This window comes from Misgurnus anguillicaudatus, chromosome 16 (assembly GCF_027580225.2).
Source record: "Misgurnus anguillicaudatus chromosome 16, ASM2758022v2, whole genome shotgun sequence".
In the NCBI taxonomy this organism is placed as follows: domain Eukaryota; kingdom Metazoa; phylum Chordata; class Actinopteri; order Cypriniformes; family Cobitidae; genus Misgurnus; species Misgurnus anguillicaudatus.
Window position 1 is genome coordinate 27680732 of NC_073352.2, and position 288358 is coordinate 27969089.

The 288358-nt window shown below is 37.4% G+C and overlaps 20 protein-coding genes and 4 long non-coding RNA genes across 35 annotated transcripts in view; 11 read left to right on the top strand and 13 right to left on the bottom strand.

Moving 5' to 3' along the window:
• Positions 1–4279, bottom strand: part of tmem128 (transmembrane protein 128) — a 6726-nt gene extending 2447 nt beyond the window's left edge. For both annotated transcript variants that reach the window (XM_055177646.2, XM_055177645.2), the window contains exons 1-3: positions 4137–4279; positions 3859–4000; positions 3024–3185 (exon numbers count right to left, since the gene is read on the bottom strand). In XM_055177646.2, the coding sequence (XP_055033621.1) occupies positions 3024–3185; positions 3859–4000; positions 4137–4215 (383 nt within the window). In that variant the 5' untranslated portion in view covers positions 4216–4279. The remainder of the gene's footprint in view (positions 1–3023; positions 3186–3858; positions 4001–4136) is intronic.
• Positions 4280–11107: 6828 nt separating this feature from the next.
• On the bottom strand, positions 11108–17097 carry lyar (Ly1 antibody reactive homolog (mouse)). Of its 2 annotated transcripts, none has more exons than XM_055177626.2 (10): positions 16958–17097; positions 16706–16864; positions 15981–16166; positions 15789–15903; positions 15606–15713; positions 15430–15513; positions 13839–14085; positions 13685–13750; positions 11531–11616; positions 11108–11311 (listed from the first exon to the last, which is right to left on the bottom strand). In XM_055177626.2, exons 3-10 carry the CDS (start codon positions 16100–16102, stop codon positions 11174–11176), a joined length of 966 nt encoding a protein of 321 aa, XP_055033601.2. In that variant the 5' UTR covers positions 16103–16166; positions 16706–16864; positions 16958–17097; the 3' UTR covers positions 11108–11173. The 2 variants fall into 2 exon arrangements, with proteins under 2 accessions (XP_055033601.2, XP_055033602.2); XM_055177627.2 differs by having other exon boundaries at positions 15981–16169.
• A 131-nt stretch (positions 17098–17228) lies between these two features.
• Positions 17229–23784, top strand: zbtb49 (zinc finger and BTB domain containing 49). 2 transcript variants are annotated; one of them, XM_073854423.1, is made up of 10 exons: positions 17229–17399; positions 18294–18444; positions 18752–18903; positions 18989–19151; positions 19384–20245; positions 22615–22661; positions 22741–22814; positions 22965–23047; positions 23170–23331; positions 23416–23784. In XM_073854423.1, exons 3-10 carry the CDS (start codon positions 18752–18754, stop codon positions 23604–23606), a joined length of 1734 nt encoding a protein of 577 aa, XP_073710524.1. In that variant the 5' UTR covers positions 17229–17399; positions 18294–18444; the 3' UTR covers positions 23607–23784. The 2 variants fall into 2 exon arrangements, with proteins under 2 accessions (XP_073710524.1, XP_055033599.2); XM_055177624.2 differs by having other exon boundaries at positions 18297–18444.
• Positions 23785–26894: 3110 nt separating this feature from the next.
• Positions 26895–38313, bottom strand: stx18 (syntaxin 18). Of its 2 annotated transcripts, none has more exons than XM_055177628.2 (11): positions 38122–38313; positions 32067–32134; positions 30742–30857; positions 30550–30627; positions 30096–30162; positions 29167–29231; positions 28975–29057; positions 27767–27825; positions 27483–27552; positions 27327–27407; positions 26895–27178 (listed from the first exon to the last, which is right to left on the bottom strand). In XM_055177628.2, exons 1-11 carry the CDS (start codon positions 38260–38262, stop codon positions 27086–27088), a joined length of 921 nt encoding a protein of 306 aa, XP_055033603.1. In that variant the 5' UTR covers positions 38263–38313; the 3' UTR covers positions 26895–27085. The 2 variants fall into 2 exon arrangements, with proteins under 2 accessions (XP_055033603.1, XP_055033604.1); XM_055177629.2 differs by lacking the exon at positions 38122–38313 and adding an exon at positions 32847–33396.
• Positions 38314–51510: 13197 nt separating this feature from the next.
• msx1a (muscle segment homeobox 1a) lies at positions 51511–52990 on the top strand. Its single transcript, XM_055177457.2, has 2 exons — positions 51511–52019; positions 52491–52990. The coding sequence occupies exons 1-2, from the start codon at positions 51674–51676 to the stop codon at positions 52895–52897; spliced, it is 753 nt and encodes a 250-aa protein (XP_055033432.1). The 5' UTR covers positions 51511–51673; the 3' UTR covers positions 52898–52990.
• On the bottom strand, positions 52718–58525 carry LOC129421881 (uncharacterized). 2 transcript variants are annotated; one of them, XR_008637199.2, is made up of 3 exons: positions 58109–58525; positions 57881–58016; positions 52718–52855 (listed from the first exon to the last, which is right to left on the bottom strand). It is a non-coding gene; the product is annotated as an uncharacterized lncRNA (long non-coding RNA). The 2 variants fall into 2 exon arrangements; XR_008637200.2 differs by having other exon boundaries at positions 52719–52855; positions 57850–58016.
• Positions 58526–59411: 886 nt separating this feature from the next.
• Positions 59412–62379, bottom strand: cytl1 (cytokine like 1). The gene is made up of 4 exons (XM_055177459.2): positions 62098–62379; positions 61962–62006; positions 60433–60576; positions 59412–60346 (listed from the first exon to the last, which is right to left on the bottom strand). The coding sequence occupies exons 1-4, from the start codon at positions 62266–62268 to the stop codon at positions 60245–60247; spliced, it is 462 nt and encodes a 153-aa protein (XP_055033434.2). The 5' UTR covers positions 62269–62379; the 3' UTR covers positions 59412–60244.
• LOC129421874 (limbin) lies at positions 62098–77945 on the bottom strand. Of its 2 annotated transcripts, none has more exons than XM_073854425.1 (21): positions 77581–77945; positions 77414–77505; positions 76453–76500; positions 76174–76354; positions 75909–76009; positions 75719–75784; positions 75518–75643; positions 73288–73430; positions 72882–73206; positions 72567–72806; positions 72329–72492; positions 72098–72231; positions 71858–72012; positions 70062–70276; positions 69656–69824; positions 69469–69582; positions 67380–67592; positions 67079–67278; positions 66754–66832; positions 66395–66639; positions 62098–64667 (listed from the first exon to the last, which is right to left on the bottom strand). In XM_073854425.1, the coding sequence occupies exons 1-21, from the start codon at positions 77723–77725 to the stop codon at positions 64310–64312; spliced, it is 3513 nt and encodes a 1170-aa protein (XP_073710526.1). In that variant the 5' UTR covers positions 77726–77945; the 3' UTR covers positions 62098–64309. The 2 variants fall into 2 exon arrangements, with proteins under 2 accessions (XP_073710526.1, XP_073710525.1); XM_073854424.1 differs by having other exon boundaries at positions 75497–75643.
• A 9-nt stretch (positions 77946–77954) lies between these two features.
• Positions 77955–85725, top strand: LOC129421875 (evC complex member EVC). Of its 2 annotated transcripts, none has more exons than XM_055177453.2 (20): positions 77955–78222; positions 78910–78984; positions 79117–79203; positions 79298–79515; positions 79693–79765; positions 80678–80752; positions 81814–81936; positions 82096–82248; positions 82324–82525; positions 82966–83102; positions 83185–83283; positions 83485–83697; positions 83767–83876; positions 83958–84090; positions 84176–84376; positions 84565–84697; positions 84815–84896; positions 84984–85077; positions 85154–85235; positions 85326–85725. In XM_055177453.2, the coding sequence occupies exons 1-20, from the start codon at positions 78052–78054 to the stop codon at positions 85349–85351; spliced, it is 2487 nt and encodes an 828-aa protein (XP_055033428.2). In that variant the 5' UTR covers positions 77955–78051; the 3' UTR covers positions 85352–85725. The 2 variants fall into 2 exon arrangements, with proteins under 2 accessions (XP_055033428.2, XP_055033427.2); XM_055177452.2 differs by having other exon boundaries at positions 77956–78222; positions 84565–84706.
• Positions 85726–86809: 1084 nt separating this feature from the next.
• Positions 86810–92094, top strand: cops6 (COP9 signalosome subunit 6). 2 transcript variants are annotated; one of them, XM_055177454.2, is made up of 10 exons: positions 86810–86969; positions 87762–87887; positions 87986–88117; positions 88199–88287; positions 88360–88422; positions 88836–88883; positions 88975–89089; positions 89630–89722; positions 90008–90108; positions 91841–92094. In XM_055177454.2, the coding sequence occupies exons 1-10, from the start codon at positions 86924–86926 to the stop codon at positions 91979–91981; spliced, it is 954 nt and encodes a 317-aa protein (XP_055033429.1). In that variant the 5' UTR covers positions 86810–86923; the 3' UTR covers positions 91982–92094. The 2 variants fall into 2 exon arrangements, with proteins under 2 accessions (XP_055033429.1, XP_055033430.1); XM_055177455.2 differs by having other exon boundaries at positions 89633–89722.
• An 831-nt stretch (positions 92095–92925) lies between these two features.
• On the bottom strand, positions 92926–94789 carry LOC129421878 (uncharacterized). The gene is made up of 5 exons (XM_055177456.2): positions 94657–94789; positions 94467–94526; positions 94302–94346; positions 93869–94011; positions 92926–93768 (listed from the first exon to the last, which is right to left on the bottom strand). Exons 2-5 carry the CDS (start codon positions 94513–94515, stop codon positions 93058–93060), a joined length of 948 nt encoding a protein of 315 aa, XP_055033431.2. The 5' UTR covers positions 94516–94526; positions 94657–94789; the 3' UTR covers positions 92926–93057.
• A 1207-nt stretch (positions 94790–95996) lies between these two features.
• Positions 95997–104684, bottom strand: mcm7 (minichromosome maintenance complex component 7). The gene is made up of 15 exons (XM_073854426.1): positions 104503–104684; positions 103253–103326; positions 102807–102971; positions 102594–102718; positions 100800–100980; positions 100567–100704; positions 100332–100481; positions 100099–100213; positions 99893–100024; positions 99515–99598; positions 98366–98577; positions 98018–98283; positions 97720–97888; positions 96695–96804; positions 95997–96336 (listed from the first exon to the last, which is right to left on the bottom strand). The coding sequence occupies exons 1-15, from the start codon at positions 104537–104539 to the stop codon at positions 96129–96131; spliced, it is 2166 nt and encodes a 721-aa protein (XP_073710527.1). The 5' UTR covers positions 104540–104684; the 3' UTR covers positions 95997–96128.
• Positions 104685–108392: 3708 nt separating this feature from the next.
• Positions 108393–132630, top strand: f8 (coagulation factor VIII, procoagulant component). Its single transcript, XM_055177792.2, has 25 exons — positions 108393–108592; positions 110246–110343; positions 110449–110571; positions 112284–112496; positions 112578–112751; positions 114278–114502; positions 114635–114875; positions 117139–117322; positions 117399–117486; positions 119906–120120; positions 120197–120347; positions 120433–120642; positions 120870–121977; positions 123045–123210; positions 123288–123530; positions 123729–123957; positions 125858–126040; positions 126219–126335; positions 126419–126490; positions 126756–126841; positions 127174–127335; positions 128227–128371; positions 131067–131215; positions 131585–131767; positions 132142–132630. The coding sequence occupies exons 1-25, from the start codon at positions 108444–108446 to the stop codon at positions 132295–132297; spliced, it is 5070 nt and encodes a 1689-aa protein (XP_055033767.2). The 5' UTR covers positions 108393–108443; the 3' UTR covers positions 132298–132630.
• A 10235-nt stretch (positions 132631–142865) lies between these two features.
• Positions 142866–167401, bottom strand: slc16a2 (solute carrier family 16 member 2). The gene is made up of 6 exons (XM_055177863.2): positions 166045–167401; positions 160407–160551; positions 157777–158257; positions 153645–153788; positions 152699–152927; positions 142866–149861 (listed from the first exon to the last, which is right to left on the bottom strand). Exons 1-6 carry the CDS (start codon positions 166466–166468, stop codon positions 149641–149643), a joined length of 1644 nt encoding a protein of 547 aa, XP_055033838.2. The 5' UTR covers positions 166469–167401; the 3' UTR covers positions 142866–149640.
• Positions 167402–168168: 767 nt separating this feature from the next.
• LOC129422138 (uncharacterized) lies at positions 168169–173587 on the top strand. The gene is made up of 3 exons (XR_012358013.1): positions 168169–170029; positions 170949–171098; positions 172580–173587. It is a non-coding gene; the product is annotated as an uncharacterized lncRNA (long non-coding RNA).
• Positions 173588–184959: 11372 nt separating this feature from the next.
• Positions 184960–188950, bottom strand: LOC141350067 (uncharacterized). Its single transcript, XR_012358009.1, has 4 exons — positions 187966–188950; positions 187410–187474; positions 187191–187289; positions 184960–185314 (listed from the first exon to the last, which is right to left on the bottom strand). It is a non-coding gene; the product is annotated as an uncharacterized lncRNA (long non-coding RNA).
• A 15542-nt stretch (positions 188951–204492) lies between these two features.
• Positions 204493–211335, top strand: LOC129442780 (uncharacterized). 3 transcript variants are annotated; one of them, XR_012358012.1, is made up of 5 exons: positions 204493–204531; positions 204889–204920; positions 205246–205322; positions 206634–206779; positions 211037–211335. It is a non-coding gene; the product is annotated as an uncharacterized lncRNA (long non-coding RNA). The 3 variants fall into 3 exon arrangements; XR_012358011.1 differs by adding an exon at positions 209309–209372 and having other exon boundaries at positions 204501–204920; XR_012358010.1 differs by having other exon boundaries at positions 204501–204920.
• A 6335-nt stretch (positions 211336–217670) lies between these two features.
• On the top strand, positions 217671–220971 carry LOC129422820 (LRRN4 C-terminal-like protein). Its single transcript, XM_055178956.2, has 2 exons — positions 217671–217834; positions 219380–220971. The coding sequence occupies exon 2, from the start codon at positions 219387–219389 to the stop codon at positions 220116–220118; it is 732 nt and encodes a 243-aa protein (XP_055034931.2). The 5' UTR covers positions 217671–217834; positions 219380–219386; the 3' UTR covers positions 220119–220971.
• A 2495-nt stretch (positions 220972–223466) lies between these two features.
• sec24b (SEC24 homolog B, COPII coat complex component) lies at positions 223467–247974 on the top strand. 2 transcript variants are annotated; one of them, XM_073854427.1, is made up of 24 exons: positions 223467–223718; positions 224945–225598; positions 226083–226229; positions 227097–227207; positions 233131–233214; positions 233290–233447; positions 233527–233711; positions 234794–234896; positions 237194–237320; positions 237393–237502; positions 237578–237690; positions 237776–237893; positions 238006–238062; positions 238147–238353; positions 239845–239968; positions 240048–240206; positions 241398–241571; positions 241703–241813; positions 242102–242277; positions 242853–242990; positions 243463–243567; positions 243654–243746; positions 244359–244462; positions 246983–247974. In XM_073854427.1, the coding sequence occupies exons 1-24, from the start codon at positions 223616–223618 to the stop codon at positions 247095–247097; spliced, it is 3576 nt and encodes a 1191-aa protein (XP_073710528.1). In that variant the 5' UTR covers positions 223467–223615; the 3' UTR covers positions 247098–247974. The 2 variants fall into 2 exon arrangements, with proteins under 2 accessions (XP_073710528.1, XP_073710529.1); XM_073854428.1 differs by lacking the exon at positions 227097–227207.
• A 10834-nt stretch (positions 247975–258808) lies between these two features.
• On the top strand, positions 258809–260853 carry hopx (HOP homeobox). The gene is made up of 2 exons (XM_055178955.2): positions 258809–259105; positions 260561–260853. The coding sequence occupies exons 1-2, from the start codon at positions 258944–258946 to the stop codon at positions 260636–260638; spliced, it is 240 nt and encodes a 79-aa protein (XP_055034930.1). The 5' UTR covers positions 258809–258943; the 3' UTR covers positions 260639–260853.
• Positions 260854–264131: 3278 nt separating this feature from the next.
• LOC129422289 (sperm microtubule associated protein 2-like) lies at positions 264132–268178 on the bottom strand. The gene is made up of 8 exons (XM_055178117.2): positions 267848–268178; positions 267736–267766; positions 267597–267653; positions 267339–267470; positions 265795–265911; positions 264989–265124; positions 264750–264884; positions 264132–264526 (listed from the first exon to the last, which is right to left on the bottom strand). Exons 1-8 carry the CDS (start codon positions 267861–267863, stop codon positions 264413–264415), a joined length of 738 nt encoding a protein of 245 aa, XP_055034092.2. The 5' UTR covers positions 267864–268178; the 3' UTR covers positions 264132–264412.
• An 810-nt stretch (positions 268179–268988) lies between these two features.
• On the bottom strand, positions 268989–273986 carry arl9 (ADP-ribosylation factor-like 9). Its single transcript, XM_055178116.2, has 4 exons — positions 273264–273986; positions 272544–272712; positions 271291–271466; positions 268989–269722 (listed from the first exon to the last, which is right to left on the bottom strand). The coding sequence occupies exons 1-4, from the start codon at positions 273465–273467 to the stop codon at positions 269546–269548; spliced, it is 726 nt and encodes a 241-aa protein (XP_055034091.1). The 5' UTR covers positions 273468–273986; the 3' UTR covers positions 268989–269545.
• A 1068-nt stretch (positions 273987–275054) lies between these two features.
• On the bottom strand, positions 275055–285559 carry srp72 (signal recognition particle 72). Its single transcript, XM_073854429.1, has 18 exons — positions 285405–285559; positions 284824–284944; positions 284482–284605; positions 284182–284330; positions 282098–282204; positions 281761–281792; positions 281087–281211; positions 280937–280994; positions 279878–280009; positions 279666–279794; positions 279511–279583; positions 277990–278054; positions 277821–277916; positions 277568–277749; positions 277278–277415; positions 277116–277153; positions 276853–277012; positions 275055–275760 (listed from the first exon to the last, which is right to left on the bottom strand). The coding sequence occupies exons 1-18, from the start codon at positions 285502–285504 to the stop codon at positions 275589–275591; spliced, it is 2001 nt and encodes a 666-aa protein (XP_073710530.1). The 5' UTR covers positions 285505–285559; the 3' UTR covers positions 275055–275588.
• A 1699-nt stretch (positions 285560–287258) lies between these two features.
• The window catches only part of bbs12 (Bardet-Biedl syndrome 12), an 89391-nt gene continuing 88291 nt past the window's right edge, over positions 287259–288358 (top strand). The window contains exon 1 of the mRNA XM_055178123.2: positions 287259–287316. The gene's annotated coding sequence lies outside the window, so the exon portion shown is untranslated. The remainder of the gene's footprint in view (positions 287317–288358) is intronic.

A 288358-nucleotide genomic window follows, 5' to 3' on the forward strand; every position in this document is an offset into this window, starting at 1 on the left:
TGTCTACCTTGAATTATTTCGACAAGTTTTAAGTGTAAATGTAGATATCGGACACAAGTCGCTTTTGAAAGGTCGTCAAAAAATCAAATATAGTCAACAAATCGGAGTTGGGCATCAAGATGTGCAGTGTAAATCCAGCCTTAGAGAACAAGTGCACAAAGTCAATGTGGTGTTTAGCGGATTCTGACAACAACCCAGTATTGCTGAATGGCACAAGGACGAGTTTTACGCAGATTTGAAGCGAAAGTATTTCATAAACATGCCAACAACATTCGGTTAATATCATCATTTTATTTTTGACAGAGGTGGCGTTTGCTTTGCATCTGAGCTCTTCATTTGCATGCATGTACCGTATTTTCCAGACTATATGTCGCATCAGTCAAACATGCATTTTGAAGAGGAAAAAACACGTCGCGTTTATTTAGAAAATGATTTCACAAAATCCAAGCCGAAGAACAGACATTAATCTGGAAAGGCAAAGTATTTAACTAAACAATAGCAAAGAACAGCAGGCTGAATAGGTGTCTGTACATGTTAAAGTAACATAAACAGTTATTTACACGATACACAACAGCATACAGAACATACCTGAGAGGTTAAATAAGCTAAATTAACATGATAAGCTCAAATAAATAACAAATCAAGTTCAAAAAGGTCCACATCACACTATTTATCCATTGAATTACATAAATAGAAGAGCAGCATAGACCGGACTCCCGCGGCTGTAGACGGTAATGATTTCTCTTGTACGTATAAGTCGCACCTGACTAGAAGTTCCAGGACCCGCCAAACAATAAAAAATTAGACTTATAGTCCGGAAAATATGATACTAGGCATGGGCCGGTTACCGGTTTCAAGGTATACCAAGGTTTTAAAGAGTAAAGGTTTCAAAACCACTAAGATTTTATGCGTTTTCAAGGTATAAGCTGTGTTTACACAAAATTAAAGATGCAATTTGTATAATCCGAGCTGCTAGAGGGCGCCAGATCAAATCAATAACAATGACGTAGATTAATGACGCTCTGAAGCAGCGTGGACTGATAGAATTTGTTGTCTTTAACTCAAAAGCTGATGGCCATCAATCAGACGGGAACGAGAAATCATGTTACACATGAGGTAAAGTAATCAAGTTTTATAAATGTTGTGTTTGATGACATCATTTTTTTTCATTATGTAAGGTTTCATGTATTGTTTAAAACGCAATTGTTAGTCATAGATGTTACAGTATTAATCCAATACGATGGTTTGTTAACACAGCACAGAATTAAGTGTTCAGATGAACAAACTTATCATAAAAAAAGTGAATGGCCCGACAGACGCTATTACTTCCGCATTTGTCCACGACACTGTTGTCATGTGGTTTTTACGTCAGTAAAGGCGGTAACAAAGGGTAACGTAGATATTAACGTCATTTACAGGCGACTGCACTGCCCCGTGTCACTGTTTAGGGCAGCAATTTTCTAATAATTTACAAGTAGTGCTGCCTCACGATCAGTCACGACCAATCGCCTGCAGAACAAAAGCCCCCGTTCACACAATAAATGTGTGTGTACTGTGTATGTTAATTATGTTTATATAAATAAAAACACATAAATGTATAATTTTAAGAAAAATATATATTTATATAATAAATATTTATATTTATATATAATATAGATTATATATAAATATAAACATGTATATACACAAGCAAATGTTTCTTAATTATATACATGCATGTGTGTATGTGTATTTATACATAATTATTATACACAATACACCCACATATATTATGTAAACAAAAACTTTTATTCCGCAAACGATTAGTCGCGACTAATCGTGAGGCAGCACTATTTACAAGTAGTTGAAAACATTATAGATATTGTCAGTAATCAGCTGGACAAAATATATAACACCAGACTAGTGGTTTTTGGATATTTTACTGCAAATATCTTACAAATTGTACCTTTAAGTTAAATAATTAAGTCGTAATTGATTTGATGTTTACATTTAATATTATAAATATTTATACATTTAAATTTTATAATTTTTTAAAAGAATATTATAATTTAAGGCCTTATTTTTGCCTGGCATACATGTTGTATGTTGCTTAAAAATAAAATGTATTGTGTCCAGTTGAAAAGTTGTTGTTTGTATATGCAGACATTTGAAAAATAACACATTTTAGTGTTGCAATGGACGCCAAAATTTCATACCGGCCCATGCCTATACGGTACACACATATATATACACATCTAGATGATTATATAATTGCAGGTCCATTTGGTGTCATTCTGTTACTGTCAAACTCGGTTACAAAGGTAGAATAACAGTGTTGACATTATGTAACAGAACTGCCAGTCAAACACAGAGAACACCAACAGAAAATAATATATTGTTATGGCTTGTAACATCTTGTGATCATAACAATGAGTACACAATTATTAAAATAATTAAAAATATAACTGTTTAAAGAATATAATGACTTTTGACACCAAATGTGCCCTCAATTATGTAATTGCCCACATATGCGTTCAGTTCAGTTGAACTTTATTCATTACCCGAAGGCCATTTTTCAGACATTCAGAAATCAGCACTGCTTAACTCCTTAACTCTGTTTTTATTATAACCATAAACTTTTTTTATAATTGATTTCTCTTTTGAATTCATAATGATGATCACAGGTGAGTTGTACGACAGGCAGTGTGTATAGGTTGGTTGATGGCAGCCTGTGTATGTATGTACTGAAGGTATGTATTGTTACTTACTTAAACAGCAGGACAATAAAAGCCTATCTCTAATCTATTACTCTCTCTGTCCTAGTCTAGGACCCGTCTGCTCTCACCTTTAAATACAGCAGCAAACCCTACCTTTAAAAGACTGCATGTTGCTTTGCTTAAAATTAATAAGCAACTCAAAAGATAATAATGTCAAATTTTCCTTTGATTTTGGTGTAAATATGACATAAAATAGAAAGTGTATTATCACAAGATTCATCCGTTTGCATCAGGACTCATTAGTTTTCAAATAAATGCTGATCTGACCTGCAGGACGCAGCAATGAAGGCAGCAGTTGTGACCGCTGGTATTGCAGGATATTCATGCTCATAATTCTTCATGCCTTTAATCCACTCAAGATACACGATACAGTAAGCCGCAAGACTTAGACAAAGTCCCAGTAACACCAGTCCAACAGCAAACCACCAACTACAACAGAGAAAAAATGTAAAAAATTAGGAAGATGAAATGAAGATAAATGGCTTTTTACTCCTCACCTTACAAGACTGAGAAGTGTGAGGAGAATTTACGCTCGTCTGTTTATCTAGTGGCCAGAATCATTATAAGTTATTCAAGTGTGAATGTGTTGTTGTGTTCGTTGGACGTGTGTGGCCTTCGCTGGACATGTGTGGCCTTCGCTGGACGCGTGAGGCCTTCGCAGCGGACCTGCCTGGTCTCTTCGCTGCGGACCTGACTGGTCTCTTCGCAGCGGACCTGCCTGGTCATCTTCGCAGCGGACCTGCCTGGTCATCTTCGCAGCGGACCTGCCTGGTCATCTTCGCAGCGGACCTGCCTGGTCATCTTCGCAGCGGACCTGCCTGGTCATCTTCGCAGCGGACCTGCCTGGTCATCTTCGCAGCGGACCTGCCTGGTCATCTTCGCAGCGGACCTGACTGGTCATCTTCGCAGCGGACCTGACTGGTCATCTTCGCTGCGGACCTGACTGGTCATCTTCGCTGCGGACCTGACTGGTCATCTTCGCTGCGGACCTGAGTGGTCATCTTCGCTGCGGACCTGAGTGGTCATCTTCGCTGCGGACCTGTGTAGTGTTCGCTTATATGTGACAAATAAACACTTGAACTTGAGTGAGTGTACTCCTCACCTGTGTATGTCACTGCTGTTCAGCACCACGCTGAAAAAATCCACATAGTAGGTGAGACTTAAAGATGCCACAATCCAGAAAACTGAATGACGATTAAAACGAGAGGTCTTGTACAACTTTACAGACTCCTCAGTTTGTACACCTGCACAAACACACATCATCACAACATGAGAGTGAGCTCCACATCGCACATAAACACCAGCTTAAATATAAAATATCCGAGCGGTTAAATAAGCGGTTTGTTCTTTTATGTGTATATATTTATGTGTGTTTCTTACTCGGCTCGTCGTCTTCTTCCTGTTGTTCGTGTGTTTTAAAGCGCCGCCGCACATTAACAAACTCGCTGATCTCCGCCATGACGCTGACGCGGTAGTGACGTAACGTTAAAGGGGCGGAAGCTCGTTTAGAGACGTCTACTTTCCATTATGTTTGATTTACTATGGAAATCTTTCAAGTTACGTTTACAAATAAAAATATTTGATTTACTAAAAAATACATTTTTATTTCCAATAATTAAACTATTTTTTAACACTGCCGTCTATCACCTCATTGTTGTTTCTGTTTTACAAAAGCTTTATTGTTTTAGTACTAGTACAGAAAATCACCTAAACATTTACTCTTTTTTAGGTCTGTAAGGCTAAAGCCAGGACTAGACCTTAGTTAAATAAAGATGTTTAAACATCTTTTATAAACCTGCCTTACAAAAAAGGTGTCACTTTTGTGTATCTTAAGACATATGAATGGCACTGGCATGTTTTAATATCTGTCAGACAGCTCAAAAATGTGTTTTAGTCTAAAGCCTTGTCTGTGAAACCAAGGGTCTGTGACTTAATATTGCTTTACGAACAAGACATTTTTAATCAGTAACCCACATTCTCTGCTCTGGTAACACAATGCTCTCAGACCTGAGCTACAGGTATATACATCTATAAACCCCTTAAAATAATCATGCACACTGAACTTTATAAACATGCTGCAATATTATTTGGACTCTAGAGAAATATTTAATGGTAATTCAGTGAATATTTGATATTTGTGTTGGAGTTCAGCAGGTCCATGTGCAGCTGAGCATCACCTGTTAGTGAGTTCAGGAGGTCAGCTGTTCAGGTGTGTAGACAGCAGCACAGGTGTGGAATACTGTATCCTGCCAACAGACCCTGGGCTCACTAAATCTAACCTAGCTAAAGTTTCCTGCCAGCTGGAACCAAATTCTCCTGAAACAAAGCGCATCTACTACTACTACTACTACTACTACACACACACATGACAAATTTGACCCAGTCTGTAAAAACCTAACTAAAGTCTTTTTGTGATTTACTGTTTTCTACATAAAAGTAGTCTAGATAATGTAAAGATCATGTGAAAATATAATGATATATTTAATGTTAACTGAGTAAGGCCATGTCTAGATTAAAATCAATGTAAAATCAAAATCTGATCCTCTTCATCTCATTATGAGACTTAAATCCCATTTTGCACAGGATTAGTATTCCGGGGAACCTAAAAATAAATGTTGTTTTGACAAAAATGCTGCATTTTTTTACAGCGTGGAATTATTATGAAATTAATATTATTACTTATTCTTGTCATGAATTAATAGGTTTAATTAAATAAAAATAAAATACCTATAAGGCTGCATTATTATGGCAAAAATCATGTATATAAGCCTATTATTTACATAATACTGTAATTGATATTATTAAAAAAGATAACATTTTTACAACTGCCTTACTATCAAAAATATAAAATAACTCGTGTAACTACAATAATTATTTGTGACCAAAAATCCTAAAGTAATCAGCTTACAATCCAGCTAAGACCAGCATAGGCTGGTGAGCTGGTTTTAGCTGGTCTCCCAGCTTGGTTTTAGCTGGTGTAGGAAGCTGATTTTGCTGGTGTAACAAGCTGGTCTAGCTGTGTTTTGGTCACTTTTTAAGCTGGTCAAGCTGGACTTAGCTGGTCAGGCTGGAAGACCAGCTGACCCACCAGCATGACCAGCTTTGTCAGGCTGGGAGGACCAGCGTAAACCAGCTAGTGCCACCTTAAACCAGCCAAAACCAGCTACCAGCTTATGCTGGTCTCAGCTGGATTTTTCAGTAGGGAAAACTAGCAGAATTAGCAGAAGACCGGTGGCCCGACCCCAGAAACCAGAATGCATGCTTTTTTATTATTAAATGAATTTACAAATGCCCAAGTATGCATAGTCAAAATAACACAACAATACATTTATTAAAGATTCACATATTGCATATGTTTTAGGTGCTTTCTTATTACTTGAGGAAATTGGCTTTACATTTGCATTTCTTTTTCAAAAACCAAAGGATAATTTTTACGATATTTGCATTTAAATTATAAATATGAATATAAAATTTGAATAAAATGTGTGCTTCATTTCCGCTCTTCATTCGCACTAAACGCGCGCGACGCTTGCGCATCTAGTGACCAAGCACAATAAACGCGTAAACCAATCAACAAGTGTCATTTTAGTCATCGGAATAAACTGCCTTCCCGAATGATTCCCTGTGTCGAGACAGTTTGGGAAACCGATGGTACGAGGGATGCAACTTTGATAAACATTCCCAAATAATTATTATGCAAATTATTGATAATAGTAATGTTTAAATTGTTTTAAAGTATCATTGATTCGATCGACCTCAGGGGGCGGCCTTTGTCCCCACCACTATTGAAAACAAAGTTACGACACTGCAGACAGGTAACAAAAGCCTTGAAAAATGATATACGACCCCGGCAAATCTTGGCTAAATTACAGAGATGCCGATTCGCACGGGACTAATAGCATCACAGGACCTTGGTTTTCTGCGAAATAGGGTTGGTCATTTAGCCTAGCCTACTTTATAAATTACATGGTCGATTCGCATGGGATTAAGATCACAGACAACCTACGCAATCAAATTGTTTTCGCACAGATTATGAATGTAATTTGATCATAACGACTGATCATGCATAGTCTTTTTCAGCTGTGTTGTCTTACAATCACAGATAAAAATCAGTTATGCAAGAAACCTTTTTGTGTGGTGTTGACTGTTGTGTCCAATATTAGAATGTTCCAGCACGTTAGGTGTGTCCACAGCATAATGGTCCTCATGTAATACTAATCCCGTGCGAATAGGGTTTTAAACTGGATTTCACAAACATGGTCACAAATGGAGCTACACTTAATTATTATATGCATTATGCTTTAAACAAAGTTTTAAACAACAGATACACTGAAGAAAAAACACAGAATCACATCTCCTAAACATCTGGAGCAAAGGACTTTGATCTGAAAAAACCTATACAACATAAAAAAAACATTTCTTTTGTGATAACAACTCTTTGCTTAGAACTTTAAGAGACAATGTTCACCTCACTGAAGCCTCACAGACAGAAAATGGTTCTGGTCATCATATGAAAGAAGATCTGCACAGTTTAACTCCCATCAAGAACCACTTAAAGATTAACAGTGATGAGAAGCTCCACCTTCTTGAACATCAGCCGTTTCACTGCCGCTGTGTGAATTTAACCAGTGAAAAACCCAACATTAGTTTATCATGATGTTGCGCGAGTATTCTCTTATTTGGATGGGATTTTAAGATTCAGCTTTACTGAAAAACAAGATATTTGTTAAGAATATAACTCAACCATAAAATGCAGATTGAAAGCAAAGCTCAGATGTTGTGGTCTTTGAGGAATTTAATAAAAAATTAGTCCATGTAACAAAGTATTTATTTTACATTGTGTCCTTGAATTTAGAGAGGAACCTTTAAATGTCACATCATATAAAACAGCAAAACTCTCAACTAATGGAGATGTTAAATTATTTATTTTTAAAGTCTTCACAGTGTACTGTGGCTTAAATTCAGTACCCGGGGGTCACCTGAGGTCCTGTCGATAACACTAGACCCCAAAATCACTTTTATTTATTTTCTTAATTTTACTCTCATCAGGCTACTAAATGTTACAGCACGTTTCTTTGTGCCAGCTGATGTGATTCTGCAAATGCCTTTATTTCAACAATGCTGCTTTACAGTGGCTTCTTGCAGACTTTGATCTCTCTAGAGGTGATGAAAGGCTGAATCTTTGGCATCCTGACTTTTCTCCCATCTGTTTTAAAAGAAGTTGCTCGTTTTCTTCCACGTGCTTCAGGTTTTTGTTGTCATTAAAGGTGCATTGTGTAACTTTAAAAATAATATCTTGACAGAAATGCAATATAATATACATAACTATATTATTAGTGGTGTATAAAGACGTTACATAATAAACTGAACAGTGTTGGGTACTAGTTACTAATTACATCTTCAATCATGTAATTAGATTACTTTACAAATTACTCTCTCCAAAAAGTATTTAATTACTTATTACTAATTACTTTCTAAATCCTATTTAGTACATGATAAAAGGAAAGGCTTGAAATGGCTCGAATAAATAATATATAAAAGTACTTCAATTATTCTGGTCCCACTTTAGGGCCAATTCTCTCTATTAACTAACTATTAACTACTTTTGCCTCACTCCAACAACTTATACTAAAGTTATAAATTTTAAGTATTGGTAGAAATGGGGAGAGTTAAGGATGTAGAATAAGGTTTTGCAGAATCAGGCATTAATATGTGCTATTAAGTATTAATAAACAGCCAGCATCTCATTAATATTAATGCTAATAATCAACGAGTTAATAGTGAGAATTGTAAACTTAAACCATGTTAAATCCACTATTGTATTATAGTATATATAATTGTTTAGAGTCCATACACAGTATTTAGTTACATCAGAAGTAACTGTAATTAGATTACAAGAAAAATAAGAGTAATCCCTTACTTTACTTTTTCAAAGGAAAAGTAATTTAATTACAGTAACTAATTACTTAGTAACTAGTTACACCCAACACTGAAACTGAATTGTTTTTATTAACTTAGAATTAGTCGTTTATATCTACATACACCACGAGTCCCCGGAAGTCACCGAGATGTTTCTACATAAGCCCGAAATGGACAAACGTCTCTTCAAAGCACGTTTCGTCCCTACAATAGATGTGTTCAGTTCACGCAGCCCTGCGCAAACCTATCGGCGAGGTTTGCCACCTGCACTCGAGGGAGGAGTTGAAGACAGAGCCGTCAAGACACTTGCTGTTTGCCGTAGTGACATGTGCACCATGTCTCCTTTCTTTAATAGTGAATGAAGTGAATATGATAATGAATTTGTAAAAAAAAATCTTTTAATAAAAGTTGCAAACCAGAAACCTTTTATATTGAATATTTTAGTTGCTGTTTATACTGCACTGTAAAAAAAACTTTGCTGCCTTAAAATTTTTTGTTGAATCAACTTAAATTTACAAGTCATGTCAACAGAGATGAGTTATCCCAACTTATAAAAAATAGTTGAGAAAAGTCAACCCGTGATCGAATCCACTGTGACCCATCCATTGTGTCCCTGAGCAAAACACTTAACCCCTAATTGCTCCAGAGCCGTGTGACCTCTGACATATATAGCAATTGTAAGTCGCTTTGGATAACAGCGTCAGCTAAATGAATAAATGTAAATGTTTACAGTGCGCAATATAACATGCAATCATGTTTCACGTTTAAAAAAACGTCATATTTTTCATACAATTTACTTATCTCTATAGCGCTGTTTTCACTGTCCTAAAAACGGGCTGATGTCTTTCTTGTCTTCCTTCAGAAATACGCAATGAGTTCTGATTGTGTAGTTTGTTTAGTGTGTTGTAATTCGATAGCAGCTTAGCTTGCCGTTAGCTTAGCTGCCGACTGGCGTATTCCTGTGGGCGGAGTTTAGTCAAAAACTGTTTTATTAACATCATTAAAACAGGAAGTAGAGGGCTGTAGTCCAAACTGGCCGTTTGCTGTAGGCTTTGAAAGGGGAAATCTGTTAAAGAAAATACATCGCTTGGCAGTAAAACTTTGAGCTTTATTATTTTGCAGGTATTATTTATGCTATTATAGCAACATTACACACTAACTAGGGTTTAAAAAAATGGGATCAGGAAGAATGTGACCTTTAAAGCATTTGAGATGAGCATCCTAAACTTTGCTGCATTTCTTTATACGTTTCCCCTCTCAAATCAACCTTTTAATCAAATTACATTGTTCCTCTGATCAATGTTTAGAACGACTCATTTTACTTAGAAATTCAGAAGCAGATATTTTATAACAAACATTGGCTACCCAATCATTACCAATGAGTCTATTGTATTTCTATTACACTACTACATCTGTAAGTAAATCATTTTCAATGCAGAAATATTACTACTACTAATAACAGTAGTTTATCAGGGTAATGATGATGCACTAATTTTTTTTTAAACACTATAATGTTTTATAATGTCGGTCATTTATACTTTTTTTTTAAACAATGTGTGTGTGTTATTCTGAGAATTAAGCGAGTACATTTGATTCTCACCCAAACAGACAATAACATCATTTCCTGCTGCTGCAATAAACCTGCTTTTCTTCTCCAATTTCCCAAAGGCTTTTGGGGCAGTGATGAGGAGAACAATAGTGTTCTGTGAGGAAGGAGAACCGAGCCGCTTCTATCAAAGATGTATACCTTACACACACACACACACACACACACACACACACACACACACACACACACACACACAGCGAGCTTGGGATTTGCTGACTGCAGTGTTGTGGGTTAGAAGAGAAGTTTGAATATTCAGGATATTCTGATTTAAGTCTGTTCTTCACGTGACTACAGAAGAGAAATCTAGCATTATGATCTTTTCACTTTATCTCTTTATTTCTAGATGAACATGTGCTTGAACAAATTGAAACCTGCTTACAGGAAAAAACCTTGTAACTGAAGTCGGAGGCAGAAGCAGAGTTTAACTCCTGTTCGCTGGCTGATATGATTACATTTAAGCGCAGGATCAGAGCGGCACGCCGGGATTTATCAGAGCTCCGCTGTGTGTGCGCGTCTGTGTCAGACAGGCGACTCATTCTCCAGGTAGAAATCGGACTGCGGCGAGTCTTGACCTGCGGGTCCGTCGAGCGCTCGCACCTGTATGGAGCCTCTGTGTGGTGGGCCAACTGAACCCTGCCATGAGAAAAAAATATCCCACACAAGAGACCGATTCAGCCCTTACGGCCCCCCCAACAACCACATTAAACAACGAGTCTCACGACAGATGAGCGGGCAGAGGTCTCACAGCGCTACATAAACTACAGCTGATGCTGGAACTCACATCACAGAACGGGTTTAACAAGATTAATGACACAAATCCACATTTGTCACTTTAAATGAATCAGAATTTATTTTAAAAATGAAAGATGATGTGCAGAAAATACCAGCATTATTTCACAAGTCTAACTTTGTCTTTCAGGACTTTAAACTTTGGGTTGTTGTTGATTTTCTTGTTGAACAGAGAGTAAATTTCATCCTCTGACCTGTAGTTGGAGTCTCCACTGAATGAATAATATGCTGCTAAAACCTGAAAAATAAACAACGGACACAAATCAATAATCAATTAGATACGTGAATCACAACCTCCATTCAGTCTATAGGCCTCCACCGCCTGGTAAAACTAACCAGTACTAACGATATTTAAAATCACAGGAGCGCTGCTAACAGGGGACTCCATGAAGAAGTTACATCACTAAATTCATTGATTGTTGGTACTGAAACACCACTGAAATTATATGAAACCCACCTTCTTTCTCAGTTTTTTAATAGCGAGTCCGTCCTCTGGAGCGTCTCTCAGAACGGCCTTTATCGTTCCTTTCCAATTAAACTTCCCTATAACACAAAAGTCAGACATAACCAGAGAAAAAAATTAATATAGGATGTTACTGGTGTGACAAATAAATGGCACTGGCTTATATTTTTAAGATCTGTCCGTGGAAGGTATTTTCAGTCTAGGACTAGTCTGTGAAACCACTGTTAAATCTGAGGCAAGGATTATTAGTCATTTGTAGTAAATGATCCGGCGTCGTATTCATGAAAAATCTTAGCACAAAAAGTTGCTCCAAGTGACAAAATTCTAAGAAAATTTTTAGAAATGTGAAAATTAAAGAAAGGAATATCAACGAGGACTTTTAGGAGGTTTAAAGGAGGCATATCGTTTTCTCTCTGCACTAAAATGGCAGTGCTGTGGTTGTATAGTGCAGATTAAGGGGCGGTATTATTATAATAAGAGCTCCTTATGACATCATAAGGAGAGCCAAATGTCAACAACCTATTTTTTCATGTGCTTGTAGAAAATGGTTTACCAAAACTAAGTTACTGGGTTGATCTTTTTCACATTTTCTAGGTTGATAGAAGCACTGGGGACCCAATCATAGCACTTAAACATTAAAAAAGTCATATATTCATGCCATGGCCCCTTTAAAGGAATATTCCATTTTCTTAAAAGAAAAATCCAGATAATTTACTCACCACCATGTCATCCAAAATGTTGATGTCTTTCTTTGTTTAGTCGAGAAGAAATCATGTTTTTTGAGGAAAACATTGCAGGATTTTTCTCATTTTAATGGACTTTAATAGACACCAACACTTAACACTTAACTCAACACTTAACAGTTTTTTTCAACGGAGAAACGATTGTCATTTTTGACAAGAAAAATAAAAAATATGCTCTTAAACCACAACTTTTTGTCTAGGTCCGGTCCAGCGCGACCTAACGTAAATGCGTAGTTACGTAGGGAGGTCACGTGTTACATATATGAAACGCACATTTGCGAACCATTGTAAACAATAAACTGACACAAAGACATTAATTATTATCAGTTGACATACAACAACGGTCCTCTTTCAACACACTTGACTTGTAAACACTGGGGCGTAGTTTCGCATTCGTCCTCTGTGACCTCTTGACGTCATGATGTATTGCGTGGGGTCACGCTGGCGCATCACGACCGGATCTAGACGAGAAGTTGTGCTTTAAAAGTGTATATTTGTTATTTTTATTGTCAAAAATGACAATCGTTTCGCTAGATAAGACCCTTATGCCTCGTTTGGGATTGTTTATAGTCCTTTGAAACTCTGAAAAAAAACTGTTAAGTGTTGAGTTAAGTATCAAATGTTGGGGTCTATTAAAGTCCATTCAAATGAGAAAAATCCTGCAATGTTTTTTCAAAAAACATAATTTCTTCTCGACTGAACAAAGAAAGACATCAACATTTTGGATGACATGGTGGTGAGTAAATTATCTGGATTTTTCTTTTAAGAAAATTGAATATTCCTTTAAGAGTTTTTCTAAAAGCAAGGAAAGCGGAAAAACGCGAAGAGTTCTGCACAGTGCAGAAAAAAGTAAATCACTACATTAACTACAGTAACAGATTCAGTGACTGGAAAAAAGGCAACTATGCAGCAGATATGATTTAGGTCTGTTACAGACTTCTATAAGCAAAGTGATCTCATCTATCTATCTACCTATCTATCTATCGCACGTGTGAGTGTGCAAGTATGATTAAACAGGAAAAAGTTTTTTCTCTTCCATCTTGGACAACCACCCAATCAGTGACTTCCAAAGACCGTGTCATACATAGCCACGGGGTCAGCCCTGCCTCCTCACTAAGAAAATACAAAAAATGTTTGTATTTTCCTTGCTCTGAGTTGCTCTAAGATTGGTTCTGAATCACTCTTAATGTAAGACTCCCACGTAGAAGTTTTTCAGCTAAACTAGGAGCTCTCTGAGAGGATTCGAAGAAGCTTTAAAAATACGGGCCCTTATCATTTGGTCGGCATACGGCAAGTTCCCAAAGAGGAATTTAAGTAGCTTTTATATTTATTTAATTTACAGAAAAAACAAACCGTTGTGCACATCTAATAAAGAAAAGTATTATTACTTGTAAGAATACAATACCTTTAGGATTTGAGTCAAACTCCTCTTCTTCGTTTGCTGGCTCCTCCCCCTCTGGGTTCAAACTCTCTGATTGGTCAAAACAGACAGGAATGAAGTGATGGTTTAACAGAGAGAGAAAGAGAGAGAGAGAGAGATATTCTAAAGGATTAATTACCATCAAATTCCTCTTGTTTAGATTTCTTGTGTTTCTTCTTTGTTGTTTTCTCGTTGCTTTCTTCAGTCTGTCTTTTCCTCTTTTTTCTTGTCTGTTTATCACAAGTGTTGTGTCCGTTCTGGTCTGAATTCTCATCTGATCTCACTTTCTGCTCTCGCCGGCTTTCATTTGGTCCGTTGTTTATGTTTGTTTGGTTTTCGGTGGAACATTCAAGTTTATTCTGCGAATGATTATTTTGGGTTTTGTCCTGCTCAAAAACAATTAAGCAAATTCAGAATTATTTAATTCACAATGAAATTCAAAAGATTTTTTTAATTAAATTGAATGCAATTAGCAGCAATTAAGTTTATCAGTTCAGTTCAATAACTTCAAACACTTAAGCATGGACAGGGAATAAATCTTAAAATAGTTCATGTTAAAACAATTACACTAATATCCTTAGATTAATACAGCATTGCAGTAGATCTTAAAGCTGCCTGTCTCAATAGCCTCTTTCACACAGTAATTCTGGTAAATTACCGTGAATTTACCAGAATGAATTTACCAGTAAATACAAAAATGTGCTGTTCACACACGCAGTGGCGTTCCGTTATTTTACCAGTAAGACATCATTCAGACATCAGTATCAAAATACCGGTAAATACGTTGAGAAAGCGGAAGTACCTGTAGCACGCGGCGAACTCAGTGTTGTATTTGTAAACAATCCACGTTGTTCATATCCACGGTCCGTATTTTGCTGTTTTCACGTCTGTGGTAAACAGTCGCGAAGTTGCTCATGACCAAACAACATTGAATGAGACGACGTCAAACCGAAAATGCGTTTTTAACAACACTACTGTTTGCACATTAGGCTTCACAGAGGCCGTGCTAAGGACGTCGGGAATTCGGCAGTAAGCTGTTTTAAACAACTTTGGTGAAGAAATATGGACGTAAACTTCAGGTGTGCTCAACTTTCAAGCAGCATGTGTGTGGAAACGTCCGTAAACAGTGGGGGGGTAAACGCGTCATCTGTATTAAAACGCTATGATTGGCCCGAAGCTGTCAGCACGGTCTGACGTCGTCCGTTCTAAATGCCGGTAATCCTATAATTTTCGTTCACACATAGCGCTTACCGGTAAATTACTGGTAATCTTACAACCTGTCTTACTGGTAAATTGGGAGCACTGATTTACCGGAAAGGTTCTGTTCACACATGATCTGTTAACTGCAATTTACCAGTAAATTATTATCAGTAAAGACTGTATGTGTGAAAGGGACTAATAAAAGAAAAAAAGAAACCTATTTTTTTCAATAGATATTGTTTTTGACTTTTTGTGTACTAAATCTATTAGTTTTACCAGTGATTTTAAGGTATGGATGTGATGACTTTTTTCTTGATTTGTCTCAAAATTCACTTTTTCGAGCAGGTAAGTTGTTAAAATGCTGTATCTTAGCACTTCTCATATTATTAGGATAAATAACTTAATGTGTTCCTAACGTTTGTAATAAGCTTTGGATAAAAGTGTCTGTTAAATGAATAAATGTAAAAGTCACATATGAAAGAGACAGAGAGTGATTCAGAACTGATGAAGAATCATGAAGAAGCACTTACATTGCTAACAGCTGATGAAAAAATCTCCCAGACCTGCTCGACTAAAGCAGAGCCGTGGATCTTCAGACTGTTCTTCATCCAATTCTGCATGAATACAAAACGCATGACAATAACAAACAAGCTCACAAACAACCACGCTGAATGAAGATCCATCACGTTGGCTTTGAGATCTTCACCTGAAACTTTGCTCTCTTCCTGGGCACATTCTCATACGAGCTGACCTGATCCAGAACCTGACGCAGTTTGGGATCGATGTCGGGTCGATCCATAGCCTCGTGTATCCTCTGGAAAGCGATAGAAGCTTTGAGTCATCGAACCGAAGAGAAATAGTGTGATGTTAGAGCTCAGAATTTGTTTACCTGAATCCACTGCAGCTGTTTCACTTCGCCTTTATTTGCCTTCGCCTGGAAATCTTTCCCTCCGTATTTCTGATCTTCACTGATGCATTTGTTGTGGTTTCTGTAATCTTCACCCCTGTACACAGACACAATCAGTCACAATAACCCGTACACAACAAACACACCCACCTACACAACTTCACAACAACTGACCAGAAATCTTTTCCACAGTCGATGCAGGACAAAACCTGACATGCGTGACATTTCAGCACGTGCTTCTCCACCTGAGCTTTCTTCAAAGACTCTCCACAGGCATCACATGTGAAGACCACCATCCTAAAAGATCAGCCTCCAGTCCTCTGATCAATCCGATCTCTCCAATTGATCTTCTTCTTTAACCTACTGAAATGAAGTGTCGAGTGACATCAGGAAGAAAAAACTCTATAATTACTTAATCATTCTTGAATCTTATTTATTAACTGTGATTTTTTTTGAATACATATTCCACACACTCTTTAATTTTTACTTAACAAGTAATAACAACCTACTACTACCTGCACGGGCAAAAGCATGAAACGCTTGTGCATCAGCTCAGCTGGTCTTCCTGCCTGACCAGCTAAGTCCAGCTAGACCAGCTTAAAAAGTGACCAAAACATAGCTAGACCAGCTTGCTACACCAGCAAAACCAAGCTAGGAGACCAGCTAAAGCCAGATCACTAGCTTATGCTGGTCTTAGATGGATTTTTCATTTTCATACTTTTTAATTTTAATAATGCATGCTCAACTATTTCAGGTATATCACATCTGTTACAACAACCAGTTTCATGCTTATCAATAATATGTAATGGTAATTTACAGTCATCCATATCAGTATCCAATTCTAAAGCGACACAAACGTGTTTCTACTTTCAAATATACTCATCTTACTCCAAACTTGCCTTTGAATATTATATAGATGGCGTCCTATGTTTCCTGAAGGTCTGGACTGGTCACTTTCTACATTAATTCGGGTTTAATTTGGATCACAGGACGGGTCCAGTGAAAGATTCACGTGCTGGCGCCTACACTAGCCGGTGCGCAACTGTTTTTATTCCGGACTGAAACACAAAACACAAGTGAAAGAGATCCGATGAAAGAACAGAACGCGAAAATAAATACAAAAATTAATCCCAGTCTATTTTAATAATCACCTGCGTTTGAAGAAGACATGGCAGGGATTGAGATCGCACGTTGCGGACGACGAGGTAAATAATAAGTTGGTAAAAGGCTGGATTGTTTGTGACTGGAGTACGGATGGTAAAAAGTGACGTACTGGGTCAGGAAATTATAATTCTTTAATTGTGTTTTTGAAGGGAACATGGGTTAAATAAATAGAATATACATATAGCTTTAAATATTTTTACAGAAATATTATTTGTTCTGGTGCACACGCCATAAAAAAGAAAAAGAAGGAAGTGACGTAGATTCCGGAAGCGATCCGGAAATGGAGGATGATATGAGGGATGGTGAAGGAAGTTATGGGTGGAAACTGGTAGAAATAAAGAAAATTCGTGATTTAATTTCAGATACGGATAGTGACAAGGGTAGTCATCTCGCAAGAAGGAGAAAGAAGAAGTAACGTTAACTTATAAGGTAAAGTTCGCTAACGACTCAGTGAGTAACATCATTGCTTTGAAACTCACAAAAGCACTTGAAGAAAGTGTAGGGATGGTAGAAGGTATTAAATCTCTGAAGGATGGAAGATTGTTCTGCAAAGATAGTAAGCAACAAAAAGCAACTTTGGGAATTAAATCAATGATCGGACATAAAATGTATGGAGAGTTAAACAGAGATGTGCGAGATTTGGATGTGATATTAAATATTTGCATACAGCAACGAATTGTTTGCAGAATAAAAGTTTTTGTTTTCATCATATATATGTGTGTATAGTGTGTATAATAATTATGTATATATAAGTACACACACACACATATATTAATAGTTACATATATGTATATATTAAGTTTTCATATTTTTATATAATATAAATTATATAAATATGTATATACACATGTAAATATATTTTCTAAACGTATACATGTGTGTGTGTTTATATATTTCAGAATTATTATACACTGTACACACATAGATATGATGTAAACAAAAACTTTATTCTGCAACTATTACTTACGATTAATCATTATGCAGCCTACAGAGGAGATGATCTTACTACGCCACAACAAATTTTTAATGTTTGAGTCTGGATTGCCTCAACTTTCAAAAGTTACGTAAGGCAGAACTATTTATCATGCTGTCATAATCCATATTCGCTCCAATTAGTGCCACTGCCACATAAATATACTTTTGAGCGATTGATCACATGACTTCTTTATATTCAAATGGTACATGTATTGGTAAAATGTAAGGCTTATGTAGGCTTATAGCTATTCAGACATTATTAGGTAATGCCCCAAAGCAACATAAAATCTATTGATTAATAAAATTGAAGTCCCTAATATCATAATTGTGCTCCACACTCCTATCTAGTAGGTGGCGGGAATGCACCATTTAAGTTTGGTTTGCCAACCGCATTAAACTTGAGAGGAAGAAGATGAAGACGACAGAATGATGTAGGACTCTTAATTTGAAAAAGGAAGAACTGACATCATCCGCTGTGTGCCCAGTATCCCAGCGTAAGGTGAGATGAGTGACAATCGCTTGAAATACATAAACCAACACTAAATACACAAGCAACTCACAAAATCGCAAAAGTTCGAGGCTCATTTTATCATGGCTGGTCAATGCACCATTATTATTGAGTCCTGTGATAAGTGTGTTGATCTATACACCCATCTGTATACTTATTATTATTTACAAAATGACTATGCATGGGCTGAGATTTTTTATTTATTTACTAGCTCCTCTATGAGACCATAATCTAAAATCAAAACATTGTATCATGTTTTGCTATTAATATTAAATCTACACTTTTGTATGATGTGCAGATGGACGGCTTGAGCAGTCACAGTGTTTATGTGCTACAGCAGTTACAAGAGCAACGCATTCAGGGTTTACTGTGTGACTGCATGCTGGTGGTGAAGGGCGTCTGTTTCAAAGCACACAAGAACGTGCTCGCTGCCTTTAGTGCGTACTTCAGGTACAGCACACTACAGTCATCCGATGCAAATCCAATTCTGCATACTATATAATGAGACGCTCAGTGTTAAATGATCTTTGGTTAGATCTTTGTTTCAGAACTCTCCGGCACAGAAGAACGATGTTTTTCACCTGAGCATTCAGGATGTGGGTGGGATCGGTCAGATTCTGGATTATATGTACACCTCACACCTGGAGCTCAACCAAGACAATGTTCACACACTGATGGAGATCGCACAGATCCTGCAGGTGACACATCATGTTGTGGGTGATTTTTATCATTACGTCTAATTGTACTTTACACCTAAAACCAGCCAAACAATTTAGGCTGGTTTAAGCTGGGTGGGGGGTTCAGTAGGGACAGATTTTTTTCAGAAAGTAAGGTTATATGATAATGATTCTTTGGGTAAAATATGAGCTGGACTGATCATGTCTATATGTTAACTCTTTGTGCATTCATCAGAGGTTTGTGTTTGTGCAGGTGTCTAGTATCCTGAACATGTGTCAGATGTTTCTGAAGCCCTGCGCGATGGTGCCGGACACGTCTTTCTGTCTGCCTGCCACCGATGTGGTTTATGATCAGGACTGTGTGTTGAGAAACTCTGTGTCCACAGATTCGGATCTCCACAAACATCTGCTCATCCCCACCAACGACCAGTACAAACGAGCACAGCCCGCATCAGGCCCGAGCAACACCTTACCGGAGACAGATGCTGCGTCGCAGCCAGACCGACAGCCGCCGCACGGCTACAAGCTCAGAAACTTCTACACTAAACAGTATTTCAAACAGAACGCTAATCAGAACCTCGGCCCGTGTTTCGGGTCTGGCGCTTTCGGAGGGATGGAGGAACGATTAACAGCAAGCGCTACCAACCAATCGCTGCCACAGAACCAAACACAAACATCCAGTATTGTGACAGACTCCACCCACCCGCCCGTGCCTGAGCCCGCTGCCCCTCCCACCGCTCGTATCCTACGCCCTAAAAAAGCTGTGTACCTGAAGAAGTTCAACTACTTGCGTTCTCACGTCAGCGTGGACGGGGAAGAGGCCGATGTCCGATGTGATCAGCAGGAGGCGATGCTAACCGATCCCAGCAGCACAGACGTGCCCACTGAAGCCCTGACCTCTGACCCTGCTGATGCTGACCCTGCTGAGACTGTGATCTCTGACCCAGCGGAGGTGTCTCAGTTAAAGACGACACCTGCAGAAGACACTGCTAACCCTGAAGTGAGACCTGACACTGATAGGTCAGAGGTCAGGAGTAATAAATACTGTTGTGAGCTTTGTGGAAAGACCTTTAAACATCCAAGTAACCTTGAGCTGCACACGCGCTCACACACAGGTAACACACACACACAAATGTTTGTTTGGCTATATTCAGGGTTCCCACAGGTCCTTGAAGTCCTTAAAAGTTTGTGAATCTGGGGGAAGTTTTTAAAAATATACATACATAGATACAGGTCATTGAAAATGCTTGAATCTATTTTATGCAAATCCATTTATTCCCTGTGTAGTGTAGGATAATATCATAAAAATTCTAGACTTTTTAAGCACACGTGCTAAACTGGTCGCTTTAAATGCTTATATCTTCTATATGCGAATGTTGATTCATACCAAAATACTTTTAGGCATAGTTGTGTTTGACACATGAAAACGTCTCTGATTACGTATGTAACTGTTGTTCCCTGAGAAGGGAATGAGACGCTGTGTCTCTTTTGCCATACTTCCTGCGTCTCTCTAACGCCATCTTTGGCAATATTTCAGATAGCGATATACTTCCTGGCTCCTGTGTCACCCTGTCTTTGTCGTTAAGCATCACCATTGGTTGAATTTGATATACACATTCAGGCGTACTTACCCCTGAAGGTGTCCCCAAATTGTCACCGCAGTGACGCAGCGCAAGTTCCCTAGAAAGGGAACTGTAACAATGTATCTTTAAAGGTAACATTATGTAACCTTGCTCTCACTTATAAATGTCTCCCCACATTTAGTCCTTGAATTTGAGGGTATTGGGCCTGGAAAGTCCTTGAAAGGTCCTTGAATTTGAAGTTAACTAAGGTGTGGGAATCCTGTATATTGGTGAGGTCATCAATTTAATATCAGATTAATAATGTGCATTACCATAGATTTAAAGACCAACATTATTTTTTATAATGAGTCTTTTTATTTAGTGTGGAGCAGAAAAATATCCTTACAGGTTGGTCGTCATGATATTTGACTGTGTAAGTGAGGATTTCACCCTCACACACACTATATTGCAGTCTTTGCATCCTAAATCTCACACTCGTGCCATTTTGCAGTATAAACAGTGTTATGGGGTGTACACACCAAACGCGAAGCAACGCGTTGCTTGCTTTAGATTACTTGTGGGATTTAACTTCTTGTCATGCAAATTTTTCGCTTGAGTTAATTATTATCAACTTGTGCGAAGATCTGTTTGTCGCTAAGGTGTGTTTGAGGTGAATAGCGCATTTTATTGCAGCAATTTGCGCTATTTGCATCGCCCTGCGTAAGTTTATGTCTGTTCGTGTCTTTGCGTCTATTCACGTCTTTGCGTCTATTTGCGTTTGGTGTGTACGCCCCATAACTAGTGTTCACATTGGAAATTCCTAAAACAAAAGTGCATTTTACCCAGATTTACCCAAAACTCTATAAATATATATTTATTTATATACATTTTTACATTTAAATGTAATTTATATTATATAATTATAAATACTTGGTCTTTTTTGTTTGTTGTCGTGATAGATTAAAATGCAGTGGCGGCTGAGGACTGCTCATCCGAGGGGCACAAATTCAAAATATGTGTTCGGAGTGTCATGTGTGTTGCTTGTGTTTTCAAAATATGTGTTCGGAGTGTCATGTGAACCATGTACGTCACGTGTTTTGTCAAAAAAAGTGCCTGCTGCACACACATCAAAACCATTTATGATAAAAGAGACGCTCACATTCACAAAATACACGCAAACACTCCCTTAACAGTAAACTCTGATTACACATAAGATTATGCGAGTATCTGGTAAACTTATTTTGACAAGACACGTGATGCACATAGGATCACTCAACGTGCAGAACACATATTTTAAAGGTGCAATGTGTAATTTTCAGGAGGATCTCTTGACAGAAATGCAAAATAATATACAAAACTATATTATCAGGGGTGTATAAAGACCTTTCATAATGAACCCTTATGTGTTTATTACCTCAGAATGAGACGTACATACATATACAAGGGTCCCCTTCATGGAAGTTGCCATTTTGTGCCACCATGTTTCTACAGAAGCCCTTAACGGACAAACTTTTTTTACTAAGTTGTCTTCGATGATGACATGTTTGTCTGGTGATGGCTACCGTAGCTTCTCTTGTGTGTTCCAAAAGCGAGGGGTGAGCAGTGGACTGAGCCGTTGGTTGCAATTCACAACATCACCACTAGATGCTGCTGAAGTTTACATATTGCAACTTTAAAAATTACAAACCACACACATGACGGGCTACATACATGTTGTGACGAAATTCGTATCGAGCGCCCTCGAAAAAAGAAGTCACCAGCCGCCACTGTTAAAATGTACATGCAAAATATAGAAGTAAACTCAGGTGTCTTGCTCACAGGACAGTGCCAGTTAAGAGGTTTAAACAATTGTGAAAAGCGCTATATAAATAAAATTGTATTGAATCCTACACTGATTTGTTTCTGTGCTTCTTGTGTCGCAGGTGAGAAGCCATTCCAGTGTAACCTTTGTGGTAAAAGATTTTCACAGGTAAATTTAGTCTGACGTTTGTTACTCTAGCACAAGAAATACACAATTGATCAATATCTGTGTGTATTTGTGTGTGTAGGCAGGAAACCTCCAGACACATCTACGACGTCACTCGGGCGAGAAACCCTACATCTGTGAGCTCTGTGGTAAAAGGTGTGTGTTATTTCTAACAGTATTGTTAATATACTGAGACAAGAAATTGGAATTCTCACATGTCTGCTTTGTTGTTACGAGGTAAACATTTGAACTGAAAGTTTTGTGCAGAAAGCATCTGACATTTCTGCTGTTTGCGCTGTTGTTGAGTTTTGTGGCGGCAGGTGATGTTCAGCGTCACATTATGATTCATTCGGGAGCTCGACCGCACCTGTGTGATGTCTGTGGACGAGGTGAGAAACACTAAAAAAACAGCAGTTATAAAATTTGAAAATGATGGCCGGTGATTTAAATAAGTTTGCGTTTGTGTGTGTGTGTGTGTGTGTGTGTGTGTGTGTGTGTGTGTGTGTGTTAGGCTTTAGTAACTTCAGTAACCTAAAGGAACACAAGAAAACTCACAGCACAGAGAGCGAGTTCACCTGCGATCAGTGCGGAAAATCCTTCAACATGCAGCGTAAACTCATCAAACACAAAGCGAGACACACAGGAGACAAACCGTACAGCTGCCAGACCTGCGGTAAGAAAAACAAACACACACTGACTCTTTAAATGATAGAGATCATTGACTGTTCTCAGATCTGAAGTGTGTGTATGTGTGTAGGAAAGTGTTTTGCAGGGTCAGGTGACCTACAGCGCCATGTGCGCTCACACACGGGTGAGCGGCCATATGCGTGTGACACCTGCGGGAAAAGTTTTACACGCACCGCAGTTCTGCGCAGACACCGCAGCTCCCACTGCACGTCTGCAGACGCTGAACAGACGCTCTGTGCAGACGGACCCCCACGCATGTGACATCAGGCCCTGTTGGGGGCCGGCCATGATAACTTATGATAACTGGACCAGTGGGAGTCAGCCGTATGCCGTAATGTGATTATTTCTGTGTAAAATTCACTCAGGGATTATATTTGTTTTTTTTTCTCAATTAAATGTTATTTAGTAATAAACTGGATTATTTCTTTGATCACATGCATTTCAGTTGTAGTTTCGTGTTTTAATGCATTAACTATGTAGTTTGTGTGATGATAGCTCGTGATTCCTGATCACAGCTGTGCTTTTTATTTATCTGGCAAACCCAGAATCTCATTTAGACTAAAGTCATCCTCAAGAAGTTTATTTTGTAGCACATATCCACAAGCCTTAGATCGCTTTGCAGGAAGACGTTAGAAAATGACATCCACACAAAGACAAAGCATACAAATGAAGGGGTATGAGGACTTCCAGTAGTTACAATGATATTTTATTTTCTCACCCAGACCAGAAACTTAATGCATTTTTAATACAAATGTTTAGTATGTTTACTGATTTTAATTATGGGGACAGCTGGAATGTGCTCATGACGCAGATAGATATTAATATTAAACATTTGACATAAGAGATCATTTTAACTTAAATTTTACCCTAAAGGGGATATTTCACCCCCCCACATAATTTTTTCTTGATAAGCACACAGCTGATGGTAACCATTGACTTTCATAGTAGCAAAAAACAAATATGATGGAATTCAATGGGTGTCGTCAACTGTGTGCTTACAATCATTTATCAAAATATCTTCTTCATTATCACAATACTTCCATTATATTTGTTTTCCTACTATGGAAGTCAATGGCTACAATCAAATGTAAGCTTACCATCATTTATCACAATAATTCGATAATATTTGTTTTCCTACTATGGAAGTCAATAGTTACAATCAACTATAAGCTTACTATCATTTATCACAATACTATGGAAGTCAATGGTTACAATCAACTGTATGCTTACCATTATTTATCAAAATATCTAATTAATTTATCACAGTACTTCCATAATATTTGTTTTCCTACTATGGAAGTCAATGGCTACAATCAACCATAAGCTTACATCATTTATTACAATATTTACATAATATTTGTTTTCCTACTATGGAAGTCAATGGCTACAATCAACCACAAGCTTACATCATTTATTACAATATTTACATAATATTTGTTTTCCTACTATGGAAGTCAATGGCTACAATCAACTGTATGCTTAACATCATTTATCACAATACTTTAATATTTGTTTTCCTACTATGGAAGTCAATGGTTACAATCAACTGTATGCTTACCATCATTTACTAAAATATCTAATTAATTTATCACAGTACTTAGATAATATTTGTTTTCCTACTATGGAAGTCAATGGCTACAATCAACTGTATGCTTACCATCATATATCACAATACTTTAACATTTGTTTTCCTACTATGGAAGTCAATGGTTATAATGAACTGTATGCTTACCATCATTTATCAAAATATCTAATTAATTTATCACAGTACTTACATAATATTTGTTTTCCTACTATGGAAGTCAATGGCTACAATCAACCATAAGCTTACATCATTTATCACAGTACTTCCATAATATTTGTTTTCCTACTATGGAAGCCAATGGCTACAATCAACTGTAAGCTTACCATAATGTATCAAAAAATAATCTTCATCATTTATCACAATACTTCGATAATATTTGTTTTCCTACTATGGAAGTCAATGGCTACAATCAACTGTATGCTTACCATCATATATCACAATACTTTAACATTTGTTTTCCTACTATGGAAGTCAATGGTTATAATGAACTGTATGCTTACCATCATTTATCAAAATATCTAATTAATTTATCACAGTACTTACATAATATTTGTTTTCCTACTATGGAAGTCAATGGCTACAATCAACCATAAGCTTACATCATTTATCACAGTATTTCCATAATATTTGTTTTCCTACTATGGAAGCCAATGGCTACAATCAACTGTAAGCTTACCATAATGTATCAAAAAATAATCTTCATCATTTATCACAATACTTCGATAATATTTGTTTTCCTACTATGGAAGTCAATGGCTACAATCACCTGTATGCTTACCATCATTTACCACAATACTTTGGTAATATTTGTTTTCCTACTATGGAAGTCAATGGTTACAATCAACTGTAAGCTTACCATCATTTATCAAAAAATAATCTTCATCATTTATCACAATACTTCGATAATATTTGTTTTCCTACTATGGAAGTCAATGGTTACAATCAACGGTAAGCTTACCATAATTTATCAAAATAAAACCTCATACAGGTTTAGAACAACATATTATACTGTGAATATGTAACAGGTAAAGGTTGACTGCTCTTCTATCTAAAACAAAAAAACAAAACGTGAATTGTGTTAACTAGTAACTTTGTGTAACCAGTTCTTGTTTTATTGCCTCCCTTGTTTCCAAAGTTTTTAAAGTCGCTTTGGATTAAAGCGTCTGCTAAATGTAATTGTCAGATTTTTTAGGCTTCATCTAGGGTTTACCAAACTGGGTTCGATTGGAGTTTGCGAGTCAATAAAAAATGAATCAATTACAATTTAATCATAAAATGTAAATAAATAATTTTAATATAAAAAGCTAAATAAAAACACAAAAATATATATTGTACACATACTAACAATAAATATATTTTATTTGTTTAATTTGCATGCCATGTGACCATAACACAACACTACAATATATCAGACAACTGAGACAGATAATAAAATTATCTGATGAAGGTCCCATAATTTTATTTAATACAGGCCAAATAAAATTTTGCAATAAGTTTGTAAAAAAGGTTAACATCAATGATAATCGACAATTACGTTGTTAAATAATAAAACAATTTTGTAGATTGTTTAAAGAGATAGTTCACCCAAAAACAAGAATACAAACCTGTACTAATTTCCTTGTTTTGATAAACATAAAGGAAGAGGAATGTTTAAAACTAAACCGTTCATGAGCCCCATTCACTTCAACAGTATTCTTTATCCTTCTATGGAAGTGAATGGGGCTCACGATCTGTTTGTTTACAAACATTCCTCAAAATATCTTCCTTCATGTTCACCAGAACAAAGAAATGTATACAGGTTTGTAACAACATCAGAGTGAGTAAAAGATGACAGAATTTTCATTTTTGGGTGAACTATCCCTTTAAGGTTGTCAGTCACTTCTATCAATATATCAGCTAATTGAAAGTTTATATTCAGTGTGTGTTTGATATATTATACAATCACTGCAGAAAAACAGTAAAAGTACTTCATTGAGTGTTTATTGAATATGATTTAACTGTACATGTTTCACACTCATGACTGATATTTTAATGTGCTGTAGACTTTGTGCTCCACTAGAGGGAGCTGCAGTCTGTCTGAATAACATGAACATCTCATAACAAAGATGCATGATTGAGCGCAAGCGCACACATGCTTAATAGCTAAATTGGTCCTTTAGCCATACCAATCGAGAAACAACAGTGAGAAAGAGCACATGACCAGGAAGAAAATAATCCATACACGGAAGCCGGCGTTGTTTTTCATAGCCTAAAGAGACACACAGATGTGAACAGGACTTATTGAGAGTTCCCTGGAGGATCATAAAGTACCAATCTATTTATTAATATAGACATTATAATCATATTATGGAGAAACACAAACAAGCATATCTGCAGTGTTTCAGATGTATTCTTACCTCTCTAATATCTTCATTTCCTTCCTTCACATTTTCTGTGGCACCAACAACCAGCTGATGGATGTTGTCGATCTCAGTCTCCTACAAAACACCCGATCATGTGAAATCTCATATCAGCTCTAAGTGATTCACTGAGTGTATGTGATGATGTCTGACCTGCTGGAGGACTTTCTCAGCGAAGATCTCCTGCAGACGAGAGATTTCCACAACCTTTCCCTCAATGTGCCTGTAACACACACAAACAATTATTATGGATCAGTATTGTGTCCTAGAGTTACCTCATATACGTCCATTATCTGAAAATAACTCAACAGTTTACATCAGTAGACAATTAAAAGCATCAGCTGGGCTGATGGTATAGTTTGTGTTAATAAATGCATGTTGCATACAAATTATCAAAATTTAACAATGTAAAAAAGTGTGTGTGTGTGTAATCTCACCTGACTTCATCTAACAGACTGTTCATCTCCCCAACCAGCCTCTGATTCTCCTGCTCAAACTAACCCAAACACATGCACAGTTATGTTTATCTGCCAACGGGGTAAGCAAAAAAATCTTGAACATTTTTCTCAAACACTAAATTCAAGAAAAACTCAAGAAACATTTGCTTACCCCGTTGGCATATGTTTTTGCTTGTTTTATGCACAAAATCACTTAAATTTAATATTCTCTCTACGCTGCAAAAAATGATTTTCAAGAAAAACAATTCTTAGTATTTTTGTCTTGTTTTCAGGAGAAATATCTAAAAATTCTTAAATTAAGATGCTTTTTCTTAATGAGCAAAATGACCTAAGAAAATAAGTCTAGTTTTTAGACCAAAACTATATAATTTAAGTGAATTTGTGCTTAAAACAAGCAAAATTTTCTTAGGTCATTTTGCTCATCAAGAAAAAACATCTTAATTTAAGAATTTTTAGATATTTTTACTGAAAACAAGACAAAAATACTAAGTAAGAAAGTCATTTTTCGCAGTGTAGAGACGTGTGCATGATATCAGATGTACAGGGTTCCCACTCAAACCAGATGTCAAATGACTTTTTCATGATTAAAAAGCTGAATTTCCATGATCTAGAGACTGTATGGTAAAACATCTTTAACCCTGGAGAACCCAGGAAGATTTTGGGTAGCAGCAATTAACAGCGGCCAAATTTGTTTTTTGTCTTTTTCTGGCTGACTGGCCACTAGCGAACTAACACGTTTTTGATAATAAGGAACGCTAATGTTGCTGAAACCGTTTGTACTGTCACTGGAATTCTAACAGTGTGCTGGACCACAGCTGTATCGTGAGAGACTCTGAGGTCACTCGATGTTTAGGGCACAGCGCCTCCGCAGTGCTTGCTGGGACTTGTAGTGCAATGCTGCGCATTCTGAATAGAAGCTTAGCGATAAAAAAATGTATATCATTCCGCGGGCGGGTTTCAAATGTGCAGCGGTCCTTGTATTTGACAATTGTGTTTTATGGGATTGCTGTGAAAAACCTGTAAAGAACCTTTATTTTTAAAAAATAAAGTCCCACAAACTTCCAGGTAAGCCTACAAAAATATGTCTTCCCTGTGTCTGGAATAGACCTTTTAAAATTCTATGATATTCCAGAATTTCATGAACCGTGGGAACCCTGGATGTAAAGACAAACTGTGTGTGCGTGTACCATCTGTATTTCTTCTGGTGAGAGGTCGTCCTCCACTCTGCTGTCCTCCCAAAGGTCAACATTACCGTCTGAGACTGCCTTTTCTGCAACACACAAACGCGCGCACACACACACACACACACAAACTTGTGATACAGAACCTGTGATAGATGGAGATTCATGTGTATGCATGTGTGCGTGCGCGTATCTAACCATTGCTCTCCTCCACATCACTTTGCTTTTTCTCTTTGCCGAGCAGCTCGGGTTCTAGTCTTGACCTGTAAACACATCAAACAGTCGAGTACATGAGATGTGCGGCCGGTCAGACCCTTCAAAACTTACAAAAACATTTAAACTGTTCAAGAAAACCTTGTGTACTTTTTAATACAAAACAGCAACACATAAATTATATCTCCTGTTTGACAAAGAGCCTGAGAGGCATTGTTTGTACCAGCCAATCAGTAGCTGCTTTTCCATTACCCTTCAAATTCACAAATTGACATTACGAACTGAAAATACGGCAATGGAAACATGTTAATTTCGCAATAACTCCCATATATTGTAAAAAAAAAACATCTGGAAAAGGTGACTTTTGCAAAACTGCAATGTAATTATTATTATTTTAAGATGATGCTGTAAAACCTTCCAGAAACACCTCAATATGGGTCTGCTCCAGGGTATAAAAGGCTTTTCTTGCCAATAATGTTTGGATAACACTCCTACATCTCTTTTGATTCAAAAAAAGGTACTATATTACCTCCAATAAACCCCTATTAGTTGCCGCTCCTATAAAAAGTATAAGGGACTTTCCTTGGCATTCAAGTTTGGATAATACTCTTACGTCTCCTACGGTTAAAATAATGCCTAGTGCGGTGGATGTGATATTAGTAAACCTACCAACATCAGTCGACGTGGTGCTTGGAATGACTTATTGCCAGAGTTTCAGTCGCATATTAACGGATAATGAAAAATAACGCTAAAGTTTTGCAATGGAAACACAGCTAGTGACAGAAAACCAATCACATCTCTTATTTCCATTGTCTTGGAAAGTCATCACAAATTAATGCAATTAATATAATAAACTTGCTAGTTCCTTTGAATTCAATTTTAAAATTGATAGTTGCAGTCCTTGATGTACTTACAGTCTCTTTTTGTCCACAACTCTTTTCACACGTACTGCTCTCTGCTCAGAATACAGTTTACACACCCCTGCACACACAAACATATATATACAGAGTCAATATATTTCTGCTGACTCTGTGACTCTGGATGTAATGATGTAATCAGACATTCAAAATCTGATCACAAGAGCTCACAGGAGTGGATCCTCATATCAGATGTAAACCATTAAATTATTGTTAGATTTGAAAATCAGACATCAGTGTAAAAGGCAAATGCAAAAAATATATAATTCAACTCCACATTAAAACCAACAGGAACCAGACTCATCCTTCTCATGCCAAATATCAACATGTTATGTTATAATATTGTATGTGTTATGTAAAAATGAATGATTTAATATGTCAGTAAGTTTCAATGTTAAAACTGCAATCAGATAACAGGTGTAAACAGGACCGTGTGTGTGTGTGTGTTCACCTTTGAGATAAACGTCTATCAGATCCAGCACAGCTGCACGATGATCCTTCACCTGCGATGAGACCACCTGTCTATCCGCTAAAAAAAACAACACACACACAATTTAAAGAACGTGAATTTGTGTTTAAGTGATTAGATGACATAATATCTGTAAATATCTTATCTCTGCATGTATGTGTGTGTGATGTATACTCTCAGATCGCAGCTGGCTGATGGCGTCTGCGCAGGTTCTCATGAAGATTTGAGCATCTTGATCGATTTGATCTCTCTCGCCGTCTGTCATGCGAGACACATCTGAGGACATTAAACTGTCAACACACAAACATCTCTCATTATAACGCTTGGTTACTGTTTATATTGTTAACTGTAAGTTCATAAATAAAAAAACATATCTGCAAACACGATCTGTCAAAGAAACATCAATAATAAGAACAATATTAATAAAAGAAAAATAATCATTCCAAACATTAAAACTTCTGAATGTTACAAGAACAGTGTAATAACCTATTGATTATATTTAAAAAGTCAAACCAGTTTAATTTAGTTTATAGCTTAAATAAGCTTTTAGACACAGTTATCCGCAGAGAGTAAACGGAGTCAGTACTAGTTAGGGTTTTGAGAGAAAATAATTGACAGCACAATTAGGTTTCAATTTCAACAAACCACCAACCTTTTTTTTTAACAAACCACCAACCACCATCATGGTGATCAATGTTTGCATTTCATCGGCTCACTTGCATTTAAAGGGGATAGACTTTTTACAAGACTTTTTTAAGATGCAAAATAAATCTTTGTGATAATTTATTATAGCATGTTAAAATTGCCACTTTGTAGGTGTGAGCAAAAATGTGCCGCCTTGGGTGTGTCCCTCAAAATGCAAATGAGCTGATATCTTCACTAAATGACAGTGTCGTGGTTGGATAGTGCAGATTAAGGGGTGGTATTATTCCCTTATGACATCACAGGGGTAGCCAAATTTCAATGAGCTATTTTTCCACATGCTTGCGTGAATGGTTTACCAAAACTAAGTTACTGGGTTGATCTTTATCACATTTTCTGGGTTGATAGAAGGCCCCGGGACCCAATTATAGCACTTAAACATGGAAAAAGTCAGATTTTCATGATATGTCCCCTTTAAAGGGCCACACCCAAGAACAGCACATTATTGCACACACCCACAAAGTGGCAATATTAACATGTTATAATAAATTATCTATATGGTATTTTGAGCTTAAACTTCACTAAAACGCTTGCTAAAACGTTTTATGTACTCTGGGGACACCAATTTTTTTTTAAAGTCTTGTGAAATATCCCCTTTAATATATACATCTATTTCTTTAGATTATACATGCATGTGTGTGTATTTATTTTAACATAATTATTATACACAGTACACACATATATGATATAAACAAAAACTTTTATTCTGCAAACGATTAGTTGCGATTAATCGTAATGCAACCCTACTACTTAACATTAAGATGTATGTTAAATAAAGTGTAAATTTAATGACTTACCTGCCTGCGTTGACATAATCCTTCCTGTGCTGGAGCAGAAAATCCTTAAGCTTTGAAATGTTAGAAATCTACAGTGGAAAAATAATAACATATCAACACTGAACAACAATGAAGATGAATAACATTATCAGCAATGTGATATTAGATCACATTGATATCATAACAATAAATCATTATTTTATCGGTGTGACTTAGTGGTTGTGTTATTGGTGGTCTGTATCTTTTCATTTCGTTATTCTCATCCTTCCTAATAGTGATACACACACACACACACACACACACACACACACACACACACACACACCTTTTAATGTACTCCGTATGTACAATCATTTATGTAACAATTCACTTAACTGGCTATACGATTCATATATATTAAAATATAAATGGAAAAAGTGTGCCTTATTGTGTTGCACGTTTCTTTTTATCTAAATTCACAATGAATAATTCTGCATGTACAAAAATAAATTCTGAATATAAATGAAATATGAAACAAAAAATGTATCAAATCAACTTTCAGTAACCATAAGATTCACAATGATCTCTCTTAACAGCAGAGGGCAGCAGCGAGCCGTGTGTCCGTATGTGCGTGTTTCCCACAGTGGTCCTGCTGCAGGCCTTGTATGAGGTCATAGGGATCAATTGCTTCGGTAATTTAAGACCCTAAAGAGCAATTAATACCTAAACAATGAGCACAGCACAAGTGTGTGTGTGTTTGAGGCTAAAGGAGACAGTCTGCCTGGCTGCATTTAATCTCAACATCAGAGACCCTTAGTTTACCTCACACACACACGCGCGCGTGCACGCACAGTGTCAAGTTGGTTTTAGAAATCACGCGTCTGTTCTTCTTCTCTACGAGAACGTCGCCATAGAAACTCGATAGTGATCATCAGTTACGGGGCTTGGGTCAGTTTAGGTTTTTTCTGACCGGTTTAGTTTCTGCTGAATAGAGAAGCGGTTACCGCGGTACAATACTCTCTTTATGAGCCAACACTCGGACAGTGCTTTTGCAGCTCAAGTATTAAAGGTGAATGTAGTCGTTCAACTGAACATAAACAGACAAACCGAACAAAACTTAAGAGATGAACAGAGAAGAACGAATCGCTCGCGGCCACTGTGAATGATTCATCTGAAAAACTATCCAAATCAAATGTGTTTACAATTCGCTTATTCACTCGTTGTTGTCGTCGTTTAAAGAATTTACCCTTAAAGGGCAAAGGGTTTGTGTTAAATTTGCAGAGCTGATTAAAGCGATTCACTGTTTACAAAAGAGTTTTCAGAAAATCCACTCTGAGCTGATTGAAGCAAACAACACAAATGCAACATGGAAACGCGTCTCTAAACATCATTATTGCGTGGGGTTTAAAGCGCATGCGCTGTCTATCGTCATACATCAGGTAATAATTTCACCTGAACGCCTCGTCGTCATTGCAGACTGCAGAGAATCAAATTGAGCAGTTGTTCTCCAGAACTAAATAAACGCATATGGATGTTTGATTAGCATGACAGAAAAATTTGACCTAAAGACTACAGGAGCTCCATTTCTTCACAAACACGTTTGCGTTGTTGTGATCCACAGAACGCGTTTCTTATGTAAAACACGTGTGAAGAATACATTCTGTACAAGTTCATTTGTTCCTGGACTTTGGTGCACAATTCCTGCAATGAAACTTAGTGATGTCATAAACATGAGATAAAATATACTCAATGAATGAAATTTTAAGATGAGAAGAACTTTTGGTTGCCAAGAAAATGTTACATCTGTCAGACTTCTTGAACAGTTTTGGTCTTGAGGAAGACAGACCTGCACACACCAAAGGTCTGTTTAGCAGATGATACAAATTTGTTTGAGACTTTAGCTTTCTTCACATGCTATCGGAAATTTGATGATTTCAACTTCTGAAGTCGTGATTACAATCTTGTTGTGTTTAGATGCTTGGTTTATCTGAGGATGCTAGGTTCATACTTGCGCGTGTATTGTGTGTACTACTTTAATGAGAAAACAACGCAAATAAAGACTTGCGTATAAAATCGCATACTGTGACAGTAGGTATGAATTAGATGAGGTAACCTACTCATCGACCGTTAAAACAGTAGGTATGAGTGTGGATAGTATAAATGAATACGGATGTACTTAATCCATCATGTTGATACATCACGTGACATACGTCATCACAGAAACAAGTAAGGCCCTGTCCCAAATGGCGCACTTCATGTGGACTTTCGGTCTCGTGGTCTTAAATTGCATGTGCTCGCTTAGTCTACGAGTCCGTAGGGTGTCCCATCTGTAATTTTTACGCTCCGAAGTGTGCTCATCAGCGCCCCCTTTGAACACTTGATGCGGTCTTCAGCGAAGCCCGCACTGCAGCAGGCTTTGCGCACTCTACAAACCCAGAAGTCCTTGCGAAAGAGAAATCACACCAATCAGACGACGGAAGGGAGGAGTTCACACTGATGGGCAACTTCTCTTCCTATTTCCGTTAAGGGTCCCTAGGGTCTGCACTACATGATGTCATCAAAGTGTGGACTCTGAGGAGGTCCACAAGTCCGGAGTGTGCCATTTGGGACAGGGCCTAACTGGAATGTCCATCGAATTAACACTTCAGGATCTTGCGGGTAGTAGGTAAATCAGTAAATCTGGGTAATTTCTGCTTACTATTTTTTGAATACTATGACTTCAGACATACTACCCGCCTACTAAAAAGTATGGAAGTAGGCGGTTTTGGATGCAGCTAAGCTGTTGCGGATAAAAAACAAATAAAGCACACCTGCCACAACAGAAATTGTTCTCCCACCCACCAGAAACTTTCCATGGGAACTTAATCTGTGGAATTTCAGAAAAATTCCAATTTGGAAACTTAATGATTATTTACAGGAATTTATGGGAATTATTTGGAAATGTTTATACTATATCATAGACAAACATAAATAAAAATTTTCTTTGTTCATAAGCAGACATGCATGCAAGGTAATACCAATTTTTAAGAATCCTGATACTAATATATATTTCCATATATTCCCATGGAAAGTTTCCAGCCTTGAAAATTCCTAAATTTTGCAACCCTATCTGCAGCGATGGCAGAACTTTCGACACTGCTGAGAGTTTAACTTTACAGACATCAGACAGACGCTGTGCTCCGGGCCCGTGACTGACTCAGTTTCCATTAGTCCATCAAATTCTCCAGCGCTCTCTTAGCCTGGGGCAGAAAGCATCCAGACACATTTGACATTGTTTATTTTCCTTCTTCATTTTCTATCTGTCTCATGAAGCGTGGTGGGGAAGAGGGAACATCTGCTGGGCATTAGGACCTGAGTCCCAGTCTCTGCGCTGGTACTGGTGAACTAATTTAATATTGACTTTGTTTTGATCTTCCACCTCTAATCACAGCCTCCAGCGGATCGACTTTCTAAGAGAAACACTTAAAAGCTGAATGAACATGTTATTGCTGCATGTTTACAGAATCAAAACAGGGTTGCTGAGATCAAACATATCAGATTGTATCCATCCACAACAAAAAGGTTTTTATTGTACTGTACAAGAGTAATACTAGTACAGCCCACAAACTGTTACAGCCTCAAAAAAGTCTTGTCGCAAAATGTGTGCGCAACAAACAATGGGAACCAAAGCACCGCATACACAATATACCTGCGCTCCAGTTCTGCGCTGTGTCCGTGTTTCGCCTGATACATTATCATTTACAGCATCATTTCAGCTAACAGAATTATTGTATTTTATTCAAGAATTTTCATTCAGAATTATAATTATTCATTTAAATAATCACCAACCATCTCAGTGATCCATGTGTGCGTATGGTATTATCAGAGAGATGACTGAAACTCTGGCTCGAGAGTACAGTACCGTTTAAAAGTTTGGAAACACATTCTTTGTTATCAATTTTTTCCAAATATAATTAAAACAAATCAAAACTATATAAAATATGTAAAAAATAATTGACAATGGGCGGTTTAATTATTTGAAAATAATGCACACCCAAGGTGGTAATGTGGTACAACGCGAAGTGGAGTGCCTTTACACCTTGGGTGTGCATTATTTTCAAACAATTCAAAGAACTGGGGTCAATTATTCCTCATATACCACGGTTACCAAAAACATTGCTCTGGTGCCTATTTTTAAGACATTTAAAAGGTTAGGTGTGCAGTTTACATAGGTGTTCGACCCATGGTACATTTCTCAGCCAATCAGAATAAAGCATTCAACAGGCCCGTGGTATAAAAAAGTAACTACAGGAATTATTTTGTGCCTAAAAGCATCCAAAATACATTAAAACTGATGTTATCATCTTTTTTTGCATGAAGCTGAGCGTGATGCATTTTAAACAATTTATTCACATTTATTCTGGGCTCTCATTAAATGCTTTCTCTTTAATATTTAGTACATGCCATCGATTTTAAACAAAGAGCAATAATAAAATGTTATTTTTTTAAGGAAAGATATGAACAGGTTTGTCCCAACTATAATTTGGTCTACAAAAATAATTTAAACATATACCTTCAGATTAAAAGATTTTGGGGCGGTTTCCCAAACAGGGTTTAGATTTAAGACTTAGTTATATTAGGACATTTAAGGAGTTTTTACAAACATGACTTACAAAAAACCAACACTGGTGTGCAAAACAATAACACTGATATGTGTTCATGTCAGTGCAAGATTTTTTTAAATGAAGACAGCTCAAACATGCATTTAGTCTGGGATAAGCCCTGTCTGGGAAAACACCCCTTTAAGACATTACAATAATTTTTTTTCCAGAATTTTGACTGGTATAATAAAACTCTGTGTTGTATTTCACACGGTCTTATACTTGTTATTTGTGTGGAACTTTAATATATTTATCAGTTGTTATATATTCAATTAATTCTACATATGATTTTATTCTATTTTTTCAGTACTTTTATTTAATCTTATATTGGTTCTCCCCGTTTCAGTGTGGGTTTACGCCGGGTACTCCAGTTTCCTCCCACATTGTCCCTCCTCCAACCTTTGTCTGGATTAACTAAATAAACTTAATATATGAATATAGCCATAGATGCTGGAATGGCGCATAAAGAAGAAAGATAAAATATTATGCTGTTTTCAATTGTCTATATCTAAATGTTTTTAATAAAGTCACAGTTACACCGTGAAGCTATAATATAATAGAATAGAATAATAACACCTGTTGAAGGTCAGACTCACTGAGCATAGAAACACAACTAAGATTATTCAATAAACTCTGCTAATTTTTTACTATCATTACTTCGTCTCCTGGCTGCTGCTCTTCTCTTTTATCGCTGTATCTGAGCTATGAGAGAGATCTAGTAGACACTTAAAACAAATCTTTAAAAGAGAACCGCTCCTAGATCTATAATATTGAGATGTTGCAGAGCATATTCTTCAATTAAATATTAAAAGACATAACCCTATATGCAGAAACATGATTAAAAGCTTTGCATAGAAATCACCTACTAAGGTTTACGTTTGTGAGTTTCATTTTAAGCTATGCGCTGAAGTATACACATCTCACACAGTTATTTCTGTAGTTATCATGTCAATACGCATGTGATATCTAACAAACACCTTATGACACCAAATGTCTGGCAATAAACAGCAGAGATGTGCAAGTGGCTGACATGAAATAAGAAACATGGACATCTGAAGTTAACAATAATAATTCAATATAAATCAGACATTACAGATTTTTAAGTATTCTGATAGTGGGGAGCCATGCAACATAGACTTTTAGGCTAAAATGGGATGCATTCAAACACAGAGATGTAAAGAAATGAATGAATGAAAGAATGAATGCTTAATTGTCAGCACAAAGGTCATGGGTTCGATCCCACAGAACACAAACACTGATGGACTATCAAACACAGTAATGACACAATGATCTGAACACTATATCTACACATGTAAATAGTTATTCGGTCGCAGACACTGTTTTTAAACGTAAAACAAAACTTGATCTCATCGATCTCGTGTCTGTGAGGTAAAATACGATGACAGCCTACTAAAACTACAGTGAATAGAGTCTGAAGTGAAAACAAATCGTCTCACCACTTCTTTAGCTTTAGAGCTGAACGTGTTTCTCTGTCGCGGTCTCTTCGCGCTGCTCGTCTCCGTCAGTCCGAGCGCTTTATTGCGCGTTTTCACCGTTTTAACGCTCGCTTTGAATAATAATGTAATATCAGCGGCCATGACTGACACGTCGCCGCTCTGACATCACATACCTGCGACGGACACGCTCGTTACCGTGGTTACGCAACGTTGGAAGTACATAAAAGTTTTAAACATATAAGGAGCAGCTTTAATAAAGCAGCAAGTGTGTTTTCTCATTTCCTGTTTGTGTGCGCTGCCAAATCCTGTCTAACATTAGTGCTGAGGAGAACAACGCCCTTCCCATCATGCACTGCAGCAGAAGAGAAGGTCCTTTCATAGGCTTCACCTCAGTGCCATGGAAATACTTGGTGACATCTTTCATTGCTGTAATTACAGTGGATAAACTATGAGATATGAACTAACATGACTGGAAACTCTTAACTCATAAAGGAAACACAATTCAAATGTGTTCGTCCTGAGACCTCCAGGAGGGAGTGATTTGAAAACTGAAACCAAAAAGCTTCATTATCATCATGGCACGTTTTACACAAATGATGTCAGTGTCCTAAAAACATTACAGCTTTTAATCTAATACCACATAATCTTTTGTCTTTGTGAGCACAGATGTTAAGCAGAAAAATGTGAGCTGCTTTGCAATAAAGTGGATGGTGGTCTGCACTGTTTTGCAAAAGTCTTGCAACTGAAAAAATGTTATTTGGTCTAAAAATGCTCAAATGCTTTAAAGCATGACCAAACAAATTGAAAGATACACGCAAGGAAAATGCATGTGACACGCATGCAGCTGTGAGATTTAAACTGCAGGTTTGTTGGAACTGTACGAAATTTTAAGCCAAAATGACTCAAACCAAAAGCAGCGGGACTCGCAGAACAAATTCACAGTTCTTGAATTGTCATTTACAGCTGTCATCAACATATAACTGTTAAGAATAAAATTAGGGAAATTTTGTGTGTTACTGTGACATTAAAACTTGTAACCGAACATCGAGTTTGTTCCCAGCTCAATTCTGGCAACCGTTGCTGTATTTCAGAGCAAACGGCCCTTTCAGTGAAACTGGATCTGAGCTCTAATTAACCCTTATACAAACTTTGATTTCTTGCATGGTTTCCTCTGACATTCCTCTATAATGTGGCATTCAAGGCTTTGATGTCTTTCATCATCAGTGTGTCACTCTCAATAAACACAACTAATAGCCGTAGAGACGTCGCCCTTAGTGATACTGAAGTAAGACTTTACTGCCCTCCAATCGGCCTCTGAATCGCCCCTCTGTGACGCCATCATACATCCATATACATCACCCACATACTTTTCTGTAATGTCCACCATAAACGATTTCTGTTTTCTCGCTGGACTACAGCGTAACAGAGTTACTGGTTTTATGGAGAATGTTTCTGAGTCATGCTGGTGTATATGTATGTGAGTGTGTAAATGTTTCATTTTAACATTCATTTGTATTTTTCCATTTGGGCTTACGCTACTTTTAACCCCAGGTTATGAAAAGTTCCTTTGGAGCATAAGTGCACTGGGGTTTAACCCACAGACTGCTGTTTATTTACAGTACTGAAGTACTTTTATTAAAGGACCTTTTCACTTTAATTCACAACTGAGTAGATTTCAACTTAATAATGACATATTTAAAGGTGCTGTGGAATGTAAAACTGTATTTATCTAGGCATAGATGAATAATAAGAGTTGTGTACATGGTAATGACATTGTGAGCCTCAAACATGATTGTTTCCTCCTTCTTATGTAAACCTCATGCATGCATGAGTGTGGGAAAACAGGCCATTCTCAACATAACACCAACTGTGACATTAAAGTCAAGATGTATGCCCCAACATTAAAGGGGTGGCTCAATGGTATTTCATGCATTCTGACTTATTAACGCACAGTTGTAGAGTTGTTCCCTCATGCTAAACGTAGGCAACGTGTCAAAAAAGCAGTTTGGCGTGTTACAAAGTATTTCTGTGCCGAATGCACTTCGCCAGGGTTTGTACAAGTTTCAGAAAGTTTTTTTCGATTACAGGTCCAGCTGACATTTCAGGGGTTTCTATACGTATCACTTATTTTTATGGGCACTTCCCCCAGAAAATCCCCACCCACCTGTCAATCAGCGGGAGACGCTAGAACTTGCAAACATCACATCACGCGACACAGCTTTGTTTAATTTTAAAACTCAACAATGGCACGAAAGAAGAAGTGTGTTTTTGGATGTAAGGAGAAAAAAGCCAGTCCCAACCGGGTCATGAGTTGCATGCGGTAAGACTTCTGTCTTATGTTGGAAATAAGCGCGTGCATATTATATAAATGACACGAACATGTAGTGAATCATATAAGTTAAACAGTGTTGTATAGTGTTGCATGACTCATACTCGCTCCTCCCGCGGTAGTAACTCCTCCTTCATTTTTTGGTACGTTATCGGAAAGACTCAATAAAGCTAATCTTTCTTTTATAAATTGGATTCAACTAAAGACTCTTCGGAGATGTAAAGGATGTAATACTACTCTATAGGTACTCCAGATTAACATCAGAAATGCAGAAACAGCATGTGTGAGCTTTAAATTAATTACAATGTTGTTACAATACTAAAAACAAAGTTATGACTGCTGAGTTAGCGCTATATGCTAGTTAATGCTAAATGCTAGCGTTTAGGCAGACGTTCTAATTGACGTTATGTTTTGCAGGTCCATACTGAAAAATCTAACAAATCAGAAATATCCATAAACAATCTCCAAACAATTGATTATTCCTTAAATTCTTCATCTGATACAGACTTTAACATAAGGTCTGTTTACACACACACACACACACACACACACACACACACACACACACACACACACACACACACACACACACACACACAGAGCTACTGAACTGAACTGCTTTGTGAAACAGCCAATCAGCAGAGAGCTCAACATTGCTATTCATGACCCTTTCGAATAAGGTAATAATAGACAATTTCATTCTAAGGCATCTTATGTTGTAAATGGACATGTAAAACGTCTCTGGATAATATTTATCTTCTATGTAGAACAATTTAACATATTATTTTAATGCTTTCTTTAACACATTAACACACAATGACATCAGTGACAACAACACACAAAAAACCCTCAGACAAACACACTATGGAGCCTCCCACCACATTAACACAACCACACACAAACCACTGACTTCAGACAGTCCTGTGTGTGGGTGATTCACTGTGAATTTGACAAATGGTTCAAGAAGATTGGGAGAGATAAAAACAGATTAATACTGTTTTATCAAACATCTGTTTCAATCTTATAAAAGCACATACAACTGGGTTATTTTTCAAAATTATGTTTTGCAAACTTTCTGTAAACATTTCTTATGTGAAATAACTTATAAATGTGAAATAACAGGACTAAAATGAAAACAAACCTTAATCGTTACAATTCCTATGGTGGTGAACATGATTGTGATTTTCTACTGTTTTTATCTGCTCCTCCTATGTTGACGCTCCATTATTTGCACAATTATCATATATAGCCAAACAGGCAGGGCGTCGCTGATGTTGAGTCATGTGGTGGTGTCATCCACTGAGATTGCCTGATTTGTAGATTTTAAGAGGTCTGTCAATTAATTCAGCTACATATCAGCCTATCACAGGTCAAGCTAATTGCATAGCATCCCAGGTCCTGGTGCTCTGGATTACGGTGCTCCTCTGCAGCTGTCTGGTCTGGGCATATACTCCTCTCCAGCTGATGGGCCATAAATTTATGTTCAACCTCATGTTTCATTGAAGCTTTACATCCTAAACTGCAGAGAGGAGCTTTGATTATGTATGTAATCATGTGACAGCAGAGAGATGTGTGTGTTGGATCCGATCATAAATGCCACAACAGCATAAATCAAACTTTATCATAACCACACAGAGACACAGTGATTTTTTTTTTTTTTTAAATCTCCTTTACTAGAGACCTGGTTATATCCACACTTGCAAACCACCTATGGTAGAAAGAACATGAAGAATTCATATTCATATACACAAACCATTCTGTTTAAATGAGAATAAATGATACTGTACACAAAAAATCTGTAGAAATTACAGTTTTTTTACAGTAACTTACTGTAGATTTAAAGTTATGTTATTTACTGGCACAAGTTTGTTCAAAGCTAAATGAATGTTAAACATTAACAAGTCTTTATCTTTACAGAATAAAACTAAAATAACAGCCTCATGCAAAGCATGAACAATCTACAGTAAGTTACTGGCAAACTGCTGCATAAATACAGCAAACTTGATCATGTTTCAAAGCAGCTTCTGTATATCTGAGCCTGATGACCAGTTTATTCTGATCTCAAATCAGTTAATCCAAGGTTTTACCTTGCAGAGACAAGGCTACAAATCTGAACTCAGAACTGTCACTAAGAACTTGTGCCATGCATACGGTTAATGTACCGTTTTATCTCTTGTAACTCAACCATATTAAAGGGAGTAGCAGAGATTGATCTTAAAAATGTCCACTATAAATAAATAACACTGGATTGTGTCTCAGTAGACTCAGAGCTCAACACTAAAATTACAAATGATTTCCTCAGGAAGGATAAATAAAACGTGCTAAACAACCCACAAGAAATATCACAGCCGCAAACACACAGCAACTTACACAAACAAACACACCTTTGGGTCTATCGTATCATCAAACTGTCTGGAAAAGGACTGTAAGAAAAGGGATGAATGAAACTAAATTCAAAACAAATATTTGAGCAACCAAACTATAACTACAGCAATAACAGAGTCATTTAGATAAGTGTATTTTAAATGCAAGTGAGGCTGGTGGTGATTGTAAAAGTGTTTGATCACTTTAGACCACCTAGTTCCACACATCCGATTAGCAACAGATTTCCAGCAGTAATTTTCTTCGGAAATTTCTAAAATGATGTATTTTCTGTGTTTTGAAGGCTGAATGATCAGCATCCTAATACAAAACAATAGGTTTGTCCATCCTCACAATCCTCCACTCGTATTGGAATCAACATGGCAACGGACTGAATAAGGTGTATAACTCATTCACAGCTCAGATGATGTGTTTCAGTAAAGCCGTCTCACACATTTATACTAAAAAGGTTGGTGAAATTAAACAAATATGCAGTAAAAAAAACTACTTAAAATGCTTGAGCTCAAACCTTGATCTTAAGGTGTTAAGGATTTTTTCAGTCTAAAGAACCTTTAACCACCACACAAAGAAACCTTTTGTGAAACAGAAAAGTTCTTGGGATATTAAAGGTTCTTTATGCAATATAGCCAAAATGAGTTCTTCTAAGTCATCATGTAGCACCTATATTTTTAAAACCATTGATGTCTTTTAAACAGCTGGCTTTTGAGATTTCTTCTGAAACTTGGAGACACTTAAAGATCCCATGGTCTTTTCTTAGGAGAAACATCTGTGGTGCAGAACATTTTAATGCTAAATATGAAAAAATGTTTTTACGGTTAAAAATGCCACACGTGGGCTTTATGGCAGAGTGTCCAGAAGTCTTCCCTCAGTACAAAACACATGAAAGTTTGCACAAAAGCACCTGAAGGCCTTTTTGGAAACTCCAAGCAGGCGTTTCTGCATTTTGCACTGAGGAGAGGAGAAGCCCAGATGGGTAAAGGGCTGTAGTGATGGTTGTCCTTTGTCCCATCTTCACACAGGATCTCTGGAGCACGGATTTGTCCGGGATTGTTTGATTTTTGCTCCATACCCACTGCCAAGGATTATCCGGAATCTATGCCTGCATTTACACACATACTAAAGACACTTTACGTATTTAAAATCTTGCCATTTGATAGGTTTTTTCCACAGCGTCAGAAGTTTACTTATTATCGCTCTCGAGAAACCACAGGCAAGTATTTTAGCTTATGATTTAAGATCATAAGGAGCATGTGATGCGCTGTTCTGTCATGCTGGTGAATGATCTCATTTTCAGCGTGGATATGACGAGCTCCCTGATCTCTGCTTCAGTCCAGTTTGCCGACATTTCTCGTCGTAAATGTTGATCTGCGTTAAATCCCTGTGTCAAAGAGCTGAACCATAACTTCTTGTTGCGATGGCACGGCCCTTACGGCATTGTTTCTGTCTGTTGTCAGCACACAGCGCTTTCCGTAAATGTTGCGGCAATGTTACGAGGTCCTCTTTATGGGAACAATCCCAGAACATTTACGGGACGCGTGTGTGTTCACACAGAAGCCTCTCTGACAATTTTACGGAAATTTTCTTGAAAAAAAGTGCTGTGTGAATGAGGTTTAAAGGGAAATGAGAGGCACCTGGGCAAAATTATGTGTGTTGTTGCAATGGGTCTGAATATTTGCGTGAATGTATATATGATATTTCAGTATTTTTCTTTTTAATAAATGTAGATAAATGGAAAAGAAATTAAACGATTGTAGTATCAGGCTGCAAAATGATCTCTTATCCCCAATGTCATAGTGCAGGTTTCATCTGCTGAAGAGAAAGAGAGACCGAAAGAAAGAAATTTTGACACTTGCTGTCTTTATTGCTTTTAGTATGTTTGTGTTGACATGATCAAACATTTTTAAACCACAAAGAGTGAACATGTAAATAGCAGCAGTTATTTTATTACTGCCCTCCTAAAAGCACTTTACACACACAGACACATATACACTGGTGGACATACACGCATGTGAGAATACACCATAGACTTTTACTGTACTTTGAAATAAACACAGACCAATTGAAAGACTAAGAGAACACTTACAAAAACATTATTTATGAATCATTTTACAATTGAGGACGTCATGGCTGCGATTTAACTCACTTCTGGAGACGATTTTGTTGTTAAAGTATAGGTAAGTAAATATACACACAAAGTAATGTCAGGAAAATGAGTCCATGCTGTTGTCAAGGTCAGTGAGGTGTGTAATTGTGCACTGAGGGTGAGAATATAAACAGTCTCCAGCACTCAGTCATGGGCGTTTATCAGCTTGAGTTACAATAACAAACCAGAAGAAACATGTTTCATTTATTTTAACTGCCCTGACTGCTGACCCACATACGTGTAAGTGTGTGTGTGCGTGCGTGCATGCGTATTACTGAGCAATTCAATGCAGTAATGCCGAGCTGTCATCAGGGACGGACACAGTAGAAGACCATGTGATGAAGAGGACGGTACACACATGAGTTGGTCCCATCGACTTTTTTGTCACCATGGAAACTTCTTAAGCAATGGGCAGAAAAGTGCAGTAAATGTATATAATATGGTAATCTTTAATGATAATTCATTCAGATTGTAAATCACTGGATTCTAAATTTCTTTTGCCCTTCCCTGAAATCCGAAAGAACGGAAATAATATTATCTTCATACTGAAAAATGATTTCGTTTAACTGCTAAGGATAATAAATGTGTCTTATTGTATGTGAGATTTACATCTCTTATTCTTCACTCTTTGTGAACCTGCCATCTGAACTGAAATGAATCAGAACCAAAAGGTGGTGAGACTCCTGTGCATTTCTCAATATTTCGGTTTAAAAAATAATAAATACACAGGGACTTTAATTTATCAAAAGACCACCATTAGAATCATTCATACAAATAATTGATAAGAATATGTTTTTTCTAGTTATTTTAAATGCAATGATTTATTATACACATGCTTTTATCCACAGCTGTATATTTCTCTCTTTCATTTGCTTTCACTTCAGAGTGTTTTTAAAGCGGTGTGTGTATATATACAGACATAATCACTCTTGACCTTTGCCATCATAAGCTTGTTCATCACACTGTGTGTGCGTTGGTTTGACTCAGACTTCATAAAACAGCAGACTTTGTTAAACAGAACAGAATAGAAAACTTTCTGTGACATGACAGAGTTAATGAGGTATGCTGTGACTGTAATTTCATGTTATTTATTGTCTGAACCCTTCCAGCACTCTGTCAGAATCTTTATTAGTGTGATTCACAGATGTAATCGTTTTCTTTTTAAGACAATGATACTTTTATGTACCCCAAAACCTTCACACAAACCTGCTCATAATATGGAAAACATGAAACTTTCAACCACTTCAAATGTCTTCAATGAGACTGGGTAACAGACGTTGTTTGAAATAACATTTCTACATTTATCTGCAACAAATGAAAGATTTTTTTTACTAAAATTTAAATTGATCCCTATGCCTGTAAGATTGACACTACGGGGCGGTTTCCCGGACATGGATTAGACTAGTCCTAGACTAAAATAAATGTAAGAGCTGTCCAAACTAAAAACTACTTTAACTACTTTATGTTTGTTAAAACTAGTTATATTTCCTAATTAAACTAAGGCCTAGTCCTGGATTAAGCTAATTCTGGTCCGGGAAACCGCCGGTACATGTGTTAGCTGCTGTTAAACTTTTCTGTAGAAATTACAGTATTACTGGCAGCTGTTTGCCTGTAACTTACTGTAAATTTAAATGTAGTATGTTATTTACTGGCAAAGGTTTGTTCAAAGTTTAATGAACAGTAAACATTAACAAGTCTTTGTCTTTACTGAATAAAACTATAATATAACACCCTCATGCCAAGCATTGAAACCAAAATCTGACTGAAAAAACTGAAAAAGGTTGATGAGAATTTCTGGTTCCCAAAATGCTTTGCATGAGGCTGTTATTTCATAGTTTTATTCTGTAAAGATAAAGACTTATGTTAATGTTTAATATTCATTTAACTTTTAACAAACTGTTGTCAGTAAAAAAAACATACATTTAAATCTAAGTTACTGCATAACTACAGAAAATATTTTACAGTGTGTAAGATTGATTTTAAAAAAGTACATTTTAATTAACAAAATAAATCCAACCAAAAAAATGCTGAATTTTTGTCAGATTTGTTGTCAATCACTGTAGGTCCAGTAGAAGTACAGTAAATGTGTTCCTGTACGTCAACGCTGCGTCAATACAGGCTCATTCTGTATCTAACTGGCTAAAGACTATAGACTATAGAAAAATACACAGGCCTACGGTCTCTCTCTATAAAGCTGAAGACCTCAGGCACAGATAAACGTGAATTTGTAGTGCTGACTTTTACAATTAGGCCTGTAACAGAAATATATGGCTGTGATGGCGTTTTAATAAGTTCTGTTAAATGGCTTCACCGAGGCGCGAGAGAATCTGTCAGAGGCGTCTGAGCACAAAACCGCCCGCTGGCTAACAGAAGGACAATTTATAGCGGCAGAAATACAGCGAAGAAAATTAAACCCGTTCATTTTTCAAGACTCCTAAATTTTGTAGCAATTAATCTGCCCAATTTGATTACGAACTGCACAAATTAAACAATAAAGAGCTGTCTAATGAGGAATTAATTATGGGGCGCGTGGGGTTTGAGAGGCGGGGCAGTTAACGCGCGAAACTGCGGGCCGCGAGACAAACTGCCCCGCGCTCAATGTGCGGCGGGACTGATAGGGGCTTACGAGCTGATCGTGAAGATCAACCGAAATCAATCGCGCTTTAACGGGCTCATCAACGTCTATAGCGGCGACTTGACCTCATGCACAGATGGAAACCAGAAGCGGAAAACGTACTGTTGCAGATTTATCGTGGTAATCGTGCACGTCAGTGAACTCCTGAGGGATATTTTCATTTAACTGTCACGGGCACCCGTTATTAAACGCCCGCAGGTCGAGTGCGTTACCACAGAGACAGAATTACAGAAACGAATCCACACGGGAAAAAATCCCCATGAGGTTTAAAACGTTTTAATAATAAGAAATTCAAGTTAGAAATGTTGGAATCCGGGTGTCTAAGACTACATTAAATAGTAAATTCACATTTATTTATAATTTAGGAGAAGTTTTATTTATGACAAAGCATTTAATGTTTAATCTGAAATATTTCTATATTTACAAAAATATATGTAGCCTAAATATTTATAAATATATATTTATTGACAGAAAAAAATCAAAAGCTAAGTCTGAAGAAAATGTATCAGTATTTTCGATGTTAAACTGCTTGTTGCATTAATTAAAGGGATGGTTCACCCAAAAATGAAAATTCTATCATCATTTACTCACTCTAGTTTTGTTACAAACCTGTATAAATTTCTTTATTTCGATGAACACGAAGGAAGATATTTTGAGGGATGTTTGTAACCAAACCCTTTGTAAGCCCCATCCCTTTCCATAGTATTCTTTTTTCCTACTATGGAAGTGAATGGGGCTCAAGAACGGTTTGGTTACAAGCATTCCTTAAAATATCTTCATTCGTGTTAATCAGAACAAAGAAGTTTTAACAACATTAGAGCGAGTAAATGATGACAGAATTTTCCTTTTTGGATGAATTATCCCTTTAAGGGTTTCTTAGACTTTATCTGATAGAGCTATCATGACCACCAGAGCTTCTGCACTGCATCATGTAATCAAAGGGGATTTAAGCTCCGGGTTATGTTGCTTTGCTTGTTTAACAGCTAAATTATACATTTGTAGGTTGTAAATAAACTCAGCATCATATTTAGTTCGGACACACACACACAGACACACACAAGGAACAAGCGAAAAACTTACTGTATCTAGTCATAATGATTCATGTCATGTGACTGCATAAATGTTATGTGCATATTCCTATTCTTGGAACAGACACATCATAGAACCCATACATAACCAACAATACATTATAGCCTAATAATATATTCATATAGGCTATCCTGAATACTGCGTGGCAAAGGTTCAACTACAAATTCATAAATTTGTATTGAAATTTTAGATTTAAAATTGACTTTAAATATAATATAGATAAACCATTGTCACGGTTTTTTTTATTTATAAAACAAAGATTAAGGTTAAAAGAAGAGAGGAGTTTTCTCATGGGTAGATTAATGATTACAATCTCATCCATCATTTTGTTGAAATAGCCTAAGACAAATATACACAATATATACTGGAAAAATACATTGGTTGCCCTTAAAATTGTGTAAATATAAAATAAATTATCTTGTTGAGAAAGATCAGACTAATTAGTTCTATTTTTGATACGCGTGAAGTGGATTTAATGTTTTGATGGTGTGTCAAAATTATTCGTATTTACCACATTGTGTCAGTATTTGATTTGTTAGCTTGTTATCCGCTTATTAAGCAACTCATTAGGTTTTATTAAGCACTCAGCAGGAGCAGATCAAGTGCGTTATTCAGTTCACTGAGTTGAGATTAATGTTATTAGCGAGCTCAGTGTGTATTAAGCGCTAATTAAATTTCATCTGTAGGTAATTGAGACACGCGCTCATTCAGAGTAATGCGCTTTTATCGAACAGTACCAGCGCGCCTACAGGAGTGTGTATGCGCGCATTCAAACAGTGTCGCGTGCTTAAGAGAGTGTCATGTAGAGGTCAATCTCTAAGAAAACTGCCAAATTAAAAATACATATTGTGTTTCCATGCGTAATATCCGCAATATGTACAATGTCAAAGGCCAGCAAAATACTTGAAACGAAGCAGGAATACAAATGTAAAAAAGTTCTTAAAGCATTCATTTGGGCATATTTACTCAACTTACTTTAATAATTTTAAATTGTGTACATACAAAAATACTGATGTCACTCACTGACATAACCAATTGAAAAATACGTCATCTGTCAATCACCGACTGACCGTGGTGCAGTGGAATAGAGAAAGAGCGAAAAAACGGAGGTTAGAGAGAAGGCAAAACTAAACTGCGGCATTTAGGAGCTTAAATAACCGTAAGGCATGGAGTGGCGCTTTATGGCTGATTGCGCTAATTGCCTTGAAATAGGAGACATTATGTGTAATGATTCCTACAGCCGCCTCTTTCATCTTCACCAGCATCATAATGTTGCGATCAAAACTTTCAAGCGCGCGCATTCTTCTCTTCGCGTAAAGACTCAATCAACGCATCTGTCGTGATCCCCTTACTCATAATCCAGAACTTTATTCCAGAAGACTCAACGAACGTATGCGAACAACGTTTGCGCGTTTAAACATACTGTGATGGGACAAATCACTGAGTTTTCACTATAGGGGCAAACGTCTCCTTCTCGCCGTCTTTTGATAAATACGCGGAGCCTTTTAAGTCAGAATTGACAGACTCTGCATGAAAAGGGTTAAGACAACTCTCGGAGCGAGACGACAAAGGCTCTTTGTCTCACGTGCCTGCCTCTAGACTCAGAATCAAAGGTGGAGTTTGTGAAGTTAAACAAAGCTCAGATGCGCTTTGTATTACAGATCTGCCCTCATTTGTTGCTGTGAGATTTCAATAAAAAACTATGGTAATCACCTTTTCCACAGCACACCATTGCCTTTAAAAGTGTTTGGCATGCTAATTGCCCCCGACTTTGTGTCCCCACAAAGCTCGCGCTCACTGTGTACCAATACAAACAAACAAAGGAAGATATTTACTACTCTGTAACAGTGTTAATGAGATCAACAAAGAACATTCTTTTTCTTCGAAGAGCTGGTGGCTATAATGTATTTCGTGTGTGCAGATCTGTGTTTATGCAGCTTTTTTACTGCGCGAGGATCAAACATTCCTGCAGCGCGTGAGAGCGCGAGACTTCAAAGCGCACAGCACACAGCGCCACTCATTTCATCTAATGGGCTCTAAGTGTCTCCAAGCATAATTACAGATTTATTCCGCTTAAGCGCCGGATGTGAAATTAAGGAAATGCTTGCGTGTAATTTTATCAGTTACAACCAATTACAGTTTAGGAAAGTAGTGAGTTGGTTCAAGAAAGAAAGTTCTTAATTCCAACAGTGAAGCCCTGAATTAGGCCGAGATCATTACAATCCATATTAAACATTTGTGTTCCTTATTATGACACTACCTCTTTGTACAGAGGAGAGGTGAGTAAATATGTGCAATGGTTAAGAAAGTGATTTTTGATGTCATGCGGCTCTGCGCTTTGATCCGCCGCTGCTGGCACCAAAACTCAGTAATTACCCACAAGACACCAATCACCGCTGATTGATTGTATGTAACGATTAACTAGATCGGGAGACATCATAAAACGATCACGAATCTTACAATTAAAGTCTTGAGTCCAGACTTATAACAGATCTACGACTTGCGTTGCCTTTAGATATAAATTTGGTTTTACATTTATTTTTCCCAACGACGGGTTTCAAATCCTGGAATCGACCACTTTTTTAGTTAAAATTGTGTCATTTAGCAAAATGTAGACTAATTTAAACAACATAGACATTTTCCACCATGTAACCTCAAACAGTATTGTTATGATACAATCTAAAAAAAATATTATGCTTGGTGCACCGGTACCCGTTAATGGTTTCCTTTCAGCACAATAACGCCACTTCATCATTTAACGCTTCATTCTATGCACTACACCGCACAACAACGCATAACAATACACGACACAACACAACAGTCAAACTTCAAGAGAAACTTGAAGCGCCTCCCCACTCTCCTCTGATTGGATCATGTGCGCGTTATTAGCTCACACGAGTTCAACACCATGATGTTTTGAGCATCAAATCCTTCATCACACACTGACGGGACAACTCAGATCCGTGACTCGTGTATGGCCCCGGTTGTCGCCATGTCTTCTGAAGATGTTAGTTTTAAACCTGGGGATCATACTCGCGTAATTATAGGACTTAAAGGAGAGACGCATGCCGGAGTGGGTGTGGAAGACGACGGAGAGAAACCGAAGATTCTTCCCTTTAGCGTTGAAGCCCTGATGTCAGACCGGAGACCGAGCAGCTCCAATGCTGGGACATCACACCCCCTCGCTCAAGATTCGGATCGGTCCACCGTTCGTTTCTCAATTGACGTTTTGAAAGTGCAAGAAGACGCGCCGCTGAAGGCAGAGAGCTCCGAGTGTGCGGAGCGGAGTGCATGGATCCAAAATCCCCGTTTCTCTCCCAGTAAGTTAATGAATGTTTCATGTTTAAATTGTTATTGGGCAGTTGTATTTGGACGCCACCATGATTAAACACTAAAAATTAGTAGCCTACTGTCTTAAATTACCTTTTAGGAAAATTATAGCAACGGGTATAATTAATATAAATGAAATAAACTTGGTTCTGTGGGAGACATTGTTTAACAAGGAGTTACTTCAAATATCATGGCAAACTATGGTTGTTGTGATGAGGCTACAGTCAATTTGTGGCTATGTGGTTTTACTACAATTACCATGGTTAAACCAATGAGAATACAATGCTTAATTTTTGCAATGCAATTTTAATACATTTTAACAATTGTATTAATATTTAATTATGCATAAAAATACATATTTAAGAGGCATACAAAGTCCGGACTTGTAAGACGCCTCCAAAACATAACAGGTCAGTTTAATCTTCAATCACCTTAAGGTTTTGTTGTTTTATCCACTTCAGGGCGTCTCAGTCCTCCCGCGTGTCCCCTAAGAAAACATAAAACCAACAGGAAGCCTCGAACCCCGTTCAGTACGTCGCAGCTGCTGGCGCTGGAGCGAAAGTTCCGTCAGAAACAGTACCTGTCCATCGCTGAACGGGCCGAGTTCTCCAGCTCACTGAATCTAACAGAAACTCAGGTGAAGATCTGGTTCCAGAACAGACGAGCCAAAGCCAAGAGGCTCCAAGAGGCCGAACTCGAGAAACTGAAGATGGCCACCAAGCCGATGCTTCCTCCGGCCTTCGGCATTTCGTTTCCACTGGGCGCTCAGGTGTCCGCCTACAGCGGATCACATCAGCTCCACAGGCACTCGATGACTCCAATGGGACTGTACACGCACATGGGATATAGCATGTATCATTTAGCTTAAGACACCTTGTTTCTCAGACTGATCAGACATGTTTGTTTTGGCTGCAGCTCTTAGCAATTCCCTTCAGATAAAATTGGAGCTGATTCAATCAAACGGTGGCATTTAACACGGCCTGTACTTTCACATAGTAATAAGTCAAAGGTAGGTTGGGTGGAAGCAGTCCGTATCTCACATTTGCATTCATAGCAATGCGTATATGAAACTCATGAATGTTTTGAACCTAGCATTTAAAAAATAAACAACAGTGACTGTTGTTTTAATGATTCCCTTTGAAAGGGAACTGTAAAATATTGTACATTTGGATGAAAATACCTTTTATACTATGAATATATTTGTTAAATAAATTAACAATAAATTGAATTTTTTATTAGTTTCCTTGTCTTTAAAAATTGTCCAGAGGCAGATTCTGTAAAATTATATGTAAACGTGCACGTTTATATCACCGTGTGATGATCCAGAAATGTTATGCCCTTTACTCCTAAAATTAAAAAAAAGATACCACTATAAAGGTGTCAGATTAAAACTGCAACTACTAAAACCAGAACCATTCCTTACTAAAAGTGTAGTATTTTTTGTGTATGATTTACGCGTTAAAAATTCAGTATTAGTAAATTACAGTATTTCTGGCAGCTGTTTGCCAGTTACTTAACGTAGATTTATATTTTTGTTATTTACTTGCAACAGTTTGTTCAAAGCATGAACTGTAAACATTAACAAGTCTTTACCTTAAAATCAAACTACAAAATAACAACTTTATGCAAAGCTTTCTGGGAACCAAAATCTGAAGGTAAAAACAGAAAAAGGTTGATGAGGATTTCTGGTTCCCAGAATGCTCTGCACGAGGCCGCTACTCTACAGTTCTACTCTGTAATGACAAATACCTAATGTCTAATGTTCATTTAACTTTAAACAAACTGTTGCCTGTAAACAACATGCATTTACATCTACAGTAAGTTACTGGCAAACAGCTGCATAACTACAGCTGATTTTCTACAGTGTACTATTAGCAAAACCATAGTTTTACTGCAGTAGCCATGTTTTTTTGTTTTGTTTTAATTTTCGTAAGGGAAAAGCAGAACACCCAGAACAAGAAAATTGAAAACATTTGCTGACACGTGGCTTGGTTCGGTATGGCATAATTGGGTCTATCGATTAGTTGACAAAGGCCAACATCAAAACACGGCAAAAGTAAATCATCTCTTGCAGAAATGTAAGCCCCCACGGAGAACAGACAGCCTTTGAGTGTCACAGTGAACGTGTATTTAAACTGTCATCTGACTGCAGCTTATTTCCACAGCTGTTGCTTATTGCCCTGAAATAACCCACTTAGATTTTCTTGGCGCCGTTGGACCTCGGAGAGACCAACATCTACAAAACCGTCACTTGTGAACAAGCTAGGCAAATTACGGATCGGATTTGGACTTGAAATTACCTTAAATGATTCTACTGCAATCCTCTTGTTAAATGGATGAAATTACCGCACAGACAAACTTAGAGAAACTGTATCATACAAGAGACAAGGGGTTAAACTTATAATGTTCCAGTAGGCCTAACACACAGCGGAGACGAAAAGGCAATTGCGCATTTTATAAAGATCGGTTTTGACCGTTACGTTAAGTGTTTAGTTCAACGGTTTTTTTTTTGTTAAAAAAAGTTCATAAGAAAAGAATATCCGCAGGCTCAGAGAATGAGTGTCTTTCTGGTGATCTTAAGTTGAAAACATTCTGCTCGGATTCTTAAGTAATTAATAAAAGGTCTAATGACAATAAGAATCATACGGCTGAGCGCGCAATCTGAAAGTAGGGAAGAGTTCTCACAAAAGATCTGAGGGGGATCTGTCCCGCTCTTTACTCTCTCGCTCTCCCTCTCTCGTCACGCCCTAGGCTAAAAGGGAAACAAAAGTCACTTGTTTTTATCATCCAAAATATCACAACGGGAAGTTTGCAAAGCGAATCAGCGCTTCATTTCTCTGGCGCCACGTCTGTCATTCTTTCGTGAAGGAAAATGTAAAGATTCAAACAGGGATGGCTTTTCAGCCCCCTTTCCAACATTATGTTGGCTACCCCGTTACATTATGATATTTTATATCTTAGACGAATATATTATTTATAAAAAATAGCCTAAAAATATCTAAATTAAATCAATAACAAAAATCATTGAAACTAAAAATCGAATTTTTCATAAATCCGATAATGTAGGAAATTGAGCAACTTTTACAATTCCAAAGGTAATCCCGGTTCATGCGTTTTGTTAATAGTAGGCCTAACAAATATTTTAAATCAAAATAAATTAAAAAAAATCATTCGATGCCAATTTAAGCATTTGGGGCCCAGATTTTTTTAGTTTTTTCCTTTAAATGTTTAATTGTCTTGTATGAGGCATTCACTTTACTGTTTAACTAAGACTTTGTCAAAGCAACATGTTGATACAATTTAATGCAGTTATATTTTGACATTCAGGATTAGAACTCAAAACTTTCTACTTCTGATTACCGGGGCCGAGAAAAACTTGCGAGAACACAAATGTAACTTTATAAAAATTATATTTTTTAGATATTTTATCAAAAGCGACTTACAATACAGTCAATGTATATCCATACGTTTGTGTTTTCCTAGGTTGTGTCAATTAAATACAAAAATGATTCAATCATCAATGGGATGATACACAACGTATATAAAGGAATAAATCTGGATGAAAACATGCAATAATTTCAAAGGATTTATGTCTGATGCTCTATTGTGTTTAGCTTCAGCGCCCTCTTCCGTTTAAAGTCACGTTTAAAAGATGTGAAGCACATTGACTTAACTCAACATGACTTAACTCAACGTTTAGTGTATATTGTAAAAATAATTCTTGCCAACGTTCGTTCACACATCAGTTTTAACACGTTCAATTATACTGCAAAACCAAAGATATTAACAACTGCAGTAGATAGTTAATTATTTTACAAAGCAAATAGACATTTGTCTGCACACTTGATTCTAGCGACGCATTGAAATGAGTTTATATTTTATTAGCGGTGTTAGCTGGAAACAGAAAAAACAAGAAGAAAAACAGTAATCATGAATGAAAAACCAAATGTTCTGTCAGTGACAAAATATTATGATACCGCAATTATCCTTTTGATATCTGACCTTATTTCAGTAGGGGCTCAGTTTCCCGGACAGGGTTTAGCTAAATCCAGGACTAGCCCTTAGTTATAGGACATTTAAGCAGTTTTTCACAGACATACCTACAAAAAACAATACTGGTGTGCATCTTGGCCATTAAAACAATGGTACTGATATTTGTTAAGATATCTCCGTAAAAGGTCTGGGACTAGGATAAGCCCTGTCCAGGAAACAGGCCCTTAATGTACTGTTGAAAAACTTTTCGTCTCCTTATAATTTCAGACCTAAAATTAAGAGCAATAACAAATCACTTGAGAAATAGGCTAATAGTAGTTTTTATTGCACAATTCAGACTTACAAATGTGTTTCTCTGTTAAATAAAAAAATATGAATCTACAGCATGTATTTTGGGGTAAAAAAAACAAGAATAATGATTCACAAATAGCCTTCCCTACACTCATTTATTATCCAACAGCATGCGTCTAAATTTGAGAGAACACATTTATTAAAAACATATTAATTATATAAAACGAAATTTTATTACCTGTAATAATATAATTGCAGGAATTTGTTTATTTTTACTGCTACACGTCTCTTCAGTTACTTCAGAGATCATGGTTTTTAGACCTAAACAACAACGCAACACTGGGTCGGAAAATGTAATCCATAAACAAACCCAAAACATGACAATACTACATAGCACACTGTTTCATGTGATGCATATTTTAAGCATTAGCCTACAGGTAGATGTTTGGATCTAAATTAAATCTACATTTATTAGGCCTAAAAGAGTGCAGTAGTAAAAAAGACGTAAATTTGCCTGAAAATGAAATAGCATGATACAGGCCTATGATAATGAAAATGTCTTAGTTTTAAAATTAGTTCATTAGACTTTCGAAAAACAAGCACACAACAACACTTAATCAATTTTAACTGTTTGATTCTGATTCTTAAAAAAAAGTTATATGACGTCCTATAACGAGCAACTCTTCACTTGTTCACAGTATAAAGTGGAAAAATAGGGCAAAATGATAAAGTTTGAGTTTATCAAAACCAAATGTGGCGTTAATATTAATTAAAGCTCAGAATAAACCAAAGATTCTAGCGTGTTTCCATTCTAATGCACAAATGAACAATTACAGAGCCCTAACGTTTCAGTCACATATCATATCTGATGCGGATAAAAGCCGTGAGTACTCATTCATTAATTAATTAGATATAATGTCGGGATTTAGTGGGCAACCCTGCTGTTAGTCTCTTGTGACTTTTACCTTTAAGCTTATTCGATAATTGCCAAATTGGCTGATACAGTTCACGATAATTAACTGGTTTAACTGGTTAACCACATCTTTCTGAGAAGAGAGAAATTACAAACTATAATAAACAGGAATTATGACGAAAAGAATAAACCTCAGTGTACTATGAAAACTGTTGCTCTTTACTGTTCTTAAAGGCAAAAAAAGAAAATTATGACATGACAGAAACATGATTTGCACGTCCACGCAATGCAGTTTACAGACACCAGGTGGCGCCCTAGTTCACGAAAAAAAAATCAAAATTCTGTCATCATTTTCTCATCCTCATGTTGTTTTCAAACTGTGTGAGTTTTTATTTTGATGAACACAAAAGAGGATATTTCGATAAATGATGGTAAGCACACGGCTGATTGTAACCACTAACTTCCATAGTAGGAAAATATTATAGTGTGATAAATGATGAATATATGATAAATGATGGTAAGCAACCAGTTGACGGTACCCACTGAATCGTATTTGAACCCTTAAATTTCTGTCATCTTTGTTTTGTGTCTTTAAGTGTGGTGATGTGATAAAGTGTGTTTACCTGGGTTAGAGTGGTGCGGGTGTGCCTTTACCTGCGTGCTCTCAGCTCCAGTATGACACCAAACGCAGGAATCAAGTACACGTGTGAACCACAACGTCATCCGCCAATCTATCTGTATGCTTGTGACAGTGAAAATCACTTCTCCGTGTAATTTGGCCTGCTCTAGGCTACAAAGACAAGTTTCAGGAATAGATTTACATGAAGACTACAAAAATGTATAGTTGCAAAAGTTATTGTTTGGGCAGTTATGCCAAGTCACCTTTACGCTACTTTATTCCATGCTGAACGCCTCATATACGCCCATTCGTGCAACAGGTCACATAATGAGGAATTTCAGGAAACGAACCATATCTGGAAACTCTTCTGAGCCAATCACCTGAGCCGTGAATGACACGTGACTAAGCACCAAAACAAAACTTTCAACAAACAGGGAGCACACAAATATTTCCTCACTGGTGAAATATAAACGACAATATAATTAAACGTTTGCATAATTCTTATATAATGTTTATATCACACCGCTATAATTTTAACCCTTTGTAGGTCACAGCAAGAAATTTGTATTTAACAGTTTTTTTCCTTTTTCACTTTTCTTAGTTCGTTCAGGTCATAAAAACAACATATGTTTTTTGTTCTTATTGACCCAAATTTTATTTATTTTGTATAGTTGAGCTGACTTAACTTGTTAAGGGTCAATGTCCATCAAGTGTAAAAAATAAAAAGATGAGGATACAATGTATCTGATGAGACAAAAATAGGAATGGGACCATTTGTTATGTGTTCGGATCAGGTAAAGATTGATCAACCTTTTGAGGGCTTATTGTACATCTTTTTATACTGCTCCTCTGTGGGTTTAAGTTAAAAAGAGAGCCCATAGTTTCAGGTCACAATCCTGTTGAAAAAACCAAGATGGAGCAGTGCACCTGAATTGTTCTGTAAGACATAAATGCAATCCTTTCCTGGTTTAATAAGAAATTTGATGTATACATTTGTTTGTTGGTTGGATTTTTCACTATTATCAGTTATGAGAAAACGTTGTTTTAACTGGCTTTTTAAGTGCATTGTGCTACTTCTGTGCTGTTATGTATTGTCTTTTTGAAAAGTTTTGCTAATGGACTTTGAGTCTGAAAATAAAGTTGGATCTAAATCATATTAAGCCACCTCAACGGTTTGGTTGAACATGATAACTTTTAATAAAACATTTTATTGGCTCTTTCTCTTAAATAAAGAGTAAATAAATATTGAGTATTATGTGCTTCAAATTAATCATACAGATTACTTGTCCATGTTCTTCGATCATCTGGAGATCTGAAAAACTCTGTTCTATCTTTGCCAAAGCATTGCAGGACAAAAACAAAAATACAAAAATATACTTATAATAAAAAATCCTACCATTAAAATAAAGCTGTAATTGTAAAAAGTAGTTTTGTATAATGTGAGGGTCAATCACAGGAGTGCTTCAATGAGTCTTACTACACTTTGACAGATGTAAGTTGAAATCCACTGCCGTAAACTGAGTTTCAAACGGTTTCAAACATCACTGCCAAATTATGCAACTCATATTTATAAACATATAGTTTATTTTTTTATAAGAATAAGGACACATAGAAAATGGTGTCTTGTTTTAAAAAAAAGTCCAAGATAAAAATTACAAATAATGAATAATCATGCTTTTATAATTTGATCCAACCAAGCAATGTGTCATGCAGCCCTAATATGCATCTCATGAAGGTGTAGCTGAATCATATAATATCTCATATAAATGTTGTAGTCAAAAAGCCAAAAAGCTTAGTGCTTTATTATTAAAATTATTGAGGAAAAAGGCAAGCTCCAGAGACAAAGCTGGCCAATTCAATGCCAGCCTAACCTATTAAAGGGGACATTTCACAATTTCTAAAAATGTTAAATAAATCTTTGGTGTCCCCAGAGTACATATGTGAAGTTTTAGCTCAAAATACCATATTGATCATTTATTAAAGCATGTAAAAACTGCCACTTTGTAGGTGTGAGCAAAAATGTGCCATATTTGGGTGTGTCCCTTTAAATGCAAATGAGCTGATGAAATGCAAACACTGATCACCATAATGATGGTTTGTTGAAATTGAAACTCAATTGTGCTGTTAATTATTTTTCTCTCTTTTTCTCTGCACTAAATGGCAGTGCCGTGGTTGGATAGTGCTGATTAAGGGGCGGTATTATTATAATAGGATCCTCTTCTAAGCTATTTTTTTCACATGCTTGCAGAAAATGGTTTACCAAGACTAAGTTACTGGGTTGTTTTTCTTTACACATTTTCAAGGTTGATAGAAGCACTGGGGACCCAATTATAGCACTTTTCATGATATATCCCCTTTAAAACACACGTATGCACACATGTACACAAACTGTTTGCCTTTTAGTTGTCATCTTCCAAGAGTTGCAGTCGATATTCTGTGTTTCGAGGGTTGCTGTACCCTGTCTCCAGACCTTGACAGTCATCTGTAAAATACACCAGATCCTGCACAGAAACAACACACACAATAACAAACAACAGGCGAAAGAACAACTCATATGTTGATAGACACTGGTGACAGCTTCACATACCCGATAACACGCACGACCTATGATGGTATGGAGCGCTTGAACCTTCCGCTTCAGGTATCGTACACGCGGCCTCTCTTTGCATTCCATTGGTAAATTCTCAGCCACATACAGAAAGTCACGCAGTTTTGTTGTGATGCAGGAGTTCTGAAACATATCCAACCATTTGATTGGCCCAGGAATGCAGATGTTCAGTGTTAGTGTATATTTAACTTTAACTGTCGCCTGTCCCGTATACGGGACACCTAGGTTTGCTTCAATACTTAATCGAGTCATAATAAACTATATATTATTGGAAAGGTCTAAGCCTTTAGAAAACATATTTCAGCCGTGTTTTATAAATTAAATTATGTAAGGAGAGTAAGTAGTTTATTTATGGTTATAGTGTGCCTTAAAATATTGATAATCCTGCTAAATGTCACTGTCCCACCAGCATGATGCCTACATTTACTTCTTAACATGACAAACTATATATCATTGGAAAGCTCTAAGAGAGTAGTTTTCATTTTCATCATCATTTTGGGAAAGAATTGCCATAGTGAGAGTCATTTTCTAAAATGTCATTGTTTTTACTCCTTTATAACACTAATACCCTATTTTAAAACTAAAAGTCTATACTATAACTAACTATATATTGTTGGAAAGCTCTAAGAGTGTAGTTTTCATATTTCCGCACCATTTTGAACAAAATTACATAGTGAAAGTCAGTTTTTAAAAGGTCAAGGGCCAAACAGTGGTCCCAATTTGTTTTTACATATTTATTACACTAAAACCCTATTATAAACATAAAATATCAACAAACTATATATCACTGGAAAGCTCTCAGAATGTAGTTTTCATAGTTTGTGACAAGAGTATACAACAAACCAATGACACCAAGTGGCTTTTGTTGGTAAAAATACAAAAAAGTGAAAAAAACAAAAACAAATTTCTTGTAATTGTAACTTGGGATTTGGATTACCCTACTAAAAGATCAAGCTAAGACCAGCATAAGATGGTGAGCTGGTTTCAGCTGGTCTCCCAGCTTGATTTTAGCTGGTGTAACAAGCTGGTCTAGCTGTGTTTTGGTCACTTTTTAAGCTGGATTTAGCTGCTCAAACTGGAAAACCAGCTGATCCACCAGCTTGAGCAGCTTTGCCAGGCTGGGAGGACCATCTTAAACCAGCTACTGCCACCTTAAACCAGCTAAAACCAGCAACCAGCTTAGGGTCTTTCAGCAGGGCAGCTATTTTAGATTTATGGCTTCATTTTTACCTCATTTGTGTCGTGAAACATTTACATTTTTATAATTGTATTTATAGTTATTGCATTATTTGTATTATAAAAATAAAATGAACCTATTTTTAATATTGTCACCTTCAGACAGTGAAAAACTTTCTTTGTATCTTCTTTAAAACAAGACCAAAATTAGGCTTCTAGACAAAAAAATGCCAGAGTTATATTCATTTAAAGGTGCGCATCAACTTTGCAATATGTACATTTTAAATACAAACAAACATGATACGTCATCATTCAGAAAAATACACACTTACGTGCACGTCTAGAATCATCTTTGGCAAAATTTCAGCGCATGTTTTCTGTAAGGATTAAAGGTAAAAGTTACACACGACAACAAACTGTCCAACAACATATAAACAACCGCGTACTGACACAAACACGGTCACTTACTGTGCGATCAGATTTATGAACCTTGTCCAAAATCTCTGTGATCTCTTTGCTGAGCTCTAGAACGCGCGAATAACAAGTCGGAGGCGCGCAGCTCGTGATCCAAACCAAACTGAGACAAATAAAGACGAAAGAAACGAGTCTCATATCTGCTGTCGTGTGTTTAAAAGACATCTGCTGTGAATAACATCAGTAATGTCGAGAGGAAACTCGGTTACACAAAGAAAAGAAAGAGAGAGAGAGATGCAGCCAACGTCACGGCTACGCACAGATGCTCGTGTTTTTGTTGGGTGGAGGGCGAGTTATTTTTTATAATTGCTAAAACACATTTTTTAAAACGATTTCACTTTCTCGTAACCTCAAACAAAACCAAACCAACAGCATTTATTAGACACTACAACAAAAACGCAACATTCAGGGTATCTGGTTACACAAAAATGCATGTTTATAGTGAATAACAACACACTTTATACACAAAAATCTGTAGTAATCACAAGTTAGTTCTGTGAATATAGTGTATACTTTAAAGGAGACATATGATGAAAATCTGAATTTTTTTATGTTGTAAGTGCTATAAATGGGTCCCCAGAGCTTCTACCAACCTAGAAAATGTGAAAAAGATCAACCCAGTAACTAAGTTTTGGTAAACAATTCTCTGCAAGCAGGTGAAAAAATATTTAATTGAAATTTGTCTCCCCTGTGATGTCAGAAGGGGATAATACCGCCCCTTAATCTGCACTATTCAACCACGGCACTGCCGTTTAGTGCAGAGATCAACTCATTTCTTCTGAACAAAGCTTCTGACGCTTCTTGTCACTGCGGTGACAATTTGGGGACGTATCCAGGGGTAAGTGTGCTGAATGTATATATCAAATTCAACCAATGGTGAGGCTTAACGACAAAGACAGGGTGACGCGGGAGCCAGGAAGTAACATCTGAAATATAGCCAAAGACGGTGTTACAGGGATGCAGGAAGTATGGCAAGGGAGATGCAGCTTCTCGTTCCCTTCTCAGAGAACAACAGTTACATACGTAACCCGAGACTTTTCATGTGTCAAACACAACTATGCAAAAAAGCATTTTGGTATGAATCAACATTTCGCATACAGAAGATTTAAGCATTTAAAGCGAACAGTTTAGCACAGGTGCTTAAAAAGTCTAGAATTTGTATGATATTATTCTACACTACACAGGGAATAATATGGATTTTTTCCCCAGAAAACTTCTGGCATAAAATAGATTCAAGCACTTTCAATGACCTGTATCTATGTATGTATATTTTATATATATATTTATATATATATTTCCCCAGATTCACAAACTTTTTAAGGACCTGTGGGAACCCTGTCTTATGCTTTCCCGAAACAGCTAGAGCTGATCTGTCTTTTATTAATCTGATAAAACTAAAGACTCTTCTGAAATATGAAGAATGTAATACTTCTCTATAGGTACACAAGATTAACATGAGATGAGCAGAAACAGTGTGTGTTATGGGAGCTTTAAGTTTTTGCCAAAAGAGTAAATGATTTGACAAATGGGTTTAGGCCACTGGGAATTTAGTTCAGAGAATGAAGTTTAGCATTTTAACAATCAGAAAAACTGGAATGTAGTGAGTTTTATTATACCACTGATTTTCAAACTTTTAGACGTGCACCCCTTTATTATGCCCATCCCTTTGCAGACCCCTAAAGAAAATTCATGACATAAAACAATCTCAAACTTAGAATTTGAATGAAACAAAACATTAAATTATACAATGTAGTGCTGCTGGTAAGTGGCCTTAATTTTTATTTACAGGTTTAATTCAGCATAAATTAATGTATTTTATAAAATGTCATAAAACTGGATGTGTTTTTTAGGTGTGTTTGATTAGGGTTGGAGCTAAAGTTTGCAGGACTGTGGCCCTCCAGGGCCAGGACTGCCCACCCCTGCCATAGATGATATTCAAATCTCTTTTATATATTACTAGTCAGTCCCTACAGTGTATTTGCCATTTGTCATACGGGTACTGATCGCAATGTATAATATAATTTTAAGCATTCCAGCGTGTTTGTGCATCTGGTGTACAATGATTACTCCACTGATTTTGGCTTTGTACTTAAACACGTGCAAATAACAGTAATTTGGACCTCCATTTACACAATTAAACTGTGGAAATGCTGGAAGAGATGTGTTCATAATAATGAAGTTCTCATAATTCTTTGTGGTAAAGGCATCATGTTTGTTGTTGTGGAGCGACGCTGTTCTTCCTAAAGTTCAAATAGTTTCGCTTCTTTCTGCGTGTGCGAGACGTTGGCGTGTCCTCGTGAAACGCAGGTGGAGTGCACCGAAAAACAAACAGTCGCTCTGTAGAGGCTTGTCCATCCTCATGGGGCGGATTTTGGTTTAGCCACGCCCCCTGATTTGCATCCATCATCACAGACGGCTCCTGCAGTTCGGACCACAGGGTTAAAGATGGGGTCTGAGGAAACTCCTGGACCTTTTTGTGTCTTTTCTGGACCTCAGAAACATCCTGAGAGCTACCAGCAGCAGAGAAAAGCTTGATACAAAGCTTCTGACGCTTCTTTACGAGCCTGAGGAACACAAACACAGAGCTTTATTAGTTTTACATTTTGGTAAACATGTAGATGTGCTGTACAGGAACCCCAAATAATGTGAAAAACCATAATAAGAAAAAACTCATGCATTTGGATGAAGATAAATTAACACTACAGTGCACGAGTTTATAATTCGAAACACCTGGAAATGTGCTGCACGTGAAGTTAAAAAAAAATATTATTCATTGTTGTGTAATTAAATACATCTAAAAATTTTATATAGCACTTGTTGCTGCTAATATACATTTTAAACGTTTTGATGATTTTTCTCTTTATTTATATCAGCCCCCACTCGCTGTTGTGGAGCGATGATGAAACTTTGTTTCCATACACTCTCATCATTTCAGTTATGAAGATGTAAAATTTAAATGCAAGCAAAGAAAGACGCTTCACTGATGCTTTTCAGTGGTCTAAAAGGAAGTGCAGAATGACTTTGGCATTAAAGGATTAGTCCATTTTCTTAAAAGAAAAATCCAGATAATTTACTCACCACCATGTCATCCAAAATGTTGATGTCATTCTTTGTTCAGTCGAGAAAAAATTATGTTTTTTGAGGAAAACATTGCAGGATTTTTCTCATTTTAATGGACTTTAATAGACACCAACAATTAATACTTAACTCAACACTTAACAGTTTTTTTTCAGCGGAGTTTCAAAGGACTATAAACAATCCCAAACGAGGCATAAGGGTCTTATCTAACAAAATGATTGTCATTTTTGACAAGAAAAATCACAAATATACACTTTTAAAGCACAACTTCTCGTCTAGATCTGGTCGTGATGTGCTAGTGTGACCAGACGCAATACGTCATGACGTCAAGAGGTCACAGAGGACGAACGCGAAACTCCGCCCCAGTGTTTACATGTGTTGAGAAAGAGGACTGTTCCGACGTTGTTGTATGTCAACTGATACTAATTAATGTCTTTGTGGCAGCTTATTGTTTAAAATGGTCCGCAAATGTGCGTTTTATATATGTAACACATGACCTCCCTACGTCACTACGCATTTACGTTAGGTCGTGCTGGACCGGACCAAGACTAAAAGTTGTGGTTTAAAAGTACATCTTTTTTATTTTTCTTGTCAAAAATGACAATCGTTTCGCTAGATAAGACCCTTATGCCTCGTTTGGGATTGTTTATAGTCCTTTGAAACTCCGTTGAAAAAAACGGTTAAGTGTTGAGTTAAGTATTAAATGTTGGGTTCTATTAGAGTCCATTAAAATTTGAAAAATCCTGCAATGTTTTCCTCAAAAAACATAATTTCTTCTTGACTGAACAAAGAAAGACATCAACATTTTGGATGACATGGTGGTGAGTAAATTATCTGGATTTTTCTTTTAAGAAAATGGACTAATCCTTTAATTCTCTTTTTATAAACGCAGAGATCTGGATTCGGATGCCAATTAAAGGGAAGTCATTCGGCCAGGGATTTTTATGTGCCTGGTCAAAGAAAAACACTGACATTTTGGATTTGGATGGCAATAAAATCCCCCTGTAAATGATTAAAATTACCTTACGTTCCCACGAGAATCAATTAATGTACGGCTTTAGAAATGATTTTTGGTGCACGAGTTGAAATACTTTCGTTCTCTACATTTTGTTTACAACACAGATCATATGATTCGGATGATCTTCAAGATCAATCACAATTCAAAACTGTCATATCGCCCACCCCTATGGCAAAACTTATAAAGTGAACTGACCTGTCTCTCTCTCTGTCTCTGTGATGAAAAGGGTGAGACAAATTTCTGCTCAGCACATCGAGTCTCAGTCTGTCTGCTAAAGAAGTGCAGGCTCCTGAATCATCCCCTGCTTTGGGTTCCAGTGCATCTATGAGTGAAAGTAGTTCTCCTTCAGGTACTGTAGGCAGCAGGAGACACATGACCTCATGGAGATCAGGAACAGTAATCAGAGCCTGACTGACCAACACTGCTGTCAAATCCAGATCCTAATGCGCACACACACACACACACACACAAAAAGACAAAGACAGAGAAATCTTACATTTCATCTAGAGAGAGAAAGAGAGAGAGCGAGCGAGCGAGAAAGTGAGAGAGCTGACCTGCTGGCAGTATGTGTTAAGTCTCTTCAGCTGGATTTGATCTCTCTGATACTCTACAGTCTGATTTTTCCTCAACACCCTGACACAGACAAACAAACAAACCATTAGTAGATTCGCAGATGAGCTTTGATGCATGACAACAACTAAGGATTGCCTACACACCTGTCAATCATGCGACACTACATGTGCATCTTTACACAGAAATCTCATTGAGAATCTGAAGAGCTCAAACATCTGACATCATCATTTCTGCTTCTAACACATTTGTGTACGAGTACAATATAGTAAACAACAGCTGTGTGTTTAATCTTTTAAGTGTCATCACCTGTCAGTCAATCGCTGTGTGAGGAGCTGACGCTTGTAGAGCACCTCGTGTAGGAGATCGGCCATTCTACTCTCACTGTCCACTGTAAATGCATACTCTTCTTCATCATCATCATCATAATCATCGGAGCCCCGCCCCTCCAAAGACTTCTCCCATGCAATCTCCTCTGTTTGAAGATGAAGCTCCGCCTCCTCTAAAGCCTTGAGATAGAGAGACAGTCTACATCAATATACAGTAAAGGTTTTATGGCACCTTGATGCCACCCTTAGATTTTTAGGTGTGTGTGTGTGTGTGTACTCACCAAGCAGTGTGTTTGTATGGTGCGTGTGATCTCAGTGGAGTGGTCCAGCTCTTGCATGATGATTGTATGTAGTTTGACCAGGGCTGTGTGCGTCTCTGTGACCTTTGCCAGTTTCTCTGCATGTTCCCACTGCAGCGCAGCCACAAACGCAGTCACACGCTCCTGACACACATGCAGCTGCTGCTTCTGATACACGCATGATTCATCCCACTCCTAAAATACAGTGTTTTAGTCGGTTGTGATGGTCTACTGAAGATGTGACAGTAGAATATAATGAAGATCTTAAACTCTTTAACCTTTAAGAAAATATTCTTTACAGATGATAGGAAAAAGAGAGAGATCAAGACAAAAAACTTGTGGTCAGACGTTAGGGTTTTTATTTATGGCTGATGCCAATATTAAAGGGAACACATGAAAATCTGACTTCACCAATGTTTAAAGGGCTCATGGCATGAAGATGTTAGCATTGCCACTTTGTAGGTGGAAGCAAAAATGTGCCGTTTTGGGTGTGTCCTTTAAAATGCAAGTGAGCGGATGAAATGCAAACACTGATCACAATGATGATGGTTTGTTGTAATTGAAACTCAATTGTGCTGTCAAGTCCTTCTTTTCTCTCTCTTTCTCTCTGCACTAAATGGCAGTGTTGTGGTTGGATAGTGCACATTAAGGGGGCAGTATTAATATAATAAGAGCTCCTTATGACATCATAAAGAGGGCCAAATTTCAATGACCTATTTTTTGCTCACACCTACAAAGTAGCAATGCTAACCTCTGTATGCCATGGGCCCTTTAAGTGCTATAATTGGGTCCCCAGTGCTTTTATCAACCTAGAAAATGTGAAAAAGAACAACCCAGTAACTTAGTTTTGGTAAACCATTCTCTGCTAGCATGTGAAAAAAATATGTAATTGAAATTTGGCTCCCCTTGTGATGTCAGAAGGGGATAGTACCGCCCCTTAATCTGAATCTTGTTTTTTAAATTAGTTATTTATTTTATTCGAATATGAATATGCACAAACCAGACAGGAAAATGTACCTGCATGTTTGATCTTTATATAAGGAGATTATAAATATGACAGGTGCTATGAGGTAATGATCATGGAGTCTGTTTTGAGTTAAAAACTTTACAACAATTAACTAGTGATGCTCGTTTTCGAAGCACTGCTTCATGAGGCTTCGAAACATTTACGAATCTTTTGTTTCGAATCAGTGGTTCGGAGCTTGTTTCAAACTGGCCCAAGTCACGTGATTTTAGCAAACGAGGCTTCATTATGTCATAACTGTTTAGAAACGTTTTGAAAATAAGATGGTTCACCACTAGGGGGAGTTGATCACATGACCAGTGTCTAATATGTTTAGGTGAACTCGGGTCAATTTTATTATGAAAGTTCATAAAACATTTATCCTTCTGACTAATAACACTGCCATTTTGTCTACTTTTTGTTTATAGACAGATTTAATGACAAAAATGTGCATAATTAAAAGGGTAGTTAGTTTTAATGATTTGCTTGCCCTGAATAAAACTAAAAACACAAAATAGACTTTTAATTATGTCTTAATTAAGTTAAATAATTTTTTTAACATTTTAATACAAATCTTGCTATTATTTTGTTAAAAAAGTGTAGTAAAATGTTTGGGCATATCTGCTTTTACACTATTTTGACCAGCAGGGGTCGCCAGCGTGTGTGGTGTTTCGAACTGCTTCGAAAAACTGAATAAATTTTCGAAGCAATTGGTTCAATTGATTTGAAGCTTCGAAAAGCTTAATTTCTCCCATCACTACAATTAACAGCATTATGTGAGGGAAGTGCTTTTTTATTTGGTGGCACAGTTCCTTGCGCATGCTTCTAATGAGCCTGAGAGAGACCTGCGATGGATTCACTGGCGGTTACTATAAAACTACAAAAATTACTTGTGCATTTCTTATGAGTGGATTATTTCTTGTTTCTCTGACACACTCAACCTTAGATGCGAGAGTTTATTCTCGCCCATTTATTACGTCTGACATTTTATTTCATTGGTAACGAAATATACCCAGCCCAAACTGTCAGCACAAACAATGAGACTGTGATGGCCAGATACGATCTCACCTTCTGCAGTGTTTTATCCAGAGTCTCTGTGTGCTGCAGCAGCGTCATTCTCTCCTCCATCAGCTTCTGCAGACGCTTCAGTTCAATCAGCTCTGAGCTACACTGAGACCTCGTCTGCAGGTGAACGAGAGACAAACATCAACATGACCGAATCACTGCTCTTTACTCAGTCTCATATAACACTCACCTGCATTTCTGGGGCAGCTGATGTCACAGCAGGTGCAGCGAGGGTCACATCAGGTTCAGCTTGTGGCACCACGAGACAATGATCCAGACAGCATGCAGCCTTCACACACTTCAGCTGAAAAATCAGCCAGTGCTCATGGGAGAGAGACCGCTGAGACGCACACACACAACTGACAAACGGATAGTTAGTATGTAATAAATGAAACGTGTAGTAAAAGGATCTCCTTAATGTTTGTTTGTGTAAGAGTGTCTCTTTATTAACACAACCAAAAAATACAGGAAATTTTTAAAGTATTAAAAGTATTTAGTGTGAGCTTCCCTTATGTGTTCACACAAAAAGCGAATGTATTTTTTCGCAAGTTGATAACATACAAAGGTCAAATTTGCATTGGGTGATGTAATTGTACCTGCAGTATTCTCTGAAGGCATCTCTGATGTTTCTCTGCTCCTGCAGCTCCTGCAGTTTGATGCGCTGGATGCAGCTGCGAGTGGACTGAAGTCTGCAGGCATCAGCTTCACTCAAACTCTGCAGCTTCTCTTGAAGAACGTCTGCCTGCGGGAGGAAACGTGCAGCAGCTGGATGCAGCTGCGCAGATGAATCTTGCAGAAAACGAAGAGTCACCTGCTCACAGAGAGAGGGGATCAAATACAAACTGGTTTTGATGGACCACATGATCAGATTAAAATGAGATTCATGTAAATCTAGTAGAAAGACTGTAAACAGTATTTTTGACTTTAACTATGCTGATGAAGTCAATAAATCATTGATTTACCTAGTAGACACGTTCAAGGCGAGTGTACTTCAGAGGCAATTCAAGATACTTGAATAATTTCTGGTATGTGAACCCTCGTATGTGTGTGGTGTACAGGTTTATAAAATGACCTCACTAAAACCTTGTTTATACTCGACCTGTCCGCATGAGCGCATTGGTGCGACCAAAATGAAGTAAATGCGGAAATGCAAAACAATGCATATACTATTTATCTGACACTTACAGTAAGTATTAAAACTTTGCCATTTAAAACAAAAATTCTTTAAGGGGATAGTTCACCCAAAAATGAAAATAATGTCATTAATGACTCACCCTCATGTCGTTCCAAACTCGTAAGACCTCCGCTAATCCTCGAAACACAGTTCAAGATGTTCTACACCTAGTCCCAGAACTTGTCGACCCTCCATTGAAAATCTTCGCACGATACACTGTCCACGTCCAGAAAGGCAACAAAAACACCATCAAAGTAGTGCATGTAACATCAGTGGGTCAGTTAGAATGTGTTGAAGCATCGAAAATACATTTTGGTCCAAAAATAACTAAAAATAAGACTTTATTCACCATTGTCTTCTCTTCAGCGTCTGTTGTGAAGCGCATGCGCGAGACTAAAGTCACTTGACTGCAGTGACGCAAATGACGTGTTCTCCTCAGACATATTTGCAAAGGGTTTTTTTTCAAACGTACAGCGTGCGTCTCCCTCAGACTGTAAACGCATTGTGTAAATGCACAAAAAAAACAAAAAACAGCTGGGGCGCACCAGATAACACGTCAGCCTTGTCGTACGCAGTCTTGCGCATGCGTTTCACAACAGACGCAGAAGAGAAGACAATGCTGAATAAAGTCGTAACTTTTGTTATTTTTTGACCAAAATGTATTTTCGACGCTTCAACACATTCTAATGTCACATGGACTACTTTGATGATGTTTTTATTACCTTTCTGGACATGGACAGTATACCGTACATAGATTTTCAATCTAAGGTCAACAAGCTCTCGGACTAAATATAAAACATCTTAAACTGTGTTCCGAAAATGAACGCAGGTCTTACGAGTTTGGAACGACATGAGGGTGAGTCAGAATCAATGGCTTATATTTGTATTTAATGTACCACTGGATGAGGAATAAAATACAAACCTTGAGATGTATGTATTGTTTGTTTAGTAAAAATGTTAATGATGTTTAATAAAGACATCTTTAAAAGATTCTTGTTTTATTCATGTTCTCATATTTATATTTTAAGCTTTGATGTTACAAACACCAGGGTTGTTCCAGCAAACAACTTCTATGAATAGACTTCTTCAAAGAATAGTGCAACAGCGAGCACGTCTATATATGCCTTGTCAATTTGTTGAGCCGCGATTGATCAGTGGAGGATCGTGGTGCAAAGCGCGAGTATAAACAAATAAATGGTCAAGCAAATGTGTGTGTACCTTGAGTATACTGTCTGCGGTCTGTTTGTCCAGGTGGTTAATGAGATCTGATAGTTCAGTGCTTTGATTCAGCAGCAGTTTTGTCCATTTCTGCAGGTACTGATTCACTGTGATGTCAGAGTCTCCACACAATGCCTGCAGCTGACGCTTGTGTTCACACAACTTGACAGACACAAACACATTTAGAAACATTAAAATCTCATCTAGCACATTCAACACAGCTCAGCAATTACACACAAACACACAACATCTCTGACAGGAGCTGCCGTCTCCTCTTGATGATGTCACAGCGGATGGCTCTGCACTCGCGACTCACTCTGTTTTCTAGCTCCTGTTTTACATGTGAAACCTCCAGATGAACATCAGAAAACTCCCTACACACACACAGACACACAATGTAAGAGAGACAAGTAATGAGTATATTTTGGCATACAGTATTTAATAGTATGTAGTATATACTGTAAGGTCTACCTATCTAATACTGCTCTGCGGTCTCTGATGCTATTGAAGGCGTCATTCATCACAGCTTGAAGATGCTGAAAACTCCGCACGAGTAAATAACGCTGTGCGTGTCGCTCTGCCAGCAACATTCTCTGATTGGCTAGAAGGACATCAAACCCCTCCTCCAGACTGTCCTGAAGTCACAAAACACGTTTACATAACACATGTACAGTACTGTAAGACTTTTAAAACAACGATGGGTAATCACCTGACAGCCGTAGTACTGCAGCAGGAGTTTGTTGGCCGTGTTTTCCTGCAGCTCTCCTGTTATCGTCGCCTCCTGCAGCTCCTCGCCGAATATCTTATGCAGTTCAAATCTACGCCCCAGCGCCTGCTGTCTTTGCGCGTGCGCAGACGCATGTTCGTGTTTGGTCAGCAGCCGCTTCTGCAGACAGCGCTGCTCTTCCTGATGAAGCTTCTCCAACAGAGCGCGGACATCTGCCACGTCCTGGAATAACACAAGAGACAATCACAAGCATGTCCTCGTGGCCCTCCCGGCACGGTTCATTCACAAATGCGTTACCTGTTGCTGTATTTGTTGAAACAGTCGTTCTGCGTGTGATCTTTCTGAGGCGTGCGTCTGTTGTTGAGATTCCATTTCCTTTTGCGTCTCCAGATTACACTGAGCAGCGAGCGCCTCCATGCGAGCAACGTGCTCCTCCTGCACTTTTCCCTCCATGCCCACAATCTGCCCGTGCACAACTCCCAAAACACGACGCTCCGCCTGGACACTAAGAAGCCCTGCTGCCCGAACACCACGCAGCAGCACAACCAACAGACCTTCATAAAGCTGCACCCTTAAGTGTTCCACCCCGATCATACAACGCAGTCGAGTTGAAATGTTCAAACTGAGAAAGAGAGAAAGACAGACAGACATGAGTGACTGCTGTTATCTGGTGGTATGGACTTTATGGATCAGTGACATGTACCTGTCAAGCGCATGAATCATGTTTTGTGGGTCCTCCAACATCAGAATATCCACAAACTTATCCTCGAAGGCTGCTTCCTGATTGGCAGACTCAGTGATGTCACAAATCTCCTCGTATGGCCCCGCCTCTTCATTAAAGTTACTCTTTTAGAAAGTAAGAAACAAATGAAAGTAAAAATCTGTATCATATGTGAGGAGACTCATTCTTGTTCCTGTAATGGATTTAACACTAAACACCGAATGTCATACACCAAAACATCTTCACATTTCATTTTTTATCACTGCACTGTGCAATTAAAGGGGACCTTTTATGTCCATTTTTACAATATGTAATATCAGTCTAAGGAGTGCCCAGAATATGTAATTGAGGTTTTAGCTCAAAATACCTCACAGATAATTTGTTATAGCATGTCCAAAATGCCCTTATTTGGGTGGGAGCAAAAACGCACAGTTTTTTTTATGTCTGTACCTTTAAATGCAAATGAGCTACTGCTCCTCCCTCTCTTACCAAAAAGAGACAGTGAGCGCTTTTAGTTTAAATATATCTGATTCCTGTGAATACAGTCAGAGACAATAATAGCTCATTATTGGGATATGGCAGACCGAGTAAAACAAGCTGAGGGCGGAAACTATGGAAACGCAGTGGCAGTGGGTGGGGCAGTTTATCAGTGTGACATCACATTAACAAGAGAATCAAAACAGCATGTGTAATGAGACTGCTCTGGTTTAATGGGGATTAAAGGGACACTCCACTATTTTTGGAAATTAGGCTAATTTTCCAGCTCCCCTAGAGTTAAACAACTGCAATGATATTACGCAGTTGCCTGAAAATAGTCCCCTTTGTAACTTTCAATAGCAGGGAACTATTTTCGGGCACTGCATAATATCATTGCACCTGCTGCAGCCATGTTACGGCAGCAAAGTCCTTAATTATTACGCCGGAATGAGAGTATAGTGCTAGCCATATCTGCCTAGAAAATCACAACTTTTATTTTTCCATTGGTCTTAGTACACGATGTAACTACAGAAGAGTCAAGTTTTAAATAGGAAAAATATCGATACTCTTTGGGGTTTTTTTTAGCTCGACGCTAATGGTCTAATCAGATTCAATGGATTATGCTAACCTATGCTAAAAGTTGGTACCGCCAGACCCGGAGTTCAGCTGAATGGATTCCATAATATTAAAAATAAAAATTGTAACTCTAGGGGAGCTGGAAAATTAGCCTATTTTTTAAAAAGTTGAGTGTCGCTTTAAAAAAAGGAGTGGGATTTACATGACATAAAACAATTAAACAGCGTTGTGCCTTTCGATTATTGTGTTTTCTTTCTTTCTCAAAAAAACTTTTTAAGAACAACTTTCTTCAAATCAACTTTGACTTTGTACATTTGTCCAGAGACAAAGCGTGAACTCAACAAAAGATGCTATAATACACTGCGTTGCCAAGTCCTCTGCTTTTTGACATAGTTTAAATTTGGGCTACTTTTAAATTGTTTCAGCGAGTTGATTTTTCTTCACAGGTGAAAGATCGAAGGATTTCGGTTATTAGTTATTTATATTTGGTCTTTGAATAGTCTTTGGGCATTTTGACATTTTGAATGTCCATTGTACTGGTTTTGATATGCAAATTTGGCAACCCTGGCTGTGAGCTTCCGCAGACGTTTGATTTGGATTATATAGAACGTATATGTACACAAACATTTTAACATTTTACTGTCGTAACCTGCAATAAAATTAAATTAAGTCGGACTAACAATTTTTTTTGCATGTAAACGTAGCCATTGTAGGGTGGTTGTGTTCACAAACTGCCAACACACATTTATGTCCAAACACCTTGTAAAAGTGGATTTTGCATAGTAGGTGCCCTTTAAGCAAACTTTTTTGCTTTTCAAGTTGTTGTGACTGAATTTGCACTAGCAGTTTGACTGTTGGTTAACTTTACACATTTAAAGGCGGGGTGCATGATCTCTGAAAGCCAATGCTAACATTTGAAATCACTTAAACAAAGACGCCCCTACCCTAATAGAATCTGGACCTTCTTTTGATAGACCCACCCCATACATATGCAACTCAGGCAACGATGTCAGTTAGTAGACACGCCTCTTACTGCTGATTGGCTACAAGTGTGTTTTGGTACTGGGCCCGATTCCCTTTCCAAAGCGTTTCCCAAAAATCGTGCACCCTGCCTTTAGTACACATATACAGGACACACTTTACTCTGCAGTGAACTGACTCTGGATTGATTGGATTTGCGCAGTCGTCTGCTCAGGATGACGTTCACACCGCAAACAATGACTGACAGCAGCAGACCCGTCAGAAGAAACGACATTATGAAACTCAGACAGAGAACAACATCGTCCTGTTAAACACAAACACAACAGTCTGTTATATATCAGCCTTGTGTCTGCGTGTGTGTGGATGTGTGTGTGTTTACCTGTTGAGTAGCATTTATCCTCAGAGTGAAATTAGCCACCACAGGACCAAACAGATAAATGTCATTCTGAAATGAAATCATGAAGGGTTAATATACACACACAACACATTTATTAAACTCGATTTGAAAAAAGCAAACACAAACAAATGGATGCAAACATGCACATCTCCCAGAATGCACTAGAAGGTACCTGAGTTGCATTGGAGAAAGTCAGAAATGCTGGAAGGATCAGAACCCGATTTCTGTTTCCTTTAACACTCAATCTGTACAGAACCACATACTCAGAGCCAGCTACACACACACACACACACACACACACACACACACACACACACACACACACACACACACACACACACACACACACACACGTTCAAAATAATAAATAGGTTTTGGTGAGAGAATGTTGATTTTCACAGTCAGATAAACAAATGCACGCTTGTGTATTTGTGTACCGGGCAGTAAGTCTGTAGTGAAGGTCTGGTACCCTCTCTCCTGTAGACTTCCATTGGTCTGCAGGAGTGTGACATCAGAGACAGCATCACGGATACATAGCTGTGATAGGTCATTTCCCTCTACAGGGTTGGTGATCACTAACATCACTTTCACCTGTGGAAAACCACCTCCTGTTTCCACCTGTAACACAAATAATGCACACAGACTCTCAGGCTGCGTCCGTGTATGACAAATGTCAGTCACATGGTGTGTCTCTATGGTGAAGTACAGTGACATACCTGGGCACACTTGTGAAAGGTGAGGCCAAATGCTGGCTTCACTGCATCCTAAATGTAAACACACAATTGTCAGGAATCATACGGACAACCGGCACATCCGGGAACTTGACTGTAAATTTCGTCACCGCCCCTTTTCGGGGGATAAAAAAGCAGAGCTTCCATTGGCTTCCATTCAAAATAGCGGAACAAAGCAACGTTTTTACACAGCCGGCAGGCGTAAATAACTTATGAAATCACTCAGATTAAACATGTTGAGTATTTATCTGTCCATCCTGCCTGCCATAGAGCGCAAAAGGTACATTAACACATTTAATTTGGTCAATATAAAAACATGTCCCCCCCATTCTCACAGCGTCAAACTGTGTGTAACAACGCCATCCAGTGATTGCTGGAAATATCGCTAAGCCAGTTAGTTGTATGGCTGGACGGAAAAGTGCACTCATTACTCTAAATATAAAGACATAATATATAAATACGAAGTAACTTTCAAATACGAAGTAAAATCATTCACTTGCTTCCCTGTTGACTCGATGAGGTATGAGTAAATGTCCGGGTAAGACACCTCTGGCCAATAGGGAGCGTTGTTACACAAATTTGATGCTGGGAGAATGAAAGAGACATGTTTTTATATTGACCAAATTAAATATGTTAATTTATCTTTCGCGCTCTATGGCAGGCAGGGTGGACAGATAATTACTCAACATGTTTAATCTGAGTGATTTCGTGGGTTGTTTACGCCTGCCGGCTGTGTACGAAGGTTGCTTTGTTCCGCTATTTTGAATGGAAGCCAATGGAACGTCTAGTGCGATTTCCCCCAAAAGTGGGCGTGAACCTGTTCAGAGACATTCTATGACGTTGCGCCGGTTGTGCGTATGGGAAATATTCTAGGAGGTTACTGGTTTGATGTTTAAAATCTCACACCAAGTCAATACAACAGCAATGACTAATATTGATATCTTACCAGAGATGAAGCATGTCGGGTGGCTCTTTGCCTCAAAGCTCTGTCCCTCCAGGGGCCCGCAGGGGCCACAGATGATGAGCCAATACTCGTTGCTATGACAAACACACAGTGTCATTTGCTATTCTTTTTTTAAGCTCTTTTTAAACACAACAACTGAAATAAGAAACCTTTTTTGCATTGGATTTTCCTAAAATCTTCGTCCTTATCATTAGGTGTTGATCTGTTGTGCAGACGCGCGCGTGAACGCACACAAGCCGCATCTTCAGGTTGCGCGACAAAAAGAAGGGCGCTTACAATCATAAACCGACACATGAAATGGCTAATAATATGCGTACATTAATGCTGATATGACCATTGTGTAAATTAGCGAAATATCAAAAACACATCTTTGTAAACATCTGATGCCCGTAGGACATGAAAAGCTCCTTGCGCCATTTGTTTTCCATTTCCGTTTTCCACAAAAAGTTTGGAAACTCTGTGGAAAGCCCCGCCCTGCACTCCTCTAATTGGCTCATTGAATAACTGCGTTAGGAGAAGCAGTGCTCTGATTGGTTTCAAACTCTGTCGATCAAAAGTTAGAGCAGTGGTTGAAGCTGTAACGGTTCGTTGCCCGGTTAACGGTACAGAAGTTAGTATTTATGTTTGGGATGCCCTTTAACGCTTCATCTGATGCGTGTTCGAGCGATGTCTTCATTGAGCTGACAGAGCCTCTGCGCTTGCTATCGGCTCCGGTAACGGGCACCGCGGCGTCGGGTGTTTGTCTCGCGCTGTTCGTGGCTGCACTCGTTTACTTGTGTTACCGGAAGAGGGTGATCATTACATTTTTGTGTTGTTTCGCGTATATATTTGTTAAACAAATTGTTATAGGACATTTGGATATGTACTCTATTATTATTAGACTGTGTATTGATTATTATCTAACTGAATTAAAGAGAAAAGTATAATTATATAATGACTAACAATGTCTAGGAAAATAAAAAAAAATACTTTCAATTGAAGAGAATCAATGTGTTTCCCCTCCATATTTTATTTAAAATTATTTTGGTGGGTCTTGAGATAAGATTATACCTGTCAATGTATTTTCTAGAATGGCTGCATAACGATTAATCGCAACAAATCGTTTGCAGAATAAAAGTTTTTGTTTACATCATATATGTGCGTGTACTGGGTATAATACTTATGCATGTATAAATACACACACATACATGTACAATTTTAAGAAAAATATTTATATACTAATTATTTATGTTTATATATAATTTAAATTATATAAATAAAAACATGTATTTACACATATTTCTGAAATATATACATGTATGTGTGTGTATTTATATATACATAGTTATTATACACAGTACACAAACATATATGATGTAAACAAAAACTTTTATTCTGCAAACGATGAGTTGCGATTAATTGTTATGCAGCCTGTGTGATGTTGTGCGTATCATGTGATGTAAAAGCTGCAGTCTGACTGAATCTTTGTGTTGTGTTAGTTGAAGGAAGTACAAAGACGTCAGGAGGTGTGTGAGCAGGACAGCCAGAGCCGGAGATCACAACCAGCTAAAAGAGTACATAATACACACATACACATCTAGTCCTTCTGTGGAGTTTATATCATTTTAAATCTCTCAGTGAATACAGCACACTGTCAGATAAAAGTCATTATCTGTCATATCATAATCATCGTCTTTTTCTCTCAGGTTGACCCTCAGCTGACAGTAAACACTGATGTCGCTGCATTTGCTCTGAAGGCACGCGTCGTCTACCCAATTAACCAGCGATACAGAGTGAGATGGTTTTGAATGACATGTTTAATCAGAGAAAAGCACTTGGGCTTTATTTTAATGCATTCTTGATGTTTTTGGGTGTGATGAACATCAGCCATTAGCAGATGGGGCGTCTAACCCCTCCCTGCATGAGAAGTGCCCAGGACCGCCCAACCGGGACTCGGCATCATCATCGGGCGACGATTGGCTGAGCCAGGAGAGGGACAATGATGAAAGCATTCAGTTTTTGATGTGCAGCTCTGCCTCTAAAGCACACACCAGCCACCAGTACAAGAGAGTCCAGTATTACCCACAAACACTTGGTCAATCACGGTCAGTGATGCATAGACACACAATGTGCTTTCATTATTGTGATAAGCAATTCAAGTCTTATACTTGTTGTATAAGTGACGATGTCTCGCAAAAGATATTTTGAATTTAAAGAATGTCTTTCATTAATAGCGTCACGTGTGTGTGTGTGTGTGTGTGTGTGTGTGTGTGTGTTTGCAGGACCAGTTTGCTGTGTTTGACTTTACAGGAACTGCAGCTTTACACTACACAACTACAGCAGGAGAAATACAGGGTAGATATATACTTGTGTTGTAATGATGTATTTGTTTGCTTGTTGGTGACAAATACAGTTCACATTATTTCACCAGAGATTTTCTATCGGGCATTTATATGTACATTTATAGTAAAACATAGACCTGCAGCAGTTTTATTTAAAGGGACACTTCACTTTTTTGAAAATATGCTTATTTTTCAGCTCCCCTAGAGTTAAACATTTGATTTTTGCAGTTTTGGAATCCATTCAGCCGATCTTCGGGGCTGGCGGTGCCATTTTTGGCATGGCTTGGCGTGGTCCGTTGAATCTGATTGGACCATTAGCATCACGCTCAAAAATAAGCAAAGAGTATTTTTCCTATTTAAAACTTGACTCTTCTGTAGTTATCGTGTACTCAGAATGATGGAAAATTAAAAGTTGCGATTTTCTCGGCTGATGTGGCTGGTAACTATACTCTGATTCAGGCGTAATAATCATGGACTTTGCAGCCGTACCATGGCTGCAGGAGGTGCAATGATATTACGCAGTGCCTGAAAATAGTCCCCTTGGTAACTTTCAATAGCAGGGGACTGCGTAATATTATTTTATATAGGAAAAATATCGAAACGTATTGGTTATTTTTGAGCGCGATGCTAATGGTCTAATCAGATTTAACGTATTATGCTAAGCTATGCTAAAAGTTGTACCGCCAGACCCGGAGATCGGCTGAATGGATTCCAAAAACGGTGGGGATCAGTTGTTTGACTCCGGGGGAGCTGGAGAATTAGCATATATTCAAAAAAAGTGGAGTGTCCCACTGTCCCTTTAAAATCATTTAATTATAATAATAAAACATTTTTTGGAATTGTTTTATTGATGTAGGCTTTTAGTTGAATTACAGGAATTACTATTAAAAATCATCAGAAATGCTCTTTGTGGATTCTCCCACAGATTTTCCTGTGGATTTTAGGAGTTTTGCTGGGTGACAGAGAGCATGCTGACATCATCAATGCTCAACAGCAGCAGGTGAGATCTTTATCAAACTGATCAGACTGATAAACTAAATTATTACACAATTATTTCCAATGTTACAGACATGACATGTCTACTCAAAATGAATGAACTACCATTATCCTGTATATTTGTATTTATGTGCAAATACAGCATCTCCTTTCAGTTGTTGAACTACTTTAGATTTCTTCATTTTCTCATAAAAAGTAAATCTAACAGGCAGAGAGAGAGACGGAGAGACCAAGACAAATAGAGAGAGAGAGAGAGAGAAAGAGAGAGAAAGAGAAAGAGGTAAAGAGAGATATATAGATAGAAGTGGACCGCATAGACACACAACCACAGGAAGAGAAGTGCCTCTATACTGTAATTCTTAAAGGGGCCATGGCATGAAAATCTGACTTTTTCCATGTTTAAGTGCTATGATTGAGTCCCCAGTGCTTTTATCAACCTAGAAAATGTGAAAAAGATCAACCCAGTAACTTAGTTTTGGTAAACCATTCTCTACAAGCATGTGAAAAAATAGGTTGTTGAAATTTGGCTCTCCTTATGATGTCATAAGGAGCTCTTATTATAATAATACCACCCCTTAATCTGCACTATCTAACCACAGCACTCCCATTTAGTGCAGAGAAAAGCACAATTGAGTTTTAATTCCAACAAACCACCATCATTGTGATCAGTGTTTGAATTTCATCAGCTCATTTGCATTTTAAAGGTCACGCCCAAAAATGGCACATTTTTGCACACACCTACAAAGTGTCAATTTTAACATGTTATAATAAATTATCTATATGGTATTTAAAGCTAAAACTTCACATATGTGCTCTGGGGACACCAAAGATTTATTTGACATCTTTAAACAGTCTTGTGCCATGGCCCCTTTAATAAAAGTATGAATTTCTTGAAAGAGTATGTAGAGTAAATCCAATCTTTTAGACAGTTGTGTCTGTTTCTCACAGTCTTTTATTGGAAAATGTTTATTGATAACATTCATTAAAAATGTACAATCTCTGAAATAAGCTCAGGTTTTATTGTCTTGACTGCAGTTCTTCTTTACCCATCATGCCTCTGTGCAGGAAGTAGAGATGCTGAAGAGAGAGATGCCCGAGGATATGCAAGTGGAGTCTGATACACTCATGTCCTCTGTAGAGGAAGTGGAGAAAACAGGAAGACACAAACTCTCTCACTCACTGAATATGGTAAACACTATATGTGCAGCATGTAACAAGTGCACTGTGGGTAAATTGCTGTATCCCACAATGCAGTGTGCTGAGCTTCATCTTTAATTTTAAGTTGATAGGAAGGTTTTCAGTGACCATAGTGAAAATCTAATTTCGGTTTTTTGTGCAAATCTCCAGGCCCTGAGTTTTGCAAAGCAGTTGGAACGTCTCTATCAGAACCTTCACAGCAAGTTTAGCAGTGATGATGCACAGGAAGTGATGCGTATGTTAACGAAATGCCTGCAATTGGTGGAGACCGTTCTTACTGAGATCCAGGCCTCTATTCTGAAGGTGACGATAAACCTTTTACAGTCATTACTGCCATTGGTGATGTATAGCTCTGAAGCTGACACTCCTGTGTGACAGACGCTGATGGACAGATTTGAGTGGTGGGACGAAGTGTCCGACTGGCTGAGGGAGAAGACTGCCCTCCTAAAACGGGAGGCGGAGCTTGTGGTTAAGCTCATGGGCCAATCAGTGGAGCCGCTGAGATCTGATGACCAGCTGGAGAAACCGATGAATGAATTTAAGATGTCGGTTACCGAGGAACTCCAGCAGTGGATTGATGGTATGGACAGAAGATCATTGTTGGAGGCAGTCGTACACTAGTGGTTAGAGATTTGGGCAGAAATATACAAATTTTCCAGCTCCCGTAAAGTTAAACATTTGATTTTTACCATTTTGGAATACATTCGGCCAATCTCCGGGTCTGGCGCTACCACTTTTAGCATAGCTTAGCGTAATCCATTAAAACTGATTAGACCATTAGCTAAGCTATGCTAAAAGTGGTAGCGCCAGACCCGGAGATGAGCTGAATGGATTCCAAAACTGTAAAAATCAAATGTTTAACTCTACGGGAGCTGGAAAATTTGTATATTTGACCCTTTAACACAAAGATCACAGTTTCGATTCCCAGGATTATCGTATATTGGCCATCACGTCACTTTCACTGCATTTCTAGTGTTTCTATTTCATACAGATTCATCTTTTGTGTGTCTGTGTGTGTAGAGATCAGGCGTCTGACTGATGAACTCTCACGTAAACACTGTGAGAAAGTGTGTATGAGGAGGAAGATGATGATGAAGGCTCAGAGCTCGGACTGGCCACAGTCAGACACACGCGCAGATGTTCATCACATGCTGCAGGTCAGCTACATCTGCTCTATAGGTTGTCTATCTCACACTTTGTCTGTCTGTCTGTCTCACTCGCTTTCTTTCTCTGTGTCAGGTGTTGATGGATCTGCACGTGAATCGCTGGAATCAATGGAGAGACTTTGAACTTCAGCAGGATGCAAGGATTACTGATGCTTTGTGTGAACGCTGGAGGGTAAGTGTGTGCATTTATGTATATAACATTTATGATACAAGTCATTAGTCACAATTTTATGTAGAGCTGCATGATTATACATATACAGTTAAACAAATATGACACCCACATCTTTAATATAACGTGTCTGTGTAAACCATATGGCATGTGTATCAATCTGTTTTTATTACCAGTGTGCGTTTGTTACATATGTGTATGCAGAGTTTGTGTGGTAAATGTACCAGACGCTTGACTGATCTGAGCACAGAGTTTGTTGAAAGCAACATTCCTGCTGGCTCCACCCCATCAACAGACTTCTGCCAATCAGTGCTGAAGAGCGTGAACCTCTCAGTGACCAATCAGATAAATCGAGAGGAGAGACACGCCCATACACACCTGCAGAAGCTACGAGAGCAGCTACAGCGATGCAGACAGGTATTGCAGTCACCGTACAGTATAGTAATGAGTATTATGGGATATATTGATGACTATTATGTGATGCAGGTGTGGACTGAGGAAGAAGCTTTGGCTTTGTGCTGTCTGAATCACTTTGGAGAAGAGCAGCGTAAGATTGTGACGACGATGGTGTCCAGGAATTCACACGTGAATGAGAGGTGAGACTGATGATTCGAGGGATACCGATGGAGAAAGTGATGAAGTGAGTTATTAATGATGATTTGATCGTTCGTTAACAGTTGTGTTCGGATCGAGGACCAGCATCATCTTTTGATTCTGGAGTTTCAGAGGATTTTAGCAGCGAGATATTTTTACCTGCGAACTGTGAGAGAGATGCAGCTGACCCAACTCAAGATAGACTCTGATGCACAGGTGAACACATGCACACAAACCTAACTGTGTTTTAAACATGTACGCCATCCCAAACGCGTCGGGTTCAGTTTTCTCTTGTCTCCAGAATTCTGACACATCTCCTGGCGAGGCAGCTGTGATTGGTCAAAACCTTCGTCACGAGCAGCTGTCAGAGCTGGAGACTGCGGCTGAGATGCTTCAAGAACACGCCCACTTTCTGTTTGGCCACGCCCTCGCCCAGACTGTGAGGCTGAAGATGGGTCGTGTGTCCGCGGGAGACGCGGTGTGGACGGACAGATGTGTGAAGGTCAGTGTGATTTTAAACTCTGGACCACTTTACCAGCGAGCTGATTATTTATCCTCACATCTCTTAGGCCTCGTACGCTCGGCATTTAAATTCAGTTGTCACTTCAGCTTTTAGTGCTTAATCCTGTTTTGTACACACACACTTTAGTAAATTACAGGACTGACAAGTGCAGTCTCTCTCTCTCTAAGGAAGGGCTTATTGACATACTGTGTGAAAGTGTCTATGTGACACGGGATTCTGTTCTCTCTCTCATCTGTGAATACTACACTCGGATCCAGCACATCGCCATGACAACACTGCAGCAGCTACGACCCTCACCCAGTACAACCAGTACAGTACCCTAAAACCTTTAACCACGTTGTCAGACCTGCGTGTCTTGTTAACTGTTCAGCTAGAAAAAAAAATGAACGTTACTAGAGCTGTGTGTGTTTGTTACAGACAGGAGGGCCTGTACTAAAGCTTTACAGACAGAACTCAAAAGATGGGCTGGAAAACCCAACTCTACTGAATTACTTCACAGGTACCACATTAACTTAACTAACACTCTGACAAAACAACACATAAAGTCACAAACTTACTCCTATTTGTTTTAATGTGTTGTGTGTAGGATTGCTGAGTTGAAGAAAAAGTGTCTGATGGAGTTTGAAAAGGAGCAGCATCACAGTCCGGTGCAAACACACACCTACAGACGAGAACTCATGGTATGTGCATCTGTTTGTCTGCACGCATACATTTCTACATATTGCAGTGCTCAGGTGTATGTGTGTGTGTGTGTAGGATGAAGAGGAGGCCTTTATACGTCGACTGGCAGCTCTGGCACGCGTGTCTCTTGACAACATAAGTAAAGATTATATGACAGGTCAGTCACATCTAAATGCGTTCAGTGTTTCTTGATCATCAGCTTATTATAACATCACATTGATACTGTTTATAAATCACATTCTCACAGGACCTGAAGTGGGACAATCACATTGACGTCTTCCTCATGCTCCAGCAGATTGAAGAAGTTTAACTTGCCACAGTGACTGCTGATGCAGTTTTACCTGCACTTTTATAATGGCTACTAAATCCAGCTTGTGAGGACTGCTAAGATGATCTATTCACCTTGCCAGACTTCCAAGATAAACAAATGTCTGAAAAAAATCACTCTGGACCCCACGCATCCAGACCACTTTCTTTTTAGACTGCACCAGAACTGTTCATTCATCTACTGTCAAAATGTTTTCCATCAGTAGACAATGTTGGACAATATACTCTGTACATTCTTTATCTAACACTCTGTACCTCTTGCACATAACTTCTGTATGTAGCACATTTGTATATGTGTTTGTAAATACAAACTCTATTTTGCATTTTTGAAAATCTGTGCATTTTATAGAAAGTTTTATTTACATTATTTTTTATTATTTGTCTACACCACACGAAATGACTTACTTAGATTTTTTTCTTGTTTTCTGTACAAATATCTAACAATTCTTAAATTAAGATGTATTTCCTTGATGAGCAAAATGACCTAAGAAAATAGGTCTAGTTTTTAGAAAAATCTGCCACTGTGGTAAGCAAATGTTTCTTGAATATATATATATTTTTGTCTAAAACTAGACTTTTTGCTCATCAGGAAAATGCTTATTAATTTTTAGATATTTAGTACGGAAAAAACTACTAAGCAAGAAAGTTAGTTTTAAGTGTAGTTGTTTTCTGCACTCTTTCTAGTTGCTTCGGTAACCAAAAAATTTCTTTTGTATTTATCCATACTTGGCATTTGCTGGGATAAAAAGTCCCAAAGCAAGTTACTCTTATACCTTGTTACAGGATTTTGTTACAGGATTTTGTTTTAGGAATGTGAAAACCCCCTACTACACTGTCTATTTTTGATGTATTATATATTTTTTTATTTCTGTTTCTCCTTTTCTTTATTTTTTATTATTTCTTTTATCTAATTGATATGTACAGAATAAGATTGTAAATTTATTGTAATCTCAGTCGTCTTTTGTAATTCTCCTAGTTATAAATGCCTTTTTTGCATTTCTTGTTCAAAGCACTGAATAAAATATAAAAAATTCATAAGCGTAAAGGTTTTGAATCCAGCTGTTAACAGTTATAGTCAGCAGATGGCGCTCTGGAGCAGGGTCACACATCTGGATGTGCTGCTAATACAATGTTTATTAAGGGACAGCTAAACAATATCATAATGAAAGATAAAAAATGACTCACAATAGAGGTACTGCAATGGTGCATTTGCTTACTAAGAATGTCAAAGATGCATTTCAACCAAGTTTCACAAACTTGTGTTTTGTGATTTGATTTTAAATGAAGTTCTGCTAATTTGTGTTTAAGAATTCATTAATCATTTCTGAAAACATCTTTATTGTAATATATTTATAATATTTATACAATATATGTATAAACCAGTAATACAATTACACTTGTTTACTGTAGAAAAGTTTGTTGTTTGGATGATGCTGCTGTTTTGTAAGGTCCTGCCAGCACGCGGCACTACAGGACACACAAAGCGACACTGCGCATGCGCGGTTAGTGCCAGGCAAGATGGCGGCGGCGACTAACGGCAACGGTATGGAAGTGGACGCGACGGGTGAGGAAAACACAGACACAAACGCGGCCGCTGCTGAACTTATTTTATTTAATACAGAAGCACGTGTCACTAGTACACAGTCGCTGATTTTATTTATATGCACATTCAGAATTAGCCTTGACAGACTGCACTAGCTAGTGTTGTTGATGACGTCTACTCGGGTTCAATTTTGGTTGGACAACAATCCCGACAGTCCCGCCTTTTTGTGAAACTCTCCTCTCTTATTGGCTAAATTTGACGTTTGGGGTGCTAGCAGCTGTGGCTAAAGCTTGTAGCCCTGTTTGCGTATCAAATACACACACTTTGTTTGTGCTTTTAAATTAAAACGTGTGCTTGTGTGAATACTGAAGTTAAGATCAAGTGTAATTCTGCTTTAATATGTGCTGGCAGATCCAGATGTCATGGCGTGCTATTAAAACGATAATTTTAGACAATGTATTGGGGTGTTATTAATAAAAATCTATTAAGTAAATGTTTACATGTAAGTTAATAACAACATCATTTTAACTGTGTAGCGTTTTAGAAAATCAGACTTCACTGTTTTAAGACAAATGTACCAAACCTCAAAATCAATTTAGACATCTACTGTAAGTGTCCACGAGATGTGTCTGTAGAGAGACTCATCGTCCTCTGTCAATGCACACATGCCAAACTACTGTCAAACACAATAAATGCAGACAAACACTGTCAACTAATTTGTGTTATTTACGTCAATTAATGTGTTAAGGCAATAAATTGGTTTTACTGTCACACAAGTGTTTGTATAAAAAGTGAATTGGTGTGTGTTTGCAGCGAGTCCCAGTGTGATGGCGTCAGGTGTAACAGGAAGTGTGTCAGTGGCATTACATCCTCTGGTTATCCTGAACATCTCTGATCACTGGATCCGAATCCGCTCACAGGAGGGACGTGCCATTCAGGGTAAGCGTAACCTCAACAATCAATTTGTGTTCAGTGTTTTATAAGAAGTGTATTAGATCTGTGTGTAAAAGACCACTTGTGTGTTTGTGTGTGCACAGTGGTCGGTGCTCTGATTGGACAACAGGAAGGCAGAAACATTGAGGTGATGAATTCATTTGAGCTGCTGTTTCACACGGTTGAAGGTCAAATTCACATTGATAAAGAGTATTACTACACTAAAGAAGAGCAATTTAAGTAAACACACACAGTGACACACACTAATACACACACACTGACGCAGTCAAAATGTGATACTGGTTTTCTTTCATTAGTTAAGCAGGTTTTTAAGGACATGGAGTTTTTAGGCTGGTACACAACTGGTGGTGCCCCCGATCAATCAGATATTCATATTCATAAGCAGGTGGGTGGGGCTTAGAATCACATTGTGTGTTGTGTTGCTCTGGACTTGTGATGATATGTTTGTGTTTTGCAGGTTTGTGAGATTATTGAGAGTCCACTGTTCCTGAAACTCAACCCCATGACCAAACACACAGACGTGAGTGACAAACACGCTGCGTGACGATTAATCGCGACTGATCGTTTGCAGAATAAAAGTTTTTGTTTACATCATATGTGTGTGTACTGTGTATAATAATAATAATGTGTATATATACAGTAAATACACATACACATGCATGTATAATTTTAAGAAAAAATATATTTATAGATTAAATATTTTTACAAATAATATATAAATATAAAAATGATATACACATCATGTAAATATTTCTTAAGTATATACATGCATGTGTGTGTATTTATATATCCATAATTATTATACACAGTGCACATATATGATGTAGACGAGGACGTTTGTTCTGCAATCGATTAGTTGCGATTAATCGTTTAGCATTAATTTTCATTGACTTCTGTGTTTTTGTTGATATGTTCTCTTGTTGGTTTGTGCAGCTACCGGTCAGTGTATTTGAGTCTGTGATTGACATCATCAGTGGAGAGGTGAGTTTGTGCATGTGTGGTTTTGAGGTCAAAGGTCATATTTTCTGTCATCTGTCACTCAGTGAGTTTTGCTCTGTGATGTGGTTATTAGGCGACCATGTTGTTTGCTGAGTTGCCATATACATTAGCAACAGAGGAAGCCGAACGCATCGGAGTCGATCATGTGGCACGAATGACTTCAACTGGATCAGGAGAGAATTCCACAGGTAACACACATAAACACATTTTAGTGATGTTATTTCATAGACATATACTGATCTTATACCAGGTTAATGATATTTTCTATCTCTCAGAGAAACATGTGCATGACATTAGATTTAAAGACAAACATGATTCGACCAATGAGTCTTTTCATTTAATGAGGAGCAGTTAAATGTCCACAAACTTAGAGCATGGGTGCCCAAGTTTGATCCTGAAGGGCTGGTGTCCTGCAGTGTTTGGCCTCAACCCTATTCAAAAACACCAGAAGCCGCTAATTAAGGTCTTACTAGGCACACTAGAAACCTCCAGGCAGGTATGCTGAGGCAAGTTTGAGCTATACTCCGCAGGATACCGGCCCTCCAGGAAGTAGTTTGGGCACCCCTTATTTACCCAATAAATCAAAAGCCTGAACATTCTGATTCCAGTCTTTGAACGGTTATGTACTGTATATGTGTATATACATACCGAACAGATTCATCTTTATGAATGAATGTGTTAGATTGTGATGTAATGTAAGTGGGACTTTATATGTGTTTGTGCTTTAGTAGCGGAGCACCTGATCGCTCAACACAGCGCTATAAAGATGCTGCACAGCCGGGTGAAGGTCATTCTGGAATATGTGAAAGCTGTCCAGGCTGGTAAGACACAATAACCACTGATGCACCAACACACAGACATTTTTATTTATATAGGGGTTTATACAGAACAGTTTATCTACAGTATAAATGCAGACATATACAATAAGTTTATGAACCGTGTGTGCACCAAGAGGAACACAGACGGATATATAGTTACTTTTGATTATATATGGCTTTATACAAGCCTTATAGATACATTTATAGACAGACAGATGGATCTATCAGAAGTATTGTTGTGACACAGATGCCACATCATAAGCTTTCTCCATTGTGTGTGTTTATCAGGTGAAGTCCCATTTAATCATGAGATCCTGCGAGAGGCGAACGCTTTGTGTCACCGTTTGCCGGTTCTCAACACACTCAAGTTTAAGACTGACTTTTATGACGTAAGTACACACATACAGTCAGGCATGCATGGTTTACAGGTACGCAATGCATTTTATACTGTACAAACTGTTATATTCCATTCCCCTAACCTACTCCAGTCCCTAACCCCAATGTCACAAAAAACAGTCTTTAATCTATGAAAAACTACCATTTAGTATGTTTTTTAGCGTTTCAGTTTACCATGGTTATAGCATAGTTAACATGTCATTATACACTCTTCATGTCCCCGTAAACCACATTTGCCAACCCACACAAACACACGCACACACCTCATAAACACTATCAAATAAAAACAAACATACATCTACTATAACTATATTAACTGTATCTCTTGAGGGCCATATATATTATAATTATAGTTATATTTATATATAACTATAATTATCACATTATAACTATATAAATATAGTTTTTTTTATATATTTAACAGGATAGCAGAATTCACACCACAACTATAACGATAAAGATACAATAAACAATATCGTTAGGATATTCCTTAGGATCCAAACACTCAAATCGCCACGTTTTGTTTTGTGCCACCATACTAACTCTTGTAACTACTCATGTAACAGTCTTTAAATTGGGAAACATGAAAGTGTTTGGTGGCTTCTAAATTCATCCCTGTTTGGATCCTAAGGAATGAATGGGGCTAGGCTAAATGCTAACACATTCACAACGCGCTGCGCAAAGACAAAGTACACGCATCGACAAAAGATAGGTATCTATCAATTCGTCCAAGTTAGGTAAAAGCATAGTAAAATACCGAAAAACGGTGATGTTTCCCTTTAATAATGTTGATGTTTGTGTAAAGGACCATTCACACTTTAACGATAACTATATTAGCGTCCACATCAGCAGACATTAACTTTATGTTATTCACTCACGCAAATCCCTCACCTTTAATTAACTAACATTGCATATTCAATGTAATAAAAACTTTTGCAAATGGTTTATCATTCATCAGTTCGGGGGTGGGGGGCTCAGAAATGCTAACACATTCACGTCGCGTTGTGCAAAAATGAAGTGCACGCATTGAAAAAATATAGGTATGTATTAATTTGTCTAAGTTGAGATAAGAACATAGTAAAATATTGAAAATATTGGTGTTTCCTTTAAGATTTCAAGTTAATCATAATTTGGAAATGTCATTTCACTATTATAAAACACATAAAATGTCCTCAGAGTTTGTTTGTAATATATACTTATGAGAACATTTAAGTCAAAAGTAAGTATCGGTCAAAGTTGTGACAACACAAAGACTAGATTTTCAGTTTCCCATATGGGTGTGAATCTGGAGAGAAACAGATGTCTCTTCACAGTTAGTTGGTCTTTTAATGATCAGTGTAGATTTACAGCATAACATATTTTGAACTATTTGCACCTGTTAAGATTTTAAATGTTATTAGTTAAATACAAAATTTCAGTGCCATTAATTTAAAAAAACTACATAAGCACCCTTTTAGTCAAATCACTGCTAATGTTTAATTGAAGATGTTCATGTTGATCTGGACTTTAAACATACACTGAAAATCACCCAGAAACTGAAGTTTATTCTCCTGTGTGATTTATTGGCTGTCGTCACATGCTTTGATATTGTTTCTAATAATGCAACAACCTTTACATATTGTAACTAATATTATCTCTCATTTTTATGGATAGACAGGACAAAAGTAGTGGTTTCACACGACACATGAAATATCTCAAGCTTTCTGTTTGTCTTTCTCTTTTCAGCAATGTAATGATGTCGGTCTCATGGCGTATTTGGGCACCATCACGAAAACATGCAACAGCATGAATCAGTTCATCAACAAATTTAATGTTCTTTATGACAGACAGGGCATCGGTCGACGCATGCGGGGACTTTTCTTCTGAAACACATGTGCACGATACAGTCTTGCGCTGCGTGTTAAGTCAATCCTGTAGTTCTTATTCTGATTTTTCTTTTGTAATTTGAGTTCTAATGAAATTAAATGTTTTTTTTGTGACTTGTGTGTGTTCTTTTGGCTGGAGTAGGGAGGTGGGTTTTATAGGTCCATAATAATTTTAGTTTGGTTACTAGCTTTAAACGTTTGACAAATCTTTATCACATTATGTGACTGTAAGAATACATTGGTCTTAGTTAAATGGCACTGACTTTAGTTTTTACACACTTTTGTAAGAGGATAACTGAGTCTGATTCAGCTCATGCTTTACTAGTTTTTTCCTCACTGTCACACTCACCTTTGCTCAGTGGGTGATTTTTCTGTGTGATCTTTAAAAGCAAAAGTCTTCCGGTTTAACAAGCAGAAAGATTTAAGAAAGTTCCTGAACGTGCACTTTTACAAGCCAACAGAAGTTGTTATTAAAATGCTTCCTTGCATAAACCCGCCCATAAACTTCAGTACATTCAACAGTGCAAGCGTTCATGAATCGAATTAGTTGATATTCACTGACAGATTGCCTGTGCAGAGACCTGTCCCCAAAATAATCTACATAAGACATTTTAATTGCTCAACTTTATTATGAAACAATGAAATGTTTCTTACAATTGTATGTTGTGAACTTGAATATCAGCAACTGTTGTGTGTTAGTGACGTGTGTCTTGTGTGCATATTATTTTATGGCTGTGAGTTTCTGGGTGTTTTTGTGCCCATGCTGAGTGACTGTAAAACACTTTGAACACAAACAGATGTGAGGTTGAAACTAATGAGCTTCAAACCTGCTGAGTTTACTACACAAAAACTCACAATATTACAGGATTACAACAGATGGACCTCCTCCATCTGGGGTACATTGGCTTCAGGATGCAGGTTATTGAATTAAACAACTTACAATAATAATTTTTATTCCATTTTAATAGTTTAGCAAAGTATCTCCTCAACACAAATCTACAAAGTTAATACAAACACAAATAATACAATGTTTGTGTAGATTTCCCATCAATCAGGACTTTTTTTCATGGATTTGGTCTACGCACTGTCGTCTGCTTTGTCCTCTGTGTCGGCAGAAGGAAACGGGTATCGGTATGGGTCATATAGTTCAGACTGGTAGTTGTAGGGTGGAAGGTAAAACGGATATGGTTGTTTCTTATTAATGGGCTGGGGTGGAGGTGGAGCTGGCTCCGCCTCCTCTTCATCATCCTCTTCTATTACGGGCGGTGGGGGTGGGGCTTTACCCTTGAGGGGGCGTGGTGGGTTGTCAATGAGGCAGTCAGGATCCCAGTACGGGTCACAGTCGTATTCCATTCCCTTGAAGAGCATAGGTGCGGGTGGAGGTTGAGGGGCAGGCTCTGACTTTTTGATAGGGGGTGGAGGAGGGGGTGGTCCTTGCAGCTTGCAGGTGGGATGGTATCGAGGGTCACACAGAACTGGCACGGCCCCAGTGGGCATGTAGACGATGTGTGGCTTACACAGGGGGTCTTTGTTGTTGCACAGGTAGATGACATCAGCCTGAGAGACATGATGCGGCGTTTGGGCTTTGACCGGAGCGGGGGCCGGAGTCTTTTCGGGTGGTGGTGGTGGCGGTTTGCAGGCCTTGTCTTTGGTGGGGTCACATCTGGGAAGCGGAGGCAGAACTGGAAGCCCCAGTTTGCTCTGGTAGTAAGAGGCATTGGGACCGTAAACTTGTTCCAAGTGTCTCATCTGCTGATACAACATCCGGATTCTGTCAATCTCGTACAACTGCGGAAAAAAAAGGAGCACAATGAGAATGAATGAACGAACTGGATATAGATATTTGATGTAAAAAATCCAGTGATGTATAAAGGGATGAAGGTCTCACTCCCTCTGTGTGTCCAATGCTGGTGTAGTATCTGTAATACGCCTGGAAATCTGGAGTCTGCCTGTGCCAATTCGGATCAGCATTGCGTTTGGGTCGAGAGTGGGACAGGAACTCATTTGCCTTGTTGGAGTCGATATTGATTCCTAACACAAACACAGAGATATGTGTGATCCTGTTTGTAATATCTAGGTTAAAATCTAAATCTAGCAATGAGATTTGGGCATCAAAGTTGAATTGCAATTTTTGACATGTCCTGAATATATCAATATTATATTTTCACAGAATGTTCTTTACATTATGTTGGATGTAGAAAACAGTAAAACACCGAAAAAGGACTTTAGCTGGGTTTTCACATATTGTCTCTAACTTTTTAACCCTTTAAAAACACTTGAATATCTTTCAGAGACTTTAACAAAGAATATGAGCGGTTTACCTTCCTGTTTTAGGAGATTTATTAGAGATTTCGCCTCAAGTTCATCTAAAGATAAAAGGTTTAAATACAACGGTAAAAAGAAATGACAAAGTCAATGTGAAATTATAATATAAACAAAATGTTTTACATTGCTAAGACTTAATAAAGATAATAAATTAAACTTACAAGGCAGCAACAGCAAGCAGCTGAGCGCGAGTTTCACTGCGGACCACATGACCTCTGACCCTACACACACACGTTTTACTTTTTTTGTTTAAAAGAAATGAGCGATTTTCATTTTAAAATGTTTATCAGAATATAGAAATAAAATATATAAATCGTTTATAAAAGTTATTAAAAAAAAGTTTTCTCTCACCTCCTGCAGCACGACACCTTTTGCCATCACTAGTCGCTGACAGGTGCTTTTATACCCGTCTGTGACCTGCTCCAGCACGAGCCAGTTATTTGTCAGATCACCTTTAGGACACGCCCAGCGCTCAAATATCCGCGCTCCCGGAAATAATAAAAGTGAAATTTCTAAAGGATTATCGCCGTTTTTCAATCCGAAGGCTGCACCCTCCGGAGGTCGCATTTGTAGACTGCATACGTCATCAAAACGATCTTATTTCAAAATAACAATTATAAAGTTGACTATTATCCTTAGTTAAACATAAATTGTTGTATTATGCTTATGGCTTGCCAATTTAATGCTCAGTTAAATAAACCAGGCTTAATTACGTATGCAGTCTGCATATGCGACCTCCGGAGGATGCAGCCTTCGGACTGGGAAACGGCCTCTTATCAGGACACACCAGGGTTTCCCAAACTTGGCGAATCTCTCGGGGTTTGCGAGGGAATTAAAGGGGGTTTCGTGAGTTGATGAAAAACAACTACATGAAAATTTACATTGATAATGTAAAAAAATTTTTAAACCTAAAAACACGTAGACAAAATTATATTGTTTAATATGCATGCCACGTGACCATTTCACCGCAATATCGGAACTCAAATGTTGCAAATTAACAAATACGTTTTACATACCAATAAAAGAAAATTACCAAATTAAGTTTTTTAACCAAATGAAGGTTTAATGACAGGTAATAATAACAACAACAATGTAAAATAATACTGATAAACTTTAAACGTATTTTTTCCTAAACATGCAAATGTGCAACTCAATTATTGAAATTATAAAAATATCAGAGTACTTGAAATAAATAATCTAGGTTAAGGGGGTAATTTACGACTGAAAAAGTTTTAAACCCGTGTTAATAAAACCGATTAAGTTATTGAGCTTCATCCACATGTATTAACTGACAAGCATGGCGTCTGGACGCCTGTCGCCATATTATTATGGGTTTAGTTAAAACCAGATGTTTTCCAATATAGTGAAACTTTAAAGGCTCATAAAACGGCGTTTTGCAGACGCGATGCATTCCAGACTAACAACCATTTTCATCACCTTTATTTCATCCGGACGAATGTGCAGAAGCTTCAAAACGAGTCAAATACAAATAGCATTTACAGTGACCATCATAATCATCACTGTTTACAATCACAGTAAATGTGCAAAATATTTTCACCTTCTGCATCTTAAAAAACTACTTATTTTATTTTGATAATAATCGTGAGTCTTTATAACGTCTGCATGTCGTCTCTGCAGGCGTGCATTTGTAAATAACCTCTATAAAATACAAGAGCCAGAGACACAAACTTAACTATTTACAACATTTATTTCTGAAATTAAAAAGCAAGAAACCCCAAACATGAGAGAAATATCATGAATTTAACATTGTCACTTTGATGCAGAAGCTGCGGTGATCACTGAACAATCACGACGGTTCAAGTTCAAACAAATGTGACGCGTGTGCGCGCCTGGTTAATCTGCCACACGTTCAGCTCCTCGTATTCATCAAGAGCGGCCTGGAACTGCGCAGGCGTGAAACCACGAGACACGCAACGTTGCTCCGCCTCCGTCATGTGAACGGACTTAACAGAACCATCGCCAGCCAACTCGCGCAACAGAGAGAAGATGACATCTGCAGGCCGCTGTGCCCTACACACAAACACAAACAACACTCAGGTGAGATTTAAAGGTTATATTCAAAGATCATATCTGTAAGTAGCTGTATCCAAAATAGTCCCCTTATTCACTACATTTGTTCACTAAAATAGTCCACTTGAATGAGTGAATCTAGCACACTAAAGGTGCCGCAAGCGCTGTGGGCGCCAGATAGTTCATTTAGCACGCGCCACACATCAGTTGTACAATCATTATTGCGGTGCATTACGGGATTGAATAAGTGCACTCGAGACACACTACAAAATAGGTGTCCCCATTACTTAGTGCACTATTTAAGGGTATAGGGAGCAATTTCGGACACAGCCCAGGTCTGCTGACACAGTGCGTGTACCTTGTGTTGTTGGTCTTGTCAGCTTGCAGGGAGTCTTTGCTCATCTCCATCAGTCTCATGGCTTCATTTACATCCTCCTTCTCGACAACATCAACCATCCGCAAACGAGCCTGAACACACACGATTATTAATGATAGACAAATGTAAAGAATCTATAGACTGTCATGTCATACAGCTAATAGGTCAGATTTAAATTTTTAAAGTACAGATCGGTTATTGATGTAATCAACTTTCAATCAATGCAAACAATCAGTCTAGAAGATATCCGATCACACTGTCGAGTTATGCCGGCACTGTCAGACCGAGACAAGTGCAATGCCTTCTGGGAAAGCTGGCAACTGCCCAAGTCTCCGCCTCTCAACACCAGCTACTCTCTTAAAACCGTACGAGCTCTGCACGTCTCTGCGATGTCATGCACGTTCAGTTTTGCATGGGTTTGCACAGCGGCATGACCTGAGGCTGGCTGCCCACCCTGCAAAGCTAAACGTAACCACGACAACAAACAAGGGCTTCAAGCTGCAAAGATCATAGGAGAAAGAACACCTGCGCCCTCTGCTGGCGATGCCCGACGGCAGCGTGTGTTGTAAAGTGCCATTTCTGCAGTAGATCTTAACAGCAGCTACCTGCACAAACAGCACTTTTAACACCCAACAGCCACACATTACTATGCTTGCAGAGATGGATGTGTGTGTATTTACACTTTTAAGGATGGTGAAATGTATCCACACCTCCTGCGACACCCCACATCAGTCGAAACAGGTCTGATCCTGTGTGTGAGTTAAGTGCCCACACCGCAGTAGGACACACAAACACTATCTGCACTGTAAGCACTTTACCACACACAGGACACATCCAGGCCATTCGTTTGATGTTACGTTTACATCTACCTCATGGGTTTAGGTGCAGAATGTAACAAAACTTACCTTTCCTAACATGATGAGTAAAAACATTGCTTCAATCATCATTTACTTAGTAGTTAAGTTTCATTTAAAAGCATTTGAAAAGTTTATGCATGTGCATCTCACCAGGGCAGTGGAGAGTCGCAGAATGGACAGCAGTGTTCGGGCAGAGGTGAATGTTGTGTCTTTGCTAACTCGCGCCTCTTTTCTCATCTCCACATACGCCGCTGTGATGTAATCAGACAGAGCCTCAGGAACCACTGGCTGCTTCTGTTTGCACTTATTGATGTAACGCCTGCAGACAGACAAGATCGATCTCACTTTAACTTAAACTCTTCTGCATCAGCTTTTAGTGCATCATGGAAGTCATGATGAAATCTGATCAAAAGAGAGGATTAAGTAAAATACTATGTACAGTTTTTACCTCATAAGTTTCATGTCAATTGGAGTGAAGTGTGTAGGTGGCTGTTTGCAGTGCTGGTGGACGTATGTAATGTGTTGGGCCAGTCGCAGATCGTTGTCAGTATCCGGTTTGTCTTGGATGAGCCACAGCAAGTCAAAACGAGACAGCAACGCTGCAGGCAGCTGAATGTTCTGCTCGATTGTCTTGCGAGGATTATAGCGACCATACGCCGGGTTTGCCGCTGCCAAGATCGAGCAACGTGCATTTAAAGATGTCATGATGCCCGCCTGAAAAAACAAGAGCAATGTGTTGAATGTCTTATGGTTTAGCAATTTCCCCCAATCATTATAATCCAAACAGCTGCATTACCTTGGCGATAGAAATGGTTTGTTGCTCCATAACCTCATGAATGGCCGTACGGTCTGCGTCCGCCATCTTATCAAACTCATCGATGCAGCACACGCCCAGGTCAGCCAGCACTAACGCCCCACCCTCCAGGGTCATCTCTCCTGTGACCGGGTCACGCATCACAGCTGCCGTCAAACCTACACCAGACGAACCTCGTCCAGTCGTGTACTGACCTGATGGATAGAGTTAGACACAAGACAAGATGATGCTCAACACAGAGTCAAGTTGGATTGATGCTGTAGTTAAACAAGTTTAAAAATGTCTTCCTTTGAAGACATTCGTATAAGCACCAGGGTTCCCACACCTTAGTTAACTTCAAATTCAAGGACCTTTCAAGAACTTTCCAGGTCCAATACCTTCAAATTCAAGGACTAAATGGGGGGACACATTTTAAGTGAGAACAAGGTTACATTGTGTTACCTTTTAAGATACATTGTTACAGTTCCCTTTCGAGGGAACTTGCGCTGCGTCACTGCGGTGACACTTTAGGGACACCTCCAGGGGTAAGTGCATCTGAATGGGTATATCAAATTCAACCAATGGTGAGGCTTAACGACAAAGACAGGGTGACGCGGGATACAGGAAGTATACCGCTATCTGAAATATTGCCAAAGACGGCGTTACAAGAACGTAGGAAGTATGGCAAGGGAGACGCAGCGTTTCGTTCCCTTCAGGGAACAACGGTTACATACGTAACCCGAGACATTTTCATGTGTGAAACACAACTATGCAAAAAAGCATTTTGGTATGAATCAACATTCCCATAAAGAAGATATAAGCATTTAAAGCGAACAGTTTAGCACGTGTGCTTAAAAAGTCTAGAATTTCTATGATATTATCCTACACTACACAGGGAATAATATGGATTTTCCCCCCAGAAAACTTCTTGCATAAAATAGATTCAACCACTTTCAAGGACCTGTATCTATGTATGTATATTTTTAAAAACTTCCCAGGACCTTGAATTTTTTCCCCAGATTCACAAACTTTTAAGGATGTCAAGGACCCGTTGGAACCCTGAAGCATTAATCTGATCAGCACTATATCATCAAAATGTAACAATGCTAGTCGAAGTTATACACATCTGAACATAAACGTATGGACACTGACTGCGTGGGGCAAGACGGTCGATATACGACAGCAGCTGAGACTTGGCAACACCCGGATCTCCCATTAGACAGATGTTAATGTTTCCTAGAAAACACACAGATGTCTTTAAAAATGCACAGACATTGACGTTAAATCATAAATCAGATTTTGAACAAAAAAAAATTATATGATATATATGTATGCGTGTATAATAATTTTTATTATATATATATATATATATATATATATATCTGAAGTGCAACTTCTCAGAGGCCACGAAGACGCAACAAACGTGGCAGTAATCTGCTAAATGATTTGTTTAGGAATCAGAAAATCTTTCCACATAACAGGTACGTTTTATATATAACCTAACCCTAATCTCAATACGATATCACCCACCTCTGATCTTCATGCCACGTGGTGCCTGTTCAACTCCACCCACCAGCAAAAGCAGAAGGGCCTTCTTCACATCCTCATGACCGTATATCTCTGGAGCGATTGATCCTGCCAGCTTCTCATAGAAATCCTCCTCTACACACAAACAAAACTGTGAACACACAACTCCTCATCTGAAGGCACAACACGCACACAAAACACAACCCTACCTGTAATTTGTCTCAGCTCTTCATCACCAAGCTCCTCTGTACCCAACTCATCATCCTCAGTTTTATTCATCAGAGTGATGCAGTGACACTCCAGATACGTCTCTGAGAGCAAACCCTGAAACACACACACAATCCTTCTTGTAAATGTGCACTACAGATACACTAATCAAATAATGAACCAAGAAAAACTGAGAACCCCAGAAATAAACACACTACAAAATGTGATGTGTCACCTGCACAGCCTGTCTGAATCCAGAGCGCAACAGAGGAAGAAATATTCCAGAAATGGCCACGTGATCTCCGGGCTGCGTCACGCGTGTGTTCTCTCCACGCGCATAAATGGTCATACTACGAGGAATGTTTCCTACGGGCACCTGATCGCTCTGCAAAATCATTAAACACAAATTAATTATTCACAGTCTGTAAGGTAAATATCACACATACATACACACACACACGCGCACATACATGTTCCTGAATGCGCAGCTCCTGGAATTTGACGAACTTTGACCCTCTTGTCTGTATGTACAGTCGCCCTCCAGATTTGTTGGTGACACATTCCTGACTGGGGCACATGATCAGCGGGGTGAAGCTCGGAGAGGCGATCTAAAGAACAAGTTATGTTTAATTGTACTGCATTTCTCAAAATAAATCATACAAAGAAAAATACACAAAGTTTTAAAAAGCATCAGTATCCTTACCGGCTGATACGTCTCTGCGCCGCACTGGTCACATGTGTACGTGGCAACAGCCATCATTGGTTTCACCTCCGTTGCTCGGGTTACGATACCTCTGACGTTCACCAGCTGACCGATGCTGTCGGCCTTTACGTCACGAACCACCTTTGCCTTCAGTGTGGATGGAGGTCGGAAATACACCTCACTTACAAAAAAAAAAAAGATTAAACTAACTGAACACTGAAATATTGATGTTTTATTCAGAAAATTCAGCAATGAGGGTAAAACTTGTTATTCCAAACCCCATTTTTGAGCACTGCATTAACACATAAGAGGTCAAAGGTTTGATTCCCAGTGCACACGCACTGAGCAACACTAAATTGCATTCATACTTTGTTGGAAAAGATAGATAATATAATTTACAGATGGAATCAATATTTCTCTGCCTCAAGTTTGTGCACTCAAATGCAGTCCCTGACCGACTGTAAACTGTAACAGAATCATGTTTTACATTGCTAAAGGTACTGCGATACACAGAATCGTTGGGTGCAGGTGTTCATAGATGTGTTTTGTATCATAATTAAACCACAGCTATTGACCAATCAGAATCAAGAACCGTAGCTAAAAGTTTTGTAAAACTAAATAGTTTATGAAAATTAATCACATTCTTAAAAAACAAAATACACATTTAACATAAAAGCATGGTGACGATGTTTATTTTTGGCTTCTTCGAGAAAATGTTAAAGGCAGGGTGCATGATCTCTAAAGGCCAATGTCGACATTTGAAATCACCCAAACAAACACGCCCATACCTCAATAGAAGCTGGACCTTCTTTTGATAGACCCGCCCCACACATATGCAACCAAGGCAATAGGTGTGTTCAACTTCATGCGGCGCTGCGCAGACCGATCGGCGGCTGACTTGAAGCAATGCATTCCGGTTAGTAATTTTATCCGACTTCAGCTGGCGCTGCAGGCACGTGACTGTGTCATATGGTATTTAAGTACCGCGAGAGCGTTTCGAAAGTAGCCGGCTAGCTCAGCCGGTGCAGCTTCTCCTGAGCGGCTGCACGGAGTTGTGATGACGTAACAGCTTTACGTGATTGGTCGCCTCACCGATGACAACGATCACGCGCGTTTCAAGTTTAATCCAACCTTTAGTTCCACTAATAAACATTATAAATTCATGTTTTAAAACAGGAAAAACACTTTAATATGAATAAATATGTTATATTGTTTCATGTAATAAAAAAAAGAAAATGACAAACTCTATTCGTATTTTTATAATATAGGCTTGTTTCTCGTTATTTTCGGGTATACAGGATAAGCAGCAATTAAAATATTCGATATAAAATGTTTCTGGTTGCAACTTTTTAGTAAAAGGTTTGGTTTTATCAAATTCAGCATCTAATTCACTTCATTTGCGATTAAAAACAAGGAAACACGGCGCACACGTCACTACGGCAAGCAGCAGGTGTCCGGCTTGACGGCTCCGTCTTCAGTTCCTCCCTCGATTGCAAACGGCAAACCTTGCCGATCGGTCTGCGCAGCACCGGATGATATGGAACACACCTAATGATGTTGGTTAATAGACATGCCCCTTACTGCTGATTGGCTACAAGTGTTTTGATACTTGGCCCGACTCCCTTTTCCAAAGCGTTTTTCAAACTGAAATTCATTTTCAAAATGAATAAATGTAAATGTTTGCAGGACCCACCCTAATGGATAAGTCACCTAACAATAATAATTTGGACACTGAATTTAACCAGATGATGTGCGTTTAACACTGAAGTTCAGAGACTTGAGTGTTTGACTTACAATCTGCGCATGAGTTCAGATGGGTACTGATTCCTGGAGTCACGGGTATCTGCAGGGTCACGACCTCTGGTCTCCATCATCAGCCTGTGCTCAATATAAACATCCAGCGCATCCTTTGCCACAACCTACCAAACAAACACATCCGTTGTACCATGAAATCATCAAGGTTATTTTCAGTTTTGACATTTGAGCCCTCATAAACACGCACACAACCTCTCGTTCTCTGTATTCAGGCAGCAGCTCATGAACAGCATCAGCAAACAGTGCGGTGTACCGTTTAGCATTTTCACACACGCTCTCCACCAGCTCAGGGTCTTCTTCAGCCAAGTCGTCCAGATCCACCACCAGTGCCACCTGCTCACGGTGAGCCAGAGAGACCTGCATACATAAGCCAATAAATTAACAAATGGAGTCTCAAACACCTAGGGTTGCAAAATTTCAGGAACTTTCAAAGCTAGAAACTTTCCATGGGAATTAACAGGAATATATGGGAACTAACAGGAACACAAAAATCTTGCAGTATAATTTTTTCAAAACAACAAGATTTAATGCAATTTCAGTTGAATTTTTCAGTCACATGCACACAGCTTATTTATTGGTTATTGATTTTGCAACTCCACACATCACTACTTTATCTGCGCAAACCCATTATATCTTACCAGTTGGGCGCCGTATTTGAACACTTTCTTTCCAGAGTCATCTTCACTGTAAAACTCTTGCAGAAAGCGCTTACACTTCTCTGAAACCCAAAAGAACAAATCATTATTAGGAAGTGACAAAGCTGAGTGTTTGTTTAACTGAAAGAAAGCGGCAATAAAAACGTTCACAGAGCTCGCGCAGGTGCATCAGGAAAAGCGCGCGCCCATTGACAAACACCAGTCATGTGAGCGGCCCCTCCCCCGCGCGAGGAAAGCGCGTAAACAAAACAAACAAACGACCGAAAAAGCGCGTACTTGAGCTTTCGCGTTGCGCAGTAATCGAACTAAATGTTTAGATATCATGACCATTGAGATAACGACGCGCGAGCTTTAGATATTCACCAGCAGGTGTTTAATAAGTATGACGCGAACGACTCCTCCAGGCTGCCCCTTGTCGAGCAAAACAACATCGATTCACTGTTGTGTTTACGAAGCGGATCACGACTCCTCAACCCGTGTCGAGTGAACATGTCGTCATCTCTGTTTGAGCATCGCAATACGTTATAAACCGAATAACGTTGCGCCACTCGATAGCTCCTGTTTTTGTAAACAAAGAAGCACATGGCTCTCTGGTCCCGTCACCACCAGCGCTGCTTCCGCGATCCATCCGCCGTTAAATAACCCCCCGCGCAGATACGAGCGGCCTTGTTAGACGTACGGCGTAATTAAACAAAACCAAAAAAGTGTATCGTGCACGACTCCGTAAACACGATTAAGCATGTATTCGTCAAACTTAAGAGTGAAACCGCGCCAGCCGGTTATAACTAGCACGTGCTATCGGCGCGCTTCCGCTCTTTGTTCAGAACTTTCATCCGGGCATTTTATCTTCCGCGCGCACTCGACTCCCGAACCACTTTGCAGCAATAACTATTTTCACACGCGCTAAATTTACAAAAACAATACATAACAATATGATTTTTTTAAAATGTATCACAGATGTCTAAACAAAACATGTTTAGTATGAGTTTAACTAAAGCTTATCTCGTTATTTACATTTATGCTTAAAATGTTCATGTTTATCACAGTTTAACTCACATTTTCTAACGAGGACATACACTTTGCAGAACTTTAACATTAACAGAAAATATTTCCTAATGAAAAATCAAGACTCTTTATCGTCACTATACAAGCACAGCGAAATGAGAGGATCTACGAGTAGCGTTGATGTAAGTTAAGTTAGTGCGTGGTAAAAATCGAAAGCAAAATTCTCAACTTCTCCTTCTCCGCCACATAATCTTTCGGTGCCATGTTTATCGCAGACGGTTTAATAGTAAAATGTGATGGAGAACGTATAAATAATCCGCTTGGAAAGTGTTGAAGGCACTAAAGATACAACAGCGACTCGACGGCAGCTGCAAAACTGGCGCGATTCTGCTTACACTTTCCACCAATGGCAACGCGTCTCTATGCGCGCGAAGGCGGAGCTTCGCTGTGGCGCGAAAGTTTTCTCAACGTGATGTGTCATGTGACCACAAAGTTATGGCTGACTCGTTTCGTCACAGGACCCTTCATATAACTATAAAATATGAGATCTAATGTTAGAAATACATCAAAGTTTATTTAGAAGCTTCAGATAGATGTGAGATTCTACTTGGTACCTGCTCATGTAAATATAAAAGGGAGTGAGAAATCAAACCAAATAGCAAAAAAAATAAAATAAACGAGTATAAACGATATTATAAATTTTCCTTTTGGTAAAGGAGAAGCTGCAATAATTAAAAAGAAATGAAGAATACATGTCAGGACATATGGGACATGGATAAAAGTGAAAGGAAAAATTATAGTATACAGAAATGTATTAATGCACAGGGTGTGAATAAAAAGGAATAGAAAAGATGTGTCTCTTTTAACCACTCTGAGGTATGACCATACGGGGTTAAATAAAACATTGTTTTTGTTAAAACAGATGTAAAGTAAATCAGATGAATGCGTGGAATGTAAAAGTAGAGAAAATGCAGAAAGTATACTGTTGCATTGTCGAAAATAGGGAAGAGAATATTATATTGAAGCAAAAGATAAGTCAGACAGTATAAAACGAAATCTTGAAGGTGATTTGGGAAACAACAGGAAAAGTGGTTAAAGAAAGTCAGGATGCTGCTGTGGAATATTTCAAGAAAACATGGATGTATTATAAGATTTCGTTTTTTTTTTTAAAATACTATTAAATATAAAGTAGCCCATTCCCATGCTGCTTACTCCTATACAGTAGGTGGCGGTATGCACTTGATAAGTCATGGTTGCAATCCGCCATAAAACGAACAGGAAGAAGAACGTCACGCGGAGGACATCCGCTCGATGAACAAGCACTATCCGCGGCCGAAATCGTGTACTGTGACAGTACGTACCGAAATAGATTAAGGACCTTCTGCTTTTAGTGATGGGAGAATTGCTTCAAAAAATGATTTACTGTTTCGAAGCGATCGAAACACCTAAAGATGGCGCCACCTGGTGGTGAACACCTTGTAAAGCAATACGATCTCAAAAATAATTGCAAAGGTTTTTCTAAAAATATTTTTTAAGAAAAATAAATAATCCGGTGCTTAAGCTATTAAGTAAAAGTGTATTTTGTGTTTTTAGTTTTATTAAGGGCAAACAGATCATTAACACTCTAGCTACACTTGTTTTTCATTAAATATGTCTATAATCAAAAAGTAGGCAAAATGGTAGCATTATAAGTCAGAAGGATGAATTTTTTATGAACTTGCATAAAAATTTTTTTTTAAGTCCATTATGTTTATATTAAACACCTTTCTTCATGGTATGAAACTGGAATATTTCATGACATTTTAATACATGAACACTGCCATCTATGTACCCACAGTGCATGTGACGTAATCTGTATTTAATGTATTTATTATACACTAGAGGGCAGCATTACCTTTCCATTTATCTGCTAACCACCCAACAATGCCCTAAAGTTTCTTCTCATTTTACGAGAACAAAAAGGATACAAATAGCTGCCCTAAAATCAAATTATAAAGAGACTGATTGCAAGGATAATGTTACAAAACATTTTTACACTTGTTTTTTTAGGTTAATTTATTTTTTTCAAATGCTAATCCTTATTAGCTAACGAGTTAATTGTAGAGTTTTAGGGCATGCAGTTTATAGAAGCTTGTTTCCGCCTCGCTTTAAAAATAATACAATAAAAATCTCATAATTGTGACTTTAAATCTCAGAATTTTGACTTTATTTCTCAGAATTGTGAAATTTTATCTCAGAATTGTGACTTTAAATATCAGATTTCTGACTTTTCTTCTTGCGACAAACATCCATGACAGCATCTGACCACAGATCCTGAACAACTCAACGTGATGAATCTTGAGTGACAGTGAGGAATGACGTCAGATTTATAAAATATATGGCGCATAGGTACAAGAATTGCAAGGGAAACAAAATAAATAAATAAAGTCGCAATTGTGAGATATAAAGTCGCCATTGTGAGAAACCAAATCGCAATTGTGAGAAAAAAGTCACAATTCTGAAGATATAAAGTCGCAATTGTGAGATATAAAGTTGCAATTGTGAGATATAAAGTCGCAATTGTTAGATATAAAGTCGCAATTGTGATAAATCAAATCGCAATTGTGAGAAATAAAGTCACAATTCTGAAGATATAAAGTCGCAGTTGTGAGATATAAAGTCCCAATTGTGATAAATCAAATCGTAATTGTGAGAAATAAAGTCACAATTCTGAAGATATAAAGTCGCAATTGTGAGATACAGTATAAAGTCGCAATTGTGATAAATCAAATCGTAATTGTGAGATATAAAGTCACAATTCTGAAGATATAAAGTCGCAATTGTGAGATATAAAATCACAATTATAAGAAATAAAGTCAAAATTCTGAAGATATAAAGTCACAATTGTGAGATATAAAGTCGCAATTTTGAGATATAAAGTCGCAATTTCGAGAAATACAGTTGCAATTCTGAGATATAAAGTCGCAATTCTGAAGATATAAAGTCACAATTGTGAGATATAAAGTTGCAATTTCGAGAAATACAGTTGCAATTCTGAGATATAAAGTCACAAGATATAAAGTCGCAATTGTGAGATATAAAATCGCAATTATAAGAAATAAAGTCACAATTCTGAAGATATAAAGTCATAATTGTGAGATATAAAGTCGCAATTGTGAGATATAAAATCGCAATTATAAGAAATAAAGTCACAATTCTGAAGATATAAAGTCACAATTGTGAGATATAAAGTTGCAATTCTGAGATATAAAGTCACAAGATATAAAGTCGCAATTGTGAGATATAAAGTCGCAATTGCGAGATATAAAGTCGCAATTTCGAGAAATACAGTTGCAATTCTGAGATATAAAGTCGCAATTCTGAGAAATCAAATCGCAATTTCGAGAAATACAGTTGCAATTCTGAGATATAAAGTCGCAATTCTGAGAAATCAAATCGCAATTTCGAGAAATACAGTTGCAATTCTGAGATATAAAGTCGCAATTCTGAGATATAAAGTCGCAATTCTCAGAAATCAAATCGCAGTTGTGAGAAATAAAGTCACAATTCTGAAGATATAAAGTCGCAATGGTGAGAAACAAAAGTCGCAATAGCGAGAAATAAAATCGCAGTTGTGAGACATAAAGTCGCAATTCTGAGATATAAAGTTAAAATTCAGAGATATAAAGTCACAATTTTCAGAAATAAAATAGCAATTCTGAGAAATAAAGTCCCAATTGTGAGATATAAAGTCGTAATTTTCCTTTATTCTTTTTAAAAACATGGCAGAAACAAGCTTCCATATGTATTTACCATGTAGTCTATATGTGTCATAATTCTCCTGTTTACTTGTTTTCATTATGTCTCTACTGTCTGACTGTACAGAACAACAGAAAAGAAATTCTTGTATTAAGTAGTACAGACAGATATTATAGTCTTCTTTTTTCCTCTACTCTTTGGATGACTCAATCACGCATTGCTCATGATTATATTGCCCCCCTCTCTCTCTCTCTCTCTCTCTCTCTCTCTCTCTCTCTCTCTCTCTCTCTCTCTCTCTCTCTCTCTCTCTCTCTCTCTCTCACTCTCGCCCTCTTGTTCTCGCTCCTCCCCAGTCACTTTTGCATTTATACGTATCCTTACAGCATCTCAGCATCATATTCACCAGGTTGTAAGTCACTTAAGTCCAGTGATGAAGATTCTGCTGTTCTTCTTCGTCCTCACAGTGTGTCTGAACTCTTGCTGTGTCCTGACGAAGACTCTGGAGTTCTTCATCGCAGCCCTGGAGACAAAGTGGGAATATGTGTTTACTGATGCCACAGATCCAACTGCAAATCAAAGGTATCATCAGATAACACTGTTAACTTCAATTCATTTTGTCAGTTAATTTCTATGCATTACAAATATTAATAGAATAAATAATTGATGTAAATATTTTTCATAACTTAAGATTTGTAAACATTAACATTTCTTGTATCTTTTAAGACTACAGGGGTTTTAAGAGATAAAATTTGTGTAATTGATGTTTTATGTAATGAATCCTGTTGATGCTGACTGACTGGGTTTAAGTTTTGTTACATGATGTTCTCACATCAAAATAACAGCACAGGTGTTTCGATGCGGTGTGTGTTCAGACAAACAAATCATTGGGTTTGCGACCATCAAACATCATCAGTTTATTGGGATGAAAAGAAAAAAACTGATTACAGGGAATGTTTGATCTCTTCATTAATTGACATGGACTTAATCCAGTAGCACTCAAAAGACTTTGAGGACCGTCCAAACTTCAATTAAAATCTCATAATGCTTGAGTTAATCAGAGCGTAACAAATGTAAAAAAAACTTTGCAATTAGAGTACAGAGTACAATAAATGTTTTATTGAACAAAAGCCTGTTTTACCTTTTGCTATGAAAGTTGTCATCACAATTAGCTTTGATATCAGCAAACATGATTTGATACTACGATAAAAGTTTATACACATTTGATAACCGAAGATAAAAAAAAATTGTTTCCCGGACAGCGCTTATCCTAGTCCCAGACTTAAATGCATATTTGATCAGCCCGAATTTAAAAACACATTGTACTGACATATCTTGACATATATTAGTGACATACATTGTTTGCGTCAAGATGCACACCAGCATTGTTTCTTTAAGGTTTGTTTGTAAAGCCTACTTAAATATCCTAAAATAACTAAGGCCTGATCCTGGATTAATCTAAACCCTGTCCGGGAAACCACCCCAGAGTAACTTTATATTAATGATTGTAAGATGACACAGCTGCCCATTAATAGTATTTTAACCTTAAACAATTTCCAGCAAGCAATAGCCGTCATTTCACCGCCTACGTTAACTAGAGCTGATATGGTCCATAACCCACTTAGCATATTTTTTTTAGGTGTACGTTTTTTGCCAAAACTTGTGAGATGATATTCAGATATTCCATCCTGTAAGCAAAGCCAACAATGATTACAAGCGTTTTGTTTTCATTTATTAATTTCATTTATTTTTGGGCTATATGGTTGGACATTTATTACATTTTAAATGTTTTAGCAGAGACGTCTGGACTCTATTTGGATGGCTTTTAGACATCTTTTGAATGCAAAATTGCTTGCGGATATGTACATTTTTTACAGTGTCATGCCATTTAACACCTAATGGGGCGGTTTCCCGGACAGGGATTTAGACTAGTCCTATAAAAAAAAATTAAGGGCTGACCTAGTTAAACTAAGGTCTGGTCCTGGGTTAAGCTTATCCCTGTTCGGGAAACCACCCCTATGTGTCAAATTGTGATGAAATAAACGTGTTAAAAATAACACAAAATGTGTTGTTCCACTAACAACACATACCTGTAGATGTGTTAGATAAAGATGTGTTGTTTTTAACACGTTCGTGTAACGAAGACAGCGCAATCACACATCTGATGTTCCGATATCCAGTCTAGTAAAAATGAAAACAGCAAATGCCGAATTACTGTTTATTCATTCTATACAGGAAATTTGCGTCCGGTGTTCAGAAATATATCAAGGCTGTATATATAGAATACACTGATTCCACCTTTACGACAGTAAAGTCAAAACCTCCATGGGCTGGTGAGTATGACTTCAATGACGCTTTATGTCATTTTTCTTATGATGTGCTATAGGAATTTGTCTTTACACATGACATTATTTGCACTTGTTTTGTGATGTTTGTAGGTATTCAGGGTCCGACCATCAAAACAACAGTGAACGACAGAGTGGAGATCCACTTTAAAAATTTTGCATCCCACCCCTTCAGTATTTCCCCAATCGGCATTCCATACTGGAAACAATCTGAAGGTGCATTTCTTACTTTATTATTATATAAGACATTTTTACAGAAAAAATACACCGTCAAAAGTTGGTATTTAAAAAATTACTTCAATTGGTAATACCTAAAAAAAAAAATTCAACTATAGATTTTTTTAAATGATCCAACTTTTTACAGTGTATGATATTTTGTGTCCTGTAACATCTTGTGATTCTTGACAATGAGTACCAAATTATTAAAAGAATTTAAAATACAACCATTTGAAAAAGCAAACAGACTGCCACTGCAAAAAAATTACTTTCTTACTTAATGTTTTTGTTTTATTTTCAGCAAAAATATCAAAAAATCTTAAATTAAGATGTATTTTCTTGATAAGCATAATGACCTAGGACAATAAGTCTAGTTTTAGACAAAAAATATAAAATTTAAGCAAATTTGTGCTTAAAACAAGCAAAAATATCCACCAATGGACTAAGAAAAATTTTCTTGAAATAAGTGTTGCACTTCAAAATATTTTTTTTGCTTGTTTTAAGCACTAATTTAATTTAAGTTCATATTTTTTGTCTTAAAACAAGACTTATTTTCCGTGGTCATTTTGCTTATCAAGAAAATACATCTTAATTTAAGAATTTTTTTATATTTTTACTGAAAACAAGACAAAAATACTAGGTATAGTAAGAAAAAAAAATTCTTAGTATTTTTGTCTTGTTTTCAGTAAAAATATCTAAAAATTAAATTAAGATGCTTTTTCTTGATAAGCAAAACTACTCAATAAAACAGATCTAGTTTTTAGACCAAAAATATCAAATTTAAGTGATTATGTGCATAAAACAAGCAAAAAAATATATCAATGGGGTAAGCAAATTTTTCTTGAATTCTTCTTGAATTTATAGTGTTTAAGAAAAATGTTCAAGATTTTTTTGCTTACCACGTTGGCAGATTTTTTTGGCTTGTTTTATGCATGAAATTACTTAAATATGATATATTTGGTCTAAAAACTAGACTTATTTTCTTGGGTCGTTTTGCTCATCAAGAAAAAGCATCTTAATTTAAGAATTTTTAGATATTTTTTACTAAAAACAAGACACAAATACTAAGATGTTTTTTTTCTTGAAAATAATTTTTTTGCAGTGTGTATACACTGCAAAAAATGACTTTCTTACTTAGTATTTTTGTCTTGTTTTCGGTGGAAGTGTCTAGAAATTCTTGAATTAAGATGCTTTTTCTTGATGAGCAAAATGACCTAGGTGAGTAAGTCTAGTTTTGAGACAGGTAATATACAATTTGGGTGAGGTTGTCCTTAAAACAAGCAAAAATATCTGCCAATGGGGTGAGAAAAAAAAATTGTGAAATAAGATTTATTTTTTCTTAAACACTTAATTCAAGTAAAATTTTCTCACCCCATTGGCAGTTATTTTTGCTTGTTTTAAGCACAAATTCACTTAAATTGTATATTTTTTGTCTAAAAACTAGTATTATTTTCTTAGGTCATTTTGCTCATCAAGAAAATACATCTTGATTTAAGAATTTTTAGATATTTCTACTGAAATCAAGACAAAAATACTAAGTAAGAAAGTCATTTTTTTGCAGTGTAGTAATTCTGGGGCTGGCAATAGAAAATAAAAGTAATACCCAGATATACAGCAATATCCTGAGATGTGAAATTTTCAACACCATGTAGTTTTTAAACCTCATCGTGTGTACATTTCACCTGCAACATCCTTTTGCATTTCACCATCAGGCGCAGGGTACGAGGACTTGACTTCTGTGAAGGAGAGAGAGGACGATGCAGTGCCTCCCGGTGGTTACTACAAGTACGTGTGGGACATTTCCCCCAGCAGCGGGCCAGCAGCATCTGACCCCAACTGTCTCACGTACATTTACTCATCACAGGTGGACATCGTACGAGACTTCAACAGTGGACTCATCGGCGCCCTGCTGATCTGCAAAACAGGTGTGAATTTTTTCCTTCCAATCTGAATATAACTACGCAATTTACAAGTTAAGGATCTGATCGCACTGCGATTTCTTTAAGGTGTCCTGACTGAAGAGAGAGAGCAGACGGTTCCAGCATTTGTTCTTCTGTTTGCTGTCTTTGATGAAAATAAGAGCTGGTATCCGGAGGTGGGCCGAACGGACAAACTTAGAAAAACGTCTGGCAGGAGTCAGTTTCACACTATCAATGGATATGTCAACTCAACCCTACCAGGTGTGGTTAGCAGCTTTTAAACATCTCATAAACAGCTTGTCTGTGTGATTTTTTTATTCCAACATTTAATGTCACACTGCAAAAAATGACTTTCTTACTTAGTATTTTTGTCTTGTTTTCAGTAGAAATATCTAAAAATTCTTAAATTAAAGGCGGAGTCCATGATGTTTGAAAGCGAATGTTGATATTTGAAATCACCCAAACAAACACGCCCCTATCCCAACAGAATCTGGACCTTCTGTTGATAGACCCGCCCCACACATATGCAACCCGGCATTTGATTTGATTTGATTGGCTATAAGTGTGTTTTGGTAGTCGGCCCGTCTCCTTTTCCAAAGCGTTTTTCAAACATTGTGGACTCCGCCTTTAAGATGCTTAAATCTAAGATAATAAATCTAGTTTTTAGTTAAAAAATATCAAATTTAAGTAATTTTGTGCATAAAACAAGCAAAAAAATCGGCCAATGGGGTAAGCAAATTCTTCTAGAATTTAGTGTTTACACTGCAAAAAATTATTTTCAAGAAAACAAATTCTTAGTATTTTTGTCTTGTTTTCAGTAGAAATATCTAAAAATTATTTAATTAAAATGCTTTTTCTTGATGAACAAAATGACCTAAGATAATAAGTTATGTTTTTAGTTCAAAAATATCAAATTTAAGTGATTTTGTGCATAAAACAAGCAAAAAAATCTGCCAATGGCGTAAGCAAATTCTTCTTGAATTTAGTGTTTACACTGCAAAAAATTATTTTCATGAAAAAAATTCATAGTATTTTTTGGTCTTGTTTTCAGGAAAAATATCAAAAAATTCTTAAATTAAGATGCTTTTTCTTGAAGAGCAAAACTACCCAAGAAAATAAGTCAGTTTTTAGACCAAAAATATCAAATTTAAGTGATTTTGTGCATAAAACAAGCAAAAAAAAAAATCTGCTAATCGGGTAAGCAAAAAATCTTGAACATTTTTCTTAAACACTTAATTCAAGAAAAATTCAAGAAAATTTTGCTTACCCCATTGGCAGATTTTTTTGCTTGTTTTATGCACAATATCAATTACATTTTATATTACTAGACTTATTTTTTGGGTTGTTTTGCTCATCAAGAAAATACATCTTAATTTAATAATTATTAAATATTTTTACTGAAAACAAGAAAAAAATACTAAGCATTTTCTTTCTTGAAAATCATTTTTTGCAGTGTAAGAAAAATGTTCAAGATTTTTTTTGCTTACCCTATTGGCAGATTTTTTTTGTTTGTTTGTTTTATGCACACAATTTTTGGTCTAAAAACTAGACTTATTTTCCCATTAAGAGAAATCATCTTAATTTAAGAATTTTTAGATGTTTTTACTGAAAACAAGACAAAAATACAAAGATTTTTTTTCTTGACAATCATTATTGAAGTGCAATGCATTGATGCCCCTAAAATAGACCAAATTTCTTTCTTTTGATGTGAAATAAAACTTATACAAGTTTATCACTCAATTCAATTCTTAATATGATAAGATTTGTTAAATTTTGTGTTTCATCAGGTCTAAGTGTGTGCCAGAAGAGCCCTCTAGTGTCCTGGCATCTCATCGGCCTCGGCTCCACACCAGATATCCACAGCATCAAGTTTCAAGGTCACACCCTGAAGGTGTTTGACCATAAGCGAGTGATGGTGGAAATGACCCCGATGACTTTCACTACAGCACTAATGAAACCATCCACCGCCGGACGATTTAACATCTCTTGTGAGATCCACTCTCATCAGACAGGTGAGGATCTTCCTCGACAACCCATTCATGGTTTTATATCTACAGTGAACTTTACTGAAATATATGAAAATATAATGTAAGAGTGAGACATTGTAATACTGATTGTCCTTACTGTTTACTCTTTATTTTCAGCTGGCATGAATGCCTTCTTCACTGTTGATAACTGTCCTGAACCGGTGCAGCTCCCGAGCCCAGACAGACGAAATGTCAATCTTTTAGATGAGGATGAAAATGATGAAGATAACATGTTCTCTACCATCGTATTCAATCCAAGAGGACCAATGATCCGCTCCAGAGGCAAACCTAAATTTTTGGTTCATTACATCGCTGCTGTGGAAATAGACTGGGATTACTCATCTTACAGCGATGACCGGTGAGACTGATTCAGACCAATGTTTCCCCAGCAGAAAATGTTATTTCTTACATTATGGATATTATTATTCATTACTATTACACTTTGTCTCAGATGATGCTATAAAGGAGAAATCAGAGGCAACCACTTACTCATCTTTTATCTTGAGCTTTAGTCAGTGTGTTATTTTGATATCATCTTGCAAATGAGACATCTTTGTATTTTGTATTTAAGCTAAAATGAATACATTCGTTGGTTTTGCTGTTTACATCTTTTAGTGACTGCAGGGGTTGTGTGTAACAAAGTCTTAAATCAAGAAATAATATACTTTTCTAAAGCTAGAAGTTTAACACAATGATTTCAAATGACCGTTTGTATGATTAATTTGAATGAATTAAACATGTAATTCATTGATGATTAAATTTAGACTTGGTTGAATAACTGCTTTGGAAATATAATATAGTAGGGTGACCATACGTGCCATTTCTCCCGGACACGTCCTGATCAGGATTTCGGGTGTGTCCTTCAGAAGCCACATTTGTTGACCATACGTCATCGAGGTTTAAAGGACAAGTTCGGTATTTTACACTTAAAGCCCTGTTTTCAGATTGTTTATGATGAAATAGAACGGTTTATACGGCTGCCCCCCGAGAATTTTCTCTACAATGGGTGTATAGGTGCACTGGAACAATCCTTCCTAAAATGCATTAAACGTTCGTTTACAAAGACGTGAAACTCACCAAGTGCACTGATATGCTCACACAAAAATCGCTGCAAAAGATGCTTTCCAACAGGTGTTTTAGCATTCGTTGTAAACCTGTTGGACCTATTTTTCCAAACGCCTCACACCCGTACATTCTTCCGTTGAAAGTTTGAATAATAGACACTCCAGCCCACTTGGTGGCGATAATCCGCCATTGCCAACTGCAAGAATATAAAAGTTCCCGGCGCGGAGTAATACCGTACCTCACAGCACGTCTAATACAAGTCAATGGAGTTGGACAAAACTACAATAAAACAGCTGTTGGAAAGCATCTTTTGCAGTGATTTTTGTGTGAGCATATCAGTGAACACCCCTGACCACTCTGTGAGTTTCACATCTTTGTTAACGAAAATTTAATGCATTTTAGGAAGGATTGTTCCTGTGCACCTATAAACCCATTGTAGAGGTGGGAGGTGGTAGAACAACACCCGAAAATTCTCGGGCCAGCATCATATGTCCAAATTTCCGTCAAAACCGTTCTATTAAATCATAAACAATCTGAAAACAGGGCTTTAAGTGTAAAATACTGAACTTGTCCTTTAATATTTAAGGTTTAGCAACCGTTACATTTCAAGGTAAACATTACAATGATTGCATGTCTAAAGATAAATAAATCAGAATTTTATAATGTTTTTAACTGAAATGTGAGAACCTCGATGACAAATGCGACTTCCAGAGGACACAGCAAAAATCCTGACCAGGACGTGTTCGGGAAAAATGGCATATATTGTCAACCTTTAATATAGGTCTATGATAAATATTTTTTATTTTAAAGGGATAGTTTACTGAAAAATCCTTTTCATCATTTACTCACCCTAAAGTTGTTCCAAACTTGTATACATTTCGTTGTTCTGCTAAATATATTTGAAAAATCTTTGTAACCAAACAGATCTGGGGCACCATTGACTTCCATAGAAGAAAAAATAATACTATGGAAGTGAATGGTGCCCCAGATCTGTATGGTTATTTACATTTTGCAAAATATCTGCATTGTGTTCATCAAAACAAAGACATTTGTACAGGTTAAGAACAACGTGAGGGTGAAAATGATGACAGAATAAAGTTTTTGGTGAACTATCACTTTAAGTTATTTACAGTATGTAGACTCTCAAAAGAAAATGTACACAACTGTCAGTGAGGCTGTCACCCTTTCAGATAGTACCTAAAAAGTGCAAATTCCAACCTCAAGATACATGGTATCGGTATCAAACTTATACACATCTGTACCTAAAACAGTACTGTTTTAAAGGGTACTGTCCCAGTTACAGCTTTTGTTCATCTGAGAGTAAAAATAGTATATAGTTTTTCTGAGACTATTAGTCAGTTAGCCTGATAGATGACAGGTGTGAAATTAAAACATACATGACAACTGACATTAAAATGGGCCAAAAAATTATAAAACGTTACAATATACATGAAGTATTTGCAATAATACCATAAAATGTAAATTATAGCAAAGGATAGGAATGCATAAAATTATAAGATTTCAGACTATTATATTAGTCTTGTGTGATTTTTCAGGGCTTCATTATTCTCATCGTCATCCTCATCTGAGTGGTTCAGAAAGGGTCCTCAGCGTTTAGGTGGGGTGTATAAGAAGGTGGCGTATGTGGAGTACACAGACAAGACGTTCACTGTGAAGAAGACCACCGGCAAAATGCTAATGGGTCCAGAGCTCATAGGAGAAGTGGGAAATACATTTCAGGTATGAACTGTCCAAATAAGACAAATAGACTGTTAAGCGCACGCATGTATTACTGAAATTTACTCTTCTCCATCAGATTGTTTTTAAAAATATGGCCAGTCGACCATTCAACATTTATCCAAATGGCCTGACAAACATTCAGCCCGTGAAGAAAACCGGAAAAGGTAATCAAAAACTTTAGAACTTTAATTTTAAACTTTAGGTAAGAATATTTTTTCTTGAATTAAGTAAGAAAAAGTAAACTTATTTGAAGATTTTTTTCTTACCCTTTTGGCAGATATTTTTGCTTGTATTAAAGAAAAAATATGTAAGAAATTTATATCACTTATTAATAAAATGGCCCTGATATGTCACTAAACATTAAGAAATCATTTTCATTTCAAATTCTTATATCACAGACAACAGTGGAGTTGCAGCCCTCAACTGGTGTTTATGTTGTCATGTTGTGTATTGGCCACCAGTTGTGTGATTGCAGTACCAGTTTTAGCCACAAGTTTTGTGATTGCAGTACCAGTTTTGGCCACAATCCTACATACTGTTCCTTTAAGCACAAATTTACTTAAATTTGATATTTTTGGTTTAAAAACTAGACTTATTTTGCTCATCAAGAAAATGCATCTTGATTTTAGAATATAGATATAGTAGGGGAGAGCGGGGCACAACCTAATGCTTTTTTGGTTTTGGCTCAATCATTCAAAAACATTTTTGAGTTTGATTAATTATATTCACAAGCAACACACACATCTCTGCTACAAATGAACATTTGAAGTTTGTTTCTAGTACTTACCATTCTTGGACAATTACACCAAACGTGACAGAAGTGCAAACGTTACAACTTACCCCATAAGTAGGGTTAATTGTAACAGGGGGTTAGTTGTAACACTTTCTAAAAAATAAAGTTTGCAGGCAAATATTTCAATTCTATTTTGTTTATATACACACTGTATTCATTAATCCAGCCCTATTCTAACAGTAGTTCAAATATAAATGGATAAAAATGTCTAAATATGTGAGAAAAAGCAGCACAATTATGACCAAATTTTTTTATATGTGACCCAGTCTGTTATAACCATACTAACATACACAAATTCAGAGAAAATGAAAATCAAAGTCTGATTTAAGCCATTCATTTCATTATGATTTCAATCTTTGACGTGACCATATTTAATGCATATTAAAGATATGAACAAAAATAAATTGGACACACGATTTTTGATAAGATAGGGACATTTATTTTGTTGGCAGCCAGCAATCATTGGTGTGTAGCCTATTTAAAACAACGGCAAGAATTACGCTAACGTTAGCGGTTTTCATATCGTAAGTGCTGAGGGGTTAGTTGTAACACAGCGTTACAATTAACACCGCTGGGTCAAATTATTTTCAAGCACTCCAAAAAGTTGCTAAGAGCTGCAGACATATTTCAAAACGATGCTAGTCAACAAGACACTGATTAATATGACATGGCATTGGATTTGGTATCTTACACACCCAACTTAGAAACCAAAAAAAAAACATATGATGAAAACATTTAGGGGCTGTTTATTAAGATGTGTTTTCATCGATCGGATCACAAGTGGACGAGAGAGACACATTACGTTTACACCTGGTATTTAAATCCGTCTCTTTTGTCCACTTTCGACCGCTTCTGTGCTGAATACTATGAGGGGGTGGTCTGTGAGACGGTGGGCGAGTCTCTCTGCTGTCATTCAAACCCGAGCGGGAGTAATTATGAGTTTATATGGACGCAAACTAATATAATGTCGGAGTGCACTGCTTGTTTAGCAAGTAAACATGCTGCACAGTGTTTTGTACATGAGTAAGAGCTTTCTTTGAATTTTCACCGCAATTGATGAAATAGGATCGCGCAACTTTTACACGCTTTCAAAACGAAAATACGGAGGTCAGCCGCTTAGTTTTATCAATGAAAGGCTAAAAATAGTGCTGCTCACCGAATGTTCACGCCAGAAGTCAAAAAAGACGTAAAACTTGTGTTTAATACCTCAGATTAGATAAATGGGCGGAGAGAAGGCGGTCGCGTGTGGCTGTTCGAACGCATCAACCACATGTGCGTTCCGCAACTCCAAAGCGATCCGATCGAAAGTGGTTTCGACCACCTCTGGATGTGATTGAAAGTGGTCGAAAGTGGACGAGCTCAAAACGTTTTGAACACCGTTTACACCTGGCATTAACGTCATCCACTTGTGATCCGATCGACGAAAACACATGTTAATGCCAAGTGTAAACAGCCTTTTACTTACATGCCACCAAAACACTCGTTCATCAATAACTCTCTGGAAAAACATTATAGATTTTTATATAATTTGCGGGAGAAGATTGTCTTTTGGCAACGTGAAAAATACCAGAAAATCAAAACACTCAACCTTGTGCAACAATGTAAACAGTCCATGTTACAACTAACCCCGCATTAATTTTTGCCCCGTGCACCCCTACTTAAAAAAATACTAAGAAAGAAAGTAATTTTTTGCAGTGTATTATTTAAAATACTATCTATCTATGAAGATTATCCCAGCTGTTGTTGAATGTCACAAATAAACCCGTAATGTTTCTTTTTATGGATGTAAGACAATCAGGTGGATCTTCGCTCTTTGGCTGTACCACCGGGTCAGATAATGATGTACCTCTGGAAGCTGACTGCAGAAGATGGGCCAACAGAATCTGACCCCCGATGCCTTACCCGCTTATACCAAAGTACAGTGGACCCGATTCGCGATGTGGCATCCGGTCTCGTAGGACCTCTGATCATCTGCAAATATCAATCATTGAAGAGAGGCCGAGCGGTGAGAGAAGATGGAAACAGTAAGAAATAAATGAACTGATGATATCTAACACTCAACGCTGTTAATCTGTCAACAGGTACATTCGGATAAAGTAAGAAAACTGCTGTTTGCGGTGTTTGATGAAAACAAAAGCTGGTTCTTTGAGGAGAACCTTAAGAAGAACAGTGAAGATCCTCAGAAGATCAACCGCATCGATCCGAATTTCTACAATTCAAATGTCATGCACAGTGAGTGCTGTTTTTAATCTCTGGGTTAAAGCATAGATATATCTACGGTTGTTTATTGATTCCATTGTTTTTTCTCCCGTGTCAGCTGTCAATGGTTTCATGTTCAACCACCTTCAGTTAAGTTTGTGTATTGGTGATGTCATACTCTGGCACGTCGCAAGCATAGGGATTCAGAACGACTTCCTGTCCATCTACTTCACCGGCAACACGTTTGAGAGGGATAAAACGTACGGAACGGTTCTCACGCTCTTCCCGATGACAGGAGACACAGTGACCACTGAAGTGGAGATGCTAGGTACAGGTCAACGTGTTGATCTAATGCAGTTAATTATGCAATACTTGCATTCTCCAAATCCCTAAACTTAAACATATAACATCTTGGTGTGTAAAGCCGAAACAACAGACAGTTTTTCCCAACCGACCACACTGACAGAGTCACCCATGCTTTTTAAATTTTTTTCTTTTGGCATTTTTGAAGAATTGTCTGGGCTAGGATCATCCAATATGTTTTTGTACTTGCAGGCGAATGGGAGGTCAGCGCGTTTGACCCGTCTCTAAAGGACAGAGGCATGAGTGTTCGATACTCTGTTACTAACTGTAAAAAGGTTCTCCCCAAGACCGATAACGAGGACTACGATGAGGAATACATTGATTACAACGCAAATAACTTCCAGTTTCCACGCGGAATATTGGATAGGGACCGCACTATCGCAATTCGAGTGTGCAGAAACAGAACTGCAACGGATTCGGCAGGCGGCTGGGAAAACGTCAGCCGAACTTTGGACAATGAGAGACAAAACAGAACCCCGGTGTGTGAGATAAGATATATTTCAATAAAGAGGGAAAAAGATACGAATGCTTTATCGCAGGGCGGTATCCCGCAGGAAGTTCTGGAAGAACTGGACAGAGAGATGGATGGGAATTCTGTAGAACGTCAGAAGAGGTCCCACCTTGATTCAGGGTTATACAGGAGAAGGCCAGAGTTAGCGAACAAGATTCCCGAAAGTGATCTTACATTAAATAGCACAGAACACGTGGACTCTGAGGAAATGACAGAGGAACGCCAAATTTTGAACATTACAAACATAGTGTCAGATAATGCAAAAACATCCCACGGTTTGGGTGAAGATAAACCCAATGAAACCAATGATGTGTTAAGAAAAATATTTTTGAAAGACAAAAACCGTCAGGAGGGGAAGCTGACTGATTCAAAAGCGAGAGCTCGAAGGGAGATGTTGAGCGTCACCGAAGACAAAACAGACCATGTGGACGTGAAAGTCGATGAAGTTCAAAGCGACAACGAAGTGCTGGACGATTCCGGAAGTTCCGGTCAGATGCGGGACAAGATGGAGGAAAGTTTGAATCCTCTTGACTATAATTACAAAGACCCAAAGAAGCTTCTGGAACGCACATCAAATTCCTCAGAAAACCAGATGGATGGAAAGAAATCATTGGCAAATGACTACGATGACTATATGAATGAAGGAAGCGTTTCAAGTATGGATCACGCATATAATAACAACTTCAACATTAGGTCTGCAGGTTCGAGTTTCAAAAGTTACTACATCGCCGCAGAGGAAATCATGTGGGATTATGGGATTAATCAGCCGGCACAGGTCATCAAACAACGGTAAAAATGCCGACAAGATGTGCCACATTGTCTCATTAAAAATTCTTGACAACTATAAGAATCTCACAAAGAATATGACATATGATGACCACCAGCCAGATCAGCCTGGAAATTCATGCTGGTCTATGATGGTTTTCAGAGTACATTTATGGGTGATTCTCACGAAATCCAGATTTAGAAGGTGTCCAGCATCAGAATTTTTTTTTAAAAGCCCTTAAAGCCATTTTTTTGCACATATAAGATTAAGGTCTGAACTTACTATAACCATTATTTTTAGAGGATTTAAAAAATATTTCCTATAGAATTATTTACATTTTTTAGATTATCATTAAAAAAATTATCATTACCGCAACATGATATTACATTAAATATATGCATTTACAAACTCATGTTTCGGTAATGAGAACTAAAAAGTTGTCTAGGTACTATGAAAAACAAAATTTCAACTTTTATCTGGAGAGAACATATAAGAACTGCTTACCTGGTAGCCATCTTGAGTGTCACAGTCTTTTTTGAAGATGTTAGTTCATTAAGGGCTTAAACAATGATTGAAAATTGTTGCGGAGGATGAGAAAATTTGTCATGGACACCTTTATATTCCTTATTATTTACCAATGATCACCAAATACCACATGTTTCTTTACTGTAAATGTTTTTAGTATAACATGCACTGAAGCTTTTTATTTTTTAGATTTTTTAATTATAAATATTTCCATGTCAAAGAACCCAAATAAAGTCATGTTGCGGTAATGAAATTTTCCCCCTTAAATGTGGAAAAAACAACAAAATTGGTTTGTATGATGTCATTTGAAATCATGTGCATGAAGAGATGTTTGTAACTGTATGCTTCTTATTTTGATACTCTTACCTTGCATTTACTTTTTTATCAAAATGTTTCATGACACCTTATAAATCTAATTTCGCGAGAATCACCCTTATGCTATTCAATCTATACATTTTTATATCATATATATGTGTGTGTTCCCTTCTGCACCAATAACCCAAAGATCAACAGATTGTTTGTGCTGTTGTACTTGCACTGAATATTTTTGTGTGTCCACATGCAGGGAGATGAAGAGAGGACCGAAGAAATACTTTCCAGCCTACAAAAAAGTGATATTCAGAGCCTATGAGGATAAAGATTTCAAGAATCCAATCAAACGAGGAGAAATGGATGAGCACCTCGGCATTCTGGGTCCTGTGCTGAAGGCTGAGATCAACGATTTTCTTACCGTAAGTTCATGTAAAGTGGATTTATTTATTTAACAAAATCAAACTCCCACACTAATTTCGTCGGCTCGTTCCACTAGGTGGTTTTCAAAAACAAGGCAACCAGGTCGTACTCCTTTCATCTGCACGGCGTGTATGATAAGACCCAGGGGAGTTTTGGTCCTGGAATAAGTCCAGGTGGGTTCAAGGCTGGGGAGGTACCAGGTGATCCCGTCCCTCCAGGACAGCAGCGGGTGTACAGCTGGAGAATCTCGAAACGACAAGGTCCTTCAGCTTCAGAGTTTGACTGCAAGGCTGGGGCTTACTATTCCAATGTCAACATGGTAAGCAGATGACAATTTTAAAAAGTAATATTTTACAAAAAAACAAACTTTTAATTTATTTATATCATGCTTTTGCTAAAGCAGCTTTATAGAATCACACATTTTAATTTAATATCCAAATATAAACCTCGACACCACAGATTGACACAGTACTGTACTAAGGAGGCAGGTTTTTAATATAACTTCTTTATGCACCAGGAAAAGGACATCAACTCTGGTCTGATCGGTCCGATGTTGATATGTCGTCCCGGTACACTACATCCAGATGTCCTGCTTCAGCCGGGGGTGACCGATTTCTTTCTCCTCTTCACGACCTTTGATGAAAGGAAAAGTTGGTACCTTGACGACAACATCAAAACGTACTGTGCTCCACCCTGCCAAGTCAGAGAAGACGATCCATGGTTTCAGATCACCAACAGGTTTGCCGGTACGTTACTTTATTTCTTAATGATGTTATTTTTAATGTTAAATAACACATACAATTTACAATTGATTAAACCAAATAGTGTGTTCGTGACATTTTGAAAGTTTTGTCTTACACGGCAAAAAATTATTTTCAAGAAAAAATGTCTTAGTATTTTTGTCTTGTTTTCAGTAAAAATATCTAAAAATTCTTAAATTAAGATGATTTTTCTTAATGAGCAAAACAACCCAAAATAGTTTTTAGACCAAAAATATCAAATTTAAGTGATTTTGTGCATAAAACAAGCAAAAAAAAAAAAAATCTGCCAATTGGGTAAGCAAAAAAAATCCCTTGAACATTTTTCTTAAACACTAAATTCAAGAAAAATTTGCTTACCCCATTGACAGATTTTTTGGTTGTTTCATGCACAAAATCACTTAAATTTGATATTTTTTGGTCTAAAAACTAGAGTTATTTTCTTGGGTCGTTTTTGCTCATTAAGACAAAGCATCTTCATTTAAGACTTAGATATTTTTACTAAAAACAAGACGAAAATACTAAGAATTTTTTTTCTTGAAAATCATTTTTTTGTGGGTTTCCTCAAATAAGGTCTGCATTTGTTAAAAATTAGCAAATGAAATATTTCCAATAAATATTTAATGTTCCTTACCTTATTTATGAGGTCAATAGCCGTGAAATAAGCAGGATAATATACACACTGCAAAAAAATATTTTCAAGAAAAAAAATTCTTAGTATTTTTGTCTTGTTTTCAGTAAAAATATCTAAAAATTCTTAATGAGCAAAACGACCCAAGAAAATAAGTCTAGTTTTTAGACCAAAAATATCAAATTTAAGTGATTTTGTGCATAAAACAAGCAAAAGAAAATCTGCCAATGGGGTAAGCAAAAATCCCTTGAACATTTTTTTTAAACACTAAATTCAAGAAAAATTAGCTTACCCCATTGACAGATTTTTTGCTTGTTTCATGCACAAAATCACTTAAATTTGATATTTTTGGTCTAAAAACTAGAGTTATTTTCTTGGGTCGTTTTTGCTCATTAAGACAAAGCATCTTCATTTAAGACTTTTTAGATATTTTTACTGAAAACAAGACGAAAATACAAATAATTTTTTTCTTGAAAATCATTTTTGCAGTGTGGGTTTTCCTCACGGAAAGTCTGCATTTGTTATGAATTAGCAAATAAAATATTTCCAATAAATATTTAATGTTCCTTACCTTATTTATGAGGTCAATAGGCGTGAAATAAGCAGGATAATATACACACTGCAAAAAAATATTTTCAAGAAAAAAAATTCTTAGTATTTTTGTCTTGTTTTCAGTAAAAATATCTAATAATTCTTAAATTAAGATGCTTTTTCTTGATGAGCAAAACGACCCAAGAAAAAATATCTGCCAATGGGGTAAGCAAAAAATCTTGACCATTTTTCTTAAACACTAAATTTAAGAAAATTTCAAGAAAAATGTGCTTACCCCATTGGTAGATTTTTTTTGCTTGTTCCATGCACAAAATCACTCAAATTTTACACTTTTGGTCTAAAAACTAGACTTATTTTCTTGGGTCGTTTTGCTCATCAAGATAAAGCATCTTGATTTGAGAATTTTTGGATGTTTTTGCTGAGGGCAGGACAAAGATACTAAGACATTTTTTTTTTTAAGATCTTGAAAATCATTTTTTGCAGTGCAGGCAGCCAGTTGTTATCAGGGTACAAGACCACATTGATCGCACACTGCAAAAAATGACTTTCTTACTTAGTATTTTTGTCTTGTTTTCAGTAAAAATATTGAAAAATTCTTAAATTAAGATGTATTTTCTTGATGAGCAAAATGACCAGTGCACTGTCAGGGCTTAACAACCTGCTGCCTAAACATCATCTCTTACATACTTCCCATTTTTCACATAGCTATTAACGGCTATGTGTCAGAGACTCTTCCTGGCCTGATAGCTGAACAGTATCAGACGGCTCGCTGGCATCTCCTCAACGTCGGGACCGGAGGAGAATTTCACGCCGTACACTTTCACGGCCTGCCGTTCAGTGTTGGAAAAAACCAGGAACACCGCATGGGAATTTTCAACCTCTTTCCAGGTAAAATACGCACCCTGTAACATGTTTCACAGTTGAAACACCAGCACTGATTTGAATATATATACACATATTTACAGCATTCATCTGTCCTCCAGCATTATGCTTTGATATGGAATAGCTTTCACACATTGCCCACTTTCTCCATTTCAATACCTCATTTCCAACAATTCTCCATAAGGTGTGTTTGGAACCGTGGAGACGAAACCGGCCATCGTGGGCACCTGGTTAATCGAATGCACCATTGGAGAACATCAGATGGCAGGCATGAGAGCCAAATTATTGGTTTACAACCCACGTAAGTGATTTCTACCTTGATACAATGTTTCTGCATTTGTGTCAGAATCACTGGAAAACTGAAATTATGATTTTGTCTTAAAGGATGTATTCAGCCATTAGGAATGCAGTCCGGATGGATTCATGATGACCAAATAACAGCATCTGATTACTACGGTAGTCGGCCTAATGATTAGTCGTGATTGTTTATGTATTTTGTTATTGATATGTATACTGTATGTATATGTATATGTATGTGTATATATATATATAATATTAATTATATGTAAATATTAAACATGCAAAATGGGTTGACACTCTAGCAACCATATAAAATTCCTTACATTCTTGTTGTGACTTTTGCATGAGCAAACATGAATCATCTAGGATCCTTTGTAATTTATTAACATACAGAAATAGTAAAATCACACTTTTCTTTAAGGTGACTGGAAGCCTGGTTTAGCCCGACTGGGGTTAACTGGATCTATTAACGCCTGGATGGGCTCCAGAACAGATTCATGGCTCCAGGTAAAATAAATCTCTGTTGTTTGTCAAGATAACATGCTGTGTTGTGGTTCATTTTTGAAGAATTGTTATAAATGTCGACCTAGTTCTGGACCTGAATGTATTATCTGCATTGTATGTTTAAAAATAACACAATATAAAACTTTTAATTTATGTGTTGCTCATTTCTCACAATAGTGACTCTTTGCACAATATGCAATCACAATATTTCTTTTACTGTCTGCAAGATAAAGTGAGACTCGCCCTACCAGTTTTTGGTGCTGTAAATAGTATTGTAGAGTCATTTTTTATCCATATAACAGCTAATAGTGTTTATCTCTGTGTGTGTGCGTCAGGTGGATCTGTTAAGGCCGATGCTTCTTCATGGTCTTAAGACACAGGGTGCAAAGACCTCGATGGGTCTGAGCGAGGCCTTCACCATTCGTTATAGCATCAGTTACAGCACAGACCAAGAGACCTGGATCACCTACATAGGAAACAGCACCAAGTCATCTTATGTCAGTAATAATCATCTAATTTTTAATTAACTTAAAAACAGAAAAGAGTTATAATTTGTTTTCACATGACTTACAGAAACTTGTCAATGTCAATGTGTCATGCATGTCACTGCTTAAAGGATTAGTCCATTTTCTTAAAAAAACAAACAGATAATTTACTCACCACCGTGTCATCCAAAATGTTGATGTCTTTATTTGTTCAGTCAAGAAGAAATTATTTTTTTTGAGGAAAACTTTCTAGGATTTAATGGACTTTAATGGACTCCAACACCTAACAGTTTTAATGCAGTTCAAGATTGCCGTTTTAAAGGACTCTAAACGATCTCAAACGAGGCATAAGGGTCTTATCTAGCGAAACAATTGTCATTTTTGGCAAGAAACTAAAAAAGCACTTTTAAACCACCACATTTCTTCTTCCTCCGGCTGTTTGACGAGCCATCGCAACCTCACGTAATTGCGTAATGACATCAAAAGGTCACATGTAACATATATGAAAAGCACATTTGCGTACCATTTTAAACAATAAACTGACACAAAGACAATAATTAGTATAATTCGACATGCCTAGTTTGTGATCGTTTTGGGTCCTTTGAAGCTGTTTGAAAACTGTTTAGTGTTGGGGTCCATTAAAGTCCATTAAAATGAGAAAAATCCTGGATTTTTTTTTATTCAAAAAACATAATTTTGTCTAGACTGAACATAGAAAGACATAAACATTTTTGATGACATCGTGGTGTGAGTAAATTATCTGGATTTTTTTTTTTTTTAAAGAAAATGGACTATAAAATAATCATTTAATTATTTTATATGTTAATTAACTGTCATGGTCACACATTCAGACTGCATTAGATTATTCATCTCTGAATAATGTTCTTGTTTTTGTGACATCAGACCTTCTATGGAAACATGGACGGTTATAAAATAAAAGAGAATTTGTTCTCTCCACCCATCGTGGGTCGATACATTAGGATTCACCCGCTGATGTATCAGAAACAGCCCACTCTGAGGATAGAGCTGCTGGGTTGTGACCTCAATAGTGAGTAAAAAGAAACACAAAGACAGATTTATGTGAAAAGGCACGGGTGCCATCAGAGAGACATCTGACAAAGAGAAAAAAAAACGATTGACTTGATGATGATTTTTCTTAAACACTAATTTCAAGATTTTTTTTCTTGTTTTATGCACAACATCACTTAAATTTGATATTTTTGGTCTAAAAACTAGACTTATTTTCTTGGGTCGTTTTGCTCATCAAGTAAAGGATTTTAATTTAAGTATTTTTAGATATTTTTACTGAAAATAAGACAAAAATACTTTTTTTCTTGAAAATAATTTTTTACAGTGTGGTGTTTGCAAACAGTACACATCAGTGTTGTCTTTGTGCAGTGGTTTCACTATACGAGTGTTGAAATGTTGATGCTTTTTTTTCCATGAGCATCAACTTGCTGTAACTTCTTAGGAATTACATGAGAAGATGATTCACTTCCGACTTTCATTCATGCTTCACTGCAAAAAAAGACTTTCTTACTTAGTATTTTTGTCTTGTTTTTTAGTACAAATATCCAAAAATCAAGATGTATTTTCTTGATGAGCAAAATGACGTAAGAAAAATATTTAAGTGAATTTGTGCTTAAAACGAGCAAAAAAAGTAATCTGCCAATGAGGTAAGAAACATTTCTCTAATTTTTCTTGAATCAAGTGTTTAAGAAAAAAGTAAACTTGTGTCAAGGTTTTTTTCTTACTCCATTGGCAATTTTTTTGTTTGCTTGTTTTAAGCACAAAGTTTATATTTTTTGTCGAAAAACTAGACTAGTCATTTTGCTAATCAAGAAAATACATCTTTCAATATTTGTACTGAAAACAAGACAAAAATGCTGGGTAAGAAAGTGATTTTTTGCACTGTAGGCTACATATCACCTGCTCTTCTTCCTGCTTTAAAACTCTTGCTGAGTCCCAATTCGCCTACTTACACTACGACCTAAAAGTATGTACTGTTTTTGTGAGGAAAATGTACGTACTTTTGAGTGTGTAGCAAAAGAGTATGCACGTTCTGGGACGTACTTCGATGACGTCATGCAACGTGAACGACAACGTGGTTGCCTAGTTACGCACACCAAACGCAGGTCGTTTGTGTGGCGGCTGGTTATGATGTTCATGTGCAACAATGTGTGTAACGAAAGCTACTTATTTTAAAGTCAAAATAGTTCAAGTTTATAGTATAACTATTGTTTAACGTATTTTATGCTTATTTTATACTTATGTATGCAAATTAAAAATACCGCGATGAAAATGAACCATGCTTTTACTATAGTAAAAGTTTAGTAACCATATTTCTTAATAAAGTTAACATTTGTACAGCCACAGTATTACTACAAATAAGTCAGTGTGGTTAAACTATTAGTGTAGTAAAAGGTGTTTATTTTCATAAGGGTTTATATAGTAAGGTATAAATCTAAGACAGAAACATAAAAAGAAATACATAAAAAAGACACATGCATGACACAGTACTACAGCCATGGTACTTTATTTTCACAACATCAACCGAATATTACGAGACAATGAAAGATAACTTTAATTAGGGTTAAACATTTGAATTCTTACACTTAAAAGCTGAGGGCGCATCTCCGCTGCTGCGTCTGGCTGCCATAATTACATCACCACAAAGCTCCTCCCTCCCGCACGCAATGGGTTGTGGGCAATATTAGCCGTTAGAGTGTGGATCGATCTGAACTTCGAAATCTAACCGGAAATAGTAGACCATCCGGGTATCTTTGGGATACTCATTTCAACATACTACGTTTTGGGACGTACTAATTCTAGTTTCGAATACTATTTAGGACGGATAGTATGCGAATTGGGACTCAGCATCTGTCTTCTTTATTGGATTCGGCTTTGACTTTAATGACTTCATTATCAGAGTTGATTTGAACTGAACAGAAAATTTTTTTGAAAGTATGCTAGTTTTCCAGCTCCCCTGGAGTTGAACATCTGATTTTTGCCTTTTTGGAGTCCATTCTACTGATCTCCGGGTCTGGTGCTGCCACTTTTAGCATAGCTTAGCATGATCCATTGAATCTGATTAGACCATTAGCATCGCGCTAAAAAATAACCAAAGAGTTTATAGATATTTTTCCTTTTTAAAACTTGACTCTTCTGTAGTTACATCGTGTACTAAGACCGACAGAAAATTAAAAGTTGTGATTTTCTAAGCAGATATGGCTAGGAACTATGCTCTCATTCTGGTGTAATAATCAAGGACTTTGCTGCTGTAACATGGCTGCAGGAGGCGCAATGATATTACGCAGCAGCCGAAAATAGTCCCCTTAGTAACTTTCAATAGCAGGAGACTATTTTCGTGCAGTGCGTGGTGTCGTTGCGCCTGCTGCGGCCGTGTTGCGGCGGGGGAGTCCTTGATTGTTGCGCCGGAATGAGAGTGTAGTCTCTTATCTTAGTGCACGATGTAGGAGTCAAGTTTTAAATAGGAAAAATATTTAAACTCTTTGGGTATTTTTTTTGTGCAATGCTAATGGTCTAATCAGATTCAATGGATTATGCTAAGCTATGCTAAAAGTGGTATCGCCAGACCCGGAGATCGGCTGAATGGCTTCCAAAACGGTGGGAATCGAGTGTTTGGCTCTGGGGGAGCTGGAAAATTAGCATATTTTCAAAAAAAGTGGAGTGTCCCTTTAAAAACTGATAAGCATGAGCATGTTTCCGTGTGTGTTTTTTAGGTTGTTTCATGCCATTAGGAATGCAACGCCAGTTGATTCCCAGCAGCAGTATCACAGCCTCATCGTTCCTGAACAAGTGGTTACTCTCCTGGAGTCCTGATCTCGCTCGGCTCAATCAGGAAGGTCGTGCAAATGCGTGGAGACCTAAGGTACACTGCCAGTCTATCTATCATCTATCAAGTGATTTTCCTCATTCATCCAATCACTGCATGTTTTCCTAGAGAGCTTGTCTTCTTTGCGTGTGTGTTTAATACTTCCTCCAGCAGTTTTTTGTGTCTGTGTGATAAGACAATGTTATTAAATGTACTTATCAATCTCTTCATTTAATCTGTCAGCAAGAGGAGTTATGAAAGAATTTGACCACAGTTCCTCCTCACATATTTTGCATAATGGTTCTGCAATCACTTCTTGCATGTTGTTCGTGGAGATTCTGGCAGGGTGTTGTGAAAATTCACTGCAAATTATTTAGAGCAGCAACGAAAGAAACCATAAATCTAATTCTCTCTGTCTTTCTCTAGACTAATAATCCTCATGAGTGGCTACAGGTGGACTTTAGTTCGATGAGAAGAGTGACAGGTGTAGTAACACAGGGGGCTCGAGCTATGCTAAAACATATAATGGTCACTGAATTTACAGTCTCCTATAGCAATGATGGTCGAAGCTGGACCAGCGTGAAGGAGCAGCTCACAAACCAAGATAAGGTGTGTGTTTGTCTGTGCACGTTATAGTTTAATGGTGCCAAAGAATGCATTGAAACAATATGTTAAATTGTTCTCTGATATCTACATAGAAGGCTTTTTGCTTTATTAAGTGCAAAAATTATCCAGAAACATTTTTATGTCCATTTACAACCCTAAGATTTGCCTTTAGAATAAAATGGTCTATTTTTTTACCTTATTTGAAAAGGTCATGAATAATAATGTTGAGCTCTGCTCTGATTGACTGTTTAAAAAAAAAATATTGAATCACAATTGATCCAAATTAAGTTTAAAGCTCAGTATTTCGTAATATGCATCAGTTTTAAAATGAACCTCATGTAATCTTTGCATTTTTGTTGATATGCTCTTTGATCCAGATCTTTGAAGGAAACAGTGAATATGATGAGGAGGTGCTGAACTACTTTGATCCTCCACTTTTTACACGCTTTATACGCATTCACCCTAAAGGCTGGATCAGTGAAATCGCCCTCCGGGTGGAGTTTCTGGGCTGTGATACTCAAACATCACTTTAAGATATAAGAGATGCACGCGCAGGAGACTGCAGGTGAAAGAGACAACATGGCGTCTTATATCTGCCCACATAAGCAATATACAGTCTACTACTTTATGTGTTTCTCATGATTTGCTGTAAGTTATAAAAAAAATTACTGTCAACAACAGTACACACGTTGTCTGCTTCTGAAACATTATTCTGGTGAGTTTATCTACCCACCCTTATCATTTTTTGGTAATCTGTTTGTATATACTGGTCTGAGATGACTACTGAATTTGCCATATGCTGTACTTTTGTATTTTGTACTGTGAAACAGAAGTGAAATTTGTGTTTTATAAAATATTTAAATCAGTCTGATTGTGGAGAAATATCTTTACTTCCCTTTTCACAATTTGTAGTGTCCTTCCTTTTTTAGTATTTTTTTTTTAATTAAACTTTATTATTTCTGCTTCTTCATCCTTGACAAAACATGCAAATGTATATACAGTACACTCCATATGGCAAAAATATATATTTTCAAACATCATTTTAAATATATTTAAAAATAAACAAAAAAAGGCCAAAAAATAAATTTACTGAAATAAATATATATTTGCTATAAAAGTTAGGAAAATTTATTTTTACCTATATATTGTTGGGCATTTTTTGAAATATTTTAAAAATCAATATATTTATTTATAATTTATTTAAAATTATTCATTAACATAAACAAGTAAACATAACAGGTTTGAAAAAAATTTAATTAAATAGATTTTCAAATGCAAAAATATACTTATAATTTTATATTTTATTATATTTATACATTTTATACTTAAATTTGATACATTTAATATAAACTTTTATATTTTGGCCCGATTTTTTTTGTCGTATGGGTTGTAAAATAAAAAAAAATATTTGTTGCCCCTGAAATACATTTTGAAATATATGTTAATATATTAAGCTTAAAACTAAATCTATTTTTAAATTCAAAAATATATTTAAAGGTGCAGTGTGTAAACTTTAGCGGCATCTAGTGGTGAGGTTGCGAATTGCTACCAACGGCTCAGTCCACTGCTCACCTCTTGCTTTTGAAACACGTAGAGAAGCTACGGTGGCCACCACCAGACAAACATGTCATCGTTGGAGACAATTTAATAAAAAAGTTTGTCCGTTAAGGGCTTCTGTAGAAACATGGCTGCACAAAATGGCGGCTTCCATGTAAGGGGACCCGCAGTGTATGGAGATAAAACGTCTCATTCTAAGGCAATAAACAAATAACGGTTCATTATGAAAGGTCTTTATACACCCCTGATAATTTAGTTTTGTATATTATTTTGCATTTCTGTCAAAAGAGATCCTTCTAAAAATTACACACTGCACCTTTAATTAAGTTTTATTTTCTACAAAATCACATAGATTTCACTAACTTATTTTTGGCCAAACAAATTAATTTGTTTGCCATATGGGACAAACATGTTTTTTTCACTGTCATTTAAAAACGTGTCAAATGAATAGCTCACAGGCGGGTACGGACTAATGAAATGTGGCTTACGGTAAACGGCTAGATGTTTATTTTTTGAGGTCACGCCTGAAGTCTACACGAAGAGAAACCTGGACGGACTCTGGGAATAGCAGAAAGAGTCCCAGGCTCCTGATGAAGAGGCCAGCAGGAATTAGATAACATTTCCATGTTGTGGCCGAGATAAAAATGGAGTGTACTATCAGTTCCTGTTTTACAGGAAGAGTTCATGGTGATGTGTTTAGTTTGGAGAGAATAAAGGTCTAACTATGAAAGCAAAATGTTGGACCTATTGTGCCATCTGTTATCTCATCAAAGACAAACATTGTTAATGATTCATGAGGAAAGAAAAAACCTCACGAGGAACATTAAAAACACTTATCATTCATGTTTATTATTATTGTTGTTATATAATGCTGTACAATTGTTACAGATGATCAGAGGCGTCATGCCCATTCAAACTAAGGGGGCACCTGCCCCCTTGGTTTTTTTGAGCCAATGGATTTTGCATCCAACCTCAAAATCAAATAAGCGTCCATTAATCTGTTATTTGACTTTTAATCTATTTAATATGCACACTATTATACATTCTGTGCTGCATCCTTGTCACTTTTCGGAGATTTTCGCCGTTTTGATAGTGTTTTGATCATGTTACATTACTTTTATTCTGGCGGCAGCTGGTGCTGCAGTCACCGCAGTCGCAGACGTCATCAGCGTCTGTGCGCGCTCACGAGCTCTCTCCTGTTGCTGGCTTGCTGCTGCATTTGGCTATCTGAGGAATTAAAACGTGTTAGAAACTCTCACAACATTTCCAAACCCCAGTACGGTAATGTGCAGTTAACCTCCTCTGTGTAGAAAATGTATGGTTTTAAATGTGATTGTCTCAACGTTATATTAGTAGAGATTCATCTTCTTTGCACAACGCCAAAGTTCGACAGAGTTCACGCGGGCGCGGAATCTCATATGCTCACATATGAGGTAAAATTTAATGCAAAAATCCGTTCCTCTAATAATTTTATCTAAACATATTTTTTAAAATCATTATTGAACATTAAAATCAATCACGTGGCCATAGCTTATGTCATTTTCGTTGTTTATATACTTTATGGATTTAAAATTACATTAATTTTATATGATAATGCAGTTGTTGTGCAAAATGCATTAATGACACAATTAAACAAGCCATTAAGACTTAAATAAATAAAACATGCCGTTTCAGATGTAAATATGATGCAAATGTGTCATTATTCCGATTGAATAGTATTTGATATTAAAGTTAGTCATCACTGTTATTTTGGAGGTTTTTGCATTAAAGCAGGGTTTTCAGATTGTTAGAAATGTAAGTGCCATGGACAAGACTGAAAGCTCTATAATATTTCGTTTGATGTCTGTGTATGCACAAATTTCTGTGAGCTTTTGACACTGTGCCCCCTTAAAAAAAATTGGTGCATGAGTCATGACGCCCCTGCAGATGATCATGTTATTGAAACTCTCACATCAAAAATGGTGACATTTAAAATGTATGTAAACTGCTGGTGTTGTTAAATTAAACTTAAATGATATCACACTTAAGATTACGGTGTGTTTGATTTGGGAAACTAAAATATGAAGGTGCACTGAAATTGGAGACCTTAGGTGCAATGTTGAGTTACAGAATTGCTGGGTTTCTATCATACTGATTTTATGCACATTTTAAAGTATTGCATACAGTTTTCTTTATTCGCTTTGGTAGTATTTTCACAAGTATGTGGTAAAACCTCACAACTGTTAGTACAAAACTCAAAGCAGATCATCAAAAAGTCAGTTTTTTCAAACACACTGTAAAAATTTGCTGTAATTATGCAGCTGGTTGCCAGTAACTTACTGTAGAAGATAAAGACTGAAAAGTTTCATGTTCATTTAACTTTTAACAAACTGTTGCCAATAAATGACATAAATGTAAAATCTACAGTAAGTTACTGGCAACCTGCTGCCAGTAATACTGTAATTTCTCCACATTTTTTACAGTGCATGTAATCACATGTTCAATTGGCTTAGTACAACACACAAAATGATACATTCACTTTTTCACCACACTTAGTCATTGTATCATCAAAGAAATACATTTCATATGAAGTAATTGTCTTTCACAATGCAATGCTCATAGTACTTTTGATTTGCTCCTCATCTGATTTGCATATATACATTTGACCAGCACTAAATCCAACTGATCTTAATGGTTAATCACTGAACCTATATATTCTTATTTCAGCAATATACAGTATATGGATTTTGAGAACTACAGAATTAAAATGTGTGTTTGTACAAACATATAAATTATGTGTAACCACACATGATACTGTAAAATACTCTTTATTGCTTATTGATTTTACATAGTGGTAACCACAGTTGGTCATTACAGTAGATATACTGTAAAAGTGGGGGTGTAAACACTGGCAAATTCAACATGGAGCAGGACAGACAGCAAGGAATAAGAAATCTTGTGGACAAGGGATCCGTCAGAGAGGTGGGCATGGGCACCCACAGAGAGGTCAAAGAGGTGGACGAAAATCTACGACCAAATGCTCAAGACAGGCTTGATCCAAATTACTGTAATGTAATGTAATGTAATGTGTGCACTAAATTTTATGTTTTGATTCAGTTACATTATAGAAAGTATAGCTATGTTACAATTATATCTGAAAAATAAAAACAATAAAATGAAAAAATAAAAACATGAAAGAAGATCATACCGTTGTGTTTCAGTGATTAAACCAAATGTTCTTATTACATATTATAATAATCTTATATTTGAAACAATGATTATAAGGACTGAAAACATGTGCAACTTACTGAAAGCATTACATCAGGTTTTGAAAGAATGACTAGCTGCGTTACAAGTGTGATCAGTTTGGATTTTTGTACTAAGAGATTTTAAAATGTACACCTTACTTGTGAAAAAAGTACCAAAGCGAATAAAAAAACTGTAAAAAAAAAACTAATGATGGAAAGTGCAAATTTCGAAAAAAAAATCCCTTAATTCGCAAAAATGTTTTTACGCACGCTTGAGGTGGGTTTTGACTTAATTGAAAAAAGTAAATGCGAATAATGGGAGATGGAAACGTTGCGAACATTAAACCCACGTGTCTGATGGTCTAGCTTTCTGTCGTTAGGCTTGTTCGACCTCATGTGATTTAGCTAGAACTGACAGGCGGACGACGTCAAAATGCCGCAAGAGCACTTCGTATGATTTCTCGAATCGTTCTCCTCGAAACGGTACTTTGACATTATCTAGCTGTCGGTTCTTGCAGCGCCGCATGAAGTCGAACCCAAGCCTAATGTCTTTCCCATATATGGGGCTTGACTGCGTAGTAATGCCTTTGCTGCTAGCACCTGCATCAAAAAGTTAAAAGTAAATTTATACCTTTTTTCTTTTTTCGCGAATTTTGAAAAGACTCGCTTCACATTTGGATGGAAACCCGTGTCCAGATTGTAGACTTGTTTTGTGTTTTACTTTAACTTGAAGTTAAATGAACAATTGGATGAATTTGCGTGAATATATGCGACCACAAAACCAGCAGTGGCGGCTCATGACTGCTCATCCGAGGGGCGCAAATTCAAAATATGTGTTTGGAGTGTCGTGTGTTGCTTGAGTTTTCAAAATATGTGTTTGTTGCATCATGTGAACCATGTGTTTTGTCAAAATAAGTGCCTGCTGCACACGCGACAAAACCGTTTATGATAAAAGAGACGCTCACGTTCACAAAAAACATGCAAGACACTCCTTTAACAGTAAACTCTGATTATGCATGAAATAATGCGAGTATCTGGCAAAAGCGAGCGTCTCTTTTATCACAAACCCTTTAGAGGCATTTGCAGCAGGCACTTATTTTGACAAGACACGTGATGCACATAGGATCACTCGACGCGGAGAACACATATTTTTAAATAAGGAACCACACACGATGGGCTACATACATGTTGTGACGAACTTCGCGAGCGCCCTCGAAAAAAGAAGTCACCGGCCCCCACTATAAATCAGTCATAGGGTGAATGTTTTAAAATTAAGATTAATACATCATCTGAAAGTTGAATAAATAAGCTTTACATTGATGTATTTGTTTGGATAGGACAATATTCGGCCGAGATACAATTATTTGAAAATGTGGAATCTGAGGGTGCAAAAAATAAAAATTCCTTAGCAACACATATTACTAATGATAAATAAATTTTTGATTTATTTACAGTAGGAAATTTACAAAAATATCTTTATAGAAGATGGTCTTTCCTTAATATCCCAATGATTTTGGACATTAAAAAAAAATCAATCAATAATTTTTATTCAAACGTGAAGCGAATCTTTTCAAAATACGCAAATAAAGAAAAACAAACAAATGTGAATTAGGTGCGTTTCCGTCAAGTTGATCAAGCGAATGACGGTGGTATACAAGAAAGCATGTAGTCACGATGGGGCAAGTTACACATTTACTAACAGTGCAGAAAATTAAGAATAGCCTAGTTTAACTTCATACAAATAATGAGTTGACTACCAATGTGAGCGCTAGTGGAGCAGTGGAACTCACGTCAACCTTCTCTCACCAGTTACTAGTGGACGGTAGGCTACTCGTTTGTTTATGAGAACCAGATTTAGAAATGCCTAATTGAAAGAAACAGGCGACACACAATGAGAAAGTCGCTGGCGGTTTGAACGAGGGGTAAGTCAAAAACCACCTCAAGCGAGCCTAAAAACTTTTTTGTGAATACAATTTTCTTCGAAATTTGGCGTTTCCATCACTCGTTTTTGATGTGATACCTTAAAATGCCCATAAAAACATGACTAATACTCGTAGGTTATGATTGATTTGGTGACCTAGCCTCCAGGGTCATATATAAACACAATTTAATCTCAAATTCTGTTTCACATATATTAAATATTAAATAATATAACTGTATACACATATTTAAAAACATTTTGTCTATGTTGTTCTTTTTTCCCTAGCTTTAACCCTGCTGAAAAAAACAATAAAACCGTTACAGAAAATACTAATAGTTTTATTGGGAATTTTATTGTTTCTAGGAATATGGCCCAAAACACTAGCCTGACGTTGTCATACGTATTTCAAATCGTGGTGGGCGGGGCTAAGATCGGCTGGCACCCAGGCTACCAAAACACACTACAGTGTAGTGGTTTTAATGGTAGAAGCTAATGGTTCCTATTGGTATTTTAATGGAAACCATTAGAATTTTCTGTAATGGTTTTATTGTTTTTTTCAGCAGGGAAGTATAGTTTTGTAAACAAGGGACTACACAAAATAATAAATACTCTAAATACTAAATGAATAAATAAAAGTGTTATGTCAAATCATGTAAATTCAACTTTTTTTAACCATTCAGCCTTATATTTTACATTGACATTGCAGACAATAAAATGAAAACATTTCCATAGGCATACACTGAACGTGCGTATCTAAAAACCAGAATATCAAGTGCAAGAAATGTCTACCAATGTCCTGACAGTCACCCATCTGATGAATCACACCTCAAATTTATTGTGATGTTCCTTTAACAATCCACTTTAAATGAACCCATTATTACCGTAGACTCTGTCTGTTGTAAAGTATGTATGTATTTTAAGCACAGAAGGAACTTGATAGTGTTGGGGGCAAGCTACGGATGTCATTGGTCATCACTTTTTATCATGTGCGCTTGAATGAGAAATAATCATGACTCAGACGTTTGTAGGCCAACTGAGTCGTTTACTCAGGAATCCACTTGGGAACGGATTGAATAATGTGGTTACTGTTTACCATTACAACATGTGTATGTAAAAATTAGTTTTTTAGGATTTTATGTGCTGTTTCAGTAGTCACCAGTGAGTAAACAGTAGACAGTGAAGTCTTTTCTGTATTTCCACTCATTCATTTCCTGTTGAAGTCACTGCTGTAGTAAACTTTCCACATCTTTCTGTCTGTTTAATATATCATGATGTCATATCTATGCATGTGGCCATTGTTGATAGTTTCTGTCTGCAAGTCAGATTGAAGTCGTTTAAAAGATTTTGATTTGAAATTGATGAGCCTTATAAAGCAAAGCTGGAAATAAGATGGTAGCATTCCTGTGTAATCTCAATAATGCGTAATTGCTCTCGGATGCTCAACTATAATGAATTTAGATGCGATTTGTAAATCAGGCATCACTCTTACTGAGCTGTTTTTGCATTAGAGTGTGATTAAACAAGCTAAAACCTAACCTACACTAAAAAAGAAAGCAAAACAAGAAAGTAATAAAGGTCGGCAATCACCATCAACACCTTAATACTGGCAGAAAGTTTTGCATGGGCAAGTAAAGCACAATTGTTTTATTGTTATGTGGATTTATGCCCCGTGACCTTGGTATTAAAGGAGTTTATAAATCTCCAGAACAACCTGGGGTGGGGGCAGGATGCCATAGAAAAACTTTTTTGGGCTATATGGTTCCATAAACAACCATTATCAGAACCTTTAAAACGAAAACAGAACCATAAGGAATTCAGTTAACATGTGACTCCGAATCACACACTCATGTTGGTTTTCACAGTTTACATAAAAGAGAATATATTTGGAAATTCACTGAAAGAGCCTTTCTTGCTTAATAGGATGTGCATTTCAAAAGAGAGTTAGAGAGAAAGTTAGAGAGAGAGTTAGAGAGAGAGAGAGAGACCCACACTACAGTCTAGATTACATGTAATGGGAAAGTTACTTAGTTTTTTATAATCATCCTCACAAACTCTTGATGGCAGGATTTTTTATAGCATGTAATTACAACAACAGAGGAAACGTGAACTCCTCAAAAATGTAAACTGGGAGATTTTTCCATTGCATGTGTGTGACTGTTGAGTCATAATAAACCAAAAAATTACAAGGTAATCAAAAGAACTAAAAATTATTGCCCCCGAATCCCATCTGATTTGCGTCATGTATCAGTATCAGTCATTTAGCCTATCTATTGTGTACACGCTGAACAAGATTATACATTACGGGGGGAATCTGTATTTCATGCATTCTGACTTATCAACACAGTTTAAGAGTTGTTTCCTCATGCTAAACAAATGCCAAAAAAACAAATGTCAAAAACGCAGTTGGACGTGTTATAGAGTATTTCTTCGTACAAGTTTCTCGAATCGTTTTTTCGAATACGGGTCCAGCCGACGTTTCAGGGTTAAGCTTTACATATCACTTCTTTTTATGGCCACGCCCACACGTCAATCAGCGGGAGAGCAAGGACAGAGGACGCTAAGTTACAGGCATTACTTCACACGATAGCTTTGTTTTTTATCAAGACTCAACAATGGTACGAAAGAAAAAGTGTATTTTTGGATGTAAGGAGAAGAAAGCCAGCATTATGAAAACAATCAATATAGTTTATTATCCAGGATAGCGGCAGAGTTTTGCTTGTGTGTTTGTTTAACGCTAGATTTCATTGAAAAGTCCCAACCTGTCATAAGTTGCATGCGTACACTGCAAAAAATATATATATATATTTTCAAGAAAAACATGTCTTAGTATTTTTGTCTTGTTTTCAGTAAAAATATCTAAAAATTCTTAAATTCAGATGCTTTTTCTTGATGAGCAAAACGACTCAAGAAAATAAGTCTAGTTTTAGACCAAAAAATAGTGATTTTGTGCATAAAACAAGCAAAAAATCTGCCAATGGGGTAAGCAAATTTTTCTTGAATTTTTCTTGAATTTAGTGTTTAAAAAAAATGTTCAAGATTTAGATATTTTTACTGAAAACAAGACAAAAATACTTTTTTTTGAAAATCATTTTATGCAGTGTAAGTAAGACTTCTGTGTTATGTTGGAAATAGGCACGTATAATATAAACAACACAAACATGTAGTGAATCATAAGTTATCCAGTATGAAGTGTTGACTCGTGAATCACTCCTCCTGCAGTTTGTAACTCCTCCCACAGTGCTTAACTCCTCCCACAGTTCGTAACTCCTCCCGCAGTTCGTAACTCCTTCCAAATTTTTTGTACGTTATCGGAAAGAATCGGTAAAGCTAATCTGTCCTTTATAAATATAATAAAACCAAAGAATCTTTGGAGATATGAAGAATGTAATACTACTCTACTCCATGCATCAGATACACAAAAACAGCGTGTGTTATGGACGCTTTAATGTGCCCTTTGCTTGACAAATGCAAAAACCCACATATACAAAATTGACCTATAAGAATATTTATTAATAAGTGCACATTGGTATTTTTCATTGCATTGCTCTCTGCATGCCCCTAACTGTCTTATTGTTTTATTAAAGTGATTCATGGTTATAAAAGATCACCAACAGACTGTTATGTTTTTCAAACAATGTCCTTAAAGGTAGTTACTAGGTCAGTAGATGTTTTTGCACGAATTCAAACAAGGGCCAAAACAAATGCCCTTACCCCTCCCACTGCCTATAATTGACTTTGTATATGACAGTGTGTGAGCGCCCCCTGGAGGTTCACTATTATTACAGCAGGCTACACTGGCAGATATTTTTACTTGTTTTAAGCAAAAACCTCTACAATTTTATACTTTATTTTAGTAAACAAGACTTAAAATCTTGAGTCACTTTGCTTACCAAGTAAATGTGTCTCAATTTGAGAATTCTTAGATATTTATAGTGGAAAAGAAGACAAAAATACTGAGTAAGACATTCATTTTTTTGCCATGTGCAGATACAAAACAATAAGTATTTAACTTAAACTATTCTGTTTATTATTCTACAACTTATTTAATGTTTTTTACAGTATCTTTGTCAGCAATGACTTTGAACATGTTAATGCAAGAAGAGTCTTCATAAATCAGGTCAGCAGTGTACTGACCAACCCTGATACCAGACCAGAAACTGTCATCATGACAGCTTTATTTCTATAAAATCAGTGGTTTATTCATTCATATCACAATTAATCAAATGGTTTATAGAAAACCCTATCAGTTGAACATAATGATATAAAAGAGAAAGAAAGATACAGAAACCCAAAACAGAGATTTCCAGACAATTGTGAGATTACAGGTGAACTGGATGATAATGAAACATTTATCAGTTAAAAAAAATCAAGACCAAATATAGTTAAAACATAGCAGTTTGGTATGTATAGTATGTTTATTGGTGGTTGAATACAAAACAACATTACAGGATCAAAAAATATTTTCTACATAAACTCAGAATGACACATTTCTAGCAGCTTAGCTTCAATACTCATTTAAATTGGTGATATTTTACAAGGATAGCATAGAAAACAAGTGCTACGGTTGGGTAAAGAAAAAAAATACAAAAACAGACAGTTTCATTGAGACTGCTGTAATTTACTGACAATTTATGATGGTTTATAACCTTTATAATGTGTTTTTGAAGCCTGTATATGAAGTATATGATGTCACTTTAAGTGAAATGTTGCCATAGTAACATGAGCACCAGGTGAGACCAAGTAAAGGTTTATACAAGAGGTCAAAGTGCCTAAATGCATCATCTGGAGGTTAACTCTGGTTTATGCATACAGTAAGAAATGTACTTTCATGCAAGTACACTTGTAGTAGTTTTGAAAACTGTAAACGGTATAATTGAGAAGTTTTGTGGAAATGTAACTTTGCACTGTTTGCAAGTATTTCGTGTGCAGGCACGTGATCAGAAAAAGAAGAGATCAGACTGAACTATTGATTAAAAAGTCAGAGCCAAGCTAAAGAGACCTTTATAATGTTTGCACAACATTTAAAAAAAATGAAGGTTATTGCACCCTTCATGTAATATAATGTGATACAAGTGCATGAAAAGAAAAACATTTGTTGTGGCTAAAGGCTGATGTGGTGACATCATTTTTAATGATCACGGAGAGTTAATGGTGGATATGTTAAATCTGCAGAGGATCAGGACGGATCAAACCAAAATCTGAGCAAATAATATAGACATAGACACGATCCATAAGCAATTTTGGCTAAAACTGGAATACATATATAAAATGGAAGACTTAAATGACATGAGCAAGTACTCCATGTTCATGACAACAAGAGCACTTGAAATAACTGAGAGGGTAAATCTCTCAAAACTTTGTCATGAACATATTTCACCTCTTTTGGACATGTTAAACTGAGATTTTTGGAGGGATAAGAGGGTATTACTTAACGTCATGATTTTTTTTGGTCAAAATGTAACTTCTTAATCTTGCCTGTAAACTGTGTTTTCTGTAACAGAGATTTTTGAAACCAGCATGAAAGAAAAGTGTCTGTACTCCCTGAGCTTCTGAAAGTCTAAATATAGGGAAAATAAATGCTGTTAATTAAACACACAATCTCTCTCTCTCTCTCTCTGTCTCCATTTTCTTGCCTTTTACAAATATAGAAAACCATACAGTCAAAAATGGCACAAAAAACGCTCAAGATTTTTGATGATAACTATAAGAAAAAAACTAAAGAGCAAAGAATACATGTTTAGTGCTTGCTATCATTAGAAGATAATCACATGCTGTTCAGGTAGATCAGTGGTTCTCAACTCCAGTCCTTGGGCCACTCATCCACTCATCAGGCTCCATCCAGAATGTTTGAAACGTTTCCTTAATTAACACCCTAACAAGCTGATGAAGTGAATCAGGTGTTTTATATATGGAGACATCTCAAATGTTCTGGGAGGGGGTGAGGACTGGAGCCGAGGACCACTGAGGTAGAGGAAAAGCTTGATTCACACTCAATGAATCAGCACAGAAAAATCACAGTCAATGAATCAGTGTAATTTGTAGTAATTCAATGAATTAGTACAGACAAGGAAACAACACAGACAAATCACATTCAATGAATCCACACAAACAAATCACACTTAGGGGTTGTGCACACCAAAACCTTTAAAAGCATCTGAAAACGCCTGGAAAACGCCTGGAGAACGCCGAATGACAGCTGTTTCTCAGCTGACTGCCAGCTTCTTTAGCTGAGCACTTTGGTAGCTGTGATACTTCAGCTGTGAGCCGGTTGGTTGCTGTGGTAATGTCCCGCCCCTCCTCCACTGTGATTGGACGGCCGTGTGAGAACTGACATTGACAAGCGGAGCTCTTTCAACTCTCGACGCTCAGCACCGAGCGTGGAAAAACCGCTAGCTGCTGGCTTATTTGAAAAACGCTGAGCTTCCATTGAAAACAATTGAAAACATGCGCCGGCCGTGGGCGTAAAAGCTTTGGTGTGCACGCCCCCTTAATGAATCAGCACAGCCATATCACACTCAATGAATCAGCACAGACAAATCACACTCAATGAATCAGCACAGACAAAAGCACACTCAATGAATCAGCACAGACAAATCACACTCAATGAATCAGCACAGACAAAAGCCACACTCAATGAATCAGCACAGACAAATCACACTCAATGAATCAGCACAGACAAAAGCACACTCAATGAATCAGCACAACCAATGAATCAGCTCAGACAAAATCACACTCAATGAATCAGCACAGACAAATCACACTCAATGAATCAGCACAGACATAAGCACACTCAATGAATCAGCACAACCAATGAATCAGCACAGACAAATCACACTCAATGAATCAGCAGAGACATATCACACTCAATGAATCAGCACAGACATATCACACTCAATGAATCAGCACAGACAAATCACACTCAATGAATCAGCACAGACAAATCACACTCAATGAATCAGCACAGACATATCACACTCAATGAATCAGCACAGACAAATCACACTCAATGAATCAGCACAGACAAATCACACTCAATGAATCAGCACAGACATATCACACTCAATGAATCAGCACAGACAAATCACACTCAATGAATCAGCACAGACAAATCACACTCAATGAATCAGCACAGACAAATCACACCCAATGAATCTGCACAGACACATCATACTCAATGAATCAATGCAGACAAAATCACACTGAATGAATCAGCACAGACAAAATCACACTCAAAGAATCAGCAAAACCAATGAATCAGCTCAGACAAATCACACTCAATGAATCAGCACAGACAAATCACACTCAATGAATCAGCACAGACAAATCACACCCAATGAATCAGCACAGACACATCATACTCAATGAATCAATACAGACAAAATCACACTGAATGAATCAGCACAGACAAAATCACACTCAATGAATCAGCAAAACCAATGAATCACCACAGACAAATCACACTCAATGAATCAGCACAGACAAATCACACTCAATGAATCAGCACCGACAAATCACACTCAATGAATCAGCACAGACAAAATCACACTCACTGAATCAGCACCGACAAATCACACTCAATGAATCAGCACAGACAAATCACACTCACTGAATCAGCCCCGACAAATCACACTCAATGAATCAGCACAGACAAATCACACTCACTGAATCAGCCCCGACAAATCACACTCAATGAATCACCACAGACAAATCACACTCAATGAATCAGCACAGACAAATCACACTCAATGAATCAGCACCGACAAATCACACTCAATGAATCAGCACAGACAAAATCACACTCACTGAATCAGCCCCGACAAATCACACTCAATGAATCAGCACAGACAAATCACACTCACTGAATCAGCCCCGACAAATCACACTCAATGAATCAGCACAGACAAATCACACTCAATGAATCAGCACCGACAAATCACACTCAATGAATCAGCACAGACAAATCTCGCTCAAGGCAGACAAATCACACTGAATGCACCAGGTTTGGAAGGATGTAAGTATGAAACCAAAGTAGACTTCTGAGGTATTCATGATTTTGTCTTTTTCCAATAAAGACAATCAACTAATCAACCAGGTTATCTATAATTAAAAACAAGCATGTCTAGTCACATTTTTACACAGTACTATAATCTGAAGAGGTGCCTTTTATGGTCTAGTTGGATGAATCTCACAAAACCAGGTCACATTTTACCACAAAATCTAAGTCTTAATGGTCCTAAAATAAATGTAAAATGTGACCTAGACAAGTTTCTATGAGATTCCCTACTTAAACACTAGTGTAAATGCTATGTTTCCCGGTTAGACCTGAAGGACGATGTAGACTGAGGCAGTTTGGTTAAAATCGTAACCATCTCTGTTGTTTTTTGTTTTGTTTTGTTTTATATAAACAGATGACCTAAGACCATGTAATGAGTTTTGAGGCAGAGTATGTACCCGAACCAAGGTCGATTAACTCTAATGGACCGGTCTCCATGACAACACAGACATTGTATGGTGGTTAAAGGGCTTCTGGGAATTGACATACATATAAGTACAGCATTTGTTCCAAATCCTTGTCATCTCACAATTAAGCTTTAAGACAATAACGCACAAATAGTGTTCCTAATGTATACATGTAACAGTTGTTTCCAATAGTTTGACAGTAACATGTTGCCAAGCTGATGACGTAACACACATAATGTCCTGTTTCCTATGATGTCCCATTGATTAACGTCTATTTAGGTTTTGGAACACACTGAATGTAATGCAGAAAAAAGCTGCTGTAACACAAAACATGGTGTTGTTAATGTTCAATACAAAAACATTACGTTAAAACATGACAAAAATGATTCAATTTTCACTTTTCTCACATAATAACTGGTTAATACTCATAATCATGACCCACTTTATGTAATACTACAATGTTATCTTGCTTAAAGCAATCTATTCTTTCTATTTATAAACATTACAGTGTTTCATAGTATCAGTTCATCACACTTTGATTGTCATTCCACTAAAATGCCAGCTGTTTTACAGCATCATAAACAAATGTGAAAGAGCTTTTCTGAGATGCAACAAACACAACCAAACAATAATTTCTTCAAAACAATAAAGAAAACAAATAGTGCTGCGAAACGATTAATCGCAACCAATCGTTTGCAGAATGAAAGTTTTTGTTTATCATATACGTGTGTGTACTGTGTATAATAATTATATATATATATGTAAATATTTTTTAAATATAAACTTGCATGTGTGTGTATTTATATATACATTTTTAACACACAGAAATTTATGATGTAAACAAAAACTTTTATTTTGCATGCAATTAATCATGATTAATCGTTTTGCAGCCCTAAAAAACAGCACACTTATTTTGAAAAAAAAAAACATTTTCCTAGCAAATGTTGTGATTGTGTCATTGAGTGAAGCTCTATTAAATGTTCAGGTCATATTTCCCTTTAAAATGTCCTGGTTAACTCATTCCCCGCCAGCCTTTTTTTAAAAAAGTTGCCCGCCAGCATTTTTTGTGATTTTCACAAAAGTTTCACAAAATGCCTTCCAGGAAAATGTTCTTCTATAAATATATAAACATACAAATATATCAAATGAAGAACAGACCCTCTGCTTTTAAACAAACAAAAGGAGAAAAAAGTTTAATCCTATCTCCATTTTGTTCTCTTATTATTTTCAAAAATACAAAATTTTGAGCAAAACCCGGAAATAATTGCATTTTTGTAAAGGAATTGTGTAGATTCAGAATGATTATCAAAACATACACAAAGTTTAAAATTTGTAAAATAAGTTTTTGCTTCAGTTTTTTATAAATTGGGCAATCTAGTGGATAATAGCGAAATTACAGATTACCATAATAACTCGCCAGGAAAGTGTCATTGGCAGGGAAATGTTTTTCTCTTAATTGACGAGATAAATAGTCAATGGCGGGGAAAGAGTTAAAAAGAAAAAAAAACAGGATTTCTTTTGCATTGTGACATTTTGGTAACAAATATGCGAAACATTATGAGAAAAATATTGAAATTATATAATATATGGACATCATGAGATGAATTTAATGGTTATTATATACTAATTAAAAATGTATGACGATGATTTTCGATTACAATAGTTTGAATTTGACATGAATATAATGTCACGATAAGCAAAACATCTTAGCCCGTTTTCTTTATGCAAATTGAATTGTTTTCGATTAGAAATATGACCAGATATAACAGTCACGTCCTGATGCTCCAGGTGTAGAGAAATACTGATTCATGTCTGGTTCAGCGGTCATGGCACAGTTTGTGAACTGCATAGCTGATTATTATACTGAATTCAGCAAACATAATTACAGCTTTAAAAAAAATGTATAAAATGATTCCTTGTATAGTTTCACAGCTGCGATACGTTGCAAGAAAAACGCGGCTGAGGTTATCAAAGCAGAAAGTGCACAAAGAAAGACGCATTGGTCTCATAAAAGTGTCCATAATATCAAATTCAAGCAGCCTTAGGCTATAGAAGGTTTTTATGGAAATAACCGTCTGAAAACATTAAATGCATTCAAATCAGATTTGCATATCTAGCACAGAATGAATGGAAAGAAAGAAAGAAATATAAAGCCACGTGAAGATCTCTTTTCCTCGGTTATTCGTCTTTTTGCCTTGAAATGCCCACTAATGATTGAAAAAGTATTTTCTGTCCTGAATTTATGAGGTTTTTCACTCCAGAACTCCAGAAATCCCTCTTTGCTTGGAGGAAATCGACAAGCTTAGGTTCTTCTCTGGGTTAACCGGAGGAACGGCAGTGAAGGTGTACGCTTTTAAGTTCTCTGATGGATTAGCAGATCTCCCCAGAATAGAAGAGCATGAGGGAATCTCAAGACTTTGTGTTTAATTCGAGCAAAGCAAAAAGGAAATACGTCACATAAACACAGACCACAGGTGCTGGTGAGATGAATCCCTGCAGAGGGACGGAAAGACAGAGAAGAAAACAGCAGTTCGCCGTGACTCCCATTTCATCCATCAGCTTTCGGGCTGTCCAAAAAGCTGTATTTGGCATTATTTGTATTTCAAAAACATCGGGGACCACATTAATAATCAGGGATGCAAAATCTAATCTAGCCCTCCAAATTACGGACTGTGTATTTCTTCAGGTGTACCTTTGTGTGGCTTTGGGCTTTATATGTGTGTCTCCATGTCTGTGTATCCAGGCAGCATTTCTCCATTCGAGCAGGTCTTTAGCATCTTGTCAAGACTCGGGTTATGCGTCTCTTTGCGCCGTCTCTGCATGCGCTGGTGCACCAGAGGCACAAAAAACATCACGATGCCCCCGACCATCGGCGGAACACCGGCCAAATAAAATGCCACGTGGTAGTTCTTGAAATGGTCGTGGAGAAGGCCTGAGGAGAGGGATGTAGAAGTAAATATATGTGAGACTAAACCACAGCCATTATTAAACTTCTATGAACTTTATTACAGCAGTACATTACGTTACATCAACCGATATAATATACAGCAGCTATCTGACTGTCAGTTAACTAGATCAGCTTAACCTGAAGTGATGTCAGCCGAAAGGAAAATTTAAATGAGAGGCAGAGGAAGATTTACATTTATGCATTTGACAGGTGCTTTTACTCAAAGCAACTTACAGTGCATTCAAGGTATACATTTGTTTTTGCATTGTATTTGTGTCTCCTGGGGATTTAACCCACAACCTTTGTGAAACTACAGAAACACTTATTTAATTGATAAAAGGTGAAATACTTTATTTTAAGAATTAAACAAATTCAATAAAACGTAGGCATAAGAAAAAATCGGATCTCGGTAAGTTTTTTTGTGTTTACACATGTGCATCGATACCCAATCTGTGTCAGATGTGAGCACTAAATCCGATTTTTGTGACAGTGTAAATGCAGCCTAATGTTGCGTTTACACCAACCGCGGCAGAGGCGTGAAGCGCGAGTGATTTCAATGTTAAGTCAATGTGCAGACGTGTTGATGCGCGTCAGGAGGTCCCGCAGCGCAGAAGAGGCGTTCGGCGCGGAGCGGAAGACGCGTTTTGAGCGTTGTGCACGGTACCAGCAAATGGTGCTTTTGTGCATTTTGCGGTTTACGCGAATTTGCGGCTGACGCCCCGAGTTGAAAGATTTGAACTTTGGCGGAATTTCGCGCCGCGTTAACCAATCAGGAGCCTGCCTGCTGCTGTGGTGGCAGCCCCGCCCGGAGTCACTCACTCAACCAAGGCTTGATATTGTCTGTACGCAGTCACCCGGAGCTATACGACACAAGTTCTTATTTCTATAGAGGAGACAGGAAAAAAGGACCTCGCTTGAAAGAGTGTCATTAAGGACTTTGGGCAACCTGGTAAGTTGTAATACACACTTCACTTTTAAGTCACGTGACGTTTATCGACCCTATTTTCCCCCTATAGTAAGGTTACCAAATACAAACAGGTAACTCTCTTGATAAATGCACAATCAACATCAGTCATCTCGCAAACAGACACTCGCACAGCAGTTGCCCCTCCCACAAGAAGCGGATTTTGCCTCGGATGCGCTTCAAATGGTTGCTTTTTCCGCGCGTCTACTCCGCTCTACACGCGCGAATGCATTCAAAGTGTTAAAGCGGCAAACTAGGCACGGTAGACGTGATTTTGACGCCCAAAACGCATTTGGTGTAAATTCAGCATTAGTTTCTTCTGCACTGCAAAAAAAAGGTCTTAGTTTGCCTTATTTTACAAATAAATATAAATATGTAAAAAAAAACATCGATTTGAAATATTCTGTATTTACTTGAAAAGCAAAAAAAAACTAAGCAATTAAGTCTTGTTCGCCGAAAAAAAAAAGATGAAAATCAAATGAGTTTATTCTTAAAGTGACACTCCACTTTTTTTTGAAAATATGCTAATTTTCCAGCTTCCCTAGAGTTAAACATTTGATTTTTACCATTTTGGAATCCATTTCCGGGTCCGGCGCTACCACCCCCAGCATAGCCCAGCACAATCCACTGAATCCGATCAGACCACTAGCATTGCGCCAAACAATCTCCAAAGAGTTTCGATCTTTTTCCCACCCAAAACTTGACTCCTCTGTAGTTACATCGTGTACTACGACCGACAGAAAATTAAAAGTTGTGATTTTCTAGGCAGATATGGACTATACTCTCATTCTGGTGTAATAATCAAGGACTTTGCTGCTGTAACATGACTGCAGCAGGCCCAATGGTATTACGCTGTGCCCGAAAATAGTCCCTTGCTCTTGAAAGTTACCAAGGGGACTATTTTCAGGCACTGCGTAATATTATTGCGCCTCCTGCAGCCATGTTACGGCAGCAAAGTGTCAAGATTTTAGCGACGTCCAGCGTCCAGCTTTTTAGAACGCATAGAGAAGCTACGATAGCCACCACATGACAAACATGTCATTGCCTGAGACAATCTAGTGAAGAAACGCCTATAGAGTAGTTTATCCATTTAGGGCTTCCTTCTAAAATTTACACAGTGCACCTTTAATATCTTAGGTCATTTTGCTTATCTGTAAAAGTATCTCGATTTAAGAGTTTTTCGATATTTCTGTTGGAAATGAAGACAAAAACTAAGTAAAAGATTAATTTATTGCAGTGTGTGTACATCGTGTTCATCTTCAAATGGTCTCGATTTCAAAACGTCACTCCAGAAGAATATCAATGAGGCTTAGAGCCTGAAACACCTCTCAAGCAAAACAACTAAATGACCCCTTTAGACTTTGAAGACAGGCTGGGGTGAGACGCATGCCAGGCTCCTATATGAAAGACAAATGGCCATTCGCTTAAATATACATTTAGGAGTCAGATCACGTTTCCAAATTTGTACAACATAAACATGTCACAGCCAATCCAAACCAAGTTGTAAGTCTCCTGCAGTGAAGGCGACGCTTTCAAAATATACTATAAATGATGCTTTAAATTCACGGATGAGGGCTCGGCCATCCGGACCCAGAGGCCTAAGAACCAATGCCAGTATTTTACAAATGAACCCTGAGACCGGGTGAGTTAACTGCACATAAACACTAAATAAATCTTACCTATGGGTCACCTTTGCATACAAACTCTTTCAATTCTAGCAATTCTAAATTTGGCTGCAGGCAGAATATCCTAAAAATTGCAGCAAGCAAAGCTGTAAACCTTTAAATGTAAACCATACCAAATGGGACTGCTCAGTTGCATGCATGCACACTGTCTGAAGAGTGCTGTTGGTACTCACCTGCAATAGGTGGTCCTGCTGTCATTGGTATGGCCATTAGACCGAGTAGATAACCGATGGCTTGAGATGCCTGCATGGGCCCTACCAACTCAAAGGCGATGGGAGCCATAATAGTGATGAAACAGCCATCACAAAGCCCCATGATTACAAGAACCACAACCAGACCTTCAATCGCTGTACACTTAGGTATCAGCATGGACATCACACCCAGGATTATGAATGAGGCCACCTACAAACACGACATGGAGAAAATGCAGACTTACATCCAAAGTCCCATCATAAGTTCATTGTGCAAATCCTGCCTAGTGCACCTTTAAAGGAAAACACCACCGTTTTTCAACACTTCACTATGTTCTTACCTCAACCCAGAGGAATTAATACATACTTCTCTTTCCCCATCGTGTGCACCTAATCTTTGTACAGCGCTTTGTGAATGTGTTAGCATTTAGCCTAGCCCCATTCATTCCTATGGCTCCAAACAAAAGTTTTATTTTGTGCCACCATACTTACTCGTGTAACTACTTGTGTAACAGTCTTTAAATAGGGAAAACATGGAAGTGTTTGGTGGCTTCTAAATTCATCTATGTTTGGTTCCTAGGAATGAATGGGGCTAGACTAAATGCTAAAACATTCACGTACAAAGATTAAAAGTGCACGAATTGATAAAAGATAGGTATGTATAAATTAGTCTAAGTTGATGTAAGAACATTGTAAAATATTGAAAAACTGTGGTGTTTTCCTTTAACCGATGCTGGTGCATTTCATGAAAGACTTCCAAATGATGGCTGAAAAAGATTGTATGTCTATGCATGAATTATACAGAGATTGAATCCATTTATTCATCTGCTGTGGTGGTTATTGTTATAAGGCACTGTTTTATAACATAACATCCAATGAAAGCCTCAGATTTATGATTCTCTTGTATAAACACTGACTATTTCTGTACCTGCATGTAGATTTTCTTTACTCCGGGTATGAGGTCTCCAATCTTTCCGAAAAGTAGTCGGCCGACCCCAGACGAAGCTCCGATACATACGAGCAGAATCCACTCTTTCTGAGTTTCTCCAAACTGCTCCTTTACAAATTTAATCTGCCAAAGTAAAAGAATCCATCAGATGATTCACATACACGTGCAAAACATACCATAGCATAAAATCAAACTTTCCTTGTATCACATACAAAGACACATTTTTTTTTTACATACAGATGACCTAAAAAAACCCACAAAAGGGTTCTCATGTGGCCGTCGCCTTCAGAAAAACACTTGTGCGCGGCCCTGATCAATGACGGCATTAATGTGGCTGTGGTGGGAACGCAGGAAAGTGGACTATAAGCTAATTCTTTCCGTATGTTGACACCCTTTGTCTAAGAAAGTGAGAGGAGGAGGACGTGGGGTTAAAATAGAAAATACTTAAAAAAATGTTTCCTGACTCTAAAGATCACAAGCCTGGGGATTAGATGTCTATTGAAAACAATATGAATGAGAAAACCATATAGGGTCACATCAAAACCTGTGAGATTACACATATAGGGTTAACAGGTAGGAAAGGCTTTTCTGTTCCACCACATTCAGAGGCAGAACTGTGAGTTCCACACACATACGTACAACAAAAGCCGGGACAAGATGTTTACTTCTGGTCAAAAGCCTGAAAAAACAAAACTGTAAGTGGAAAAGTGAGATTGAGGCGAGGAAGGGGTCTCGATCATAAACGTTATACCTACGCCCCCGAAACACACAAACACACATACACATCCACTACCTCACAGCTAACCAAATAAACAATTGCATCAAACACACACCAACATACAACAATAACAATGCACATGAAGTTATTCCAAAACACACACACACAAAAAACACACCAACATTTCAACATACGACAATAACGGTGCACATTCCAAAACACACACACCAACATTTTAAAATATGACAACAACAGTGCACATTCCAAAACACACACACATACATACATACTTTTAGTATCCGGACATAACATCTGACTAAAGCTTTGTTGTTTTTTACTGTTAGGCAACATGCTGAAAAATGCAGCATTAAGTTAAAACAGCCTGGTTTTGCAAGTCTATTGCAACTCTACAGGAAAATTAGCTTTGTTAAGTTTTATGTATATAATATCATATATTTTATTTTGTATATATTGGCCTCTACTAGTTTGAAAAGTGCTCTAATAATACATTTGAATTGAACTGAAAGATTAAAACTTTTAAAATATTTCAAACTTAGCAGGGCTATTGCCCTTCATGTTCTCACATAGGATCACACTTCTGCTGCTGTCTTTCTCATTAAAGGTGTCGAGAGACAGCGAGATATAAAGTTATAGTAGTTGAAGTAAATACATTTTTGTCTGAATTTCCCACACAATGAGCAAGAAACCTGAAGCAATTATTAAAATTGTTCGTTGTTAAAATTCAACAAAATCCTGGCTGTCATCTGTACAGTGTTGGCTGGTCAACATGGGGCACCGCCCCCTTAAAGTTGGCAAGGGAGGAAAGCTACTTTAACATGTTACCAAAAAGTTAAATATATAGTGCATATCAATGCGAAATAAAATCATTTAGTTGTACTATTTTAGTGTTAGTCATCTTATTATTTATTAAAAAAATCAAAACCGAGTTCTTTGTGTGTGTGTCATATGTGTGTGTGTTACTGGGGTGCCACCCAAACAAATGTGTAATGGTGCGTTTACACCCACCGCGGTAGAGGCGTGAAGCGCGAGTGATTTCAATGTTAAGTCAATGTGAAGACGCGTTGATGCGTGTCAGGAGGTGCCGCGGCGCGAATTGAGCGTTGTGCACGCGAATGGTGCTTTTGTGCATTTTGCGGTTCACGCGAATTTGCGGCTGACGCCCGAGTTGAAAAATTTGAACTTTGGCGGAATTTCGCACCGTGTTAACCAATCAGGAGCCTGCTTGCTGCTGTGGTGGCAGCCCCGCCCGGAGTCACTCATTCAACCAACTCTTGATATTGTCCGTAAGCAGTCAACCGGAGCTATATGACACAAGTTCTTATTTCTATAGAGGAGACAGGAATAAAAAGGACCTCGCTTGGAAGAGTGTCAGTGAGGACATTGGGCAACCTGGTAAGTTGTACATACACATTTCACTTTTGAGTCACGTGACGCGCCGTTTATTTCCCCCCTATAGTAAGGTTACCAAATACAAACTGGTAACTCTCGATAAATGCACAATCAGTCATCTTGCAAACAGACAACCGCAAAGCACTTGCCCCTCCCACAAGAAGCGGAGTTTGCCTCTGATGCGCGTCAAATGCTTGCTTTTTCCGCGCGTCTACTCCGCTCTACACACGCGAATGCATCCAAATTGTTCAAGCGGCAAACCACGCCCGGTAGACGCGATTTTGACGCCTGAAACGCGGTTGGTGTAAACTCAGCATAAGTAGGTCAGTAAACTGAGCTCTAATTGGCTGGTTTCAGATCTGGCCTGGGGCACAGCACTGTGCGCCCCAAACCCTCCCAATTTTGTTGTTAGCAAATCAATATTGTTTTTATGTTTTTGAACACATGTAATTGGATCGTTCTCAAAGTCTCATAACCGCATTGCAGATTGATAGTAACTAAGAGTTACAGTGCTTATCAGTGGAAGCAATCTCGAGATGATAGGAACATTTTATTTATACAAAATTACCCTTTAGAAGGCGTTCAGTTGAAGAATAAATAAAATGTTAAGAAGCTTGGAACAAATCGACCAATGGAGTTGGCTAGCTGGATGCGATGTAAGTCATGCCTTTTATTGTTTTCCCTTTTTGCTGTTTTAAAGTCTAAATGCTTGATAGATTGCGCAAAAATTTGTGGCGCGTTAGAGCTGGCTTTGCGTGGACATAATGTGAGCAAGAGCTTGGATAATCCCAGTATATTCCATGACTTGGTCGACTTTGTTGCTTATGGAGTTTAAAAGCGCACTCCGAGAATGCCACTGTATTTAAGGAAACTTCAAGAACTGTGCAGAACAAGCTGTTGATTAAAAATTTAACAATTCTATTGCACCCCCAAAATTTTTAGCACCACTGCATCAGTATGAGCTTTTCGTGTAACAAACGTTTCTTGACCTGTTGACTCTATTTACAGTCTATTTACTTCCCGCGAACAGGAAGGCTTAAGCAAGGACAGACATCTTCAGAGCCTATGCTGACATGATGACACACAAACTGAGTTAAAGTTAATAATTCATCAACTGAAGGTGTGGACTCATCACCACATTAAAAATGTGAGCTCATGGAAGCCTAAAGCTTTATTTATTCATGATCTCAAACAGACTGAGTACTGACCTTTCAACACCGCTTTAAACACATCTGGCATTATAAATCTGATCTGTTTTTGGTCTTTTTTCCTTCATTACATATTCTTCAATCTGTCCCATATGACAAAAAATAAATTCCTCTGGCCAAAAATATTTTTTACAGTGTAAAAATACATTTTATTAACAGTAAAGTTAATTTTATAAAGTATATTTTTGCAATTAAAAATATATTTAATTATAACCTGGGTTTGGGTGTTAGAGGCTCAAGTCTTGACTTTAATACTGATACACAATAAAACAATTCACAGTCCAGTTAAAATATAAAAAATAAAGCTAAAACTTTATTTTACATGCTTACTTGGATTATAAACAATATAAACCCAAATACTGTCATAAATACCATAAACAGAATTAGGATCAAAGTGGGAGAATATGAAGGAGAGTGGGATGATATGGTTAGATAAGACCGTCATTATTTAATTTTATTGTACTAAATTTAATAAGATGACATTCTGACACCATTCATAACTTCAACCAACAGCACTGTATTATTCTTGGATATCCAGAACGTTCTACCATTACAGGAAATATATGGGTCTTAAAAGATCCATCAGGGATTATAATTCAATCCAAAATGTGAGGGCTTTCAGTCAAATGTGTAGAAAGTGAGAAGTTAATTCATAACCGTCAACCCTTCCGTTTTTCTCAGGATTCAACATTCTATCCCGCTATCATTCTGTTTTAATATTTTAATCTTTCTGTAAAAAAATCCCACTGTGACATTACAAAAGATCCAAACTCACCAGGTGTACGTACGGCACAAAGTATCCCAGGACAGCCGTGGCGACGCCGAATGCCCACAGCCGATAGGCCAGCACTCTGAACACTCGTACGTTAAAGTACTTTTTCATTTTCATCAGGGCCCTTTGCCACCTGCTCATCGACTCTGAGCCGGACGCTGTGCCTCCTTCCATCCCCATCCCTGACATCGGACACACCCCGCTTGGCATGAGTGGACGGAAGGTAAGAGCCAGCAGCGTTTGAACCAGCATAAAGAGACTGAGGGTCTGGAAGGTTCTGGAGAGGCCCAGCGGTCCCACCACTTTCTCGAGCAGCACGGGAAGACCCATGGAGAAGAGGCTGCTGCATGCAGTCACGACGCCATTGGCCAGCCCCAGACGTTTTCGGAAATAATGCCCCAGTATCACCAGAGACGGCTGAAACGCAAATGAGGATCCACAGCCGAACAGTATTCCATATGTGAAGTATCGAAGAGCCAGCGTGCTGAGAAGATGAGGAGAACATAAATGAGTATAAAATCGTGTTTATTTATATAGAGACAGAAAAGAGGCTCATTCATTTCCTTTAAATGTAACAAATTTATGTAGGAAGTTACATTTTACATTTAGTTTAATGTGCCTTAGTTTTTTGCTTACATCATATTAAAGACATGTGGTTAGTGAAAGTCCTAAGACACATGTTTGAGTTGTCTCAACTGAAAATAACTTTCACAGACAGATCTTAAAATATATTCCAGTGCCATTGATTTGTCTCAATATACACACTAGTAGGGTTGCAAAGCGGTAAATGTTTGTTAAATTTCTGGAAACTTTTCATGGGAACTTCTGGTCAATTTTGGAAATATTTCAAATTGTAAACTTAACGGGAATTTATTGGAATTATTTGGAAATGTACACTGTAAAAAAATCTGTAGAAATTGTTGCTGGGTTGCCGGTAACTTACCGTAGATTTAAATTTATGTTTTTTTGCTTGCAATATTTTGTTCAAAGTTAAATTAACATTAAACATTTACAAGTCTTTGACTTTACAGAGTAAAACTAAAAAAACAGCATCAAGCAAAAGATTTTGGGAAACAAAATCTGAAGCAAAAAAAACAGAAAAAGGTTGTTAATGATTTCTGGTTCCCAGAATGCTTTGCATGAGGCTGTTATTGTATAGTTTTATAAAGACTTGTTAATATTAAAAAAATTATTTTACTTTGTACAAACTCATGCCAGTAAATAACATAAATTTAAATCTACGGGAAAATTACCGGCAACCCAGCTGCAATAACATTGTCATTTATACGGATTTTTTTTTCAGTGTATACAAACTATATCAAATACAAACATAAATAAATATTTAGTTTGATTATAAGCAGACATGCATGCAAGGTAATACAAATTTTAAAATTGACTTTAAAAAAAGAAAAAATTACCCCACACAAATAGTGTGCATTGTTACAAAATATTTTGGTAACACTTCATTTTACGGTGTCTTTGTTACACATGCTGCATCTAATTATTATAGTAATAACAGTTAATTATGCATAATTACATGCAACTAACCCTAAACCAAACCCTATTCCTAACCCCAACCCTATAGTACAAGTACATGTTGTTAATGATTATTACTTACTACTTAAATGTATAATTACACTGTAACAGTGACACTGTAAAATAAAGTGTGACCAATATTTTTATTTTAAATAAATAGTTCTTTGTTTTTAATACATTTTTAAAGGTTTTATTCATCAATCCTGATTCTTGCGCTCATCAAACCTGCATTTATTTGAACAAAAATCCTTCAGAAATCATTCCAGTCACAAGCAGTGTGCATGTGACTGAGAAATGTGCAGGGTAGAAATTCAACTGAAATTGCATTAAATCTTATTGTTTTAAACAAAATTACACTGCAAGATTTTTTAAACTACATTTAAATACCCTGTTATAGGCAAATCTGGATTTTTTTTCAAATTCCCAGTTAATTCCGATATATTCCCATTAATTCCCATGGAAAGCTTCCAGCCTTGAAAATACCGGAACCCTACACACCAGTAATGTCTTTTTGTAAGTCATGTTTATAAAACATGTTAATTTAACTAAGGCTCAGCCCAGGCTTTAGCTAAGTGAAAACAGGCCATAGTGAATTGTGCCTGTGTGGGGGCCAAATTTCCCCAAAAATGGTAATAGTCTTGACCTTGTGTAAGGACATGTTATGGTAAGGAAATCATAGTAAATGATGTTAATTTGAAAGTAACAATAGTTTGTACAGTATAAAAGTCATTACATGGATGAAAAGTCCCCATAAAACATGGAAACATGTTGTTAAGTATTTCATCACTCTAAGCTCAGCAGGAACATGGTTTTTCAATCTTTTGTATCAACAAAAGAGTGTTTTCATCCTAAAAAACAGCGCTTTGTCCAGAAAGGGAATTAACTGAGCACTGTGTGTGAGACAAAACACACAATGAATGAAAAATGGATTAAATTATTATAAAAATGTGCTGATTTGTGTCCTGATTTGCACCATGTTAGCAGAGCATTATTTTTTCTTTGAAAGGCAGTCAGTTTCCCTTTTATCTACACAAGTATTAAAAACGCCATGTCGATCATTATTTAAAAGTGAAATGTCGATCAATAAAGGTGTTTACTTTGCGAATGAGCTGGCGAGCAGACCAAGGAAAGCCACGAATGCTCCACAGACAGCCGTCTTCCGACAGCCAAAATGATCAGTAAACATACTGACCACAGGAGAGCAGAAAAATATCATTCCCATCGCCAGAGCTCCGACCCACGCTGGAGAGAGAGAGAGAGAGAGAGAGAGAGAGAGAGAGAGAGAGAGAGAGAGAGAGAGAGAGAGAGAGAGAGAGAGAGAGAGAGAGATCATTAATGAGCAGCATTCATTAACTATACTTTTACATATTCTGAAGAAAACATGAGCTGTGTTTGCTCATCCAAAGGTGCCAGCACAATGCTATAGGGTGATGTGGATGCTTATCACACTGCAAAAAATGATTTTCAAGAAAAAAATTAGTAGTATTTTTGTCTTGTTTTCAGTAAAAATATCTAAAAATTCTTAAATTAAGATGCTTTTTCTTAATGAGCAAAACAACCCACGAAAATAAGTCTAGTTTTTAGATTTAAAATATCAAATTTAAGTGATTTTGTGCACAAAACAAGCAAAAAAATCTGCCAATGGGGTAAGCAAATTTTTCTTGAATTTTTTCTCGAGTTTAGTGTTTAAGAAAAATGTTGGCAGATTTTTTTGCTTACCCCATTGGCAGATTTTTTTTGCTTGTTTTATGCACAAAATCACTTAAATTTGATATTTTAAATCTAAAAACTAGACTTATTTTCGTGGGTTGTTTTGCTCATTAAGAAAAAGCATCTTAATTTAAGAATTTTTAGATTTTTTTTACTAAAAACAAGACTAAGTTTAAAATACTAAGACAAATACTAAGAATTTTTTTTCTTAAAAATATTTTTTTGCAGTGCAGGGGTTTGCTATGTGATTTCTAAGGTGTTTTGATGGGTTTTTGCATGTATATGCAGTTTTCACACAAACCATCATTTTAGCATTAAATAACGACTGTCAGGGTTTACAAAAGACGCGTAGTGGATAATTAGCGCTGAAAAGGTGTGGTCTAGTTAATTTATATTAAATACACCGGTTTGAGTATTAACACAGCTTTAAATATCAAAGCAATAACAGAGATGCTGGAGTCTACAAACACCACAACATCACAATAACAAAACAGCTACAAAAAGATTCATTATTCTAAACAAACTTAATTGATGCATGTGGACACACAAGCATACACGCGCAAACACAAATAAATGATATTTACACAAAAATACGTGCCCACATCCACATTATTCTGCCAAGAGACATGAATGTGTATCATCTCTGTTTCCCAAGCACTGGCTGGTTATAATCAATGTCACGCTCAAACAAACACATACTGGATGTTTTCCATGGATCAAAGGTGGTTTAATGTCTGCATGATACGTCTGAAGTCTAAGTGTGCTGGTTCAATATTTGACATTAATCTGTGTGTGTGTCTAATCCTGGCTGAAGTTGAGTGAAACTTCCAGAGAGGAAGCCGTGGAGTAACAAACCCATCAAATGATGTTTACATTATATTTTGTTTAAGTCCACAGGGTCAAAGTTTAAACGAGGCGCCAGTGGCTCCGGCAGCTAAACCTTCATGAGATGTATGCTATCCACAGGTTTCACAGGGAGAATTCTGTTTGTTGCTTTTTCACTTTAAAGCAAATTACTGATCGTTCTGTGAAGTTCCCGTGGAAGTACATGTTGGGAACTTCAGAACAATGCCAAAAGTTTATATTTTGGAATAGTGTGTTCTGAAAGGGCCAAGATCTAAAGGCCATCCACAACAATGCATCTTTTTATGGTCTTACTAGTTAATAAAACGTACAGTGGCATATTTATACTATGTTATAACTTATGGGGTAGGTCCTGTGTATAATGCAACAATTTATTACAGTCCTGTTTTCATGCAGTTACTATGGACAACTTCAATGGGTTTAAAGATACGGAGTACAAAAAATGGCACAACAGTAATGTTTGTTATTAGTTATTATCATATACAGTATACATACACTATATGTACCGGTCATTAACTTACACTTGCCTGTATGTACTACACACTTACCATGTACATCCAATTTTTAAGTACAGTAGTGTTTGTCATTAATTATTATATATGTACACTATAAGTACTTGTCAGTAACCCACACTTGCCTGTAAGTACTAAATATTTATTTTATACATTCATTTGTATGTACAGAAGTGTTTCTTGTTAGTTACAGTATATACACAATATAAGTATGTGTCTGGTATTACTCACTTATCTAGTTACATAATAACTCCCCAAGTATGTGCCACTGGTAAGTACAGCAATGATACCATTTAATTACCATGCAGATTACCAAAAGTAAGTACCACACATTTGTCCGTAAGTACAACATATTTACCATATATGTACAAGGTAAGTAAATGTCCTGTAAAATAAAGTGCAGCATTTTTATTTGAGGATCATATTCCACAAAATCTCTGATTATTATAATCCTTAATCCTGGAAAATTCTGAAAATGATCCCAATGGACCCAGCTGCTACACTAAAAAATAACAATGAAAAAGAAGAGCGAGCGAACAAGCGAGCGAGCGAGAGAGAGAAAGAGAGAGAGTGAGAGAGAGTGTGTGATGTCACTTCATATAACCCTCGCACGACCCATGCTGACAACAGAAATGAGTTTCGGTAAACACATAGTTCTCTTCTCTCACTCTATGACTGATTTTATAAGCAAAGATTTGATTTGTTAACATTTTTGTCAAGATGAACAATAGTTCACTTGCTCAAAAAAATAAAAAAAATAAATTAACAAATGAAATACAAACCTGCCCAACAAAGATCAAAAACCTTTTCAAATCCTCTTCATATCACAACTTCAGTGCATGAAATCTGTGTATTTCATAGCATCACCATATGTTTTCCATCTCCATTCCTCCTATAAACAGGGTCTACTCTCCATGCTCTCTCACTGGCTTTTTTCTCTGTATATTTCTTTTGTTTAGTCCATAAAGATTTTAAACAAATGCTTCAGTACATAAACAAAGCTGCTCTGACATTATTCACCACATTATAAACTTTCTCCCCTCTTGTGCCAAATCACAGAATCATACAGTAATTCTCTGTAATGAGACTTCTTATGTTGTAGTGTTTTATATGAGAGACAGCGGCACAGCTAGACATCCAGAACAGAAAGAAAGAACGAAAGAACTGTGTGTGGAAGAGAGAGAGAGAGAGAGAGAGAGAGAGAGAGAGAGAGAGAGAGTGAGAGAGAGAGAGAGAGTGAGAGAGAGAGAGAGAGTGAGAGACTAGGGAAACAAGTGACCCAATAAAACTGACAGATGCTGTTTGACAGATAGTGAATAACACTCAACCGCCTGAAGAAATGGATCTCTCTTTCTTCCTCTCTCTCTCTCTCTCTCTCTCTCTCTCTCTCTCTCTCTCTCTCTCGTATTTTACCCCAAAATCAAAACATAGAATCAATTAGTTACATTTTGTTTAAAGAAACAAAGCCAAGTTAGGAACTTCAAACCATTTTTTATATGACATCATTTTTATGCCAGTTAAGAGGACCCTCATCCCCAAATTGAAAAGCATGATTTCTATATTGCTGATGAGAAATATCTTCAATTCACTATTTAAATCCTCCTGGGTCATTGAGATGCAGAGTTGAGATCCAAAAACTAAAACCAGAAGAACATCACTATGCTGAAACACTTGCTTTCATAGCACCTGAGAGATTGGGCAGAAATCCAGCCATGTGCTTAAAAATGTGCTGCTCAGCGCTGTGAAGAATGTCACCAAACAATCTGATCGAAGTTCAGTCAACAATAATAATCGTGTCACATTTCCTAAAGATGAAGGGGAATTCTTTTCATATTTGCCCTCCAGGCCTTGCATTAAATGGCAAAGCTCCGGCCACAGACTATTGCAGCACAGCAGAGATTTTGTGCACTCAGTTGTGTGTGTTTGTATTTTTATTATGTGTGTACACAATATTAGGCAGGTGGTCATAATGTTATGGCTGATCGGTGTGGTATCAACCTATATATATATACACAAAATGTTTGGATTAAAGTTTGTCTTTATAAAGGCAGGCATAACCATGTGAGCACTGGACACGCCCCTTTAAGCCCTGCATGTTTTTACACTACTGCAAGTCCTTCATAAACCAATCAAATCCTCTTTTATGAGGCCAGATTGGCCCATTTCAGCAGGGTCACTACACAAAGATGTGTGTGTGAGAGAGATGATGCACATTTGACAGAGAGAAAGATTTGAAAGAGAGACCACCATATAAATATATGTAAATAGGACATTTTGTATTTTTCCTTTCAAGTGTTTATTTGTTATGTGAAAGCCCCCTATTTTTTTGCAAACACTGTAAACCTTAAGAGATTACTTTGATGTGTAAATGTGGTATTTAAAAGAGCTTTCCTATTATTGGCACAGTTACACATGGCTCTTCTGCTAAATGGAGTGTGTAAATCACAACTAAATGTGTTTTGTCAGTTCCCTTTATGTGCATTTCTAAAGTCCAACCCTGCTTTCAACACTTGCCAAAAACAGAAATGTATCTACTATATTTATTTGTAATTATTATTAATCATTAGTCTATATGATTATTATTTCAAAAGAAGACCGTAATCTCAATCTGACAAGAGAGTAAAGTGCTGTGGAAAGCACAGACCAAACTTCCCCCAAATGATTTAGATGGTGCAGTAAAAAAACATGCTTGTTTGACACACTTACAATACTACATCAAACAAAAAGTTGTAAAGCCGAACAGCCAATTGGGAGTCTGAACATTAAAACTAACTGAGCTCTTAGCGAACATGCAGGACAGATGGTGATTTCCTGCACGCCGAGAGGCCTGTGAGACTATTAGCATGTGGACTGGGTTTGTGCTGGCAGTGAATCAGAGAGGTTGTCGGGGACATTCGGTGGTTCGGGGGGTTCATGAAACTGGAACTTAAAGTGAGTTTGAAGGACTCTGTTTTCTATCTGTTATTATCTAAATGTGCAGTGAAAGTTCACACAGTCCAGTGTGGTCAGACGGTCAAATCTTCTCAACCCACATGTTTGCCATGAAACAGGCAATTCAGCAAAACATCCAAGGTTATGGAGAAATTTCCACCCAAAAATTAGCAGCACTTACAGTATTACTACAGTATAATTACAGTATTACTGTGGCTATAGCATCATCAGCAAAGTTTACAGTGACCGACCACATTATGTGAAATACAAAGAAAATCAGCAATGTTTTTTTTTTTGTTAATAATGAATATGTTTCTTGTCAGTATTATTATTGTTATTTTTATCAGTTATTTTTACATAATCAAATCCAAAACCTTCACAAACAAACTACTGTGGCACCAAAAAGTATTGTATAAAACTTTGCATTGCAAAATGCCAAAATAACAAGCCAAATGAAATGAAAGCTTTTCCCACAAAATCATGTCTCGTAGAAAAAACTAGGTGTCATACACTGACTGTAGTAATACTGTATTTGACAGACCCAATTAGTCGTTTACTATCTAAAATAGAAGCAGGTGGTATTGATGTATATACTGTTTATTAACACCTATTGATTGTTGGGTGCAGACAGCAGATTTGGGCATCTGTCACCAGACTTATGTGACATCTGCACCCTTTAAGTATCTTGGGATCAATGTGCCTGACATCGTATACTCACCCACTTTAAACTGGGACAACTGGGACGTATGATCCGTATGAAGCGTGGAATTCTCGTGCTCATTCGCCAACATCGCGTGCAGAATACCAAACGAGTTCTGTATGCCAAATATCGAGCCGTTGCACCAGGTTGCTGCGAACACCACGACCCATCCGAACCCTCCCTCGGGCGGATTAAACCCGCGTCCCGGTTGCGCGCCGGGCGGCGTCGCCGGACGCTTGTCAGGGCAGTCGGTCTGTATCAGCTGAACCGTGCTGTCCTCCGGGACAATTTTATGCTCCGATTCCTCATATTCCTCTTTGTTCTCTGGGTTTTGCATTGTTGCAGAGGAAGAGGGCAGGACGGCGTGTCCCGTCTCTTGTACCTCCGGAACAGGGGTCCCGCTGCCTCCTTCTACAGTTTTATCATTGCTTTCTGGGTGCATCCTTTTTAAAGTGGATGCAAATGTCTTACTTCCAAAAATAAACAAACTATTTTATCATATGCGCGCGAGCAGATGAAAAATGAAAAATGTCTGTTAGAGTTTTCAGCGATCTTAAACTTCAAGCCAACTAAACACCAAACAATCTTTGACGCGCGTGGACGGAGCTTTGCGCGGATGATCAGTCATAATCCGATCGATAAAACCCAAATCCTGTTACAAGAGATCACTCTTCTTGATAAAGCGACGCGACACCGAGCAAATGACCGGTCTGGACCGTCGATGGCGCTTCAGGTCGTGTCCACATCTCTTTATCTGGAGCAGAACGCGCACCGACTCCTCCTATATCATTTGTTGAATATTTACGACAGATCCCCGTGCACTGCCCCGCTCACTGCTGCTGCCGATGCCACAATGTAACAACACTGCTCATTCTGTAACACTGTAACACGAGCTCACCCCACGTGTGTTACAATGCGACCATGTTCGTTCTGAGAAACAATGCACAATTTCCAGTAAACAATCTCATCTGAACACTGAACCGCCTCCTCGAGGGCCCGCCGAGGGAAAGGATTTAAAATTCCACCGGCGCAGGATTACGGAAAGAAACGAAAACCGGAGATTCTCCACCCCCTATCTCACCATTCCGCATCCCGTATGGCAATTGGCTAAAACCAAGGAAGCGCGCCGGGAACGGTAGCCTACAAGTGACGTGAGAGTTTTTTGAAAAGCCGAAATGCATCCAGTTCGGTGATTGTTGCCCGGTTGTTTGAAGAGGCAAGTGCGCGGATCATCGATTTTAGGAACAAATCAGACCGGTCCGGTTTGTAGAGTTTTCAAGCATCGTCGTCTTGGTCGTTTGTCAGAACCACGCGGAGTGTTCGGTGAAAAGCAACGGACTGAGAAACCGTTCATATAGATGCGTATAGCTCGTGTTTGGGTAGCCATGACAGGTTATTATGGTATGGAGGGGAGGATCCGTGACGCGCTTTCCTGTACAGTATGCCTACCTCCAATATCTAACATATACGCATACCTTCATAGGCTACAGTGTTGTGCATGTGCAAATGTGATGTCCAACATTGGGAAATTGGCGTTTGTTTTGCTTCATATTTGAACATTTTATAAATGCTTTAAGAGGAGTTTAAGGAAGCTTGGCAAAAAAGACACAACAGACACAAGCCCAGGAGAATTGCAATCATAAACATGAGAGGATCAACTAAATATTAATAACTGATAAAAAAATAGTATTTCAGTGTGTGCTTTGTTTCCTGTGAGCCTTTCATTGCATGTTTTATGCATTTTCTTTGTATATTAGAATAAAACCCATATTCCCTGACACTGTTTTGCCCTTTTTACGCAGTCAAATAAAAAAACATAATCCAACCTCACCTAAGATGACTTTCCTCGACCCTAGAAATCTATTTTATAGTCTTTTGTACAAATCTGGACATCACTTTTGGCCACTGTGTTTCTGAGTGTGATGTCTTCGTGCAGAATAAGCGCCAACCACATCGAAAATAGAGACTGTAGAAAAGCATGTTTAATAGTACAAAATTTAGATTATTTTACGTTGTATGTATTTAGATTGAAATAAACCGACTTATTTAGAGTCTAATCGTTAAAACATGATCAATGTTTTTTTGTAGCTCATGTTGCCAAACAAAAAAGTGACATTGGCACTATTATTTATTTATTATCATCAATTTGGCGTTTGCTCTGTTTTATTTACCTTAAGTTATACTCCAACTTGAGCGAATCTCCTAAATCACGGATTCCCCTGCAATGCCTGCTGTCGACCACAAGAGTGCAGCAGAGATCCGTTTATGTGCCACTGAACATATTAGCAGGCAAAGACTTTAAATTCACAATCTGAATTCAGTATAGTTAAAGGAAACCATCATGTGAGTGAAGTTTTACTCATCAGTGGATAGCATACCCCCCCCAATTTGCAAAATCCTCAACTGTGGATAATATAATTATGCCGCAATAGTTAGTCTGTCTGGAACTAAGCTGATTTAAACCATATCACTGTGTGACTCTTGCATTACATGTGAACGTCCCCTACGCTAATATGATTTTGTTTTTCTCTCCCTGTCTCGTCCTCGACGACAATGAGACAAACAGACCCAGTTCCGGTAGATGTGAAAGTCGGCACACCTCTAATCTACTGGCCGTCCTTCAACGTGATGCCCAGCTGATGCCTGACCAACGATCACCGGCAGAACCTGCTTAATCTCTGCTTAATCTCCGCTTAATCTCCTTATCTCCCAAGGGTTTTTCCCTCCTAGGACTTTTTTTATTTCCTCGGCTAAAAAGCCCGGTGGTTTTTTCTCCTAGGGGGTTTTTTACCCCGGGGAGGCAGCCTTCTTGGGCTTAACTTAGCTTCCTCTTCTAGACGTTACATTAGTAATACGCTCGCTTATAATGTCGAGTCATAGCCGCAGCAAATTTGACTGCTTATATCGTGTATTATGTTGTGCTATCTGTTGTTTTTCTGTTTTTTACTGCTTCTATTAATGTAAAGCTGCTTTGAAACAATTAACTATTGTGAAAAGCGCTATATAAATAAAATTGAATTGAATTGAATACCGGTACACTATAAAAATGCAGCATTTTTGTCAAATCAACATATATTATCATGCTACTTTAACTTAAAAAATGTAAGTTACTGTAAACAGCTTTAACTAGTTTTTCAGTTGAAAATGACTTAATTTGAACCTTTTCAAACCCATTATACTGTACAGGTTTGTAACATACAAAGTTTTTCTTACAAATTCCAGTGTGACGTAAAAAATAGTTATTTTAAAAATATATTTTTGTATACAAAAAAGTTGGGAAAAAATACTTCAATTGGTAACACTTAAAAAAGTTTTTTCAACTTAAATTTGTAGGAACCGGAATGTAAAAATGTTATGTTGAGGAAGCTTTAGATGTAACCAATTAAAATAATTTTTTCCCAACTTTCACTTTTTACAGTTTAGTTAAAGGGGTAGTTCACCCAAAAATGAAAATTCTGTCAATTTTCTCATCCATGTTGTTCTAAACATGTATTTCTTTTTACTGATGCACAGCGGGGTCGCCAGTGTTGGGTCTACACTGCTAGTGTTTATATGGGTACCACCAGCCATGTGTACACCGGGAGTGTACATTTAACACTGGTGATTTTGCTGTGTGAACACAAAAGAAGATATTTTAATAAATGATGGTAAGCATACAGCTGATTGTAACCATTGACTTCCATAGTATGAAAACCCAAAACTTTGTAAAGTTTTAAAATGTGAGACAAACAGCCCCTGTCCTGTCCCACCCAAATCGATTTAGCAAAGACAGAATCTATGCACTCTTTACATTGTTCAGACAGTGAATATGTGTGTTTTGTCTTTATGCTCACGCACACATAGATACGCTATTCACCTGACATGATCCTGCAAGTCTAACACAGATCTTCTTCTCATGATAGTGTGACTCATGGAGATGTTGATGGGTGTTTCTGACACAGAATGTGGGTGTGGATGACAACAGACAGTCTGAGTTCCTCACGGTGCCGTGGCATCAACTGCTGTATAACAACCCCTTCTACATTTATTATATGAAACATAAGTGTTGATCCTAATTTTTTTAATATTGAATCATATCTTATGTTTAGTAAAAAAATATATGAAAGTGGTATTGTGTTGCTTTATAGTTGCTTGAGTTTATAGTTTTACAGTACAGGTGCTGTTCGACTACTTAAAGGCGCTCTAAGCGAATTGACGCGTTTTAGACCATAAAACATTTTTTGTTACATACAGCAAACATCTCCTCACTATCTGCTTGCTGCCTGTCCGCTGATCAAACTGTAAAAAAACGAGATCTCTGTAGACAGCTCAGGCTCGACAAACGGCAATATCAACATAGTGGCCAAACCTAGCACAACAAAACATAACAAAGTGTTCCAGCCAATAAACGACAAGAAGGAGGTGGGGGTGGGATTTGGGCGCGTTCATGAAGGCATGGACGGGAGAGGGAGGGGGAGGCGTTAGCTACGCTCCGTTTGTTTGAAAACAGTTCAAACATCAACAGGAAGTGACGTCGCACATTATTCGCTTAGAGAGCCTTTAAGGTTAGTTCACTTGATGATATAATGTTTTATCACCTGTTTCGTTGTCTGCCACAGGCATTAAAGGATTAGCCCATTTTCCTAAAAAAAATCCAGATAATTTACTCACCACCATGTCATCCAAAATGTTGATGTTTGTCTTGTTCAGTCGAGAAGAAATTGTGTTTTGTGAGGAAAACATTCCAGGATTTTTCTCATTTAAATCGACTTTAATGGACCCCACCGCTTAATAGTTTTAATGCAGTTTAAATCGCAGTTTCAAAGGACTCTAAACGATCCGAAACGAGGTATAAGGGTCTTATCTAGCAAAACGATTGTAATTTTTTGGCAAGAAAAATAAAAAATATGCACTTTAATCCACAACTTCTCTTTTTCCTTCAGCTGTGTGACAAGCCAGCGCGGCCTCACGTAATTGCGTAAGTGGGAAGAAAATAAGGAAGGTTAATAGAGAAGAACGCATTCGACTGAGAGAAAGTCTACTGGAGGCAAGATCTCATTCATCAAGAACAGAAACTCTAAGACATCATACAGGTACAAGTCAATATTAACTTTACAATTTTTACATTCTTTCTAGATTACCATGATGATCGCAGGGAATTACAGTATAATACTGGTCTATGTGTTGTTTTACTATGGTAAACCCTGTCAAAATACTGTTTGTTACACTCTAAAAAATGCGGGTCAAACGTTGGGTCAAATATGGTCAACACTGTTTAAAGTTTCAATAGAAATTACAGTATTACATGCAGCTGTTTGCCAGTTACTTACTGTAGATCTAAATGTTATTTAACAGTTTGATCAAAGTTAAATGAACAGTAAACATTAAAAGTCTTTATCTTTACAGAATTAAACTAAAATAACAGCCTCATGCAAAGCATTCTGGGAATTAAAATCTCAAGGGAGTAGACAGAAAAAGGTTGATGAGGATTTCTGGTTCCTAAAATGTTTTGCATGAGGCTGTATTTTATAGTTTTAGTCTATAAAGATAAAGACTTGTTAATGTTTAATGTTAATTTAAATTTGATCTAATCTACAGTGAGTTACTGGCAAATAGCTGCATAACTACAGCAAATATTTTACAGTTTGGGTAAAATGTGTGCTATTCTGATTAATTTAAAATATTTTGAGATTTTTTCATTGTAATAACATTATTAACTAGATTTCTACAGTTCTCAAATAAAATACATGCACAATTTACAGTCACAGTGCTATGTTGAGTTGCTAAGATGTTGTGCGTGACTGCTTACTGGCCCAAGAGTCCACCTACACGTCTGATATATTCTGGTCCAAACATGTATCTTGGATCCCCATCTGATGAGTTTTCTTAACACATTAATATTAACGTGTTCAATTTAAATTCCTAAAAAAGTTTGAGCAATATTAAAAGTAAGGCTTGCTTTAGAATTTTGCTTCTATTTTGTTGGACTATTTTGATTTTGAAATGTAGAAACATACAACTTTTTTAAAGCAGCAATAAAACATGTATTGTGAAAAGCACTATGTAAATAAATGTAAATTGAATTATTTGGTGCTCCCTGGGGTGGCCATAGAAAACTGCTTGATCTGCCTTATTTATAACATTATCTTATGTGCATTTTCATCATACAGGCATAAAGCATTGTTCCTAAAAGCAGGTTTCCCTTCCCATTTTTTCTTTTGGGTTGCGTTTGATTCACCACAGTAAGTGCTAGCCGCTGGGGCATGAGTTGACTCAGATGTGTGTGTCCTGTTAAAAAAACACCCTGAGGTTTGACTTTAATTACATCCATATGGGACGGCCAGACTGTTTATGCACAGCTAGACATTTTTTACAATTTAAAGTTTATTAATCAAACAACATGAATCCATTTGATCTCCATAACGTAAAGAATTGCTACAAGAAAAAGGATTATCTGAAGGAGAACGAATTAGGTCTGCTATTATAAAATTAGTACATTTGTGTGTATTGTATAATTGTTTTGATCAATGGAGTTGCCAAATTAAACTTGACTGTAACTTTATATTAATTACAGAATTGAGATGTTGCCGGGGTCATGGGTTGCATTTTTACTGCTACTTTTGCTGTCGGAGGCCATCAGCGCCATATCTGTGCTTCAGCCTCCTGTCAAGCGTGTTGCAGTAGAATACGACTACGATGAACTAAACTCAGTGACAACAGTCGCCCCCGGGTCCACCATCACCACCGCAATCCCCATTCGTTGTGACTATGACACCTGTGTGCCTCAGACGACCTCCTGCGCTGAGATTTCGTTCAAGACGGGCTGCCTCTGTCCGGGGTTTACGGTCTGGGATAAAAGGCCTGAGGCCCCATGGCTTCGGGAGATTATACTGGAACGGTCGGGACAGGTGGTCGTCCACTGGTGTGCCCCTCACTCCAAAGTCACACATTATAAAGTAACTCTAAAATGTGGAGATGAGCAACAGCAAATTTTCGGGGAACATTTGCGGAATGCTACCGTCCCTGGGCTAAAGGTCGGAGAGACGGTCTGTGTGTCGGCTGTTAATGAGGCAGGGGTCAGCGAAGAGTCGTGTGCCCAATACGTGCCCCAAGAACTGGACTTGAAAAGGTTCATGGTGATTTTAACCCTTTTGTGTGTGTCTGGTTCGACCACTTATCTGTCTCTCTTAAAAGGTATATGCACCTCTTTACCACCAACATGACCATAAAAGGGCGGGTTTCCTGTTCCCCTTCTCTCAGATCGCCCGGAGTTACAGTCTAATACTGGTCTCTGTGTTGTTTTACCATGGTAAACCCTAGTTACTGGCAAAATACTGTTTGCTACACTCATGCGAGTCAAACGTTGGGTCAAAAATGAACAACGCTGTTAAACATTTCTTTAGAAATCACAGTATTACATGCAGCTGTTTGCCAGTAACTTACTGTAGATCTAAATTTATGTTATTTACTGGTAACGGTTTGTTCAAAGTTAAATGAACAGTAAACATTAAGAGTCTTTATCTTTACAGAGTTAAACTAAAATAACAGCCTCATGCAAAGCATTCTGGGAATCAAAATCTAAAGAGAAAAGACAGAAAAAGGTTGATGAGGATTTCCGGTTCCTAAAATGTTTTGCATGGGGCTGTATTTTATAGTTTTGTTCTGTAAAGATAAAGACATACATAGTTATGTTTGATGTTCATTTAAATTTGATTTAATCTGCAGAAAGTTACTGGCAAATAGCTGCATAACTACAGCAAATATTTTTACAGTGTAGCCTTTGGGTAAAATGTGTGCTATTCTGATTAATTTAAAATATTTTTTTTATTGTAATAACATTACACTGTAAAAATATTCCGTAGAAATTACAATGTTATTGCAGCTGGTTTGCCGGTAATTTACCGTAGATTTACATTTATGGTATTTACTGGCAAGAGTTTGTTCAAAGTTAAATTAATTTTAAATATTAACAAGTCTTTATCTTTACAGAATAAAACTATACAATAACAGCCTCATGCAAAGCATTCTGGGAACCAGAAATCATCATCAACCTTTTTCTGTTTTTTGCTTCAGATTTTGTTTCCCAGAAAGTTTTGCTTGATGCTGTTTTTTTAGTTTTACTCTATAAAGACAAAGACTTGTAAATGTTTAATGTTCATTTAACTTTGAACAAAATGTTGCCAGTAAAAAACATAAATTTAAATCTACGGTAAGTTACCGGCAACCCAGCTGCAATTTATACGGAATTTTTTTACAGTGCTAGATTTCTACAGTTCCCAAATAAAATACAAGCACAATTTACAGTCACAGTGCCATGGGATGTTAGGTGATGTTGTTACACAGTTGCTAAGATGTTGTGCGTGCTTACTGGCCCAAAAGTCCACATACACGTCTGATATATTCTGGTCCAAACATATACCTTGATTCCCCAACTAATGAGTTTTCTTAACACATTAATATTAACCTGTTCAATTAAAATCCCTACGAAAGTTTGAGAAATATTAAAAGTAAGGCTTGCTTTAAAATTTTGCTTCTATTCTGTTGGACCATTTTGATTTTGAAATGTAGAAACATACAACTTTTTTAAAGCAGCAATGAAACATGTATTGTGAAAAGTACTGTGTATATAAATGCAAGTTGAATTATTTGGTGCTCCCTGGGGTGGCCATAGAAAATTGCTTTGTCTGTCTCAGTCAAATGCTTTTTCTCTTTATAACATTTCAAATATATTTGTATCTTATGTGCTTTGTCATCATACTGGCATAAAGCATCGTTCCTAAAAGCAGGTTTCTCTTCCCTTTTTTTCTTTTGGGTTGCGTTTGATTAACCACTTTATGCACAATGATGTGTTGGATTTACTTAAAATATATATGCACCATTTTTGCATCACACTTTTTAAGTATTCCCAACTTTGATAGTTTTACTTAAAATTTACAAGAAAACCTGTGTTTTATTTACTTAAATTTTTAAGTAAAGAATGATGATGAACTCAAATATTTAAGTTCATATAACACATATTTTCTTGTTTATTTTAAGTAAAATTATTCCAAGTTGGGATTACTTAAAATATATATGCACCATTTTTGCATCACACTTTTTAAGTAAATCTAACACATATTTTAGAGTGAAGTTGGAGCAATTTAGTATACCCAATTCAGCTAATCTGCATGTTTTGGACTGTGGGAGTGTACACAGAAAGGTCTCCTGAACAAAGACTTTGTCTGACTTAGCTCTTGCTTGAATCAGAGACCTTTTGCTGTGAGGAAACAATGATGGGCGCTAACCCACTGTGTTGCCCTCTACACTGAGCACACACTTCTCAATCATGGTAACAATGAACAAACATAATTTTTTCAAAATAACTCTAAATACAACATATAACTAACATTAACAACATATCAACATAAATAAACCCAGCAAACATTAAAACAGTCATCTTTTTTAGTAAATATTAACCAAAGAAGTGAACTTGTCGCAATGCATGCTGGGAGCTATTCAGACCATTGTTTTTTTTTAAATTGCTTGTTCAGATTACTCAATTTGGCAAGTTGGGTAAACAAATTGGACAAAAACTTAAAACTCCAGTCAATAAATGATATTTGTTAACAGGATGATTATGCTTATTTCATTCAGTGAACACAACTTAATGAACTGATGCCCTTCAACAAGAAAAACTTTGTTTTTTGTTAAAAGAACATTTTGAAGTTGGATTTTTTTACAGGGCATGTGCTTCACAAAATTGCTACGACAGATGTCATAATTTTTGGCTAGAAAGGCATCATGGGAAATCACGTGGCTCTATAGTTACTTAAAATGTTATGCTAGATTTACTTAATTTTGATGCAATTGTTATAGTAGTTAGCATTACTTATGTTTTTTCATTTTATTTTTGGATACATTTAAGTTCACCTGGTAACTTAAATTTTTGTGTTACACATACTAAATATGGTAAGTAGAGGTTGAAAAGTTATAAATACTAAGTTTTTTGTGTTTAATCCAATTACTTTCACAAGTTATGGTTGTTCAGCCAACGAATCGTTTTTTAGAGTGCAGACAGACATTGTTTAAAATTTAAAGTTTATTAATCAAACAACATGAATCTATTTGATCTTCATAATGTAAAGAATTGCTACAAGAAAGAGGATTAGATGTAATACATGTTATCTAAAGGAGGATGAATTAGGTCTGTTATTTTTAAAATTACTACATTTGTGTGTCTTGTATAATTGTAATGATCAATGGAGTTGCCAAATTAAACTTGACTGTAACTTTATATTCATTACAGACTTGATGTGCTGTTGCCGTCAGAGTCCATCAGCACCACATCAGTCGGCCCATCTGTGCTTCAGCCTCCTGTCAAGCGTGTTGCACTAGAATACGACTACGATGAACTAAACTCAGCGACAACAGTCGCCCCCGGGTCCACCATCACCACCGCAATCCCCAATCGTTGTGACTATGACACCTGTGTGCCTCAGACGACCTCCTGCGCTGAGATTTCGTTCAAGACGGGCTGCCTCTGTCCGGGGTTCACAGGCTGGAATAAAAGGCCTGAGGCCCCGTGGCTTCGTGAGATCAAACTGGAACAGTCGGGACAGGTGGTCGTCCACTGGTGTGCCCCTCACTCCAAAGTCACACATTATAAAGTAACTCTAAAATGTGGAGATGAGCAACAGCAAATTTTTGGGGAACATTTGCGGAATGCTACCGTCCCTGGGCTAAAGGTCGGAGAGACGGTCTGTGTGTCGGCTATAAATGATGCAGGGGTCAGCGAAGAGTCGTGTGCCCAATACGAGCCCCCAGCCTAATTCATAAGAGTTACACTGTAACGAATTGCTGTAAAAATTACAGCATTATTTTACAGCAGCGGGCTGTTTTTCTAATAATACAGAAAATTGCTGTAAACTGCAATGCATTGTGGGGCTGCGTGGCGGTTTAACCCAATATACAGAGTATTGCTGTAAATTTCAAATTTTCAGAATGCATTGTGGGATCTTCAACGGTAGCGCCAAAAGGAGTGATTCACAGCTGAGGTAAGTTACTCATGTATTTGTTTTTAATATTTGGTAAGTGCAGTAGTATATGAAAGTATCTAACAGTTATATTAGTGGTTCATTTTGGAAACGCCATATGTTGTCGCATCCGTTCTCCGTTCGCGGGGGCGAATGATACATACGCGGGTTTTGAAAAGCACAGTCGCGGTAGTATTTCACACATACCCCGACGCTAAATATAGCTGCTACGGACGAAAACTGGCTTTCTACTTTAAGTTACATTCCGTGACAAAAATTAGGATTTACAGGAACTCCTTCGTCGGCGGGACGCGAATGAGACGCGGGGTTTTAGCCGCGCGGTCGTTGTAGTATTTCACACATATACCGCCTTAACTGGGTTCCTACGTTAAGAATTACATGCTTCAGTGAGAAAGTTGAGGAACAAAGTCGTCCGCGGGACACGAATGAGAGGTCCGTGTACGTTTTGATAGTTTGTTTTTTCGTTTAAACCAAAAAACGAAATAACGAGAAACCACATGTTTTTCGTTTGTCGTTTCAAACAAAAAAACAAAAACCGGTGGGGGGAGGGCCGTTCTTCCGCTTTTGGTTTCTGAATCCAAAAACGAAAAACGACTAAACCAAATTCAAATAACAGTCCGATTTTGGTTTTTGGAAATTCCTTTTTTCGTTTCTCCGTTTGAGGATCTACATTGGAGGAGGGACGGGTTGGTCACGTGACCCGGAAGTTGTGTTAAATGCAGCCTATCAAAATAATAGCCAAGGTTTTAATTAGAACGGTCATAATGCAGCACTAACCTTACACCAAAGTAACGTTAGAAGAAAAAAATAAATAAATAGGCTTATATAAACCTGGACCGAAAGAAATATGTTGGCAACAGTTTATTACAGTTATTTGGTATCGTGCATGTCCGCGTGCACATCGTCGCGTTTGGTGGGCGCAGTGTTTGGTTCGGTGCAGTGCTGGGAACTTGTTGTTTGTGCAGAGTTTTTGCTGGTGGCGCTATATTATGTAATTAAATTAATATTTAATGTTGTTTCCACCGTGTGGACCGGGCTGTTGCCCCTTTCTACCAGCAGGTGGCAGTGTTTGAGCGACTGACTGTGTTGTGCCTTTGGTAACTGTTTTGAATCGGGTTTGCTGATGCAGATGTGTTTGTTGATGTTCATTTCATTTTTTTATATCATTTGCAACCTAGTTATCATCATCGTCTGCATGCCCTTCTGTTTCAACCTGATTCCAACACTATCATCTCCCTGCTGAAAAAAAACTGCATAGACCAGCATAATTCCCATGCTGGTATGTTGCTGGTTTAGCTGGTGGTCTCCAGCTAACATCGGGGGTGTCCTAGTGTAGGCCATTTGGTCGGAGCAATGATTTGCCAGTGTGCTGTGTACTGTGTGGGTCTTTCTTTTCTGTGCACATTCCGGTGTGTATGGCATGCAGCGCTCCCATTGTGTCACGCGGGTGTAGATAATCCATACAAGTTTTAAACATTTATTCAACATATGTAGCACAGACATGCTTTCAAAGACATTGCATGTGCAATCTATGGTTGCAGAACATTTACAGTTAAGCCCTAAAGTTAAGAACATTTTACAAGGTCCTAAAAAGAAAGTCCAAAAACATAATTGCATTACTAAAAACAAGCTGTCCATGCTGAGTAAAGCAGCAATAATTGCAACAAAACTTTCCAGTAACTTTTGAGCAATCCTGCTTATTGGCTTGGATGAATATTTGCCCATTGCTCTGTACAGAACAGCTTTAGCACCAATATTGGTGGGTTTCCTCACATGAGCTGCTTGCTTCCTCGTCCTTCCCCAACATTTCAACAATTTTAAGGTCAGAACTTTTGACTTGGCATTTCCAAAACATTCACTTTATTCTTCTTTAAAGTAGGTGGGTAGATTTATTTTGTCACAATGTAACAGGTTATATAATATAAAGTATTAATTGAGTTTGTAACTTGCTTTTGCTATAGCAGACAATATACATTAATACAGTGCCTTGCGAAAGTATTCGGCCCCCTTGAACTTTTCAACCTTTTGCCACATTTCAAACTTCAAACATAAAGATATAGACTGTAATTTTTTTGTGAAGAATCAACAACAAGTGGGACACAACCACAAAGTGGAACGAAATGTATTGGACACCTCAAACCTTTTTAACAAATAAAAAACTGAAAAATTGGGCGTGCAAAATTACTCAGCCCCCCTAAGTTAATACTTTGAAGCGCCATCTTTTGCTGCGATAGCAGCTGTAAATCGCTTGGGGTATGTCTCTATCAGTTTTGCACATCGAGACAGAAATTTTTGCCCATTCCTCCTTGCAAAACAGCTCGAGCTCAGTGAGGTTGGATGGAGAGCCTTTGTGAACAGCAGTTTTCAGTTCTTTCCACAGATTCTCGATTGGATTCAGGTCTGGACTATGACTTGGCCATTTTAACACCTGGATATGTTTATTTGTGAACCATTCCATTGTAGATTTTGCTTTATGTTTTGGATCATTGTCTTGTTGGAAGACAAATCTCCATCCCAGTCTCAGGTCTTTTGCAGACTCCATCAGGTTTTCTTCCAGAATGGTCCTGTATTTGGCTCCATCCATTTTAAAGTAAAGAAGAAAAGTCCGCACACAGAAATCCTACTAATGTGAAACATTTATTAAATGCCGAAAAAACTCTAATGGCCAAAGATGCTAAGATACAAACGTTTCGGGCTTAGCCCATCATCAATGTAATTAGTTCACCTGACTCTGTGACGTCACTTATATATCTACGTATCCGCTACTCAGACAATACATACCCAATTTTGCTTCTTAAGAGTGTCTATAATGGTAAATCCCAGAACTTCCATTTGAAACTTTTGAATTCCACTATACTTCTTCAATTTCCATTCCAAAGCAACCTGATTAATCGTGAAAATCATGTATGGACACACAAATATGAAGATACACTAAACATATAAAGTCATATATTACCCCGAATTATCAGACAACAAATTATATAAAAAACAAAATATATATATATACACAAACACAAGAAATATATCTATATAAAAAAAATAATAATAAATATATCTATATATATACATATCCATATCGCCATATATTCAGCAGTGTTATATAATATCATATATTTTATGCATGACCTAGAGATTAATATCAAAGGACCTACATTAAGACTCTATGTACACCCATTATAGTCTATGCTGTGAACGAAACAATTCTCAAAAACAATTCTCAAAAACACCAGATACACCTCTGTTTCCCAAAATATCCTCACAAAACCAGAATGGTTCACAAGAAACAAGATAAATTTAATTCTTCATTTAAACCGCCCGGGTGCACTGTTCTTAAGGTGGAGATCCAAAAACATTCCCTTTGGAGCAGTTTTCTTTCTAGGTCCCCTCCCCTGCGTGCGGGTTTAACATGTTCAATAATTGTAAAACTCAGGGAGGATAAAGGATGTTTTGCGTCAGAAAAATGTTTAGCGATCGGAGATTTTTCATCCTTTCGTCTGATCGCACTGTTATGTTCAATGATACGTGTTTTTATGGCTCTATTCGTTTTCCCTACGTATTGTTTTCGGCACGGACATGTGATCAAATATACCACGTTCGATGTTAAGCAAGTCGTAAATTGTTTAATTTTATATGTCTGATCCGTGACCGAACAAGTGAAAGATGTAGCTTTCTTGGTATTATTCCTACATGCCGCGCATGTGCGACAGGGAAAGAACCCACTAATATTTCTTAAACGTCCTTCCTTCGAGTTCTGCATTATATGACTATCAGCTTTAACCAACATGTCCCTAATATTTCTAGCTCTATAATGAGAAAATAGGGGTAATTCAGCAAACAAATTACGTCCTATCGGGTCACTCCTCAGTACATGCCAATGTTTACGTATAGATTCTTTGATGTGATGACTCTGTCGTGTATAAGTTGTAGTGCAGATCAATGGGGCATTTTTCGTTCTCTTAGGGATGATCTCATTATTATTAACCCTATTCAAAGCTTCTTCAAGCCAGGTAGATGGATACCCTCTCAAACTAAATTGTTTGTACATCTTCCTAATTTCTGTATTAAAGTCAGACTCGTTAGTGCAGATACGTTTGATTCTCAAAAACTGCGTATATGGAAGCCCTCTTTTCAAATACGTAGGATGCGCACTCGAAGCATGTAAAATGCTGTTTTTGTCGGTAGGTTTAGTATACAAGGTGGTGACGAACTTATCACCCTCTCTGAATACTCTAGTGTCAAGGAAAGAGACAGATCTAGCATCCCAAACCGCACTGAATTTGATTGTTTCAATCATATTATTCAAATGTACCAGAAACTCATTAAACAATTCAACACTCCCTTCAAATACACAAAACACATCATCCACATATCTTTTCCACATCACAATGTTATCATAGAATGGATTATTATTCCACACATATCTCTCCTCTAGATATCCCATAAATAGGCAAGCATAATCCGGTGAAAATCTTGATCCCATGGCTGCCCCTTGTTTTTGTAAATAGTACTTATCTCCAAAGAGAAAAAAATTTTTATACAACAAAATGGAAATCATATCCATAAGGAAAGTGGTAGGAGGGTTTTTATCCGTCCGTAAATTCAAAAAGTATTCAATGGCAATCATACCTTTCTCATGTGGAATGTTTGTATACAGTGACACCACATCCATCGTAGCAAGGAAGATGTTCTGAGTCGTGTTCTCAATATGTAACTTGGACAATTGTTCAATGAAGTCCCCGGTGTCTCTGAGGTAGGAAGGTAGCTAGAAATATTAGGGACATGTTGGTTAAAGCTGATAGTCATATAATGCAGAACTCGAAGGAACCCAGCTAACAGGGAACGTTCTTATAACTTTGGCTAACGTTCTGTTAAGGTTCTCCCAAAGATATCCAAAAACGTTCTTGCAATAACATTAGTAGAACGTTTCCCTAACGTTATCTGCAATTAATAAACGTCCTTAAAACGTTAGCATTAGAAACGTTTTTATTGTATTGTTAGTGGAACGTTCTACACACCCAAGCATTGCAAATGTTACCATTGTGTATGTAATGTAACATTCTTAAAACGGTAGCATTGCAAACGTTATAATTGCATTGTTAGCAGAACGTTCTACATCCCCTAGCATTGGAAACGTTACCACTGTGTATGTAATGTAACGTCCTTAAAACGGCAACATTGAAAACATTACCATTTTGTATGTAATATAACGTTCTTAAAACGGTAGCATTGCAAATGTTATAAATGCATTGTTTGCAGAACGTTTTACATACCCTAGCATTGAAAACGTTACCATTGTGTATGTAATGTAACGTTCTTAAAACAGCAACATTGAAAACGTTACAATTGTGTATGTAATGTAACGTTCTTAAAACAGCAACATTGAAAACGTTACCATTTTGTATGTAATGTAACTTTCTTAAAACGGTAGTATTGCAAACGTTATATTTGCTTTGTTATCAGAACATTCTGCACATCCTAGCTTTAAAAAGTTACCATTGTGTATGTAATGTAACGTTCTTAAAACGGTAGCATTGCAAACGTTAAAATTGCTTTGTTAGCAGAACATTCTGCACACCCTAGCCTTGAAAACGTTACCATTGTGTATGTAATATAACGTTCTTAAAACGGTAACATTGAAAACGTTACCATTGTGTATGTAATGTAACGTTCTTAAAACATCAACATTGAAAACATTACCATTTTGTATGTCATGTAACGTTCTTAAAACGGTAGCATTGAAAACGTTATAATTGCTTTGTTATCAGAACATTCTGCACACCCTAGCATGGAAAACGTTACCATTGTGTATGTAATGTAACGTTCTTAAAACGGCAACATTGAAAACATTAGCATTTTGTATGTAAGATAATGTTCTTAAAACGGTAGCATTGCAAACGTTATAATTGCTTTGTTATCAGAACTTTCTGCACACCCTAGCTTTAAAAACGTTACCATTGTGTATGTAATGTAACGTTCTTAAAACTGTAACATTGAAAACGTTACCATTGTGTATGTAATGTAACGTTCTTAAAACAGCCACATTGAAAACGTTACCATTTTGTATGTAATGTAACGTTCTTAAAACAGCAACATTGAAAACGTTACCATTTTGTATGTAATGTAACATTCTTAAAACGGTAGTATTGCAAACGTTATATTTGCTTTGTTATCAGAACATTCTGCACATCCTAGCATTAAAAACGTTACCATTGTGTATGTAATGTAACGTTCTTAAAACGGTAGCATTGCCAACGTTAAAATTGCTTTGTTAGCAGAACATTCTGCACACCCTAGCCTTGAAAACGTTACCATTGTGTATGTAATATAACGTTCTTAAAACGGTAACATTGAAAACGTTACCATTGTGTATGTAATGTAACGTTCTTAAAACGGCAACATTGAAAACATTAGCATTTTGTATGTAAGATAATGTTCTTAAAACGGTAGCATTGCAAACGTTATAATTGCTTTGTTATCAGAACTTTCTGCACACCCTAGCTTTAAAAACGTTACCATTGTGTATGTAATGTAACGTTCTTAAAACTGTAACATTGAAAACGTTACCATTGTGTATGTAATGTAACGTTCTTAAAACAGCCACATTGAAAACGTTACCATTTTGTATGTAATGTAACGTTCTTAAAACAGCAACATTGAAAACGTTACCATTTTGTATGTAATGTAACATTCTTAAAACGGTAGTATTGCAAACGTTATATTTGCTTTGTTATCAGAACATTCTGCACATCCTAGCATTAAAAACGTTACCATTGTGTATGTAATGTAACGTTCTTAAAACGGTAGCATTGCCAACGTTAAAATTGCTTTGTTAGCAGAACATTCTGCACACCCTAGCCTTGAAAACGTTACCATTGTGTATGTAATATAACGTTCTTAAAACGGTAACATTGAAAACGTTACCATTGTGTATGTAATGTAACGTTCTTAAAACATCAACATTGAAAACATTACCATTTTGTATGTCATGTAACGTTCTTAAAACGGTAGCATTGCAAACGTTATAATTGCTTTGTTATCAGAGCATTCTGCACACCCTAGCATGGAAAACGTTACCATTGTGTATGTAATATAACGTTCTTAAAACGGCAACATTGAAAACATTAGCATTTTGTATGTAAGATAATGTTCTTAAAACGGTAGCATTGCAAACGTTATAATTGCTTTGTTATCAGAACTTTCTGCACACCCTAGCTTTAAAAACGTTACCATTGTGTATGTAATGTAACGTTCTTAAAACTGTAACATTGAAAACGTTACTATTGTGTATGTAATGTAACATTATTAAAACGGTAACATTGAAAACGTTACCATTAAGGGTGTCACGATTTCGATTTTAAATCGAAATCGATCGAAATTAAGTCACAACCTCGAACTTCGAATTAAAAAATTGGATCGTCGATGTTGCCACGCCCCCATGTCACGTCCGGTCGGCTTGCCAAGCGGGGGGAAATAAACTCTCAGAAGTGCCCCTAAAAACATCCATCCAGCGGAACGCGTTTTATATTTTAAACACGAGGGATTTATTGCTCCTTGAAATGCATATCATAAACAGGATTACTACCTACCCAGCAAGCAATTTTGCGTCTAATAGACGTCTAGTAGCCGTCTAAACACCCCCCTGACGTCTAGGCTAAATCAAGGCTAATTTTGGGCTGTCAGTGAAAATCTAGTAGACGTCTATCATAGCCCAAGAATAGACTAGCCGTTAAATAGACGACTATTAAACGTCTACATATATACGTCTAATAGACGGTGAATGTGGGTCTAGGCTAAAACAAGGCTAATTTTGGGCTGTCAGTGAAAATCTAGTAGACGTCTATCATAGCCCAAAAATAGACTAGCCGTTAAATAGACGGCTATTAAATGACTACACATATGTGTCTAATAAACAACAAAAGAATGGCTAAAGAATTCTTTTTAATCCATTAAAACAGGTTCTCATAAACATACAATCATGCAATTTATTACAAAAAATATTGTTAATACAATAGAAATTCAGATAAGACAAAATGATAAGAAAAACTACTTTTAACAAAAAGAATAAAACAGTAACAAAATAAAGGAATAAATAACAAAATACAATTTTAAAAATGAAATAACATCTAAACATTAACAAACTATCTTCAGTTCACTTCAACTTATTAATTGGACTAATTTCTATACACCACGTCCTCCCTGGTGCCTGTTTGAAATGCCCCCATTGGCATCCTTCACTTCCAGTTCTGTTGCTGCTGGAAAGTTGTTCAACACAGCATCTGCAAAATATGAAAAGAATGCATGAGACAAGTATTTTGCTTTATATTAAATGTGATAGTCATTCTCTTTCGAAGAAGTCATATATAAATATTGACAGGCAACAGTAATCATACCGTTCTCATTACTACAAACACAAGTGCATGTTTCTCTGCTTGTGTTTAATGACATTCTGGAACTAGCAAAAGAGGCTTAAAGGCAGGGTATCTGATTTTGATCCAGAAACATTTTAGTAATGCTGGTTGAAAGTCTCCTCAAGTCTTGATAGCAATCACTATGTTAAGTTGTCTAATGTGTATTTTTATATATTTGTGTCATCTGTAAAAGGCGTAGGACCAAAAAACGTTCAACAAATCATTGAACCCCGACCCAATGCAATATTTGGACATGGGCCAGTTACCAGTTTAAAGGTATACCGAGATTTTCAGAGTCAAGGTTTTAAAAACCACAAAAAATTTCTGTGATACCGTTTTCAATGTATGAACTGTGTTTACACAAAGTGAATTAAATCATGTAATTGAATTCATGTTTACATTTACAACTGAAAGAATATTATCATTTAAAGGCTTTATTTTAAACTGGCATAAACGTTGTTTGTTGTTTAAAAATAAAATGTATTGTGTCCAGTTGAAAAGTTGATGTTTTAATATGCAGACATTTGAAAATAACACATTTTAGTGTCACAATGGCAATACCGCAACAACGTGGTATTTTTGCTTATGGTTATCATCCAGAATCTCATTCCGGCCCATGCCTAATTGGACGCATTAAATTTTTGCCCCTCTTCTGTGAACGTGTTTTGCATGCCACTTCACACCCTGTTCAAACATTTTGAAACAAAAAAAAAAAAAAAACATCTGGATGAGCAAAGAGCAAAAACCCAAATTAACATTGGTAACTTCACTGCTTCTCTGCAAGATGGAAACAGCTACAGGTCTGAAAGGGTCGTTGCAGTGTTTCTTTTGGAAAGGTAGGTATACAGTGTGATTCTATTTTGATGGATTCAGATTGTATTTTAATGAAACGTGTTGCTTATGTAGTTTGTGTTCCTTTACGAATTAGTGCAATGATATTTATCTTTTCAAATTTCTAAACGTGCTGTTTTTAATTTGGTTATTTTGGTAATGTTATTCACTTTGTCAGTCTTACTGGTTAATGAGATAGGAGTGTGCTTCTGGTTGGTGCGTGTAGGCTAAAGTTAGTATTTTTCAAAATCAAATACCCTGCCCTTTAAAGGAATACTCTACCCTTTTGCCATATTAAACTATGTTATTACCTCAACTTAGACAAATTAATACATATCTATCTTTTTTCAATGCGTGCACTGTATAGCGCGTCGTGAATGTGTTAGCATTTAGCCTAGACCCATTCATTCCTATGGTACCAAACAGGGAAGCCACCAAACACTTCCGTGTTTTCCCTATTTAAAGACTGTTACATGAGGAGTTATACCAGTAAGTATGGTGCCACAAAATAAAACTTTTTTTTGGTACCATAGGAATAAATGGGGCTAGGCTAAATGCTAACACATTAACAACACACTGTACAGTGCACGCATTGAAAAAGATAGGTTAATTCGTCTAGGTTGAGGTAATAACATAGTTTAATATGGCAAAAGGGTAGACTATTCCTTTAAGATGCCAAGCATAAAATATTCACAATACAATCTTATGGACATAAAACATCTAAACAATATTGTATGGGTGAGTTAACTGTTGTATCGGCAAAGAGTCATTTAATCTGGGGCTTTTAATATTTAGAAAATATTAAGGCAGTACCGGACTGTTGTCAATTACTCCTCACATGGCCTAATGTCATATTAAAAGTATTATTTTGTGAAACACCATTCAGCCTAAAACTACATACAAACACACTTACCTTTAATAACTGAGAACTGATGTTTTTTCAAATGCTTGCTTCTGCCGTGGACCACCACCATTCATGTTGAACTTTGAAATTAATGAATCTTAGTGAACTCTAAAATACAAAAGATAATGTCGTTAACAGTTGCAGACTGACATATTTTTTTGAGACCACATAAAAAAACTGCGTTGACACCACAATGTCTTATTAATATTGCATGTTTATAGAATTTACCTGTCCAGCATTCTTCCGGCACGGTCTCTCAAGTTTCTCCCTTCAGTTTCACACAGCTTTGACACCTGAATAGCACATGCATATGTCAGTAATTGTACAGTAATGTATGCTTCAGTGTACAAGTGTTTACCAACCTTAAAGGTTAATGCCCACTGACCTGCAAGTTTGCCCTCACTAACACAATAAAACTCTTTTTTCCAACAAACTGAAGGCTTGTAAGTTAAATCCATATGGATATCCCCCACAATCTATCTGTGTATGCATAATTGTAAAGCACAACTGCCCACATTACTGTAAGCAACACAGTAATAACTTAGCTAAGTTACTGCTGTTACTAAAAAGCAGCCTACAAATCACTCATGTTAATCTTCAGTTTAACGTCTGTTACATTTACCTCCACTATTTTATTACATTGCAGGTTGTACTGTTTAGGTTTTATAAAACATGGGTTACTTACTCTAACGTTAAGTTACCCGCAAGAATGTCGCGATTCCAACAACAAATAAAGTAAATACATTTTAAACACATGTAAAATAAAATAATAAAAAACACTTACAAGATCAAACGCGTGTGGAAGATTGCTTTCCTCCTGGCTGCTCGCTGTTGATTTTCAAACAGCGGAAATCTTTCTCGCGAGATCTGGCCTCGTGTTTGTGTACTGCAGCTGCCATCTAGCGGTTCGGAGTTGTAACTGGATTTTGTTTATCAATAATGAATGTTATGCGTGACAGCAGATATTCAGATAAGATAAATAAAACCAAACATCTTGAATTCACTGGTGTCTTTGCATGCCTGATGAAATATCATACATCTTGCAAGTTATTTTGGCAAAAACAAAATTTTATTAAATTCAAGGTTATTCTGGGCTAAACATGGTTTGTTCGTAGTCGGTCTATTTATGAGCTAAATAGTGGCTATATGTACGACGGTGCATAAAACACTTTAAAGAAATTAAACAAACCTTGTAATCGCTGTTAACTTTGCTTACACAATGAAATACCATACATCTCACAAGTTATTTGGCAAAAACCACATGTAATTACATTAATGGTTATTTCTGGGCTAAACGTGGGTTATTCGTAGTCGGTCTATTTGTAAGCTAAATAGTGGCTAAGTACAGACGGTGCATAAAACACTTTAAAGAAATGAAACAAAATACCTTAATCATTGAACTTTGTTTACATGATTAAATATCATACATCTCACAAATCATTTTGGAAAAACAACATGTAATTAAATTCATGGTTATTTCTGGGCTAAACCTGGTTTATTCGTAGTCGGTCTATTTATGAGCTAAATTGTGACTACGTACAGACGATGCATAAAACACTTTATAGAAATGAAACGAAATACCTTGTAATCGCTGTTAACTTTTCTTACATGATGAAATAGCATACATCTCACAAATTTTTTTGTCAAAAACCACATGTAACCAAATTAAAGTTTATTTGGGCTAGATATGGGCTTGGCACAGCCCGGCTATATCGGGTCTATACTGAAACGAGACGTTGAAATGACGGCTATTGCTTGCTGGGTAGTGATCTGCCTTCGGACAGAGCGCAGCTCTCTGCACGTGCACGAGAGAGCCGCCAAGATGCAGCGGGTTTACTTTTAAACAAAAGGTATAGTTTGCCTCAGCTCGCATGAAACGCATAAAACTGAACAAATACGTAAGGATTATTACTTTAGTTTATGTTTAGACTTTGGACAGATGCGAGATGCGCATGCACGTGAGACAGAGAGAAGCGCAGCTGCTTATGACGCACCGGTTTTAGTTCAGATAATAGGAGTCCAAGACGCGCGCATTGGTCTATCTGCGTGCATGAAGGAATTCTCTCTCTACAAGCTCTCTCGCGTAAAGTAAAGCCCACAACCCCCTATGCGAGGAAAAGCACGCAATGTGCATGTTAATGTGAAACTATAATAATAATAATAATAATAAAGGCATATAATTTTTTGTCTTAAAAAAATCATTTAAAAATCGAGAATCGAATTGAATCGTGACATCAGAATCGAAAATGTAATCGAATCGAGGATTTGGAGAATCGTGACACCCCTAGTTACCATTGTGTATGTAATGTAACGTTCTTAAAACAGTAGCATTGAAAACGTTATAATTGCATTGTTAGCAGAACGTTCTACACACCCTAGCATTGAAAACGTTACTATTGTATATGTAATGTAACGTTCTTCAAACGGTAGCATTGCAAACATTATATTTGCATAGTTAGCAGAACGTTCTTCATACCCTAGTATTGAAAACGTTACTATTGTGTATGTAATGTACTGTTCTTAAAACTGTAGCATTGAAAACGTTACCATTGTGTATGTAATGTAATGTTCTTAAAAGGGTAGCATTGACAACGTTTTCATTGCATAGTTAGCAGAACGTTCTTCATACCCTAGCATTGAAACGTTACTGTTGTGTATGTAATGTAACGTTCTTAAAACAGTAAAATTAAAAACATTATAACTGCATAGTTAACAGAAAGTTCTTCATACCCTAGCATTGAAAATTTTACTATTCTGTATGCAATGTAAGGTTCTTAAAATGGTAGCATTGAAAACTTTATAATTGTATTGTTAGCATTACAACATTACCATTGCATAGTGGAATATTCTAAAAATGTTAGCATAAAAATGTATCTTCTGGGGATTTAAATTGGGGTGAGCCGATCCGATATGCAGTATCCCAGCTAACAATTTTACGTTATAAAAACGTTCCCGGAATGTCTTACAAAAGTTTGGAAAACGTTTATTTTTTAACGTTCTTACAATGTTAAAAGTGTCCAGTTTTTTAGACGTGGTATTAACGTTAATGTGTGGTTATAAGAACGTTATTCAAAACGTTTTTAGAAAGGTTCAGTCTGTTGATATATTAATGGTCTAATAACGTTTTTAAAAACGTTATTGAAACGTTCCATTTACCATTATATTCATGTTTTCAGAACGCTTTTCTAACGTTCGTAACAGGTTATAAAAACATTGTTTAAACGTTCTTACACAGTACAAACGTCCAGTTTTTTAGACGTAGTATTAACGTTATTGTTTGGTTACAAGAACGTTTTTAAAAACGTTTCTAGAATGGTTCGGTTTGTTGTTATGTTAATGTTTTAAGAACCTGTTTCAAAACGTTATTAAAACATTCCAATCACCATGATATTAATGTTCTAAGGACGTTTTAAAAACTGTTCTTGAAACGTCCCATTTGCCATTATATTAATGTTCTAGGAACGTTTTTCTAACGTTTGTAACTGGTTATAAAAACATTGTTTAAACGTTCCTACACAGTACAAACGTCCAGTTTTTTAGACGTAGTATTAACGTTATTGTTTGGTTACAAGAACGTTTTTAAAAACGTTTCTAGAATGGTTCGGTTTACTGTTATATTACTGTTCTAAGAACGTGTTTTAAAACGTTATTAAAACATTCCAATCACCATGATATTAATGTTCTAAGGACGTTTTAAAAACTGTTCTTGAAACGTCCCATTTGCCATTATATTAATGTTCTAGGAACGTTTTTCTAACGTTTGTAACTGGTTATAAAAACATTGTTTAAACGTTCCTACACAGTACAAACGTCCAGTTTTTTAGACGTAGTATTAACGTTATTGTTTGGTTACAAGAACGTTTTTAAAAACGTTTCTAGAATGGTTCGGTTTACTGTTATATTACTGTTCTAAGAACGCGTTTTAAAACGTTATTAAAACATTCCAATCACCATGATATTAATGTTCTAAGGACGTTTTAAAAACTGTTCTTGAAACGTCCCATTTGCCATTATATTAATGTTCTAGGAACGTTTTTCTAACGTTTGTAACTGGTTATAAAAACATTGTTTAAACGTTCCTACACAGTACAAACGTCCAGTTTTTTAGACGTAGTATTAACGTTATTGTTTGGTTACAAGAACGTTTTTAAAAACGTTTCTAGAATGGTTCGGTTTACTGTTATATTACTGTTCTAAGAACGTGTTTTAAAACGTTATTAAAACATTCCAATCACCATGATATTACTGTTCTAAGGACGTTTTAAAAACCGTTCTTGAAACGTCCCATTTGCCATTATATTAACGTTCTAGGAACGTTTTTCTAACGTTTGTAACTGGTTACAAAAACATTCGGTTGAAACATTCTAGGAACGTTAAAAACGTCCAGTTTTTTAGACGTAGTATTAACGTTATTGTTTGGTTACAAGAACGTTTTTAAAAACATTTCTAGAATGGTTTGGTTTACTGTTATATTACTGTTCTAAGAACGTGTTTCAAAACGTTATTAAAACACTCCATTCACCATGATATTTATGTTCTAAGGACGTTTTTAAAACCGTTCTTGAAACCTTCAATTTATCATTATGTAACGTTTTAAGAACGTTTGTCTAACGTTTGTAACTGGTTAGGTTTAGGTATCAACAAATACTCAAGGTTATGGTATCGACATCGGTATCAGACATGAAAAAGTTGTATCGGCCCAGCCCTAGATTTAAAGAAATTTAAGTAAATGTAAGGATGAGAAAAATAAAAATGCCTAGTCCTAGATTAATATCCTAATGCTTTTTGGCATAAATAAAAATCTAAAATTTTGAGCTATAAAATGAATTGTTGGCTATTGCTACAAATATACCTGTGCTACTTATGACTGGTTTTTGTGATTCAGTCACATTTTATTTTAATCTAATTGATTATTTCAATGTTCCAGTCTTGACTCAACTGTGGGGTGGGAAGGCTAATGAATAATCTTTTAGCTTTCCATTTTATAATTTTTATATTGGAATTTTAGAGACAAATATAATTGCAATAACATTTACATACAAAAACTTTGAGAATATTTAAGTGAAAGGAATGTTATTTTTTAAAATATATATAAAAAAACATTGTTTATATGAGTGATGAAACGGATTTGCCAGGTTTTTCCCTCACTCACTTCACCAGATCAAAATCACCCAATTACTAATCACGATCACCTGACACACCTTATCATCTCTGCACCATTTAAGACTCTCACACACTAACACACTGTCCAGTGCTAGCAATGTTTGTATGCTGCATGGACTAATCTGACTCTATCTACCAGAGGCTTCCAGTCATTGTCATCATCTGTGTTGGATATTTGGATACTCTGGAATACAACTGTGACTGGGTGGTGTGTTTGTGCCTGCTCTTCACCTGGACTTTCATTTTTTACCATTACAATTTACCACAACTTTTAATAAACTGTTTGATTTTACTCTCTGCCTCTGTTGTCTTCTGTCCCTGACAAGTGACTTGAATGTTCCTCTAAAAATGTTTTGAATAATGTTCTTATAACCAAAAAAACCTTCAGCAAAGTTTTTATAATTTAATGCAAACGTTAGGAAAACGTTAATATAATGGGGATGAAACATTATAATGTTTTAAAGTTATCAGAACATTTTTATAACAAGACTGGAACGTTCTAAAAAACTTTCTAATAACGTTATCATAACCAAACAAAGTTTATAAAAATGTCAAAACGTAGTTTTTCACGTTCTAAGAACGTTTAGAACATAATGTTTTTGTAACCTGTTACAAACGTTAGAAAAACGTTCTGAGAACATTAATATAATGGTGAATGGAACGTTTTAATAACGTTCTTAAAAATGTTCTTAGAACATTATTACAACAACAGACTGAACCTTTCTAAAAACGTTTTAAATAACGTTCTTATAACCAAACAGTAACGTTAATACTACGTCTAAAAAACTGGATGCTTTTAACGTTCTAAGGACGTTTAAAACATAATGGTTTTATAACCTGTCACAAACGTTAGAAAAACGTTTTGAGAACATTAATATAATGGTGAATAGAATGTTTTAAGAACGTTTTACAAACGTCCTTAGAACAGTAATATCATGGTGATTGGAATGTTTTAATAACGTTTTGAAACATGTTCTTAGAACATAAACATAACAACAAACCAAACCATTCTAGAAACGTTTTTAAAAACGTTCTTGTAACCAAACAATAACGTTAATACTACGTCTAAAAAACTGGACGTTTTTAACGTTCCTAGAACGTTTCAACCGAATGTTTTTGTAACCAGTTACAAACGTTAGAAAAACGTTCCTAGAACATTAATATAATGGCAAATAGGACGTTTCAAGAACGGTTTTAAAAACGTCCTTAGAACAGTAATATCATGGTGATTGGAATGTTTTAATAACGTTTTGAAACACGTTCTTAGAACATTAACATAACAACAAACCGAACCATTCTAGAAACGTTTTTAAAAACGTTCTTGTAACCAAACAATAACGTTAATACTACGTCTAAAAAACTGGATGTTTTTAACGTTCCTAGAACGATTCAACCGAATGTTTTTGTAACCAGTTACAAACGTTAGAAAAACGTTCCTAAAACATTAATATAATGGCAAATGGGACGTTTCAAGAACGGTTTTAAAAACGTCCTTAGAACAGTAATATCATGGTGATTGGAATGTTTTAATAACGTTTTGAAACACGTTCTTAGAACTAGGGATGGGCATAATAAATCGACGATCGATAATTGATTGTTAAGAATTTCGTCGATAACGTTAATTTGTTATCAATTAATCGAATGCATTTTTTTATCTAACTCCTGCACAAATACTCAGTATGCAGTGCGTTTGCGTATGTGTGCGGCGAATCCGTCAAGCACTCGTTGCAGTGCGCTGCTGACCGCTTATTCTGCATATAAAACGTTCATGTTATTGACACTTTCTGTGAACACTTTTCCGCATAAACAATAGAACAAAGCATCATTTTTTTTTTCACAAAACAATATATTTTAGATATTATTTGACAGACTAGTAAGTGTGAATTAAGGATGTTTAAAATCTCTAGCCTGGTGGTCAGGATCTGAATGGATCAAATCAGCAGTTTTGCAATGCTTTATTTATCTCCACATATATCATAAATAAAAATAAGCAGAGTAACTTTGCAAGTCTACCCTTCCACATTATATATTTCCTACTATGTATGTATATGATTTCCAAATAATAAACGAGAGTATTCAACGACAAAAAGCGTCTCATATGGAAATAAATCCTCACAATATTATTATTTCTCAAAACTTTATGACAAAAATAAGCAACTGTATTCCTACAGTTATTCAAAGATGCAGACATTATTCCGCATATAATTTGAATATTATATAAAAGTATTCATTTAACGGCACGTTTCATATGGCAAATAAATATCCTCACATTAACATAACAGCATAATGAAATAAATAAATAGACAATGAAACAGGATTGAAATATAAATTGTATTATTATTATCGGAAAAAAGCAATATTGCTAAAATAATCTCTGAGGTAAATGCGTCAAAAACGCTGTTACCCGCACAAAAAGTCTAAATGAGCAATAACAGTGAAAAAAGCATTATTAGGCCATGTCTCAAAACTTTATATGACAAAATATATTTAAAAGTAATGTATACTTACAATTATTCAAAGATGCACACATTATTCCATATTACTCCCGTTTATGAGCACATTTGTCTCTGGCCTCGCTCTGTTATGTAATAGATTGACAGGTGCGCATCTCCGTCTTTCAAACACATATAATTTTGTAATTACTACCTTAGGAAAATTAGCCATGATTTTATCATTGTGAAAATGTTTTTTTTCCAGATAAAAAACGATTTGTATTTCCGCAATTTTACTACAAATAACATGGTTATGGTAGGCTATATTGTGGAGTTGGAGACCATAGTAAATTTGTGTCTACTGTTGTTTTACAACAAATAAAAACTAAAAGACTATGTAAGTATAATTAAACAATAATGAATGGGGCTCACAAAACGCACGCTGTTTCACACATACTCTGTATGCGGAATAAGCCAAGTTAGCGCTGAGGTACCTGTGCATCCCGGTCAGTCTACTCGGAGCGGCTGTTTTCGGCGGCGGCTGGACTGACGGTCACCATGGGTTGCGGTCGCGTCTGACCCCAAAACATGTTTTTATTTCTCAAAAAAAAAATCAGTAGACTGGTGCAGAAGTTTTATGCGAGTTACTAAAGTTAGTTATTTTTCACAAGGCTTTAATGCCTAATTTGTTATAGCCTAATGTTAGGAAGGCTAATATCTTGCACTTTCTTCTGGCTTGAATAATTTTGAGTTACATTTTGACAAAACCTTTCAGATCTAAGTATTATGTTTTTTGTTTAATTTAATGTTAAACATGAATCTGTTTTTTGTTTTTTTTATTTTGGAACTAATGAGGTCTCTGTTTAAGAACGCTGGCTCGCAGCTGCAGGTTCCGCTGCTTTAGAGCACCGCACATGCACGCACATATATGTTTGAAACATAGTTTAACTGTCTGCCACAAGTTGATCTTGTAATAAAGGTCTCATTGAGGAAAAACAAGCTGTATATTTGTATTCATTGCATTTTTTAAGTATAAAAGTTAAATAACAAATTTTATTATAAAAATATTAATGATTAATCGATAGTCGATCGTTAATTCTCCCGACGATCGACAAAGAAAACTTAATCGAATGCCCATCCCTACTTAGAACATTAACATAACAACAAACCGAACCATTCTAGAAACGTTTTTAAAAACGTTCTTGTAACCAAACAATAACGTTAATACTACGTCTAAAAAACTGGACGTTTGTACTGTGTAGGAACGTTTAAACAATGTTTTTATAACCAGTTACAAACGGTAGAAAAACGTTCCTAGAACATTAATATAATGGCAAATGGGACGTTTCAAGAACAGTTTTAAAAACGTCCTTAGAACATTAATATCATGGTGATTGGAATGTTTTAATAACGTTTTGAAACATGTTCTTAGAACATTAACATAACAACAAACCAAACCATTCTAGAAACGTTTTTAAAAACGTTCTTGTAACCAAACAATAACGTTAATACTACGTCTAAAAAACTGGACGTTTGTACTGTGTAAGAACGTTTAAACAATGTTTTTATAACCTGTTACAAACGTTAGAAAAACGTTCCTAGAACATGAATATAATGGTGAATGGAACGTTTCAATAACGTTTTTAAAAACGTTATTAGACCATTAATATAACAACAGACTGAACCTTTCTAAAAACGTTTGGAATAACGTTCTTATAACCACACATTAACGTTAATACCACGTCCAAAAAACTGGACGCCTCCAACGCTGTAAGAACGCCAAAAAATAAACGTTTTCCAAACCTTCGCAAGACGTTCCGGGAACGCTTCCACAACGTAAAATTGTTAGCTGGGAAGGACGTTTAAGAAATATTAGTGGGTTCTTTCCCTGTCGCACATGCGCGGCATGTAGGAATAATACCAAGAAAGCTACATCTTTCACTTGTTCGGTCACGGATCAGACATATAAAATTAAACAATTTACGACTTGCTTAACATCGAACGTGGTATATTTGATCACATGTCCGTGCCGAAAACAATACGTAGGGAAAACGAATAGAGCCATAAAAACACGTATCATTGAACATAACAGTGCGATCAGACGAAAGGATGAAAAATCTCCGATCGCTAAACATTTTTCTGACGCAAAACATCCTTTATCCTCCCTGAGTTTTACAATTATTGAACATGTTAAACCCGCACGCAGGGGAGGGGACCTAGAAAGAAAACTGCTCCAAAGGGAATGTTTTTGGATCTCCACCTTAAGAACAGTGCACCCGGGCGGTTTAAATGAAGAATTAAATTTATCTTGTTTCTTGTGAACCATTCTGGTTTTGTGAGGATATTTTGGGAAACAGAGGTGTATCTGGTGTTTTTGAGAATTGTTTTTGAGAATTGTTTCGTTCACAGCATAGACTATAATGGGTGTACATAGAGTCTTAATGTAGGTCCTTTGATATTAATCTCTAGGTCATGCATAAAATATATGATATTATATAACACTGCTGAATATATGGCGATATGGATATGTATATATATAGATATATTTATTATTATTTTTTTTTATATATATATATTTCTTGTGTTTGTGTATATATATATATTTTGTTTTTTATATAATTTGTTGTCTGATAATTCGGGGTAATATATGACTTTATATGTTTAGTGTATCTTCATATTTGTGTGTCCATACATGATTTTCACGATTAATCAGGTTGCTTTGGAATGGAAATTGAAGAAGTATAGTGGAATTCAAAAGTTTCAAATGGAAGTTCTGGGATTTACCATTATAGACACTCTTAAGAAGCAAAATTGGGTATGTATTGTCTGAGTAGCGGATACGTAGATATATAAGTGACGTCACAGAGTCAGGTGAACTAATTACATTGATGATGGGCTAAGCCCGAAACGTTTGTATCTTAGCATCTTTGGCCATTAGAGTTTTTTCGGCATTTAATAAATGTTTCACATTAGTAGGATTTCTGTGTGCGGACTTTTCTTCTTTACTTTGATCTATATTTTGGAGTTACGCACCGGAGTTACCTTTGTATTGGACTAGAGGCGCGGACGCCATCCCTTCACACGTATCATTTCCATTTGGCTTTGTCCTGCTTGCCGCCACTTTACATTGAGAGTGGATCATGTCCTCTTTTGCTGAAATCAGAGGCCTGACAGATGCACATGCCCGCACTTTAACTTACACTGAAGCGGATATTGATAACATTTTATTTCCCGACACTGGATTTTTAAGTGAGAGGAATCCGTCTACAGAGGATTTTACACGGAAGATTAAGCACTTGGAACTCAAAGAGGTGAGATTGCATCTTCACGGCATTACATTAAGCGAATATGTTCGATCCAAAAGAATACCGAGAGGTCTACGTATACAAAAGGCACCTACATTGGGCCGGACGGATGACGAGTTCTGCACGAAATGGTGCGAAATTATGAATAAAGCCTCTCTTGATCTGATGGTGCTCATCATTGAATATACACAGAAGGAACTGGCTAAGACACAGATGGAGATTGGAGAGATTAGAACGAAGATCCAGGCATCTATGGAACCACTGGCCTTTGGTACATTGGAGGAGAAAAACTACAGAGAAATATAAAGATGAAACACACAAGATAAAACTTAGGAAATTACGGAGAGACACCATGGATTATCGAGATGGCAAGGTCTACCCCTGGCGTCTCCAAGCCGCTACATCTGGTATGAAGCAGAAGAAACGGGTAAATTTTGGCAGTACACGATCATACACTTCTGGCTCTAGCTCTGAATACCCCTCTGATTCCGATCCCGATTTTTTACGGGAGGAAGATACAGAACTGGAAGAGACTGCTCCAATTCGGAGAAGTTACCGTACAAGACAAAAAGGAAGACCAGAAGGGGACAACGAGGTAAAGGGCAGAGGAAGAAGAAAGGGGCGGAAGACACAACTGTGAGACAGGATGATTCCCCTAATAATCCACAACAACTGGTATTTAATCTCTCTGATATACATCTATCCTCAACAGAGTTACGTGTGTTGAACAAAGGTTTATCGTATGTCCCTCCGACTCATACAGATCCCTTTATGCTTAGGGTAGAAATGTTTAAATTTTATAGATCTATTAAGTTGAAATATTTCTTCCACAAGGACAATACACTTACAGAGGCCCCGACGTACGAATACACACGCACTTTAAAACCTAGAAGCGTTTTCTGCCCTCCAGTAAATAATGCTGCCATCACTACCTTCTGCAACCTCGTCGACGAGGATATTGAGAATATGATGTCAGAAACTAAAAGGAAAGATTATGGCATTTATGAACAGAGAACATTGGTTTCACTTGCTAAAAAACACGAGGTTATTTGGAAACCAGCGGATAAAGGTGGTGGGATAGTACTCATGGATCGACAGAAATATACATCAGAAATACGATCACAACTTGCGAATGGAGATTGTTATGAAGTTTTGGAACGTAATCCGACTGGGAAGTTCAAACAGGAAATTGATAATTTTTTGCTTGATGCATATGAGAAAGGATACATTAGTCAGGCCGAGCAGAAATTTCTGTGCAATAACCATCCGACTACACCAACCCACCGGGACGTCCGATTGTAGCATGCAATGACAGCCTTTTGGAACCCATGTCGGTGTACATAGATCGGATTTTAAGATCATTAGTTGTGACGCTACCTTCCTACCTCAGAAACACCGGGGACTTCATTGAACAATTGTCCAAGTTACATATTGAGAACACGACTCAGAACATCTTCCTTGCTACGATGGATGTGGTGTCACTGTATACAAACATTCCACATGAGAAAGGTATGATTGCCATTGAATACTTTTTGAATTTACGGACGGATAAAAACCCTCCTACCACTTTCCTTATGGATATGATTTCCATTTTGTTGTATAAAAATTTTTTTCTCTTTGGAGATAAGTACTATTTACAAAAACAAGGGGCAGCCATGGGATCAAGATTTTCACCGGATTATGCTTGCCTATTTATGGGATATCTAGAGGAGAGATATGTGTGGAATAATAATCCATTCTATGATAACATTGTGATGTGGAAAAGATATGTGGATGATGTGTTTTGTGTATTTGAAGGGAGTGTTGAATTGTTTAATGAGTTTCTGGTACATTTGAATAATATGATTGAAACAATCAAATTCAGTGCGGTTTGGGATGCTAGATCTGTCTCTTTCCTTGACACTAGAGTATTCAGAGAGGGTGATAAGTTCGTCACCACCTTGTATACTAAACCTACCGACAAAAACAGCATTTTACATGCTTCGAGTGCGCATCCTACGTATTTGAAAAGAGGGCTTCCATATACGCAGTTTTTGAGAATCAAACGTATCTGCACTAACGAGTCTGACTTTAATACAGAAATTAGGAAGATGTACAAACAATTTAGTTTGAGAGGGTATCCATCTACCTGGCTTGAAGAAGCTTTGAATAGGGTTAATAATAATGAGATCATCCCTAAGAGAACGAAAAATGCCCCATTGATCTGCACTACAACTTATACACGACAGAGTCATCACATCAAAGAATCTATACGTAAACATTGGCATGTACTGAGGAGTGACCCGATAGGACGTAATTTGTTTGCTGAATTACCCCTATTTTCTCATTATAGAGCTAGAAATATTAGGGACATGTTGGTTAAAGCTGATAGTCATATAATGCAGAACTCGAAGGAAGGACGTTTAAGAAATATTAGTGGGTTCTTTCCCTGTCGCACATGCGCGGCATGTAGGAATAATACCAAGAAAGCTACATCTTTCACTTGTTCGGTCACGGATCAGACATATAAAATTAAACAATTTACGACTTGCTTAACATCGAACGTGGTATATTTGATCACATGTCCGTGCCGAAAACAATACGTAGGGAAAACGAATAGAGCCATAAAAACACGTATCATTGAACATAACAGTGCGATCAGACGAAAGGATGAAAAATCTCCGATCGCTAAACATTTTTCTGACGCAAAACATCCTTTATCCTCCCTGAGTTTTACAATTATTGAACATGTTAAACCCGCACGCAGGGGAGGGGACCTAGAAAGAAAACTGCTCCAAAGGGAATGTTTTTGGATCTCCACCTTAAGAACAGTGCACCCGGGCGGTTTAAATGAAGAATTAAATTTATCTTGTTTCTTGTGAACCATTCTGGTTTTGTGAGGATATTTTGGGAAACAGAGGTGTATCTGGTGTTTTTGAGAATTGTTTTTGAGAATTGTTTCGTTCACAGCATAGACTATAATGGGTGTACATAGAGTCTTAATGTAGGTCCTTTGATATTAATCTCTAGGTCATGCATAAAATATATGATATTATATAACACTGCTGAATATATGGCGATATGGATATGTATATATATAGATATATTTATTATTATTTTTTTTATATATATATATTTCTTGTGTTTGTGTATATATATATATTTTGTTTTTTATATAATTTGTTGTCTGATAATTCGGGGTAATATATGACTTTATATGTTTAGTGTATCTTCATATTTGTGTGTCCATACATGATTTTCACGATTAATCAGGTTGCTTTGGAATGGAAATTGAAGAAGTATAGTGGAATTCAAAAGTTTCAAATGGAAGTTCTGGGATTTACCATTATAGACACTCTTAAGAAGCAAAATTGGGTATGTATTGTCTGAGTAGCGGATACGTAGATATATAAGTGACGTCACAGAGTCAGGTGAACTAATTACATTGATGATGGGCTAAGCCCGAAACGTTTGTATCTTAGCATCTTTGGCCATTAGAGTTTTTTCGGCATTTAATAAATGTTTCACATTAGTAGGATTTCTGTGTGCGGACTTTTCTTCTTTACTTTGATCTATATTTTGGAGTTACGCACCGGAGTTACCTTTGTATTGGACTAGAGGCGCGGACGCCATCCCTTCACACGCTCCATCCATTTTCCCATCAATTTTAACCATCTTCCCTTTCTCTGCTGAAGAAAAGCAGGCCCAAACCATGATGCTGCCACCACCATGTTTGACAGTGGGAATGGTGTGTTCAGGGTGATGAGCTGTGTTGCTTTTATGCCAAACATAACTTTTTAAATTGTTGCCAAAAAGTTCAATTTTTGTTTCATCTGACCAGAGCACCTTCTTCCACATGTTTGGTGTGTCTCCCATGTGACACTTTTATGGATATCTTTAAGAAATGTCTTTCTTCTTGCCACTCTTCCATAAAGGCCAGATTTGTGCAGTATACGACTGATTGTTGTCCCATTGGACAGACTCTCCCACCTCAGCTGTAGATCTCTGCAGTTCATTCAGAGTGATCATGGGCCTCTTGGCTGCATCTCTGATCAGTCTTCTCCTTGTTTGAGCTGGAAGTTTAGACAGACGGCCGGGTCTTTGTAGATTTGCAGTGATCTGATACTCTTTCCATTTCAATATTATCACTTGCACAGTGCTCCTTGGGATGTTTAAAGCTTGGGAAATCTTTTTTGTATCCAAACCGGCTTCCACAACAGTATCTCGGACCTGCCTGGTGTTTTTTTGTTCTTCATTATGCTCTCTGCGCTTTAAACAGACCTCTGAGACTATCACAGAGCAGGTGCATTTATACGGAGACTTGATTACACACAAATGGATTTTATTTATCATCATTAGTCATTTAGGTCAACATTGCATCATTCAGGGATCCTCACAGAACATCTGGATAAAGTTTTCTGCACTGAAAGTAAAGGGGCTGAATAATTTTGCACGCCCAATTTTTCAGTTTTTTATTTGTTAAAAAGTTTGAAATATCCAATAAACTTTGTTCCACTTCATGATTGTGTCCCACTTGTTGTTGATTCTTCACAAAAAATTACAGTTTTATATCTTTATGTTTGAAGCCCGAAATGTGGCAAAAGGTCGAAAAATTCAAGGGGGCCGAACACCCTCGCAAGGCACTGTATAGAAGCCATTATAATAAACAGAAATAAATTATAATCAGTGGAGGAGTGCTAAGGATGAACTAGAGTTTACCAGTCCAATAACTGGGGGGGGGGAAGCTGCTCTACAGTCTGGCAGCAGAAACTTCTATTGTTTCCAGAAGGCAGCAGGGTGAACAGGTTGTGGCTGGGCGGGTACTGTCCTTTAGTATCCTTTGGGGTCTGCGTAAAATTAACCATGGTTTTACTAGAAGTAAAACAGTAGTGAAAAAAGTAGTAAAAAAAACAGTTAAATCATAGTTAGTGTAGTAAACTCATGGTTTTGATTATAGTAATCAATACACCCAAAAAAATAAACATATGGTTGATTTTTGTAAGGCACCGCACCCCACAACATCACTGATGCTCGGGAGAAGGGTACCAATGATCTTCTGAGCAGTTTCAATTTCCCTGAGTAGAGTAGGAGGGGTGAGAATATGGGGGGGGGGGGGGGTGTTGTATAGACAATGATGTGAAATTGAAAACGGGGGTGTATCATCACCAACCTTTTCTGCATGGTTTGCTGTCTTCTCTGGTCCTGTAGACCAGTGGTTCTCAATGTTATTCCTGGATCCCACTGCTCTGCACATTTTGTATGTCTCCCTTATTTAACACACATGATTCAAATCATAAACTCATTAGCAGAGATCTCCATGAACTGTATATAGAAGCAATTATACTAAACAGAATTATAAGCCTTGGGACTTCACGGTGAGTGTTCTGCGGCCATGTGTTGCGCGTGCAGTGTCTTTGAGGGCATGTCTGTGCTATTGTGTTGAGTGGATGTTTGAGACCTTTGTGGCTTGTCTTCGCTTGCGTGGCACAGTGGGAGTGTTGTATGTTATACACACTGGAATGTGTATAGAGAAGAAAGATTCACACAGTATATAGCACACTGGTAAATCATTGTTTTGACTGGGTGGCCTACATTAGGACATTTCTGATTTCAACATACCAGCATGGAGATGATAGCAGTGTTGGAGTCGGGTTGAAGCGGAGGGGCATGTAGACGATGATGATAACTAGGTTGCAAATAGAATAAAGAATGAGGTGAACATCAATAAGTACACCTGTATCAGTGATCTTGATTTGAAACAGTTGCCAAAGGCACAATACAGTCAGTCGTTTAAATACTGCCACCTGCTGGTGGAGGGGGGTGGCAGTTTGGTCCATACGGTGGAAACAACATTAAATATTAATTTAATTACATAATATAGCGCTAACAGTAACAACTCTGCACACACAATAAGTTCTTAGTACTGTATATTGAACCAAACAATGCGCTCATTAAACGTGACGATGTGTACGTGGATGTAGGCACGATATTAAATAAACTGTTGCTAACATATTTCTTTCGGTCCAGGTTTATATAAGCCTATTTATTTATTGATTTTTTTCTTCTAACGTTACTCTGGTGTAACGTTAGTGCTGCATTATGACCGTTCTAATTAAAACATTGGCTATTATTTTGATAGGCTGTATTTAATATAACTTCCGAGTCACGTGACCAACCTGTCTTTCTTTTAATGTAGATCTTCAAATGGAGAAATGAAAAAAGGAATTTCCAAAAACCAAAATCGGACTGTTATTTGAATTTGGTTTAGTCGTTTTTCGTTTTTGGATTCAGAAACAAAAAACGGAAGAACGGCTCTCTTTTACCGGTTTTTGTTTTTTTTTGTTTGAAACAACAAACGAAAAACATGTGGTTTCTCGTTATTTCGTTTTTTGGTTTAAACGAAAAAACAAACTATCAAAACGTACACGGACCATGAGACGTGCAATGGGCTTCATCTGCATCGCGGCTTTGGTAGGATTTCACACATTTCCCTGCACAATAGCAGCTATGAACCAAAAACTCTGGGATTAAATATTTCAGCGACCTTTAGAATTTACGCGGATTTCGTGTTGATCAGCACACTTGATGTTTTTGGTGTTTGTGGTATGGTTTAAATTTGCACCCATCTGTTAACACATGCGATTGAACGAAAACGCGTTCCTAAACAGTTACATAAACACACACAATGCGCTTTAACCCGGTAACGTTAGCTTTAAATTACTTCAGGATAATTACGTTTGATTAATAATGTTTTTTTCCTTATTTCATAAACCTTTTATATATACACATGTGTACAGTACAGTGCTTAATTTGTAAATGTCTTTACAGTGGGGTGAGCAATTGGACAGGCAGGTGGAGAGGTAAGAGCAAATCCTAATTTACATTTAAAGTTATATATTCTATTTACAGAGAGTTGTTTATTTGTGTTTCAGTCTGGGGATTTCTTTAATCTGACATCCCTAGGGACTTACATTTCAATATAATTAATATATTTTTAGGTATACACTGTGTAAGTTGCTTATTGTTTGTTTGTAACGCCTCTTGTTAACTTATTTGGCTTAAAATAAAGAGGTAATTTACCCTAACATTAAAATATGGTTTAAATGTAAAAAGATAAATAGTAAAGATAAAGTATAGATAAAGAGTACAGTTAAAAATAACTGTTGTTACATGTATTTGTTTTAGGAGACACTAGATGCATTCATCCCAGCTTCCTGTCTGACTTTGCCACTCTGTTCACAGCATATCATCTTCATTCAAAGGTACAGTAGCTATTAAATCTTCAGCACATTACATATGTCACCCTGTCTATGAAATTCATTCTAAAGTCTTATAATTATGATATTTGGAGCATCAAATTTTGATTTCAATCACTGATTATACATTGATTTCAGTCTTTCACACAAACTTAGTCAATATTAAAGGAATACTTCATTTTCTTTAAAAAAATCCAGATAATTTACTCACCTCTATGTCATCCAAAACGTTGAGTACTTTCTTGTTCAGTCGAGAAAAACGTATGTTTTTTGAGGAAAACATTCCAGGATTTTTCTCATTTGAATACTTTATTGGACCCCAACACTTAAGCAGTTTAAAATTGCAGTTTCAAAGGGCTCTAAATGATCCCAAACGAGGCATAAGGGTCTTATCTAGCAAAACGATTGTCATTTTTGGAAAATAAAAAAAGGTGCACTTTTAAACCACGACTCCCCGTCTTCCACCGGCCGTGTGACGCACCAGTGCAACCTTGCGTAATTGCGTAAGCACATCGAAAGGTACACAATTTGCGTAACATTTTAAACAATAAACTGACACAAAGACATTAATTAGTATCATTCCACATACAACAACGTCGGAACAGTCCTCTTTCTCCACACTTGTAAACACTGGGGCGGTAGTTTCTCATATGTCATCTGTGACTTTTTGATGTCATAATGCATTACGCGAGGTCACGCTGGCACGCCACACGGCTCTCTGCGTGTAGAAATGACAATCATTTCACCAGACAAGACCCTTATCCTTCGTTTGGGATCGTTTAGAGACATTTTAAACTGCAATTTTAAACTGCACTGAAACTGTAAAGTGTTGGGGTCCAATAAAGTCCATTAAAATGAAAAATATCCTGGAATGTTTTTTTCTCAAAAACTTAATTTCTTCTTGACTGAACAAAGAAAGACATCAACGTTTTGGATGACATGGGGGTGAGTAAATTATCTCGATCTTTTTTTTTTTAAGAAAATATAGTAATCCTTTAAATATATCAAGATTATATTTTCACAGAATGTTCTTTACATTATGCAGGATGATTTTATAAACTGTAAATCACATTTAGCTTTAGCTGGGTTGTCAAACGTTAATCACATTTAGTAGATATGATATATCTGAACTTGAATTATATGTAAGATCTAAATTAGGTTAGTAAATTAGTGGGGCATTTAAAACGTTGTGGGAGTTGGGTCCTAAGGACTGGAGTTTAGAAACAATGCTTTAACATATTGACTCATTTTAAAAACAATTACATGCCTCAAAAACTGAAACCAATCCGAATTATATTTATTTTCTGACTCTTTAAGCGCTCTGTATCTGGAGAGAGGAACAACGAAGTCAGGAGGAAAAGTAAACATCAGGCCAAATGGTACAGAAGAAACAGGTTGCAGTGAACCTACATGTTGCTACTCTTCTTTGCAAAGTGATGGATTTTCAGTGGAGTTTCTACAATGTAAGAAGTACATACACATACAAAGATCTCTTTTTTTCTTTTATTATTCTCTATCTGTAGCTATCATCCCTCAATCTGTATCTGACTGTATTTAAAGGCGGAGTCCATGATGTTTGAAAGCCAATGTTGATATTTGAAATCACCTAAACAAACACGCCCCTACCCCAATAGAATCTGGACCTTCTGTTGATAGACCCGCCTCACACATACGCAAACCGGCATTTGATTTGATTTGATTGGCTATAAGTGTGTTTTGGTAGTCGGCCCGTCTCCTTTTCCAAGCGTTTTTCAAACATCGTGGACTCCGCCTTTAATCTATCATCACTCTATGGGGCTGTTTACACTTGGTATTAAGATATGTTTTTATCGATCGAATCACAAGTAGACGAGAGAGACACATCACGTTTACACCTGGTATTTAAATTCTTCTCTTTTGTCCACTTTTGAGCGCTTCTGTCATCTATACTTTGAGGGGGTGGTCTGTGAGACTGTGGGCGAGTCTCTCTGTTAAACACGAGCGGGAGTAATGAGAAGTGTATATGGACGTGAACTAATATTATGTCGGAGTCCGCTGCTTGTGTTGTAAGTAAACATGCTGCACAGTGTTTTGTACATGAATATGTCACAGGTCGGAGCGGACCACAGGTGTCGTGAGTCACGCCCCTTTCTAGTTTCCACCTCGAGGAGGTCTCAAGAGTACCCCAATGACCAGACACACAGAGAGCGTAAGTATAATTAAAACAAAACTTTATTTAAATTACTTAAAATTATGGGGGAGGGGAAAGGGGAAAGCTAAAATCCAACTAGCATGCACAGTTCCGAGTCTCCTGGACTCTGTCGCAAGCAAATTTCCGGTGGGTCCTTCTTTTGCTTATCTCCTGGTTTTTGCGACGACAAACAGCTTATTCATGGAGTTTCTTTGTTCTGCTTCAGCGGCCCGATCCGGGGCACTCTTCTCTTCCTGGGTACAAGGAGAGACAGAGGGTGAGTATTTGGAGGCTGGTGTATTGATACCTGCACTTATACGTGCCCAACTCCGAGTCGGTCCCGTAGGTGTGTCCCTACTCGCCCTACGGCCGGATGAGCAGTGCTTCTGCTGCCGGGCTCGGCTCCGCCCGTCGGTTGCAAAGGTGAGAAGTGGCTGCTGTGATCGTCCGCAGTTCCCTTGGATGGTGGCACAGGTAAGTACTGCCGAAGGGAGGTAACTCAATCTGTGATGGAAACACTGGTAAGTCAACACTTCATCGATGACTGGGGCTTTGGGTTTGATTCCGGTAATGTACGACTCAAACTGCGGCTCGTAGCTTTAAGCAGAAGGCAAGTATTTTTTTTACAGGGGAGTGGAGCTTCACGGTTACTTCGGGTAACGTACAACTCACTCCACTGACTCTTAGCGTTAGGCAGAAGGTTAGTAATTTGCATATGACTGGGGCTTTACAGTTACTTCAGGTAACATACAACTCGATCTGCTGGCTCTTAGCTTTAGGCAGAAAGGTAAGTAATTTCCAGGCGACTGGGGCTTTACAGTTACTTCAGGTATCGTGCAACTCGATCTGCCGGCTCTTAGCTTTAGGCAGAAAGGTAAGTAATTTACAGGTGACTGGGGCTTTACTTTTTCTCCTCTATGACTTCTCAACAACAGGCGGGTGCTCCACCTGTGTAATTCTTTCTTGGCGGTGGACTTTTGGCGAAACAGTAAGTAAATGGAGCTTACAGACCTTAAACAGTGAGAGCGTCTTGGCACTGGCCTATGTTGAGGCTCCAATGGACAACGGTTGAGCTGGGAACTGCTGTGCTGAGCCGAACGCTTCCCTCTCCTCTACTCCAGCAGACGGCACAGAGATCTAGACAGGGGCGAACCTTTGTAGGGGCTCCACAACAGGTAATGTTATCCACACAGCTAACTTTCCTCTTTCAGCAGCCAAGCCTCCTCCTTGCATATATATATGCTTTCCACTTTTCTCACACCGGTCTTTCTTACTTGGTTAGTTCACCACCGCCTCCGCAGGGACAGGAAGATCCAGGATGTCGATGCAGGGCGTCAACGTAGGGTATCCATGCGGGAAGTCGCGGATGGCATATAAATAAGATGTCACCTCACCAGCCTTGACGTCCCCTTGGTTCACCACGACTCGTCCAGCCTAGAGGTGGTTACTGACAGCACAAACACAGCATAACACTGCAAGGTTTCAAGTGTACACACTCACGGCAAGGACAAGGACTCACCCACTGCACCACACACTCTCTAAGCGAAATAGGGTCACAACCACGGCTGACTAGGACTCGTCCTGAGATTCGTTGGGCGCTGATTGCAATGGAGGGTCGAACTGTTACCGCCGCGACCCCTTGCGTCTTCCTGTACTTGTGATCCCTGGCTCACCCCCAACTCCTTTCCACAGTGGGGCCTCTCACCTGTATGCTAAAACTCACAACACTCTCTGGATGGTTTACTCTCCAATATGATGTAATTTACAAATGTTCAGAGGTACTCACAAACGGTGATAACACTCTTCCTTTGTCTCCTTCCAGATGTCGGATACTCTTCACACCATCGGTTATCAATCGCTGGCGGCCTCCCTCGGCGGCACTACCGGTAAAGGGCGATTTGTAGTCGTGCGTGGGTCCTACGGCGTAGCTACGGCGTAGGCTATCCGTAGCCTGTGCGTAGCTCTGCGTAGCCTGACGCGCACCTCACAAAATTTCTAACAGCGCGTCGGCTCTACGCGGACCGTAAGCGCTGTGATTGGTCCACCAGAACCCCTCCCGTCAGGTAAAAAAACTGCCTCATAGGTATTTCCGTTTGAGACGGTGAAAACAAAGATGAGCCAAGTTGAGGAGTGATTTAACTCAAACTGAAACATAAGTCGCTGTTTATTTACTTCCATCATTGCTGGTCTTCTCAAATTATACACAACAAGTTGCTATTTCTTCTTCGTTTGTGGGTTTACTTGCTTAGCTTCTTCTTCTGTGACGACTTCTGCTGCTACTGTGGTTACACGCGTGATTACTGCCAACCAGCGGTTTCGCGTGTGTTTGCACGTCGACGCGGACGGTGACGCACAAGTATAAATGAAAACCGACGCGGAACCTACGCCGTCGCGGCTACGCCGTAATACCTACGCACGGCTATAACGAGCCCTTAAGTATTCCTATTGCTGTTACTCAGAGTATGTTATTGTTTTGCATGTGTTGTTTCACAGATCGTCATTTAAATGTGATATACTCAGCCCAATCACCAGTGTCCTTAACTCCGTCTTCACCCAGTCAATAGTATCCGCCGCCTTCACAACGCTGACTTCGCCCAGACACTAAACTCCTCTCACCAGATCGGCTAGAATAAACCGTTTGCCACTTCTGAGGCTCTTTATATACTCCTCCTCTTCTCCCCATTGTCCAATCAATAATCGCCACACTCACTTAACACACCTGTGGCTGAGGAAGCCTGATTTTCCTCCGGGAATTTCCCGGAAGTGCCGGTGTTTGTGTTTTACAGTCCGGGCGGAACCAATTTCCACCAACTTTAGCTCCGCCCCAAAAAGTCACTCTGTGACAAATATATTAGAGCTTTTTCTAGTGTAGTGTTCTCTAGTCTAGTAATGTAAATTCACATGTGATTAAATGTGTTCAAATGTCTCCGCCCATTTATCTAATCTGAGGTACTGAACACAATGTTTTACATCTTTTCTGACATCTGGCGCGAACACACGATGTACAGTGCTATTTTTAGCCTTTCATTGATAAAACTAAAGTGGCTGATCTCCGCGTAGTTTCATTTTGCAAGCATGTGAAAGTTGCGCAATCTTATTTCATCAATTGCGCTGAAATATCAGAGAAAGATCTAACATGTACAAAACACTGTGCAGTATGTTTACTTGCAACACAAGCAGCTGACTCTGACATAATATTAGTTCACGTCCATATAAACTCATCATTACATCCACTCGTGTTTAACAGAGAGACTCGCCCACAGTCTCACAGACCACCCCCTCAAAGTATGCAGGACAGAAGCGGTCAAAAGTGAACAAAAGATACGAATTTAAATACCAGGTCTAAACGTGATGTGTCTCTCTCGTCCACTTTTGATCCGATCGACAAAAACACCTCTTAATAAGTGTAAACAGCCCCTGACATCGCTCTGTTTCTGACTGTATCTATAATCCCTCTATCTGTATCTGACTGTATTTGTTATGCATCTGTCTTTAACTGTATAATTACGTTTTGTAATATCTAATATATTGTCCTTCTATTTTTGCTTAGCCGCCTTTCGCAACCTGTGATGGAACACAGTCTGGAGCCGAATTGTTCTCCTTGACCAGAAGTTTATTGGAATCGCTTGGGATCATTTGGACATACTGGACTGTTCCTGCAGTGGTGAAAATTAATCTGTTTTTTATGTAACAATTATACAACTTCATTTCATTTCGTCATCCACGGAAATTATTTGTGAGTCCTATTGGATTTGATTCCTATCAACAGTGAAGGTAAAGACCCATTGTTCCACACTCTTTTATAGCATTATCAAGCTATGCCATTGGTGTTGTCATCGTTGTTTAGTAATCTCTAGCTAAATCTATTTAATATGGTGCCTTTACAGTTATGCAGTTTTTGAGATATTCCTCATTCTCTGTGAAGAGCCACACAGTGTACATTTTTCAATTACTTTAAAAATATTTAATTTCATGTCCATTAAAAAAAACCATTCAAAATATATGTTTTGACATTTTCCATGCAAATGTAAAAGTTATATATTAAATTTAAATAAATTTTGAACTGTTTTTAAAGCTTGTGTTATTTTTTAATTTTGTGAAATAATAGGTGAATTAAGTTATGTACAACATGTTATGCAGTTACATAAAGTGTAAAGTTTGCCTTAAATGTATTTTAGTGGCCAGTTTTAATCATTAGAATACTATACTGCATTTACATACTAAATTATAAGTAATTTACTGTAAAAAAATACAGCATTAGTTTAAAAATACAGTTTTTTACAGTAATCAAAAATGCAGGCAAAGTCTGTAAATTAAATTACAGCATTTTTGTAAAAAATACAGTTTTTTACAGTAATCAGAAAATACAGGGAAAGTCTGTAAATTAAAATTACAGTGACACTACTGTAAAAATTACAGTAACGGGCTGGCAACCCTGCTGCCAGTATTTTACTGTAAAATTTACAGGTAATTTTTTACAGTGTATGTATTTTGATTACATGTCAAATTTCCATCCATTTGGATTACATACTTTAAATTTTACTTAAAAAACAAAACAAATAAACTTTATATGATAGTTATTTGTCAGTTATTTCTAAATGAAACTAGTAATAATAAAATTTATGTAATAGTTTTACTTAATCCAATGTGTTGCCAAGAAAACAGAGTACATGCACTGTGTTCCAAGTAATAGTTGTAAATATCAATATAAAAATATCCATAAGATATTTATACATATACATACATATACATATTATATATGCCATTTTAGTACAGTGAACTCATTGTCATGTTCAAGAAATCAATTTGAAATGATTCAAACTTTGTGACATGGTGCTTTATCCTGCTGGAAGTAGCCATCAGAGTATGTGTACATAGTGGTCATAAAGGGATGGACATGGCCAGAAACAATGCTCAACAATGCATCCCATCATAGGCTACAGTGTGGTGCATACAGTGTGGTGCATTTTTCGACTCTAGAAATCTATTTTATAGTATATTGTACAAATCTGGACATCACTGTTGGCCACTGTGCTTCTGTGTGTCTTTGTGCAGAACAAGAGCCAACCAGAGACTGTAGAAAATGTTTAATAGTACAACATTTAGTTTGCTTTATTTTATTTCCCTTATGTTAGTTATAGGCCTACTGGAGCGAATCTCCGAAATCACGGATTCCCCAGCAATGACTGCTGTTGACCCCAAGAGTGCAGCAGAGATCCGTTTATCTACCACACTGAACATATTGGCAGGGAAGACTTTAAGTCAGTGTAGTTAAAGGAAACCATCATGAAAGTGAAGTTTTACTGATCAGTGGATAACAGAACACCAGAACACTATAAAAATGCTCCATATTTGTCAAATCAGCATATATTGTTATGCTACTTTAACTTAAAAAATTAAGTTAAACCGCCAGGATTTGACCTTCCAAAATTCAAAAGCTTCCCATACCCACATGCAGAGGTGTACATACAAAGGTTTGATATCATTTTACAGGAAACCCTTTGAAATGACATAAAAAAGTGCTAAATATGGTTGTATGTGTTGTCAGTCCTCTAATAAAGACAAAAATAAAAAGGCACTTTGTGATTCAAAAGTCTGTATTGGAAAGTGTATAACTCTGGCCCTAAGTGGTCCAGAAGCCTGCGGACAGTTTTGTTTGATTCCAGCTTATGTCAGCTTACAGAGGGAAATGAAAATTTTCTCTATTATAATGTATGCAAAAGTTATTTTATTCCAACTGAAGGGAGTAATAATACCCTTTTTGCATTCAATATCCGCCTAAAAATATTTGAAGTGTCCCCATATCCACATACAGTGGAATAAATGCAATATCTTTATATAATTTTATACAAAACCCTTTGAAGTTACATAAAAAGCTGCTGTTTGTCACAAATATTATTATTTATGTTGTTTTTCCTATGATGAACCACCAAATTTTCTTTTTTTGTGTTCTTAGCACTGTTTTGAAAGTGAATAACTCTGGTTTTGGTTGTTACCAGCAGATGGCAGTAAAGAATGGTCTCTTTATATGTCGAATTTAAAAGTTATTCTTATTTTACTAAAGGGAATGAAAATACATTTTTCATATAAAAGTACTTTGTTTTGTTTTGCACATACAATAAATAGCAAGGGATTATTCATTATCATTCCTTCAACTACACATATACCCACCACCATTTGTCAACAAATGTATTCCTAATTTTACAACCCACACAGCAAAAAATATATTTTTCTTGGACAAAATATAAATGTTTGTAAAGTATGTATAAAAAAATTGCAGTTGAAAATGACTTAATTTTAACCTTTTCAAACGCATTATACAGTTTTGTAGCATACAAAGTTTTTCTTACAAATTGAAGTGCGACGTAAATAAAAATATTTATTTTAAAAATATATTTTAAAGTATACAAAAATGGCCAAAAATAAATAGGTGAAAATACATTTTTAAACATATTTTTAAATATATTTCAGCATACATTTAGCAATTTTTTTATGTTTTGAAATATATTTAAAATTATGTTTGAAATTTTATTTTTTGCTGTACACTGAAAAAAACAACTTGTAAAATTTACTTAAAAAAAATCCTCGTAACAATTTGCACGAACTTTTTTTAAGTAAAATTTACTGCTTTTTTTATAAGTAAAACTTACCTACTAAAATCAAATAAAATTTACTTAAAATTGCATGATAAAACATATGTTAAATAATTAATTAAATGTTACTTAATTATTTTATTTAGAAGTTAGATTTATTTTAATTGTTTAGGTAAAGTCTATTAGGTTTTTTAAAAAATTTAAGCATTGCTGTCCTAATAATATTAAATAAATCGTATTTTCTGTTTGTTATTTTCTTTAACATATTAATATGGACCTAGTTCTTTTAAGTGTTATAAATGGCATTATAACACACAATTCATGACTGACAAGAAGTCAGTCATTGAATAAACTTGATTCGGAACATAAACGCACACAAACTGTGTTTCTGACATGCATTATCAGCACTGTGGAGAAAATTACAATACAATGTTCTGAACAGGCTTCATGTAAGGAAACACTGATCACCTAAACGGTGACTTCACAAAATTATTATTTACAACAAAACAACATCAATAATATAAGATCTTAAACCTTTATGACATTTTGCTAACAAATATTTAAGTAGTTAAAGTTCTTATCAGTTCTTATTCTGTGATAAAGCTTAAAAAATAAAAATATTCAGGCGCAAAGAATTGTGGGTATTCCTTACAACATGTGCAAATAAATGTAAGTAAATTTTACTTAGATTTTTTTAGTGTAATGCATTTAATATTTTTAAGTAAAATGAACTAAGATAAGCTAAAGTTTTTGATTAAAATTTACTTAATTATTTTAGGACTATGTGCAGTGACTATAAAACAGTTAAATAATACAAGAAAATATCTAATAAGACTTACTATTCCCACACAGTTCATTTTTTACATGAATTAATTGTGTATTTATCATCATTTTACTTAGGAAAATCTAGTTCTCAATAAATGTTAATATTATTATGTAGAAATTATGAGAGTTAATCTAATAAATATTACTACACCAAAAAGTTCGTTTTTTCAGTGTAGGTATGTGTATAAATAATGCAACTTTGCATAGAAAATGCAAACATTACGTTGCATTAAGAAAGACTTTGAAACTATAATGATGTAATCATGTCATACTGACCAATCAGATACAACATTTGACATCATTGATGGCTCATTATCAGGGGATTATTAGTACACATATCACACACCCATAAGTTCATTCTTGGATATATCTTGTGTTATATATCACATCTTAAACTTGTTACATTTATCTACTGCAATTGTCCTTGAGATCTTTCAAATTTCATTGAATGTAAAGAATAATATAACAAATTTGATCGTTTACGGAAGGCAAGATAATGTTGCTGATAACACTTCCATTGAATATGACTCAGTTTAGCCTGATTTATTCTGCTAGAGCTAGACACTGGTCATGTTGCATGTCATAAGGGACTTTCTGAAACGAAAGACATGTTTTCTTTCTTGTGACGTCTCCATCCCTATGGAATTAAAGTCAAATGCGTGAGTGTGGGATTGTGGAGCAAAGGTGACAAGGTCAGCAGGTCACATTATTTCCTGCGGCTTTAGGTTTTTTAATAGCACACAGTGAAGAGAAGTTAAGGAAGCAGTGGGTGGAGGAATGAGAGAGAGAGAGAGAGAGAGAAAGAGAGAGAGAGAGAGAGAGACAGAGACAGAGAGAGACAGAGACAGAGAGAGAGATGCATGTCTGCTTTATCCACTGTGCTAATATGTACAATACCATTTAGTTATGTATACACTTGGTACCACTATGTACCCATGATTTACAATTATGAACTCTTTAGTTGCAAAGGTTTACCTTTTGAAAGGTACTGCCCATATAGACTACTAGGATCCATTTTTTCTGACAGTGTAGGAGATATAATCAGTCTTAATCAAACAATGAGCTATACATTTTAATGTAATGTAATGTAAATTTACAATATATTTAATGTTTATTTTAATATTACCTAAAATCAAACACGGTGTCTGTCAAAATTATGGACATTACACTGTAAAAAGTGAAAGTTGGGGGGAAATTACTTCAATTACAGTAGTAACACTTAAAAAAGTTTTTTTCTTAAATTTTCTCACTTTAGTTAACAATATTAAGTGGAAGAAGCTTTAGATGTTACCAATTCAAAAAATAATTTCCCAACTTTCACTTTTTACAGTGTAGTTAAAGGGATAGTTCACCCAAAAATGAAAATTCTGTCAATTTTCTCATCCATGTTGTTCTAAACCTGTATGAATTTCTTTTTACTGATGAACACAAAATAAGATGTAAGGAATAATTGATGGGCCATTGAATTATAAGAAAATAATGCACACCCAAGGTGCAATTCGCGTCGTGCCATTACATAATAATAATTCAAAGGACCAAAGGAGTCAAAGTTCAGTAGCTTGTTATAGCCAAAACATTGTAAAGTTTTAAAAGGTGAGACAAACAGCCTTTGTCCCACCCAAATCGATTTAGACAGACAGAATCTATGCACTCTTTAATGTTTAGACAGTGAATATGTTTGTTTTGTCTTTATGCTCACGCACACATAGATACGCTGTTCACCTGACATGATCCTGCAAGTCTAACACAGATCTTCTTCTCATGATAGTGTGACTCATGGAGATGTTGGGTGTTTCTGAGTCAAAATGTGGGTGTGGATGACAGCAGACAGTCTGAGTTCCTCACGGTGCGGTGGCACCAACAACTCTTACCAGAAAACCTGCTGTGTATAACAACCCCTTTAACGTGACAAAACACTTCTGTTAATTTATTACAACATTAAGATCATATGAAAACATCACTGTTGATCCCCAAAAAGTATTTTTTTTCAATATTGAATAATTTCTTTAGTTTTACTAAAATATATGAAAGTGGTATTGTGGTGCTTTAGTTGCTTGAGTTTTCAGTTTTACAGTACAGGTGCTGTTCGACTACTTAAGGTTAGTTCATTCCCAACACTTGATGATATAATGGTTTTATTACCTTTCTCTTTGTCTGCCAAGCAATAAGGCAGTCAGTTGTTTTTAATTACAAAATCAAGCATCCTTACACTATTGTATCCCTAAAATTACAGCTATAAAGATTTATTTGGAAAGGTTCATGGTAATTTTAACTCTTTTGTGTTTGTGTGTGTGTGTCTGGTTTGACCACTCATCTGTCTCTCTTACAAGGTATGGGAACCTCTTTACCACCAACATGACCATAAAAGGACAGGTTTCCTCTTCCCCTTCTCTCAGAAAAATTAACAATGGTGCTGCATAGAAATAAATTTTGTCATAAAATGTAATTGTTTCATAATGATGCAACTATTTCTAAAAAGGCAAATTCACGCATGCCTACACACACACAATAGGGGCCAGATGAGTTCCAGCGTGTCTCCTATTACTGCTGGATAAGACATTAACATGCAGGGCAGCACAGGACTCAGTGGGACTCGCATACAAACGTGAAAAGGAATGTTGGTGGTGAGGGGGTAGTAAGGGACTGAAAGTGCTGAACAAAAACAAGGGGCAAAAGATGGAAGAGTTGCATGAAAAGGAGTGAGTGAGAGAGAGAGAGAGAGAGAGAGAGAGAGAGAGAGAGAGAGAGAGAGAGAGATGATGATGATGGTGGGAGGTTAGCAGACTAGTGAGGGGGTGTACAAAGGGAGGGAACCTAAGTGGGAAGAAAATAAGGAAGGTTAATAGAGAAGAACGCATTCGACTGAGAGAAAGTCTACTGGAGGCAAGATCTCATTCATCAAGAACAGAAACTCTAAAGACATCATACAGGTACAAGTCAAAATTAACTTTATAATTTTTACATTCTTTCTAGATTACCATGATGATCACCGGGAGTTACAGAATAATGCTGGTCTGTGTGTTGTTTTACCAGGGTAAACCCTAGTTACTGTCAAAATACTGTTTGTTACACTCGAAAAAAATGCGGGTCAAACGTTGGGTAAAATATGGGCAACACTGTTTAAAGTTTCTATAGAAATTACAGTATTACTGTCAGCTGTTTGCCAGTAACTTACTGTAGATCTAAATGTTGTTTACTGGTAACAGTTTGATCAAAGTTAAATGAACAGTAAACATTCAAAATCTTTATCATTACAGAATTAAATAGCCTCATGCAAACCATTCTGGGAATTAAAATCTGAAGGAAAAAGAAAAAAAATTAATGTTTTGCATGAGGTTGATACTTTATAGTTTTATTCAGTAAAGATAAAGTATTGATAATGTTTAATGCTCATTTAACTTTGAACAAAGTTTTACCAGCAAATAACATACATTTAAATTTACAGTAAGTTACTGGCAAATAGCTGCATAACTACAGCAATTTTTTTAGCCATTTGGTAAAATGTGCAATATTCTGATTAATTTAAAATATTTTGAGATTTTTTTATTGTAAAAACAGTATTAACTAGATTTCTACAGTTCCCAAATAAAATACAAGCACAATTTAAAGTCACAGTGCCATGGGATGTTAGGTGATGTTGTTACACAGTTGCTAAGATGTTGTGCGTGACTGCTTGCCTGGCCCAAAGTCCACCTACACATCTGGTATATTCTGGTCCAAACATGTACCTTGGATCCCCAACTTATGAGTTTTCTCAACACATTAATATTAATTTGTTCAATTTAAATCCCTAAGAAAGTTTGGGCAATATTAAAAGTGATACTTGCTTTAGTATTTTGCTTCTATTCTGTATAAACAAACATGTAGAAACATACAACTTTTTTAAAGCAGCAATGAAACATGTATTGTGAAAAGCACTATACAAATAAATGTAAATTGAATTATTTGGTGGTCCCTGTATTTGCCATGGTAAATTGCTTTGTCTGTCTCAGTCAAATGCTTTTTCTCTTTATAACATTTTAAATGTATTTGTATCTTATGTGCATTTTCATCAAACTGGCATAAAGCATGTTTATAAACTTATAAAAGGCAGGTTTCTCTTCTCTTCTTTCTTCTGGGTTGCGTTTGATTTCCCACGGTAAGTGGGCCATGAGTTGACTCAAATGTGTGTGTCCTGTTAAAAATACACCCTGATGTTTGACTTTAATTACATCCATATGGGACGGCCAGACTGTTTGTTTATGCACAGCTAGACATTGTTTAAAATGTAAAGTTAATTAATCAAACAACATGAATCCATTTGATCTCCATAACGTTAAGAATTGCTACAAGAAAGAGGATTAGATGAAATACATTTTATCTAAAGGAGGATGAATTAGGTCTGCTATTATAAAATTATTTGTGTGTCTTGTATAATTGTTTTGATCAATGGGGTTGCCAACTTAAACTTGACTGTAACTTTATATTCATTACAGAATTGAGATGTTGCCGGGGTCACGGGTCGCATTTTTACTGCTGCTTTTGCTTTCGGAGTCCATCAGCACCACATCTGTGGGCCCGTCCGTGCTTCAGCCTCCTGTCACGCGTCTTCGCATCATTGCAGTAGAAGACGACTACGAAGAACCAAACTCAGCGACAACAGTCGGACCCCGATCACCCAGGTCCACCATCACCCACGCAATCCCCCATATTTGTGACTATGACCCCTGTGTGCCGCAGACGACCCCCTGCACTGAGATTTCGGCCAAGACGGGCTGCCTCTGTCCGGGGTTGACAGGTTCGGAGAGGAAGCCTAAGGCCCCGGAGCTTCGGGAGGTCAAACTGGAACAGTCGGGACAGGTGGTCGTCCACTGGTGTGCCCCTTACTCCACAGTCACACATTATAAAGTAACTCTAAAAGGTGGAGATGAGCAACAGCAAATTTTTGGGGAATATTTGCGGAATGGTGCCGTCCCTGGGCTGAAGTTCGGAGAGACGGTTTGTGTGTCGGCTGTTAATGAGGCAGGGGACAGCGAAGAGTCGTGTGCCCAATACGAGCCCCCAGAACTGGACTATGCGGCTTTGAGCGCAGGGGTCATCGGAGGGGTCATCGGCATCCTGGTGCTTACACTGGTGGCTGTTTTACTATGGCGACGAAGGTCGTGTAGAAAAAGTGTTATCGGTGAAGCAGGAGGTCTCGGCAATCCTTCGTACACCAATGACGGTGTTCTGTAAAGACAGACATGAAATGATCTGATGGAACAGAAGGTGACATGATGAAAAGTAAACTTTTCAGATTATGGAAGTGCAATGCAAAAAGACTTAGTATTTACAAAAAATTAACTGAAAAGAATGAAATCTGACTGAAAACAATGCTTCTAGTTTTAGGTTCGACTCTAACCCGCAGTGACTGGCTCTAAAATGTAATGTTTAAATCAACATGAAATCTAAACTTACACCCTCTTTAATTTTTTCATACACTCTATGAAAAACGTTTTACCTTTTTGTCACTAAGACGGTACCTTTTAAAAAGGTCCTAATATGTACAGTTTTATTCAAATGGTACCACCCCAATGACAACTTTTATACCTTCATGTACATTTGTTTCTGAGAGTGTACATGTTTATGGTCTTGTTGTGTTGTGTACGATTAGGTACGATTTTTAATATTTAACAAAGAAGTGTTTTAATTTATTTTGTATGGTTTAATTTGATGATGTTGGAGAGAGAGGGAATCAGGTGAGCTTAAACTTAATGTATGGTCGCATGACTGTGTCAAACTAATGCCAGTTAACATTAATATAATGAAGGTTACAGCAATAACTAAGTTTTTACAATCTAACCAATTCCCTAGACAAAAGCAAGTCCTGCTTTATGTTTTTCCTCATACAATACTAAGTTACACTCCTACATTACAGAAGTAAAATGTGTTTAAAACCACTAATGGTTCTAGTCTTTAGGAAGCCTGGAGCTTCATGCTAAGCAGAATTTTTTCAAATCTGTTATACAGCTATTTGAGAATATATGGATGTTGAAAGCTTGTTATTTTTATTTAGTGACTGTTTTTCAATAAAGATATTGCAAATGCGGTTGCTCGACTGAATATGATTTCTACATACTTACATGAAATGAGTAAATTACCTTTACATAATTACCTAGTTAAGTGACAAATTTTTAAGAGCTAGAAAATTGACTGGTATTTAAGTAGCAAAGATTGTTTGCTTTGTTTTATCATTTTAGCACGAACAGTGCTGGGTGGCCCTTTAAGTGGTTCTTGGCTTGGGGTCATAGAGGAACCATTTTTAGCACCAATGAAGTACCTGTGTGTACCGTATAGTGCTATGTAGAATCATATATGGTGCTACAGTGGTGCTATATGACCCCCGTGGTTCTTCCTAGATGCATCATGGATCCTATGCAACAGCCTAAAATTGGTTCCTCTATGATTGCAAGCCAAGAACCACTTTTAGTGCTATTTAGTACCATTTTTTTTTAAAGTGTTGTTACGCATACAGCCAGCAGATATAAGCAAAGTGTGTGTGAAACCGGAAACAGTTACTGGTAACAAACAAAACTATGTTACAGTGGCTGAGCAATGCTCAGTCAAGTGCACAGAACAGATTGCCTGCTGCGTCCCAAATGGCACACTTCATGTGCACTTGCGGTCTTGTGGACATATATGGCTGTTGCATGCACACATCTGGTAAGTCCACAAGATAAGTAGGGTGTCCCATTTGCCGTTTCAAAAGAGTGCTCAGAAGCGTCACTTTTTGGTCATTTGTGTGCATTTTGTATGAGCTTACAGTACACTTATTCTAGAAAGTCAATGTAGCATTATATCATAAAAATGTGGACTTGTAGGAAGGCCGTGAGTGTTTAGGGTGCCATTTGGGACTGGGCCATTCAGAGGCACAGAACAGATTCAGACCTGTTTTTTTCCATCTTTGTTAATCACTTGTTTCTGTCTCAACCCATTCATTTCAGATTATTGCTTTATTATAAAAGTATGTATGACTGCCAAGAGAATAGCAATGTGCCTCCAGCAAAGAAGTGTTATGTAATAAATTTGAGTGGTATTTAGTAGGACTGTCAAGTTATTAATTGCCCTTAATCGATTTAGATTCTTAATACTTTTTAAGATTTTGATCTATTTTATATTATATAACATAATATATATATATATATATATATATATATATATATATATATATATATATATATATATATATATATATATATATATATATATATATATATATATATACATACACTGTAAAAATGAATATGCTGGATTTACTTAAAAATATAGTGCATCATTTTTGCCTCCACTTTTTTACGTACGTTTTACCTAAAATTTTAAGCAATTGCATAAATTGTAAATCCAGCCTTTATTTTTTCAGTGTAATAATTACACACACAAATATATTATGCAAACACAAACTTTTATTTTGTAAGCGATTAATCGCCATTCATCTTTTGACAGTATTTATTGATCTCCAAACATTCTGTCTTTGAACATTCCACAGACATACCATGAGACAATTTTATACAATGTCAGTCATCACTCATGAAAATACTTTTACTGTTTTTAGAAAACATTCATTCCTGATCATTTCTATTATGTTTTATTAGTTTGAAAACAATCTTGAAGAAGCCATTGAGAAATAATAACCTTTAAGGTTAAAATTGAATGAGGACATTTGGATCATGCGGCCAGTCAGATCTGCTCAGTAGGATGACATACCTTCAGTTTCAGCTAGTCTTTGATGAGTAGCAAATCTTTCTTAGGAACAAACATCCTGTAATAGCAGTGTTAGTTTGTTAAAATGTGTTAACACATTGTAACACATTCTAAAAGGTTTTTAAAAAAATGCATGGTGAAATTTGAAAACTGCCATGCTGATTTTAATACAGATTATTATGTACACCCATTCAGAAATCTGACACATTACAACTTGTGTATTTTAAATATTTTTCCAAATTTTAGATTTCTGTTTAGGAAACATCCTGTTAAACAAGGTCAAGTCTACAGGGGACAAGGGGTGCATTGCCCCCCCAAGATTTTCCCTCCCCCCTTCAAAAAAAATGTCCAGCCAACCATAAAAACATGTCTCTATATACCTTGTTGGCAAACGCTATTTATATTAACTCCCACCCACCGATGTTTGAGACAGTGTTAAGACAAGACATAGAATGATAATTATGTATTTTCTGTTTAAGGGAGACAAATAAAGGAAAACCTTCAAATATGTTTCATATCTTGAGTGTTATGGCTGCCCACCCAAAATTCCTGACTTACGTTACCCCCCAGTTCAGCAAACCTAGTACTGGCAATAGTATCCAACTGCTGTTAAAATTGCTTTATGGTGTCTGAGTCTAATAAGGTAATTCATATCGAACTAACCAACATTTTCAGCAACTGCATTTTCTTCTTTCCACTATTATTTTTATAAAAGCTATTATTTTAGCAAGGCTTTTCTTCTTATTAATTTGATATTTTCTTTTCACAATTCTATATTGTTTTATTATTTTGTTAATTTATTTATCGACACTTCTTTTCACACTTTTATTTTGAAGGGCGCGTCGCTGTTGATCTCCGCCGTGCGGCCGTTGATCAGATTACCGTCTGTCAGAAACTCCGCTCAGCTGCGGCCAGGTTGATGGAGACCCACAACTGGTGACAGCGGTATCGTTTGTGATTTTACACCGTCTAGGATCCAGAACCGGAGAGGGATGTCTGCACCGGGCTACACAAATCCTAACCCGTCCGTGCATAATTACCGCACGAGCTCGACGCAAAACGGAGGCGGAGCGGCGACGGTGCCCTGTCAGAACGGTGCGATGAGACCGGAGCTAACAGCTAAAATGTTATGCTAACGCTAAACTAAAAGAAAATCACATTCATTTACATGAGCCGATTGTTAAGCCTATTACCTACATGCTGAGATGTTAAAGTCTACTAGGCTAATGTGTTAAGTTAGATGCTAAAGATACGTTAGTTAGCAGGCCTGAGCTAGCGATTAAAACACCTGCCCATCAGGCTCTTGGGGTGGAGACTTTGACCTTAAAGGTTCTGTATGTTAGAGGATTTAACGGTTTTTCTGTACCCATTATTGAAGTCATACACCTGCATTTTGAGCGTTTTTAATCTGTTAAAATGTACTCGGTCCAATACACCTGCTGCGATTAGCGCGTTAGCAGCTAACTTAGCTTTGATCCGCTAGTTCCTCTGTTTTTTCTCGTTTTGATAAACATACTTGGTGAAAAGTATGTAAATGATTAAGTATAAATATTAAGCTCTTAATTGTTTATCATTGTACGTTGAAAGGGCGAATTATGCTTGTTTTAATTGTACTTTTCACAGATCTAAGGTAAGCTCAAATATTTGCGCATATCCTGTGAAAACTGGATTGGTCGCAGTGAAACATGTTTACTTAATATTTCAAGTTAATACATATTTTATTATCCTACTTAAGCACATTTGCATTGCATACTATAAACAGTATGGTTTAAGCCTAGTATATTAAATGATAACGCAGCTGTTAGTGTTGTATTTTCTAATTTAACAGTTACATCATTTATTTGCTTAATAATGCAACGGGTGAGTGTCATGACAGGAGCAAGCTGTAAGATTGTTTTTGCTCATGGTACTAGGGTATCAACAATAGAGAACCATGTAAAATGTGTATACATATGGTAAATCGGGCGATTTCCTAACGGAAGTGAGCTCTTTGACGGGTGTAGGGGTTTGGATCTCCCTTGGTGCAGTCACTGACAGACCGATGTTACCTTGACAACGCTGCACGTGCGCATGGAATCCAAGATTCAGTTGTTGCATATAAATATTATTTTTAATATTTCTTGATTTCCTGATTTGTGTATGTAAAAATTTCTTTGTAAGGAAAATTAAATTTGCTTGGAGCCTAACCTGCTATTGAATTTTGAAGACGCATTTGCATAACACCTGTGATTTTCTGAGGAAAGGTGGCTTATCACATTTGAATGGCTCTTTGCATGGTGGGCTCACATATCACATTGACAGTGTTGTTTTTTTTTTGACAGGTCCAGGACAGACGTACCCTGCTATGCATCCGTCATCTAGCTACTACAGTTCTGCGCCACCACAGGCTTACCCCACTATGACGGGACACGGCGCGCCTCTGACTGGTAAAGTCCCAGTTAGTAGCACAGACTATTCTTCAAACTACTACCTGAACAGCTCGGGTACGTCTCCATACCCTGCGACGCCAGGAACGAATTCCCCTGCCCATCATTACTCCACCTCCAACGCCCCTGTGTCCAGTGCACCTTTCCAACAGCCTGTACAGTCATTCCAGCAAGCCATGTCATACGCAATGCCAGCCGGATACTATGGACAGCAGTACAGTCACCCCTCGCAAGGGCAAACTCAACCTCCCCAGCAGCAGCCCAGCTTGGTACCAGCATCCAGCGGAAACAACCTTGGGGCCCCGTTGTACCCTATCGTGTCTTATCCATCAGCCCCTGGGAACAATCAGTACGGAACGCTGAGATCCTCTCAAACTGCTCCAGGGCAACTACCGGTTTCTACTGTAATGCCTCCACCACATTCCCAGAGTTCTTTGCAACAGTACACTCAAGGGAATGGGGTCGGGGCCACACCCACACCAGCTCATGCGGGCTACGGAGCCCCACCATTCAGCCAAACTGCTACTGTCAATGGCCAATCGAATTCAGGTATGTTCGAATATAACACCTATAAAGAACACATAAACACACTAAATCTTGGACATCGTATCACAGACTACTTCAAGACTAGGTTTTTAAAATTCTAGGATTTTTCAAGGCTGGAAATTTTACATGGGAATATATGGGAATTAACACAAATATATGGGAATTAATAGGAATAAATAGGGATTTGAAAAAATGTAACCTACAACAGAGAACTTAAAATCACAATTAAATCAGTTAAGATGTCATTTTTAAAATCTGTATTACCTTGCATGCATGTCTGCTTATGACCAAACAAAATGTTTACTTATGTTTGTATATAATATAGTTTATAAAAATTTCCATATAATGTTTTCCATTTGGAATATTTCCACTTTTGGAAAAGTTCCCATAAAAACTTTCTGGAAATTTACCCGAAACTTTCCGCCCCTTTGCAACCTTATTCAAGACAGACTTGCAGTTGATTTTATTTTTCCTAATGTTTTTGTAGTTCAGCCACACTATGACCAAAACCTCCAAAATCCCATGGGCCATCATTTTGCCGGGTCCCATCCCAGCTCAGAGGCCCCTAATAGAGAGAGACCGCCTTCAGGAACCCCTGGCACATCTGTGCATTCTTCACCACAGCACCATCCAGGTATGAAATTCACAGATCAATTGACAATTATTTATGAATTTATAATTTAATTTCTTTCTGCTGCTATTTTGGTCACTGATTCTGTGTGAGATTTAGGGGTTGTGCACACCAAAACTTTTAAACGCGGCTGAAAATGCCTGGACAACGCCGAATGCCAGCTGTTTTTCAGCTGAGTGCCAGCTTTCTTCAGCTAGCGCTTTGGTAGCTCTGATACGTCAGCTGTGAGACGGTTGGTTGCTGTGATACTTGTCCCGCCCCTTCTCCACTGTGATTGGACGGCCGCGTGAGAACTGACATTGACATTGACATTTTACCCAAAATTGAATATTTTTCAGCTTTCGTTGCTCAGTGCTGAGCTTCCATTGGAAACAATTGAAAACATGCGCCGGCCGCGGGCGTAGAAGTTCTGGTGTGCACAACCCCTTATTTGGGTTCTTTTTGGGGGGCAAACAGTAATCACCCACAATCCTCTGCTAACACTGTTCAGTTCGGACTCTAAATTGTGGTATGAAACAATCATTCTTGATAAATGAAATCAAGCCTCATTCTACATCTTTCTCATTGTATGTTACTTTACTCCAAAATATGCTATATTTGAATGGTTAAAGGTTTTGTAAGTTTGATTCCATGTTGATCTTAACTTCTGGGAAGACTCAGAGACTTCTTCATATTATTCAGCTTTGACTCCCAAAGGCGTTCTTTTCATGGTCTTTGCCTTGTTTGGTTTGGGTTGTATTTGTGTCGTCCTTATTATGGGATGGGAGCCCCAGTTCAGTTCCAGCTTTCTTCTTGTACTCAACCCCCATGTCTCTCTTTCTCTCTCTCTCTCTCTCTCTCTCTCTCTCTCTGATGGTTGCTGTATTTCAGGTCTCCTGTACGGTGACCGCCAGGTCAATAACGCTGTTAGCTCGGCCCCAGGCGATCACTCCTCATCCAGTTCTGACCGTGATGAAGAGGATGAGGAGGATGAGGAAGCAGGTCTGCTTTTGCTCTTATTCCTCCATCCTCCTCCTGTAATTTGCCGTCTTCATCCCCTCATCTTCCTTTCTAATGTACACAGATGTACACGTCCTGCTGTCTTCAACTGCTCACTATTAGATTCATGTTGTTTCTTGTTATATTCTTGTCTTCATTCCCATGAACTCTTCAAGTGCCCACAGGGACACACAGAGTCATTGTATTTTTTGTGTTTGTTCATCTTGCCTTACATCAAGACTTGTGCTCACTCTCTCACACAAGTTTGGAATGGAATATTAACGTACTGTTTGCTATGCAGTATGTACTGTGCGCGGTATAATGCATAATAATTTTTTTAATATGGCCTAAGAATAACTAAGAATTGTTGATACATCCCTCTATCATCTATGTGCGTGCACGTAAGCGCTGGAGCGCGCTGCGACGCTTCGATAGCATTTAGCTTAGCCCCATTCATTCAATGGTACCATTTAGAGAATATAGCTGCAAGCAGCAATTGCGGGGCCAAGCACCTTCAGCGCAATGAGCACCCAAAGCACAGCAAAAACCACACGACGCAGCAAATGCGCAAAGCGCAGAAAGCGCGCAATACAGAGGCCGAACCCGAAGCAAAGCAAATGCAGAGCAGAACCACTGCAGTGCGGAGCAACAACAGTAAAGATGGCAAAAATATAACACCTGTGGAAAACCAGACAGGTCGAGAAGAACGTGTTAAAGTGAACACAAAAGGAAATCTCAATAAGTGAAAGTAAGAGCTGGGATTCGAACCCATGACCTCAGGTTCCCAAAGCAACGCAGAGACCGCATGTGCCACTGAGTAAACGATTAAACCACTGAGTTGGTGTGTCCAAGCTATAGACTAGAGATTTAGAGCTGTAAACATTGATATCCAGCAATTACCAAATATGCAGAAATGACAACAGAGAGCACAAATAACTGAAATACAATGTATAGTATGAGATTCACAAAACTTAAGTGAGAAAAAAGTTAAGACAAAATATCACTGCACATGGGATTCGAACCCATGACCTCAGAATCTCATGGCATGTGGTTAACCAGATGTACAATTCAGTTAACACAGCTCAAAGGGCAGCAAAAAAACAGCTTAGGTGCTGCAAGGATTGACATGTGCCAATCAACACAGATGCAGAACTGACAGTGCAGAGCAGAACTAACAGAAATACAATGTATATGAGAATCAAAAAGCTCAAGTGAGATTGAAGACAAGAAGATCATTCTGCATAGTAATGCTATACAATGTAATATACAGTCACATTAATTTACTATGACAAATAGACAATGTCACAGGCACGGTCAACTTTGGAGTGGTATTTCTAAGAAAGAGAATAGAATATCAAAAATCTGTTCGGTCATTTCTGTGTGGATTGCTCCAAACATTATATGAGCAGTACCTGGAATAAAATAAACAAAATTTGTAAAAGGAGTAGCGAAAAAATCATCTACCATATGCTTTACAATAACACATGAACAGAATGTTGGAAAATGACAAACGAGGTATCGTTGCAATCGGCATAAACCAGTGAATACAATTTCACAAAGAAATTAATATCAGACAAAGTATTCAGAAGTTATAAGCAGTTCCATAAGAACTGTTATAGTTTATAACCCCTAGGTGGCGCTGTACTCTGACTTCCCAGGTACCTTCAGGACATCATGTCGAAGCTCCTTACTAATTTTTGCGCGGATATGTCCAATAGTTCAAAAAATATAACAAATTATGTGAAATTTCAAAATGGCGGACAGGCGGTTCGGTCAAACCCGGCATAATACACATCAGCAGATGCGGCATGAGGTAAGCAATCCATAGACATCAAGATCATAATTTTCTGACAAACAGTTCAGAAGTTATGGGCAAAAATAGCCTATTTTCATATCTCATGACCCATAGGTGGCGCTGTCACCAAATTTGGCATGAACCCCAAGTTCATGGTCCACATGAAGTGTACCAAATTTCATTTCAATTGATCAAAGAATGACCGAGCTACAGCTTCAGAACCATTTTTGCGTCAACCTCGTTAAGTTTCCGCATTTATTACTTTTGAACAAAGATAAATATCAAAATTCTGTTCGGTCATTTCTGTGCGGCTCACTCCAAAGTTCACCTGTGCCAAATTTCATAACAATTGAACCAAATTTGAAGGAGGAGTAGCGAATAAACGGAATACTGTACATTTCAAAATGGCCGCTACTGTAATGGGTGGAGTTTTACTGTAAGGTATTAAAAACAATAAGCATGAGGAGAGCAATCACGTGTACTAAGTAGAATTTTCATAGATCAAGCGGATCAGCAGTTATAACCATTTGAACATTGAATTTTTGCACTGCTGGTGGCGCTATAGAATTAGGACTAGAGACCCCATTTTTGGTCACATGACTTTTTAAGACCACCACTACAACTGTGCCAAATTTCATCATTTTCCTACGTACGGTTCATAGGGCTGCCATAGACTCCCATTGGGGAAGATGAAGAATAATAATACTGACAGTTCCAATAGGTGCCTTAGCACCTTCGGTGCTTGGCCCCTAATAAAGTTAGAAGTGACCAAACACATCAACGTTTTTCCTATTTAAGACGAGTAGTTATACGAGCAAGTTTGGTGGTACAAAATAAAACGTAGTGCTTTTCTAAGCGGATTTAAAAGAGGAACTATATTTTATGGCCTAATAGCACTTTTGGGAGTACTTCGACTGGCCTGAAAAGTCCGCTCCCCTTCTCCTTCTCATAATGGGAGAGGGAGGGTGTTACTGCGCCAAGTCGAAGTACTCCCAAAAGTGCTAAATGCTATCGAAGCGTCGCAGCGCGCTCCAGCGCTTACGTGCACCCACACAGATGATAGAGGGATGTATCAACAATTCTTAGTTAAGGTAATAACACATTTTAATATTGAAAATGAGTAGACTATTCCTTTAAAACGGATTCATTGGGCATCCATGTGTAAATAAGTAATCCAATTTTTGGTGTGTGCATTGAATTTTGAGATACAATACTGTCTAACAGGGTGTTAATGCAGGTGTATTTTGCATGAATATATAAGAAGAAAAACTAGTATGTGTAGTATTCCATTCCAAACATACCCACACATTTCATTTTGTCCTCAAATGCTTTTAAGTGTTTTATGCAAAGGTTTTTCATACAATTACACAAACACTCACTCGTAGCAAATCCATTACCAACACTTTCACACACAATGGCAGTATTTTGTGTCTCTGAGAATCATTTCCTCCAGTATCTACCTGTTCCTTTGTTCACTTTTCATCAACCTTAACCATTCTGGAGCTGAAGTCCAAGTGTTTTTGTTTGAAACTGGTCAAATATTTATTCCAAAAACACTTCTCACAGAACCAGTTTAATTCTACAGACCAAAAAAACTCTGTCATCCACCCTCATTCTCAGTCATGATCACACTTTTCCTGAGAGATAATGAGGGATTTTAAACAGACTACAGCAAAACTTTTTGTTCGCACTATATTAATGATGAACACAAACTCGATCACTCATTCTTTTACACTAAACCGTGTGCAGTGTAAAAGTCTGAAATGGTGTGATGCACGTTGACTGACGGCAGGTTTCTGTATTTAAAATGCTTTGAAACTGCTCCATTCACTTTTTTCTGTTCACCCTCAAATATAAGTATTATATGTGTTTTAAAGCTCACGTAACACATGCTGTTTCTGCATTTCTGATGTTAATCTGGAGTACCTATAGAGTAGTATGACATCCTTTATATCTCCGAAGAGTCTTTAGTTTAATCAGATTTATAAAAGAAAGATTAGCTTTACCGAATCTTTCCGATAACGTACGAAAAAATGAAGGAGGAGGAGTTATACCGCGGGAGTCATGCAACACTATACAACACTGTTTTAACTTATGATTCACTACATGTTCGTGTCATTTATATAATATGCACGTGACTATTTCCAACATAAGACAGAAGTCTTACGTACCGCGTGCAACTCGTCATGACCCGGTTGGGAAAATCCACCGCATCAAACACACACGCAAAACTCCGCTGCTACCCTGGATAATAAACTATATCCATTGTTTTCATAAGGCTGGATTTCTTCTCCTTACATACAAAAACACACTTCATCTTTCTTGCCATTGTTGAGTTTTAAAATTAAACAAAGCTGTGTCGCGTGATAAGATGTTTGCAAGCTCAAGCATTGACGGGTGGGCGGGGTTTTCCGGGGGAAGTGCACATATAAAGAAGTGATACGTATAGAAAACCCCTGAAACGTCAGTAATCGAAAAAAACTTTCCGAAACTTGTACGTACCCTGGCGAAGTGCATTCGGCACAGAAATACTCTGTAACATGTCCAACTTTTTTGACACTTTGCCTACGTTTAGCATGAGGAAACAACTCTATAACTGTGTTAATAAGTCAGAATGCTTGAAATACCATTGAACCACCCTTTTAAGGATTTTTTGAAGCCATAATGTCTTGTACATTACTTTTAATGGTTTAATTGCTTTTAAAGATAATGAAAAACAAAGGATGTGTCCAGATTTTATCTGGTAGTGTAAATTTAACAAACTTCTGAATGTTACATCAAAGTTCACTAGCTCATGAAGGTAGAAATATGCCAGGTGAAATATGTTTAGGTGTTTAGGTATGTTCTCAACTAGGACACTCATGGACGAAGACCCTGGCCATGTTTACATACTTAGATAAATGACCTTCATTACCTTCATTACCTTCAGAACTCAAGGATCTAAGACTTTTTCTATGTACACACAAGGCCTATTTCTCTCAAATATTGTTCATAAATCTGTCTAAATCTGTGTTAGTGAGCACTTCTTCTTTGCCAAGATAATCCATCCACTTTACAGGTGTGGCATAACAAGATGTTGATTAGACCGCATGATTATTGCACAGGTGTGCCTTAGGCTGGCCACAATTAAAGGCCACTCTAAAATATGCAGTTCAGGGGTTTTTCATGGTGTGCAGTACCTAGTACCCGATATTTTATTTAGCACCACCTCGGTTGAAGTTCCAAGCAACCTGTACTGTTAATAAAAAATGACGTTTAATGCTGTAGATCACTGATTGGTCAGAGAGAATCGTCACTACCAGAGCCATTGCTAAATGCGAAATTGGCTTACCCTTGTGCGCCGTTGAACAAACTAAGTGATGTCATCATCTATGCTTTGTTGCACAAATTCCCAAACTATCTTTTAGCATTGAAAAACATCCCCATTTCATGAATCAAGAACACCGTTCCGTCAATATGCTCTGTTGCTCCGTGTCCCGTTTTTAGGATGGCGCAACTATAATGATAAATCTGTAATCCCGCCCATTCTGAAGCAGCATTTAACTTCAGTGGAAAGCAAACTGAGGCAAAGTAAAGCAAGCTGAGCCCAGCTGCGTGGTACAGTACCTATCCAATGGAAATGCACCAAGAGTGAGGTAACAGACTGTGCATCAGTTGACAGGAGTTTAACCAATCCCAGTCTATCTTTCATTGGTTTCAGTAGATGGACTATGGCAGATTAGTATTAGGTTAAGCCCTGATTTAGCATTGTGTGTTCATGCATGCCTTCATTTACACAATTCTCTGTTTAGGTCAGTCTACACTGCAGCGAAACCCTGGAGTTTTCAAGCGACATCAGAGTCTGTAGCATTTATGTCTGTTCGCGCCTATTTACATTTTTGCATTGACTTTGTATGTAATTTACTCACGCAAGTCGTTGAATTTGCGCTTGGCGTGTTTTCATACTTGAGTCCTTAGAACCAAACTCTCACACTTATATGTGGTTTAAAAAAAGAAAACCAAAAAAGAAAAGAACCATTTTTGCAAGGTCATCCAAGCGAAGTCAGTGGAAGAAAAATTGTGTAGTTCTTGTGTTTGAAATTGGTTGTGCAGAAAGATGAGAAACTTTTTTTTGTGTGTGAACTCTCACAGGTGGAGACAGCTCATCTACAACCACAGGCAGCGCATCTCCAGTTCCCAACAGTTATGAATCTCTGGAGGGCGGCAGTTACCCAGGTACAACAGCTGCAGGAAAAATCCCCACATGAATGATTCACTGACACACTTTTAACTTTCTCTGTCTTTCGTCAGATGTCCCGGCTCCTCCCACTGCTGCCAAACAGGCTCCGCCCTTTGGCTACAATTATCCAACCGTGCATCCTCCTTACCAGCAAAATGCCACCCCCAGGCCAGACCCCTCCCCTTCTCATGGCACATACAACCAACCGGGGTATCAGCCGTACTCGCAGGTCCGTACTCCAAAGCTTGTTTGACAGATTTCTATGTGTGTGATGTGTTCCTAAAACTGTTGTCTTATTGTGTGTGTAGCCTTTCCCATCTCTGTCTGAGCTGTCTTCGGCGTTAGGGGGTCTCAGCGGCGCTCCTGAGCTGGAAGTGGAGGCCCTGAGGCCTGTGAATCTACTTCAGGAGAGGAACATACTTCCTCCAAAACGCACACCTCCACCTGAGCCCAACCTGAGCAGTGATCTCCGCAAGGTCAACTGCAGTCCAGAGTAAGACAGCCATTGATTTGTATTAGTGTAATGGTCCAGAATTTTCCAGGTTTCTTTACTTTTCTGATTGTCAGATCATGGTTTTGGTTCTTTTGAAGTTACATGTATAACTGCTCTGGTGACAATGGTATTGATATCAGAGATATCCATAATAGCTCAAGACTTCATCCCATCCCAATAAAATTTAGTTATTAATTACTAACCTTCTACACCTGTAAGCGATTCAATGTTCATTTCATGAAGCGACTAGAATACTTTTTGTGCTCAAAGTCAGTCCCCGATGTCTATTCACAAATCAGTGCATGCATAAATTCAGGTGTCATGCGTCAGCCATAGACGTATTATATCAATTGACTGCTTCATAGATGTGAGCCGTTATTTTTTCCCCACTATTGACGAGAAATCTCGTCAATTAAGAGAAAACACTTCCCTGCCAATGATGAGTTTTTACAGCAGTCCATATTTCTGCTATTATCCACTAGATGACGCTCTTATCCAACTTATAAAATGCTTAAGAATCCATTAATCCAAAAACAGTAAAAAAAACTCTGTATGTTTTGATCATTGTTTTAAATCTGATCTTAAGAAAAGTCCTTTATAAAAATGCAATATCTCAGCTTTTTGATTTAAAAATGTTGGGAATTTTTTTTTGTTGTTTGAAAGCAGAGGGTCTGTTCTTTCATTTGATATATTGTATGTTTATATACTTATAGCAAAACATTTTCTGGAAGGCATTAAACCTTTGTAAAAATCATAAAAATGCTGGCGCTGGCAACTTTTTTTTAAAACGCCGACAAGGAAAGTGTTAATGATGCATCTATGTTTTTATATCTATGGCTTATGGTGCTGCTTTCGTTAATACACGTTTGAGACTGACTTGATAAGGATGAATAATTTTGATTCTGGTGTGAACTCATGCTTTAAGTAAAAAAATCTAATGAACCGTTTTCATCCTTTAGTTTGTTTGTAACAGTGAAAGCTTGTGGTTTGACGGCACAGGTGCAAACAGACATGCAGTTGGGTATTTTTTTATTGTGGATTTTCTTACAATTTCTCTCTCTTTCTCTCTGTCTTTCTCACAGCACATTTTGCTGTACTCTCACTAACATTCCCCAGACTCAAGCTCTGTTGAATAAAGCCCGTCTCCCTCTTGGACTACTGCTGCATCCCTTTAGAGATCTAACGGTAGGACTCAAACTGAGCACCAGCACTATTTGGAAGGGACATATCATGATCGAAAAGTTTTTTTGACATGACATGGGTCTGGCTAGAGATATAAGACAGATAAAGTGTCATGAACTAATATTGAACAGGTTTGTTCTTTCACTTTTATGTACTAGAGGATTTTAACTATGGTTGCAACTAACGATTATTTTCTTAATCGATTAATCAGGCTATTATTTTTCCTGATTAATTGACTAATTGGATAAAAACATAAATATTTACACGATTCGATTTTTCACTTATAATAGCTAAATAAGGCACTAAATTACCCTAATAGCAATATGCTCTGTGGTGGATACGTACCGGGTCTGCTCCGAAGTCGGCAGCTCTGGTCTAGATCCGTTGCGCTGGTTATTGCTACAAGGGTAGGGTGTTTACATGTAGAAGTGTTCTTTTAAAAGTTCAAAGAGTTTCTTTTGGATTTTAAATTTTTAAGCCTGAAATAAAAAGTTTGTGCAGCTTTTAAATAGTAAAACATCTTTACATATCAAAATAATAATAATAAACAAACATATTGGGGCACTTTCTTGGACCGGGTTTATCCTAGTCCCAGACTAAAATGCCTGTTTAAGTTGCGTTTATTTAAAAACGTCTTCCACTGACATATCTTAACATATATCAGTGCCATTGTTTTGTCTCAAGATGAACACCAGTTTTTCTTTGTGTAGGTATGTTTGTAAAAACAACTTAAATGTCCTACTATAACTAAAGCCTAATCCTGGATTAATCTAAAACTCTGTCTGGGAAACTGACTCATTGAGTCCACGAGGATGTGCTGGTGAATAAATTTAGCCACGGATTAATTTAATCTTTAACTTTAGACTTTGATAAGGATTAACATTATTCATCATTAACAAAATACATAATCCATATGTTATGAAAGTGATATAGCCTACATTGTTGCGTCGTTAGAATAATACAAATCTGGATGACTTTAAAACAGATGAAGTCAGTTTGTGGTTCAATACTATTTTTATGAAAACCCAACAATATTTAAACAAACACTAACTCACTTTTATTAAAGAACGAAAAAAAACTTGATCAACCCGCGTTCTTTTGCGTTCAAAACCAACCCAATAGCCATTTAAAATTAGTCCACAAGCATTCCAATGACTATTCACAGCCCAAATACCAACAACTAATGAACCAAATCCCTGACAATAAATTTCATAATGGTTAGGGATGCACCGAATTTTCGTCCGAAAGACTTATCACCGAAACAATACGGCCGAAATGTTGTGATGACACAAACAGAAACCGCAACCTGCACGTGCTTGTCTGAAGCAACATGTCTGCTGTGTTTTTCTGTATGCACAAACGCACATGCAGTTAAATGTGTCCGGTCCAGCTCCAGTCAGACGTGATCATCACTATGCCCTTCAAAGATCAGAACTCTTGATATGTAAACTTTAGAGAGAGTTGCGCTACTGTGTCTGATACTGTAGTCCATTAACATACATTTGGAGAATAAAGCACTGAAAAACAACATAACAGTTTTGTGTGGAATTTGCCCTCAGTCTCTGTGTGCGCGTGCACGTTTAAGTGCACTCAGTAGTACATACACGGAGAGACGCGTTTCAAAAAGCAAGAGAACATAAAATCTTTTTGTTATTGACAGGGCACATACAAACAAAATGATCCCCACAGTATTCTTTTTCTAATAAATACATTTGTTTATGTCTTAAGTGTATGTATAGATTACAGTCAGAAACCAGTCCATGCTTATCTTAAAGAGACAGTAACCTCAATTAACCTACTTAAGTCTGTGTCATTAATGTTAATCAAACAACCCAAGACAAAGAGAAAATCACTTCTGTAGCTCTAATAATAATAATTATATTTAATTTATACAATAAAGTGTTATGATTCATTTAATTCAATTTCTGTACCTAATGCTAATTTTAGACCTTACATAATTAGCAATTTTGTTCTTTTTTATGAAGTTTGCAATTTCTTTATTTGTTATTAGATTTTTCCCACCCCCTTTTTTGCTGGTCTGAAAAATAATCAGAAGCGTGCCTCAAAAACAAATGTGATCCGAATTGTGAGTTTTGTGATTCGTCACACCCCGAGTGAAGTTAGTACACAGTGATAGCCATAAATGCAATGGTACTAATAATTGGCATAATTTCTTTTGGTTTTTCAGCCTTGGTTTTTCTTGTTTCTGGTTTCGGCCAAGAATTTTCATTTCGGTGCATCCTAATAATCATTTATTATCAATTTTAAATCTTTGTCTGTCTCTCTCTCTCTCACTACAGCAATTACCGGTCATCACCTCAAACACTATAGTTCGCTGTCGCTCATGTCGGACGTACATAAACCCTTTTGTGTCGTTTCTGGATCAGCGCAGGTGGAAGTGTAATCTGTGTTACAGAGTCAATGATGGTAAGATCCTCTTCCCTTGTGCTAGGATATATTTTAATTTTACTGTTCTGACGTCTGTTTGTTTTTGATCAGTTCCTGAGGAGTTCATGTATAATCCCGTTACCCGTTCATACGGCGAACCTCACAAGAGACCTGAGGTGCAGAATTCTACCGTAGAGTTTATTGCCTCCTCGGATTATATGGTGAGCAAACGTGTTTCCGAGCTTAAATCTTACATTGCACTTGCACATTTACATATGTTTTCTCTCTGTCCGTAGCTGCGGCCTCCTCAGCCTGCTGTGTACTTGTTCGTATTGGATGTATCTCATAATGCAGTGGAGTCAGGCTACCTGAATGTCTTCTGTCAGTCATTACTAGACAACCTAGAGAAGTGAGCTATTATTCTAGAGTTGATTCAGATGTACATGTTAATAAGCATCAAACATCTTTAATATGAAAGTGCATGTCTGTCTCAGATTGCCGGGGGATACGCGTACACGAGTTGGGTTTTTGACGTTTGACAGCACCGTCCACTTTTACAACCTGCAGGAGGGTCTGTCTCAGCCTCAGATGCTGGTGGTCTCTGATATTGATGATAATTTTGTGTCTTATTTATGGGCAGTATTTTTATAATAGCAAAAATAAAAGTAAATTGAGAATGATTTCAGGTGTGTTTATCTGAAGTGTTTCTGTTTGATTCTGTTAAGATATTTTCATCCCAACACATGACAGTCTGCTGGTGAACCTCAAAGAGAGTAAAGAGGTACGAATCATGCAAGTATTTTTCTGATATGTAAAGATGATCCTGCAGCTGTGTAATCTCTGATTTCAATGTTTATGTGTACAGCTGGTGAAGGATCTCTTAAACTCTCTGCCGGGGATGTTTACACACTCGCGTGAGACTCAAAGCGCTCTGGGTCCGGCTCTACAGGCCGCTTATAAACTCATGTCCCCAACAGGAGGCAGAGTGTCCGTGTTTCAGACCCAGCTGCCCACAGTCGGTGCCGGACTTCTGCAGTCACGTGAAGACCCCAGTCTCAGGTCCAGCACTAAGGTGAAACATCTTTACACTGCTGGACTGTTGACTAATGCTGCATTCACACCAGCCGCTGTAGAGGCATCAAGCGTGAATGATTTCAATGTTAAGTCAATGTAAAGACGCGTTTACACGCATCTGGAGGTCTCGCTGCGCGAATGAGGCGTTTAGCGCGGAAGACGCGAATCCATCTCATTTGCGTGTCTAGTTCGCGCAAATGACACGACTTGAGCATTACCGTTCAAAAATCTGAACTTTGCTGGAAAAATGCGCTGCGTTAACCAATCAGGAGCTTGCTCTAGTATTACAGATTACAGGAAGCGAGCGGAGTCAAAGAAGCCCCTCCCATGACGGGATTTTCCGTGTGAATGTCTAGAAAGACTAGAATTTCACACGCGAATGAAGCGAGAAAACTCAAAATGTTCAAGCGTTCAACTATGTGCGGTAAACGCGAATTTGATCCCTCAACCGTATCTGGTGTGAACTCACAGTAATGGTGTAGATTCTGGTCCACATTAAAGCATGATCCGGTCGGTAAGCCGCCAGTTTCTGGTTGGAGTCTCACGGTCGGCAAGTTGCAACTGTGGTCCCCTTGAGCAAGGCACCTTAACCTAATTTTTGGGTCTGTGTGTGTGTGTGTGTGTGTGTGTGTGTGATTTACAGGAATGGGTTAAATGTAGAGGTCACATTTTGAGTATGCGTTGGATACTTGACAAGCATGTCACTTTCACTTATGTCAGACAAATCTAACAGCTATTATATGTGTGTATGTATGTATGTAGGTATGTGTGTATTTATATATACATAATAATTACACAAAATGCGCACACAAATCTATTATGTAAACCGTTTGACAGCCCTAGTTTAGTGCAATCTTTAGGTTTTCGTTTATTTAACTACTGTCCACCTTTTTAATTAGTTTAATTTTGCGAGTGTTTGAAGTTGTGTAAGCTTATTTCATCGATTGCTCTGAAATATCAGAGAAAGCTTTTACATATACATGTAAAAAAAACCTCTGAAGCATGTTTACTAACAACACAAGCTGCGAACGCTGACCTAAAATATTTTGCGTCAATTTAAACCTGTCATTTCTCCCACTCGTGTTTAAATGAAAGCAGAGGGACTCGCCCACAGACCACCCCCTCAAAATAATCAGGACAGAAGCGGTCAAAAGTGGACAAAAGAGATGGATTACAATACCAGGTGTAAACATGTATGTGTCTCTCTTGTCCACTTGTGATTAGATTGAACGCAAAACGCATTTTAATACAAGGTATAAACAGCCCCAGAGATCTGCTCAGTGATTGGACCATGAAAAGACATTCGGCAAGTCGCATACTTAAATCCATATCTGTATAGATCATGCAGATGGACAGACCAAGTCCTTAGATATTAACAGATTTATACAGGTAATCATTTTTCAAAAGGCTCGCAAGTCGCATGCATCTTAAAGCTTAATTTGCTGTAACTGTAATTTGTATAATGTTATGTTGGTTGGTTTGTGTTCAGAATGTCCAACACTTGGGTCCTGCTACAGACTTCTATAAGAAACTGGCGTTGGATTGTTCTGGTCAGCAGATCGGAGTGGATTTATTCTTACTGAGCGCTCAGTATTCAGACCTGGCTTCTTTAGGTACGTACACAGACACACAAGCGTTTTTTCCCCTGTGCTCTGACATTATGAGATGAGACTCTGTTTCTGTGTTGTGCAGCGTGCGTTTCCAAATATTCAGCCGGCAGCATTTTCTACTTCCCGGCCTTCCATCACATTCACAATCCTGCGCAGAAACAGAAATTCCAGAAAGATCTCCAGCGCTACCTCACCAGAAAGATCGGATTCGAAGCTGTCATGCGGATTAGGTGCACCAAAGGTAATTCTCCACATGAGACTATCCAGGACCATGTTTGTTGTGATTGACGTTTGTTTGACAGTAGGTACGTTTACATGCAACCAATTCATCCGTTTGTAATCGTTTTGGTGGCTCAATCAGATTGAAAAGCCTTTATTTAAACACCTTAATCAATACAATTGAGGTTAATCAGATGCTGTGTAGTCCGATCTGATCATCCGGAGAAACTATAGATGTAAAAGCGTAAATCTTGGTATTTTCTCAATCAGATTAGGGTTGCCGCGGTGACAGAATTTTCCCACCGGTTAATCGGCGCGTCACAAACCCGGTAATCCCGGTTTCACCGTGTGGGAGAGGCTTATAAATGCGCATGCAGACGTGCACATTTTACTTTCACTTTTGAATAACGCAACTGTTTAAATGCAGTGCTTGCGTACGCTGCGTTAAATCGCGTATGAATTTGCGTGCAATGCGAGCGCAACAGCTGGTTTAATTAAGTGCTTGAGTCAATGTGTGCAGGTAATTCTCACAGAACCCGCCAGTCCCAAGCAGAGCAACTGGCTACTTCGCCATATAGCGCTGCTTGAATGATGGGTTTATTATTTTTCTTGATGAAAAACACAAGAACAAAACGATCTCGGTTATATTAAACATCATATATGTATATTATAACAACAACGAGTAAGCACGCGGCTTCTGTCATCATCTAGTCAGTCAGCTCGCCTCGCACACTCTGACAGGAATAAATGAAATCTGACACCTGCTGCTCTGTGACGTGACGCGCGTTCAGCTCCGCTGTCAGCATACACACTCAGTTGTAAGCGTTTGCTCTCTCTAACGAAACTAAATGATTTAATTACACGAAAATATCAAAAAGACGGTGTCGCGGTGGGCAAGTGATCTAACCGGTGAGAGGCTGAAGCACCGGTTATCACCGTTTCACCGACCCTCGCGGCAAGCCTAAATCAGATGCAAAAATACTTTTCTGTTATACAGTTTTTGCAAGTAGATTTTTTTCTGCGGGTTAAAGATTGAGGGAATTTGTTAATTTTAGATATTTTTGAGCTACTTTTGAATGTCCTTGGGGCTGGTTATGATACCCGTATCTGGCAACCCTGGCTGTGCGCATTAAACATAACCATTGACGACATCTCTCTTTAAAGGTATTTTGGACACCCATTTTAAGTGACACTTTTTCTGATCGGTTGACAGGTTTGTCCATCCACACTTTCCATGGGAACTTCTTTGTGCGCTCCACTGATTTGCTGTCTCTGGCCAATGTGAATCCAGACTCTGGTTTTGCTGTACAGATGTCTATCGAGGAGAGTTTAGCAGACACGTCGCTTGTGTGTTTTCAGGCGGCTCTTCTTTATACATCCAGCAAAGGTAAAGGTTTGTGCTCGCAAACCCCTGTTTTATTTCACTTCGATTAGTTTCTTTAAATCTCATCATTGATGCTTTTCATTGTGATTGATTAATTGACGTTTTCTTATTGGTGTTTAATGGATGATTGACAGGTAAACGTCGAATCAGAGTACACACGCTATGTCTGCCTGTGGTCAGTCAGTTGAGTGACGTGTTTGCTGGTGCAGATATCCGGGCGATCACATGCCTGCTGGCCAACATGGGTGAGTGAGAACAACACACGACAGCCAACATTGACGGTTACTGTTTGGAGCATCATGTTGTCAATATTCTTTACACAATTTTTTTTCCTGAAACATCAAAGCCTGTGAAATTCTTCCAAAAAAATCAGCAAAATTTAGCCAAATATTTCACGAACACTATTTTAAAAAGCTTTTCTGTTTCTGTTCTTTTTCATATCGTTCTCTCTCTCTCTCTCTCTCTCTCTCTCTCTCTCTCTCTCTCTCTCTCTCTCTCTCTCTCTCTCTCTCTCTCTCTCTCTCTCTCTGCAGCTATTGATCGCTCTATCTCCTCCAGTTTGTGTGATGCGAGAGACGCATTAGTAAATGCAGTGGTGGATTGTTTATCAGCGTATCGTGCTAACGGCTCAAACATTCAGCCCTCTGGACTGATCGCACCTGCTGCCCTACGTCTCTTCCCTCTATATGTGCTGGCTCTGCTTAAACAGGTGGGGGCGCTTTACACACACACACCTCATTTCAGAGTTATAATCTGGGTTTTTCGGTTCAATATTGTGATAAGTATCACAACGAAGTGCCTTTCCGTACCGCACTATTAACCATTCTACAATAGTTATATTGATATTTGACCAGTGGTTCTCAAACTGGGGTCCGGGGCCCCCAGGGGGGCTGCGAGATGGTGCCAGGGGGGCCCCAGTTTTATGACATTTTTATAAAATACATTAATTTATCATGAATTCTGTGAAATTAAACCTGAAAAAAATAAGGCAGCACCTCTTTGTATAATTTAATGTTTTGTTTTGTTTAATTAAAATGTGAAGTTTTAGAACTGTTTTTTGTCATAAGTTTTCTTTGGGGGGGCCGCAAAGGAATGCACCGTACACAAAGGGGGCCTTACGCTGAAAAAGTTTGAGAACCACTGTATTTGACAATAAATATTTAGCATGAACTCTTTTTAAAAAAAGTAATGTTTCAACTAAATACCATTTAACACTTGAAAGACTTGTATAGATGTATGATGTTTAGTCTGGTTTTAAACAAGGTTGTGTGTTCTGTCCTGCAGAAAGCTCTGCGCACCGGTACCAGTACCCGTCTGGATGAACGCGTGTTCGCCATGTGTGAGTTTAAGAGTCAACCGCTACATCAGATCATGCGCATGGTTTATCCTGACCTGTACAGAATCGACAACATGACCGAACAGGTAACTCAGGACAATACAGGTGTGCTTTGTTTAACGATTGCTTGAGTACTCGAATGTGGCATCGATGTTTTTTGTGGTTATGATGACATTTGGATATCTGGTTGGCATTACAGCGCCTGTGGTAGTAAAGACTGGGTGCGTGTTTGACGTCCTATTAAAGTTTGATCAATCTTTTCCTGGACATTTTGTTTTTATAGTTTGTCAGATCATGCTTGCAAACATGCATAAAAACTCTGAATTAGTACTGATAAAAATGAATACCTTAAATGCACTGTAAGTCAATTTGGATACTAGTGTAAATGCATCTAAATAGAATAGATGCCTTGAAGGACCAAGCCTATATTGGGGACAGTGTAGATTTTTTTGATATTACTTGATTTGCTTCTGACTTTAAAATCAGTTGTCTAGTATTTAATATAATCAGTTTGATATAAATTATTGAAGTGTATGATGTGTGTTGTGTTTCCTCTAGGGGGCGCTGAACGTGAATGATTCTGTGATCCCTCAGCCACCGTTACTGCAGCTCACGGCAGAGAAGCTCACTAGAGAGGGAGCGTTTCTCATGGACTGTGGCAGTGTAATGAACGTCTCTACTAAACATCTGACCTTCTCAGTAAACTTTTGTACAGCTCTCAACTCTCTTTCATTCTCTTTGTCCTGTAGGTGATGTATCTGTGGGTGGGCAAATGTTGTAATGAGATGTTTGTACGTGATGTCCTGGGCTACCCCGACTACGCATCCATACCCTCCAACATGGTGAGTGTGTGTAGGCAGGCATTTCTCATCCTTGCTGCTCAAAGGGTCTTAAAACAGTTTTTAAAGTATATAAAGGATTATATTTGATGTACATTAAATCTTACATTCACAATACATAAAGTTTTCTAGTTGAAATGATGGCTCATTCGTACATTACTACCCAGGGTCAACCTTCCAGTCTCTTGTGAATCCAACACAAGAGTGACTTTTTCAGACGTGCAATTCATTCACTGGTCACTAAAAGGATGTCATTACCCCTATATAGCTTATTTTTCCCTCCATGGCAAATGTGAGGGGGGCGTGACCACTTGAGTGGCAGGTGGATTGTTGCTACCGTCACACTACAGTTGAGCTAGGCAAGTGTGGTTTCAGCAACAAGGCACCTCCGCTCCACCCACGTTCCACCTCTTTGCCCATTTATGTTTATACGAAAGTGACATGCTGCCAAGATGGTGGCAGCTGGCTCCGCCCACTTTAGACTTCAGAAAAGGCTTTACCATTGGTTGAGTTTATCTCACCACAGCGAGACTTAAAACCTTTATATTGTTTCTTACAAAGTTACGGATACATGTTGGAATAAGAAGATAACAATTGTTTTTTGTGGTTTTGCAGACACAAATTCCAGATTTGCAGACGACATATTCAGAGAGGACTCGAGCGTTCGTTTCTTGGCTCCTGGAGTCTAGAAGCTTCCATCCTGCTTTTTATGTCATCAAGTACGTCTGCTCTTAGTGTTCACCTATTATCTCTTTATCCCTCCTTCTCTCTCCCTGTTATTCATAACTTTGTTAATGTGGGAGGATTGTGTGTTTTTATATCTCCTCTCACAGTGGGAGTTGTTGCATTCCTCATTGTTTTTAGATCATTGTACTGTTGTGAAATCTGTTAAACATTTCTCTCAACTTCAACATGTTTTAAAGACAACATACAATCTCACTGCAACATAAATATCCCTGGTTTTACTTATGTGGAGAAGAGGTCTTTACAGGTCCACTTTAAGATCTGAAAGCCCGAGGTTTGACCAAAGTGGGTTCGGATGTAAGAGTTTCACGTGTGCCTCGGACACAGGTCGGGTCGTTCTTCGTACACGATGTAACTACAGAAGAGTCAAGTTTCAAATAGGATAAATATCAAAACGCTTTAGTTATTTTTGAGCGCTATAGTAAATGGTCTAATCAGATTCAATGGATTATGCTAAGTTATGCTAAAACTGGTACCGCCAGACCCGGAGATTGGCTGAATGAATTCCAAAACGGTAAAAATCAAATGTTTAACTCTAGGGGAGCTGTAAAATAAGTATATTTTCAAAAAAAACTGTCCCTTTAATGTGTTTTGCCAAATGGACCAGAGACGACCAGAACTTTCTCAAGTGTGTGCATCAGTGTTTTTTTCCAATCCTTCCTCTGTTAGCCAAGAGGCTTGCGACATTGCGGGGCTGGCGATAGGTTAATTTTTGATGAGCCAGACCTATCAATCAATTTTGAATGTACATTTTATTGGTTACCTTGTTGTCGTCGTCAGAAACAAAAGTAAAACAAATGGAGCAGCATGCCAAATTGGGTTGCCAGGCCACCGGGGTTTCTTTCTGTCTGACTGTTGGATGTGGGGCTGTAGACTGCACACACGTCAGTGCCGTTTACATTCGAGTTAAAGGAATATTCCATTTTCTTAAAAGAAAAATCCAGATAATTTACTCACCACCATGTCATTCAAAATGTTGATGTCTTTCTTTGTTCAGTCGAGAAGAATTTATGTTTTTTGAGGAAAACATTGCAGGATTTTTCTCATTTTAATGGACTTTAATAGACACCAACACTTAACACTTAACTCAACACGTAACAGTTTTTTTCAACGGAGTTTCAAAGGACTATAAACAATCCCAAACGAGGCATAAGGGTCTTATCTAGCAAAACGATTGTCATTTTTGAAGAGAAAAGTTACAAATGTGCACTTTTAAACCACAACTTCTCGTCTAGATCTGGTCGTGATGCGCCAGGTGACCCCACGCAGTACGTCAAGAGGTCACAGAAGACGAACGCGAAACTCCACCCCAGTGTTGAAAGAGGACCGTTCCTACGTTGTTGTATGTCAACTGATACTAATTAATTTCTTTGTGTCAGTTGATTGTTTACAATGGTCCGCAAATGTGTGTTTCATATATGTAACACGTGACCTCCCTACGTCACTACGCATTTACGTCAGGTCGCGCTGGACCGGACCTAGACGAAAAATTGTGGTTTGAAAGTACATATTTTTTATTTTTCTTGTCAAAAATGACAATCGTTTTGCTAGATAAGACCCTTATGCCTCCTTTGGGATTGTTTATAGTCCTTTGAAACTCCGTTGAAAAAACTGTTACGTGTTGAGTTAAGTGTTAATTGTTGGTGTCTATTAAAGTCCATTAAAATGAGAAAAATCCTGCAATGTTTTCCTCAAAAAACATAATTTCTTCTCGACTGAACAAAGAAAGACATCAACATTTTGGATGACATGGTGGTGAGTAAATTATCTGGATTTTTCTTTTAAGAAAATTGAATATTCCTTTAAAAACATTGCCACTGGGTCAAGTTTGATTCGGGTCTAGGTTGGGTCTTTCTTTAAATAAAATTAAAGATTTATGCACGTCGGGTTGGGTTTCAGGTAATTTCTGGTCGGGTACATTTCTTTAGACCCGAGAAGACCTTTTATTATGGAGTCGTTTTTAAAGTATCGAGTTGCATAATGTCACAATTATTAAATTTGGCTGACGGTTAATTGTCTAATAAATTATGACGATTATGAAAAATGAATTGCCTGTTTTAGGGTTTTGACGATTAATTGCCTGTTTTTTGGGGGGGCTTTGACGATTATGAAGATTAATTGGCTGTTTTAGGGCTTTGACGTTTAATTCTCACAGATTTTTTTTTCATTAAATAATTTTTACTCGTGATTATTTAAAAAAACTTTTTTTGCATTAATACACATCACACATTCATACTTCTTATCAAAGTTTTGCAGAATTTTTTTAAATGCTTAAATTTTTCCACTATATTAAATGGCTTTGCAACGTATCGCGCTACATTGATCTGAAATCATCGCGATGAGGTCAAACAATCGCGATGAGACGATTTATCTAATCATTGTGACAGCCCTACATAAAACATTTAAACCTAATTGTGTTGTAAGCTTCAATAAATGAAGTCAATTTGATGCATTATTAGTTGTAACAAAGATAAACTTGTTTCTCTTTTCTACAGGGATGATGAGTCTATCAAGAGGAGTTTTTTCCAGCATCTGGTGGAGGATCGCACTGAATCGGCATTCTCTTATTATGAGTTCTTGCTCCACGTTCAGCAGCAGATGTCCAAGTAGAACCGAAGAACCCCCAGGATTACGGCTGGCGTCTGTTTGACGGCCCAACTTCAGCAGGGAGCTTTTTGATTGGACCGCAGAGAGGCACGAGATACCCCACTGGCCAATCACAACCCGTGGATCCTGTATGTACGTGTGTTGGGAGCTTGCTTAAAGACAATTAAGTATATAAGATGTTAAAAATAAGCGAATGAATGAATATAGGACTGTTACAACAACAAAGTTGTAATGCGGCGGACAAAGAATAGCAGTAGAGCGGATTGCACATAGAGACACACTGAACAAGCTGTCAGTCATTTCTGTGTTCATTGTTAATCACTGGAGTCAGACACAGTGTCTGAATAATGTTTTTCCTATTGCATTAGTTTTGCTCTTTACATTTCACATTGTGTCATATTTGTTTCATCTGCAGAATCACATTTGCTGCTTTTTAATCCATTCACATTTAATACACTTAGAGCTCCATGATGCTTTTTGATTTCACCATCACGTCCATTCAGACTGCGTGCTTGCTCTTGATTTGTTTTCCTCATGTTCTCTGTTTCTCCCATTTTTTTGTCCTTTTCCCTTCCCTCTTGTCCTTGTCATTTCCTGATCTGTAATGTGAGTTGTAAAACGTTGTCTGTTGTAATGGTGCAGTGGTGCATCTGTTTTGCATCATTTCAACATTGGCTCCTCATATTCTCTCTTCTGTTGTCTCAACTGCTCCAAACTGTTATTTAATGAAGCTATGATGTTCTTCGCTGACAGCTCGATGTTTTCTTTGAAAGAACAAATCAGGCCAACAGATGTCGCTATCCACTTTGTAACCCTCAACAAAATATTTTAATGTGCTATAATTTATGACAAGCTTATTGAATTAAATGAAATAATTCTTGCTTTGGGTGTGTTTAAATTCCTGCCAGTTTCCAAAAGCAACACTCACATTTCTTCATAACATGGTCATTGGTCAGTGAAATGAGATGCTTAAACTTAAAAAAAGATTGTTTACCTCAAAAGGTCAAAGTTCATGTTAAACATGATCTTTATGCAACTTTTGCATATTAAATATATAATATAAATCAGTGGTTCTCAAACTGGGGTCCGGGGCCCACAGGGGGGCCGCGAGACGGTGCCAGGGGGGCCCCAGTTTTATGACATTTTATAAAATAAATTAATTTATCATGAATTCTGTGAAATTAAACCTAAAAAAATAAGTCAGCACTACTTTGTATAATTTAATGTTTTGTTTAATTAAAATGTGAAGTTTTAGAACTGTTTTTTGTCATGAATTTTATTTGGGGGCCGCGAAGGACTGCACCGTACACAAAGGGGGCCGCACGCTGAAAAAGTTTGAGAACCACTGATATAAATAATAATTCTGTGATGTCATAGTTTGTAAAATAAAATGAAAATGCTAAGTTACATCAGGTAAATTTAGGTTAAGTTAAACTGTGACTCAATAGTGGCTACCTTGTTCAGACCAAGTGTTGGATCCACTTCTACAAGATGTTTAGTAATTCTGTCTCTCCATAAAACTAATAGTGATATTTATTTAAAGACATCTCCCATAGAGCCTCATGGTGGTTAAATGGAAATCTGTAATTGATGAGAATGACACATCACTTACTGTGGTTTCACAGGAATCCTGTGGTTTTGTCACTACATTCACTACACATCTTAAAACCGGCTTCAGAGGTTCTTTAGTCACAAAAGAAGAATGTGAGGCTAACTGTAAATTGTCTAAATCTTACTGCATGACAGTCTAACCACAGTGGTTCTCAAACTTTATCAGCGTGTGGACCCCCATTGTGTGCGGTGCATCCCTTTGTGGACCTCCAAAGAAAATGTATAACATAAAACATCTTAAAAATTGAATTAAACAAAATCTGAAGAGTTTTGAGATCGAGAGAACTCCGTTTTTAATTTTTTGACAAAAAAATTAAAAAAATTAAAAACGGACCCTAGTTTGAGAACCACTGGTCTAACACATTCACTTCTGTAATTTCTCCTAAAATCATGAGACAGCTGGTCAGAGATGAGTACATACACCCTGAAGTTCAGTTTGCAGAAGCATTACTTGCGTAAAAGCAAGATTTTCTCTGTAATCTCACTGTCATTTCTAAATATGTAAAGGAAATTAATGTTTCATCCTGAGGGTGTGAATGATGCTGCTTCCTTAAAAAACTTCCTTAAAGGGACACTCCACTTTTTGGAGGGTATGCGGATTTTCCGGCTCCCCTAGAGTTGAACATTGGATTTTTGCAGTTTTGGAATCCATTCAGCCGATCTCTGGGTCTGACGCTGCCACTTTTGGCATAGCTTAGCATCTGATTAGACCATTAGCATCACACTTAAAAATTAACCAAAGAGTTTCAATATTTTTCCTATTTAAAATTTGACTCTTCTGTAGTTACATCATTTACTAAGACCGACAAAAAATTAAAAGTTGTGATTTTCTAGGCAGATGTAGCAAGGAACTATACTCTCATTCTGGCGTAATAATCAAAGACGTTGCTGCTTTAACATGGCTGCAGCAGGCGCAATGATATTACGCAGCGCCCGAAAGTGGTCCCCATGGTAACTTTCAATAGAAAAGGACTATTTTCAGGCGCTGCGTAATATCAATGCGCCTGCTGCGGCCATGTTAAAGCAGCAAAGTCCTTGATTATTACGCCAGAATGAGAGTATAGTCCTAACCATATCTGCCTAGAAAATCGCAACTTTTAATTTTCCGTAAATCTTAGGACACAATGAAACTACAGAAGGAGTCAAGTTTTAAATAGGAAAAAAATCGAAACTCTTTGATTATTTTGAAACGTGCGATGCTAATGGTCTAATCAGATTCAATGGATTGTGCTAAGCTATGCTAAAAGTGGTACCGCCAGACCCGAAGATAAGCTGAATGGATTCCAAAACGGTAAAACTCAAATTTTTAACTCTAGGGGAGCTGAAAAATTAGCATATTTTCAAAAAAAAGTGAAGTGTCCCTTTAAAAGAATAGGTGGACAACACATGGAGGAGAATGAAACACTCATTTACATTAATTCATTTAGCACAGTGGTCATCAAACTTTTTGGCATGCACAGAGTTGAAGTTGGAGAGAAATGAACCGTGCAGTAGAGTAAAGTACAGGCAGACATCCAAAGCACGTCAAGGCCCAGGAGTATAAATTGAGCCAATAAGTTACTCTGAAATCAAAGCTGAGAACCACAGTTTAATAAAAAAAATCAAGATTATAAATCACATTTTTTGATCCTGCAAAATTGGCAGAGAGGCTTGTCACATAAACACGTCCCGTAAATGTTCTGGGATCGCTCCTGTAAAGAGCACCTAGTAACATTGCCGTAGCATACACGGAAAGCATTCTGTGTGAACAAGACGCAAAAACAATGCCGTAAGGGACTTGCCGTAGAGTGGACGTGTTTGTCATCACAACAAGAAATATAGTTCAGCTCTTTAAAACAAGGAATTTAAATGCACGTTAACATTCTCAATGTGAAATGTCTGCAAACTGGACTGAAGCAGAGATCAGGGAGCTTGACAAAACATTTACCAGCATGACAGAAGAGTGCATCACGCGCTCCTTATGATCTTGTCATAAACTCAAATGCATGTGTATGTGGTTTGTCAAGAGAGAAATCATTGATGATAAGCAAACCTCAGATGTTACAGAGAAACCCACCAAGTGCAGGACTTTAAACACGTCACGTGTCTTTACGGGATCTTTACGCCATGTGTGTGCTGGGTACACATAAAAACATCTTATACGATTTTCAAAATGTGATAGATAACTTGAGTATAAAAAATCCTAGATTTAACCGTTTTGCACCTATAGTGTGTGATGTGCCATGATGTGTCAAAGACAGCACACCACACACAAACAGACTTTCAACCAGAGCCTCGTGAACAGAGGAAATCGCGCAAAATCTTGCTAGACTTCAGAATAAGCATGGCGGATGATATGCAGAAATACATTTTAATATTAGTGTTTGGAATGACTTTCACAGGAAATTCAAGGGAAAAAAGAAAGAGGTTTGGGTGAATTCGTAGAGACAGCGGGAACATGGTGAATCTCTGCTGTCAATCAACTTCACTTTGTGCTGCGCCATGACTGCCTCCGTCTTCCATCCTCTCGCTTTCTGGTTGGATTATTTTGGATATTGTTTCATTTCACGTGATAATTTCAGGAGCGTGCACGCGCTTGTCCTCGGGGTTCTCCCCACACATCAGGATTTCTGATTGTAAATATTAAACGTGTTTAATATTTCCGATTTGAGATTGGGGTGGCTCCAACGTTCTTCCAATCAGGTTCAGACCCTCTTAAAGGGATAGTTCGGCCAAAAACGATATTAAACCCATGATTTACTCACCCCCAAGCTGTCCGAGTTGCATGTGTCCATCGTTTTTCAGACAAACACATTTTCGGATATTTTAGAAAATATTTTAGATCTTTAGATCTGTTTATTAAATGTAATGTTACGGGGTCCAGCCATAGTCCACGACCTTCAAGTCCAAAAAAAGTGCGTCCATCCCCCACAAATCAAATCCAAACGGCTCCAGGATGACAAACAAAGGTCCCCCGAGGGCAATCTGCGCGGCGCTGCTGTAGAAATATCCACATTCAAAACCTTATTAACGTAATCAACTACCTTCCGGTAGCACCGCCATCTTAGACTCAGGAGAGAGTATTAGCGTAGTGTACGCACTATTCTTAGTGACGTATGACAAATTCGGAGGGCGGGGGGACAGAGCAGCAGCAGAGAAACCTCTGTACGCTGCGTAAGCGCTCATCCTGAATGCGTATGATACTAAGATGGCGGCGCTACCGGAAGGTAGTTAGTTACGTTAATAACATTTTAAATATGGATATTTCTACAACAACACCGCACGGATTACCCTCAGAAGACCTTTGTTTATCATCCTGGAGCCGTTTGGATTTAATTTGTGAAGGATGGACACACTTTTTTGGACTTGAAGGTCGTGGACTATGGCTGGACCCCGTAACATTACATTTAATCAACAGAAATATCTAAAATATTTTCTAAAATATCCGAAAATGTGTTTGTCTGAGAAACGATGGACATATGCAACTCGGACAGCTTGGGGGTGAGTAAATCATGGGTTTAATATCGTTTTTGGATGAACTATCCCTTTAACACACCTCACACCAAGGGAAAATCTGATAAAATAATCTGTAGAACCATCAAGATAATCGGGACATAGCTAGGAGTATGGAAGGGGGGAAATCGGCCCAAAATCAGCCCGATTATCTTTTGGTGTGTAACGTTACCAAGCATATGCACGCACAGATTCTGGAAAATCATTGGCAGTGTGAAAGAACCAAAAATCAAACGATCCCAAACAAATCCTGGACGCATTTTCTGTGCATTTTCCTAAAAGGTCTTTAAAAAAATAATAGGTTTATGGTTTTGTGGAACACAAGAGCACACAGAGTTCATGTAGAAGATGATTTGTTTCCGTACATTTGTTCAAAGATTTCTCACAGATGTAAGTTCTTATTCAATGATCACAGAAGTCATGCATGTTATTTTAGGTTTCATTTTTGTTTTAATAAAATGTTGCCATTCGTGTTTTTGTTTAGGTTATACTGTATGCCTAACTGTAAGATTTTTTTTGTTTCTGAATTTAATTATTTTTTTTATTATTGTTTTAATTACTATTATTAATCTAATTGTTTTATCTCTTACATTCAATTGACTTTGCATAACAATGTCGATCAGTACTTGTAAAGTTTTACTTTAATTGAAGGATTAATTTGCAGATTTGACTCAACTAAATCTGATAACACATTTTTCTTCTTTCTAAAGAGTTTCATTTGGAAACACACAGACGTCACAATGACACACCTACAGGAATTTCTGTGAGTTTATATAGAGCTCACATCCATAACAATCTGTCTCACATCTGAAAATTATTTATAAACAGCTGGATATTTTGGATCATGAGCGAGTCTCACTTCTAACACACACACACACACACACACACACACACACATTATTCTTCTGTTGGCCAAGCCTCTTTTTTCCCACTACAAACACTTTTGATATTTAATACGAATTATGTCATACATTTCCTCTTGCCCAGATAAATGACCACATTTTCCCTTTTCCAAATCCAAGTCAGTTTTCTCCTCTTTCGATTTGTGTTTGACAACTTCCATTTTAAAGTTTTCCATCTTGACTTTAATTATATATTCTCTTTGTTGTTGTCTGCATGTACGAGCTGTTGTTGATTTTGTCCGCCACAATTTTCCCATTTGCACACAATACATATTGTTTGACAGGAAATGGGGGAAGATTGTGGTGTTCCTCACAATAGGCAGATTACATCTTAAGGGGTCACCAAACCCTCCCTGTTTTTTTTTATATAAGCCTGTTGTTTGTGCATCTATCTGTTTACTGCCCTCTTGTAACCTTCCATGCAGTCGAATCTGACAGATGATTCTTAATATTTCTAAGATGATAAGGGATAAGAAAGAAATGAAAGCGTGAAGCAATACAAGAAACAATAGACTGTAACATAGAAACATGCGTTCTCTTTAAAGGGGCCATGGCACAAGACTTTTTAAAGATGTCAAATAAATATTTGGGGTCCCCAGAGCACATATGTGAAGTTTTAGCACAAAATACCATATAAATAAATTTTTATAACATAATCAAAAAAAAAAAAAAGCCACTTTGTAGGTGTGTGCAAAAATGTGCCGTTTTGGGTGTGTCCTTTAAAATGCAAATGAGCTGATGAAATTCAAACACTGGTTTGTTGCAATTAAAACTCAATTGTGCATTTCTCTGCACTAAATGGCAGTGCTGTGATTGGACAGTGCAGATTAAGGGGTGGTATTATTATAATAAGAGCTCCTTATGACATCATAAGGAGAGACAAATTTCAACGACCTATTTTTCATGTGCTTGTAGAGAATGGTTTACCAAAACTAAGTTACTAGGTTGATCTTTTTCACATTTTCTTGGTTTATAGAAGCACTGGGGACCCAATCATAGCACTTCAACATGGAAAAAGTCAGATTTTCATGCCATGGCCCCTTTAATATGTAGCTACAGTATTATGAAAGCGCTATTCAAATAAATGTAAGCAGAGTAATATAGGAAAACGCTCTATAATGGTTTTAATGGTCATAAGTGCTCTATAATATGAAAGCTTCATGAGATGCCGTGCCATAGATATCTATCATAAATGAAAGACATAATTGACTTCATTTGTGAATCACTAACAAAAGCACATCATGTTTCACTGTTCATCTGACAGGAGACAGACAGACACACCTGTGTGTACACTGATATACACCGCTGAACCTGTTTTAGCAAACAGCATATTCAGTGAAAATTCACTTCTGAATCCAGAAAGTGCGTGATCATAAACAGATCGTTCACTTAATGGTATATGATGTATATGTCTGTGCATATTATGATTTCTCAACATGACATCATTCTGACTAAGTATATCACAACATCTGGGAAGTTACTCACACAAAATTAGATCATGATGAGACAACAGCACTATTTTTGTGTCCATTATTTGATCTGGCTGCTGTTTGATGGGAAACAGAATTTATACATCAGCACAATATTGATTCTATTCTGTCAAGTCTTTTGTTTTATGATCAGAAAAGCTGAAGGTTGAAGATTTGAAGTGTTACTACTACAGTAAATACATGAACTTTGTTCCTGTTATGAATCTGGGCTGTGCATATAAAGAAATATTCGGTTTACACAATCTCTTCACCATCACCCAGTTACAATGCGTCTTACACTAAATGAATGTGCTATGGTATATTTAACTTGATTGTTTATTTACAATAATTAGATCCATTTAATTTTTATAGCACTCTTTACAACATGCACTGTTGCAATTAGGCAACAACAACAAAAAACTAAATATAACTGTTCTGTTTAATTTTTATACAAATCAGCACATTGTAAAGAATCTGATTGGCTAATTGTTTTTTTATGGACAGTGACCAGTGCTGTGGAAAGTTACTTTTAAGAGTAATGCATTACAATATTAAGTTACTCCCAAAAAAGTAACTCATTACGTTACTTGGTTACTTTTCATGTAAAGTAATGCTTACATTACTTTTTAGTTACTTTTGCGTTACTTTTTCTTGGCTGAGGCTTGATCTCTTTCAGGCCTTGCCGGTGTTTTTTATGACTGAAAAGTTCTGCATTCAGAAATTGCATATTTCAACACAAAAATGTTGAGCTCTGGCCTCCCGTCTCAGTTTCTGACTCAAACTGTCCCCACACAGGCGTGTACACATAGAGGGGCGGTTTTCCGGACAGGGATTAGACTAGTCTTAGACTAAAATCAATGTAAGAGCTGTCCAAACTGAAAATAACTTGTACTGACATATCTTAAAATACATCAGTGGCATTTGTTTTTCCTTAAAGGAATAGTCCATTTTCTTAAAAGAAAAATCCAGATAATTTACTCACCACCGTGTCATCCAAAATGTTGATGTCTTTCTTTGTTCAGTCGAGAAGAAAACATTGCAGGACTTCTCCAACCTGAATGGACTTTAATAGAGCCCAACATTTAATGCTCAACACTTAACAGTTTTTTTCAAACGAGTTTCAAAGGACTACAAACAATCCCAAACGAGGCACAAGGGTCTTATCTATAGCAAAACGATTGTCATTTCAAAAATATGCACCTTTAAACCACAACTTCTCGGCCAGATCCGGTCGTGATGCGCCATCGTGACCCCACGCAATACGTCATGACGTCAAAAGGGGCCCCAGAGGACGAACGCGAAACTCCGCCCCAGTGTTTACAAGTGTTGAGAAAGAGGACCGTTCCGACGTTGTTGTATGTGGAATGATACTAATTAATGTCTTTGTGTCAGTTTATTGTTTACAACGGTCCGCAAATGTGCGTTTTATATATGTAACACGTGACCTCACTACGTCACTACGCATTTACGTTAGGTCGCGCAGGACCGGACCTAGACAAGAAGTTGTGGTTTAAAAGTGAATTTTTTTTCGTGTCAAAAATGACAATCGTTTTGCTAGATAAGACCCTTATGCCTCGTTTGGGATCGTTTATAGTCCTTTGAAACTCCGTTGAAAAAAACTGTTAAGTGTTGAGTTAAGTATTGAATGTTGGGCTCTATTAAAGTCCATTAAAATGAGAAAAATCCTGCAATGTTTTCCTCAAAAAACATAATTTCTTCACCACTGAACAAAGAAAGACATCAACATTTTGGATGACATGGTGGTGAGTAAATTATCTGGATTTTTCTTTTCAGAAAATGGACTATTCCTTTAAAATGCCCTCAAGTAATGTTTTTAATAAGGCATGTTTGTTAAAACTAGTTATATTTCCTAATTAAACTAAGGTCTAATCCCTGTCCGGGAAACCCCCCCAGAGTGCATAATGTGACTATGTTTAGTTTAATTCAGTACATATTTTTTTTATCTAATTAATTAAACTAAAAAAGTGACTTGCATTACTTTTTTTAAAAAGTAACTCAAATATTACTGTGTACATTTAAAAAGTAATGCGTTACTTTACTCATTACTTCAAAAAGTAATATTGTTACGTAATGCACGTTACTTGTAATGCGTTACCCCTAACACTGACAGGCATGTTAATTTATTTTATATGAACATGAGTTTATAAAACCTCATTCACACAGCACTTTGTTTCCAGAAAATTTCTGTAAAATTGGCAGAGATGCTTCTGTGTGAACACAAACACGTCCTGTAAATGTCTTGGGATCACTCCCATAATGACCTAATAACAAGACGTAGAAACAATGACGCAAGGGGTGTGCCGTAGTGAGGATGCGCGTGAATATTAAATGAATATTAACATTCATGGCAAGAAATGACTGCAAACTGGACTGAAACAGAGATCCAGGAGCTCCTGTCCGCGCTGAAGCTGAGATCATTTAGCAGGATAATATATCAAGGATCTTGTCATAAACTAAAATTGCTTTATAATTAGCAAACTTCAGGCGCTGTGGAAAAAATCTACCAAGTGCAGGACTTTAAATACGTCACGTGTCTTTACGGGATCTTTACGGCATGTGTGTGAATGCATGCACAGATTCCGTAAAATCATTGGAAGTCTTAATGAACCAAAAATCAAACAATTCCGGACAAATCTCAGACGCATTTTCCGTGTATTTTCCGTAATCTCTGTGTGAAAAAGGACTTAAGTAACTTTGTTAAGTGTCTCAGAATGTTTGATGATTTCCTGACTATTTTGAACGATGTCGTCTTTATACCCAACTTACTAACAATATCAAATTCCTCTCGTGTGTAACTTAAAACCTGACCTTTCAGTAAACAGTTTAGAGTTAAAAGTACATTAATATGGTTACGTTTTAAACCCTTGAAAACATTTTATTATACAGTATAGAGATTTTTCATCTCATTACATTGATGAGCTCATTGCGTGTGAGGAACATGGCCCTCTGGTGTAAAACAGGGCCTGTGTGGGCACTGTTAGCCAAACCTTACAAAAAAAACAAAACTCTTGAGTCAGAACTGAACAACACCCTTTCCTAAAGCAACAGAAAAGCAGCCAGCAGTGTAGAAAGGGAAGATATAACTGCACACATTGACCACAATTCATATGAAATAAAATTGATGTGAACAAACTTATAGCCCTTAAACTCACAAATGAACCTCGAATCACCTGTTAGTTTTCTAGGTGACCAGACAGGTTAAGAGGGCATATTTATAACTAGTTTCCACAACATGAAATATCTGTTGTTCTACTTCCTGCTGAACTGGTGAAGCTGGCAGAAAAGAAATGTTATGAAAAATACTGTATAAACTATTACTATAGATACAAAATGTGTGTATGTGTTTAAGTATATGTTCTCTTTAGAGCTTCTGTGAAAGAATATATAATTAGACAAGATGTTTATTGGAGTGTATTGTGTCAAATCGCTCGCCCACTATGCCCTGTCCTCCATCACAGTTCCTCTAATAATATGAGTGTGCCCGAACAGTCCTTTCTTACCTCCAGTAACCACACCCCCAAAAGCTCCAGTTTCCTTCCACTCAAAAACACCATACAGTCTTTTCATATCTGTGCACATGTGTTTAAAGTACATGACTTCAAGGTATCTCAAAACTCACCGTTCAGCATTCTTGTGAAACCTAAACTGCTCTGTTCCCATCTAGCATCAGGTTCTGTCTGTGCATATTAAAAGTTCTTATGGAATCATACAGTCCAAACTTTTTATTGCACAAAAGCCTCTTTGTAGTGGAAAAAGGTTCCTAAAAAAGTTTTTCACTAAGAACCTTTTTTGTGGATGTTAAGGGTTCTTAGGCAAAGAAGCTTTTGGTAACCTTTAATTTGTGTCCCAGACATGTTGTAGGCAGCCTTCAAAATATTCATCTTCACCTGCTGCAGGTAAACATTCAGTCTGTCAGACATCTACCCTACAGGTTCGTCGGTCCCTGTGACGTCACCCGATGGCATTGCATAGTGGTCTGAATGATGAGAGAGTCAGTTTGAGTGCAGACATCATCAGAGCAGGTACAGTACGCGCGCGCGCAGACCACAACTCACCCCCCAACACACACACACACACACACACACATACACACACACACACACACACACACACACACACACACACACTCCTGTGCCTTTAAAGAACGCCCTGCAGTTGATTTTTGTCTTTAGGAAAGGGGCGTTCACTCGTGAACTTTCCCCACTGGTGCAGTTACGCGCGTCTGAAGTTCGTGGATTTCTCACAGTTTGTGCTGCTCTCCCCACAGCTTTTCTCGTGGAGGCTTCTGCTGCTGTTTCTCAACACATCTGGACTTTATTTGCATGGGCGACTCGAATCACGCGAGCTGTGATATATGACCATGAGCGCGCACGGAAACATGATGTACGGGATGGATTTATCGGAGGATCAGATCAAGGTTTTGGAGGAGAACTTCACAAAAGTCAGCAAACACCCGGACGAAACCACGCTGATGCTGATCGCGGCCGAGTGTGGACTAAGCGAGTCGGAGACGGCGGTGAGTTCATTAAGAAATCCGCAAAACGCCTCTGATGCCGCGTCGCGTATTTTCCGCGATGCGCGGAGTATGCGTCACGCTGATTGGTCGACCGGAAACGTTTTAACACTAAAGAAAAGCAACCATGGTTTTGTTACAGTAAAAGTGTTTAGCTGATTGATTACTACTTGTATTTAGCTACTATAGTTTTACTACAGATAACATGGTTAAAATGTGGTTACTAGCCTAACACCATGGTAAATTTGTGGTTACTGTGGTTGGTTTTACTACAAATAAAATCCCTAAAAGCTGTGGTGAATTATCCTAAGAGACGCGTTGTTGCCGTAACGCGCATTACGCTGATTGGTGAACGTTAGCGTAAAAAGCGTACTGACGTTGGTGAATTATTGCAGAATACCTGTTTTTATTTAACAAAGAAGGGTTTATGATTGTAATAAAAGTTAATATTCCGTCAAATTAGTTATTCTTTATTTCTCACAGCACACTTAGTCCCTATAGGGTTTGCATGTCATTAATAAAGTGCGCATGCAGTGAAAGTACGCGGATCATCATGAGGTTCAAACAATGTTTCAATTGTTAGCCATATGTCACATATCTTCCTCTCGTCCATTGTTTTCAGTCCTGTTTTGCTGTCACCAGCTTAAAATAACACAATGACAGCAGTAAAGACAGCGGGCTCCGGATGCGCGTGGACAGGGTTGGCGTGTTCAAACACATTGTGTCGGATTTCTATCCACAGGACATGTAATCGGGTGGGTTAGTTGTGCTGTCATGTTTATCATTGTCTGGATAAACCCACGACTGATACGCTACATTTCCGTGATGACAGCTGTGAACTGGAAACATCTAAGGATGCTCCATTCCTATCGCAGTTATTGTGTAAAAATTTTCATTTAAATTACAGTACACTATAGTAAGGTTTTTGTGTTAATGGTCCCAAACTATGGCTTTCTGAATAGTTTATTTACATTAAAGGAGAGTCACCCCATAAGTGAAATATTTAATATCCATAAGCCGAGTATCTTATCTGTGAATTTACTTCTTATGCAAATGTGACCTGAGGTAAGCAAGTTTGAATAACAAACTCTGTCCTTTTTCCAGGGCATATGATATCACCTCTTTGCATTATTTGAATGTTAGGAAAACTCTAAGCCGAAGGGTGTGGTATGATGAACAAGAGACACACACACCCTCTTTTTCTCTTGGCTTTAAACCGGTCAGTCCTGCTCAATAGTAAACACATGCACTCTGTGTAAAGTGTTCGCCTCAGAACCTTAAATGATGCAGTATTTGTGAGGTAGACCTGCTTACCCAGAGGACACAAATCTGACCCACCTTTACGTCATGCTGAGACACAATCTAACCTATATCACGAAACCATTAAGCCTGAAGGGCATCTATATCTTCTTTCTTATAAACTAACCTTTTTCTCTTTCTCTCTGTTTTTTTATGTAGAAATGGTTCAGGATGAGAAACGCTCAGTGGAGGAAATCAGAAGGTCTTCCAGCTGAACTGGGATCAGTGAAGGATTGACAGATGCCTTCAGTTCTTCTACATTCTTTATGTTTCGTCCATAGATCAGCACTCTTTCTTTTTGCTTTCTTCATTTATGAGGACATTTTCTGCAGCTTAATGATCGCTACTGGTTGTTCTGCGTTTTAAGTTATAATGAAAGCAAAGTGTATGTATGCTATGTATTTTATTAATATCTTAACAACGTATATAAAGTAAATGTACAAATCTGTATATAAAGAAATACCTGGGGTTTAGTTCAAATGAAAAGTTATTACCTAAACTTGTTGTCTTTCTCATTCGCATTTTTATCCGAGAATCATCTCAACATTTGATCTGTATATAAGCTGACAGTAAATAAAAACAACATAGCCTAAGATCTCTTTATTATCTCAAATTCTTCTTAAAGGACTATTTGTCAAGGATTGTTTTATCCTTGACAAATGTTTTTGTCTAATAAATCAAAGCCGCCAGGCTATAAAGAACAAATGGAGATACCTTCTGCTCATATCTTTTTCCCAGTCTTTTCTAAAGTCTCTGAAGTCATCAATGTCTCAAACTGCTCAGATGTGCCGTTATATCAAGTTCTGCAGTAAACTTCAAAGATCTTAGTATGATCTCAAACATGCTGCCCACATTAAATTTATAGCTGACTTACTGTATGTCACCTATTGTCTCATGGTTTTCCTTTCTCCTAAGGACTTTTATGAGAAACATCTAAGACAATGCTGATTAAATATAATTCAACTGAGAGCTCAATTAAGCAAAGAAAGACCAACTAAAGAGCAATAACGTTTTCCAGTGGACGTCGTGCTCAGTCTATACTAAAACGTATTAATGCACGGAGATGCTGGATGCTCACTGTGATAGACACCTGCCGCCCTGAGGAACATAAACATTTAGGAGATAAAGAGATGCCGTTCCATGAAATTGTGATGAAGAGGAGAAATAATATTTTGATAAAGTCTTTCAAAGAATGAAAGGAACAACAAAATCCATGTGGTGAACAGGAGAGAGATGCTGCAGGCTGGTAGAGATGCTGATGGCATTCATCAAATATTAAACTCTCTGAAAACATAAGCAATGAAGAAGAGAGGCACTGTTTGAAAGGCAAGTTTAAGTTGAAAGATGCTGACGGCAGTGGTGTGTGTTTGTTTTTTGAGCAGTGGGGTGTGAAAAACTTTCCACACCCACTATGGAAAAACAAACATGTTTATTTGACTACAGCACAATGCTGCTCTGTGCACACAAGTAAAAGTTTTTTTAGGTAAGCTCCTACATTGACATTGGAGTCATTTAAAATGATCGTGACAGTTGGACATGAAATGAAGTTATGAAAAGACATACTACTCTTGCAAGAAATGTGAATTTATAAATCAACATAATGGCAACCTATTTCACAGCATGAAGTAATCGGACAAATTATATTTACCAATTGGCTCCTAATAATGTTTACACATCCCTACCTCTCTGCCTGTCTGATGAAGTTTTGATTCGGTTCTGTTGATCTTTTCTCAGTCTGATGAAGTGAGATGTGTTTTACTGAATGTATGCAGAGGCATTGTGTGTTACCACAACAACTCAACAGGCTTAAGTGGAATCTGAGAGAGAGAGAGAGAGAGAGAGAGAGAGAGAGAGAGAGAGAGAGAGACTAAAAACAGAAGTGGGAATGATTTTGGGTCAAACGGACCTTTTCAACAATCTGTTGTGCCTGAGAAGAACCAAAGAGTGCTGTAACTGACATATACAGCAATTGACCTAAATTGCGACTTCGGATTGAGAAACGGCCGAGGTGTTAGTTCATGCGGAGCTGCGGCTGCGCAGACTGATGAACGTGAAGTTCTGCGAGAAACACTCACTGGTCTCGAATCGCTATCGCGATACTTTGATGTCATACACTGTTCGGTCTGCGTACCTCTGCATAGAGATGAACAGTGTGGTAGAGGAGCGCGATTTGATTTCAGACCCAGAACAAGATTTAAAGACACAAAATTGAATGATAATAGAGTTTGTATCAGTTTGCCTTGGTGCGTTTATACACACAAACGACTCAGAAATCAGAGCAGAAAGGTTTGAGGTCAGGCAGGTACGTCGAGTTTAGTTCAGTTTTACGTGTGTTCTTTTTAACGTGTTAACGTAATATTTTATAGCATTACTAGTTGTAATATTGTGTTGTTCATATTTGTGTCGCGTGTCTTATTCTCGCCTCCACTGCGGAAAAAGCAAACAAACTGCTTCATGTAATAACGTTACTGAACGTGAAGTGGCACACGGTCTCTCTTCATATTTTAAAAAAATAAACAAACACTTAAACTTACAGTAGTCTATATGCTCGTCTGGTAAGTTTATGAACGAAAACATGAAACTTTTAGTATGTTTTACAAATGACTTTTCTGTGAGCTTCATTAAAAAAAACATGTGACTCCTTAAAGAGAACCTATTTTCCGATTCACGATTTTACACATCCTTTGGCGTGTGTGTGTGTGTGTGTGTGTGTGTGTGTGTGTGTGTGTGTGTATTAGCTGTTAACAATATGCAGAAGGTACAAATTCCAAAGTAAGCAATGACACGATTTATCATTTCCAACTTAAATCTCTTTTCTTGGACTACAACAAACAACATGGATTGTATGCAACAGTTTACTTCTTCGACCTGTTGACTTGGACACGATGGTCATTATCATGATTCAGCCCGCTTCGGACTCACAGCCTGTAAGTTAACTCCTGTCACCATTGCACTGTGAGCTAATCTTCCAAATATGGTAAGGAGCGTCACATTTCCAGTTGACGTCAGCTGTATTCAGGCCAATTACAACATTATGGTTTGCTGGCCAATCGGAGGACAGTGCGCTTTTCAGAACGATGAGATTTGTACAATATCAATGCGTTTCAGGGAGGCAGGGCAGAGAGGAGCAACAATAATGTACGGTATGTGGAAAATAATGTGTTTTTTTTACAATAAACGACACAAACGATTAGCAAATAGCAACATGACTCAACTTCAAACTATCCAATCAATTCTCGATGGACAAAAAGTCCAGCCCTACTTTTTTTCATTTCAATAGCAGTTTCACTTGGAAATACGTCACGACAGGGAAAATAAGACAGTCACTACCTCCGTTTCATGGGGACTTTAAAATTTGAAATGATGGGTAATAATGAATTAACAACTGCATCTCAAAACTGTACACACAGGAGTTTTAGTTTAAGTTTACATTTAAATTGTTCGACAGAGGAGAATCTATTCTAAGGAATAAAAACTTGAATGACCTTTGAAAAAATAAAGATTTTAAAGAGTAAAATAAAAACAAGAATTTACTGGAGATGAGAATATTCAAGTCAAATTTGTTTATGTAGACTAATGCTCTTTTACAATGTTGCATTGCTTCAAAGCAGCTTTACATTAAAGAAGAAGAAAAGAAACCACAGAAAAATTCATACATATCATATAGAATAGAATATATGTTATCATTGCAAATGTTACTGTACTCGTGAATAGATTATAATCTAAATAAAAGCAAAACACATTCACAACAATCATCTGTACAACAGATGCTGATGATCTGCGATTCGCCCACAGTGTTTTACACTGAAACCTGATGGTTGGACAGCAGAGGGTATGAATCCACAGGAGCATTAAAACACAAAGCCCTTCTTCAGCAGCCAGCGGGTTGGCAGCAGGCTGAGACTCATCATGTAATACTTTCAGTTCAGTCAAAGTTTTGAAACAAAGCCCCAGACAATGATTACAAAACCAGAGTGAAATGAAAAAAAAAAATCCAGTTCTGTCGTCTCCTCAGGTTCTCCAAGCTGGTTCTCTTGGATGGATGAAGTCTTTAGAGAGGGGTTTGGGAGAAGACAGACTTCGAACACGAGCACTTGCTGTTGCATTTCGGGCTTCTCTGGAAACCTGCAAGATATGAACCGAACAACAGAAGCCACAGACAGAGTCAGTCCATGCTCATTACATTTCACAGCATATACCAACAGAAGCAAATGTTCATTGCTGTCGATGAAGATGATGATGTGTGTCATGTCAAAACATTGCTCTGTTTGCTTGAGCATCTTGACCAGCCAGAGTTTGGGATGGGACTATCTGTTCGTCTGTTGGGCGACTGCACACACTTTCTCACCGGTCGGATCGGGCTCCCTGGTTCTCCAAGGTCGTAGAAGTGTCTGTTTTCTCTCAATTTGGGCAGTGAGAGCTGCTCAAGTCGTGGGGTCATCTTGGCTGTTTTAGCAGAACATGAGATGGACGTCTGTATGCTCTGAAACGCAAATCAAAAGCTACCTTTTACATCTTTTTTCCAAATACAATAAAGTTTGTGCATATACACCTGTAAACTCCCAGAAATTAAAGTGAAATTCTCACCTGTCTATCGCTGGTGAAGTTGGGGTGGATGGATTTAGGGAGGGCCAGCTGAAGAAGTCGATGTGAGATGTTCCTCACGCAGGGCTTCACATGCCAGACGGGACAATTATACTCGCACAGCTCTGAATGTGGAGAACTGTACACCAGGATTACATTATAAGAGGTTTCATAGCTCTGGAGACCAATTCACATTTATGCATTTGGCAGACGCTTTCATGCAAAGCAAGTGTGCTCCTTGGGACTGAACCCATGACCTTGGTGTTGCAAGCACCAAGCTCTACTACTTGAGCTATGGCCACACATAGCTAGGAAGCTTATGGTTCATATTAACTTCATCTCAGATGTTGCAAGCTAAATTCCTGATTTGTTCCCCATTCAATCCATTTCCAACAAAACGTCTTTTCTTCACCAAATATGTTCTCACATATGTTCTCAACTATAAGATGTTACATAACAAAAATCTGCCAGGTTTATTTACCATTCCAAAGGATCCGACCCTGGAATTTTCTTTACAAACAAAATTACACAACAGCATAAGTGACACAACATGCAAGCCTGACAAAAATGGGAATAAATCTGTGCTTTTGGATTTCATTAAGATTTTTGTGGTTGCACACAAGACTTTCCAGGAGATGCATGCTTGGACAACAGTCTATTGTCTGACCACAGACTCTGTGCTACTGAAAAAACAGATATTGAGATTTTGGCTTCCTTAGCAAGGGCTAATTTTAGTTCTGGAACCATCTGTGAGTTCCCGTGAGTGCGTCCTGTGAAGATCCTGATTGGATTTTTGTGTCCCTTCTTACCCCATTTCCTGCGAGATTCGACCTCTGGATTTGGGAGTGGCCAGACGGATTATGTGCTCGTACTGTAATGTATGAGATGGATGTAGCATCTTTTTCATTCTCCCCTCTTCCTCTTTCCTGCAGGGAAATAAGTGAAAGGACATTTGGCATCAGAGAAAAAAATCGGTTGCAGGACTTCCACTGGGAGCAAGTAAATGGTAAAATTCAGAGTGTTTATGCAAATGACACCCATATTTATCAGTATAAATGATTTTAAGGGGACATATCATGACTTTTTCCATGTTTAAGTGCTATAATTGGGTCCCCAGTGCTTCTATCAAACTAGAAAATGTGATAAATAACAACCCAGTAACTTAGTTTTAGTAAACCATTCTCTGCAAGCATGGTTCATTGAAATTTGCCTCCCCTTGTGATGTCAAAAGGGGATCTTATAATAATAATAACGCCCCTTAATCTGCACTATCCAACCACAGCACTACCATTTAGTGCAGAGACAGAGAGAAAATAATTGAGTTTCAATTTCAATGATCAGTGTTTGCATTTATCCGCTCATTTGTATTTAAAAGGACACACCCAAAAACATCACATACAAAGTAACAATTTTTTACTTTATAATAAATTATCTATATGGTATTTTGAGCTAAAACTTTACATATGTACCCAGTGGGGACACCAAAGATTTATTTTACATCTTAAAAAAGTCTTGTGAAATGTCCCCTTTAATACGAGAAATGATCTTGCCAGCTGGACTCAAGGAAGCAAATGAGTTTATCCAATAGCTCATAAAAGTCTGGAATTAACACAAGCAGCTCATTCACAGAGAACTCAAGCAGTGTGAAAGGGCCGTCTTTAACTTCAGCTTTTTAACTTTGACTGCATGGGAAACTGGGGAAGAGAGGGGAAAAAATTAACACAGATTTTATTTTGTAATACGAATGTGGCATTTGTTGAAAAAAAGAGCTTTAGTTTTAATAAATGGGCACTACCAGGAAATCGGCCAATGTCTGATAGTGGGAAAACATGCTTATTTGTCAATAACGATTATATGCTGATACATCAGTCCATCCCTAATATACAGCAGGGAAAATAATTATTTGACACATGAGCATTTTTATCAGTAAGGGGATGTAGCCATCAAGCCAAATATTGAATTCATACAAAGAAATCAGAACATTTAAGTATACAAGTTGAGTCATAATAAATAAAGTGAAATGACACAGGGAATAAGTATTGAACACATGAAGAGAACAAGGTGTAAAATGGCACAGAAAGCCAGGAGAACACCTGAAATCTGTCAGTATTGAGAGAGAAACCCTGCCCCCTATATAAAAATAAAGGAAAATAAATAAACTCATAATAACATGGCATACACATACAGCCATGTTTCTGAACATTGACCTCAAACTCTCATTCATTATTAACCTCAATGTTCTCCTCACACATGCTGAAACAGCTTAACCTGAGCTCACAACACTGCCTTCACATATACACGTCAGCACTAAAGAAAGATGACATTGTAAGATATTTACTGCTGTAGTCCGTACCCAAGCTCAGTCTGAAGGCAGGAGAAATCTTTTTTGTGCTGGGCCAGAGCTTTTATTCTGGGGCTTGGATTGGCTCGCAGTGCAGAATGGGACAGAGGCCGTATTGACTCTTGATTTCCCCATGTCAGCATCCTGCACCACAGACAACACACAAACATACGTCAGGCAGTTTGTCATCACAGGATAAAACATGAATGAGCTTTAAATGGATTTACGGAAATGTCTGCAATTAAACAGGGTATAGTAACACAATTTTACCACGGCCTTGTGAACCAAACCATCTTGGAGTGCTTGGGTTGAGCTAGAAATGAAATCCTATGAAAAGATTATTAGTCTTTTTAATATATACAAATCTTGACTAAATGAATAGATAACAACATTAAGCGTGTTTGCATACCTGTCCAATTCAGAAGACTTCAATTCGAACTCTTTGAAAAATTAAAAGGGTGATATTACCTACTAACAACAAAACCAGAACAATTGTTTTTATTTTAAAGGTGTATTTGTACCTGTATTAGATCGCATTCTGTCCAGGTAAAGACCTCTCAGGAATTTTGGGAAATAAATGCTTCTGTCACAGTACTGACCAGCTGTTGCTAAGGATGCTGTTACAACAACAAGTGTCACATGGTCCTGGGTTGTGGCTAGAAGGGATACAGCTATTGCCTCCTGAAAATATCTCTTGAAATATTGTTGCAAGAAGGCTGTTTTTATCCTAATCCTACCCCTAAACCTAACCCTAAACCCAACATCTTGCAAGATTTAGCCGGTGCTGTATCCCCTCTAGCTAGAACCATCGTCCTGCTGGGTACACCGCAAAAAATGATTTTGAAGAAAAAAATTCTCTTTTTGTCTTGTTTTCAGTAAAAACATCTAAAAATTCTTAAATTATGATGCTTTTTCTAATAAATCTAGTTTTAAGACCAAAAATATCAAATTTAAGTGATTTTGTGCATAAAACAAGCATAAAAATATGCCAATGGGGTAAGCAATTTTTTATTGAATTGAAAAAATGTTCAAGATTTTATTGCTTACTCCATTGGCAGATTTTTTTGCTTGTTTTATGCACAAAATCACTTAAATTTGTCATTTTTGGTCTTGAAACTAGACTTATTTTCTTGGGTCGTTTTGCTCATCAAGAAAAAGCATCCCAATTCAAGAACCTCTAGACATTTTCACCGAAAACAAGACAAAAATACTAAGATTTTTTTTTCTTGAAAATAATTATTTGCCGTGTACACTGCAAAAATGACTTTCTTACTTAGTATTTTTGTCTTGTTTTCGGTACAGATATCTCAAAGTTCTTGGATCGAGATGCATTTTCTTGTTGAGCAAAATGACCTAAGAAAATTATTCTAGTTTTTAGACAAAAAACTAAATTTAAGTGTTTTGCTTGTTTTAAACACAAATTGCCTTTAATTATATATTTTTTATTATTTTCTTAGGTCACCAAGAAAATGCATCTTGAGTTAAGAATTTTTAGATATTTGTACTGAAAACAAGACAAAAATACTAAGTAAGAAAGTCATTGTTTGCAGTGTAACAGTGATGTCATACTCACAATGCTTTGAATAGACAACGATACAGGAAGTAAAACATTTAGGGGTTTTCTGACACCATGACTCAAATAACAAACACTCACCAAGATGATAATAGTATTTAATAACTTTAATCGAGAATTAATAGTTATCAAAATGCCATCACAAAATATATCAAAAAGAGATAGAAGGGTCAAATTACAAAATTAATATACAGACATGGCCGTTTAGCCTTAAGTGACCAATCGGTCGGTTACATTAAAAAACAAATGTAACATTTTGTCATCTAGGAAAAAACAACAAACACCATCATGTCCAACGCACAAGAGCCCGAAAGTGTCGAACAGGACACTTAACATATTTAATGATTTCATAATAATACATACAGCAGCATAAATAATAAACTGAAATACAGTGTTATTTTTTTAATGCTCAAAATATTGCTTTGTGAAAAAATTTAAAGCAACAAATACTTAAATAGCACAATACGTCTATTTAATTTAATTAATGAGAAATATTTTAAATTCCCATATTCCTACAAAAACAGGCTCTTTTGTTGTCGTTGTTTGGTTTGAAGACTCTTTGGTGTCGTGAATCCCTGAAAGATCGAGACATTCTGATGTTTGTAGTGCGACGAAACGCAAAGGACATCCCCTTTAAAACATACAATTAGTCTTCTGACATCATCTCTATGATGAGGTCACGGGCATCCCGCACACCAACATTGGTTACCGACTTGCCCTTCTTCACCTGGGTACCAATCACACTGAGCCGATGCCCGTCTCCAACGTTCCCCAAATCCAGTGCCTCGTAGAGATCTGTGATGCCACGGGCCCCTGGCAAATCCTGCATGTGAATTCATAAAGTAAACACAGTATTATTTGCTCATGCACCGCAGAGGCATTTGTGAAGATTTACTCTTGCAGGTCATTATACAGTAGTAACACATCTGGTGTAATGAGAGAAACATTTAAAGGCAAACTATCGCCCCCTTGTGTACAGAGCTACAGACAGTGTTTTACACGCATTATTGGTCATTTTATCACAAACACCACCACATTGTCTCATAAGTAACACAATGAAATTAGTAAATCCTTTCAAATCAACATACATGAAATAAATGTATAATAGCAGCAATAAAGCTGAACTTTAATAAAAGTATAAATATGTTGAAAACTGTAGCGTCTTACCAAACACAGCACAACAAAGATGTATTTCTATACATTATCTGCTATAATAAAATATTTTGCTAAAGTGAAGAATAGAACAAAATATATAATAAGACATAAACTAGGGATGTAACGATTCAACCATGTGTCCCATTAAAAATGCCTGTCTGAAATCGATTTTGAATCGCAAGGCTGCGATTCTTTGTTTAATGCACAGCTTGTGCGTATACTACGGCATTTGGTTAGTAGGAAGTCCTTATCAATCTAACATCATAACGAGTTGGAGTCGTTTATAACGTGCATTTAAAAAAGCAACACTCGTTAAACCAAATCATTTAAAATATTCTTTATTATCATGAAAATACCTGAAACAATTTGAAGAACAGCGATATAAATATTCCTGTAGACATTTCCTGGAATAGCGTTTGTAATGCTACTTCTTCTGTGGCACAAAGGGAGTTTCTGCACGGGAGCGCCCCCTGGCGTTCGGATGTGCCTGGATTTCACCATAATTCATTCCAATTCATTCATTGAGAAAACGCGCATTTGCACGGTTAATCGTTACACCCCTAACATAAACTGACTCTTTATTAATGTTCAAAATAGTGTTTACAGGCAACTTTATTGTTTTTTGAATAAAAAAGAAAATAATTTCCTAAAGCACGCACTGTCTTATAACACATAAGCAGCAATGTAATATAACAAGTAGGGCTGCAACAACAAAAAGAATCAATTATCAAATTTGTTATCAACTTATTTCATTATCATTTAAAAACTGCACAAACTTTTATTTAAGGATTAAAATATCAAAATAAAAAATTACATTAGTAAAAAAATATGTTGTAGTGTGTGGCTTTAAAAGTACACTTCTACACGTGAATACCTTAATTTAGTGCCACTGCCTAATTTAGCTATAATATGTGAAAATGTTATTAAGTAAATAGTTAGGGTTCTCTCCGATTAAACAATAAAACAAAACAAAAAACAATCACCCAATTAACCGATTATAAAAATAATCGTTCGTTGCAGCCCTACTAACAAGAATGAATATAATATAACATGAAACAGTTTAGTAATACAACGCGAGAGATTCTGGTATCTGTGGACGTAGTGCGTTCAGGTCCCTTACTGATATAAACGATGTCTGGCATGGCTCCAGCTTTAGTGCCGACACAGAGCCAGTCCCCGTAAAAAAGTAGTGTCAGGCAGACACAGAGAGAGGATTAAAGTTAAAGACGCTCTCACCTGTTTGTTGGCGAGCAGCACCAGGGGCAGGTAGGGGTCAGCAGACAGCAGCCGTTGAAGATGATGTTTAGCCAAAGAGAATCGGTCCGTGTCTGCAGAATCTACCACGAACACCAGAACCCGAGCTTTATGCAGATACCTCTGCCAGTAATCTCGCAGATTCTCTGTGCCTCCGACTACATGACACAGAAAACACAAGCAGAGCATTATTATACAGTTCACTGCATTTACTAGTACTACACTTACTGTGATGTGGTATAATGAACAGATGGAATCAGATATGCTAATGTATACCATGGTACTGAAATTGATGCATAATAGTATTTAATGGCACTTTTCCATTGCATAACACCCCATGCGTCAGGTTGTGTCAGCTCACTTTACTTTGGCTTAGTTAGCTTTTACACTGAGTTTAGTACCACTTCAGAGTGGGAGGGATATTTGTGCTGCCTACTGCTGTGACATCATACAAAAAGTGGAAGCGAGCATCGTTGGAATGCAGTGTTTCCCATACATTCATTTATTTGTCAGTCCGCCACAAAATCAAAATTGACCACCACAAATAGATGCTTGCACATAACATTTATCATTACCTCTGTCTTAAGGGGGTCGCACACCGGACACGCAGCTCAGCGCCGCGCCGTTCTAAAAAAATCGAACACATTGTTTTCTATGAGTGTACGCACACCGGCGCTGACAGGTGGCGCCTGTCCGCAGCGCCCAGCTCTGACTTAATAAGTTGCTCAAATTTCTGTACAAACACCCATGGCGTCAGTTGACGGGCTCCGATAAGTTGCAAAAATTCAGTGCATATTTGCATACGTGCACGTTATGGATGTGCCGCCACAAACTGCGAGGAAAACACTGGTATGGTGTTTCGGAGTTTGGGAAAGCACAGATGACACCAGGTTTGCTCAAGATGAAGGTAAAGCTAATCTTGCATTTAACAATGATGCTGGTAGTGATGACCAATCAGTGGTCAACACTGGGCTTGCGTCACGTTTTAGTATCAGCTCAGCTCGCTTGGAACCCCAACTGAGGTGGTACTAAAAAAAGTATTGGGTACTACGTACTGTACCCGTGAAAAAAAGCCCTTAAAGGCAAGCTGACCTGACCCAACCCATGGGGTACTACGCAATGGAAAAGCGCCATAAGTGGTACTTCAAAGTAATACCAAGTCAAAAATACAGTGGTGATACCTTTTTTAAAATCTTTTTATAAGCATATGTATTATAAGGCCGACTTGTATTTACTCTCTAAGAACTCGATCTGAAGCTCTTCCTTGTTGATGGACACGGCGTTGAAGCCCTGTGTGGGACTCACGTCTTGCTCCAGACTGCCCGTGGCAAAACAGTGCAATAAACTTGTCTTTCCTGCCCCATCCAGACCCAAAAACAGCACCTGGGTACCTGCGGTCCTAGGCTGCAAACATAACACACAACGCAGAGACAGAATGAAACTTTCAGTCATGTTTTACTGAGGAAATCACAGAACACAAACCCAGCCTGTGATCAGGTGCATTTTATATATATATATATATATATATATATATATATATATATATATATAGACATAGACACACACACACACACACACATATACGCATCATATTTACAAATTTAAAATCTGGCCCTCAAAGAAAAGTAGTTGAAGGCCCCTGGTCTATAGTTAACAAACACAACGCTCAACTCTTAAATATACAGTACCTGCTTTTTCCATGTACAATATCTGTTATGTTGACGTTCATAAATATAAACATAATACAATAAATTATTTTATTTTCCATTTTGATGTTTTTATTAATATTAGCCTGTGTGAAAGCATATAAACTTAATGAACCTATTAAATCAAGAGTGACACTCAAGACCTGAAGAATTACAAACTGGCTACTGTACTAAACTTTCTGAATTTCTGGACTGAGGCCTCTTGCAACGCAAAACACATTTAAGAATAAGTGAATGAAACCAACAAACCTCTGATGTTATGGGATGCTTTTGTGATGTGCTGGTGGTTTCATGTACTTTTTCTTCTATGCGTTTCTCTCTGTTATTTGGTTGGTTTTCCTTCTTGGGTTCATCTGTTTTGTGTGCGCGCATCAAATAGCACACAGCGCACGCTACTCCTCCCGTCAGCGCGAGCGCGGCGCCCATCAGCCCGACCTCGCGCACACCGGGCATTTTCACGCTTAATTTAAACGTCCAAATAAAATACAATGAGAATGAAACTAAAGGCTTTAAATGCTTTATCTACATGTAAAGTTACACGGACATGATAATCACAGACAGGCCTCTGGGAGACTCCACAAGTGGATTATAAAGTCCAGCTTGTATTTCCGGAGAGTCGAAATAACACCGCCACTGATGCAGATTTATACCGTATGTAAGTAAACGACAGCGATAAATAAATGTTTAAAATCGATCGATCGTGGTCCTTGCAAAATATGCACAGCGTGTAACGTTAAGTCGAGCTGTTGCGTTGCCCGGAGAACAACAACAAAAAAGATCTCGTGAGATAATCACAACAAGACCCAGGAGATTTTGATCTTCTCTGCAGGGAACTGGAAGCTCAAATAATCCACTGAGATTAACTAAACGAACATGTACACGGAGTAAATCTTTAATGTTCAAGGCACACTCGTACGTGACACATTTAATTCTTGTAATGTGAGACGTTTTGTCTAGAGGGCGCGAGAGATCACACAGTGAATAGTGTATATGGACGTGACGTCACAAGTAGCAGGGCCCTCTGTCGACCAAACGTATTTTGATCATTTACACTGGAATAATGTACGGTCCTTGCAACAAAGATTTTTATTTACTAACAAAGTAAAATAAATGTATTTTAAATTACTTCATAATATATACCCTACCAAAGATTTTCTAGGAAAAGTTATGTTTAATTTTGACACCAAATGCATCTTTTGGTCAGAATGACACTGAAACTTTTCTTAATATGTTTTGGTTGTGCAAATATACGCAGCAGTTTGGGAAATATGTTGATTTGTTTATCTCAAACAAGTTTATAAATGGTTATAAAAGGTTACAAGGTTTTTGTGAGTCTTGAATTGTTATTGTTGGATTTTTGGAAGGAGATTCAAATGCTTGTTTTATAATAAATCTATGTACTTATGTAGATGTAACCAATTTTTAGTATTTTTACAAGAGATAAAATAGTATTTAAAGACTCGGAACGTGTACAGTTTGCACGACTTGAACTTTTTAATGCTTTTGATTTTTCTTGGTTTTTTCATTGCCCTCTCCTTCTTTTGATCGTATTTTGTATGTTTTTTGAGTTATGATCTTTTTTTTCCTTTTTTTCCCTCTTATGGTGTTACTCCTAATTGTTGTTATGATTTGGTTGTAATGATACAACTACATGGTCAAATGTTACATACTAATGAACTTGAACTTGTTTTCTCTGCAGTATTGAAGATCAGAAAACACTGCACCATTTTTTTCACCATGTTCCCCCATTTCAATTTTCAGTGAATAAATGCAAATAAAAAAATATTTTTATTAAGAATTTGGCCGAAATGTTGCCAGATGATGACAAAATGAAACAAAAGTTATCATTTTAAACACATGCACATAAATAATAAATCTAGAAAACTGAAAGGCACCATATAAATGTCTCTTAATTTTTCTGTGCATGCATGTGAACTAGTCTGTGAAAAACCATATAGTCATTGTGTTCAAATGACTAAGACCATGCAATGATTTAATCCTTAAACTGTTTAAAATGACACACAGACGATGAAGACTAAATCTGTTTCAGGAATCTCTTTATTAAGGCTGGATTTCATGTTTTCTGATGGACTTTTGTTCAAAATTAAAATTAGGATTGAGTTTTTATATTCAGGAGTTTAAAAATAAATATATTTCAACTTTGCATAAAGAGCCTCTATTGTAAAATGATAACATCGTCTTATACTTGAGCCAACATTTATCAAGCGGGAATAAAATAAGGGTGAAAAAAACCAACTTGTAATGCAGATATAAAAAATGCCCTTACAGTTACAGTAATGAACAATGGACTGAATGATTAAAACAAAAGACAAAAATCTGACTTATTTCCTTAAATGATTCCTGTTTATTCCTGCATTATCACTCATCCTTAGACTCTGAAAACCCCTTCCATATTTTAGAACCGAAACATTTGCGCAATTCATCCTCCGGACCACTAGAAGGGGATGTGGCATCTTTATCCTTACAACTCTGCTTTTCAATGTTTCAAAACCAAACAAACAATCCTTCAAGAAACGAGCTAATTATTTCAGATTGAATCATTTGTCTCTTTTTCTACCATCCTCCTTTCCCACCCTTTTTCTTCTTCGGTGGTGCTTTTTTACGAGAAGCTCCAGGTGCGGCAGGTTTCTGTTGTCGTGGAGGCACCGCGTTACTCGTGGTGCTGGCTGTTCCTGAGCCGGGTCGAGGTGAGGTGGGTGGACTGCTGGCCGTCTTACTGGCATCACTGAAAACCAAATAAAAACTCAGTGCTGTAAAACCTTTAGCTCACAGTTCAAACAAAATATTTGCAATGCTGCATTAGGATCCAGCCACAAAAATTATAACTAAAATGGGATATTCTAGTGCAAAAGAAGATATATCAAGAGATAATTATAAGGAATTATATGCCCCAATTAAAATTTTTTTGTGACGGTAGCAGTATTTTAACAACGATGGTAATGCACCAATTCACTGCAGTGGGGCAGTTGTTAAAGAATGAATGTGTGTGTGTGTGTGTGTGTGTATTTTGAAATATAAAAATGTAAACGAGGATTAGATAAACTTTTCTTAACAAACGTGCATGTTCATTTTGAGGCAACGAGGGAGAGTGAAATTGCTCACTTGTACTCACTCACTTGTACTCACTCACTTGTACTCACTCACTTGTACTCACTCACTTGTACTCACTCACTTGTACTCACTCACTTGTACTCACTCACTTGTACTCACTCACTCACTTGTACTCACTCACTCACTTGTACTCACTCACTCACTTGTACTCACTCACTCACTTGTACTCACTCACTCACTTGTACTCACTCACTCACTTGTACTCACTCACTCACTTGTACTCACTCACTCACTTGTACTCACTCACTTGTACTCACTCACTCACTTGTACTCACTCACTCACTTGTACTCACTCACTTGTACTCACTCACTCACTTGTACTCACTCACTCACTTGTACTCACTCACTTGTACTCACTCACTTGTACTCACTCACTTGTACTCACTCACTTGTACTCACTCACTTGTACTCACTCACTTGTACTCACTCACTTGTACTCACTCACTTGTACTCACTCACTTGTACTCACTCACTTGTACTCACTCACTTGTACTCACTCACTTGTACTCACTCACTTGTACTCACTCACAATCTTAATTATCATAAATATTTGATACTCACAATATTCTGTAATTTAATCTTATTTTTTGCCACGGTAATTCCCAATATTAAACAGATCACCCAGTCTTACTAGGGGAGGTCACTTAGGTTCATTTCTTTCTAACTAATACCCTTCAGATCAGTTTTTAGGCGTTGGTGAACTTACAGCTCTGCAGTAGCTCCTGAGGTTGCGCCCTGCGTACCACGGCCCACCTGCTCCTTCTTCTTGCCCTTCTTCCTGCCGCGGTAGTACGAGCGCTCTCGCATCGGCAACCATCGCTCGGGGTCTGGAGTCGATTTGGGGTCGTGGTTCTTTGGCAGTTTACCTGAAAAGGAGCAAAACGTGAACAATTCAATGATTTTAAAAAAACACAACTAATAGTTTTCAATACAGCTTAAAAAATAAATCAACGCTAATGGCAGACATACCCTTCTTCTTTTTCTTCTTCTTTTTAACATCTTCAGGCCTAAAACAAGTGTGTTGAATAAGAGAACAATGATGTGAACATGAGATCCAACATAGCATATTTAAACTGAAAAAAAAAACACGTTAACTCTGATACAGCGAGTCTTAATACACAAATGTTTTACCCCTGCTCTTTCGGTGGAGTTTCTCCAACAACTTTAGCAGCTTTTTTCCTGACGTATGTGGCTCCGTGCGAGTTCTCCAGTTCATCAACGTTCACTTTAAAAGACATTGAGTCTGGAGAAGGAAGGTGCTTACTCAACCTGAAAGATTGAACGCTCAGGAAAACATTTAAATACACTATGCCATAACTTGCCGTTCCTACTACAGTTACACCAGATAACACTTATTGCTCACTCAAAGTTGGATGTTTTGTGGATAATTTGATTAATTACTGAGGTGTATTTAAGGATACGCTTTGGCCTTTTCCTGATCCACCAGTGAGTACGCAGAGATGAGCTGAGCCAGCGTATGAATGTCTTTATTGTTCTGTTTCCACAGCTGCTCCAGGTCACTGATCGCCTCCTTCTTACGGCCGTACTTCAGCTTGTAGTTGGCAGCCTCTCGTACCAGACAAAGGTGAGCATCAGACCCGTGCTGACGGAGGAGAAGAGATGTTAGAGACAGAGTTAAACGGCTCTCGAGTTTTCAGACAAACTGTGTTTTACCTGCTCGGACTGATAATACTGGATGGCCTGCGTGAAGACGTCGATCGCGCTGTCCATGTCTTCTTCGTGCGTGTACAACGTGACCAGAGCAGAAATCTGTTCGAAAACATCGAAATACTGTAAATCACAATACCACATGTTTTCACGTTTTCAACAAATCGAATCTTACCATTCCTAGCTTGTATTTAAAGTCTTCTATTGACTTCAGGATGTCACAAGCTTTAGTCACATGACCTGTGGGGGTAGAGAAATAATTGACTCTTTAAACTCCAAAAGTTCTCTTGCCTTTACTATAGCTGCCTTACAATTCAAATGGAAGAATCAAGACTTGAAGAATGCAGCCTCTGAAGTATACAAAGCAAACTGAAATGAGACGATGAGCCTACGAAGGATTTTTAGTTACGTCACCTGCTGTTCCTGTCATCTATTGACAGCAACGGGACGCAGCAGAGACATTTTTGACTCTAAAATAAACATTTCTAGTTCCATTTTGTCATATTAGAGAATATGATGCATTGATGTAGATTAAAACTACCCCAACAGTAAACACTGCAAAAACTTACTTAGTTTTCAGTAAAAAAATATCTAAAAATGCATAAATTAAGATGTATTTTCGTGATAAGAAAAATGACCTAGGAAAATAAGTCTAGTTTTTAGACAAAAAATATAAACTTATAAAATATAAAGTTTTTTTCATAAACACTTAATTCAAGAAAATTTTCTTGTTCCATTGGCAGATTTATTTATTTTTTGCTTGTTTTAAGAACAAATTTGCTAAAATTTTATATTTTTCGTCTAAAAACTACACTTTTTGTCCTAGGTCATTTTGTTTATCATGAAAATACAACTTAAATTAAGAATTTTTAGATATTTTTACTGAAAACAAGACAAAAATACTAAGTAAGAAAGTCATTTTTTGCAGTGTACAGGAAATATGCCCAATTTAAATGCAACATACAGAGTTTTGCAGCGATAATATCAATACAAAACATCATTTATTATATTAAAACATTGATAAAGACCTTAATATGAACTTTAATTTACCTCAAATTTTGAATGTTTATTTTAAAATATTGCGCAATGAATCGCGGGATAGCCAAGCTATGAAGAATTCATTCGTTCTATCTTTCAAGAAAAGCAGCTGGCATTTAAGGGTCCCATTTTAACTCTTTCCCCGCCATCGTTTTTTAAAATAAAGTTGCCAGCCAGCGGCAGCATTTTTTTTATGATTTTCACCAAAGTTTAATGCCTTCCAGAGAATGTTTTTCCTTAAATATATAAACATACAATATATCAAATGAAAGAACAGACCCTCTGCTTTAAAAAAAGCGTGTCATCCTACCTTCATTTGTACTCTTTTAATTACCTCTTAAACATGGATAGGGTTCTTCAAAATTACCAAATTTTGATAATTAAATTTTTGAATAGGACTTTTGATAGAGATCAATTTCAGAGCGATTCTCAAAAATGTTTTGTTTAAACAGTTTGAACTGTTTGCCCTAAGGAAATACTTCCGGGTTTTATAAGTTGGGTAAGAGCGCCACCTGGTGGATAATAGTGGAAATACTGATTGCCAGAAAACTTGTCATTGCCAGGGAAGCGCTAACTCGTCAATGGCAAGGAAAGAGTTAAAGAGCCTTCAACCTGGGAAGCAGCGGATTTGAGTGTGTATTTCATTCAGTGCATGTACCTTGTGTCAGATACAGCTGAGCCATGGTGAGTTTGATTTCAGACGCACTTTCAGGATGTTGATCCGCAAACCGCTACAAGACAGATAAAATGATTACAAACCCTCACTGACGGCACAAATCAAAATTACACGCAGGAGAACCTTTTTTCCAGTACCTGTAGCAGCTCGATGGCTTTGTTGTGCTGCTTCTCACGGCACAGCTGGGCCACCCGAATGAGAACCGGTCTGGGGTGACCTGGGTTCTGCGACTGCAGGTTCGACAACAACTTACCGCACTGCTCCGCCTGCGATGGGGCGAAACACAAGAGGTCACGATCATACTTTCAGTTATAGACCGAAAAGTATTTGCGTATGTTGCTTGCGTCACCTGGTTAGTGTACATAGCCAGCAGGGCTTTGTTGATTTCGATGGCCTGCAGCTGTTTTTTGGCCAGTTTGTGCTCCACGCCCTCAGCGTTGGTTAGCTTCACCTTCTTCTTGGAGTCGAACACGTTTTGGTCCTGAAAGATTCAACAAAATCAGAAACGCAGATTTAAAGCGATTTTAAAAAACTACATTAACAAGAAGATGAAAGTAAGAACCGGAGTCTACATGATTGGAAGTGTGGCTACTTAAAGGAATAGTCAATTTTCTTAAAAGAAAAATCCAGATAGTTTGCTCACCACCGTCCAGGGTGTTGGTGTCTTTCTTTGTTCGGTCGAGAAGAAATTATGTTTGTTGAGGAAAACATTGCAGGATTTACATGATTTACCACAATTTCTCGTCTAGGTCCGGTCCTGAAAGCGTCAGCGTGACCTCACGCAATACGTCATGACGTCAAGAGGTCACAGAGGACAAACGCGAAACTCCGCCCCAGTGTTTACAAGTGTGTTGAAAGAGGACCGTTCCTACATTGTTGTATGTGGAATGATACTAAGTAATGTCTTTGTGTCAGTTTATTGTTTACAATGGTCCGCAAATGTGCGTTTTATATATGTAACACGTGACCTCTCTATGTCACTACGCATTTACGTTAGGTCGCGCTGGACCGGATCTAGACAAAAAGTTGTGGTTTAAAACTGCATATTTATATTTTTCTTGTCAAAAATAACAATTGTTTCGCTAGATGAGACCCTTATGCCTCGCTTGAGATCTTTTATAGTCCTTTGAACCTCCGTTGATAAAAACTGTTACGTGTTTAGTTAAGTGTTAAGTGTTGGTGTCCATTAAAGTCCATTAAAATGAGAAAAATCCTGCAATGTTTTCCTCAAAAAACATTATTTCTTCTCGACTGAACAAAGAAAGACATCAAGTAATTATCTGCATTTTTCTTTTAAGGATTTTGTTTCTTTAACATTTATGTAGAAAGGTGGAAAAAACCCTTGACACATTTAAACACCTTAAACGGCACGTTTAAAGAACACAAACTGTTCATCCGCATTATTTACCTTGTTAATGGTGATGATGTTATTGGCAGTAACAGCCAGCAGACCCCCATCAGACGGTCTGAACACAAACACAACAGACAAAATTTAAAATAAACAGCATTAACATTTACACAGCCAGCACGTGAGCATTTGTTTTTGACAGAAACTGACTTGAGTTTGATGACTTGATTGTAGAGTTGAAGAGCATCTTCGGTTCGGCCCTGAAGCTGCATCACATAAGCCATCTGAGAGTGAATGACGGCCAGCTCAGCGTCAATATCCTCCTCCATCACATCCTACATAAACACATTACATCTTCTCAATCACAAACCAAACAGCGAGCATGTGCAAACCATTATAGATGGTTTCAGCAGTAACAACAGAAACGAACGTCTTTTGTGGAACAAGCATAAATGCTTTTTTGTCCTTTTAGAGTAGTTTATTTCTGATAACAAGCTAAATATACAACAAGCAGATTAGCTTAGTTCAGATCATAGCTAAAGTATTTCAAAAACTACACTGAGCTGACGTTACCATCTAAAATGTGTACTATATAATGTATACAATGTTAATTACAGATCGGCTGCCATGAACCTCCCTTCACATGATCGTCGTCTCCCCTCGTCTTTAGGAAACCAAAACATGTGTTATTTTCGACGAGGTATATGTTCCACAGTTCAGTTTAGCCACTAGCCAAACCATTAAACAACCAGAGACCGAAAGTTAAGTTACGCACAGACACCTAACTGCGACGACGCGCGTGTGCCTGATGAAACCGTCTATAGAGATGCTTCCGTTGACATACAACATATTAAGTGGTGATAAAAGAAAGAGGAATTACTCACTGAGTCCTCAGCCAGAGACTTCCTGCACAACTCTGGAAAAACAAGACAAACATGAACCGATTAAAAATTCGATCACCTGCATCAGCGAAGACTCAAAGCGAAAGCGCGTAGGCACGGCTGGCAAGACAGAGCCACAGGATTATGCAACTGGGACAGATCGTATCCGGATCAGTTGGTTCCCCGCACAAATCATAAAAAACTAAACGTTTCTTTCCTACAGATTTTATGAGCCCAGTCTAATACGCCTATGATTTACGGTAAAACATCTGTATCTTACGGTTTATATTAAAAACACACTAGAAGTCTTTTTTTTTTTAATTAAGGACAGTCTTCTTACCTTCAGCTTTCTGTAGTTTCGTCATGGCCTGGCTGAGCTGCGCTTGACCAATCAGACAGCAGGCAGCATTGTAACACAGCTCGTAGGAGCTCTCAGGTAAACCCAGATCTTCCTGAATACAAACAGAACGTCATGGCAAGTTTATTTATATAGCGCTTTTTTACAGTGTTGCATTGTTTCAAAGCAGCTTTACAGGAAAGACAAAGAAAAGAAGCACAAAAATAGGAAAATTATTAGATATATGAAGTACCAAATAAATGATATTAAAGGGACACTCCACTTTTTTGAAAATAGGCAAATTTTCTAGCTCCCTCAGAATTCAACACTTGATTTTTACTGTTTTGGAATCCATTCAGCTGATCTCAGAGTCTGGCGGTACCACTTTTAACATAGCTTAGCAAAATCCATTGAATGTGAATGGACCATTAGCATTGCGCTCAAAAATGACCAAATAGACTCGATATTTTTCCCATTTAAAACTTGACTCTTCCGTAGTTACATTGTGTACTAAGACCAACAGAAAATTAAAAGTTGCGATTTTCTAGGCATATATGGCTAGGAACTATACTTGCGTAATAATCAAGGACTTTGCTGCCATAACATGGCTGCAGCAGGCACAATGATATTACGTAGTGCCCGAAAAAAAGTCCCCTGCTATTGAAAGTTACCAAGGGGACTACAGAACTAACTACAGAAGAGTGAAGTTTTAAATAGGAAAAACATCGAAACCCATTGGTCATTTTTGAGCATGATGCTAATGGTCCAATCAGATTCAATAGATTATGCTAAGCTATGCTAAAAGTGGTACTGCCAGACCCGGAGATCGGCTGAATGGATTTCAAAACAGTAAAAATCAAATGTTTAGTTCTAGGGGAGCTAGAAAATGAGCCCCTTTTTTTGAAAAAAAAATTGATGCCAATATTTACTGTCCTCCTCATTAATGGATTATAATCTAATACGGTGGTGTTTACTTTTTCTTCGACTATCAAATTGAGTTAATTAATATATGACAAGTGTCATATAAAACTAGGCATGCCTTTCCATCTTACATGAAAATTAACCCTTAAGCATATTTCCTTTTTTACACGTAGGCGAGAGTTTGCGTACATTGCACATGATGCAAATTTCGTCATCAGAATAGTATACGCGTACTGCATGTACACAGATTTTTGTAACCGGCGCTTACAGGAGAATGTAGGACAGGAGATTGCATTACGCATGCGTTGAAATGACATAAGAGTCATATAAACTACACATCGCACCAGGGGTGGTGTTTGCATATTGTCTAGCAGCATTCAGACAAAACAGCAGAAATTAACAGGCTATAATGATGATCATTTTAAATATTTTTAGAAGAACATTGGTACATTACTAATTTACACGTGTGTCCGACTTCATGCTATACCACATGAAGCGATTCTAAAGCAAAATGTTCTGTGTTGATATTATCTTGTTTTAGTTCTGTTGCTGGAGTTGCATTTGCATTTTCAGTTTCTATTTTTGCTTACTTATTGTTGTTGTCAGTGTACAGCGTGCAGTCTTTAGTATGTTTTTTTTTTACACGTTGGTGGAGTATGTACACATATAATGTGGTATTATAGTTATTTGAGAATGTCCTTGTATGCCCAGAGGAAATTATGAAATACCCTAGGTTTTCGTAAAACGCGGCCACAGCTTTGCACGGCTTTGCATTTGACAGTGGCATACACCGTGATATGTACACAAAAAAGTTTTTTGAGAAGTTTGACTTGTCATGAACAGCTGTGTAGAACTCAGAGAAATTGTATGAGCATCAAGTGCACCCCAGCACCACACATTTAATCTAGTTGCTGTATGTAAGGAGTGTCTGTTTTTGATATTTATAACATCTGATATGGCTGTTCTAAGCCACCTAAGTTTAAATACAAATCTGATGCTACTTTGCTTCTGTGTAAATGAAGAAGCATCAGATTTAAACTATGTTTTTGTCATTTTCATTATTTATATACTTTGTGCATTTAAAATGGCATCAATTACATAACATAATTCAGCTGTTGTGTAAATTTATTAGAGCAGCATTCAGCATCAAAAATGCCTTGTGGGTCTCTTCCGGTGCCGTGTTCTCCCAAGTGCTCTGGGCTGCCAACACAGCGGACAGATTCGTCTTCCTCTCCTCCTCATATTCATCCTGAGAGTTTCTGATCAGATCTTTATACACAGCACGACACTCATCATAGCGTTCCAGTCTGTAGAGCTACACACAAACACACATAATTACCTCTTCAAATGCTTTGAATTCTGGATATTGCAGGACTGAAGCCTTTAGCACCAGTCCAAAAACTGATTTGCAGTGTTATCACTAGAAATGTGGCTTACAACAGACATGATATAATTATCTCTCTCACCACTTGACCGTAGAGTTCCTTCAGTTTATCTGTTTGTTCTGGGATTGCCTCGATCGTTTTCAATGCGCTCTCCACCCTGTTGAGACGGTATTCACAGTAGGCCTTCTCAAACCCGATCAGATCACTACAGATACAGAAACACAATGACAGACATCATATAAAAATAAAACTTCTGCTCAAGTGTATTTAGACTGAAAGATTATAATTCAAATATCATAATGCAATGAAGGTTCTGTGAAATTTTATGTATGGTAGTATGAAACAATATTACATACATACAGTATGTATATACTACTTTCCAATGAAACCAGTATTGCAATGCAACTTGGGTGTCTGTTTTACCTGCTCAGAGATTTCGTGTGAGTGTTTATTACATTCAGAGCTTCTTTAAAACCTCCATTCTGGATCAGACAGACAATTTTACATCGCAGAGCCGTTACGTCATCTTTATTTTCATGCAAAACTGCAAAAAGAAAAACGATAGAAATATTTTTCATTGGGAAATGCTTAACATTTGATATGCGATACACTTGCTGTTTGCAAAGAACATATATGTGCTAACATTGCAGTAAACAAGTAGAAAGTGTTAACTTTTAAAGCGGCTTTAAACACAAACGTAACACTTATGTCAAACATTCTGGTTAGACTAAGTCCAGTCGTCTATGACACGTAATCACTAATCCTAAACTCCACAACCCACCTAAAACATCAACAAGACATAAATGAAGAGGCTTTTACGAGTCAATGTGTTAAATTAAAGAAATCAAATCGCATTTTTCTTTTGTTTGTTTAAAAACTAGGCATTTGTGAATCTACTTCACTGCAGGTTAGACACGTTACAGGAGAAAACCATTACTACAGCATTGTTTTAAGCTATGTTAAGGACATCTAACGACATATATAATTAAATAGTTTTTCTTTACTTTTATTGACAGCTTTTAGAGCTCTGCTAAAGTCCCCATTCTGTCCACAGCGGTTGATTTCGGTCCAGAGAGCAGAAACAGGCCCAGCTCCGCTCGCCATCGTCAGCCATATGAACGGAACCGAACAGGACAGAATAAAAGTCCCGCTTCCGGATAACACAACGATTGTGCAGAACAAAAGTCCCCATCTTAAACTTATGTCAGTGTGGAAGAATAAAACACAGGTAAATAACACCAGGCTCATACGCTAATGTTGCAATACTTTTGTGGTTTTCTTAATTTGGAAAAAAATCAGTTACCAAGCAAGTACATAAAGTGTTCGAACTGTCTCGTTAACTTACCTTATTCCGATTCACAATTTATGATTACTATTTAAAAGTTGAGCTGTCTGGTCGGATAAGTAAGCTGGAAATAGTAACGTTACATTTAATTTGGCGTTATTTACTTCACTTTAACAGGAGTCTCTTTTTCCTTGTGATATAAATGTTATTTTGATATGTTTCTCTCAGTAAAATAAATCGTAAAGTAGACTGCACTTGGTGCTGTGGTGGGTGTAGCTTAATTTTTTGTCAATAATACAATCTAACATCAAACATGCCTAATTTATTTGTAAACTTACACAAAAATTGACCACTGCCTGAATTCATTTTGATGGGTAAGTTAGTCTAAAACCTCTCGTGTTATCAAAGATGATGTCCTTATCATTGTATAAAGGATTAAAGGTGCCAAAGAATGCATTGAACTAATGTGTTAAATTGTTATCTGAAGTTATGTGGCTTTATTAAAGGAATATTCCATTTTCTTAAAAGAAAAATTTACTCACCACCATGTCATCCAAAATGTTGATGTCTTTCTCTGTTCAGTCGGGAAGAGATTGTGTTTTTTGAGGAAAACATTGCAGGATTTTTCTCATTTTAATGGACTTTAGTGGACACCAATACTTGGCACTTGGCTCAACACGTAACAGTTTTTTTCGGCGGAGTTTCGGGGGACTGTGGACGGTCCCGGGCGAGGCGTGGGGGTCTTGTCTGGCGAAGCGATTGTCATTTTTGACAAGAAAAATGGAAAATATGCTCTTTTAAACCACAACTAACGTAAATGGGTAGTGACGTAGGGAGGTCACGTGTTACATATATAAAACGCACATTTACGGACCATTTTAAACAATAAACTGACACAAAGACATTAATTAGTATCATTCCACATACAACAACGTCGGAACGGTCCTCTTTCAACACACTTGTAAACACTGAGGCGGAGTTTCGCGTTCGTCCTCTGTGACCTTTTGACGTCATGACGTATTGCGTGGGGTCACAACCGGATCTAGATGAGAAGTTGTGGTTTAAAAGTGCATATTTTTTATTTTTCTTGTCAAAAATGACACTCGTTTCGCTGGATGGGACCCTGGTGCCTCGTTTGGGATCGTTTATAGACCTTTGAAACTCAGTTGAAAAAAACTGTTAAGTGTTGAGTTAAGTATTAAATGTTGGGCTCTATTAAGGTCCATTAAAATGAGAAGAGTCCTTCAATGTTTTCCTCAAAAAAACATGGTTTCTTCTGGACTGAACAAGGAGGGACATCGGCATTTTGGGTGACATGGTGGTGAGTGGATTATCTGGATTTTTCTTTTAAGAAAATTGACTATTCCTTTAAGTGCTTTATTAATATTTACATGTCCATTTACAACCCCAGAATTTGCCCTCAGAATGACATGGTCTATTTTTACATTATTTTCAAGGGTGATGAATAATAATGTTGAGCTCTGCTCTGATTGGCTGTTTCTCAGAGCAGTTCAGTTCAGTAGCTCTCTGTGTGTGTAAACAGATCTTATGTTTGTTCCATTGTCAGACAAAGATACAGATTTTGAGGAATAATCAATTGTTTGGAGATTGTTAATGGACATTTCTGAGTGGTAAGTTTGTGTTTTTTTCAGTAGTATAAACCTGCAAAAACGTAACTGTAGCGTCAGTAGTAGAACTTCAGCCTAAACGCTAGCATATAGCGCTAACTCATCAGTCACAACTTTGTTTTTAGCAATTAATTAATTAAATGTGTAATTTATTGTTGGGAACGTACATCTCAACTGTAATGTCACAGCTGGTGTTATGTTGAGATCTGTTTTCCAGCGGCCTTTTGCATGCACAAGGTTTACAAAAGGAGGAGGAAACAATCGTGTTTGAGGCTGACAAAATGTCATTACCATGTACAGATCTCTTATTATTCATCTATGCCTAGATAAATACAGTTTTACATTCTATGGAACCTTAAAAGATCATAAAAATTAAACAAAATATCAATGTTTAATTATTTCTTAAGTAACAAGCCTAAAACCAATAGTACAACAAATGCACAGTAATTATAGCATTAAAATAACTACAACAATGAAGCAATTCCATGAATGTTAAATCTTATATGTTAAATAAAGTTTACACTCTGCATTACATTATCAGGTACCCAAAATTATTAGTAAAATTGATGGACATTTACATCAAAAGTAATAATATCTAAAAGCACCAAGCAGTGATTCTCACTTTTTACAACCAGTGACCCCTTATTGGGGTGAAAAATTTTCAACCGTGTTTTTGAAAGGGTTTCGTTCATATTAAATTTGAACTCAAAAGTTATACTTTTTAAATTATCTTAAAAGCTTTCATAAAATTTTACAGTAGCAAGACTGATATGGTCCTTCAATGTAAATATCATCTTTTCATAACACAACACAATTATAATTTATAACAAATTGTTTCACAGACTTCCTGAATGAGCAATGCGGACCCCACTTTGAGAACCTCTTATAGGTTTGCATCTCAGAGAAAGCTAAGAATATATGGGTTCATCCGAAAGGTCGTCTCTGATCCCACACAATAATTAGATTTTCATAAAAGCATTCCCTTCCTGCCTTCCTGGCTATAATAATATATGTGCATAAAATACCGTAAAATATGCACAGCGGA

Excerpts from the sequence above, each read along its gene's own strand:
- lyar (XM_055177626.2), bottom strand. The coding sequence starts at position 16,102 with ATGGTGGTCTTCACATGTGATGCCTGTGGAGAGTCTTTGAAGAAAGCT. Across the intron at positions 15,514-15,605 it reads GGAAGAGAGCAAAGTTTCAG|AATTGGATGAAGAACAGTCT; the intron begins GTGAAGATCTCA and ends GTATTCATGCAG. Across the intron at positions 13,751-13,838 it reads TAAACAAGAGGAATTTGATG|AGAGTTTGAACCCAGAGGGG; the intron begins GTAATTAATCCT and ends TTGACCAATCAG.
- zbtb49 (XM_073854423.1), top strand. The coding sequence starts at position 18,752 with ATGGACGGCTTGAGCAGTCACAGTGTTTATGTGCTACAGCAGTTACAA. Across the intron at positions 19,152-19,383 it reads AGATCGCACAGATCCTGCAG|GTGTCTAGTATCCTGAACAT; the intron begins GTGACACATCAT and ends GTGTTTGTGCAG. Across the intron at positions 22,662-22,740 it reads GTGGTAAAAGATTTTCACAG|GCAGGAAACCTCCAGACACA; the intron begins GTAAATTTAGTC and ends TTGTGTGTGTAG.
- stx18 (XM_055177628.2), bottom strand. The coding sequence starts at position 38,262 with ATGGCCGCTGATATTACATTATTATTCAAAGCGAGCGTTAAAACGGTG. Across the intron at positions 30,628-30,741 it reads CAGCCAGCTGCGATCTGAGA|CGGATAGACAGGTGGTCTCA; the intron begins GTATACATCACA and ends TGTTTTTTTTAG. Across the intron at positions 29,232-30,095 it reads GTTGTGGACAAAAAGAGACT|GTCAAGACTAGAACCCGAGC; the intron begins GTAAGTACATCA and ends ATGTGTTTACAG.
- msx1a (XM_055177457.2), top strand. The coding sequence starts at position 51,674 with ATGGCCCCGGTTGTCGCCATGTCTTCTGAAGATGTTAGTTTTAAACCT. Across the intron at positions 52,020-52,490 it reads AAATCCCCGTTTCTCTCCCA|GGCGTCTCAGTCCTCCCGCG; the intron begins GTAAGTTAATGA and ends TATCCACTTCAG.
- cytl1 (XM_055177459.2), bottom strand. The coding sequence starts at position 62,268 with ATGTCTTTTAAACACACGACAGCAGATATGAGACTCGTTTCTTTCGTC. Across the intron at positions 60,577-61,961 it reads AGATGATTCTAGACGTGCAC|AACTCCTGCATCACAACAAA; the intron begins GTAAGTGTGTAT and ends GATATGTTTCAG. Across the intron at positions 60,347-60,432 it reads TAGGTCGTGCGTGTTATCGG|GATCTGGTGTATTTTACAGA; the intron begins GTATGTGAAGCT and ends GTTTCTGTGCAG.
- LOC129421874 (XM_073854424.1), bottom strand. The coding sequence starts at position 77,725 with ATGTGTCGGTTTATGATTGTAAGCGCCCTTCTTTTTGTCGCGCAACCT. Across the intron at positions 73,431-75,496 it reads TCAGTTCACTGCAGAGTAAA|AGTAACTTTAATGAAGAGGC; the intron begins GTGTGTCCTGTA and ends ACTTTCTAAAAG. Across the intron at positions 72,807-72,881 it reads TTCAACAAATACAGCAACAG|GACGTGGCAGATGTCCGCGC; the intron begins GTAACGCATTTG and ends GTGTTATTCCAG.
- LOC129421875 (XM_055177452.2), top strand. The coding sequence starts at position 78,052 with ATGTTTGGGATGCCCTTTAACGCTTCATCTGATGCGTGTTCGAGCGAT. Across the intron at positions 82,249-82,323 it reads TCCAGGCCTCTATTCTGAAG|ACGCTGATGGACAGATTTGA; the intron begins GTGACGATAAAC and ends CCTGTGTGACAG. Across the intron at positions 85,236-85,325 it reads AAGTAAAGATTATATGACAG|GACCTGAAGTGGGACAATCA; the intron begins GTCAGTCACATC and ends ACATTCTCACAG.
- cops6 (XM_055177454.2), top strand. The coding sequence starts at position 86,924 with ATGGCGGCGGCGACTAACGGCAACGGTATGGAAGTGGACGCGACGG. Across the intron at positions 88,423-88,835 it reads CCATGACCAAACACACAGAC|CTACCGGTCAGTGTATTTGA; the intron begins GTGAGTGACAAA and ends TGGTTTGTGCAG. Across the intron at positions 89,723-90,007 it reads TGTGAAAGCTGTCCAGGCTG|GTGAAGTCCCATTTAATCAT; the intron begins GTAAGACACAAT and ends TGTGTTTATCAG.
- LOC129421878 (XM_055177456.2), bottom strand. The coding sequence starts at position 94,515 with ATGTGGTCCGCAGTGAAACTCGCGCTCAGCTGCTTGCTGTTGCTGCCT. Across the intron at positions 94,012-94,301 it reads AAATCTCCTAAAACAGGAAG|GAATCAATATCGACTCCAAC; the intron begins GTAAACCGCTCA and ends TGTTTGTGTTAG. Across the intron at positions 93,769-93,868 it reads GCATTGGACACACAGAGGGA|TTGTACGAGATTGACAGAAT; the intron begins GTGAGACCTTCA and ends TTTTTTCCGCAG.
- mcm7 (XM_073854426.1), bottom strand. The coding sequence starts at position 104,539 with ATGGCACCGAAAGATTATGTGGCGGAGAAGGAGAAGT. Across the intron at positions 100,482-100,566 it reads AGCTGCGCATTCAGGAACAT|AGCGATCAGGTGCCCGTAGG; the intron begins GTATGTGCGCGT and ends ATGATTTTGCAG. Across the intron at positions 96,805-97,719 it reads TGCGACTCTCCACTGCCCTG|GCTCGTTTGCGGATGGTTGA; the intron begins GTGAGATGCACA and ends GTGTGTGTTCAG.
- f8 (XM_055177792.2), top strand. The coding sequence starts at position 108,444 with ATGAAGATTCTGCTGTTCTTCTTCGTCCTCACAGTGTGTCTGAACTCT. Across the intron at positions 123,211-123,287 it reads AGATCAACGATTTTCTTACC|GTGGTTTTCAAAAACAAGGC; the intron begins GTAAGTTCATGT and ends TCGTTCCACTAG. Across the intron at positions 126,336-126,418 it reads ATTATTGGTTTACAACCCAC|GATGTATTCAGCCATTAGGA; the intron begins GTAAGTGATTTC and ends TTTGTCTTAAAG.
- slc16a2 (XM_055177863.2), bottom strand. The coding sequence starts at position 166,468 with ATGCACCCAGAAAGCAATGATAAAACTGTAGAAGGAGGCAGCGGGACC. Across the intron at positions 158,258-160,406 it reads CTCGCCAGCTCATTCGCAAA|CACGCTGGCTCTTCGATACT; the intron begins GTAAACACCTTT and ends TCATCTTCTCAG. Across the intron at positions 153,789-157,776 it reads TTGTGCCGTACGTACACCTG|ATTAAATTTGTAAAGGAGCA; the intron begins GTGAGTTTGGAT and ends TTACTTTGGCAG.
- LOC129422820 (XM_055178956.2), top strand. The coding sequence starts at position 219,387 with ATGTTGCCGGGGTCACGGGTCGCATTTTTACTGCTGCTTTTGCTTTCG.
- sec24b (XM_073854427.1), top strand. The coding sequence starts at position 223,616 with ATGTCTGCACCGGGCTACACAAATCCTAACCCGTCCGTGCATAATTAC. Across the intron at positions 237,894-238,005 it reads TGGTGGTCTCTGATATTGAT|GATATTTTCATCCCAACACA; the intron begins GATAATTTTGTG and ends TGATTCTGTTAA. Across the intron at positions 244,463-246,982 it reads CCTGCTTTTTATGTCATCAA|GGATGATGAGTCTATCAAGA; the intron begins GTACGTCTGCTC and ends TCTTTTCTACAG.
- hopx (XM_055178955.2), top strand. The coding sequence starts at position 258,944 with ATGACCATGAGCGCGCACGGAAACATGATGTACGGGATGGATTTATCG. Across the intron at positions 259,106-260,560 it reads TAAGCGAGTCGGAGACGGCG|AAATGGTTCAGGATGAGAAA; the intron begins GTGAGTTCATTA and ends TTTTTTATGTAG.
- LOC129422289 (XM_055178117.2), bottom strand. Across the intron at positions 267,471-267,596 it reads GTTTGGTTCACAAGGCCGTG|GATGCTGACATGGGGAAATC; the intron begins GTAAAATTGTGT and ends TCTGTGGTGCAG. Across the intron at positions 265,912-267,338 it reads TGCCTTCAGACTGAGCTTGG|GAAAGAGGAAGAGGGGAGAA; the intron begins GTACGGACTACA and ends ATTTCCCTGCAG.
- arl9 (XM_055178116.2), bottom strand. The coding sequence starts at position 273,467 with ATGCCCGGTGTGCGCGAGGTCGGGCTGATGGGCGCCGCGCTCGCGCTG. Across the intron at positions 272,713-273,263 it reads AGCATCCCATAACATCAGAG|CCTAGGACCGCAGGTACCCA; the intron begins GTTTGTTGGTTT and ends TTATGTTTGCAG. Across the intron at positions 271,467-272,543 it reads TCAGATCGAGTTCTTAGAGA|TCGGAGGCACAGAGAATCTG; the intron begins GTAAATACAAGT and ends TGTGTCATGTAG.
- srp72 (XM_073854429.1), bottom strand. The coding sequence starts at position 285,504 with ATGGCGAGCGGAGCTGGGCCTGTTTCTGCTCTCTGGACCGAAATCAAC. Across the intron at positions 282,205-284,181 it reads GAGAACACGGCACCGGAAGA|TCTGGGTTTACCTGAGAGCT; the intron begins GACCCACAAGGC and ends TATTCAGGAAGA. Across the intron at positions 280,010-280,936 it reads ACATCATCACCATTAACAAG|GACCAAAACGTGTTCGACTC; the intron begins GTAAATAATGCG and ends TGAATCTTTCAG.